At 42.9% G+C, this 264513-nt stretch overlaps 2 protein-coding genes across 10 annotated transcripts; both read right to left on the reverse strand.

Moving 5' to 3' along the window:
* Positions 1-1419: 1419 nt before the first annotated feature.
* LOC142141025 (uncharacterized) lies at positions 1420-81490 on the reverse strand. 3 transcript variants are annotated; one of them, XM_075199093.1, is made up of 20 exons: positions 81307-81490; positions 64033-64137; positions 61124-61257; positions 58505-58554; positions 55987-56063; positions 54101-54141; positions 52623-52657; positions 48434-48499; positions 42225-42313; positions 41177-41205; positions 37552-37622; positions 36312-36364; positions 29477-29540; positions 27026-27078; positions 15824-16760; positions 14667-14704; positions 13504-13555; positions 10599-10648; positions 5256-5301; positions 1420-1902 (listed from the first exon to the last, which is right to left on the reverse strand). In XM_075199093.1, the coding sequence occupies exons 1-20, from the start codon at positions 81421-81423 to the stop codon at positions 1742-1744; spliced, it is 2268 nt and encodes a 755-aa protein (XP_075055194.1). In that variant the 5' UTR covers positions 81424-81490; the 3' UTR covers positions 1420-1741. The 3 variants fall into 3 exon arrangements, with proteins under 3 accessions (XP_075055194.1, XP_075055193.1, XP_075055195.1); XM_075199092.1 differs by lacking the exon at positions 48434-48499 and adding an exon at positions 50214-50360; XM_075199094.1 differs by lacking the exon at positions 48434-48499.
* An 11820-nt stretch (positions 81491-93310) lies between these two features.
* Positions 93311-213048, reverse strand: LOC142141024 (uncharacterized). 7 transcript variants are annotated; one of them, XM_075199086.1, is made up of 24 exons: positions 212700-213048; positions 191483-191587; positions 185775-185908; positions 183982-184031; positions 182728-182804; positions 171436-171473; positions 171048-171119; positions 170443-170492; positions 170223-170314; positions 160208-160245; positions 159637-159708; positions 158716-158765; positions 158506-158585; positions 146296-146327; positions 145576-145644; positions 144347-144396; positions 132515-132591; positions 116571-116611; positions 115586-115657; positions 114022-114071; positions 112862-112938; positions 111552-111589; positions 110718-110752; positions 93311-95108 (listed from the first exon to the last, which is right to left on the reverse strand). In XM_075199086.1, exons 1-24 carry the CDS (start codon positions 212814-212816, stop codon positions 94252-94254), a joined length of 2373 nt encoding a protein of 790 aa, XP_075055187.1. In that variant the 5' UTR covers positions 212817-213048; the 3' UTR covers positions 93311-94251. The 7 variants fall into 7 exon arrangements, with proteins under 7 accessions (XP_075055187.1, XP_075055188.1, XP_075055186.1 ...); XM_075199087.1 differs by having other exon boundaries at positions 110724-110752; positions 146296-146330; XM_075199085.1 differs by having other exon boundaries at positions 146296-146330.
* Positions 213049-264513: the final 51465 nt, after the last annotated feature.

Below are 264513 nucleotides of genomic sequence, written 5' to 3' on the forward strand. Positions count from 1 at the left end.
GTTGGGGGCAGGTGCATTTGTAATTTCTTCCCTAAGTGAAGGAAAATCGCAATTAAGCAACATAGTTGGTCAGTGAACAATATCAGTCATCCAAGCAACAATCTATGTTAAACCCAGAAACTGCACTCTGTACCTTGCCATTGTAATTTGTTAAATTTATATCTATGTCCTTTGTTCACTTGTCACTTATTCTCAAACTCCTATCAAATCTCACAATAGTTGCCAGATTGGTTTTCTTACTGTTCTTCCATTATATTATCCTTATCATTTTAACATTGCATCACATTTATATTGACCCCTCATCACTCCAGTAACCTAAAATTAACACGCATGAACTTTTGTTTACAATATGTTATATTGACTGACCTTTTTTGCACCAACATCAAGCATGCCCAGGTGGGTCTTACCTGGACAAGGAGCAAGACAGCAAACAACTTATCTCATTATCAATATTTATCCATTTCATTTTGCTTACAAATATTTCCACAAAACTAATTTTTTGTGCTACAATATTTTATTCACCGTCTTTATGTAGCCAATGAGACTACTATAAAACTAATGGTCCTATATTTAGAGATCTGACATGATACTCTTCTGTACCAAACATGTGAACACAATTCATACTTATTTATGTACTTATAAAACTGCTGTCATTATACTGATATAGATACTTAGAAAGCTAGATAGATACATAGATAATACTTTCTTATAGAATATTTAACCAATAAGTCATGGTCATCAGTACTGTTAATTGTCCATTAATTACCTGCCAGTGGTTTAGTGTTACACAAGGTGTAGCCAAGTGTCACATGCACATAGGGGTGATTCACTGGCCATTGACATAACTCAGGGACTACCTTATTGCTATAATAATGATACCTAGTTGTTACAGGGTCTGAGTCATTAAGGAGAGCTAGGCAAAAAAGTATTAACTTTGATCCTGGACAAACCATGTTACAATGCAATGGGTGCAAATTAGTATATTATTTTGCACATAAGTTAAATACTGGCTGAATTTTTTCATCTAGCACACAAATACTTGATAGCATTATTTTTACACTGAAATTTAAAGTTGATCTAGAACATGCTCTACCCCAACTATAAATCTGTACCCACATTTTAAATTTACCTCCCCTCCAATGCAACATGGTTTTGCCAAGATGCAAAGTTACTCCTTTTTTTTTGCTTTGCTCTCCTTAATGACTCAGACCCACAGTGTTTAAACTTGTTGAGCATAGAGCTAAATTCCACATGTATGTTAATAAAATATGAAAAATCTGGTAGACAAGCTGCAATTCTAAGACCTGTCTTTAAAAATATTGATGACAAAGAGAACAACAACAGAATAATACAAGGAACATGTTATATTTGCAGAATATTTATTTATTTATTTTTATTTTAATATAAATGTGAAAGTATAACAAATTGTTTTTAACTACACAATTGGAAGTCTCTCCAGGCAAACAAAATGTGTAAATACATTCAATGTCATTAAATGCAAAAGAAATAACTAAAACTATAAATGAATATATAAAAACATAGAAAATAGTTGATGCATAGAAATATATAGAAACATTACTGAATAGTTAGTAGATGGACTCAATGTGGAGATTAAGGAAAGTAGAACTCTTTGCACTCTTCAGAAGAAACACTAGACAGCTGTGGAGCCTGTGGTCCCTGTGTCCCTGGGAAGCTGGATTCCAGCAGAGAAGCTGAAGAGCTGGAGCTGGCCACAGAATCCTCAGCTACTTCCACCTGAACCCAGCACAAAGCTGATAGTCCTCTGTTGTGCTTCCAAGAGTGACAACAATCTTTCCTGTCCTTTGAGGAGACTGTCAAACTTTTCCTCCAGTCTGCTGTAGCAGAGACAGTGCCCATCACACGGCTTTAAGTGAGGTTGTCCTGCAAAGTTACAAAAAACATGAATCAAGCCTCAAAATGGCAATTACCTATCAATCTATAATCTTATTATGTAGACTAATTCAATAATGGTTGTTCAATTTTGTTGGTCATTCCTAAGACTGTAGGTGTGTGCAGTGCGATGCAGTTCAAATATCCTATCTTGTCACTCTAGTTAATATATTTTTTCTACTATATTATGGGTTTTAATGACAAATGAAAAATATATTAAGGACATAGCCTCTCAGAAGCATAAACAAGCATAAGCATAAAAACAGCCTGTTTTATTTCTCAAAACTAATTTTATAATACTTGACATTCTTATATATTTAGTGACCAGCATTTCGCTTTTGCATCGACTTTATGTAACACATTATGTAACAAAATATTGGGTGACAAATTGTGCAACTTGGATAAAAGTGTCGCCATACACAACCCACTGATGTGTACCACTGTGACACTCAAAGCACAGAGTGCCTGAAACAGATGCATGTAAGTCAAATAATCTTGTTGAAGACAATGGAGAGGTTTGGGTTTGGAGAGACCTTTAGTGTTTTTGGTGTACATGCTAAACAAAGCTCCTGCATCAAACAATGGGTGTCTTATGAGTAGTTCCATCTATGTCCTGCCTAAGGGAATGACTGTATAAAGGGTGTGTGTGTGTCTCCCATCTTGTCTTATGGACTTTATGTTCTGAGTTTAAAGTATTTTTATAGGACAACTTAGGACAAAGCAACAAACCTATCAGACTTGTGGAAGCTCCACTTTATTCTGTGTTTTGGCACACAGAATAAACATACCTGTTAAGAAAAGTTAGGAACTGATTCTGAATTTTTCCACAACCAGCCCCTAGAGGTCACCACTTGCCCTTGAATTTTCCCTTAACCAAGATGGTCAGTACTACCTGGTAAGAGTTTGCCTTGGTTCCCATTTCCTGTTTGGAATTATAAATAGGCAATGCCTTATAAACCATTGCTTGAATATTATATTTGTTCTGCTCCAGTAACCTCATCCTGTCCCTGTTGGAATACCTGTTCTGTTTGCCAATCTGGCTTACATCTGACTATATGCTTTGTGTGCCAAACCAGTTCACATATGATTGCCTGCTTTGTTTGCCAACATGGCTTATTGTTACGGTTCTCAGGAGTTTTCTATCAGTCAGTGTTAGCGCTGGCCTTCCTAAGGTGTGGAGTCTAACGAACCCCCCGGTCTTCACCAAGAACCACTGCAAGGTTGCGGCCCTTAGGTTAGCCCACTGACGTGATAGGTGATGGACGGGTGGTAAGAGATCCGGCAGAATAAAGGAGTATAGACTCTGTATAAGTAGTGTAGTACGGCACTGAGGAGCAGGATCCATTAGCTGAAGCACATACAGAAGAATCCAAGCCTTATACAGTGGAACTCCGGGTCGGATACACTGAGGACACACCACACTCAGAAGAGTCGCCGGGTCGGATACACAAGTGAACAGGCAGCAGCGCAGTCAATAAGGATAGCCGGGTCGGATATACAGCCAGCAGCGGATCCAGAAGCAGAGCATAGGCAAAACAAGAAGGGGCTTCCTGGTGAATGCAAACCCCCCCTCCAAGCCTGGGGCACTGTATAATTGAGGTGGCTGGACCCTGCATCTGCTTCACACAGCTCTGCTTGAAAAGGGAGAGCTGCCTGCACCTAACAGTAGTGCACGCAGCATTGCCCATGTATATTATGGGGAAAGAAAGAGTTGGAGAGCAGCCAAGCACTCTCTAAAACTATAGCCACAGCCCCATGCATGCTGCTCACGCCCACTGCCGGTGTGGTGTGGAAACCCCCCCTCTACAAATCTTGCATTTGTCCCTGCAGAGGTTAAACAAGCCAAAGGTCATACACAAGGAAACAGCACAGGATACACAGGGAGAGCCAGACACAAAGTGGTTACTTGTTGCTCTGGCAAGGCTTCAGTGTCCAGGTGAGCTTTATATAGTCTGCAGATAGTATATGCCACCTCCCAGCCATGATCATGTGACCGCCCAAACCAGGAAGGGCTGAGCTGTACCCACAGGCACAGGAGCAAGTAACTTTGTGACAGCTTATATTCTGACTACTCTTGAGGTGCTTATCACAGTGAAAGATGAGTTTGAGTATGAGCACATCCCTTTATCAAAACCAAGGGCTAGATTTACTAAACTGCGGGTTTGAAAAAGTGGAGATGTTGCCTATAGCAACCAATCAGATTCTAGCTTTCATTTATTTAGTGCATTCTAGAAAATTACATCTATAATCTGATTGGTTGCTATAGGCAACATCTCCACTTTTTCAAACCTGCAGTTTAGTAAATATACCCCCAATCCTATTTTACAGGACTTTGCTGCCTTGGCTGATACAATAAATCATATTTCTGATTATCTGAATCAGAGTGTTACTGCTGTGGCAACATTATTGAAGTTCTGTTAAGGGAGGCGTTCAGTAGCATAATATACAGCAGTCTTCCGTAAATTGGATCTAGACGCCACATTGTGTCTACAACGTGTGGCACAATTATCTGTTCACCATAAGCGACAGTTTGATGCAATCAAAGATGAGCTGACCAAAATGATCCGAGCACCGAGTAGATACACTTCATAAGTGGACCCCTATTATCTCAGAAGTCTCATAAGTCATTTTTGACCAGGAATCTGGGTTTTCCAATACACCTTAGCAACCAAATACAATTATTCCTTGGCTTTCTTCTCTAGCGGCAACTAAGAAGGGAAATAAAGTCTCACTTCTCAGCTCCAATTTGATTCCAGGTTGCTCGTTATTGGATAACGATTTCACTTGAGTATTTTGTCACATTACAAGTGTCTGGTTAAAGTCCAATGGTCAACAGAACACAGAAACTTACAAGGAGAGTAAGTATACTGGATAAGCAACCTGAGAGTAGTCACATTACAAATCATGTTGCTGTTATATATGTAGTTGTTTTTCATTTCTATAATCTGATGCAGGTTGTCTGTCATTGGTCATGTTGCCTTGGTATTCCCATCCTATTTGTGGGGGTGCAAAATTCGGATTCAGGGTGTAACTGCAATAACAGTACTCGCCCTTCCCCTCCCCCATCACTCCCACAGAAGTTGCAAGTTCTGGATGCATGAAACTCTGCATAGGTGTACGTATTTGCAGGATTTTTTGTGGGCATCCACAGGGTGAAATCACGCAATTTATGTTACGCAAACGGATGTACATTCAAGTCTGCAGTACAGTGGGAATTAAAAAGGCAAAGCAATGAAAGAAAACATCACTAACCCCCTCCCCCCTCCTCCCACGACACAACAGAAAAAGTTTACTATTAAATAGGAATAAATAAACAGTAACATCCCACCCACAAACAAATATACCTGAACTTCTTTGTTTTTCATCCACTTCATTAAATTGTTTCTCAGTCTGGAAAATATAACGTTTGTATGGTTAAGAAGTACATATAATTCCAGTTGATGGTTCTATTGTTACATGTCATGGTGAGGGTTTATTGTGCATATTATTGTCATTGGTTTTCATACATTCTAATTATGAGGTTTGGGGATACTTCAGTAAGGCTCAGCTACTTTTCCTTTTTTGCCGACTCTCAGTCATGCGTCCTTGAACCAGTTCATTATCATATAGTGATATTTGTGTTACAAGTATACACTGTTAATTAGAATGACCACTAATGCTGGTTTATGTATGAAGAAATTGCAATGTTTGTATATTCTTTAATGCTCCAATATTATGTTTTATCTTTGAAAATTACAATACTCAAATACTGCATATAATAATAATAATCCTTTTCTCATAGTCCGTTGGGGCACATTGGGGACATTAAGGTAATGTAGATCGAGGCACTTTCGATTTCTAAAAGTTGTTTCTAGCGCCTCCCCCTCACTTATGTTTAAGCCCCATAGAAAAAGAGAAAAATAGAGAGAGAAAGGAATAGAGAGGATAGAAAAAACAACACAACAGAACACAAAAACCATAAACATGTCATACAAAAAGAGATTCCAAAGTGTAAACAGGGGGGCTGTTGTCCCCCAATGGACTAAGTGAAAAGGATTTAACACAAGTATAAAAATCCAATTTTCTCAGGCATCCATTGGGGGACACCAGGTACCTTCGGGATGTCCCACAGCTGCCATCGGATGAGAAAACTGAGAAAAACCAGCACAAAGCACCTTTCTCCCAAAATTGTCATGCCTGTATGTAAACATATTAAACTTATAAAATCTGGTAAAAGTGTGAACAGAAGATCGGGTAGCTATCTGCGCAGCGAAAACCATGCTGTGCTGCCCATGAAGCACTCACTGACTTCGTAGAGAGAGTCTGATGATTCTCCTAATCAGGCTACCCTGTCTTACAGTCATACTCTAGCTATGGTGTCCATAGAAGACAGCCCCTCAAATGCGCATGATAGAGAACAAAAATATTCTCAGTCCTGCACGTGTCTTGAGTCCTATGCAAGGCACTGACCAAATCGAGAGAGCGAATAGAGCCTACGTCCTCTGGAGACCTACTCTTGAACACTGTTAGGGTTAAATCTGCCTTGCAGCCTGTGAGTACTCAGATCTGCATGCACTTCAGCTACACAGGTGTGTCTCCCTCTGAAAGACCTATTTTCTGCTTTCAATTAGTTCTGAGCTGAAGTGCAGGTGTGCATTCCAGTGTGAGTTTATTGGAACACGTCACTATTCAAAACCTCACTGACTCTGCACTCATTGCCAGTGATAGTGTTTGATAGCATTTGACATGCATGCTCTTGGCTCCTGTATTCTGACCTGTTTGTGCCTGTCACTGCAACGGATTCTGTTTCAACATTAGTTGTATCCTGATTTTTGAACTGCACCATTTAATTTTGCTGGTTCTGGCTTTGTTCATTTTGGACACCTGAAATCCTGGTTGCTTCATTCAGATAGTTTCTTCCTGGTATTGCTTTTGTTCACTCCTGTCTTCAGCTCTGCATCAACTCGGAATCCCCAGACACGCCTTATTATCATAGCAGCATTTCTTCAGAAATTATGTTTATTTCAGGTATGCTTTTGATCTCTTTGATAAACTTTATATTTGTTTGTAACTACAACATACCTTTTTATGCCTCTGATTTCATGACAATGTCCTAATTAAGGTGTAATCTGGAAACCACCTTAAGTTGGAAAGAAGGTTAGAAGAGGAGACTTGCAAGAAAAGGCTGAAAGCTCTGAAACTGTTCTAACAGTAGAAATGGACAAAATACAGTCTTCCACGTCAGGAATTTCAAATCTACAGAGTCCGATGGTTCAAAGTACGAAAGCTGTAATGCATTCAAGACCAAGTTGATATCACACTAGGACACCGGAGGGACTAAAAGAGGATGTATGTGATGTACCCTGTACAAAAACATCTGAATAACTGGTAACAGAGCCCATCTTCTTTGAAAGAAGATGGAGAGAGCTGACACCTGAACATTAAAAGAGCTAAGGTGCAGATTGTCATCCTTTCCAACATAAGTAACCTTGGTAAATGAAAAGAAGGTAGGAAACTCTTTCTTATTGCACCAGGAAATATATGTTCTCCAGATTCTGTGATAATTTCTGTAATAAACCAGTTTACTGGCACGAAGCATGGTTTGCACCACACAATCAGACAAACCCTTAACTGTAAGTATCATGGCGCCTGCGCCCATGCCATTAAAGCCAGCTGCTCTAAACTTTGGTGTAGAAATGTTCCTTGGCTTAAAAGGTCTGGTCTAAGTGATGCCACAATGGACTCATAGCCATGGGGAGAACAATAGTGTACCAGGCACTTCAAATAAAATCTGGAGCTACCAGAATGACCTGAACGCCCTCTTCTCTTCACCTTCTTCAAGACCCTCAGAAGCATTGCGACCCAGACGGAACAGGTGAAACCGGCAGGGAACTGACTTGACATCTAACAGCCCTTGAATCTCTTGCTCAGGATCTGAAGCTCCTCCCTGTGCTTTAACAGAGATGCCATCATGTCGACATCTGGTTGACCACATTGCATTTATTTATTTATTTGCTTCCCAATATTCCAACCCTGTGATGAAGAGTGCAATGATGACCAGAATGTTTAATTTGGCCTACTGCTTATCTCTCGCATTGGCCACAGGACTCCTGGAGCCACGCTGGTGATTGAGGTATGCTGCTGATTGACTGTTTCTTCACTGTCCTTCCCCACAGCAGATGTTCTAGACTGACCAGAGTGCGGAACACTGCTCATAGTTTCAAAACATTATTGGAAGCTTGGCATTCTCAAAGGTCCAAAGACCCTGAAAGCTGGTGTAAAGAGTTAGAGCCCTCCAACGCCAAGGGATGGAACTCTCTCTCATCACCAAAATACAATTCCACAAACTGGACTGTCTCGAAAGTCGATACCATCTTTCCCAAAGCTTTCGTGCATAAGCGTACTGAAGCCTATTTGACAGGTAACAGAGACCTTAGCAATTTCTGTAAAGCCTGAATCTTTTCCGGTGGCAAGAACATCTGGGTGTCGAAAAGAAGACCCAACTTGAATGAACTTCTTTCTTGATGAGAAAATCGTCCAAGTAGGGAATGATCGTCACTCGTTTGGACCGCAACAAAGCCGCTATGACATTGGTGAAAACCCTTGGGGCTGTGGTAAGCCCAAAAGGAAGAGCCCCACACTGGTAATGATTGGGCTGCACAGCAAACCTGAGAAGTGACCGATGTCCCTCCCAGATCAGAACGTATGTCCAAAGCCACCAAGAACTCGTCCTGTTCCATGCTGCTTATTATTATTATTATTAGTAGTATCAAGGACTCCATCTTGAATCTGGCCACCTGAAGCTGGCTGTTTAAATATTTCATGTTCCCCCAAAAACTAAAATATTGCTGAAAATTCATTTTGACTTTCAATAGTGCCCTCCCATAGTCCAATATATAGGCATTTTACTCACTAAAGATTATAACCAAGGTTTCCAAGATAACTACTTTCTCTTACTAAACGAGACTGACACAATTGGACTCCATTTTACTTCTTGTGGTCCGGACGGATTAATGTTATAAAAATGAATGTTTTGCCCAGACAGCTGTAATTATTTCAAACTTTACCAGTTAATGTACAAACTCCTTTCCTCAGCTCCCTCCAATTGCGATGTGTTAAGTTTATCTGGAAAAATAAGAACTTCCCTTGCTAAATCTATCCATAAAGGAGGCCTGGGCATCCCCTCTATCTGAGACATACTACCACGCCACCGGTTTGAGTCACATCCTTTTCTGGCATGTTGACTCGGGCGTTAAAAAATGGTCAATATTGACCTTGAAGATATTCACTTTGGAACATCCTTCCTCTCCCCAGTTTATACAGCAGCTTTTGCACAACTTTGGACATCTGTGGGTTTGGATAGATTTCTCCATATTATGTACCTCAAAAACCTTTTCTGGCATGAAAGAAAAATATCACCTCCCTCACACTCTTCAATTTTACTATATTAACTGATAAGTTTTATACAGGTTTAAATACAACCTTCCAAACTCAGGCCCTTGACACATTTTGAGCATTTCTGTATTTACATGACAAGAAGACCGGGCATGTCATTACTGTACAGGCCTACCCTATCACCCTCCCTCAGTCAGAAGAACCATTTAAACAAGCATGGTAACAAAACTTGGGAGTGTTGTTGGACAGGAAGAGATGATCGCTCATACATCAACGCCTCTTCAATCAACACAACTGTAAGTGAAAACTTACAAAATCTATACTAGATGGTACATGGTCCCCACTAAACTACAGACTATTTATTCCCAAATGTCCAGCTTGGGCTGGCGTAATTGTGGACACAGTGGTACCTTCATACACATTTGGTGGGACTGTCCAATAAAATCTACATTCTGAGACAAAATATTCAACCTGATTTCACAAATTATTAGTATTCAACTACCCAAGGACTCCATTGTCACTTTACTATGCCAATCAATTAGATCAGTACATAAAGCTTCTAATAAGCTGATCAGACACATCTTCAATGCAGCTAAACTTCAAATCGCTAATGACTGGAAGAAAGTATCGCAACCATCCCAGACCACTGTTATCAATAGAATCTGGCATGCAGCCTCCAGGGAGTATATAACAAGTCTCATTTATAGAGTCGACAATTTCCACAAAGTCTGGGACCCGTGGTACCTCCATTATAACAGTAACTTCCCAGAAACATCATAACCCCCCATGTTATCTGTTTCATAAAATCCCCAATTTCGCCTCATTTCACAAAGTTTACATTGTCCGGAAAATAAGACTTTGAGCTGTGTAATACAAAGACCAGAAGGCTTCTAGATTACACACAATAGCCAGCTGGCAATAAAAATGATGGTGATTGTTTTACGCTGATCAATCGTCAAGCTGCCAAATCAGTGGACTCTGAAACTCGAAAGAGAATAGATAAATGCAGTTTGTTTTGGGACCTGCTTTATGTAATTTAATAATTGTGTGCTTGATTTATAATTAATAATTTTATAAGGTTATGATCTGGATGGATGGATATATATAACTAAATCCCTATTGGTATACTGGTATATATTGGTATAAAAGTATATAGTCAGCGCCAAATAGTTGTTTTCTTGTATTTTCTTATAACAAAAAGGTTAAATTCACTTTAAAAGAAAGGCTTCACTGAGGAATAGACGTTCATATGTTAATAAATGTTCACAAACAGTAAGACACAGGTGGCAATATAATAGGAAGTTTGTCCTTACTTGTTCAGAAGAGAGACCAGGTCTTGGAGATTGCTCAGAGGTGGCTTGATCTGCACATATAAAAATAACATTACTCATATGAGGTTAGTAAGTCAGAGGAAAAACTGCATGTAATACATTTCTTGTACATGAATCTGCCATTGCAAACCACTGTGTCAAATGTTAGTAATGGTCTTTATTTCTGTATCTTGGGTAATAAGATGGTTGTACTTCCTGAAACAAGGTGAAAAGATATGAATGTTAGGTATTTAGACTTCTACAATTGCATGACTTAACAAATGAATGTATGAGTGTAAGACATTGTATGTGTGTGGACCAGGATAGGAAAATATATTTCTAATTCTATAGTAATATTTTACTCTTTTTTTATTTTTTACTTGCTGCACTGTGCTGTTGGCTCTAGACATGACTTGAGTGAACAGCTTGAAAGTTAACTATAAGACCCAGTAGTGCCTCATTTAGAGTCAATCCCACCTAAAGGGTGCACATGAACAAAGCTTGTTGCAATGCAGGGGTGCAAAGGCAATAAATGCAATTTTTTTTGCATGCAGGGAAAATATGTAATGGTTTTGCAAGAAGCACACAAGTACATTATTTTAACACTGCAATTTAGAGTTAAGCTAGGATGCGCCCCCTTTCCAACTCTAAAGCTGTCCACACATTTTTTTACGTTTGCCCCCGATGCAAATGTTTTTGTCTAGATCCAAAATGGCACCTTCTAGCTGGATTTGCTCTTTAGTCTAAATGAAGCCCATAATAATTAAGTAAACTGAATGGGGCATGACAGGGCAGACACTGCCATGTCTAAGCAGGCTGTATTTCTACTACTGGTCTGCAGGTGGTGGAAAACTGGAGTTTTAAAGGAAAGCAATCTGAACACCCAAGTACATACAAATACACTGTGCCTTGCTTGCAGGCACTGCCAAGCAATGTAATTAAAGGATGTATATTATTTTTTGGCTGTTTCTGTGCCTTTCAGCCCTATCATCAGAAACAGATGTTTACTCTTAATTCCTCTGGCTACGACACAGATCTACTTTGCTCTCTGCACTAATTAAAGTTACATCTAGAGACCAGTTGTGAATTGTTTCCATGGGCTGAAAAACACATAAGGAAGCTAGAAAGATGAGGCAATGTGTTTAATAAAAGTTTGCAGTGGGGTAAACCAATATAAAGACATTTGATGGTGGACAGTAAACACCAAAAAGGAAATCCTGTGCTGAGCTTAGGAAAGCATATGATTGTACAAGCAGCTGAATAAGGGAAAAGGGTAAGTGCCAAACCCTTAAATTGAGATGCAATAGAAAGACAATCCTTACAGCGCTAAATCAGTAGTTTACATAAGAGGAGTTAATAACTGTAAAAATGTATTAAGACCAGACAAAAATTATGTCCAAATATAACAATATACTAGTGTGCACACTTATAATGTAATAAATTCCAAGAGACCGGTCTCAATAACAAATTTCACTAGAGAAAGATAAAATAATAAAAATAAAAAATAGATGTAAATAAAAATGATAATAGAAAAAGAATATAAAATTAAGAACTGAATGAGATCCCTCTGGTGTTCCGTTATTATATCCGATGTTCGTTGGAATAATGAAATAGTGAAACTGATAAATAGCAACACAGTACTGTATCTAACAGAGTCGTTTGGTACATAGAAGTGGTTATAATAGCCTGGTTCTTTACATCATCATACGTATATTGTACTTGAAATTTTGAGGATTAAATGAATACTTCCTCAGTTGTAAATCCAATTACTAGTGGGAGAATCAAATAAAATGGTATACTGAGGCTGTGTTAGTGCTAATCCAGCTCAACTTCTTATTCATAGAGATACAAATAACGATATCTCATTAAATCCTCGTCTCCACAAAGTCATAAATTATACAGATGTGGTTGACAATATTGGATTAATATACTCACTGCCAGTACATTGGAAGAAAGCTGGTCAGTGGGGCCTATTTGATGGTGGACAATCGTTTTAAAAATGTAATGATAAAACATCTGACACACTAACTCAAGTTCACCTACAGGATACCAAGTAAAGTCATCAGAGTGTATTTTCTATCTGAGAAAAGACCCAAAATGTTCTGAAAGGACTACTAGCTAGCCCTCAAGCTGTTAGTTGAAGTCTATACCAATGTAGAGATCTAACACAGATTTCTGAGGAGGCATGGTGATATGGAGGATTGATGGATGAAATTATGAGATTACTTGAGTGATGGGTGGGGTAGGGGGGATTGATGATGATATGATGGTGCAGTAGACATGCCTACTCTGGTAGCGTGGCATAACCTGTCTTGAAACATTTTGCTACATTTTGCTATGCAGTTCACAATATTGGCAGCTGTACACATATTTATGTAAACACAGGACAAGCAGATCTGCAAAAGGAGATTTTATTGGTAGCTGCCTCTTTTGGAGTTCCAGAACAACGGCACACTGACAATAGGGAGATCCAGAACAATGGTACACTGATAGTTGGGAGTTCCAGAATAATGGTACACTGATAGTTGGGAGTTCCAGAATAATGGTACACTGACAGCTGGGAGTTCCAGAACAATGGCACAATGACAGTTTGGAGACCCAGAACAATGGCACAATGACAGTTGGGAGACCCAGAACAATGGCACAGACAGCTGGGGTCCCTGCAAATAAGGTTAATCAATAATGTCATAAATGACTCCCAATATGTGTGATTTACCCCCAGTTAAACGATTGAATATTATAACACACATAAATGGGTGGAGTTATCTCACAAAACTTGTTAGCTATTGCTTACTATAAAAGATTGATGCTTACAATGTGTATTTCATATTATTGTTATTTATTAGAAATATATAGCAATATAGCCTATAAGGGAAATATATTTTTTGGGCATTGTCCTCAAACTCACCATATCTGCTGTGTTGTATTGTTTTTCTTGAAGAATTTATGGTACTTTGAATCTAAAAAATAAAAGTATCACTGACATAACCGAAATGGCATGATCACAGTGCACAGATAAACAATTGTTACCAGACCATCAGCAGGGAAAATATCTTATGGTCAGGTTTTAGGAGAAGAATACACTAGGCTTACTTAAGAACAGAAGTGAGAACTTGCACAGATCAAACAATCAGCAATTAGCTTTTAAACTCTGCAGTTTAAGTTAGACAATGGACCTAATTTGTGATGTGAACCACATTACGCGTTGGTTTTCCACTGATTAGCCTACATGGTCCGTCCAGAAGATAACTGTGTCAAAGTATACTGTAAATGTCACATCAACCTCACACAACTTTTAAATAAATAAAAAGTTTTCATTTCTAAATTCTGCTCAATTTAGCCTTATTCATGGCTTACATTATTTATGAGAGTAAAGGGACATTGGGACAGCGTTTATTACACGTTGCACACATTACTGTATTGGAAGCTTTTTTTTACATTGGATAAAGTGCACCTAAAAATGCCTGAACATGTGTTCACTGCATCATACACACATAGGTGGGGGATCCAATTAGCCCCGAGCTTCCGCCGCGTTAAAGCTATTACCGTTATTACGGTAAGTTTAACCCGGCTTTCAGCTCGCAGGTCAGGGAGCTGCGAGCTGAAAGCCCGCGTTAGAACTACCGTAATAACGGTAATAATGTGCAGGCCGCATTACTTTTAACAGTAACGCGGTCAATTGAATATGCCCCATATCATTAAATAAGAACTATGCTAGCAATTCATCTGTTTCTCACTTTCCCTCCCCTCTGCCCCTCCCCTTCAATTTCACAGCACCTTTAAAAGGGAGGACAAAGTATAAGGTTTTGTACAAGCCCTTGGATATAGGGGATGTAACCTGACCTTGGGGAAGTTTGATAATTATTTTATAAAACCCCTCTAACAGCTCCTAGCTATTTGAAATACAGTTGTTATTATTGTTTTTTATTATGTTCTTATGCAAGCTTTATGGTTTCACACTGATGGATCAACAGAAAAAATATAAATTTCAATTTGTAATCTGTGTCGATACCAGAAAATATGTGCTAAACATAAAATTTGTAATAGGCAATTTTAAATATGACCACATACCTGTGGAACAAAGTGGATGAACTGGTTAGAAAGAGCTCCTGAAATAAATTGAAATGCACATATTGGAAAACACACAAACATTTGCATATCTAATACACAGAACAACTGCACAATGCATGGATATACATTTTTAAAATATTTGCAGTGAATAGTCGAAAAAAGGTTCTGGTAACTACTTGCAGGAAAGAAGCGGTAGTGTTTTAACTGCACAGCGTTACCTTTCACTAGATGTCTGAAAAAAGTATTTTCATCAGAAGAGATCATTTGAATATCTTTCAATTCAACTGTGCACCACAACTCCATTGAAATGAATGGGCTATAGGTATGAATGGGACACAGAAATCGATAGAAAAAAATACATCACGACACTGGTTAAACACTTGTGTCTATAATGAGACCAAGTGCAGTAACATACAGTACTTTGTACATACTGACATGCCGTGTATAATTTTTTGGGCTGCAATTAATGTATGGATGCAAATGAGTATGGACACATAGAATAAGATGGGTCTGCTTGTTCCACTTATTTTTACATGCAATGCATGTATGTATGTGAGTCAGACGCAGCATTTGAACACCGGTGGGTAACAAGCCTTAGTGAACTGTATTGAAGTGTAAAGTTTACAAATTTAAAAAAAGGTTCTCTAATTTTTATAGATGCAGATGATCTGGTGTCCATTATTAAAATACCGTGTAACACTACACTCGCTGCATCTGCAACACACAAACTTATCAAACCTGCATGGATGTGTGACAATAGAGGCTGAGCTAGAGTCTCAGTGGCAGACCCAACTGCATTACAAATGGTAGGTGCTGAGAGAAATGCAACCAGACTAGCAGAGGGCTACAAATATAAACAGACAGAAGATAAAATAAACAAGCAAGCTGACTGGAAAAAGTCAGTTATAAAATTGTAAATTATCCCTATACGTTTAGGTATTATGCAAAAGGATACAATTTACAGTAAGACTGGTCATATCACACCAAACATAAATCAATATTAGTACAACAACATGCATAAACAAACAATTCTATTTTAATTACTTTTCAGTTAATAATTTAAAATTGTATTAGATTGAAACAGTTAAATACCCATACACCATTCATATCACTCCAAGGTGTGACCTGTTTCAAAACATGAAAAACAATTCACATACCAAGTCTCGCTGCCATTTCTTGTGGCCGGGGAATATTTGGAAGTGGAGCTTCTTTTTCAGTTTCTGGTGCACGGACATCAGGTGGTATAAGAGAATCCACAGACACTGGATTGGTTTGTAGTTTAAAATATTGTGATGGTTCTTCCACAGATGTCTCTTTTACAAGAAGGAAGCTTGCCTGCGTCAATGTGGCATCTTGGCCGCTAAGAGATGGGTCTGCTTGCTCAGCATATAAATGTTGTGCAAGAGGAGAGACTGAAGGACATGTCTGTGATGTGCCTTGTGTAATGGATTCAGTGGAGTTTGGAGGCAGTGTGTTGGATGTGTTATTAATACTAGAAGAGTGCATAGGCTGTTCAAATAACAAGATGCTAAGATTAAGAGAAACCTCTGGCTTTTCATCCAATTTAAAAAGATTAGGCTGTGTCACTGGATTATCTTCACCAGTAATTGAGCCTACAGGCTGTTCCACTGGCCTGTCTATACCATTAGAAGAACCTGTAGGCAGTATGGCTAGCCTATCTTTACCACTGACAGAGTCTATAGGTTGTGTTTTTGGCCTATCTTTAACATTTAAATATGTAGACTGTACAGCTGGCCCATCTATACAATTATCTGAACGTAAGGATCCATCAAGTGACATCATCTGGCATCTGCCATTTATTTTAGAAGTGCTCTGGGGTTGTGTAATCAATCTATTTCTAAAACGAGACACAATGTTTGTGTTTTCTGCTATTCTAGGAGTGCTATAAGGATCTTTATTTGAAGAGCTATCAGATTCTTCCATTGTACATTGTTTTAGTGCAGGAGAACTTCTTGAAGGATTTAAAATGACTGTGTCATCCTTAGTGGTAGACTGTGCCTCTGCAGTCATTTCTAATACAAGATGATCAACAGCATTTCCATAAATTTTGTCATCTATAGCCATTTCTTCAACCTGAAAAAATATAAATATAAACTCCACTAAGATCAATTATGTATGCTTAAACCCAAGTCTATGATGTTTAGCAATCTGTAAATATAAATATACACATACTCACATATAGTGGTCGAAGTGGGGGAGTGTACGGTGGTATCGCCACGTCTCCTACTGCCTTCATTGTAAAACTATAAAATCCATTTAATTACTATCCCATTACATTTTTTATATTGGCACTTCTAAATCTCCATTCCGCCACTTGTAAATTTCCACTTCGACCACTGTACACATATATATTGATATCTATAATACCTAGAATAATATCAATAGTCACTAGTGTACTTCTTACATTAGAAACATGTACAGGTTTATTCACTAATGTGCTTCTTACATTAGAGAGACGTACAGGTTTAGTCACTAGTGTGCTTCTTACATTACAGACACATACAGGTTTATTCACTAATGTGCTTCTTACATTAGAGACACGTACAGGTTTATTCACTAATGTGCTTCTTACATTAGAGAGACGTACAGGTTTAATCACTAGTGTGCTTCTTACATTAGAGACACGTACAGGTTTAGTCACTAGTGTGCTTCTTACATTAGAGACACGTACAGGTTTAGTCACTAGTGTGCTTCTTACATTACAGACACGTACAGGTTTAGTCACTAGTGTGCTTCTTACATTAGAGACATGTACAGGTTTAGTCACTAGTATGCTTCTTACATTACAGACACGTACAGGTTTAGTCACTAGTGTGCTTCTTACATTACAGACACGTACAGGTTTAGTCACTAGTGTGCTTCTTACATTACAGACACGTACAGGTTTAGTCACTAGTGTGCTTCTTACATTAGAGACATGTACAGGTTTAGTCACTAGTGTGCTTCTTACATTACAGACACGTACAGGTTTAGTCACTAGTGTGCTTCTTACATTACAGACACGTACAGGTTTAGTCACTAGTGTGCTTCTTAAATTAGAGACACGTACAGGTTTAGTCACTAGTGTGCATCTTACATTAGAGAGACGTACAAGTTTAGTCACTAGTGTGCTTCTTACATTACAGACACATACAGGATTAGTCACTGGTGTGCTTCTTACATTACAGACACGTACGGTACAGGTTTAGTCACTAGTGTGCTTCTTACATTACAGACACGTACAGGTTTAGTCACTAGTGTGTTTCTTACATTACAGACACGTACAGGTTTAGTCACTAGTGTGCTTCTTACATTACAGACACGTACAGGATTAGTCACTAGTGTGCTTCTTACATTACAGACACGTACAGGTTTAGTCACTAGTGTGTTTCTTACATTACAGACACGTACAGGTTTAGTCACTAGTGTGCTTCTTACATTACAGACACGTACAGGTTTAGTCACTAGTGTGTTTCTTACATTACAGACACGCACAGGTTTAGTCTCTAGTGTGCTTCTTACATTACAGACACGTACAGGTTTAGTCACTAGTGTGCTTCTTACATTAGACACGTACAGGTTTAGTCACTAGTGTGCTTCTTACATTACAGACACATACAGGATTAGTCACTAGTGTGTTTCTTACATTACAGACACATACAGGATTAGTCACTAGTGTGCTTCTTACATTACAGACACGTACAGGTTTAGTCACTAGTGTGTTTCTTACATTACAGACACGCACAGGTTTAGTCTCTAGTGTGTTTCTTACATTACAGACACGTACAGGTTTAGTCACTAGTGTGCTTCTTACATTACAGACACGTACAGGTTTAGTCACTAGTGTGCTTCTTAAATTAGAGACACGTACAGGTTTAGTCACTAGTGTGCATCTTACATTAGAGAGACGTACAAGTTTAGTCACTAGTGTGCTTCTTACATTACAGACACATACAGGATTAGTCACTGGTGTGCTTCTTACATTACAGACACGTACGGTACAGGTTTAGTCACTAGTGTGCTTCTTACATTACAGACACGTACAGGTTTAGTCACTAGTGTGTTTCTTACATTACAGACACGTACAGGTTTAGTCACTAGTGTGCTTCTTACATTACAGACACGTACAGGATTAGTCACTAGTGTGCTTCTTACATTACAGACACGTACAGGTTTAGTCACTAGTGTGTTTCTTACATTACAGACACGTACAGGTTTAGTCACTAGTGTGCTTCTTACATTACAGACACGTACAGGTTTAGTCACTAGTGTGTTTCTTACATTACAGACACGCACAGGTTTAGTCTCTAGTGTGCTTCTTACATTACAGACACGTACAGGTTTAGTCACTAGTGTGCTTCTTACATTAGACACGTACAGGTTTAGTCACTAGTGTGCTTCTTACATTACAGACACATACAGGATTAGTCACTAGTGTGTTTCTTACATTACAGACACATACAGGATTAGTCACTAGTGTGCTTCTTACATTACAGACACGTACAGGTTTAGTCACTAGTGTGTTTCTTACATTACAGACACGCACAGGTTTAGTCTCTAGTGTGTTTCTTACATTACAGACACGTACAGGTTTAGTCACTAGTGTGCTTCTTACATTACAGACACGTACAGGTTTAGTCACTAGTGTGCTTCTTACATTAGAGACATGTACAGGTTTAGTGATTAGTTTGTTACTCACATGAGAAATGTTTACAGATTCAGTTTAAAGAGCAATTGAATTAAACATGATGACAGGTTCAGCCACTTGTGTGTTGCTTACATTACAAATATTTAGTAATTCAGTCATTAGTGATACTTACATTAGAAACATTTACTGGCTCAGGCACCCGTGTGTTACTAACATTATAAATGTTGACTGTTTAAGTCATTAGTTTGTTACTTGCATTAAAAGCATATACAGGTTTATTTACTAGTGTTACTTACAGTGAAATGCTTACAGATCCAGTTACTAGTATATTACTTACATTAGAAAGGTTTACATCCATAAATGACGATTTAGGATTAAATGCAAAACTTACCAGTTTGCGTAAATATGCATCTGCGCACTTAAGCTTCCACATCTGTATTTTGAGTTACATGCATCTTAAGACACTGTGGGCCTGATTCAGAGTCAGACGCATGCCCATTTTCGTAACATATCTTTGCGTTTCTTCACACTGCACATGCTCAGAATAACTGCAGTTATTCAGACCTTTGACTTTTTGGTACTTATGACGCCTTACACCTGAAGAGGTGTGACGAGGAGGGAAGGGGTGTTCTAACGTAGTCTCTAGTCTAGTCTCTGACGGGGAGGGAAGGGGTGTTCTAACGTAGTCTCTAGTCTAGTATCTGACGGGGGAGGGAAGGGGTGTTCTAACGTAGTCTCTAGTCTAGTATCTGACGGGGAGGGAAGGGGTGTTCTAACGTAGTCTCTAGTCTAGTATCTGATAAGGGAGGGAAGGGGTGTTCTAACGTAGTCTCTAGTCTAGTATCTGACGGGGGAGGGAAGGGGTGTTCTAACATAGTGTCTAGTATCTGACAAGGGAGGGAAGGGGTGTTCTAACGTAGTCTCTAGCCTAGTATTGGACGGGGGAGGGAGGGGGTGTTCTAACGTAGTCTCTAGTCTAGTATCTGACAAGGGAGGGAAGGGGTGTTCTAACATAGTCTCTAGTCTAGTATCTGACGGGGGAGGGAAGGGGTGTTCTAACGTAGTCTCTAGTCTAGTCTCTGGCGGGGGAGGTCAGGGGTGTTCTAACATAGTCTCTAGTCTAGTCTCTGAAGGGGGAGGGAAGGGGTGTTCTAACGTAGTCTCTAGTCTAGTCTCTGGCGGGGGAGGTCAGGGGTGTTCTAACATAGTCTCTAGTCTAGTCTCTGAAGGGGGAGGGAAGGGGTGTTCTAACGTAGTCTCTAGTCTAGTGTGAAGATACCGGGTTTATCTGCCCAGTGCTACCCAGTACCTTCTAGGATTCGTATGGTCACTCAGGCAAAATGCAGTTATAAAAATACAACAGTATATTTATTGTCATACAAATCACACTACAATATTATGTACACACAGTAAATAAATGCCAGGCAGATTTACCACATCATCTGTCCCTTACCCCAATAACTTAAGGAGATATAGTCACCTGCTGTCCAGACTTCATGACCCATGGATCCCTCTCAGCTGCATATATAGATTTGAGTTAGAAAACGACAATTCAAAACTCCATCTTGCACCTTCCTGAATGAAATCCAAGCATCCCCCCCCTCCCCCCTCGAGTTGTTCCTTATATATCACAGGTCTAATTTCCACAGTCTTTCCCCTCCCTGGGCAAACCCCTGCGTCTATTCTACTTAACCATTGGTCAGTGCTGGACTAGGGGGGGGTTGGACAGGGGAGTGAAGATGAGCTGTCCTTTCAGAGAACCTCCCCTGTTAGATGGCCTGTCTGGACTAGCCTGGTGAGAACAATGGACACTAATTAGTTTTCCTAATCAGGCACATGGCAACCTGATCCCTACCCATAATCCCCCTGGCTTCATTTTAAAGACAATGAATAGCAACCTTACTTCAAGTTATCAATATACAATAAACAATATACATATGTACACTGAACTACAATGTCCCCTTAGCCACATGTTATTGGACAATGCAGTTGTAGTCTGGTGAGCTGGGGAACAAACAGCATAGGCTATAAAAAGTACTATAATCCACATTATGTGAGAAATGAGACATGCTCACAGGGTTATCAAACTCATTTCGTCACATATACCTCCCCTACTTTTTTAGCCTTTGTTCCCCAGTGGCTTCCTTGCTCCAAGTAAACCTTTCTCCCCCAAGTCCAAAATCTCTGGCCTGCTGTGGTTTCTCCTGGGTCTGATGGCAAGGTAGACAGCAGTACACAGTTCCTCAATCTCCCACCAGGGTCCCATGGCTGCAGGGATATCATCCCACCCAGCTGGAGTGGGGGTTTATGCTGCCCTGTGTCATAAAATGAGACAACAATAAAACTGGGGCACTCCGGTGCATACATCCATTGTATTACAATTGTAGTCCAACATCCCTTGGGTGCCTTATCCACCCTTAATTGCCCAACTGCAAATAGTCCCTTGGCCTGTCCTCTGTTTCTGGAGACCATGCTCCCCTCCCCCACATATTCGAGTGAAAACTGCCAAGTGGCAGGCAAACTTTCTGGCTCTTTGTCCGTTTGTTTCTGGCCAAGATCCAATCCCCCCTCCCCCAAACACTCAAGGGACAACTGCCCAGTGGCAGGCAAAGGTGGTGGCTCCATTAATTCTTTGCTTATGGGGAATCCTCTGTCCCCCTCCCAAACCACATGTGGGTGCCCCTGTAAGTATGTTGGTGTGCATCTCCCCTCCCCTGCTACCACATCCAACTGTTGCACTACTTCCCTCGCCTCTGGCGCATCGGGGTAGTGTGAATCCTCATTGGACACAGACTTGTCCTCCTGGCAGCAAAACAAACTGGATGGTCCAATGCAGGCCTCTGGTTTTGAGTCCTGGATTCCCAGATTTGGAGCTGGAGTGCGATGCTTCAAAGCTTGTGGGGCTGGTGAATCTTGCTGTGCTGGTGCCCTCTCAGACACCCACTCAGTAAACATCTCCTCATCTGCCAATTCTGCATTGGGGAGGGCATAAGTGTAGTTTTCCCAGGACCCCATGGTAGTGGCCTCTGACATGACAATTCCTTTATCCTCTCCCATTAATTCTGTCCTACAGTCTGTAAACATGATTTCTGCTGAGATCATATGTTGCGCAAGTTTATGATTCTCTTCTGCCACAATTGGGTACAGCTGTACATCACTTGCCCCGGAGAGTACACATGCGGTATCCTGCGTTACTTCATTAAACAAATTCTTTTCAGGCACAACAGGGATGGATAACTGGTCTTTTCTGTAATTCTGTTCTAACTCAGACACAGTCTCAGGTTCCAATAACACTGGCAAATTATCAGAAGATGCTACTACATGGTACTTACTTGGTAGCTCTTTTCCATCCAAGTCACCAAATGGGAGAATTTCTCCTAATCCTTTCTGAGTAGTCAGAGGTACAACATCCTCACCAAGCAGTTCTTCTCCAGACTCCCCCAAGATAGTAGCTTGGGCAACTGTATTTAATCCACTGAGATGGACTTCCCCCTGATTAACAGACTGAGCAGCCATCTTTTTAGAGTGTGATAAAAGATATTCCAATTGGCATTTTTCAGTATTCACTCGATAACACTGATCCTGCCACATTTCAGTGTCCGTAAATCCTTGCCGCCATACCTCATCCTCTGCTTCTTCAAAACTCTGTTGCAGACATTGCATTTGTTCCCAGAGAGGTATGTGGGGACCTAAAGTGAGCATCCATTTTCTATAAACACTAAAGGCATTGATGGGATTCTCCTGATCTTTTAACAAACGTTTCAGGATATCCATGTGTGTGCAGTACAGGTAAGGTACACCCCGGATCTGGCATTCCACTATCAGCTCCTCCATACTCATTGTCTCTAGTGGATCTGTAGAATCTGCTAATGGGACAGATTCTATTAATACATTTGCAGGGGATTCATCAGGCATGTCCCTGTGCTGTAATAGTCCATTTACATCTTGTTTGTACTGCTGATTATTGTTGTATCTGGATTCTCCCTTGGCCAGATTCTGCATAGTACAAATAACTTCATGTGTAAAATCATCCCATGCTGGTTCATCCCGAAAATTACAGGCACTTGCCTCCTCTTTCAACATTAGGAACACATCCAACAGGTTCTCCAATTTCTCCTGTAGACTGGCTCCTTTCCACATAATAATCTTTGGGCACTCCTCATCCCAATAATCCAAAATGTGCTGCATTGTGGTGGGTTGGTGCAACACATCCATATCCCCATCCTGCAGACACTCCCACAGTCCTTCATCCCAGTACACCTTTCTCCTGGGTGTACTGGACTGCTTCATCCCTTCCTTTGGGAACTTTTGCAACACTGGGCTGTGATCTGCTCTCTTGTTCCTAGAGCTCACAGCCATTTTACTTCCAGGGATCACCTCACTGTGATTTCCCCTCTTTGAGACACGGTTCCATCTTCCGCTCTCCTCTGGCGGGGTGCGCTTCCCCTTATCAAATCGGCACTTAGGCGGCATCTTCCCTTGCGTAAAGCCCACAACGCTTTTCGTGACACTTTCTACCTTAAAGCCTTTAGGAGTAAGTTCAGGATAATGTGGTAACTGGTTTCTAGTGCTAACTGCTTTGCAGAGCCCTGGAATGTATCACGATACAGTTCCCCTGCAGCTCTACCCAGATAGGACCTGGGACTGAGTGACCCCACTGCTTGCCACCAAAAATGTGAAGATACCGGGTTTATCTGCCCAGTGCTACCCAGTACCTTCTAGGATTCGTATGGTCACTCAGGCAAAATGCAGTTATAAAAATACAACAGTATATTTATTGTCATACAAATCACACTACAATATTATGTACACACAGTAAATAAATGCCAGGCAGATTTACCACATCATCTGTCCCTTACCCCAATAACTTAAGGAGATATAGTCACCTGCTGTCCAGACTTCATGACCCATGGATCCCTCTCAGCTGCATATATAGATTTGAGTTAGAAAACGACAATTCAAAACTCCATCTTGCACCTTCCTGAATGAAATCCAAGCATCCCCCCCCTCCCCCCTCGAGTTGTTCCTTATATATCACAGGTCTAATTTCCACAGTCTTTCCCCTCCCTGGGCAAACCCCTGCGTCTATTCTACTTAACCATTGGTCAGTGCTGGACTAGGGGGGGGTTGGACAGGGGAGTGAAGATGAGCTGTCTTTTCAGAGAACCTCCCCTGTTAGATGGCCTGTCTGGACTAGCCTGGTGAGAACAATGGACACTAATTAGTTTTCCTAATCAGGCACATGGCAACCTGATCCCTACCCATAATCCCCCTGGCTTCATTTTAAAGACAATGAATAGCAACCTTACTTCAAGTTATCAATATACAATAAACAATATACATATGTACACTGAACTACAATGTCCCCTTAGCCACATGTTATTGGACAATGCAGTTGTAGTCTGGTGAGCTGGGGAACAAACAGCATAGGCTATAAAAAGTACTATAATCCACATTATGTGAGAAATGAGACATGCTCACAGGGTTATCAAACTCATTTCGTCACATCTAGTCTCTGACGGGGGAGGGAAGGAGTGTTCTAACATAGTCTCTAGTCTAGTCTCTGCTGGGGAGGCAAGGGGTGTTCTAACATAGTCTCTAGTCTAGTCTCTGACAGGGAGGGAAGGGGTGTTCTAACGTAGTCTCTAGTCTAGTCTCTGGCGGGGGAGGTCAGGGGTGTTCTAACGTAGTCTCTAGTCTAGTATCTGACGGGGGAAGGAAGGGGTGTTCTAACATAGTCTCTAGTCTAGTCTCTGACGGGGAGGGAAGGGGTGTTCTAACATAGTCTCTAGTCTAGTCTCTGACGGGGGAGGGAAGGGGTGTTCTAACGTAGTCTCTATTCTAGTCTGTGTCAGGGGAGGGAAGGGGTGTTCTAACGTAGTCTCTATTCTAGTCTGTGTCAGGGGAGGGAAGGGGAGTTCTAACTTAGTCTCTAGTCTAGTCTCTGAAGGGGGAGGGAAGGGGTGTTCTAACGTAGTCTTTATTCTAGTCTGTGTCAGGGGAGGGAAGGGGAGTTCTAACGTAGTCTCGTCTAGTCTCTGACGGGGGGGGGGAGGGAAGGGGTGTTCTAACGTAGTCTCTAGTCTAGTCTCTGACGGGGGAGGGAAGGGGTGTTCTAACATAGTCTTTAGACTAGTCTTCGACAGGGGAGGGAAGGGGTGCTCTACCGTAGTCTCTAGTCTAGTCTCTTTTATTTGCGGGTGGTCAGGGGTAAATGTAAGTACCAGATGACAATGATGAGGAACTAGCAAACCGCCTGTTATTGGAGGTTTGCAAATGAAGTGCAGACGCTGACTGAGACTTTAGTAATTGCGCAGGCGTAAATTAGGATTTGCCGAGCATGTTCAAACAAAGACAAAAAACTTTCTTTTTTGTATGCATGTTAAGAAATTGATCCTGCTGTATTAGGCTATCCAAGTTTAAACTATTCATAGCAATCAGAACAATAAAATTAAATGTTTTTTGTACAAGACTCATTTTCAATTCTGAATACGGTGTACATACGAATACACTTGTGTTCACTCTAAATCAGATCCTGTAAGTCTAACTCTCAGACGTAAAATTCAGGTTTGATTTACTACACTTGCACAATATTATTGGGATATTTGTGATTCTGGTGATGTAATTTGGTTTGAAATTCCTGTCGTTATATAATGCTGATTATTGGTGTATTTCCAATGACGAGAATAGATGAAGAGAAAAGATAGGAAACAATTATACGTAGACAGAAACAAAGTCACAAATGTGTACATTGTGTTATTATAATACACTGGGTGACAGCTTCCATCAACAATGCAGGAAATTGTGTTGGAATAAATAGGAAATTGATGAAATAATAGAAATGAATTTATAAATCGGCTGTAATTTAGCATAAATCAGACAATAAAGCAGGAAGGAGCTGGGTACCACAAGTAAAGGCTTGGGTCGCCTGTAGTCCATCACTGTCAGTCTGGACTAACTGTAGTCACTAGTGTGACATAAGGAAATGTTGCAGGTTTACTATAATAGTCACTAGTATGTTATATACATTAGTAAAAACTGCAGGATTACAGTTGTCACTAGTGTGTAGCTGGCTTAATGTACATACATGTGTAAACTCAGCAGCTCCTAATCACTTATTTCTCCAGAAATATATAAAGCATCGGGCAGCAAAGAACCACGGTTTCCTATGCACAAGAATAATGTTCTGTTTTAAAACAATTATCCAACCTCTAATGGAGATATGGCAGTATTAATGGTTAACGAACAAGGTTCCCATAATACTATCATTCTTATCACCATATAACCACACCTCATGTATCTGCTAATTAATCAAAGAGTTAATTAAATTAATCTCTTATTTATATGGAGAATGTTACTGTTCTCTGTTGTTAAGATGTCATTTCCATTCTAACAACTTGTAGGCTCAGTCACTTGTCATAACTTTAGCATTACTAAAATGGGAAACTCTGTGTCATAGCAGTTGGATGAATATATTAAATAACCACTATATTAAAAGGCATCTCTTAATACGACTCAGTGAAATAGATAATAATAATAATAATAATAATAATAATAATAAATGTCAATATGTAAATAAACATTGAAATATGGCATTGATAGTAAAAAAAAGTTGAGCCGGTCTATGGGTTTAAAAATGGTTCAATTCAAAATACATTTATATATCTTATAAATATAAAAAGAAAAAAGAATAATAATATACAATGCTTACATTTTGATCCTCTTGTGTCAAATACTCTTCTTGACTTAAACTGGGACATGAACCTGTACATATAGTAATATAAACATATTTAAAGAATATTGTGACCATAAATTTTCATTTGTGATCCAACATGCATAAAATACTATTGATATATCATGCAAGCTGTGGGTTCCACAAATCCTCATTTTTTATATTATTTTTCTTTATTTTTTAAGTGTGGCTTTAATGTAAAGCAAAGGGAGAAGACTGATCCAGCATAGATAAGGGTAATTTAAGAACATGAACAATTGTGTCTAGTTAACCACACTGTGCCTTATATTTGTGCCCCGTTTCTGCATTTTCAGTGAAATGGATGTTTTTAGGGAAGGGGAGGATGGGGGGTGGTTCAGAAGCACTGGACACAACATCAGGAGACGTAACACTCCACAATGTGATGCAGCGCAGTGACACACACATTGGCCTGTTTAACAAACATTTTCTGCAAACCAGGTGCTAAGGAAAAGACAACTGGATCTAATTCAGAACCCTTTATAAACACCTCACACTGGTCTCATTATAGAAGAAACAACAACACAGGAGACCTGCTGTTTTACCATATTGGCTGGGCCACACATGTTACCCTGAAAAGAAGAGTTTATTGCTGGCCATGGGCAGGTTGGCAGCTGAAAGCAACTTTTAGAAAAAAACATAAATACTGTTTACATTAGTATGCAGATAGTTAGGTTTTTTTTTTTTTTTTTTAAATTCTTTAAAGCTTCTTCTGTGAACCACCTCCTCTTAAAGTGTTGAAACTATCAGGGGTATATTTACTAAACTGTGAGTTTGAAAAAAATGGAGATGTTGCCTATAGCAACTAATCAGATTCTAGTTATCATTTATACCCCATTCATACTGCACCAAAATCCCGGGTCTTCAACCCGGGATTTATCGAGGGGTAATTCCTGGGTCGGACCCGGGTCGCCTGCACTATGAATGGTGCAACCCAGGTTTTTGCATAGTTGCATAGGAGAGAGAGAGAGAGAGATTTTTCATATTCCAGCTTTCAGCCAATGAAAAGTGCTCTGGTGATGACTCCCACAAATTGCCAGGGCACAGATTTGTGCAGTATGAATGGGGTCAACCCGGGAAATTCCCGGGTCCGAGCTGCAGTATGAATGGTGTTTCTGAGCTGGGACGCTCCGAACCCCTGCAAAAACCCGCCTTCAAAAACCCGGGATATTGCCGGGGCGGCAGTATGAAAGTGGTATTACTTAGTACACTCTACAAAATGACAGCTAGAATCTGATTGGTTGCTATAAGCAACATCTCCACTTTTTGAAACCCGCAGTTTAATAAATATAGCCCTCCATCTCATTTGTTGAATAGAAGCATAACAGAGTTTCATTCAACCGGTGGCTGGAATTGATCTATCTTTTAGAAAGAAGGAAAGATACAAATGCTTTTGGCACAATGAAATGGCCAAAGATGTCAACGGAATACTCCCAACAGACTACAAGACTACAGTATGTATGGACCTATATTATAATGCCTCCTTTGGTAAAAAATGAAAGTACACATGTAATTCTCACATAAAACTACAATCAACCTGAAATCACGTTCTCACTTCTATATTCTTCCAGAGCCTGGAGATTACATCCAGTTATGGGTGGGTTGTGTGCTGATAACTCAGGATTCTGTGGGGTCTGGGGAGAGGATCCTCATGGTTTTCCTAGTTATAAATGTTAGGATTTGGGGGAAAAATAGTAAGGATACTGATTTTCTCCTTCAAAGACACTATTTGTAAAACTACCCATTAAACATACAAAACTCTTTTTCAGCATATGCTGGAAGCTGGTGTATTGCCTCCAGCTGGTTTACAACTAAAATCTCATTTAGTAGTTTCTTAACCTGTATGGATCTTCTAGGGTATGTAGAAATGATGTTTCTTACGTTAAGTAATATATAGTATAAAGCAGAAATAGAATGGGAACCTTGGAACTTGTCCCACTGGAGGACCTCTGAAGCAGTTTAAATCAGGCAGTTTCTATGGAAACTATTCTATGGAAAATCTGCAGACAGGCAACATATTACTATGCCCACCCCACATGTACCACATTATGAATGGCTGTGAATTTTATTTTTTGGGGAAACTAATTGAGCTCTATTTGCTCCATCTCAAAGCACAGTTTGTGGGGCAGACCCTTACTTGTTGCGAACAGGAAACCAAATGTTGGCAGAGATGTTGTTTGCAGCCACTTTGAACTGGAGGACTCGCTGTAGAGGAGACATGCCTGGGAGACCTAACTTATTCTACCTGACGACTGAACAACCAGATCTATGTATGATTTGGGAACACACAGCATGGACACATTTTGCAGATGTGGTTGTTCTGTTATGTGCAATCAAATGTCATTAGGCCCCATACATTCTGGTCCAGATTTCTACATCTGATCAAACAATAGTACAGAATTCTCTGTTTACCTCCGAGATCAGCATACAGTTGAACGCAGACGTTCATTTCCTCTGACCCTAAAGACTGCAAATTCTACATTACAAAGAAAAAATAAAGAAAACAATATTCAGTACAATTGAATTTTTCATCCTGGTCTTCATCATCACCATCGTTATTATTATCATCACCTATTTATATAGCGCCACCAATTACATAGCGCTGTGCAGGGAATATTTATAAAAAGATTTAATATATACATCCATATAATGGGCCTCATATAGATTAAATGATTGAACTTATGAAAATGGTATTGGAATATAAGAAAGCTAATATGTTGTAATTGTATTTATGATGACTAGGGGTCTCTTATATGTTTTGCATATTTTTTGGTTGTTTGTATTTGCCGCTCTGAACTGTTTCCATGCCATCCAGCTGCAAGCCTCTGGATAGGGTAATATTGAACTAGATGCTGGTTATTTTAGATGTTAGATTGTTAGCAATGGGGAATACCTCTATAATGTGATAGTGGTGCCTATATTTTTAACACCTACTCCAGGCTTCATTTCATTATGTGTATGGAAGGATACTGCAGGCAACTTTTCAGTGTATAAAATGGCTGACATTAGTACAATAGCGTGTTCTCTGCTAAAAAAAACAAAGGTGTGTACAAGTTATATCATGGTATGTAAATTTTAAGCTATTGTCAGGAGCGTAGAGCTACTTGGTAGTTGCTGGTATTGACACAGCCCAAACTGGCAGCGCGGAGTCTGATCTTCACCAGGGACCCCCGCAAGGGAGTATGGATTTAGCTGTAAGAGAGAGGTTGCGATTCTTCAGGAAGACTACTAGCGAAGTAACAGTAGGCAAACGCATAGTCAGGGAAGCTGAGATCAAACTGAGCGGTCAGCAAGGTACGCAAGGAGTATCCAAAAGAATGGTCAGGCAGCCAGAAGTCAAACACCAGGAAGGAATTGCAGAGCCCAAGGGAGAATCCGGAGGCAGCTCCAGGAATAGCCAAGTCAGGAACCGGGAAGTCAGACTGAATACAGTGAAGCAACATTCAAGGTGCCTGTAGCTAGGAGACCAAATACTCTGGTACCCTAATGGTACCAGAGTCATCCTTAAATAGTGTCAGGAAGCTAATTATTGGTGGAAGTGACATAAGCAGCCGCCGGGTTTCACAGTAGCGCCCTGTTGACTAGCAGCAGACACAGCACCCGAAGAGGTAGAAGACGGCCATCCCTGTGCGGATGGAAGAACACAGGAATGGTGCCTGATACCTACAGTCATGGAAAAAAAGACTTGAGAATGACACAAGTATTGGTTTTCACAAAGTTTTAGTGTTTTTAGACCTTCTTTCTGATGTTGCTATGGTATACTGAAGTAAAATTACAAGCATTTCATAAATGTAAAAGGTTTTTATTGACAATTACATTAAGTTTATGCAAAGAGTCAATATTTTCAGTGTTGACCCTTCTTTCGAAGATCTCTACAATTCACCCTGGCATGCTGTCAATCAACTTCTGGGCCACATACTGACTGATGGCTGCCGATTCTTGCCTAATCAATACTTGGAGTTAGTCAGAATTTGTGGGTTTTTGTTTGTCCACCCGCCTCTTGAGGATTGACCACAAGTTCTCAATGGGATTGAGTCTGGAGAATTTCCTGGCCATGGACCCAAAATTTCGATGTTTTGATTCCCGAGTCACTTAGCTATCACTTTTGCCTTATGACAAGGTGCTCCATCATGCTGGAAAAGGCATTGTTTGTCACCAAACTGTTTTTAGATGGTTGGGAGAAGTTGCTCTTGCAGGATGTTTTGGTACCATTCTTTATTCATGGCTGTGTTCTTAGGCAAAATTTTGAGTGAGTCCACTCCCTTGGCTGAGAAGCAACCCCACACATGAATGATCTCAGGATGCTTTACTGTTGGCATGACACAGGACTGATGCTAGCGCTCACCTTTCGTTCTCCGGACAAGCGTTTTTCCAGATGCCCCAAACAGCAGTCCTCTGCAGTCTAATCCCTGTAACTTAGAATATCAGTCTGTCCCTAATGTTTTTCCTGGAGAGAAGTGGCTTCTTTGCTAGCCTTCTTGACACAAGGCCATCCTCCAAAAGTCTTTACCTCACTGTGCGTGCAGATGCACTCACACCTGCCTGCTGCCATTCCTGAGCAAGATCTGCACTGGTGGTGCCCCGATCTCGCAGCAGAATCAACTTTAGGAGACGGTCCTGGCACTTGCTGGACTTTCTTGGGCGCCCTGAAGCCTTCTTCACAACTATTGAACCTCTGTCCTTAAAGTTCTTGATAATCCAATAAATGGTTGAGTTAGGTGCAATCTTACTAGCAGAATATTCTTGCCTGTGACGCCCTTTTTGTGCAAAGCAATGATGACTGCACGTGTTTCCTTGTAGCTAACCATGGTTAACAGAGGAAGAACAATGATTTCAAGCACCACCCTCCTTTAAAAGCTTCCAGTCTGTTATTCTAACTCATTCAGCATGACAGAGTGATCTCCAGCCTTGTCCTCATCAACACTCTCATCTGTGTTAACGAGAGAATCACTGAGCTGATGTCAGCTGGTCCTGTTGTGGCAGGGCTGAAATGCAGTGGAAATGTTGTTTTTGGGATAACGTTCATTGTCATAGCAAATAGGGACTTTGAAATTAATTGCAATTCATCTGATCACTTTTCATGACATTCTGGAGTATATGGAAATTGCCATCACAAAAATTGAGGCAGCAGACTTTGTGAAAAATAATATTTGCGTCATTCTCAAAACCTTTGGCCATGACTGTATATATTTGTTATAAGTCACCTTTTGAATCAGCTTGCCACTGCGACTAAAATGCATTCTAATGACCAAAGCATCATTAATAGTGGAGGAAATACGACCCAATGGTGCTGACTTGCAGGTTAAATGCCAGTAGTTGATCATAGTTGCTGCCAGCACTTAAACCAAGAACAGTAAGCCTCAGCAAGTTGCATTACAGTATTATTAGGTAGCATATTACACTGACTTCACTTGACTCATGCAGCTCTTTATATATAACGCAAATATAAATGTATACATTGAAATTGTATGAGGTCATGGTGGGTGTGGGCCTCCTAAGGCAAGACTTGCAGGCCCTACATAAGCGTACAGAAGCAGTGGAGAACCGCGCTTTGCAGCTAGAAATCTGCTGGAATCGGATCAGTATAAATGTTGATGATCTAAAAAGGCAGGTGGCTTGGCCAGAAGTCAGATGGGCTATGAAAACCATTTACAAGCCTTCTTAGGAAAGTAGAGGAATGGACTGAGTCCCTGTATGGTGAACAGAAGTAGTCAGGTAATTTTGCAAGTGGGTAGAATTGTAGAGCCACAGCCCTTCCACAAACTCTGGGTGCTCCGCTGTGGGCTTTGTTGGCAAGGCCACTAAACTGTAAAAACAGAAATAAGATATTGCGCCAAAAGGGACGTATCTAGGTTCAACTCTCCTAGTCATCTCCTTTGAACTACAAAAGAAGACATGAAGCAGCATTTTCAAAACCATGGCCGTCCCTATTTAAATGGCTTATCCTCCTAGTATCTCTGTGGTCATGCACATGTCTACACCTTGCTGGAAGACATGGTGGATTTTATCTGAACCGGCTGGCTCCCTTCTGAGCATCAAGACCAAGCTGCCTAACCAAATGAAGGTTGGATCCAGTAACTACATACATCTCAAACTTGGTGTCCCCAACCGCCTCATTGGGATTTCAGTTTGTTAAGAGGCCTCTGATACCAGCTGGCATTGAGACTGAACTGTCCTCAGTCATAGTTCCATTTGCCATGTAACTAACTGCATGGCCAGCTCCTATATAATTTTGATAATAACAGCAACCTCTTAGTGCCAGAGTGCCAAGGGCCAAATAATTATGTGTGCAGCATCTATGACGGGATTAGATTCAAAGATAGTAGCTGTTGATTAGTGACAGAGCCACATTTAAAGTTAGATATCCCCAAAAATAATTGTGTACAATACATATATCCATACTGCGCATATGCACCAACAATTTATACACATAATCCGTATACTGTTTTTTTGAATATAGTAAGGGCATGTTCGCCACACTACGATATTAGATGTAGATCCACCTGCATATACACATTTTAGGATGTGTATGTCTTGTGGGTACTGAAGGGCTGGTGCAACAATGTGCTATATTTATGATGACTACTAGTAGCACTGTCTAATGACTTCTGATTGCATGATTGTGAATTGACCCTGCCCCTTGATTAAAGTCATAGACTTAAAACAGTAACTATATATCAATATATATATTGCAGACATCATAACTTTTTGACTTTTCCATCTGGATTAATGCCAACAGTTGGAGGTGTTTCTATTTCATGAAATTTTATACGAAAAATGCGATTTTGCATTTATTAATAATTGTCAAAACAATATTCTCTCTTGACGTGTATACGACACTTCATTACATTATTATATCGTGTACAAATGTGGTAATGCGACTTTAGCCTCTACTAGTAAAACTGTTAAGCCGCATCTCTACGTTCTTGTGGGGTGTAAGTATAAACACTGGAGTAAATGCTGGTATTTTTGAGCTTGACGCATCTTGAGACACATTAGTACGCTTTTCCTTATGTTTTTGCTATGTACGTTCAATGTGCAAATGTGTCCAATGCTTAACGAGGCTCACCCTGCTTAAGTGAAACATATGGTCCTCCACCAACCAACTTTTCAAATGCAAACTAGTTTCAATCAGCCTCAGCAACATAGGTAAAAGCTAACTATTTGCAACAACAACATACACCTGACCCCAGACAGGACACTACCTCCCTTCTTGGTCGCTCTCTATATAATGGACAATTTAGCCAATTACTACTTTTTGCTCTGATGTCAAAACATACAGTCCACACTCGTTGCATTTCTGAAGTCCCTCCTCAGCCAGCCACTGTGATCATTCTTAGTGGTCCCAGCTATCCAGGGATAGGACTCAATAGAGTCTCCTATGGGCCACTGTAATAGACGTTCTTCTCTAGATTTCCATAGCTCAGATCACTCTCCAGTTTTTAGTGAACAGACCACCTATCTGTTTCCAACTTGTCCCTAGTCTGGGCCTGTACCATTTCTCTGTGTTTCTCTCATAAACACTGTACTCTCCTGAGCTCATGCCTGGCAGAATCCAATTCTCCCAAGACAGTCCTCTCATCCCTTTCCAATGGATCCTCTGTTTCAGCTTTTCTGACCTCTGCAGGACACACAACAGCCCTTCGCTGAGCTATGTCCTGAGCTCCCTACTGTCCTGCTGCTGGCTGTAACCTCATATCTCTTCAGTCCTGTTGGGAACAATTACAAAATCCAGTACATAAATAGGTAACAAATTAGCGCCATTTAGCTTGCAACCACCACACAACCTAAATGCTTCTGCAAACTGGCAATAAAAGTGCCTGGAATACACACGCAATAGATGAAACATTTTAGGGGCTAAATTTACTAAACTGCGGGTTTGAAAAAGTGGAGATGTTGCCTATAGCATCCAATCAGATTCTAGTTGTCATTAGTAGATTCTACAAAATGACAGCAAGAATCTGATTGGTTGCTACATGCAACATCTCCACTTTTCAAACCCGCAGTTTAGTAAATATACCCCTAGGTATGGTTAAAAGTTCTGCACCTTTCTCCCACTACTCTTACTTACAATGTCATAGCCAAGTTAAAGTAAGATGTGGAATTTTATATGGGATAATAGCAAAATAAACAAAAATAAAAACAAAATGTAAAAAAATTTTTTTAAAAAAACAACAAGCTTTAGGAACAACAAACTTTTAGGAAAATACAAAATGCACTAGTTCTCTACTTAACCCCTCACCAGTATTACAAGAATGCACTGCACAATGCATGTGAGGCTTAATAGTTTTTCATTAGTGCCATGCACTGTTGCATAAAGGTATGAATATCGCAAAAGATTAAGGTTGTGTCAAACATCCCTAAATCATGCCAGCCATCCAAAATGTGTTCCTAAAGCCAGCTCCACCTGCCTTTCTCTCAAACTAAGAGTTTGTCTACACGGTTACAGTTGCACAATTTCATAAGGGGGAAAAAACATTTAAAACTACAATGTATACTTATAGCTAGCCTATAACTGTTTTGAACCACACACATATTTGGTGTCCCTATATTTGGTGTCCCACTACTCGGTATAACTAATTAATTATTTTTTGAGATAAATATCTAGTGTGCTTATTATGTGAAACATACATTTTAACATTGTAGTTTGCGTACATGAAGTGCGTGGCATGGTGTACTGTGCCCGGCCAGACAGGCCAGCAGGTGCCACTCCCCCAGGTTTACTTGTTTTACAACCTTTAAAAAAGAAAGAGCGCCCCCTTGCTTAAATTCTCTATAACCCAGCCTACGCAGCATCGCACCCAATCCTCTACGGGTATATGGCAGAAAAACTGATTGGGCCCCGCACCTAGATTGTATCAGCTCAAAGCTCACTAGCACTGGGGCCCTTCTTGTACCCCTGGCTATTGGGTACATAAGTGTTCCTGCATGCTGGCGCTTCTATTTTACTGTTTCATAAGGGAAAGTGAGCAGGGTGTAATACCCAAGAAGGTCTCTTATAACATTAAAAGAAAAGGTAAAAAAAAACTAAACTAAAACCAGCAACACAGCCGCCAGGTGTGTTAGTACTACGAAGAGATAGAATTGTGTTTTATTTTATGTTTGTTGTGTAAGAGATAGAGCTAAAGCACTTTGAATCAATTTGTGGCTACAACTCATCTTTTATCCTAAAGGACTGTGTGATATTATACTCAACATTACCCAGAGTAAGACGTACTTGTCACAGTATGTATCCACATACTTATACCTGAGGGTTAGCTGTCCAGTTTGGTATATGCTTCCTCTTATTATTAATTCCACCTATGAAAATGTAGTAATAATGAAACAATAAAAAAAATGAAAATCAATTTTGATCTCTATTTTTTTTAATTAATATACATATGCATCAATTCTTTTTTTACCTGTGCCATTTTGGAATATTTGTAATATTTCTTCTTTTTTCCCCTTCATCCTTTTTCTCTATTTATGAGAATAGGGCCACTAACCTTATAAAATTCTTCATGTTCACGTGAATAAATAATAGGCCTGTGTTCTATTGAAGTAAATATTTTAAATATATGTAAAGTGAAATTAAATAAAACATAGTTTGCTTTTGTGTAACACAGCATTTTGCAATGGAAATGCATTTTCATATAAAGGCTTTTTTTTATGACACTGCAATCAATTAAATGAAAATGATGGCAGAGTTTTGCTTTAGTCAAATTGTAGGTATTACTTTATGTTCTTAAGTAGCACCTATAAATCTTGTGCCCACATTTTTAGCGGTAGAGATTCCCTGCCCAATACATCTCAAAATGTAGTTTGTGGTATCTGGTACTCCTGTCTTATTCCTCCTTCCATTCTCTCTTCACTGCAAACAAATAACAGCTTTATATTATGATTTATACCTTTATATTTATATTTTACTGAGCAGTTAAAAATAAAAGTGAAATCTGGCTATACTTAGATCCCTTGTGTACTAGCATCAAACACCTATTTTTACTACTGTTATTTTACATAAAATCAGGTACCAGGGTATAGGAACGGAAGCCATCGGGTCACATGACCCCATACCGCTAGCACTGGAACTTGTAGTTGGGAGTGTTCTGCATTGCGACATGGTATTTCCAGTGCTGCTTCCTCCATTTACTTGTGTTCAATACAAGTGAAGGCACTGGGGTCAATAGACTTCCCTGACTGCATGTGTTCGTTAACCACTGCATGTCAAACACACTTACTGGCATTTAATGCAATGCCAGTGAATATGGGGCATTCGAAAGTAACACCGTATATCATTCCAATACATTTCACAGGTAGCTGCCTAGAAATTCCATACAATACAAAAGACAAATGAAATGACATCTTTTATAAATTTATTAAAACTTAAAAATGCCAATTTTACAAATTATTGTTTCATGAAATATTATCTACAGTACTTTAAACTTTAAATTATTTCTAACAAATAGAATCTGTTACCAGTAGAACCAAACATAAAATACTGTACTTACTGAGAGAGAAAGTCCGTATTACTCTTGGACTCAATAAGGAATCACTTGATTCTGAACTACTGCTGGAGGCGCTGTAAAAATAAAAGATGTTATCAGTTACTGTTGGTATTATAGTACTAGTATTTCACAGTACTAATTTAATTCAGGTAAAAGAAAAAAACTATATTGTACAATATATACTGTATAGGGTAGCACGGTGGCTCAGTGGTTAGCACTTCTGCCTCACAGCGCTGGGGTCATGAGTTCAGTACTTAATCTTTGTGGAGTTTGTGTGTTCATCATCATCATCATCATCATCATTTATTCATATAGCGCCACTAATTCCACAGCGCTGTACAGAGAACTCATTCACATCAGTCCCTGCCCCATTGGAGCTTACAGTCTAAATTCCCTAATGTAGACACACACTCACACACAGACAGACAGACAGAGAGGGAGACAGACAGACAGAGAAGGGAGACAGACAGAGACTAGGGTCAATTTTGATAGCAGCCAATTAACCTACCTGTATGTTTTCCTCCTAAATAAAAGGGTCTCAATTGGCTAGAGGCTCAAGGGGGTTTTTTGTCTTTTACCTTCCTCTGGATCCGGTGTCACACCCCTCACATGTTTGCGTGGGTTTCCTCAGGGTGCTTCGGTTTCCTCCCACATGCAAAACCACACTAGTCTGTGTGTGTTAGGAAATTTAAATTGTAAGCTCCTGTGGGACAGGGACTGATGTGAGTGACAAATATTCTCTACAGTGGTGCGGAATTGGTGGTGCTATATAAATAAACGATGATTATATTTCATGGTTATAGGGTTATATATACCAGAAATGTAATAAATTGTTGATACAAATATTTTCCATCAAAACGTATTAAGCGCAGTTAATGATCAAAGGAGGGTCTTAAAGCAACTGATGGAGGGACTTCAGAAATCCGAAATTAATTAGATGGGATTTGCCATTCGCCCCAGAATGAGAAGTCTGCAACTTTGAGAGGCCCAGAGGATTTAGAAACCTTTTTGAAACAATGGATTTATCTTCTATGAAGCTTCAACTAGCTGCCAGAAAATTGGTCAACTAGGTGCCAACCTGTTGGATGAGGATGGCCTGACCGAGATAAAACAAAAAAACAACAGGAATGGCAAACTTCAGACTGCGAATGTCAGAGGAAAGAGCTCCCAATAACAACATAACTGGTTTCATCACAGAGGCCCTGGATGTTTGTTGTAGCTGGAATAACCCCTCTCTCCCTGCTGCTACTCAATACTCTCAACTGGATGGTGGGACTAGGTTTGGTGCCCCGTGTACTAGTTTAATCTAATGTGTTGACCTCACTACAAGACACAAAGTGAAACTCTGCATCACCTTGATGAATCAACCTCTACCATCACACTATGTATTGCATTGTATACTTGATTGTTTGTTTGTTTTGTTAGTCACACAAGTTTTAGCTTAACCAGTTAGTTAACTAACTGGTTAGTTAGTTAACTATTATTGTTAAATAAGAATAAATAGACAATAATTATGTATAGTAAAAATTTAAATCAGCTGTAAATGTGCATTTACCTGTATTCTTAATTCATAACATACATACATTATGCATTATTAACATTTATCACATTTTTTTATGTATTCTTTTTATTGCTTGTCATGCATTGAATAAGCAGATACAACATAATTCAGGTTGTTGGAAACGTAACAGTAATTAAATAATGGAATGAATATTATTACAAAGGAAAACAGAATCATGAACAATTTTTAAGTGAAACCAGGAGGGATAGTAGGGTAAAATGGTCGGGAAGAAGGGGGGATGGGAGGAGCAGGCCATAGGGATTAGAGACATATTGCTAAGTAGAGGCTATGTTCTAGCATGGGGTAGAGAACGAAAGTTACATAGATTACAGGTGTAGGAGAGAGTTGCTTAACGCATTAGGGCAAAGGGAGTTGACGACTGTGGTGTGCGGTGTAGTCTATATAAGTACGGTAAGCATTAGTGTCTTTACACAGTAGCCATGTAGCTGTAAATTCGGTGGAATTTTTCTTGAGATGAAGCGATCAGATCCTCCATGTTCATGTAAACGTCAATTCAACTAAATCACTCAGATATGGAGGGAGGTCTTCCAGATTTCCAATGATCAGGGATCACAGCCTTGGCCACGTTATTTAAATGCTTCAATAACGAGTTCTTATAAATGTAAATGGGAATTGTGGTGTGTAAAAGAAGCCCCAAGACAGGGTCACATGGGACCTCAGTACCAAGTATTTGTGAGGAAACTAGGAAGGTTGCTTGCCAAAAAGGTGCAATACGGGGACACTCCCATCATATGTGAAGCGGGAAGCCAATTCCCAATTGCATTTCCAACAAGTGGAAGCATCTGCAAGGACATTTGCCAAGATGGCAAAGGCTCCTATACCACCTTGTCATAATCTCAAGTTGCATTTCGACAACAGAAAGGCTTGAAGAGCAAATTTTTTCCATCGTAAAAATATTTATCCAGCGCCTGTCCTCTAGAGGGATATTTAGGTCCCAATGAAAAGCCTGATAATAATTAAGTAAGCATGTATAGATTCTGTCCAAAATAACTTGATAAAGTTGGGATACAGCATGACTCGGATTGTGTGGTGAGGAACAAAGCACTTCAAAGGGGGTTAATGTCCTGTGAAGGGACATCCACCTGACCCAGCTCTTGTAAGAAATGCATCATTTGTAGATATGTCCATTGCTCTTTGAGTGGGAGGGAAAGAGATTCCTGGAGAGCCAGAAACTGATGCACAGCATCTGAATCCACCAGCTGATCGACCCTAACCGCCCCCCCCCCCCCCCCCCCCCCGTAGCACCAAATTTGAGTACTTGAGGATGAACAGCTGGTGGAAAACCTCGTGTGGCGTGTAAAGAGGTCAAAGGAGATACATTAGATGTGCGCGTTCTAGTTTTTTTTGCAAATTATCAAGGTGGGTTTAATGGTCGTGTGAGGTGTAAGTGTGATTTATTGTGTCGCAAAGTAGTAACCGAGAAACCAGGGAAGCTGAGCTACTCCTTCTGTCCTATGTCTGTGCAAGAGGTCATACTTAATGCATGCTCTCTTACCACCCCAAACAAAGTCCCTGAGATGGCTTTCTGAAGGTCAACATAAAATTGGGGTGAAATGTGGATGGGAATAGCTTGGAGTATATAAAGCAGGGTTGGTCTAGCGCACAAGCGGTCTATCTTCATATTTCAATATATTTATTGGGTATTTTTTAGATTAATAGATCACCAGTAATTTAAACTTATCAGTTATATATATTATACACAATGATATTACAGTTAAATACGTATAATTTCCCTCTACTCTATAGCTTTTTCTAGAACATTAATATTAGCATGTTAAGTAGGAATGTGGTAAGCTGTGATATGTTACATTATCCTGTCACTGCTATTGTGATCTTTCTATGAGCTACTGATTAAAACACATTTATCTCACATATGTTTAACAATAACACCTATTTATCATGATAACTCCATCCTGACCTCTCTACAATATAACACACCTCCACAAATCTACCTGTGGATGCACCATATCCCTCTGTCACTGAAACAATCACTGTATATCAAATCGACATTTATTAATTTCTGTTTGTTAAAACAGTACAACTCACCGTGCTGATCTAGATGTTCCTGGTGCTTCCTAAACATAAACGCACATTGGTAGTCATTGTTATGAAACAAGAAGATTATAGCAGTCTCAAAAGCCATACTAAGGAACAGGATTTCACATGCAGCCATTGGAACCCACCATGACTACAATGTGAAGAGCTCTCTATTAGCCACAACTATAGCTTTTAATATGGGATATTTGAATTTTCAGTTGGTTTAATGGAGTCGATCATATGTTTGTATTAGAAGAGAGTTGGTAGCTGGTCATTTTCAGGCTGGTACTGAATTGATTAATGTGCCTCCAGATGTGACTATGTTTATGTGATTTCATGAAAAGCTGCCGAAACAACGTTAGTGGAGAAAACTGCTACCAGATTGTGTAAGGCATGGTGGCACAATGTTTAGTACTGCTGCCTACCAATTGTGGCAAGGGTGCGCTCTGTGTGGATTATGGAGGACATAAGGAGAACATACACACGCACCCTTTCCACAGTCTGCAAACAAACTCGTAGGTTAATTGACTTCTAACTAAATTAGTGTGTGCACGCACCTTAAATAGGGAAATTAGATTGGAAGCTCACCTATGCAGCGACTACTCTGAATGAACTAAGAGGTAGAACAAAAGTTCATCATTCGTTTTACACCTCACTGATGAGGCTTCCAAATTTGTATGAGGCTTCATACAAATTCTCTACAGTGTTGACCAACTGGTGACAGCTATCACCCCTATGTCCCAAATACATAATAGAATCACTCAAATTGGCAAACATTAGACACACAGGGCAACAGTTGTAAACGCTGCATATCAAAAAGACATAATATAAAAACAAACAAATAAACCCGCATTCATGCTTATTTTTTACTGTAAAAAGGTTTGTTTTTGTTTTTTAAATAAATGTTGTAACAAATAACAAGCATCTGCCCCATGCATATGATTGGAGAAGCTACTCATATAATTTGAGACTTGAGCCATTGGAGAGAATGTGTGTGATTACGTCCACTGGTCTAGTATTACTGGTGTTTACGGTGCATTATTTTCAAAGTACTGACCACATTATCTTCTTTACTTTGTTTAAACTCTGAATGATTTGCATGGTCATTTCCTGACTGTTCCTTTGTTTTGGCATTCTGCACAACTCCTGCAAAATAATATATATGATTAATGTAATATATAAAATCATATTTACAGGTATTTGGCTATGCAGTTCTACAGTAAATAAGCAATGGTACAGGTGGAAAATAAATCACTTCACCATGCTGCCCACAAGCACTTTTGAATCATCCCATTCAATTTTACATTTTTGCCTTAAAGTACGGTTTGTTCAAACCTCATTCCTTTCTTAAAGTGAGGGAACATTAGGAATGTTACTACTACATGCAGGGCTGCCATCATGGGGTACAGGTGTAAGGGTCCTGTACAGACAATGGGCCCCATTGTGATTTGGCTGACCCGCTTCCTGAACTTTTATTTTTGCCCTTGTCTGGTGCAGTGGCGGATCCAGGGGGGGGGGGGCGATCGGGGCGATCGCCCCCCCCCCCCCCCCCCCCCTAGCAGACACTTGCTGCCGACGGCTGCACAGTATGTGCAGGTCCGTCCAGCCGTGACAGGCAGGGACAGTGTGCTGCCCGGCTGCTCTGACTGTGTTTAAAACACAATCAGAGCAGCCGGGCAGCACACTGTCCCTGCCTGTCACGGCTGGACGGACCTGCACATAGTGTGCAGCCATCGGCAGCCTAAGATGTTAGAAAGTGGCGGGGCCTAAATCCCCCCCCCCCCTAAATCGCCCTGGGTACAGCATTTTTCTAGATCCGCCCCTGGTCTGGTGATAGGTCACCCAGTCACTGGCACGCTGTGACCTCGTCACCATCTTCCCATTCTGTGAACTGACCTTTCCAGCTGATGCTTTTTTCATTAGCACCACAACTATATTATACCCACATTTATTTATCATTTGTAATTTCAACAACCATTAACATTGCATGATAAAGCGAATAGATAAGGCTCCATAAAGAGGGGCCTCTAAGGTAGTAATGTTCTAATGGCATGGCCGAGGTATTTCTGGTAATGGAGGATTTTTATTATTAATTTTTAATCTTCTGCATCACTTTAGTTGCTATAGAAAAATATGGAGTTTCTATAAACCAAATATAGGCGGCAGGTATGACATACAGATGTGTACTGTTTTTATACAATTGTTTATAAACAAATTACAGAATTATAAATGTGGAGTGTGTTTAAAACATAAGTTCCCTGCATGTATTTTTTCTGAATAGACTTTCATAATCCACATATACAACATGATTCCTGTTCATGTGTCATTGTCATAAACTTATCCGTCCTCGCTCCAGCGCTGTCCGCTCTCTGCAATCGGAAGTGTCACTTCCGGGTATCGGCAGTCACATGATTGCTAAGCTCGGGGCAGGGATTTTGAACTGCTGGTTATTTAAACCTGACTCTGACACTCGGTGAGCGTAAGAGCAACTTGTATGCTTCCTGGCTCCTGATTCCCCGTGGATCTCTGTGACTTCTCTGTTCCTGATCTGATTCCTGTGTACCAGTTCTGGCTGTTTGACCATTCTGATTCCTCTGCAAGTGCTGACTTGCTGATTATCCACTGCTGTTATCCTGTGTCCCTGAGTCGGGTTGTTTGACATTCCTTCTGCCTCCTGCTTATACCTTTGCCGCCTGTCTCTGTACCGAACCTAGGAATTTTCTCACGCTGAGACTGCCTGCTAATTCTGTACTGTGCTGCCCGATAGAGTATCAGTTCTGGTTGTCTGACTCTGTGTTCCTACCTGCTCCTCTCACCTGCTAGTGCTACATCAAGAGGCAGAACAGAGGACCACGACCTGCGGGCTCCCAGCAGCTAAGCCCATCCCGCCTTGCAGCAGTTCTTGGTGAACAATGGGAAGCTCATTTGACTCAGCACATCTGGTAGGCCAGTGTCATTCTTGATTAGCACTAAGATCCCGCTTAATCTGTTACAGTCATACAGGCTTGATCAGATGTTACTGCTATCTTCAGGAGCAGCACCAGGCCTACGATTAGACAGTGAGTTTACAGATCATGAGTAGGCATCTTTGAGATGCCTGACTCAGAGGTGAGAACTCAGTTCAGGCTCCCACCTAAGGTCACCCTGGAAATTTTGAAGGTTGTGTAGAGTGACCTTGAGCCTATAATAGATGTATCCAAACAGCAATACCACTGCCAAGAAAATTGTTGCATTACATTTCTGTGCATGTGTGACATTCCAGGCCACAGTAGTTATGGTAGTAGGAATGTCACAGCCTACTTTTAGTCTACTACCAAGCAGGTCATCCATGCAATTATCATTACGCCGATGAACGCAAATGACACTTATGACTGTCTATGACTTAAGATTAAGGATGAGCGGGCTCGGATTCCTCTAATCCAAGCCCACCCGAACAGTGCGGATCCGACGGGATCCGAGCACTGTTCGGGAACTTCCCGGCACCAAACTAATCCAAACCGAGGCTATGACATCCAAGTCTTGCGTCGGATCTCGCGAGACTCGGATGTCATAAATACTCACCTTGCGGCCGCCATCTTCATTTCGCCTGACATCAGGGAAGAGGGAGGGTGTGTAGGGAAGTGGTGCTCTGTCCTTGTGTCCAGTGCTCTGTCCTTGCTGAGTCCAGTGGTGCATCAGTCCAGTGCTCTGTCCTTGCTGAGTCCAGTGCTCTGTCCTTGCTGAGTCCAGTGGTGCATCAGTCCAGTGCTCTGTCCTTGCTGAGTCCAGTGGTGCATCAGTCCAGTGCTCTGTCTTTGCTGAGTCCAGTGGTGCATCAGTCCAGTGCTCTATCCTTGCTGAGTCCAGTGGTGCATCAGTCCAGTGCTCTGTCCTTGCTGAGTCCAGTGGTGCTTTTGTCCTGTGCTCTGTGCTGCTGAGTACAGTGGTGCTTTTGTCCTGTGCTTTGTTCTGCTAAGTGCATAATTAATTTAAAAGTATTAAAAAATCTTAAAAAAAAACAAACTAAAAAAATAAAAATTTATACAAAAATCATTTTAAAAAAAATATATATATTTTTTTTAAAAAGTATAAAAAAAATTCTTGCAGTCCAGAAACATTAATACTGCAATCTATAAAAAATTGTTTACTGTTCTTGCAGTCCAGAAACATTAAAACTGCAATATATAAAAAATTGTTCACTGTTCTTGCAGTCCAGAAACATTAATACTGCAATCTATTAAAAATTGTTCACTGTTCTTGCAGTCCAGAAACATTAATACTGCAATCTATTAAAAATTGTTCACTGTTCCAGCAGTATTTAAAAAATAGTACTGTAATACAACGTGTGCTGCATATAATGGAGTACAAAAATTTGGAGGATAAAGTAGGGAAAGATCAAGACCCACTTCCTCCTAATGCTGAAGCTGCTGCCACTATTCATGACATAGACGATGAAATGCCATCAACGTCGTCTGCCAAGGCCGATGCCCAATCTCCTAGTAGAGGGCATGTAAAATCCAAAAACCCAAAGTTCAATAAAATTACCAAAAAAGGAAATTAAAAACATCTGAGGAGAAACGAAAACTTGTCAATATGCCATTTACGACACGGAGTGGCAAGGAACGGCTTAGGCCCTGGCCCGTGTTTAGGACTAGTGGTTCAGCTTCACCCAAGGATCTAAGCCCTCCTCCTCCCCCCCTCTAAAAAATTTAAGAGACTTAAGCTGTCATCAACAACACAGCAAACAACTCTGCCTTCTACAGAGATGGCATCACAAATCCCCAAGGCGAGTCCAAGGGTGTTGGTGGTTGCGAAGCCTGACCTTCCCATCACTGTACGGGAAGAGGTGGCTCCTTCCACCATTTGCAGCACGCCCTTTGCATATGCTGGAAGGATCACCCACAGTCCAGTTACAGATTTGGCTAATGAAGGTGTGAATGTTGTACACCGGGAGGAGGATATTGATGTAGCTGGCGCTGAGGAGGAACTTGACGAGGAGGATGCTGATGTGGTTATCTTAAATGAGGCACCAGGGGGGGAATCAGTTGTTGTCCATGAGATGAAAAAGCCCATCGTCATGCCTGGTCAGAAGACCAAAAAATCCACCTCTTCGGTCTGGAGTTATTTTTATCCCTATCCGGACAACAAATGTATGGCCATATGTAGCTTATGTAAAGCTCAAATAAGCAGGGGTAAGGATCTTGGGCACCTAGGGACATCCTCCCTTATACGTCACCTGAATAACCTTCATAGTTCAGTGATTAGTTCAGGAACGGTGGCTAGGACCGTCATCAGTCCAGGGACACCTAAATCCCTTGGTCCTGTTGGATACACACCACCAACACCCTCCTCGTCAACTTCCTCCACGATCTCCATCAGATTTAGTCCTGCAGGCCATGTCACCAGCCAGACTGAGTCCTCTTCAATCCGTGATTCATCCGAGGAATCCTGCAGCGGTACGCCTACTACTGCCACAACTGCTGTTGCTGCTGGTAGTCGGTCATCTTCCCAGAGGGGAAGTCGTAAGACCGCTACGTCTTTCACCAAACAATTGACCGTCCAATAGTCGTTTGCCATGAGCACCAAGTACGACACTAGTCATCCTATGGCAAAGCGGATAACTGCGGCCTTAACAGCTATGTTGGTGTTAGACGTGCATCTGGTGTCCGCCATCTGTGCAGTGGAATTGAGACTAGTTGGAGGCGGAGGTATTGTGGCCCCGGTACCAAATTGGGTATCGGGGCCACTCCACTACGCAGTCCATAAAGCTTCGTATCAGATATTAAACTACGTTCAATGTTCCTGCCAAATAAAAAAATAATGAAAATGCCCTGTCATCAACGAAAACAAGAGGTAGTGACGCGCTAGAACTCCACCCTCTATATGCTGCAGAGGATGGAGGAGCAGAAAAAGGCCATTCAAGCCTACACAGCCATCTACGATGGGCCACGTGTTTGTGCCGCCGACTTGTGTCGCTTTGCTTAGACATCCAGCTACCTCGGTGCAACCTTTTGGACTAAAAACAATATTGTGAGGTGTGAGGTGTTCACAATAGAATGGAAATTAGTGGAAATGAATGTTATTGAGGTTAATAATAGTGTAGGAGTGAAAAAAAAAAAACCGAAATATGGATTTTAGCACTTTTTATGCTTTTTAAAAAAACCTTTCGTGGGGTGTTTTGGCAAAACAAATCAGAACCTAAAACCTCAAGCTAATCAGAACCCAAAATCCAAAACACCAAAAGTGCCCGATGCGCACCCTTACTTAAGATGCAGAACAGGGGAGGGAACTGGCAGACTAACGTAGGCCATGTACAGTATAGGCGTTCCGCCAAAGATGCAGCAAATTCAAAACCTGTGTTTGTTGTAAGTACGATTGTTTTCAGATGTGTATTTTGCACCCACTAAAAGGAGGTGTAAAGGCGGACTGAGGGGTTTATGTTAAGTTGAACGCAAATTGTTTTCTTGACATATAATATGGTTTTATTATATGGATGAGAGCATCATTGTGTGAAACATTGTCGATAAGCCTGCATAAGAAGTGGACAAGGCGCTCTGAAAGTTGCACTTGATGGAGATAAGCTATGACAATTATAGGACCTGAAAGTTGATTTTTGGAACAGATCTAAGCCATATGGGAGGAAGCATATGTTATTACATGTGATAGGCCTGTGTAGGTACGCTGGAGTATTTATTCTTTCAAGGAATAACATTTAACCGGCTGGGATAGCCACTAGGCAGTATGTTTCTCAAGAGAGGTAGGAATAGTGTCTCTGTAGCACAGAGGGACGTCTGGTACAAGGTAGGATAGATAACAGGGAGTGTTATATAGGAGATTTCAGAATGTGAGTGAGGGCATAAACTGCATAACCTGGATGTGTTTCACTTAACCATAACCTCCTAAAACATATACCACTTACTTAACTTATCTAAAGAATAACCACAGTGTGACTTATGAAAGTGGCAAAAGAAGGTCATCGTTTATTAATCAACCCGCTGCTGTATCAATTTCTATTCCTAAGAAGGACAGACAGGAAACAAGACCCTCTGTTTTATCGTGGGCTATGGGTACACCCAATACTGTAAACAAGGACTGGGCTGCATATAAGATGTCGCCACACTGAGGGGAACTAGGGGGACAGATGATGAGAAAAACAGAACTTTCTCCCCTTGAGAAAACTCCGTTTTGGAACGAAACGCGTAGGGGAGTATGCAGGCTTATTGACAATAACTTCAGTGTAAATACTGAGAGATTTGTATGTGTAAAATAAAGTTTTATGAAACTAACCACATCCCTTGGCCTCCTTTTGGGTTTGATTCACGGACCGGAGGAATCTCACCGGGGAATGATACCCTAATTGGCGATAAACATCGGAAGGAATATTCTTTATCTTGGGCATGAAATATATTATTTACAACATTATCTTGGATATATAACGATTCCAAATCACGCCAGAGAACGCGATTTGCATTTGAGTCATCAGTCGTTATCAGGGATCATCGATTGGAGATCAACCTTACGGTACATTTCAGTGACTACAATCGGAAAGGACATTGTACATATCAATCCCTCTATTGAGGAGTATAGGTGTGCTTATCTATATATATATATATATATATATATTATATATATATGTTTGTGCAGATAACAGATACCACATAAAAGGGGGTGCGTAACCCTATTCAGTATACAGTCACTAGGCGGGATAATTACACCCAAAGTCCAATGTACAGGAGGCAAATAGTATTTTTTCCTCCTGATGAAGTCTGAACATCTAACCAGACGAAACGCGTTGAGGAGTGTCTAAGGACCTTTCCATCATCTGTTTGGATATCGTGGTACTAGTGTGGTGGGAGCGCTGCAGAGATTTATATATGAGCTGATTGATATCTATGCATACATCTCTGATTACATCCCAGATGAGTACCTAAAGATACCAATATATGTTTGTTACCTTGTGTTTTTATGTAAGTGTGATACTTACTATTTTATTAGTAAAATCTGAGTTTTTACAATATTACACTATATGAGTTTTTTTATATTGCTCCTATGATGCTGAAGTTACAGTCCTAACAGAATTGTACACTTGGATGAGTGACGTTACTGGTAACAGCTGCTCAGATTTGGAGTTTTCCATTGAACTGATTCATATATCTTCTGGTTCTAGTATCTGGTACGCAGTTTTATGTTTATTGGTGATTACATTGGTGGCATTGAACACAGTGTGCTGTCACTTTTGTATATATCTATTCACCCTTTTGGTTTCATTAGCCCTATCGGAGAGAAGTTATTATCCTTGAGTACACATCTGACTCCTCCACTTTACTCTCTCTTATTACATTAATATATTGTGGTAATACACCATGTGGCGCCGTGTTTCCTTTATTCCTTTATATATATATATATATATATATATATATTAACAGAGTCCTTTCAGTAGTATTTTGAATAATGACAGTTGATTTATAAAATGGCAACTTTTTTGCGCTCTCACACTACATTCTATAACCATCGATATAGGAGTAAATGCAATCAGAGTTCATTATTGCCTATATATCTTTAGATGCGTGTACGAGTGCGTATTTGTTTTTGTACTCTTGTGTTTATATGTGTATAAGTTTGTATTGTTCATGTCCTGATACTGAGCGCTGTAGGATTGAATTACCTATACAGCATTGAGACCTTGGGAGAGTCTCCCTACATGCTGCTTGTAGCAGGCTAAGTGCAATAATTGGATTGGAGTGCTTATCCCTATTTCTATATATAGAGATCTTGCCAAACTGTTTTTGCTCAAATACATGATTGCAAACATATTGACAAATATACATTTTCTTATCCTGTCCCTGACACTAGGCCTGACAACAAACGTATGGAACCTGTGATCACAATGGCCAGTGTCGTTTGCTCGCTCGCCTACCTGATTTTAATTGCGGTTCGCCTAATAATGACTGTAACAGCTTCAAAAACTGGCGTGGACCCTGCTCGTTGTCCGAAGAGTCATTGTTAGTGCTAGCTAGAGGTGGGCTGGGGTGACCGATCTTGTGTGTTCTAACCAAAAAATTCTCACCGGAGGTGGAGGCGGCTCCTGCCTCCTGGGTAGTCCCAGCCGACGGGGGGCCCATCAACAAAACGACTGCACTGCTGGCCTGGTTGTCGTCATCGGTAGGTCTGGCGGCGTTACTGTCCACCATGATGTTAAGCTGTCTCCGTGAATCTGCAACCAAATAAACGTTAGGTTAGAGAAGAAAGGGTGGGGTTTGGGATAACAGGATAGGATCTAGCACATTCCCCCCGCTGAGAAGAGTGATGGACGGAGGTACTTGGCCTAAACAATCCCTCCTCTAGTCTACAACAATACCGGTGAAGAGACGGGCCAATTTTTCCAGTAGGGGGGCTAAGCTGACTCCTAGTGTAACCAGCTGTAGGAAGAGGGTCTGGGGCCCTGTGGTCCCTACCCCAAAATCCCTGGCTTGGTGGGAAATCTGACCCTGAACAAAACATCCCGATCCGCTTGCTGCGCTCCGCTCCTAAATATGGGTGGGGGGAACGGTAACTCTGACACGCTATTGGTGCCACCATCATGATAATCTATCACTCTGGTATTGGGGTGGCCAGAAGTTAATTCAAACCTAGCGGAGTAATAGGGGGGGGGGGGACTGAGAGACAGGCTGCACCAGTGAACTGAAATGCGGTCATATTGACGCACGCCCTATTGGTGAGCTTGGAAATAGCAGTGGGGAAAAGTTCTGGACATCGACGTTCCTGTAGCTGCCCAAACTCTCAAAAGCCGGGGCGTAGTGGGAGCTGACGTGCTGTGAACCGTAGGTGCCAAGTGAAAAGCTCATAAGGGGGAAGGGCCGGTTGGACGGTGGGGAATTGCCAAGAGATGTCCACATATAGCTCCAACTAGGTATATTGCCATCAGCTGCAGACCGGGTGCTATCTATATCCGAGAGGGGATGCTGTTCGTAAAGGGATCGTCACGCCGCGGAAAGGGTTCTATGGAGCTGCGCCCCTCAGACAGAACCTCTGGGATTGTTAGCCAAAAAGGGGCTAGGAGGGAAATAAAGCTGATGTGGGGCTGGACAAAACATCTCACTCCTGGGCACTGGAAGTGGAGGGTTAATGTCAGTAATGACTGGTTGGCATCCTGCACTTGTCTCACGTCCTCCTGCTGGGCAAGTGTGGTGCAGCCCTGATGCCTGTCCGGCTTCAGGGGGCATGCTGGGTCCCTGTCCGTAGACTTGAAGGGCAGCCTGGCGGGCTGAGGATCTGCCCCTACCCCTGCAAACTCGGGTATTGCTGCCAGGAGGACCAGAACGGTGCATCAACGACGCTCGTTCTGGAGTGCGGGCACTGCGCATGTGCACAGCCTCCGGCAGTTTATTGTGAACCGCCGGGCTGCGTGACTGCATATTCCTCTTCCTGCTCGGCTGAATCGGGGCAGGTAACTGGTCCTCAGACCTAGGAGTACTGCTGGGGAGCCGGCTGTGGGAAGAAGGGGCTCCGCTAGCGCCACTCTGCAAAACTACATTTGGAAGATGGCCGCCTCCGCATGGGGAAGAGGGGGGGTCCAGAAGTCTGACCGGGTGCAAAACGGAACGCTTAGAATGGGGCATGCTGAATAATGGGGGGCTAAGGGGGACTGGGAACGCAAGGAACTGTGGAGGTGTCGATGGAGTGGAGGGGGCCTCAAACGCTGAGGAAGCGGAGGCTAGCTGCAGGATGGAAGGGAGGAGGTAGAATAAAGGGCAGAGAGAGGCGCAGGTAAGTGAATACAGCAACAACAAGCTTATAACAACTGATTATATACATATCCTTCACAGCAGCTCTTCTCCTGGGATCTCAAGCAGTGAATGAGAAAGGGCATGTGACATGCTAGAACTTATATAACTACTCCAGGCACTCCCCTTCGTCCCTCATTGGTCGGCCTGGGATGTGGACATATAACTCCAGCAGGTACAGTTAATTTCACTTACACTCCCCATGCATGCGTTTAAGTGCTTTCGTCCATATGGGACTGTCTTTTCATTACATTTAGAAACAGGAGTAATGAAATAAAATAGAGTGAATATAAAATGTCTACACACCCTTATTATAATTGAAGGTATTTGTAGCCTGAAATAAGATAATTACCATCAGACATTTTTCCACCTTTAATGCGACCTTGCAATCAACAAAATTTTATATTTTTAGGAAAAATAAGTGAAAATAAAATAATCTACAATACCCTGGATGCATAAGTGTGCACAACCTTGCATAATGGGTCTGTAGCTGTGTTTATAGGTAACCAATCCCATTCAAAATCATGTTCAAAGGTAACTAGCATACACCTGCCAGCAATGAAAGTGATTGTAATTAATCCCAATTAAAGATCAGCTGTTCTGCATGTTATCTGCTGTTATTTAGGTGCATTTCATCTTTCTTATTGCAATTTTATATCTGCAAGAAGAGTGTTTACTAGAGGACATCTCACCAGTAACATATGGCTCTTTTTTTTTCTTCTTATTCCTGTAACAGAAGACATAAGCACACTGTGTAAAGCCCTATAAACTTAAGCACGAGTTAACACTAACATATCTAAAACAAAAAGACTTGGCTTGATACCATGGAAGTCTAAGAATGTGAATAAAGCTAAAAGTAATATCACAAAGAAGTTTCCTGTGAACTGTCCATATATATCAGTACTACCATTTTAGATAAGGCTTTGTTCATAAGACTAGGTACACATTGACCAATCTGTTATCTACAATGATTGTATCTATGGCTGAAGGTCAAACCGGACAAACTATTCCATCTACAGCACTCTCTACATTTAGTCACCGGGACATCTTCATTGCCGGCATCGGCTGAAAAGACCATGGGCTAAATTTAAACGTTTGAAAAAGTGGAGATATTGCCTATAGCAACCAATCAGTTTCTAGCTGTCATTTTGTAGAATGTAGTAAATAAATGATAACTAGAATCTGATTGGTTGCTATAGGCAACATCTCCACCTTTTTCAAACCCGCAGTTTAGTAAATAATATACCCCCATGACTCTGTAAACTCTATGAAGTTCGTGATTGTGAGTGCATACACACTACATGATCGGAAGGTGATTAGAACAAGATTATTAAACAGTACGACCAACCAAAAGAAACTACAATTGGCACTTTGGAACGACTGAGGTTCATTGTGTAGGAAGCTCTCCATGCTGGCAGTCTGCAATCCCTAATATCCCTGCCTGAGTGATATAGTCTGTTTTATTAGGAAAATTAATCTTCATGGCATTAATAATACCCCATTCATACTGCACCAAAATCCCGGGTTTTTGCCGGGGCGAGCTCAAACGACCCGTGTCTTGGTGCAGTATGAATGGTACAAGTCAAAAATCCCAGGTCTAAAAACCTGGGTCTTCAACCCGGGATTTATCGAGGAGTAATTCCCGGGTCGAACCCAGGTTGCCTGCACTATGAATGGTGCCACCCGGGTTTTTCAACCCGGGTTGCAGAGAAAACAAGCTGATTGGCTGTCTGCCTGTCTCTGGAGGATGATGTCATTGATGGGAGCCCGTGGAAGAAAAAAAAAACAGTCACCTTTCAATGACATCACCATTTTTCAGCCAATGAAAACTGCTCTGGTGATGACTCCCACAAATTGCCAGGGCACAGACTTGTGCAGTATGAATGGGGTCAACCCAGGAAATTCCCGGGTCCGAGGTGCAGTATGAATGGTGTTTCTGAGCTGGGACGCTCCGAGCCCCGGCAAAAACTCGGCTTGAAAAACCCGGGATATTGCCGCGGCGGCAGTATGAAAGCGGTATAACAGATGTACATACATTAATAAAAGTGAAAATATCCTGTAACTTCCAGAAGTTGTAGTGCACCTTTAAGTGAAAATGAACAGTTCCTTAGTATTATATTACCATTAGAGATAAAACAATTTTTGTAGAATTGTTTCAATTCCATTTTACCTTACTGCATTTGTCGTTCCCTGTTTCCTTCTCTTCTTTTTCTTAAAAAAAACATAACAAAAATACATGTTTTGCAATGAATAAATCCTTCTACAAACATTAAAAAGGAAATTCTCAGTAGAAAAATGTAGATTAAAAGTAGCTATTTTAGCTTTAACCCAAAAGAAGTCCGGAAGCAAATGTGAATATCGAAATTAGTGGCTCAGAAAGTGCATTCGAGCTGACTGCTTTTGAATTTGGTAATAACTTATGCAAATACTAACATTTTTGAGTTAATTGTTAAGCAAATCATTCAACCAATGAGATATGGCCCGTCTCCGCTAATATTGTTTTTGGTGTGATATTTTGTTTTTATAGTACTATGTGATATACCATGTTACAGTTCAGTGTATTAGTATAGCCTCCAGCCCCATGTGATAAAAGACTGTTAGACAAAGAGGATCAGAACTCATCAGAGCTCATGATGTAGGTACTAGATGCTTGGATTTATGCTATAAAATATTTTATAAAACCGTACGTTTTAGCAAGAATAATCTGGCTAATATAAATATAAAATTTTGCAATATAGAGAAAGCATTGATCAAATATAGTACGGCAGCACGGTGGCCTAGTGGTTAGCACTTCTGCCTTACAGCACTGGGGTCATAAGTTCAATTCCTGACCATGGTCTTATCTGTGAGGAGTTTGTATGTTCTCCCCGCGTGGGTTTCCTCCGGGTGCTCCGGTTTCCTCCCACACTCCAAAAAAAAAAAACATACTGGTAGGTTAATTGTCTGCTAACAAATTGACCCTAGTGTGTGTGTTAAGGAATTTAGACTGTAAGCCCCAATGATGTGAGTTAGTTCTCTGTACAGCGCTCCGGAATTAGTGGCGCTATATAAATAAATGATGATGATGATATAGTAGGCACAGAAATTATCTTAAAGTAGGATGGTAACCAAGAGATCTCTGGACATTGAAAGATGCTACATTCTGTATTTCTAACACAGCAGTCATACCATCTCTGCACCAGTTAATTAGCCAGCTTTCAGGTGTGCAATTTGTATTAATTCAATGGTGTGCTGATTTATATGCACTGATTGTTTTAAGAATTGTATTACATACATTTATTACTGCTGGAAACATCTCTCCCAAGCTCTCTCTCCTATCCTTCCTTTTCCTGCACACTCTGGAACACTAGATCTGACTGCAACAAACTCACATCCACCCACAACCTACTCCTCTCTAGTTCCCTCAGCTTCCATGCCATTACTGAAAATAGACTTTCCACCTGTGTCAATGTTTCACCTGCACCGTTCTCCTATGGGTGTCTCTCTCTCATCCTTACTCCTCAACTTGGTGATCGGCAAGGTGATAGAGTAGGCTCCACCTTCTGTGTCATCTCCCCAGAGCCCTCTTTTCTTTTATCCTGGGTATCCAACCGTCTGTCCGCTATCTCACAATTCCAAAACATTATCATTATCTTCCCTCCTCCTTGTTATAACTTGTAACACTTGTTTAAAATGACTGCACGTATGTTATTACAGAGAGGTGTCGCTTTCTTTGATTAAATGCATTGTTTTAACATATTATTGTGATTAAGGGTAATGTGTGGCTTTTAGAAGGTTAGAGGGCCGCACTACGAGCAGCTCCTGAAGTGTATCAGGTTCCTATGACTGGATTAAGGGAACAAAAGTAATGTTTTTGCTGATTCAATAAGATAATAAGCAAGTCAACTCATCTTACTATCTAACAGTGCTAACTTATAAAAGGTAAACTTTCTGGCAAAAATTGCATAAGAGTTTGTAGAATTTGGGCTATACCTTTTATCTTTCAAAGATTCCTCTGATAAAAAATGTTTAAAAAATAGAAACATCTTTGGCCACATTGTAAATCATTTCTCCTACCCGCCCTCTTTTTCCATGGGAGTTGTCCAATGTGTCAGATATGTCATTAGTGTCAGTGTCATCATCAGATTGGTCATCTGTAGGGATGAAAAACACACTTCAATTTCTTCAAAAGCATTGTCCAATGAAGCACTAATGGTGAAATGTAAGTATTTAGATATTTATCTTGAGGTTGAGAAAACAAGAATACTTTACAACTGATGGATAAATAGTCTAAGCCAGAGGTTCCCAAACTTTTGCAGTTCGCGGCACCCTTAGAGTCTCCATAATTTTTTCAAGGCACCCCTCCAAAATAAGTACCGATCAGTCCCGTTTTATAAGTAGTCAAAAAGACATAATAAGTATTTAGGTCAGAACAAAAATACTTATTTAGTTGTATGCAAAAATAATACACATAAATCCAAGGGAAAAGAATTTATTTATGTATATTTTTTTCAATTATATTTCTGTCAAAGAATAATTTCAGCTCATACACTCTGTGCCCCCTGCATCCACACACACTGTGCCCCCTGCATCCACACACTCTGTGCCCCCTATATCCACACACACTGTACCCCCTGCATCCACACACACTGTACCCCCTGCACCCACACACACTGTACCCCATGCACCCACACACTCTGTGCCCCCCGCATCCACACACTCATCCACACACTCAGTGCCCCCTACATCCACACACACACTGTGCCCCCTGCATCCACACACACTGTGCCCCCTGCATCCACACACACTGTGCCAACTTCATACACACACACTGTGCCCCCTCAGCATCTGCGCTCTGCCCCCTCAGCATCTGCGCTCTGCCCCCTCAGCCTCCGCGCTCTGCCCCCTCAGCCTCCGCGCTCTGCCCCCTCAGCCTCCGCGCTCTGCCCCCTCAGCCTCTGCGCTCTGCCCCTCGCTGTGCCCCCTCTGTATCCCGCCATGGACAGAAAGAAGAAACAACCCAAAAAAAAAACTACTTACCAATCGTAGTTTTTTTGGGGTTTTTTTGTTTTTCCTTCCTCTTCTTCCTGTCCATGACACCCCTGTGACAGCGCACAGTTTGGGAACCTAGGGTCTAAGCTATGATTATTGTCCAGTATAGTTGAGTTCAGTAGCGATGTGCAGAAATCCACGAGGGAGTAATTTTTTGTGCACATTTGCTCCTTCATGAACGGTGACGTTTGGAATGTTAATGACACACATACATTCTGCAAGTTGCTATGAATAACTTTTCCAAGCAAACATTATATTTTTGTGGACTTTGTTTTGGTAATCTATTGGAATAGATATTTTTTATTTTTATTTTACAGGCAACGGAAAGGCAAAAACATATACAGTGCAAAAAAAACTACACATCCCCTTTAATTATTTCCATACATAATTTAATTTACATAGCACATTCCAAGAAATACACCTAAATTTAACCTTTACTTGTGTCAACTTTATTTTTTTAATGCAGAGTCCTTGAGGAGTTAATGGATTCTCCATACGTCTACCTTATATATAGCAAAAATAGATACAATGGAAAGATGATATAATAGTACCATACACTGTGTGTAGTATTTATGTTACTTACATGTACTTTATTCTAGGCCTGCTGCAGTTATAGAGGTAGAAAAATTATACAAATTTATTTTCCTTTTTATTTTTCACTTTTTGTCTTTTTTTTTTTTATATAGACTCTGAAGGATTATAACATGCTTCCCTATTTCCAGCAATAATAGATCCAGAGTAATACAGCAGGTGAATCTATTACTAACGCACTGCACTGGTCTTACTTGTTACTGTCCTGAACCGCCACCTGGTGATGTTACATAGTGATGTCATATCGAGCCCCCTTTAAGGTCATTGAGCTAACACGGTTTATGATTGCGCTCTATGGGGGGGAATTCAATTGGCCGCGTTACTTGAAAATACGATAATAGTGCGCGTAAATACCGTTATTACGGTAGTTTTAATGCCGGCTTTTTGCTCGCAGCTCCCTGAGCATAAAGCCGGGTTAATATTACCGTAATAACGGTAATACGTTTAACACGGCGGTACTTTGGGGGGAATTGAATTCCCCCCTATTTGCAGCTATAAGAGGGCAAAGAAACAAACAAAAATGTCATTGACTGCGCCTGTGGCTCTGACATATAAACAGACAGGGAAACTGTGGCTGGCAATACATTTAAACTACATATATAGGAAAAATGGTGGCGGCATTAAGTATATACATGCGGTCAGGGCCGCTTTCAGTACGGGCCCCCGTGCCACCCGGCCCCCCCCCCACCCCCATGAGCGGGCCCCCCCCCATTAGGAACACATACTTACCTGGGGCCCGCCGCTGGTCTCCGCTATTCTGTCACCGTGACAGCCAGGCACCAGGATCCGATCGCAGGGGTGGAGGAATCATTCTCCCTGCGATCATGTGATCTGTCACAGACAGCCAGGCTGAAGACAGAATAGCGGAGACCAGCGGCGGGCCCCAGGTAAGTCTGTGCTAAGCTGTTGTACCGGGCCCCCTGATGAGCCCTGCATGCGGTTATATACTTACGGTTTGCAACAATCGCTTGTTCTGTATTTTTATGCTTTGCACAATAAGCTCTGAAAAAGGACAGCAACAATGAACAAATAAATACCACTGTTTAAATAAGTACAATTTTAAATAAGGGTATATTATGAGCAGGTAGATTAAACAATGTAAAATATAGCCATCAAGTCAAAAAAAATCAAGCAATCAGTATAATTTGTTATTAGGAGCCAAGAAAGAGATTTAAGAAAATACTTAGACATTAGTAGCACCATTTCAGACACTCTGGCTATCAGGGGGTAAATGTATCAAGCTGAGAGATTTCTGTCTGGTTTGAAAAATGGAGATGTTGCCTATAGCAACCAATCAAATTCTAGCTATCATTTTGTAGAATGTACTACATAAACGATAGCTAGAATCTGATGCTTGATACATTTACCCCCTGATGTTGATTGCATGCAACTCTGATTGCATGTATGTTCATTATTACATTGTAGTGCATTATATAGTTCCTTAAAAAGTGATAAAATAGAGTAGATTACTAACCAGAAATATAAATAACAGTTCAGTGGTTGTCAGGCCATATAGTGTATTACATATGGTATTTCTGTTAAAGACTGTAATTGTAACTATAAAAAGCTGAATAGCGGTGAATCACTATTTAAGACAGAGAGAAAGACTCTCCCCCACTAAGGATCAATTAACTCTGAGCTATTAGACACTAAAAGACAACCACCACGGTCAGCTCAAGTGGTTCAGCCAGCCACTGGAAACCAATGAGAGAAGATCTGGGGGTAAATGTATCAATATGCGGGTTCTTCAACACCCGCGTGTTCAGCCTCTTCCGCAATTAAATTTCAAGCGGCGCTGCATTGTAAAGGGTTAACTTCCCTTTACAATGCAGCGCCGCTTGAAATTTAATCGCCTTTCTTATTCTCCTCTACAATCTCAGTCCTTCCCCCCCCCCCCCCATTCCCAAGCCCTCTCCCTAACCTTCCCCTTATCCCTTCCTATTCCAAAACAAAAAAAACCAACATCATGGTACCTTCCCCAGCCTGATTTCCGGGGTTAGACTCAGGACCAGTTGCTACCTGGAAGAAGCCGGACAACTGTATTTAATTATTGCTACAAGCTACTCTGGACCATGTTTCCTACTTTCAGAACGATACTTTGTAGCACATGTTCATGCTATTTTATTTCTTACATAAGTTGTATTGGATTTCGCATTTTGTTGTCCAAAACCCACTGCTAACAGTTTCTTACTTTATGTACCTGTTATTGCTGAAAATAAACAGATTTTTTTAAAAAAGTTTAAATAGCGAAGGCCGTATAGGAAATAATGGGTATTGCCTTTCGTTTACTATTATAATTCATATTAGTACTCAGTGTTATTATCCTTAATTTATTTCCACCTTTCCTTACATTTCCCTAATAAAAATCACCCATTTTGTTTTATGGAGGACTTGCAGGGCCGGATTAACCCTAGGGCTAACTGGGCTACAGCCCAGGGACCTCAGGCATCCAGGGGGCCCTTGAAAGTGCTCATCAGCAGTATTGATAGGGCGGGGGCCCCTCGGCGCGATCAATGCTGCTGAGCACTTTCACTGCGGTCCTTCCCCGGCGCGCTGTAGTCTCCTTGACGAGATCTCCTCAGTAAAGAGCGTACAGCGCACGGGGGAAGGACCGCAATGCCAGGAGAAGGAGGTAAGTGCCTTGGGGGCGGCTCGGCTCACCGGGGGGGGGCCTTCACGGGGGAATGGAGGCCCCCTTAGCCCAGGGACACCATTCCCTTAATCCGGCCCTGAGGACTTGTACTAAAAAACATCCAATTATTTTAGTGCAATTGAATTATGCCAAAGCACAACTTAAAGAGTTCCATGTTGACTAACTAACTTAATAAATAACTCCTTCCCTTCAACTAGCATAACTTGTTTGGGACCATGGTGGCTCAGTGGTTAGCACTTCTGCCTCACATCCCTGGGATCATTCAATTCCCGAACAGGGCCTTATCTGTGTACAGTTTGTATGTTCTCCCTGTGTTTGTGTGGGTTTCCTCCCACATTCCAAAAACATGTTGGTAGGTTAGGCAAGTTAGACTGTAAGCTCCAGAGGGGCAGGGACCAACGTGAATGTCAAATATTTCCTGTACAGCGCTGCAGAATTGGTGGCGCTATATAAATAAATGGTGATGATGATGATGATCAAAAAACCCGCTTGTACTCACGCCTTCCTTGCCAGCTAACAGCTGGATCAGGCTGACACCCTGAAGAACTTGCAAGGAACACAGTGAGTAGTGTAATAGTATTGAGGACACTGATCAGATTGGCTGCTGTACCACCCAATCAGCATTCTCTATACAACAGCACCAAAATTTTCCAGGGTGCAGATTCCTGGAGAACCGTTGTGGCAGCGAAACAGGGGTGATTATAGTGGGATTTGCATGGGCTCTGGACACGGGTTATGGGGCTTTTGTAGAGTAGTTCTATAAATAAAAGTATTAATTACGTATTAAATAAAACAAAATATATGTTATAATAATATGTGCTGAGTTTAAAATCTCTCATGTATCTTTTAACTGGGCCCTGTACGCATTTGGAAAACTTGTATAAGTTAGTAGACAAACACAAAAGAAATGTAACTTACATATATTTTTCCTTTCTACGATCATTAATGCGTTTACCCTTCGCTTTTTTTATGCACAAATAGTGATATGTTCTCCTGCATCTTTTGATATCACAGCCAATAGACGCTCCTGTTAATTTACATTGAGAACACTTCTGCCATTGGAAAAAAAACCACATAGATTTACTGTTATTATTTATCATAAGAGTTAAAAGTCAACAATAAATAGTAAAAAAACACACTGAAAATTAAGTAAGACACAAGTTCAAATCCCTCAAAATTTTGCATAGTTACCAACTGTCTGCCATCAACAGAAAAAATGTTTATCCAATACACGGTGCATTTAAAGTGATCATGAAGCCTATAGCAGGGTTTCCCAAACCCAGTCCTCAGAGCTCCCTAACAGTGCAGGTTTTCCAGATCACTTGTGACATAATTAGGACCACCTGTGGATCTGTTACAATGTGTCAGTCAGTAATGAATACACCTGTGCTCCAGCAAGGAGATATGGAAAACCTGCACTGTTAGGGGTACCTGAGGACTGGGTTTGGGAAACCCTGCTATAGACAACGAAAGAAGTGATTGTATGCCCTGTGCCTCAGTGAGTCACTAGTTCCTATTAAATAGAGCTACATTTTCATGAATACAGGTTCAAACCATAAAGCGGCTCACACCGTGTGAGGGTTCATTCATGAACTTCCAAATTGTAAAGGTGCATGGCAAATGCTCTTCTGCTATGTCTCGTATCTACTTTTGTGCAATTGCACCATGTTTTACAGCAGTGTTTCCCAACTCCAGTCCTCAGGGACCCCTAACAGTGCAGGTTTTGCAGGTCACAAGTGAAATAATTCAATGTGGATCTTTCAAAATGTGTCAGTTAGTAATGATTACACCTGTGCTCCAGCAAAGAGATATGGAAAACATGCACTGTTAGGGGTCCCTGAGGACTGGAGTTGGGAACCAGTGTTTTACAGGGAAGCACACAAATTTACACATGGATTTGCAGGCAGTGATCTCAGATTAGATGCACAACTAAAGTACAAAAACTAAATTTAATTGTGTGGGATAGGGTTATTTAAATGAGATAAAGGGGTGGTGAGGGCACTTTTACAGGGAATTCCATTGTGTGGGAAGGCATACAGTCTTTTTCTCCCTACAAAAGGCCTTCAATTCTCCACCCCCTTAGAACACATAAAAGTGGCATCTGTAATAAAATTATAACAATGTCCCCTCACTCTCATTATTTAAGAAATAAACAAAGCTAAATAGTATTCTAGGAGGCCAAACTGAAAGGTTCAAATGAATAAATAAACATTTTCTAGAGCATCTGTCAACCAGTAAAACAAGGAATAATTTTACAGGGGTGTTTCCAGGAAAGAAGAGAGGCAGAGTCTTCCTCTGAAATGTACAGAGCTGTAAGAAGGTGACCAGACATCCCCAATATCCAAGGTAGTCCCTGTTTGCACAGCTCTATCCTTAGATACAGGATGTCCATGAATGAGTTCTGACAGCATCCGAGTCCTGTTCTCAGAACAGTTACTATGTGCTTCCACTATCAGGTGCATAAATAACCTGCAGTATAATTGTGGACAGAGCTCAGTCGCCTCTTCTGTGGTGATCACAATCACTCAAGTGTAAATTGCTGGAGGATGGTCAGTTGTCCAGGAGGAATTATTGCACTTGATGGCAGGTCAAATCGACTATGTAGCAGCAGAGATGTAAATCATTTATAGGGACTGGCTTTGTATATTAGCCATTGTGTCTATACTACCCACCAGGAATAGGATGTGCTTTGTACACTAGTCACCAGAATTGGGATTTGAAAAGTTAGTTTGAATTTGAAAGGCAACTATACATTTACAATACTCACCTGTTGCTGATCATATATGTGACTGGTATTAAGTACATCTCCTATGCTGTGTGCTCTTTTATATTGATGAACTGGCCTTAGTGGTATAAACTTTATGTTTGGTGTAAGGTAAAATTACTATTTGTAATCCAACCGATTTGTCATGTTGTGCATAAGATCTTGTAACTAGTCTGCAAGGACAGTGCCTTTAGTTTCTTTTTAAGTTTCTTTCTTGTTTTAAAATCAAATCGTGTCTTTGCACCTTAAGAGGGTCTTCACCTTCAGGAATCCCCTCGCCCTAGTTAGTGACACCCCGTTAAGCCACTGTGAAGCCTATGTATGATTCCAGGGAATTACAGCTGACACAGTTTTTGTCCAATGACTTTTCATTTTGAAAAATCTCAAGTTAAAGTCTGCAACTCTCTTTCAGAAGACCGAGGCACTTGCGGATGTGGAGTGTGGTAATCCTGGTTGAGGGCTCCATCTGACTGATATATGGTGGCACAAACTAAAATGATGGCTTCTCCGAATGTGGGAATCTTTCTAAATGCTTTACTGACCACTTGAAAGGAGTAAACAATTTTCTCTAGATCACTGGTGTAAACATTTCACTTCTTTGTAGCAATCACATTGAGTCCTGCTGCCAATTTTCCAAGCCAATTGTGATTAATATCTCCCCATTGCCGACCACTGCATCTGTAGTTAGTGAGAAACACTAAAGATTTATTTATATATTCAGTTCTCGTGGGCTAATATGCCATACCGCCACTTCTCCTACTGCCTTCACTGTAAAACTATAATATTACATTCATTTACATTGTCTATACTGCCGCTTCTAAATTGTCGCATCGACCACTGTATGTCTAATGGATTAAATTATCCTGGAATTGTTCATATATCAACTACTTTATTTAATGATCCATTCTGAAATTATAGTACAACAGGCTAGATAGAATGAATTGGGATAATCGTTTTAATAGTGCAAGAGGAAGTCTATGTTTACCAGTCAATGTTGGAAAAAAAAAAAAAACAATGGTCTATTGTCTTTGCATTGTGTAAATAAATAAAAATAAGCTCTTACCAGATTTCTTGCTCTATCTATCTCCTTTTTCACAGATTCAATATTAAATCCACCAAAGAGATCTTGGGATTCTGAGTCCTTTGAAACCACGCGAGGAGAGAAGAGCTGAAAAAAAAGAAGAACCAGCATTACTGACAAAAAGTAACTTTTTTCTTATTTCCTACACTACTATCAAAACTGATGGTCAGTATATGTGAACTATGACTTTCTATTTCAAAGCTCATGCACCCACCTATGTTCTAAATTTAATCGTAAGTTGTGTACACACTTATGCACTTATCGTGCAGATCACACAATAAATGACGATCTGGTCACATATTGCAAGAGTGTGCACGCTCCCACGATCAAGTTTTATCATACCAAAGCACATTGTATAGTTTCTTTTGGTTTGCTAAACTGCCTAAAAATCACGTTCAATGATGAAACGATGGTGTGCAAATTTGACAGTCTGTATGCACTCGCGACCATCAGTCCAACAATCCTGCCAATAGTTCCTCCAACAGTGACGCCTTTGGGGGTGTGCATATTTAAATATATATAATTTTGTATCCTACGTGCTCTGTTGTGTAAACATACAATCACATGAAAATACAGTGATGTTTTCATAGTGAACCAATACTAAATGTTCTTTACAATCCCTAGTTATTTTTCCTGTCCCACAGGGTTATATATGTGTGTTTTATATATATATATATATATATATATATATATATATATATATATATATATATATATATATATGCACACACTATAGATTTCCACTCTGATGATGATTGTTTTAAATTGGCTTTCAAACTTCTTCAGAACATAGAATATATAGCATGCAATGATTGATACACAACAAGATATACGTATATGAACTGCTCACAATAAATATCTCAATAAGCAAAGCTAGACAGCATCCAGATATCGTTATCTGGTATCTCAAAATAATCATTTAACAAAAGGCATACATATATTAACATTTCAAGTACATATGATGTACAAAGGATACAACATGTATTCTCTACTGTGGTCCTATATGTATGCCTTAAATATATATGATTTTTATTTTGTATTATATATCTTCATCTATTTATTTATATAGCGCCACTAATTCCACAGCGCTGTACAGAGAACTCACATCAGTCCCTGCCCCATTGGAGCTTACAGTCCAAATTCCCTAACAGCCACAGACCAAGAGAGACTAGGGTCAACATGATATCAGCCAATTAACCAGTATGTTTTTGGAGTCCTTCCTCATTGGAAAATTTTGATATCAGCACCTTTGACTTTTTACCTTTTTATTTTGCTTTTAAAGTTCGAGTTTGGTTTATTTATAGGATAGATAGAGGTTATGGGAACAGGTGTCATCTCCTGGGGTAGACAGTAGTGTGTAGCAGCTGAGAGATCACATAACTCCAAGGCTTTGGATATAACTAGCCTCATCCAATTTTATTAAGCGAGAAAATAAACTGAGCTTTATAACGTAATAAAGAAAACACCCATACACACACACACACACACACACACACACACACACACACACACACACGTGAGTAAGTATGTGTGTTTTCTTTATTACGTTAATAAGATCAGTTTATACTTTAATTTTTTTAATTTTATTTTTTAAATATGTGTCACGGGCACTAGGAGTCTTTACCCAGGGATCACCAGATGGTAGGCTTACCAGAGCAATGTAGATGGTAATAGGGTACTCTGGTAGCTGGGTGATCACGGAACATGAAATGATGGCCGATGAGATGCTCAGGAAAGTCTATGACTAGCAACACTGGTAATAATGAGGTAATGATACACAAGGAACTGTATGGACAAGGACACGTGAAGGTAGTCAGTGGTCTGCGATAGCAAGTTGTACCACTGCTATAGTGAGGAGGAATGTCCAACAGAAACAAGGAGGTGATGAGAGTCAGCGGTCTGCGGGTAGCAAGTTGTACCGCTGTCTGAGTGAAGGAATGGAATCCAAGTGGAGGTATCCAGGTAGTCAGTGGTCTGCGGTAGCAAGTTGTACCACTGCTATGTGAGAGGATAATGGAACAGGTGATACCGGAAACAGGGATCAGTGGTCTGACATCAGCAAGTTGTACCACTGAATATATATGTGAGGAGGTGCACGGGGGAAGACTGCAACACAGGATATACACAGGCACCTTATACACGATCCACAGTAATATGCACAATATGGATATAAATATATATAAATGACTGATCAGGTCTGCAATCTAGAAAGTCTCTTGAAGTAGTCCAGCACAATGATAACACAGTCAATGATGGCAATAGACTCAGCGGACAGCAAACTCCAGAGAGAACCAAACACAGTCCAGCAAGATATGCAATACACAGCACAGTCAATGAGAAGTATGCATACCGTGGTTCAGCAGTAGCAGTCAGATGGGATTGCAGCGGTACCTGAGCGGCTGGAGGCCGACTGGATAGGAAGTCCCTGGATAGGTGAAGCAGCGGTCTAGCAGGTGCAGCGCACAGGTGAGTAGACCGACAGGGACACGAATCCACAGGAGTCAGCAACACGTGGAACTGGACTCATAGGAAACCCAGGAGAATGGAGATGATCCAGCAGAGGGTAGTAGAAGAGATACAAATCCAATGCTGACAGGAGGGTAGAGGCCAGTGGAACACGTGAAGGCGTGGAGAGTGGATCAGCAGGAGATGGACGATAGCGCTGACCACAGCGGCAGGACTCAGCGGCACACGGAGGTAACCAGTAGCAACCACAGGAACCAACAGCGATGGGAAACAGGAGTGCAGCGCAGGGCAGGAGCTGTAGATCACGAAGTGTAGCAGATGGTAATGAAAAGCGGCAGTCTCGAGGAAGTCACAGCAAAGATGAGATGAGAGTGTAGTGCACGGAGGCAGCGGATAGTAATCAGCTGGCAGTCACGATGTTGAACACAGGCGAGTTGCAAGCAGGAGACTGTAGTGCACAGAGGCAGCGGATAGCAGTCAGCTGGCAGTCACGATGTTGAACACAGGCGAGTTGCAAGCAGGAGACTGTAGTGCACAGAGGCAGCGGATAGTAGTCAGCTGGCAGTCACGATGTTGAACACAGGCGAGTTGCAAGCAGGAGACTGTAGTGCACAGAGGCAGCGGATAGAAATCAGCAAACAGACTTGATGAGAAGCAGGTGAGTGAGGTAAAAGCTGGAGTGCACGGAGGCAGCGGATAGCAATGAGCAAACAGTCACATTGATATAAAATAACGTTGAAGTGGTGTAGAAGACTGTAGTGCACGGAGGCAGCGGATAGGAATCAGCAAACAGTCATGATGATAAAGTTGATGGTAGAAGTGGTATGGAACCACAGTAGTAGAAGTGGTTTGGAAACCACAGGAATAAGCAGCACTGAATACACAAGTAATACAGGAACACCTTCAGAGACTCATGAGGAATGAGACTCCAAGATCAGGCAACGTGGTAGTGACCACAGGTGCTTAATATAGGGAGGTTGCCTGATCTGCCAATTAAGTTAAAGGGGTATACACTGAAGTATAGAAAAGGGCTGCGCATGCGCAGACCCTCAGGATGGTGGACGGCCACGGTTCCTAAATGTCCGGGAAGAGGCACTCACGGTCCGGTGAGTGACAGTACCCCCCCTTTTAAAGGTGGGCACAGAACGCCTGGAACCGGGCTTGTCCGGATTTTTGGAGTAAAACTTCTTCAAAAGGGCAGGAGCATTAAGATCTTCAGCTTTGATCCAAGAGCGCTCCTCAGGACCAAAGCCCTTCCAATGAACGAGGAAGTGGAGGACTCCTCGCGAAATTTTTGCATCTAGTACCTCGGTAATCTCAAAATCCTCCTCCTGATGGACTTGAACTGGCTGCGGAGCTGAGGGAGGAGTTGAAAAACGGTTGATAATAAGAGGTTTGAGCAAAGATACATGGAAGGCATTAGAAATCCGAAGACTCTTAGGAAGAAGGAGTTTCACACATACTGGATTGATAACTTGAATGATCCTATATGGACCAATAAAACGAGGGGCGAATTTCATGGATGGAACCTTCAAACGAATATTTTTTGTGGATAACCAGACACGATCTCCAATTTTTAGTGGTGGAATAGCCCGCCTCTTCTTATCAGCGAAAGATTTATATTTGACAGATGTCTTCTTCAAACAGGTTCTAACCTGAGACCAGATATTTTTAAAGGTCTGACAAACAGTCTCCACCGCAGGAACTTGGGTGGGCGGGAGGGCAGGAAATTCCGGAAAAGACGGATGGTGACCGTAGACCACAAAGAATGGAGTTTTGGATGATGACTCATGGTACATGTTGTTATGGGCGAACTCAGCCCAAGGGAGTAACTCTACCCAGTTGTCTTGATTGGCTGATGAAAATATCCTTATAAAAGTCTCAAGATCTTGATTGACACGTTCGGTTTGTCCATTGGATTGTGGATGGTAAGAAGATGAGAGTGCTAATCGTATGCCCAAGGTTTTACAAAGGGCTCGCCAGAATCTGGACACGAATTGTACTCCTCTATCAGACACAATCTCAGATGGACATCCATGGATACGGAAGATCTCTTTAATGAAATGTTCAGCCAGGATAGACGAGGAAGGCAAACCAGACAGAGGGATGAAATGAGCCATCTTCGAAAATCTGTCCACTACGACCCAAATAGTGTTATGGTTCTTACTAGGTGGTAAGTCAGTAACGAAATCCATACTAATATGGGTCCATGGTTTGGACGGAATGGGTAGTGGTCGCAGCAACCCTGCTGGGGTTCTGCGGGAGGATTTGAATTGCGAACATAATTCACAGGAAGCAATGAACTCTTTGACGTCTCTCCTCATTGAAGGCCACCAGTAACTTCGAGAGAGGATCTCAAAAGTCTTGTGTTCACCGGCGTGTCCAGAAAAACGAGAGGCATGGAACCACGAAAGGATTTTCCTCCTTAGAGTAGGAGGCACGAGGGTCTTCCCAAATGGTAGCGTTTTGGTGGATGAAGCAGCCAGTGAGATACATTTGGGGTCTAGAATGGTATGGTTGGAAACCTCTTCTATATCAGAGGACGTAGCAAAGGCTCTAGATAAGGCATCAGCTTTTTTGTTCTTGGCAGCTGGTTTGAAGGTAATTATTAATTCAAAACGGGAAAAGAAAAGAGACCATCTTGCTTGACGAGGGTTCAAGCATTGGGCAGACTGGAGATATGACAAGTTCTTATGATCCGTGAAGATCGTCACCGGATGGCGAGCTCCCTCCAACAAGTATCTCCATTCCTCTAATGCGGCTTTGATAGCCAGTAATTCCTTGTCTCCGATGGTATAATTCTTCTCTGCGGGTAGGAGACCCCGAGAATAGAAGGCACAAGGGTGGAATTTTTGCTGTTCCGAGCGTTGGGAGAGAATAGCTCCTAAGCCCACATTAGAGGCATCTACTTCTAGGAAAAAAGGGAGTGTCACATCAGGCTGACGAAGGATTGGAGCCGAAGAGAAGGACTCTTTTAATGTTTGAAAGGCTTGAATAGCCTCAGTAGACCATTGCTTAGGATTAGCCCCTTTACGAGTCAGGGCCACAATAGGAGATGCAATGGAAGAAAAGTCTTGAATGAAGCGTCTATAGTAATTGGCAAAACCTAAAAAACGCTGGATGGCACGAAGAGTAGTTGGCTGGGGCCAATGTAGTACAGCATTTACTTTGTCAGGATCCATCTTCAGACCAACTCCGGAAACAATATACCCCAAGAATGGAATCTGGGGTAATTCGAATGAACATTTTTCTAATTTACAGAACAATGAATTTTTCCGTAGCCTGGAGAGGACTTCTGCCACATGTTGGTGGTGAGAAGGCAGGTCCTGTGAAAAAATCAATATGTCGTCCAGGTAGACGACGACACATACATATAATAAGTCCCGAAAAATCTCATTGATGAAGCCCTGAAAAACAGCGGGGGCATTACATAGCCCGAAAGGCATTACCAGATATTCGTAATGCCCGTCTCTGGTGTTAAACGCCGTCTTCCATTCGTCACCGGAACGGATTCTGATTAAATTGTAAGCACCACGAAGATCCAACTTAGTAAAAATACGGGCTCCCTTAATGCGGTCAAATAGCTCAGTGATCAACGGAATGGGATACCGGTTCTTGATAGTAATGGCATTGAGTCCACGAAAATCTATACAAGGGCGTAATGATCCATCCTTCTTTTTGACAAAGAAGAACCCAGCTCCAGCGGGCGAGGTGGAAGGTCGAATGAACCCACGCTGGAGGTTCTCCCGTATATATTCAGATGTAGCTTGAGTTTCAGGTAACGAGAGTGGATAGACCCGGCCTCTGGGAGGAGTCTTGCCAGGAAGAAGATCAATCGGACAATCCCAAGAACGATGAGGAGGAAGACGTTCAGACTGAGCTTTATCAAAAACATCGGTAAATGAAGCATATTGAGGAGGGAGTCCCGGTGAAATAGCTGAAATGGAAGCTTGCTGTACCTTGAGAGGAATGACTTGGGAAAGGCAATGATGGTGACATTCAGGCCCCCAAGACGTGACTTGAGGGGTGCGCCAGTCAATCTGGGGAGAGTGACACTGAAGCCATGGAAGGCCTAGGACAATCGGACTTGTCGTAACAGGAAGAATTAAAAACGATATCTCTTCATGATGCAGAGCACCAATCTGAAGGGTTACTGGAGACGTACTCTGGGTGATGAGACCGTTGATGAGACGTGATCCATCGATAGCCGTCACAGTAATGGGAGTTTTTAAGGTAATCATTGGTAGAGACCATTGATTAACTAACGATTTGGAAATAAAATTTCCTGCTGCTCCGGAATCAATCAATGCCTGTGACTCAAAGGTCTTGGTAGCAAAGGAAATAGTCACATCAAAAGCGCAGACTTTAGATTTCATAGACGATGGAGAGGACTCCAGGGACCCTAACTTCACCTCTCCAGAACTAGTTAGGGCCTGGCATTTCCCGATCTCTTAGGGCAGGAGCTGAGGACATGAGTGGAATCAGCACAATAGATACAGAGTCTATTCTTGACTCTTCGTTTCCTCTCCTCAGAAGATAACTTGGAACGTCCAATCTCCATGGGAATCACAGCGGGTGACACTGGACGAAATTGAGGGTTAGAGCGAAAAGGTGCTTTAGCAGAAGTCGTTTTCTCAGCCTCTCTTTCACGAAATCTCATATCAACACGATGGCAAAGAGAGATCAAATCTTCAAGTGACGAAGGAAGCTCTTGGGTAGTCAGTGCATCTTTAATTTTATCGGAAAGCCCCTGCCAGAAGGCGGCAACTAGGGCTTCAGTGTTCCACTGAAGTTCAGAGGCTAAGATCCTAAATTGAATGACGTACTGGCCTACAGTATGAGATCCTTGTCGCAGACGGAGGATGCTGGAAGCAGCGGAGGTCACACGACCTGGTTCATCGAACACACTTCGGAATGTGGAAATGAATTTGGCACTATCTTGTAGAATTGGATCGTTTCTTTCCCACAGGGGGGAGGCCCAAGCCAGGGCTTGACCCGAAAACAATGAGATAAGATAGGCCACTCTGGAACGATGGGTAGAAAAATTTTGAGGTTGGAGTTCAAAATGGACTGAACATTGGTTAAGGAAACCTCTACAAGTTTTGGGGTCCCCGTCATATTTTGACGGAGTAGGCAGGTGAAGCGTAGGAGCTGTAGACACCTGGGATGGCACTGGGGAAACGGAGGAAAGCACAGGAGCTTCAATATTAGCTGTAACAGTCTGTCCAGATGTTCCTTGGGAGGTTAATGATTGGTAACATTGAAGTAACAGCTGTTGGCGAGCATCCTGTTGCTCCACACGGCTGACCAGATGCTGCAGCATCTCTTTAGCGGTAGGTTCCGTATCTGGGTCTGTCATCGCCTGATCTTACTGTCACGGGCACTAGGAGTCTTTACCCAGGGATCACCAGATGGTAGGCTTACCAGAGCAATGTAGATGGTAATAGGGTACTCTGGTAGCTGGGTGATCACGGAACATGAAATGATGGCCGATGAGATGCTCAGGAAAGTCGATGACTAGCAACACTGGTAATAATGAGGTAATGATACACAAGGAACTGTATGGACAAGGACACGTGAAGGTAGTCAGTGGTCTGCGATAGCAAGTTGTACCACTGCTATAGTGAGGAGGAATGTCCAACAGAAACAAGGAGGTGATGAGAGTCAGCGGTCTGCGGGTAGCAAGTTGTACCGCTGTCTGAGTGAAGGAATGGAATCCAAGTGGAGGTATCCAGGTAGTCAGTGGTCTGCGGTAGCAAGTTGTACCACTGCTATGTGAGAGGATAATGGAACAGGTGATACCGGAAACAGGGATCAGTGGTCTGACATCAGCAAGTTGTACCACTGAATATATATGTGAGGAGGTGCACGGGGGAAGACTGCAACACAGGATATACACAGGCACCTTATACACGATCCACAGTAATATGCACAATATGGATATAAATATATATAAATGACTGATCAGGTCTGCAATCTAGAAAGTCTCTTGAAGTAGTCCAGCACAATGATAACACAGTCAATGATGGCAATAGACTCAGCGGACAGCAAACTCCAGAGAGAACCAAACACAGTCCAGCAAGATATGCAATACACAGCACAGTCAATGAGAAGTATGCATACCGTGGTTCAGCAGTAGCAGTCAGATGGGATTGCAGCGGTACCTGAGCGGCTGGAGGCCGACTGGATAGGAAGTCCCTGGATAGGTGAAGCAGCGGTCTAGCAGGTGCAGCGCACAGGTGAGTAGACCGACAGGGACACGAATCCACAGGAGTCAGCAACACGTGGAACTGGACTCATAGGAAACCCAGGAGAATGGAGATGATCCAGCAGAGGGTAGTAGAAGAGATACAAATCCAATGCTGACAGGAGGGTAGAGGCCAGTGGAACACGTGAAGGCGTGGAGAGTGGATCAGCAGGAGATGGACGATAGCGCTGACCACAGCGGCAGGACTCAGCGGCACACGGAGGTAACCAGTAGCAACCACAGGAACCAACAGCGATGGGAAACAGGAGTGCAGCGCAGGGCAGGAGCTGTAGATCACGAAGTGTAGCAGATGGTAATGAAAAGCGGCAGTCTCGAGGAAGTCACAGCAAAGATGAGATGAGAGTGTAGTGCACGGAGGCAGCGGATAGTAATCAGCTGGCAGTCACGATGTTGAACACAGGCGAGTTGCAAGCAGGAGACTGTAGTGCACAGAGGCAGCGGATAGCAGTCAGCTGGCAGTCACGATGTTGAACACAGGCGAGTTGCAAGCAGGAGACTGTAGTGCACAGAGGCAGCGGATAGTAGTCAGCTGGCAGTCACGATGTTGAACACAGGCGAGTTGCAAGCAGGAGACTGTAGTGCACAGAGGCAGCGGATAGAAATCAGCAAACAGACTTGATGAGAAGCAGGTGAGTGAGGTAAAAGCTGGAGTGCACGGAGGCAGCGGATAGCAATGAGCAAACAGTCACATTGATATAAAATAACGTTGAAGTGGTGTAGAAGACTGTAGTGCACGGAGGCAGCGGATAGGAATCAGCAAACAGTCATGATGATAAAGTTGATGGTAGAAGTGGTATGGAACCACAGTAGTAGAAGTGGTTTGGAAACCACAGGAATAAGCAGCACTGAATACACAAGTAATACAGGAACACCTTCAGAGACTCATGAGGAATGAGACTCCAAGATCAGGCAACGTGGTAGTGACCACAGGTGCTTAATATAGGGAGGTTGCCTGATCTGCCAATTAAGTTAAAGGGGTATACACTGAAGTATAGAAAAGGGCTGCGCATGCGCAGACCCTCAGGATGGTGGACGGCCACGGTTCCTAAATGTCCGGGAAGAGGCACTCACGGTCCGGTGAGTGACAATATGTGTATCTCTTTCACAAACCTTCATATATTGTCCCTAAAGAGTTTGTATGATGGCCTCACAGGTTTCAGGTATGATCAGACCCAGAGCTTGTCAAAAATCTCATTGTAGCAACCAGTCTCCGCTCTGCAAATATGGGTCTCCTTAAATATGTCCTCCTTTTGTATGAGTGGGGTGACCATTGCAGCCAGCAGCTCCTGGAAAGTAGGTTTATTCATCTGCATGAAATTCCTGAAGTCATCAGTATTATTCTCCTGTATATCCTGTAGCAGTGGCATATGTGAAAATGACTCTCTCCTCAGCAACCAAGCAACCAGACCGTGGTCCAACAATTGTGTGTCAGGCCGTAGGCCTACTGAGGGCTACAAAGGAGCAAACACTAACCGGTATTAGCGCCACTGAACTAGCAGGTGCGGAGTCTAACGTACCCCTGGTATTCTCCAGGGACCCCCGCAAGGAGGTTCGGACTTCGCTGCACAGGGCACGCAGGTTGCGGTCCTACTAGCCAGCTGCCGGTGTAGTGTAGAAGGGTCAGACGGTCTGGGTCAAACCAATCGGGAATGCAAGGTACCAGGGAGAATCCAGAGGAATGGTCAACAAGCCGAGGTCGCAAGAACAATATGGGTCACACAGAAACAGAAATGGTCGCCAAAGCCGGGTCACAACGGGAGAGCAGGAACACAAGAGGAACAATCAGGGTAGCTGGGTATAGCAGGGAAAATCAGGATACTAGGTACTGGGACTTGTTACTCTGGTACCCTAAAGGCGCCAGAGCCAGGTTTAAATAGAGGCAGGCAGCTGCTGATAGGAAGAGCCAGGGGGCGGCACGCTAAAGAAAAGCAGCGTCCCGTTGCTAGGCAACGGGATGGAGGTAGGTCGAATGCGCCCGACAGGCAGGCTGACCGGAAAGCCACAGCTCATCTGTTGCTAAGCAACAGAGCACTTGGCTAGGAGACAGGCTTCCATCCCCGTCTGACAGTGGGACAGCGGGGACGGCGCCTGACATTGTGATTTTTGCTACTACTTTTTCTCTTGTTTATTGTTTCCAGCATTGTCGCAACATCGAAAAGCAAACAAGCACGCATTTTTATTTTATATGCCAGGCTCATTATAACAATAAAACCTACCTTGTGTACAGTTCTGCAGGGCTTGAACCAAATGTCTGTGAGCGAGTTTGTGTGCGGTGAGGTTCAGTCCATGATTTAAATTACGTTTACATATTGCTGCTGAAACACTTCTCAATATAAAATTGACTCCCAAAAGTTAACAACTCTGTTAGATTTACAGGACATTTTAAACATACTTCAGGTGCCCACAGCCATCTTTCAATGTGATGCTAGTACCAGAAAGTCTGTGTGCATGAAAATGAGTTTTACGGCTGTCTTTTCAAAACACTTTTCAGGTCAGGGATTCTTTACATTGGCCTAACTTCTTACCAGAATGTCTTTCAAAGATGATATTACCTATTAAATGTTTCCATAGCGCAATGGTGGCATAGTACTTGGTGTCTTAACCATTTTGCCTACTCTTTCCACCTACTACAGAAACAAATATCAGTATCTCACAGACACCTTCACCTTGAATAGATAACACTGCAAAACCCATTAAATACATTTAAATAGCATTGCACCTGGAAACACTGCCTTTTTACTGGTTAACTTACAATGAAGCAAATTACATCACATTTGAAAAACAAGTCTCTTTTATGAGCACTAAACATTGCACACCTTAAAAACCAGGTGCAAGTAAGTGTTCGCTAAACTGCATTCCCCTGCTACAAGCTATTAACATTGTGAGCTAGAGACATTCTGCAAAATAACTGCAAACACTGCCCTCTATAAACCCTGCAAGCTATAAGCTAACAGCCATAAATATTGTGAGCTATACACAGTGTGCGAAATAGCTAGAGACCAATAAAAAAAGAGCTTACACCCTTACAGCCTCACCTGACCAAACACTTGAGCCTCACGAAGAGGCATGGCAACGTGACCTGGGGGTTCACTGGACAGCGAGGAGTGGACCATCATCCGCGCACGATCAGCTAAAGTCTCCATCAATGCAGGTATACTGTTACAAAATATATTCACATTGGTACCTGGTCCCAACACTTCATCGTATGTACCCATCAGTATCAGACCGAGGTGGAGTCTTTGCGGCGCCCAAGACACTTCCCTACATCTTTGGTGGGAATGCCCTATCATTCAAACCTTCTGGGAACTTACCCTGGACATAGCACGCCTGGTAATTGGCATTGGAGTCCCCAAGGTACCTGCCCAGATATTACTTAACCAATTCATCCCTGGCATAAGTAAGGCCGCCAACCGTTTAGTAGCACATATATGCCAGGCGTCCAAATTACTTAATGCACGGGCATGGAAGCAACCCACTTCACCTTCCAAGACAGAACTACTTAATTGCATTTGGTTTATCTCCTTTATGGAACATATTACCGCTCTCTTGAACAACGCTGTACCCAAATTTCGTGAGGTGTGGACACCATGGTTCAACACGCATCATTCTACTGTGCCCGGAAGTACCTGAACAAAAAACTTACTCTCCCCCCCCTACCCTGTCCCTGAGCAACCCAGACCACCCCCTGACCCCCCTTCCCACGCTTTCCTCCCGAAAAAACATAAAACCACCACTCCACCCTAACTGTCCCATCTAACTATCGCTCAAGTGTCTACTCTCCTCCTTCTTCTTTGGTTTACTATACACCTTGCTATATTGTTATGCTGAAATTCTGTACCAATAGCAACCTGATGCTGAACCAACTGTAAGCTTATAACTCATCTTATCTGTTTTTGCAGTTTTAAAATAAATTTTAAAAAAAAAAGAGCTTAAACCTTATATTACTACAAGCTATTTACATTATGATCCATATACATTTTTGCATAAGAGCTACAAACCATATCAGCTATAAACATTGCGAGTAATATATGGTGGGCAAAAGAGCTTAAACCATCACATAAAGAAGAATTTGACAAGGATAAGAGATACATTAATCCTGTAAAGTCCCGCAAGAACTTCCCTACAAGGATACAAGCACACAACAGGTCATAAGTTTTCCTTCATTTACATATCAGACATGACTCCTGTATGATATTTGAAAAAATATGTCATACGTGTCCATATTTCTCTTCATTTAAACACATCCCAGCTGCTTAGGCTCCTGTGACCTAGTTGAGATGTCCTGAGAGGAGAACCACAAAGAATGTGAGGGGTCTGTTGGATGTTATTGATGACAGTGATATAACCTTAAAGAGAGATTCACAGAGGTTTTAGCTTTTACAACCTGTGCCATAAATTGGTATTGGCACTCATCTGTAGCTAAGAACACATGTGGTACCCCAAAGCCCTGTTGAACAGCACAGAGGAGTGCATAAACGCTTTTAAAACGCAGGGCTACAAGGGGTTAATTGTGCTCCTGAAAACTTGTGCCCAGGAGTGATTGACAGGAGGAGGATGAAGGCCCTCATTGGCTAGGGGAGTAACAGGAAGAGGATGTGCAGGAAGGAGGAGAGAGAGAGAGCAGCATGGTAGAAGGAACAAGGGGGAAGATGTGCAGCCGAGCAGAGAGAAGATAAGCTGATGCCAGAACTGTGACATTGCCAGCAAAGCGGACAGAGAACAGCTGGGGACACGCAGCGGGGCGCCAAAGACAGTCTCCACTAACTACAGAACCGTCTCCAGGTAAAACCCTAGCCTGCAGTGTACTGCACACACCCCAGTATCAGAGGGAAGAGTGATGAGAGAATCTATCCAAAACTGACATTGCATTCTTGTACAAGGAAGGAGTGTGAGAGCTTTTCCCCAGATCATACCCTTACACAGGCTGCAGGGAACAATTAAGACGATCGTTTCAGCTATATCCTATGTGTGTGTGCTGATATCTGGACATTATACCCTGTTGCAGAGCACATGTGCTGATAGAGATTCATTGACTGTTGAGAGAACAGCGCCATCTTGTGGCCGAAATGAGCAACAGCCCTGCTTTCTACTATAATACTTAACTCTTGATGGAAACCTCTGCAGGACATTGGAACACTACCAAATTCCTGTGCACAGGTCAGCCCAGGACTGAATGGAAAATATGGTAACGTTACCGGGGATAATATTGGTGCACCAAATGTTTTAGATGATGTTAATGTTATGTGATTTACCTAAGAATTGATTTATTAATATTGAAGGTGTGACATTCAGTGTTAGTGGTACCGCTGCAATTCAAGTTAACTCAGCAGTAGATGCTAAAAGTGGGGCGCCTGACCCATAGGGAATAGCACAGCACCCCGAACACCTGAATAAGAAGGGGCGCGGTAGTGACCGTAAGAGTCTTGATGGGTTATTACTGATGGTTCTTGCATCATCCCCAGTCAGATATTGCTAACTTGAAAGTAGTAACTGTGATTACCAGTGTGCCTTATTAGACAATGTGCATTGAAGATGTTATCGTTATTCTGCCTTTTACTCACCAGGTGTATGTCATATGTTAAATGCTATTGTGCTCTATGCTGATCAGACGCATTATTTTGTCATTACTATTGAGCTGAAGGGGTCAGTGGCGCGGTGACTTACCGAAACTATCCTAACCGCATTCTCAATAAACCCAAGTTGTTTGACCAATCCTTGTCCCTTTCATTGACGTATTTATCTCCCGACCAACGGATATCCGAACAGAAAAGAACCTGACTCGTGTCTGGAGGCCAAGGTAAGGGAAGGATTCCCATCAGTACTCGACCACCACACATATATACACACACACACAAACACACACACACACACACACATCTGGATCTCTCTGATCATGTGTACAGCACAAGAATTTTGATAATCAATGCGATAACAACGGGTCTGATTCATTAAGGATCTTAACTGAAGAAACTTCTTATTTCAGTCTCCTGGACAAAACCATGTTACAATGCAAGGGGTGCAAATTAGCATTCTGTTTTGCACACAAGTTAAATACTGACTGTTTTTTCATGTAGCACACAAATATCAACTTTAAATTTCAGTGTACAAATATGCTATCAAGTATTTGTATGCTACATGAAAAAACAGTCAGTATTTAACATATGTGCAAAACAGAATGCTAATTTGCACCCCTTGCATTGTAACATGGTTTTGTCCAGGAGACTGAAATAAGAAGTTTCTTCAGTTAAGATCCTTAATGAATCAGGCCCAACATCCTTTAGTCTGCCAATCTCAGGTTTTAACTCATGATCGGAAATAGAGTTACTGTGAGCCACACAAAGCTAAAACTGGGAATTAAATTGCAAACACCTATTTGCAGTTTTATATGACTAGTAAGTTGCTTGCATATGACCGGTATCTCTGTTGTCTATAAAAAGAAAATTAGTATATGTATATTTGTGCCTGTGTAAAAAATGAATATGCAATCACATCTTTTGTTATGTTTGTTACTTGATATTACGAAAGTTGCCTAACCTTTAATCGTAAATGTAATATCTCTCACCATATACAAAGATTATGTTGTATAATGTAGTATTTTACAAAATAATGATTTTTTTGTGTTTATGTGAAGTGAACACTTGCGACAATGTAATTATTTTTTATTGTTCTCACTATAATTATATATTATTATTTTGGTATTGGCAATTTATACATAAGTGTAATAATAGACAAGTCAGATTTGCAATTTTTATGTGGTTGAAAAATACCTGATATCACAAAACACAGTAAGGGAATAATTAATGAAGAATTCTAATTGGAAGCTGGAGATTTCAGTAGGATTTGGTAACAATCATCACCATGCCTCTGGTGCACCAGGAAATAAGTTTCCTTTTCTCAGGACTCAACTAATTCAATTAAAACTATAAGAGGCCCTGGACACAGCTCTACATTAACATCATATTTTGAGCATTCTTGAAACATAGCGGGTACAGTGGTATACAGTCTAATGTAATATCCATCTTCACTGGAGTGGTGAGCTAATTATTATTTTTCTGGCAAACCTCTACAGACAAATTGGGACAGATAAGTTCCCAAAGAGGAGTAAAATTAGTGTTTTGCCATTTTTTTCACCATAATAAATGAAAATATACAGGCTCGGTGGGGCAGCATGGTGGCTTAGTGGTTAAGACTTCTGCCTCACAGCGCTGGTGTGGAGTTTGAATGTTCTACCCATCTTTGCGTGGGTTTTATCCTGGTGCTCCAGTTTCCTCCCACACTTCAAAAACATACTGGTTAATTGGCTGCTGTCATATTGACCCTAGTCTCTCTTGGTCTGTGTCTGTTAGGGAATTTAGACTGTAAGCTCCAATGGGGCAGGGACTGATGTGAGTTCTCTCTACAGTGCTGCGGAATTAGTGGGGCTATATAAATTGCTGCTGCTGATGATGGATAACACTCTTATGGATGATGGCATCCTAATTCACATTGATTCTCCAAAAAAGGATAATGTGTGTTGAATTCATTAAAGACATACAATAATAAATATTTGGTATGTTCCTAGACTAATCATTTTAAAGTATTTGCTTTATTTAGATAGTTTTTATGTATATATGACTTGTCTATTGATGAAAAAATAAATTTGTCTGCCAAGTACTGCCATTATCTTTAACTTATTAGATTTTCAGCAGTGCCCTTGACCCATAGATACTTATTCTGGCAGACAAAACCCCCCACACTTTCTACAACATCCCATCTATACTATTCAGCTTGTACAGCTCTCCGACTTCTCTGGGTGTATGTTTTCTTCTAAACTTTCCTTCTCAAGTACAGAGTAGCTCTAACCTCTATATACAAATCAGCGCAGAGCCCATGTACCCCCGTGGACTTCAGTGGACATCAGAGCGCTAATAGGAAACTTAAAAGGAATAACAACTCATGTCTGCTAAAGAGAATGCCAATTGAATTTAATGATAGCAAATTAAACTTAAATGTATATTTCAAAAATAAATAAATCCACACATACATAAGATACTCTGTAATGTTTAACATTTGAAATGACAAGGAATGGGAGTTGTTTTCCAGGACACAACAACACAAACATCTCAATGAATAGCTGCGTTTGTTTCCCGAGAAGACCCGTTTCTCCCACACGCTACCTATTCCTCATACACAGATGACGTGAGGCGGGATGGCTGCTGTTTTTATAGCCTGGAGCTGTCATTCACCTCTGTGTCTCCAGCGCTCAGGCTTCTTGTTATAAGTGAGCCGTGGCCTGGTTGCTGAACGCGTTCAATCACCGCTGTTAATTGACAAGTGTAAACTATGCAAATAGAAAAGCGATTTATGCGACACTGGCGGAGTATATTCAAATTATAGTAGTCCTAATGCAAAAGCGGTCCCTATATCGTACACTTATCCATGCATCTGACTACTTGAAACTGACAGATAAAACTTGCAATGTTAGACAGGGATCCTCAGTGGATCGGTGATCTGTCTGTAACTAGATCACCCGCCAGTCTTACCATGCAGTTGTTATGAGCCATTATATTCTCGCCCGGTACCGTCAGCATCTCCCCGGCTTTCTTCTCCTCTTCTCCCTTACGGCAGAAAGCGCAGAGCCCCAGCGACCGTGAAGACATGGTACCGAGCAGGACACAAGATGCCACTACTGCCCTCACTTCCTAGCACTGGAGAAACTACACTAGGCTGATGTCCACTTTCAGTTTCGATTCTTGATATTATAGATCAGAATCATTAATCTGGTTATGGGATGGGCTGTAGGAGGAGGGGAGAGCGTTGTCAGCTATATGTGGAGGATTCTAAAAGCTATAGTAAAACACTTATTTCGCTGGTAATCTTTGACTAATAATCGTGTCCTTTTATGCACGGTAAACGTTCAGAATAGGAGCACACCGACTAATGGAATGTGTTGGGAATGTAAGTATCAGATAATCCCTTCCCACACTTATTTTAAAGCCTAGGAAATGAATATGAAACGCTCAAAGTTAATATCCCACTGTGACAGGATAGACCGCTTATGCCACCCTGTCTGTTGTTGCTGGGAACCGGCTGGGCTTACTTTGCCACCGTTCCTTTTCGTTATCCCAAATGCGCCCTCTTGCTGCAGTAGGAGGGGCTTATAATGTTGCCACTTCTGAACTCCTTTATGGTTCTCAGAACCACGTTCCTTCTGGTTGACAGTCACTGCTGGTGCACTCCTGTGCTGGTACACTTGGGCTGGTAACTCCGGACCTCCTACTATGGATCCGGGTTGCTGTGGATGGATCCTCCCTGGCCTATCACACTGACCAGAGCTGCAGGTAGCAGGCAGAGCGATGGTACTGGAAAAGCTTGGGTCCAAACCTCAGAATCAGCCGGAGAACGTATTAGATTTAGGGTCTAATCGGCAGGTCACAGCAATATTGAAGAAGTTGTCAAGCAGGTCTTTGAAGCAGAGTGATGTTTACTGCTCAAGTGTCCTGACAAGGACAGTCCCACTGATTTAAGGTATCAGTGGTCAGGTCAGATGGAAAATCAGAATGATACATTTCAGTGTACAAGTTAGTGCATTTATTCCTTTCAGACACATGCTATTTTTAGCATCAGGATACTCTATTTACACAAATATTGATTTACATGCATTGTAAAGCCACTAATATTTATACTTAGCTATGAAATTCTTAAAACCCTTGCTGTGATTTCCTGGATCTTATTTCAGAAGCAGGAGACCCACTAGCAAGTCAAAAGGTCTGACTGGCATGAATACTTCAGACAGTCGCCGAATACCCATTCCCACAGAACAACAACAAAAAAACCATAAAAACAAGCTACTTCCCCACATCACAATACACCAAAGGCTTGGTAAACACAGGCTCATTGTATCAGATATATACATCAGAAATAGGCATATCCTATAGCAAGGTTAAACAAGAGACGAATTTCTTCCCCTGGTCTCAGAAATAACGATTTCCTATCTCACAATATCAAAAAATAGTGCACGTGCAATTACATAAATAAGTGCCCTGCGCTATTTGCTTTAAATACATTTTTACCAAAAGTTATTTAATAGTGATCCAGTCACACCCACAATTAATACTAATATCAAGCAATTCATATTTAGGTATTCATGTCAATATAAAAACCATCAAATTATTATGAAAGGAAATGCATATTAAACTATTCCTCTTTTTTTTACACCTCCATCCCCCAGACTCAAGAACCCAGCCAGTGAGAATGTGCCCTCAACACTGTCAAATAACTTCATGTCCCAAATATTTGTTATTTATAAAATAAAGTGTTATGTTCGCAGACAAATTAATACCCACACACCTTGGCAGAGTTTCAGATAAAGTACAGCTTAACCCAGTGAATCCCAAACTTTTTCAGGTCAAGGCATCCTTAGGGTTTTCATAATTTTTTCAAGGCAGCCCTAAGCCAAAATAATTACCAAGTAGCCCCCACCTTGCTGACCACTGGCACCTCAGGGAGCCTAGGTACACAGTTTGGGAATCACTCGGCCTTAACCTCTTCCTCACCAGTAGTAGTTTACACCAAACGAACAGAAGATTTTTATGTGCTTCGTTGGCTTTTTAGAGAATACTTTTATTTGTATGTCCAACTTGTTTTTTTCAGAAGCAATAGGGATTATATTTGGCAGCATATGGGATTAATTATCTTTGCATTTTATAGGCTTTATACAGTCAAGTCCATAAATATTGGGACATCGACACAATTCTCATATTTTGGGCTTTATACACCACCACAATGGATTTGAAATGAAACTAACAAGATGTGCTTTAACTGCAGACTTTCAGCTTTAATTTGAGAGAATTTACATCCAAATGAGGGGAACAGTGTAGGAATTATAACGGTTTATATATGTGCCTCCCATTTTTTTTTTTTTTTTTTAAAGTTTTATTTTTGAGAAGGTAAACAATGAGCATCAGTCCAAGACAAAATCTGTTACAATCAGGTTATGCATGTTCAGGGACTAATACAATCATTGTATATCATAATAAAAAGAGTTTTGATATTGACCAAGTTTTAACTATAAGAATAGAAGAAAGAAGAGACAGAAAAGAGAGGCTAGTCAGAGAAAAGTGGGCAAGATAGATTAGGAGGCGGTGTGGCAGGCCGCCAAAAGAAGAAAAGAAAAAGAAAGCAAAGCAAGAGGTAGAAGAGAAGTGGGGGGGGGAGGCAGGGGGGGCGGGGGATGGTAGCAGGTTGAGGGGGGATATCAAGTGGAGTGTTTTAGAGGAGTCATAGAGCAAAAGGAATTTGGATTTGAAAAAATGACATCCACGGCTCCCAGACTTTGTTGAATGATTTAGAGGTATTGCGCAGTATGCATGTGTGCCTCCCATTTTTTAAGGGACCAATTACAGCCTCAAGTCTGGAACGCATAGACATCACCAGATGCTGGGTTTCATCCCTGGTGATGCTCTAACAGGCCTCTACTGCAAATGTCTTCAGTTCTTGTTGTTCTTGGGGCATTTTCCCTTCAGTTTTGTCTTCATCAAGTGAAATGCATGCTCAATCGGATTCAGGTCAGGTGATTGACTTGGCCATTGCATAACATTCCACTTGTTAGCCTTAAAAAACTCTTTGATTGCTTGTGCAGTATTCTTCAGGTCATTGTCCATCTGTACTGTGAAGCGCCGTCCAATGAGTTCTGAAGCATATGACTGAATATGAGCAGATAATATTGCCCTAAACACTTCAGAATTCATCCTGCTGCTTTTGTCAGCAGTCACTTCATCAATAAATACAAGGGAACCAGTTCCATTGACAGCCATACATGCCCACGCCATGACACTACCACCACCATGCTTCACTGATCAGGTGGTATGTTTTGGATCATGAGCAGTTTTTCATTCTCCATACTCTTCTCTTCTTATCACTCTGGTACAAGTTGATCTTTGTCTCATCTGTCCATAGGATGTTGTTGCAGAACTGTAATGGCTTTTTTAGATGTTGTTTGCCAAACTCTAATCTGGTCTTCCTATTTTGTGGCTCACAAATGGTTTACATCTTGTGGTGAACCCTCTATATTCACTCTTGTGAAGTCTTCTCTTGATTGTTGACTTTGACACTAATACACTGACCTCCTGGAGAGTGTTCTTGATTTGGCCAACTGTTGTGAAGGGGTTTTTCTTCAACAGGGAAAAAATTCTTCTGTCATCCACCACAGTTGTTTTCTGTGGTCTTCCGGGTCTTTTGGTGTTGCTGAGCTCTCTGGTGCGTTCTTTCTTTTAAAGAATGTTCCAAACAGTTAATTTGGCCACACCTAATGTTTTTGCTATCTCTCTGATGGGTTTGTTTTGATTTTTCAGCCTAATGATGGCTTGCTTCACTGATAGTGACAGCTCTTTTGACAGCAACAGATTCCAAATGCAAATGTCACACCTAGAATCAACTCCAGACCTTTTACCTGCTTAATTGATGATGACATAACGAGGGACTAGCCCACACATGTCCATGAAATAGCTTTTGAGTCGATTGTCCCATTACTTTTGGTCCCTTAAAAAGTGGGAGGCACATATAGAAACCGTTGTAATTCCTACACCGTTCACCTGATTTGGCTGTAAATACTCTCAAATTAAAGCTGAAAGTCTGCAGTTAAAGCACATCTTGTTAGTTTCATTTCAAATCCATTGTGGTGTATAGAGCTCAAAATATGAGATTTGTGTCGATGTCCCATTATTTATGGACTTGACTGTATGTGGAAATATGGGCAAAACCACAAAAAGAAACTTTTCCTGGTTCATGGGCAGCATGGTGGCTTCGTGGTTAGCACTTCTGCCTCACAGTGCTGGGGTCATGAGCTCGATTCCCGACCATGGCCTTATCTGTATGGAGTTTGTATGTTCTCCCCGTGTTTGCGTGGGTTTCCTCCGGGTGCTCCGGTTTCCTCCCACACTCCAAAAACATACGGGTAGGTTAATTGGCTGCTACTAAATTGTCCTTAGTCTGTCTGTCTTTGTATGTGTATGTTAGGAAATTTAGACTGTAAGCTCCAATGGGGCAATGGGGCAGGGACTGATGTGAATGAGTTCTCTGTACAGCGCTGCGGAATTAATGGCGCTATATAAATAAATGACGATGATGGTTCCATCCTTACTGTTACACAACTAGTGCAACCAGAGAAAATGACCCCAGATTTTGATCACCTCATTCTACCAAGTATGCGGTTATATATATATATATATATATATATATATATATATATATATATACACACACAAGTTAACCCGTGCATGATACTCATGCATTCTAGTCAAATCAAGCTACTTAAGGTGTTAAAAAGGTTCTCGTCATGCATTTGGGCCTCCTCAGGGGAAGAGCGTTACTACCCGACGCAAGCGCCCTTTTTTAACATGGTTTTGTCCACATGTCACCACCTCATCATTCTTCTCCATCACCTCATCCTTCATTTTCATCGCTATATCTATCCAGATGTCTATCCAGACACAGGGGGATCTCTCTCAGCGGTCCTGAGTATCACACTCCTCTCGCTCTGTCACCCCTGGCAACCACCAACCACTCCCCACTGTCACCCCTGGCAACCACCAACCACTCCCCACTGTCACCCCCGGCAACCACCAACCACTCCCCACTGTCACTTCTACTTCAAGAAGTATATATATATTTTTTTAAAATCTTTATAAACACTTTTAACAATTAACAAATTAAATTAACAAATTAAAAACATCTTAGTATACCAAATTTCAGCCCTTTCTGAATTTTTTTTTCCACACACACTAAGAATTTAGTAGGTCACTGTATAACTCCGCCCAGCAGGTGGCGCTGCAGCTTTTTTTTCCACACACAGCCAGACTAACACACGCCACTAGCCATTTATATTATATATATATATATATATATATAATGTCTAATTATATATATGTTCTCAAGGTGTGAGTTACAGTTGCAGGAACAATAGTGTGATAAATATATTTTGTTTCTATTTTTCCTGTTAAATTTCTAGTTTTATTTTTTCTTATCAGGGGACATCTTGAAGAATCACCTGAGACTTCAATAGACACTAATATGTGCAATGCAATTTAGTACAGTATTAGCCATTAGTAGAACAGTCCCTTTTAGACTGACTTGGTATGGATCTACTAGAAATGCCTGGTGTGGGAGGTCGGACTGACTTGGTTCTTTGAGGTCTTTGTACTCTGTCTAGAAATCCCAGTGAGATCACATGAATGCTGCTTTTATAGAATGCCAGAAAATATATCCCAGGACTGGATGGGATTAGTATGAACAGCACAGATCTATGATAATAGGTGCTTGCTATTTTCAATGTATGAGCCAAGCAGACATTTGTGTGAGGCAACAGAGGAATTGCTTATTAATCTTTATTATTAACCTTTATTTATATACATAAAAATGAATATATCACTTACAAAAGAGGGTCAGTGTGGAGAGAAAAGAGACATTTGGCAGAGGGGTTTGTTTTCATGCAATGATGGGGTCTAGGATTCGAGCCCACTCAATGATTTATTTTCACCATACGATCATATTCATGGAGATCTTACAAGTATCATTACAAGTGGCACACTCAAGATAAATATTTTTTTCACAAATATTTTCAAATGACCATTTATGAAAAATGAACGATGGATTTCTTCCAGGAGTTCTGGTTTCTTCTCGCAGCCCCAAATCATAATGGTAGGAAAACTGGCTTCTTGAAGAACAATCTCTGATTATAAAAGCATTGGGAAATAATTTGGTACTACCAAAATAAAAGTTATTATACCAATTTCAAAATTATTTATTTTTTAAAACATAACCATTTGTAAAACCAATTGTTTTTTCATGTATATAAAGTGTCAGTTTAGTGTCTGTGGTGAAGTGAATCACATTTTACATGATAAATGTACACCTAGAAAACAGCATTGTTTGCAAAAAAAAATAAATGTAGAAATGTTCCTTCAAACTCTGTAATCCATGTTATATAGTTTCCTCCTGAACCTGTGGAAGTGTTAGGGGGAGAGCTGTACTTCACAGATTGTAGTCACAGCAGAGAGATGCACAACCATTTGCCTTTCTGCTCTTTAAATCAAAACATCCGGTCGCTAAAGCTGGGTACACACTACAGAAATTGCAACCAACTTTTTATGCCGAGCGATTTTACATGCGATCGATGGCTCGGTCCATGGACTGCATACACACTAGCCTTGTTTAGGACGATAAAGGGAAGAGCAGACGTCCCTTTAGCAACTTTTTACAGCCATGTTGTCGTGAGCAAGGATTTTAATGTCGTACACACTGCAGCGACATTTGCAGGAAATTTAACGAGATACCAAATACATTAGCATAAAGGGGCAGAGCTTTCGCTATAGTTAACTCCCACAACAGCATAAAAACAGAAGGCTACACTGTCTGTTCATTCATTCCTATTTGTAAACCTACAATGGCTACAGTAGTACAAGAACAAGCAACTGTACTTTTCCTGCTTGCTGTGGCAAGAAGACTGCAGGTATGGAACCAAAGAGAAAGAAGGAGAAAGAGTAGATCGTGTTGGAGCAAAGATTGGTTCAAGAGGAGAGACACGTTCTCTCATATGCCCCTGCTACAGGAGATACGGGACAACAACCCAGATGACTTTAAGAATTTTCTTCGTATGAATGATTCAACTTTTCAGGAACTGCTCCAACTAGTAACCCCTCTCATCCAGAGGGAGAACACCCAATTAAGGAGAACCATACCGCCAGAGCAAAGACTGGTGGCAACACTAAGATTTTTGGCAACAGGGAGATTACTTTCAGATCTTAAATACAGCACGGCTATTTGACCTCAAGCTCTTGGCATGATAATACCTGACACCTGTGATGCTATCATCGAAGTTCTCTGTGAGCAGTACCAGGTCGAGGAAGTATCGGAGGATTGTCGTGGATCGGTCGGAAGTTTATACACACTACACAGCGGAAACGAGATTGGAACGAAAATATTAAATGGTACGACCAACCAAATGAGGCGACAATCGTCCATTTGGGCAGACTTTCGACCATCGTGTCACTGCACACACTGACCCGAACTTTGAACGAGCGGTCGTGTGTCGGCTGATTGAGACGATTATTGGACGAAAACCGTGTAGTGTGTACCCAGCTTTAGTAGGAGCTAATGTAGAGTCAGATGTAATTTACAGCAAAACGGTAGTAAATTAAATCTGTTAAACCCACATAATTTACCTAATACGCATTGCTGCACATATCTTTAGATACGTAGTATATTATGCAAAAAGCGTACATTTCATAATATCTATATAGCTTTATTTTATGTTAATCTCACCATAACAACCATTATAAAATTCCTCAATCTCACATTCATATGCAGCAAAGAAGGTTCTAATCCAGTTTTTTTCTTTGTGTTTGCGCTGCTGGGAGCATCTTTAGCAGCTTCGTAAATGACCCTAAAAATGTAATAATTTCTATTCTCTGTACTTAGCATATCAGAAGCTTGGCTAGTTTCCTATTTGTAATTTCAACAATCATTGCTGGGAAAAAAAACATTCCTATTGGATTTGCAGAGGGGTAAACTTTGGGTGTGGGGTGTTTTTAATTAACTACAATAAATGATAACTGCAATTGCCTACATCTCATGAAAGATCATTTTTGAAAAAAATATTGGTCCGAGAATGGAAAAAATTCTGTATACCACTGCCACATTTTGCAACAACATTGTATATGCAATATACTGCCTCATGAATATGACACACTTGTGTAATTCACCTTTTTTGAACTATGTAAAATGTTTTTTTATAAAAAAAAAAAAATGGACCATGCTTTAACTTGACTGCATTCGGTACGATACAGTATTTCGTAGCTGTCTGTTCATTATAGCCGTACTATTGTTTGAGAGTCTAGCTATATTATTCATTTGAAACTTTGGCATCAGTTTATTTGTAGTGGAAAATGGAGTTTATACATCATGCATAAGCGTCTTGGAGATGACACAGAGGTCAGAACCCGGTCCAGATTCCCACCTGAGGTCATCTCCGAATCTTTGAAAATTGTGTAGAGTGACTTTGGGGCCTAATTATTAATGATCGCAGATGCTTCCAGTTAAATATTATCCCGAATTGCAATGATAAGGGATGATATTTCTCGGGCATTTATTAAAAAATTATCCCAGCGCATCCAATAGGAGGCTTTCCCAGTGTTTACTTTACTGACCTGTCAACTCCAGGTTCTGACCCTTGGCAATCTTCGGTCACGCATGTCCAAAGGCATTTTGCGATGGGGTGTTAGGAACCCCCTAGCAGATACTGCACAACCCAGAGTCTGCTCTGCCAGTCAGGTGTTCACTGGAGCCCCTAGTTGTGGGGACAGACTTGGCCGCAGACTGACAAGAGGGTTGTGAAGTGCGTACCGGCTGGGGAGAACCCAGGAAAGCAGAGTGAGGTCCAGGCACGGATCAAGGGTTGGCAGCAGACAGCAAATCCAATAAACCAAAACGAGGTCAGGGGTCACGGGCAAACAGGAAGGTCGGTAATCACGCCAGAGGTCGGGGTCACAAGAAACACAGGCAGGGTCCAAATCCAGGCAAGGGGTCATACACAGGTAATCAGGCAGAGAATCACAGAATAGGGACAAAGGGTAGAGCAGGTCAGCAAACAGATAGCAGCAAGCTATAATCGGCAGGGAGGCTAAGCCCTCCCTGCCTTAAATACAGTGTGACCAATCAGAGCCTAGCTCTGAAACTGCCCCCAGCCTATGCCTAATGGATAAATTATACAAAAAAAGCCCACAGGCTAGTTACTTAGTTGCGCACGCGCCCAGTAGTTCTCCTTTGCCGGGACGCTCTCTTTCATTGTCCCGACTGTTGCCTAGGCAACAGCCTAGGAAAGAAGAAATGTAAAGCTCTCCTGGTTTTCACAAACAAGCGGCAGCCGAGTGGGTTGGAATTAGCATGCAGACAACTGCAGCAATAATGACAGAGTCTTAGACCAGTTGAAACTCCACTTTGCGTAGCCGATGCAGATTGTACAACGGAGGCAATATAACATAAATTCCGCGCTCTACTTACTTGGATCCAGCTGAATACCCCGGGGTATAGGAGGAAGGTGTCCTGAATGGCTATAGATAGTAAGCCAAATCAAATTGTCCTGACGCGTTTCTCCGTGACAAGCACGGTTTCATCAGAGGAATAAGATTACCAGAGTATCCACATGTCATTTAAGGCCGGTCCGTATATATCACGTGACATCATCCAGCCAATTGAGGAGTTTTGATTCCAATCGTCAGTGTGTTTTAAATTAGCGTACAATACGGGCTGTACACATGTATCAAAAACAAACCCTATAGAACTATCTGGGGAGCAATTACACATATAATCAAGTATAATATGCATATAGGGCAAACATATACAATGGTAACAACCCTTCGTGCCAAGTAATAAACGGCACTATATAAACCAGTATACGCTTATATCTAAATAAATAATTAACTAAATAGGTCTTGAGCTGCATGATCCTAATCAGGGACAAAAAGATATATATATATATACAAGGCATAAAGAACTTGCCTAAACATATAAGGTATAAAATAGAAAAAATTCCTTTAATTAAACACCAAAAATAACAATAATAATAAATCTAATGGAGGAAGCGGTCTCCCATCCAATTATTGGCCCCACCTAATCCTGCTTAGCTTTCGGATTAAGCTATAAAAAGCTGACATGCGGCCAAATAAACTAAATATATATATAGATTAATTAATTAGATAACCTTAAAAACAAAAACCCTAAAAGATGTATAACAAGAGCCCTATCAATCATAGTAGACAATACATAACAAATATCATAGATGTTCCTACTAGACTGGTCTTCATTCATATATTATTTAGTTCTATACTTTCATTTAGGCCGTAAGGAACCATGGAATTCAGTCTAAATATCCAGTATGCCTCTCTACGACATAAAAGATTGAATCTGACACCACCCCTAGGAGTGATGTCAATTTGTTCAATAGCCCTAATTTATAGTCCATCCAGAGAACCATTCATACATACATTGACAAACTATGAGTTTTCACATTTTTCAAAATATTTCTGCGATGTTCTGTGAAGCGTACTCCCACAGAGCGGATAGTCCGCCCCACATATTGTGAACCACATGAACAATTTATCAGATAGACAACATATGTGGATTGGCAGTTCAATATTTTGTCAATAACAAATTTCTCCCCAGAAACATGGGAAGTAAAAGAAGTACATTTATGATCTGCAAACCCGCATGTCAAACATTTTTTCCTACCACACCGGTAGAAGCCATTAGGTCTCGTGGTCAGCCAATTCTTCATTAGTAAACCATTAGTGGAGGGTTTCCCTGACCTTTTGGGGTCAAAGAAACTCGGTGACAAATATTCTTTCAAATTACGGAATTTTCTGAACACAACATTATTATTCCTCGAAATTGAGGAACTCAGTAAATCGTCAGCTACCAATATCATAGAAGTCTTATTGACGATATATCTAATTCGGTGAGCATAGCTATTTGGAGACTCTAAGGGTGCCGCGAACTGCAAAAGTTTGGGAACCACTGGCCTAGTCCCAGAAAAAAAATGTAAAAGCATAAAAAAACAGTATAAACTCTAAAACCTTCCGATAAACAAAATTATAACTAATGTAATACCCAAGAACCAGCTCATTAGTTCAAATGTATTTATTAAAACAAATAAATCTTATAGAACTGCAATCGTAAAAAAAAAAAAAATCCACCCCTTTTAAAACAACCGAACTGTAGATCTACACAGTATAAACCTTTTTGTTCAGGAGTCAGAAATACTGTAATTATCAAAACTGCAAGGAACTATTCAGCCACTTAATCATCATATGAGGAAGAGTTCCATACTAATTTGTATATACAATCCTGTGTGTGTAATATTACATCCAAAATAGTGCTCCGTCTATTGAAAACTGTTGGTAATTGTAGCAGATTCCGATCTTAGTACCTTTAGACACTCATGTCATAGGATGATATAGCCTTGATTCTATACCACAGTGATTTCTACCATCAAATAGTCCGTATTCAGATGTAGTCACATATAGCACAAACCACGGGGATATATGGCTCCTTCTAAGGAGTCACTTAAACCTTGCAGGGTATGTAATGCTCCTGAAAGGAAGAAGCCCTGACGCGTTTCGTCTGCCTCAGTCTGACTTTTTCAATGATAGTTACACCATGTTTCCAGTTTAAATAAGGGTAGGATAGTCCACACATCCTAATCCATTAACACACCTGTGCTCAACCCTTTACTTGTGCAGCCTTGCGCCTATACCCACCCGACTTGTGCACCCACAAACCCGTGCCAGCCATTGACATGTCCACCCAAGCACAAGATAATTGCTCCGTGTGGTATATTTCATAACATTTCATTTAGGAGGATGCTTTGTTTTAGATCCTGATTCTGTGAACATGAAAGATAGCCAGAGAATAACGGATCATGCGATCCAAAAATAGTTCAGGTTTTTTTTTAAATGTTTTTATTGAAAGTTTTTAACAGTACAAAATACAGACAGTGTCTTGTTTGTCTTTATTGTGAATAAAGCATATAAAATACAACAAAATAAAGTACATTCCCAATTCACAACTGAAATCTGAGACTGCATTACTGAGCCTCATAAAAAGACAAAAAGAGGATTGCAAATAACAGAGCAAAAGTCGACACTATACAACCTCTAGAAAAACCTAAAAAAACAGACAAGGAAAAAAGATAAGAGTTGAGGGTAGAAGAGGGTGTTAGAGGAATGGGCTTGGGGTGGGAAAGTCTGCTCATAAATCCCATAATCAGTAAAGACAGAAACTGCAAGTCTACCCCAAATTCCACAAATGTTATGCCATCATATAGGGCCTGTTTCATGTTCGGATGTACGTCCATTTGTGTACCGTATCTTGTTGGAATTCGCTCTACACATGCTCAGCAACGGACCTTACACCAATGAACGCAATTGTAAGTTATTCTTATCAAAACACAAATAACAGATTCTTTAAATTCCTCCCACAGCAGCCATGTGCCACAAAATTTGCAGCGATTATCATTCACAGTTGTTATGTTGTCCATGTAACTAAAAAAGTCAATGTGTGTACAATATGAGAGTGAGTTTGTACCAAATACATTTGCTTGCAGAGGTTTTAGACTATGATAAAATATGTTGCAGTGTGAAGGTTAACAATGATAAAAATAATAGTTAATGGCCATATTATACATGCTGCATCCAAATACTGATCTGCATTGTTACTTAATTGGATAAAAAGAAGCCACCCTCCAAACTTTCAAAGCACTCTTTGCATTTGTCCCCCTGCAGCATAACATGATTGTTTACCATCATACCTTAAAAATTAAACTGAAATGAAATTACGTGTACATCATACCCTATGCTTTAGTTCAAAAAGTATGGCCATTTAAATAATGTAGCCTAATCACATATTTGCTAAGGTGAACTATACATTTTAGAAAATTATTTTGTTTTTTTAAACCTTTTGCCCCCAGGCCCTTGATTTGGCACTTGGGAACGTACCTGGCTACGGGTGGACCGAGGAGTAATGGGTGGAAGAACAGAGGGAGAACTTGACCTCTGTGGCTCCTGATCACCCGTGCCAGATGTGTCACTATGGCCAATTACTACTGGGCCTTGGATCGCTTCATCTATAGGTGCTAGAGCAGAGGGAGCAGTAGACTCCTGTAGCTCTTGTTCACCCGTGTCAGATGCGTCACTATCCAAAATTTCTTGTGGGCCTTGGATCGCTTCATCTATAGGTGCTAGAGCAGAGGGAGCAGTAGACTCCTGTAGCTCTTGTTCACCAATGTCAGATGCATCACTATCCAAAATTTCTTGTGGGCCTTGCATTGTTTGAGCGATGGGTGCTAGAGACGTGGGAGCAGTTGACTCCTGCGACTCTTCAACTGAGTCAGATGTGACACTATGCCCCACTTTTTGTAAGCCTTGTACCATTTCAGCTTTCATATTTTTCAGCTCAAGCAACACTGCTTGCATGATATCATTTTGTGCCTCTTCGGCAGAGGCCAATCTTTCTTGTGCAGAGGCCAATCTAGATAGTGTTTCCTCAACACCTGCCAGAGCTTTTACTTGTTTTTCTTGCTCTGCAAGTTGTTTCTCTTGCAGTGCAATTTGTTGCCGCTGAGTCTCCAGAACTTTTTGGTTGAGCTCCATTGCTATAGCCCTGTCAGACTGCAGATCCTGGACAATTTTTGCAACTGAAGATGTCTGTTCAGGTGCTGGAACATCTGGCGATTCTATTGGAACATTCAGGGTTGCAGGTGGTGGTAGCTCGGCAACCTGTTCTTCTTCGACATCTATGGAAATGTGGGAGACAATGATACATTAAAACACTTTTACACTTTGTACATAAAGTGTTTATTGGGTTGGCTTTTTTTTGCTTTTCTTTAATATTGAAGAACAAAAGATACACAGGTTGATGTGATTATGGGTCAGAATAATAATAGAATTTATGCTAATTTTCTGTAAATAAACAAAAACAATATCCATGTTTGGGCAAACAAAATGTCCTTATCTGGTGTGATATTATTAAGTATTTAAAATACATTAAAATAATAATGCAAAATGTTCAGGTACAAAACAGACAGGCTGTGTTAGAGAAATGGATTTTATGGTGAGTAAAAAATTATTTTTGTTTGACCATGGTGTAAAGAATGAGAACTTGAAGCAAGGGCACATTAAATGCTAACTTATAAAGTTGATAGCTCCTCCCATACAATGTCCCTCCAATCTGGAGCCATCCTCCGTTTTAGAACAACGCACAGAGGACAGAGCCTAACTAGGTGTAATAGTAAAATACCTTTAACATAAATAAACAAACAGCCATAGCGAGGAAAGCAAGTGCAGCAATCCCCAACGGACTCAAAAAGAATGGATTTTACGGGGAGTAAAAATCTTTCCTGAAACTAGAGAACACTGCTAACACGGGGACATTCCAAAGCTGCCCTTCAGGGTAGGATTGCTCTAAGATGATGGTTTTCCACATCTTAATCATAGCCTGCGCAACCTTGTGTGAAAAATCCATGGCACAAAAATCAGTTTCAGTAGCTACGCCAAAGCCAGATGACTTAAAATATGGCACTGATGAGGACCCTTAATCAGAAGATCTGGACGAAGAGGCAACTATCCATCCTCCACCAAACCTGAAAGCTGACATAATGCAGAAAAGAAGATTTTTGTACTTACGTTAAATCTCTTTCTTCGATTCCATCTGGGGGACACTGCTACCATGGGGGTTGTCTGAGGGCGTTGGAGCTGGCACTTAAACAGTTAACAACTAAGTTTGCTGCTGCCCCCTCTGCAATCCCACAGACCTCAGTAATACTAAAGTCCCAAGAAAAAGGCTCAACAACACAACTAATAGGTAGAACAGCAAAAGGGAGGGAACGCAGTGTCCCCGAGATGGAATCGGAGAAAGAGATTTAACGTAAGTACAAAAATCTTTTCTCCTTCATCCACTCTGGGGGACACTGCTACCATGGGGACTTTCTAAAGTAGCCCCTAAGGGAGGGAATTCTCTGGTCTACTAGCTCGCAAAACACTGCAGCCGAAATTGGCGCCCGCAGATGCAAAAATTTTGAACTGGCAAAACCTCGTAAAGGTATGAACTGAAGACCAGGTCGCCACCCTACCCAGCTGCTCTGCAGATGCTCCATGGCGAGCAGCCCAGGAAGCCCACACCGCACAAGTAGAGTGCACCGTAAGAACCTGAGGCACAGGTAGATTTCTACACATAAGCAAGCTTGATCATAGATCTGATCCGACGAGCAATGGCCTGCTTGGTGGACGGCCAACCTCTCCTATGAAATTCGTAAAGAACAAAAAGAGAGTCAGTCCTGCAACCAGCAGAAGTCCTGTCCACATAAACCCCATAAAGCCCAGACCACGTCCAGACTAACAGAGGAAGAAGGCCCAGAAGGAGCAATCCTTTCTTAAAAGGCCGGAACCACTATCTCATGATTTAAATAAAAACCAGGAACCACCCTAGGCAAGACAGTAGGTACAGTCTTATGAACCATCCTATTCTCATGGAACACCAGATAAAGACCCCTACGGGACAAGGCTCCAAGCTCCGACACACGTTGGTAGATGCAATTGTCAGCAAAAACACCACCTTCCACATCAAGAAACGCAGATCAGTCGACTCCAGGGGTTCGAATGGAGGCCGCTGAAGAACCTCAATAACGAAGTTCAAATCTCCCGGGGCCAATGGAGAAACGTTGGGAAACTGAACATGAATAACACAGTAAAATATTCAGGTAATCCGCGCAATCTATCCAATTGCAGCCCTTCAAATCACAGTGCACAATCCCCTCAGCGTGCCTATACAACATATAATCTAAACAAAATTGTGAACAGAAAAAGCATAACAATCTCACATACTGAAATGCTCTTTTCCTTATTCAGCTCCAAAAAACAAGAAAATTTCATATCTACAGTCCTTACATTAAAACAACCCAATCACTCCGTAAATGGATGAAATATCACCATGTATTATTTGTTAAGGATAAATTGGGAGGGATAAGGAAATAAGTTATTTTATTATGTGAGACCTTTTTTCCTATTCCGTACTCCTTAGATATAATAGGACGGGAATTTACACCCTTAAAAGGTAAAGGAAGAGTTGTTTAGTTCTCTACACGAGGTGTTTGCATTATATTGTCTGATCACAAGGGCATATAAGGAAAAATGATGTCTGTTTTGTTTTTTCTGCTGTAAATATTATTTGTTCGAGTAAGTGTATACCCTTAAGGGGGTTTTAGGAATACTTCTTTTTCACGAGGTGTTCTCATCATTATATCTACACACGGGTTTAAAAGGATAGTGCTATTCCTTTAAAATTACATGGCAAAAACAGGTTGCACTATGTTTGTTTTATATTTGTTTTACATATCCATTTGATGAGTGAATACAGAGGAGCACACTGGATAAAGAGGAGCAAACACACCAAGGATATGGAATTTATCAAAGACTGAAAATATATGGACATTTAATTCCATTTATATCAGTATCTGCATTGTTTATCAATAGCGCCATTTCTGTTCACAATTTTGTTTAGATTATATGTTGTATAGGCACGCTGAGGGGATTGTGCACTGTGATTTGAAGGGCTGCAATTGGATAGATTGCGCGGATTACCTGAATATTTTATTGTGTTCTAGTTTGTTTTCCCCTTTTGGGTTATTCTGCAGCAATCAATATGTTTAGTTTTAAAGAAAACCGAAAATCTCAACTAGAATATTTTCTCAAACACTACAAGAGTAGGGATGATTCCTAATACTTTGAAGATGATCTGGAGGGTATGATGCATAGGTTGGAGAAATCACTTATGAAAGAAAGCAAAACGTGGTGGGAGATCATCACATTAGAAAAATATCTAGCGGAAGAAATGATCCCCCGGGGTTTGAGATTAATTAAAACCCCATAATTCAATAGTGATTCTGAAGATTTTACAGAAAAATGGAATAGAACCCTCACTAATTGTTCCGTTTCACTAATGGAACTTATTATTTGTGAGAGAAAAAAGGAGTTAATATTAGTGAATGAGGAAATTGAAACACTGAGATCTCTCATTTCTCCAATTTGGAGGATTTTAAAGAATTAGAAGAGAATATAGTACCTAGAATTAAAAAACAGGAAAAGGAAATTATGGAAAGGAAATTTAAAAAACTGAAGAGAGATAAGGAAGATAGTGGCAAAATGGGACATTCACTCCATCTTAAAACTGCTTATATTAGGGAAGGAAAAAAATCCAAAAAAGATCAAGGAGGGAGAATTGAGTACCCATTTTTTCCCCAGAAGGTTGAAGGTCAAGATAATGTATATAGGAGAAATAGGAGAGAAAATTGGGATAAATCTTTTTATGAAAAGACACCGTATGTGAGACCATCATACAGGTCATCTCCCCCTAGGCGTGAACATTATTCCCCATCTAGACTGAGCCAGAAGGAAAGAGAAAATGAATGGCAAACAGTAGGGAAGACACGTAGGAGGTATAGAACGAATGAAAAGACACATAGAAGAAATTCAGTCCGGGATGGGGAATTTCGAAATGTAGAAAGAAGACATGAAGCACAAAGATCTAGAGATAGGTCGGGGTTCACCCACCAAAATAGATATGAAACCCTGGGAAGGCAAAGGTTTTTTTTAGGAAAATCAGATCTATAAATAAAAAAGGTAATCAAAAAAGAAAAAGGGGAAAAAGAGGGGGGAAGATACGTCCGGTGAAGAAAACCGAAAGAAAAAGGGTAGATAAAAAGGATAAGAATGAATCCCAAGGGGACGTGAAAATATATAATCTTAGTTCCCATACCCTTACTTCAGATGAAAGTAGTGTCCTTAAAAAAGGACTGAAATTTGCACCTGATAGCAAACCCAATCCTTTTGACGTGTTTATAGATTTGCAAAAATTTGTTAGAAAGTTATCTTTGAATTTTTTTTTTAAGAAGAAAGGGAATGAAAACATAGGGATTGATCAAATACAGGAGAATAAGGAGATATCAAGCTTCAAAAAGAAATCCACGTTCTTTCCTACTTATTGTAAAGGTCCGTGGGTAGAAACCTTCGAAAAATTAGTCCAAAGGGACTTGCAAAAAGTGGGAATGAAGACTCATACACACAGGAGGAATTTAAATGTGACCAATAAGGAAAGGAAGGCTTTAAAAGATCTTCGGTCAAATGAAAAAATTGTTATCAAACCAGCGGATAAAGGGGGGAGCGTGGTAATACAGGACAAAATTAAATATCAAGAAGAATTAGACCGTCAGTTAGGAGAGGAAAAAACGTATAAAAAATTAAGGGGTAATCCCTCAGATAGTATTCAGAAGAAGTTACTTTTATATGTGGATAAATATCTTCAGAAAGGGATTTTGACTAACCAAATAAGAGAGTATATTATCATCAAGAACCCTTCAATTCCGGTGATATATACTCTACCTAAGGTGCATAAAAATGCAACATGCCCTCCAGGTAGACCCATAGTAGCAGGAATTAATTCCATTACCTCCAATCTGTCTGAGGTGTTGGATAGCTATTTACAAAAGTTTATGCCCTCTATTAAAGCATACTTAAAAGACACTATGGATATTCTGAGGAAGCTCGAAAATGTTATATGGGATGATACCTACACGCTAGTGACTGCGGATGTAGGTTCATTGTATACTGTTATAGATCATGAGAGGGGAGTGGAAGCTGTGAAACATTTTTTAAATGCTTCCAATATGACTCAGGATGAGCAGGATTTTATTATAGAGGGCATACAATTGATATTGAAAAACAATTTCTTTTGGTATGAGGATTGCTTTTATTTGCAACTACAGGGGACTGCCATGGGAACCATATTCGCCCCCAGCTATGCTAACATCTTTATGGGCTGGTGGGAGGAAAATTATGTTTGGAGAAATCCCACAGCGGGGGCAAGTCTGGTTTCCTGGCATCGTTTCATCAATGACATTTTGTTTATATGGAAGGGGGACAATACGTCTTTAGTGGATTTTTGTAATCAACTAAACAATAATCCCCTTAACATTAATCTGACCTTTAATGTTAGCAAACAGGAAGTACAATTTTTGGATTTAAGTATATATATTCACGAGGGAAGACTATTAACCAAGAACTACAATAAACCCCCACGATGCCAACTCCTTCATTCCCACTAATAGCAATCATTATGTAAGATGGATAGAAAATATTCCCTTAAGTCAATTTCAGAGGGTTAGATGAAATTGTACAGAAATCAATACTTACCAAGAACAAGCAGAAATACTAAAGGGTAAATTTTTGGAAAAGGGATATCAAGAGGAAAAACTCAATGGAATAGTTGTTAAAGTTCAGGAGATGAATAGAGAAGAACTACTAATTCCTAGGGAAAAGAATGTCAACAAGAAGGGTTTCTCTAGTGCTTTAGACTGTAACATACCATTTATTACGAAATTTAATACACAGTATAGAGAAGTTGAAAAGATTGTGAAACACCATTGGTCTATTTTGAGAAATGATGAGGATCTAAAAGATTTCATTCAGACCCACCCTAGGTTCATATATAAAAAAGCAGCTACATTGAAGAATCTTCTAGTTAGAAGCACGATCACCCAACCACAAAAAAATCTTCAGAAAAATAGAGGTTTTTTTCAGTGTGTAGCCTGCAAACATACAAAGAACTCTACAAAAAATTTTTTAGAGGTTGTATCTAACTCTAATGGATATATCCACAAAATTAATGATTTCATCACATGCAACACCAAAAATTGTATTTATTTAGTTGAATGCATATGTGGCCAACAATATATAGGCCGGACGGGCCGGCGATTAAAAGAAAGATGGAGCGAACATGTGAGAAACATTAAAAAAGGTCAGGAAAATCATTCATTATCGCTCCATATAAAAGATCACAACCAATGTAACATCAGCTCCATCAAAATGTTCTGCGGATTCAAAAGAGTGGAGGGACATTGGCGAAAGAAGGAATCCCTTAGTGATTTAGCTAAAGCAGAAATGGAATTAATATACACCATGGGAACTTTAGTTCCTAACGATCTAAACACTGATTTTGAGATGAAATGGTTTTTAGAGGAATAGAGATGTGATGGCTTTAATATAGATCAAGGAAGTCCATCTGATTGTTGTTGGGAGGGATAAGGAAATAAGTTATTTTATTATGTGAGACCTTTTTTCCTATTCCGTACTCCTTAGATATAATAGGACGGGAATTTATCCTTAACAAATAATACATGGTGATATTTCATCCATTTACGGAGTGATTTGGTTGTTTTAATGTAAGGACTGTAGATATGAAATTTGCCTGTTTTTTGGAGCTGAATAAGGAAAAGAGCATTTCAGTATGTGAGATTGTTATGCTTTTTTATTATTAATTTTTATATTTTATTTTTTATTCTTGTTCTAATGAACCAGACACCTATTGTGAGGATACATGGTAATATACTATCTTTCTGTTTATTCCAGTGTTTTACGCAGATCAATGGGGGTTTTATATATATATTTTTAGGTAATTGACCCATTGGAATATGTAATTATGTCCTTTGTATATGAAGGAGGAATGTGGGTTTCATGCTCACCTGCTAGTCTTAATGAGGAGTGCTTTAATCAGCACCTTCTAAACATAAGAATATTGTTGGTATATATATATATTTTTTTTTATTACTTTCTTTACCATTGGTTTTAGGATATGTCCATGGGGTTTGTTTATTCCTTTTTTTGAAGTCACATCTTGTATTGCCGTTTAGCGATATGAATGTTTAGAGAGATCAAACCGCGGATATTGTAAAGATGTATATGATTGGACCGTACTCCGGATAAAGGACTGTCACTTTGTCAACTCACTATGCCTGGATAAAGATTTTTGAATCGAAACGCGTCGGCAGTGAGTGACGTCAGACGCTCCAACGGGGATCTGTATGGTGTGAAGACTCTGCTCCCTCGGAAGTCAGCTATCTCAGGGGTTTTGCCCGGGACACTCCATGCTGAGTGATATAACATCACGCTCACTGATTTCCGGAAAGGGGTAAGAGGCCACCCATCCTCGGTGTAGGAGCTTGTTTATGACGGCCTCGTTTTTATGTGTTTATAATAAATTGTCTGAGGATTTTACACTATGGAGCATTGTTCTTTCTCCTTATTTTTATAACGGACGAGTGGAATCTGATGGTTCGTATCAGGATTATAAAAGAAGATCTAGATACTTCGTGACACGCCTGATTATTATTTGGCTCTAGTGAGTGCACACCCTTAAGGGGTAAAGGAAGAGTTGTTTAGTTCTCTACACGAGGTGTTTGCATTATATTGTCTGATTACAAGGGCATATAAAGGAAAAATGATGTCTGTTTTGTTTTTTCTGCTGTAAATATTATTTGTTCGAGTAAGTGCATACCCTTAAGGGGGTTTTAGGAATACTTCTTTTTCACGAGGTGTTCTCATCATTATATCTACACACGGGTTTAAAAGGATAGTGCTATTCCTTTAAAATTACATGGCAAAAACAGGTTGCACTATGTTTGTTTTATATTTGTTTTACATATCCATTTGATGAGTGAATACAGAGGAGCACACTGGATAAAGAGGAGCGAACACACCAAGGATATGGAATTTATCAAAGACTGAAAATATATGGACATTTAATTCCATTTATATCAGTATCTGGATTGTTTATCAATAGCGCCATTTCTGTTCACAATTTTGTTTAGATTATATGAACATGAATAACCCCTTGAAGGAAAGTACAAACGTCAGGGAGGAAAGCCAACTGGCGCTGAAAGAAAATAGAAAGCGCAGAGACCTGCACCTTTAAAGAACTCAGTCTTAGTCCAATCCTGAAGAAAGACCAGAAAACGGCTAATCTGAAAAAGGTAGGGTTATGACACTTCTTCCCTACAGTACATAGATCCTCCACACCCTGTAATAGATCTTAGACGATACCGGCTTCCGAGCCTTTATGAGGGTCTGCACTACCCTGGAAGAGAACCTCCTCGACCGTCAGAAGTTGGCTTCAACAACCACGCCATTAAAGCCAGCCGAGGCAAGTGCGGATGGTGTAAATGGTTCTTGACTGAAAAAACCCCCAGCCTGACTCTTCCACTAGCAGCAAGATGTTGGCGAATCAGAGCCAACCAAGTCAATTCGGTGCCACCAGAATGATCAGAAAACTTTCCAATAGTACCCGTCTTAGGACCTGAGGAATCATCGGAATAGGTGGAAAGTGATATCCTAAACAGAAGTCCAACCTCATAGACATTACCTCCACAGCCAGAGAATCTGGAACCTAGTGATCCAGATCTGGCAGGCCCATTTCCAAACTAACTCCTGAAACACCTGAGAATGCAGTTCTCATTCTCCCGGAAGTATTGCATGCTTGCCGAGATAATCCGCTTCTATTTGTTCACTCCGGGAATAAACACTACCGAAATCGCTGGAACAAATTTCTCCACCCACAAGAAGACCTGTTCCGCTACCTGCATAGCTTCTGCACTTCTTGTTCCTCCTTGGTAATTTACATATGCCACTGCAGTGAGATTGAAGGATTGGAGGCGGACTGCTTTACCTTGAAGGAGAGACTGAGCTCCCTGGAGGGCTAACAGCATGGCTCTTAGCTCGAGAACATCTATGGGCCGAAGCGCCACCCTGTCTTTCCAAAGACCCTGGAGACGAAGCTGGAGAACAACAGCTCCCGAGCCCTTCACACTGGCATCTGTGGTCACCAGAATCCAAGACCACAGGACAAAAGATCGGCCCATCATCAGAAGCTCTTGAACTGGCCACCATTTCAGAGGTTGACAATCTCCCTGGAGAGTCTGATTCGTTGGGTCACCAGATGAAAAAGGGGGACATGACCAATGTCTTAGTAGATTCCACTGGAATGTGCGAGAGTGGAAACAACTGTATGGGATGGTTTCGAACATCAACCTAAGAATCCCCATGCCCAAGCACATGGAAGGACCACGGTGACTCAGGATTAACCGTACAGAGAGTTGTAGGGATCTGTAGAGAAGGTTCTGAAAAAAAAAAAAAAACCTTCTGAAAAGTGGTGTCCATTATTAATCCTAGAAACCTCATCCTCTGTGAGGGCATCAACTGGGATCTGGAATAATTAATTATCCAACCGTGTTGCTCCAGAATTCGAATATATATATATATATTTACATATATACATATTGTAACAAAGGGAGGCATTTATCTGACAAGATGCAGAGAAAGTATACAAGCAGAATAAAACATTGGCGCAGTTATGCACCTAGATTGAGGTTAAACTAGGTAAAAACTTATGTGTAGTTTAAAGTTTGGTTGACTTACATGATTTGAAACCTCCTTCCACTCAGCAAACAGACAGGGTGTGTCTGTTAGTGCAAACAGAGCCAGTGATGGGCGTTTCCTCTTAAAGAGAAGGTGTGTTTGTCACCTGCCCATCAAGCTAAGGCTGGGGGAGGAGTATCATGTATAAAAGCTTGATTGTGTCATTTGTTCACTGAGACCAACGCTGGGGAAGCTGGCTGGTTTTGAGATAGCTGGTCTATGTCTAGCTAGCGTTTAGGGTCTCCAAGAATTGCTGTGAAATTCATACGGTGTCAAAACATTTTAACCATCCTGACAATAAAGCTGCATAAAAAGAAGAAGTTGTTCGCGTGTGCTTCAGCAGTAGCAGGCTTTTGCCACAAAATAAATATATATATATATATATATATATACACACACACATACACACAGAATAATCCTCACAATAGGAGAATCTCAACAATAAATTGATAACTATGTGAAGGAATTGGTAAATATTCTACAGAAATCTATTTGTACAGATATGTGTAAGGCAAAACTGATGTAAGGTACTCATCCCTCCAGAACCATCTCTAGGGCAGAGTACCCGCAGATAGAGAACAACCTGTCAGACAGACACAGTCTACTGCTGATAGAGAGCAGCCTGTCAGTTACACACAGAATACTGCTGATCAGTGGCAGGGATACCTGTAGTACCCACAGACAGAGAGCAGCCTATGAGTCACACACAGTATATACTGCTGATAGAGAGCAGCCTGTCAGTCACACTCAGTATATACTGCTGATGGAGAGCAGCCTGTCAGTCACACTCAGTATATACTGCTGATCAGTGCTTGTGAAGTAAAACTGCTCAGGAGTTTGTTCAACTGTCAACTGTCCAGGTCCGTGAATTGGCTTAAAGGAACAGACCAATGTGTGAATGGAGAGCAGTACTATAGGAAAATGGCATGATGCCCCTCAGTTTTTAGATGTTATTTTTTTAAAAAGAAACAGACAGGTCATAAACAATCAGACCACAGAGATAATAGATAGTATAACCACGTTTGTTTTGATCCTGGCTAATGCCTCAAAACAGTATGGAAAATAATCCATGAATAATAAAATTATGTCTCATAATCATTGAGTACACACTCATGTAAAATACTGTCTCCATTAACTTTAGATCCTTCTATAATAAAACTCTAAACTGTAGGTAGATATATATTACAGTTATAGTCTATTACCACAAGGAGCCTCGTTAACTAGTTATTCCCCAGTGGGGCACTTAGCTGCTGAGGACAGTGTCACACTGAGCACAAACGGGCCCCTGGTCTCTTTACCCCACAGATAATCTGACAGGTATTGCGAACAGGTATAAAATTCTGCACAATAATTCTTGTTCTTATAAGACAATATATTTCTTTTTTTTTTTTTTAAGAAATACAGATTAGGCAACTTTCACAGATAAAAATACAGTAAAATAATTACTAGTTCCGACTCTGGCTAACAGCCTCAAAACAGTAATATAAATATCTGTGGTAATAATAATGTAAAAGTGGAAGATATTGTATAAAATCACCTAAGTGCAGATAGTCTAGTTATCACCCTATATGCCTTTTGTAAACACATATTATATATATATATATATATATATATATATATATATATATATATATATATATATATATATATATATATATATATATATATCACAAATAGATACAAGTGGCGCTATGACACTGCACCAGTAGATTAATATTAGAGTCCAATATCTTGAAATGATTCCTTCTTAAGTAACACTTCCCCTGTGCGGGCGGCTGCCAATCCTCTGTAGCAAGCGGTGTAGCAGGGATAAACCTGTGTTTGCTCCTGATGAAGTCTGTTTTACAGACGAAACGCGTTGAGTATTTGCTGCTACACTACCATCGCTGATCAGATAGGCTTGTCATCTGCTTCTGGATGTGTAAGTTACTACTTTTTTTAATAAACTTGACTTTTTTGGATACTACATCTGTGTCCTTTCGTGTATTGAGGTAACCACTTGGATAATCAAGGTTGGTTGAAGATTGACTACACCCTCACAGTCCACAGGATAATCCTACAGATAAGCCATTTAACTTCTGGCTTCTGGTACGCATACATCTTCATTGGTGTGACCTGTTTGTGTATATATCTTCCTGAATGTTATCTGGCCTTGTGTGATCTATCATCTTATGAACTAATCATATTTACTCTAGACATTGTTGATATCCACATGGTGGGAAGCTCTGGCTTATCCATTTCTGGTGGTTTGGTTCCTTCTTTGGATATTTCCACTTGGCTTAATTAACCCGCCATACTACACTATTGTGCGCCTCCTCCTCAATGAAGAGAAGTCAGCAGCAGATGGATTCTCCATTATTTCATTCAGGAGTCCCTTTGAGGTAAACTCTAGCTGAATTTTCCCGCCTTTGGAGCGTACCAATCAGCAGGGGGGTCTCCTTTACACTACCAGCAATGGTGTTTTCTTTTTTTAATATATATTCCCTATGGGGTACTTAGCTGACACAAGGAGGAATTGTGAGAAGCCAGCAGCAGTAGAACTCTCTGAGGTGCCTCTGAAGTCCGACTGCGATGACAGGAAAAGGTGCGAATATCTTCCGCCTCGGAGCATACCACTGACAGCTGGAGAGTCTCTCACTCACTCCCCGCTGTCTGATGGTTCAAACGCCCATAGAAAGAAAAGGGCGGGAAAATCTCCATCCTCGGGATCTTCCACTGAGCAGCCGGCAGTCTTAAACTACTTCCGGCTGTCTTCTTTGTCATAAATAAAACCTCGGACAGTTCAATCATGTGAGCATATATTGTGCCTCTCCTATTGCTCATTCGGGAGTCCTTTCGCATCCACAACACCTCCTGCGGCTATAGAAATCCAAGCCCCCCCTCCGCCTCAGCAGGGGACTTGGTATCTCCCAACCTGTCCGGTCCTCAGACGGAGTGCAACACTCTCTGCCTTATGGCAGTGTCGGACCCGCCGGGACAGTGATGACAGGCGCTTAGCGCTGTCACCGCTCACTAAATACCACACAAATCGTGGTTTCTTTTTTTTTTTTTTTTATTTAAAAAAACCTTCTTTCTTCTTAAAGGAACGGAACTTTGTTCCATTATAGATATTGATGAGGAAAAAAATGTTAACATTAAAACCTCACCTACACTCATTTGAAAACTAATAAGAAATAATAAAGCTAACACTAAACAGCAGGTATTGCTAAGCAGTACCAAACGCAGCCCAACTCCTTGGGCACTTAGACATAACTGAGGTCTGTGGGATTGCAGAGGGGAGGAGTCAGCAGCAAACTTAGTTGTTAACTGTTTAAGTGCCAACTCCAACGCCCTCAGACAACCCCCATGGTAGCAGTGTCCCCCAGAGTGGATGAAGGAGAAAAGACAGGTAAAGTTCTCCCGGCATCCGCCAAACCCATATTCGCCCATCTGAATGCCAAACAGAGAGACATGATTCATCACTCCACAGAACTGCTCCACAGTACAGTGTCGGTGTGCTTTACACCACTCCATCCGACGCTTGGCTTAGGTCTTGGTGATGTAAGGCTTGCATGCAGCTTCTGGCCATGGAAACGAATTCCATTAAGCTCCCGTCGCACAGTTTTTGACCCCGCTCTGTAATTTTGTGTGGTCTTCCACTTTCTAATTGAATACAAGCATTCCACATTCACTTACAGTTGAATGTGGAATGCTTGAGTACCACGCTTGAAGTCACTGAGCTCTTCAGCATACAAATGTATGCAAATGGAAACTGCATGTCTCCTAATCTAGGGGTTGATAACACTAAAAAGTGAACCCTTAACACACTACTAGTACACCAGGGGGTAAATGTATTAATGTAAATGTATTAATGTCCGGATTCTTCAACTCCGGCGTGTTCAGCGTCTTCGGCGATTAAATTTAAAGCGGCGCTGCATTGTAAAGGGAATTTTCCCTTTACACCTCAGGTGTAAGGAAAAGTATTATCTAAAGCACACTATGAGATGGTGCACAGAAAGGAGACAAACTGGAGAAAATGTCTGCAGCTGTGGTGGAGAAAGCCAGCGGAAAAAGGAAGCCCTGCCCCCCTAGAGTGTGTACACTTAGGCGCTTCCTGAGTTCCCCTTATGGATACCATCAAACACTCACTGTGTGCTAGTAATGTAGCCGCTGCAGCTGAACTCTCCGTCAAAGATCTTATTGGGCGGTTGTCCTATGGCTGAGCTGTTCTCTTTATACAAGATCTGCTCGTTTCCAAGGTGATGACAGAAAGCCGCTCCGGCGCCCCACACTTTAATATTTCCACTGTGGACACCCATACCACAAATCCCCTGCCTTCTGTACAACGCATACAGTGAAGGGACTGAGAAGAGACATCTGCCTTAATATTTGGTGTGATGGAAGCTGACCTGCTACTCAGAGAGTGAGTAGCCGATAGAGTAATGGCAATAGAAAATTTGAAAATGAAAATAAAAAAGGATAAAAATACAGGGCATAGAGCCTTAAAAGGAAAACACCCTACTTCAAAGGCACGTTAACTAAAAAACAGAGGATGGTTACAGATGGGAGGGACACTGCTCCAAGTCCACCTACTTTACCCCATGCTAGCAGTGTCCCTCAGTGGCAGCACCCAGCTCCTAATCTGACATATTCTTTGCTTTGTTATAAAGCAGAGAATAAGACTGAATGGGAGCAGTGACTTCCATGCCACAAGACTCTATATGCACATGGCAGCAAGTCACACAGCACACCACAGGAGGAGTGCAGTGTGCTCTCTCTCCTTCCACACTGTGGGCTCCTGTTGTAGCAGTGGGTGAGGAGTGAGAGACTTGTGGAGAGGCCTGGGGGCATATAGGGGAGGTGTGGCGCATACATGGAGGTCTGAGGGGTATGTGGAAAGGCCTGGGGGCATGTGTGGAGGTTTGAGGGGCATGTGTGGAGGTCTGACTGACATGTTAGTAGGTGTGAGTGGAATGTGGGGGAGTTTTGGGGTACATGTGGAATGTTAGGGCTTGTGGGTGCATTTTGTGGAAAGTAGGAGTCTTTGGTCATATGTGAGGACATTTTGGGATGAATGATGACTGCCGAGGCAGTTTTCAACTGTTTTTTTCATTCTTGAAATTAAGGTTAATGTGCGGCCCTTTGGAAGGTTGGAGAACAGCACATGCAGCCCTAGAAGTATATCTGGTTGCCCATCACTGGTCTGAAACGTACTTTTATATTCTTGTCCCACATACCAGATATAATATGATTTTATAAAATACAACATATATGACACAAAAATCAGTTAATGTTCATGTATAAGGTTTCACGGAACAGCTAGCCAGAGAACAGGCAGCGGGGGGCATGCAGCAGAACAGGATGAGGTAAAGCTGGTCAAATACTTTTATGATGTGGAGGTGGATGAGGGGCTCCCTGTACATGGTTTAGGTTGTCAAGATTGCAGCCATTATGAGGATGAAATAGTTCATAAACTGGGTAGCTTGGGATATTCCCTCCTGCGATGTTCCTGATTATTCACTCCAATGTGAAAACAAGAAGTTACAGGACTAGATATTATATAAACATAATGGGGTGGACACGGTGGAATGATGTTTCACTTTAGAGGGTATGCGCAGAGCCTTTTAAGTCCTGCAAAACAAATTTATTTTTATATCTCATCTGCGGTGTCAGTGGCTGAGTGTCGCTTTCAGCTAAATGCCTTTTGTGCCATTCAGATGCATTTTATACAGGAAAAACACATCTATATGGATGCAAAAACCAAAGTCAATATTTCATATATCATTTTTAAAGACATTCCTCTTACAAATCATTAAGCACTTATATGAGTCCCTAACTATAAGTACCTTAGGAGTGATAGCAGGCAGCACTTTGAATAAACTTGCGCTGTCACAGAAGACCATGCAGAACATTGGCACAGAGCTGCTTCAACAAACTGGACCAGGGGGCACATCTGTACAATAAATATACTGTGGGTCGCTACACTTATTATAGGTCATTACAATGTCCGAAATCATAATTTCTCATACCTGCGGATATTTGGGTGATACAGCAAATATAATAATTGCAAAAAGAAAAATTAAATGTATATCTGTGAAAAGTGCGGTTACTTGAGGATCTCTCACCTTTACCATTTGTATCATCAAATGTAACTTTCTTCCTGTAACAGAAAACAAACACTGTATAAAGCCCCATATAATTTAAATGAGAGATACCACTTACATAATTTAACCACAAAGACTCGGCTTGATACCAGGTGATTAAAACTAACAAAAATATCACATAAAAGTTTCCTAAGAATAGTGAATACATAGAAGTATTACCGTTTATAATAAGGTTTTGTTCATGAAGGAAAAGAATAGAATAATTTTCACCTACTGGTCACCAATATAAATGAATATTGCATATTGGGAGAGACTGGCGCCACTGAGTTCACATGAACTTGTCTGAGTTCACTGTCACTAGCGATTAAAAACTCAAGGCTTAAGCCAGTGGTCTCCATCATGAATGTACTTTTGTGTATCATATATAGCATATACCAGGTCTGTGTCCAGCACCATTCACTTGACTGTAACTGCACTGTTGTATAGGTCTACTGTATGTAAGACTTTATATCTAAGTCAACAGGTTCTCTAAGGTAGCGTGTAAACTGTATTTGTAAGTAAGGTCTTGTGTTCATGATAACAGAGTAAGTATGGGTGAATAGTTTGCCCTCACTAGTAATACAATGCGGCTATGTTGGTGATAGAATTGTGTTCATGGATTGCGACATGGATTTTCTAACAGTTTTGTGTTTTATCTAAGTGGTGTATACCTGGTCAAAGAAGGAAAAGCCACACAAGTATCGCTCGCAGGCTTCTCACTGGGACACATAATGTCTGTCTGCAGAGACTCTGTCTAAGGATCAGCATGATACAATGAGATGGCAGGAAGAATACATAGGAAATCTGTCATTTTACCTTGCTGAACTGGGAGTTCCTCTTCTCTTTATCTTTTTCTTAAAAAAAGAATTAAAAATAGTAAGTAAAATTATATAAAAAAACAAAACATGTTTTTCAATGGTTAATGTCTTTTTTTTAACTGGAAATAAGATTATTGAGTTTTATAACATTTTCTGGGGGTACAGAAAAAAAAACCAAGGGAAGGGAAGGTGAAGACATAGATCAGGGGGGATGGGGTACATAATGGGCATGGAACACAACCATACATCATAAAACACAGGCAAGCTACATATTCATCTTTCTAAAGCGGTTAATGTCTTTTTAAATGTTTATTTTCTTTATTAATAGCAAGACACACTTTTTGCAATGTGCTAGTTAAGCCAGGAAAGTCTGGATGGAAATATGAATGACCAAGATAGTGGATCAGAAAGCCAAACTAAGTGGATTCCTTTGAATCTGTTAAAAACGTATGCAAATAGAAACAATTTTGAGTTCATTAGTTCTGAGTAGATTGTTCAACAAATAAGATGTGGCCCTCCCTAAATATTGTGTTTTGTGGCATTATTTATTTTTTATATAGTACCGTGTTTTAGTATAGCTATCACAATATCTACAACCTATTTACAGTATTCTGATGCACAAAGGTGGAACCCAATAGCTGGTGGCCACATAATAATCAGAGACAGCAGTTAGAGACCTAAGCATTAGTTCTGTACATGAGTAAACCATCTAGAGGTTATCAGCAACTGTGGTCAAAGTTAATGGCAGAGATTTTGTATCCAGGAGAACCAAAGGATAATCAGGAGCCAATGTCAAAGTTAATTCCAAATATTCAGTACACAGTGGGACCAGTGAATTATCTGTTGCCATGGTCAGAGTTAATGCTAAAGCTTCAGTACAATAATGAAATGCCAGAGAACAACAGTAAAAGTCGCCAATTATTATGCAAGAGCTGAGCCTACAAAGTCTCTCTGCTCAATGCACATGCTCCATCAGTGCCCACATTACTAGGTCAGCCGTACTTCTCTGCACAACACTTAAAACCCCGGCAGCACTCGGGACAATTGCAAACAACGTCTCCTGCATTTTAAACATGAAGCCAAAGCCCTGAAAGTCTGCGACATATCTGCAAGCAAGATGTCCATAGAAACTGGCTCTCCCAGCATAACTAGGGTAAATTTGGCTGGATACAAACTGCTGAAGTTTGTGGCAATAGCCTCCAGTCCCATGTGGTAATTGTGTAAATTGGCCATATCTTTACAAAGCAGACCCCCGAGATGAAAAAAATAGTGAAAATGTCTGTCCACATTGTAACACATTTCTCCTACCTGCCCTGTTTTCCCATGTGAGCCCTCCGAGGTGTCGGACCTATGACCAATGTCACTGTCAGCATCAGACTGGCTGTCTAAGGATGAAAAACACATTTTCATGGTTTTAAAAGCATTGCCTAATGAAACACAAATGTTGAAATGTACGTTCTGTATGTTGCGGAGAATAGATGTCTAATGTCTTAGTCTACCCAAGCAAATAAAATATTCTTGAGGACTTTGCTTTGGTAAGTTTATTGGAATAGAAGTATTTGTTCATTCATAGGCAACAAAAAGAGAACAAACGGTCACAGTCCTAAAAAAATATATACTTTTCTTTAAATTCTTAATTCTTCCCATAGATAAATTAAATTAATTACTTACCACAACCTTAAAATGACCCCAAATTTAACCCCTAGGTGTAGAACAGATGTCTGTTGCAGTGTAGGACAAAAGTAAGGTGAAAATTAAATTTTCTTAAACTATTTTTTTCCTCATTTGGTGCCCTTGAGTACTTAATGGAGTCTCCAAACTTCTTCTAATAGATATAATGGAAACGATAGAGATATATATATATATATATCTATCTATCTATATCCATACACACATATATACATACACACATTATATATATATATATATATATATATATTATATTATATTCATATACAGTATGCTCCTTTGCTACTTATATGTACTTTACTCTCGATCAATTTCAGTTATAGAGGCAAAAACTCTCTACAAGTTTGTTTTCATTTTTCACTTTTTGATGCTTAAAAAATAAAATAAAAAAATGTAACATTGAGGAGTCACTTGAGACTCTGAAGGATTCCAAAGGTCTATAATATTTTCAGCAATAAGATTCAGGGTGATAATAAATATACAGCCGTTGAATCAATCATTACTGCTCTATATGTGAATACTGATCTAGCTCTTACATGTGAATGACCAATCCTGTCTTCCAGTAGTCCCTGGTGATGTTACATAGTGATGTCATATGTACAAACCAAGGTTTATATTTGAGCAGTATTTGCAGCTATAAGAGGGCTAAGAACCGAACCAAACTGTCATTGGCTGCACTTGTGGCTCTGATCTGTAAACAGACATTGGACATAACAAACTACATCCAAAAGAGAAATGGTGGTAATACTAAATGAATACAATCTGTACACTAAACTTACTAATTCCAACATCCGTCGGTTCTGTGTCTTCCTGATTTGCAGACAATACACTGTAAAACAGAACAATGAACAAATTAATAACTGGTTAAATCAGTCCTATTTTAGAAGACTGCACATTATAAGGTGGAATATTAAATGATGTAGAACCCATTGTGAAAGTGCTCTGTGATTCTATATATATATCCATCAATAAGCACAAAACACAGATGGGTATAATGAGCAGCTTGTTTTATTTCAAAAATGGTATTGGAAAACATATTGTGGTTTCCTGTCATGTATATAAGCACTCTGTCTGTAGCCTTGTGTTATTGTATTCTTTTTATTTAGTTTTATTTTAAAACAGATTACAATAGAACAGGGGTGTCCAACCTTTTAGATTCCCTGGGCCACATTGGAAGACGACGAGTTGGTTTGGGCCGCACATAAAATACACTAACACTAACGATAGCTGATCATTGAAAAAAACATAGATAACATATTAAACTTACTTGGAAATGAAGTTAGTAAGAGTTAGGAAACCTGTTGCAGAATCATGATTAAAGCAGTAGTCCCATTTCCAGCTACAATTTAACTTGCCTGCATCTGCCCCTTAGTGGGGTTCGGGGAATTAAATGCCAAAAACTTTTTTTACCTCTCTTTCTGCACCCATTAATCATTTTTTTTATTGACCAGTTTGAAATGGTCACCGATATAGGTAACATCAGGAGGACTAATAGAAATCTACAGAGATTTAAAGATAGGGTGGTGGGAAAAATGGCTCATGGAGCAGCCTCCGATGAAGGTAACAGTGGGTGATATTTTCACCCTACTCAGCACTGCACATTTAAAATGTTTTAAAATATTAAAAATACAATTATCTCTTAATATTTATATTAGATACATACAGAGAACACAGCTAGTTCATAATTGCACGGTGCAGAAAGTCCAAATTCAGAGTAACAACAATAAGATACTGGATAATCTTTCACTGCTGCTGATAGTTCGCGCGAGTGACTCCTCTGTGCTGCGCTACGCAATGGATGTCGGGTGTGATGACGTCACCCCTGACATTCACTGCGAGCGCCACATGGAGGAGGAGACCAGGGAGGGAGCCGAAGCGCCAGCTGACGTGACCGCAAGGTATTTATTTATTTTTTTTGCAGGATTTTTTTTTACAGCACTGCCCCCTTGCCACAACCAAAACTCTTGCTGGGCCACATTTACAGGCATGCTGGACAACCATGTAATAGAAGAAACAAAATACCAACATGGTGCAGCTTAAATGAAAAGTTGCGGTAAACATACAAATGAACAGCTACATCATCAATTCACATTCTACACAGACAAATAAATTAGCCCTTCTGAACTTAGCGGTGGATGTATTCTGCAGGTATGTACGTATGTATAGAAAAAAAATAAAAATGAAGTAGGAGTGGGAGAGAAGAAGGAAGTGGGGGAGGAAGGCGGGGAGGATTGGAAGGGGGAGAGTAGTGAAGGGCGGGTGTGCTGGAGACGTGCCATGTGGTGAGGACGCACACTCAGAACATGCCCGGGAGATGTGATAGGAATACCAGGGATCCCATACCTTGTGGTCGCTCTCAACTTGTAGCCTTGAGTTTTATTTGGTGATGGAACTACTCTGGGGCTTCTAATATTCCTACAATGTACAGTAGAAGTACATTATCCTTGTTATACATTACATATATTAAAATAAATGTACATTTTTATTAATATGCTTTCTTAATGACCAAATTACCTTCAAAGGTTAAAAAGTTCTCGGAAATAGATTCAAATCTCTCCCAAACATCAATGCCATAATATTTACCTAAAAATATTGGATTTCTAACTCCAGGTTGAAATATCTCCCTCCCATGTTGGAAGTTAGAAACTCACTAAAGTACTGATTAAATACTGCAGCAAGAGTCAGACAATGCTGCCTGTGTGGTGTGTTCTGTTTACTTAGGTATATTAATCATTAGGGTATTACAAAGGCTGGGTACATACTACAGGAAAATTCTATGGATGCAATATTTTTAGCAATTTTACCAGTGACTTAAAGTCCCGATCAGCATGCGGATTCATGTGTACACACTATTGATTTACTGTCAAACCTGTGTTTTTCATCTGTCATAACATATCGGCTGAAAAGGTCCTGACTCTGCACACTCCATAGAGATCTATGGACACTGTGGTCATGAGTGCTTACGCACTGCAGAATTGGAACACATCCTTCCACCGTAGAACAAGATTTTTAGTTCAGTTTAAAAGTCTTGTTCAACGGTATGATGGGCTTTGGAACGATAATCGTTCATTGTTGGATGGTGCACACTACCATGATATCGGGCCAACCGGTAGGTTTATCGTCTGATCGTCTGAAAACAGTGTAGTGTGTACAAAGTCTAACTGATGCATCCTTTAATAAGGCAGTGGAAATGTCCTTTAACCTTTATAAAAACAGAAGTTACACTACACCTTTAAGTGAATAGTGAAAATTAACAGTTCCTTAATTAATATTGCCATGAGAAAACAAACAATACTTTTTGCGGAATTGTTGAAATCTGTCACTTTACCTTGCTAAATTGGGTGTTCCATGGCTACTTCTCTTCCTTTTCTAAAAAATCAAACAAAAACAAAATAAAATGTTTTGCAATGAGTAAATTCTTTTACAAATAAAGAAAAAAGTGAGATTTTTTCGATATTAAAATCCAGACCCATTTTTTGTGATGCGATAGTACAGTTGTGATTTACTCAGTATAAAAATGTAGAGTAAATATATATATTTTACCTTCAACCCAAAAGAAATCTGAATGCAAAGTCCATTTGAGCTGACTTATTTGAATCTGTAAAGAACATATGCAACTACAAACAATTTTGAGTTAATTAATTGATAATCAAATAGTTCAACAAATGAGATGTGGCCCTTCTCTGCCACTATTGTTATGTTATTATTTTTTATATAGTATTATGCTATATTTTACTGTATTAGAAGAGCCTCCAGTACCATAGACATGCAGGATCAGAAGCATGACCTTGTCACATATAACAAGGTATGCTCTTTTTAGGTTATAAATGTCCCCTCTGTCTTCCAAAAATCAATCCTTGAGCAATTGGATGTGTCTACTAATATAAAACTACCTCTTCATAACTGGCACTTAACTCAGGGCTGGTGACCATGGTAACCCTCTGTCATTGCTTTTGCCGAGTACCATTAGAGCACTTCCCAGAAATAACCACTCCCAGGCACGGCGCTCTATAACATGATGTTATCATTGCGGACAGAGCGACATTTACACATTCACTGGAAACCCCAGTCCAAGAGTGACTCTATCCAAAGTAATGGCACGCCGTGCCTGTAATCTCTAAATAGTGGAAAAGAGTAAATATGGTTCCCGAACAATGAAATACAGATAATAAAACTCCAAGAGTCCTGGGGGCAAATTTGTTAAGTGTTGATTTCTGCAAGTCGCCGGAAATCGGGGAGTTTGCAGAGAAAATTTAAAGTGGCAATGTCTTTAAGGGCATTGTTTTGCAAAAACATTGCTACTGCAAACTCGCCAATTTCCGGCGACTTGCAGAAATCAACACTTTATACATTTAACCCCTGGTATTACTTTACATGCACAATTACAAACACTTGAGCACCAAGTTTATCACAGTGCACTTAGAGGTCTGATACCACACAGCGCATATTTGTAGTTTACTGCTAGAGAGTATTTCTTCCACTATTCATCGCAGGTTAATGAAAAAAAATAAAATCCTGACTACTACTTTCTTAGGAACCAGGGGCTCATATATAAATACATAGCACAACATAACCCTGATGACGTAGTTACACTTTGTTCAAACTTCTTTACTAAGTGAATACTGCCTGCTACAGCAATCATCCGTGCAGGTGGACCTTCAGTGACAGCAAAGAACCACATCTTGGAAGCTAAGTAGGGGACTACAATCACCATATATATCTCTACATACAAGCTGCTTTTCTTATTTTATGTGTTTTGAATTTTGTTGGGAAAAAATATATTTTTCATAGTATTACAATATTACTGTTCCCTATTTTATTTCATATATTCCATGATGTGTCAAAGTGGATTACAAGCACTATATCTTCTGAGGTTTCGTTGTACCTCTGACGTTATTTCAGATAAGAGGATTGTTACTCACCGTAAAATCAGTTTATCTTACTACACTGGGGGACACTGCGTTACCTTGGGGTATAGTAGGTGGGTCTGGAGTTAGGCACTTATAAACTTGTTTGTTTCCTTGACTCATCCCCCACGATGCCCCTCCTCTGTAGCGGACTTCAGTTTTGTATAACCAAGCCAGGAAGAGAGAAGAAGCAATCTAGAAAGCAACACCAAAGATAGCACTACTTTCAGAGCAAGGGAGGGCACGCAGTGTCCCCCAGTGTAGTAAGAGAAACTGATTTTACAGTGAGTAAAAATCCTCTTTTCTCTGTCCTACCACTGGGGGACACTGCGTTACCTTGGGGAGCTACCAAAGCTGTGTCCAAGGGCGGGAATGCTCTGGAACGGCTGTGCGCAATGTTTTGTGTTCAAAACCCTGCATTTGTGAATGCAAAGGCATGCAACAAAGAAACAATATGCAGCAGAAACAGACACTGCCACTCTGTACAACTGGACCATTGAATGACGCTTTTGTGGCGTACAAAAAGCTGCAACCCTCCTGGAAAGTGCACTGTAAAAGTCACTGGAACCTGCAGAGGGGTACAGACAGAATGTTGGTCATGATGCAGTGGCAAGAGACCACCTAGACCCTGTCCCCCCTACGCTCTTTAGCGTTAGAGAGGCTAAATGGGCATTCAATTCCTAACAGGAACTGTGCGAACAAGAGCACAAACTATCTCCCGTCGGATAAACGTTACACAAAAAGAAGAGGCACAAGATTGATGAACTACAATCTCTGTGTCAGTGGAATGCAGGCACTAATTGTCATAACCAATTATGTCTCGAACCGCCATTAAGTTTCTGATAAAGGAAATGAGGAAGAGCCATACACACTCTCGCCCCAGATCCCCTACGAGATGTGACATCCAAGAGAACAGCCTGCATTGAGCCAACAACTCAATGATATACAAAGGACCACCATATACACTGATGCAACAGCTTAAGTCACTCAGTGATATCTAAGGGAGCACTGATACAGTGCTTAAACCATTCAGAAATAAACAAGGGAGCACTCATTTCATGAGCAAACAGCTTAACTAACTCAGCGATATCTGAGGGAGCACTCATATAGAGAGCTAACAACATAAGCCTGACATATATACCAGGAAGCACTCAAACCATGAGCTAACAGCTTAACTAATTCAGAGTCACCGGAGGCCAAAGCAAGCCTCCTGATGACGAGAACTAGACTCCCTGGAAATCTACAACCACCCAAAGGTGGGCTGAGCATGAAGAAACCACTTAATCAAAACAACCTTCCGCTGAGCTAGACAGAGAGCCACGGAAGCTGCACGCTGAAAGAAGAAGGGCGTAGACCCCATAGAAGCCAGCTGGTAAAGAAAACTCTTTAAAAGATTCCTGAGTGGGACGTGTGAAATTTCAGAAATTTACACCAAATATAATATCTAGCCCAAAGAAAACAGCTGAGGAAGAATCTCTACCGCTGAATTGAAGGTAGCAACCATCTCCCTGCAAGGATTCTCTGGCCGAAAAGGTTAGCCATCCGATGGCACGTCAAACCAGATGATGAAAACAAAAAGAGCCGAACTACGAGATGAGGCGTCTCTGAAAACGGGAAAAGAGGGACGACAACACAAGTCCCCTAAAACAGTAGAACACTGCTCTACGAGACATACGGCGGACCACCAGACTAGCTGGGATGCGCCCCCTCCTAGAAACTTTTGAACTCCCACGAGTAAATAGGAGCTGTGAATCACCTCCTAAGTTCTAGGGAGACCCGACTTGGCTATGGACAAATCCACCTGAGGGTCATTAGATTGAGAGCCGATAGAGAAAACAGGTTAACATGTGAAAAGAACCTGGGCTCCCTCTTAGAGAGCCCTATGACCTAACCAGGAGAGCTCAAAGGTATTACCCTGAGGTGACCCACTCTACCTGTTAAAGGATTGATTGGTAAGGCATTCGGCCCTGAATAACAATAATAAGTTGGTCTAGCTTGGCCCATAGGATGGCACAAGGAACACCCCTCTGACCAGGTCGACCCCTATCCTGCATTAGGATACGGAAATTGCATAAGTGCTACAAATATGCAACACCACTGCATTCTGAGACCGAATCTCTACAGGTCTTCTGACCCTCTGTCCAAGAAGAACAACTGACTCACTAATAAAAACAATGTGACTAAGCACCACCCGAAAGGTAAATTAGTGAATTAAGGCAAAGGGGTGCTATTCACGTCCAAAGCCATGAAATCAGCCTTCCTTGATAAGAATCTCCCTGTTGAGACATGGGAGATGTTACGAACAAGGAGAACCAAAGATACCAGTAGAAACTTTGTATCCTATTTTGCAAAAGAGAAACTCCTGTAATCGAAAGGAAATTCTGCCAGGAGCAATTTGGAACTGTGTAGAAAAGAAATGAGCGTGTTCTTTGGTAGGAAGCTATTGAAAACTCCGAATTAGAAGATAAGGCATAAGCCAACGCTTCTAGCTTGGTAGACCAAGCGAAAAGCTGGGTAGGCTCAAAGTGATCACCTGTGAACCCAATAATGCAGTCCTGCTTCTTGCTGAGAGGCTGCAAGTATAATGTTCTGGCTTAAAACGTCTAGCTGTAAGCTAAGCGTTGGGTGTAATAAATAACTTCCACCTTCGGGGAATGTCCACAAATCTATGGATGTTTACCTGATTTCCACAGCACATAAACTATAACCACCCCTGTAAGGCTAAGCCTGACTCGGAATGTGGCACCCTGACCTCAGATCAACAGAGAGGATCAACGGATGGAACACGTAAAAATCATGGCCTGGTGTCGCTGACATAAAACATAGAAAGCACACCTACCGCCAGAAGCCTTTGGATACTCATTTTGTAATAGAGAAAATTGAGAGTTCCGATATTGGAACGTAGTCCTGTGAGCATGTGGCTAACTATAGGTATCATAGCTGAATAGCTGTATGCCTACCAGCTATGATGCTGCTGGGTGAATACAAACCACCCCATTAACCCTTAATGTGAATAAAGGCTAGAGCACTTCTTCTGTTTGAAAGCCACTAGATAAAATCCTTTACTAGCCCCTGCTGTGTGTAGGAGGACTTCTTTGTCTGCTCCCGCCGGGGACAGCAGAATAAGCGAACTGAAAAGCCACAGGATTGTCACCAACAGGGATTACTTCCCTTGTATTGACTCTGGAGAGTTAGGGAAGGTGAAAACCTAGCCAGCCTATTACTGTTTACCTGGTCTTTGAGAAAAGACAGACACCGAGTTTAAGATATGAGGATAAACATTTTCCCAACTAGGGTGTCACTAAAACTTAGGTTGAAAACCAAGTATAGACTGTTTGTCTTGCAAATGCGAAAACTGTGTACAGTTTAAGCTGGGATTATTCACCTCGTGATTGTAATCAGCAAGAATATTCCTCTTGATAGTAAAAACAAGATGGAAATAGACATCCTCTGGTGAGGAATAAACTACATCCTTATTTTGACTGTAGCAACAGTCAAAGATAAAATCCTCTCCATTTGTGAAAGATGGTGAACAACAGCATCTTTGTCCGGATGGTTTTATACCTGAACAGCGTAATGCCGCTTCTGTGTTAGCGGACAGATATAAGCTGTGTGGGAGCTTAACCAGCATAGTGTAAACATGTGTAGAAGCATGAAAAAGGGTATACTCACGTACCATTTCAAACTTAAAAATCACCTTAATGTGTTCGGCCAACAGACGTGACAGTGATTTAGACCAGACCTGTTTCTGCAATACAGCTGACACCGAAATGGGAGCACCCTGTTTGTAGACCTTAGCCCCGCAGTCTGTGCCAAGGCATTCGGGCTAGGCTGTGGAAAAAATAATTCAAAAATTACATTTCGCACATATACAATGTCACTCCTATTTCCCAGTTGATCCGTCAGAAAACATAAGGAAACGGTAGGCAAAGTAACAGGAAATAATATTGTCTAACAATATACTTTGAAGACACATATTCACATAAATATATAACAATTTCAGAGTGTGCCAACCAGCGAGTAATCTACTCCTGGAGGAGTCACCGATTGTAGGCTGATATAACAGCAATAAAAAAGACACAGAATAAATCTGTTCTATATTTTAAACAGGTAATATATATATGTGCTATTATGGAAATAGAAACCACAACACCATGTAATCAAAACCGTGTATATATCAGATGAGCCACAGCTCCTGATGTACATATATATACATATTGCAATACAGACCAACCAGCCTACCACAGGATAACACTGTATATTAATTTTGTGCCACATAAATAATGTAGAGCATATAAAACAGCGTGTTTATTACCCCCTAGGTAATTCCTGAGACATACCGCATATCTGGAAAACTGTATAAAAGTTACCCAGCCACAATGCTTGTGGAACGGAGGCTATACATAACAAAAGGGATTTTATATATATATAGAACTCCCTTTACCAGAGTTATGGAAACATTCCATTCACAGTCACCATATGGGATATCATACAGCTATGTATTCCCATATCAATATATATCTGCCTTAAAAGAAAAATATATGTCACAGGAGGATAGGAACTACCAATATTGTCAAATAGGTAATCCTATAATATATACAGCAGTCACAGGATCCTGAAATAAAAGTCCTGACTGTGTGGCATGTAGGCTGACAATCGTTTACAAATACGATTAAAAACGATCCAACATTACCAGGTGAAGAGAGGCAGTCAGGAATAGCATGCACTGATGTGTGCGCGCTCCGGATCCAAGATGGCCGCCGTTCACGCCATTAGAGAGAGAGAGAGAGAGGGGGAGGTGCACATGTCTGCCCCTGCTCACCGCCGCTCAGCCCATATACAGAATATGGCTGCAGCCGGGGGAAAGTGAGAACCGCCGCGCTGCTGTGCCCAGGGTGTGTGCGGTCTCACTGACAGTTTCATCGCCTCCACAGAGCGCGATGCCTGTCCTTCTCCCCCACTGCTCCTTGTCTAGGGGCAGAGGCTGCCGGCAAGTCTGCGGGCGGAGAGGAGAGGTGGAGACACCTTCACTCCCGCCCGCATATCCGATTGTGGCCGCGGCCGTGTATAAGGCCAAATATATAATAAAAAATGGGCCAAATGAAAAGTTTGCCTTTAAAGGCATAATTAAAACAAATTAAACATGGCCCCTTTGCTCGTTCTCTCTAGGGGATGACTGTCGGCAGAGGTGCGAGGGAGGCGTGCTGAAGAGCTGCTTACCTGCGCTGGAACTCCGAGTGAAATCCCCGGGACTATTCACTCCTCTGGGTCTTTTCAGTCCAGCGCTGCCCCTGAAAAGGAAAGAAAAATAAAAACAGGAAAACCTACTGCTAAACTAAGTATAGGCAGGAGCCTATACAGAAGTGACCTTTCTCCAGAAGGCACTTACAACAACTGAAGTCAGCTACAGAGGAGGGGCATAGTGGGGGATGAGTCAGGGAAACAAACAAGTTTATAAGTGCCTAACTCCAGACCCACCTACTATACCCCAAGGTAACGCAGTGTCCCCCAGTGGTAGGACAGAGAAGAGTTATTTTGAAGTTTACACTTGGTACGTTTACAATAGTGGGAACATTACTCAAAAGCACTTCACTTTTGGAAACCTCTTTCACATTGGGACATGTCGCAGGCAACAGGTTTAGAAGGTCCCCACATTGTCTAATAATGAAGGGAATAATTTGTCTGCTGCTTTTTGTGGATTTGTTACTAATGTAATGTATACAAGAATATTGTCTCTACAACCACCAATAAGGACCACTAAATCGGTTTTAAGGGCTTTTCAGATTTTGCATTTAAAGTAGCTCAGGATAAAATATATATTGCAGGAATTCAAGTTCCAATAAATATGTGTATTTCACTCAAAGTGTGTATTTTATAAAGAGTGATTGTATATAAGCAGAGGGTTGATTCCCAGCGCTGGACACTTTTGTGTATCTTTCAGGATAAAATAAATGTCTCTCATATAGGACCCGATTCCCTTAGGAAAGGAAAGCAAGAAAATGAATAACATTGAACCAACCAAAACCATGTTGCAATGCAAGGAGTGCAAAGGAGTTATTATTTTGCACATAAGGAAATACTGGCTGCGATTTCATGTAGGATGCAAATACTTGATAACTTTATTTTTACATTGACATAAAAAGTTGATTTAGGACATGCTCTACCAGAATTATAAATCTGTCCTTACATTTTAAATTTACCCCCCTCCAATACAACATGGTTTTGCCAAGGTTCAAAGTTACTAATTTGTTTTGCTTACTTTTCCTTAATGAATCAGGCCCATAATGTTTAGGAGGCTGGTAATCCATAATTGTTAAACCTTAGGTCATTTTGATTTATCTATTGATGTTAATGCGATTACTTTTTATTGATGAAACAATCAAAGATATTTTTTATATATGCTCAATACGTTTATGATTTCTAACCAAGTTGTTAACAATTCAGCGCTCATTATTGGCCATTGCAAATTTTTAAAAAATTAGGAGCAGGGCAACAATGTACTTACTCTGTTTATTATTGGCAGTGTGTGTTTTATAAAGAGCCAGATTGGTCTTTTAGATGCATTTAATATTGTATATGCCCCCTTACTTAAGCACATTACCTGTGAGACTGAAAATGGCCTTGTATGGAAAGCACAGGCATGAGAAATGCAAAGTGAGGGCATGTATACAGGAGTGGGCATTGGCACATACAGTCATGGTCAAAAGTTTTGAGAATGACACAAGTATTGGTTCTCACAAAGTTTGCTGCTTCAATGTTTTTAGACCTTTCTGTCAGATGTTGCTATGGCATGCTGAAGTAAAATGACAAGCATTTCATAAGTGTCAAAGGCTTTTATTGACATTAAGTTTATGCAAAGAGTCAATATTTGCAGTGTTGACCCTTCTTTTTGAAGACCTCTGCAATTCGCCCTGGCATGCTGTCAATCAACTTCTGGGCCACATACTGACTGATGGCCACCCACTGTTGCCTAATCAATGCTTGGAGTTTGTCAGAATTTGTGGGTTTTTGTTTGTCCACCCGCCTCTTGAGGATTGACCACAAGTTAGGTCTCAAAGGGATTAAGGTATGGGGTGTTTCCTGGCCATGGACCCAAAATTTAGATGTTTTGTTCCCCGAGCCACTTAGTTATTACTTTTGCCTTATGGCAAAGTGCTCCATCATGCTGAAAAATGCTATGTTTGTCAGTCACCAAACTGTTCTTGGATGGTTGGGAGAAGTTGCTCTTGGAGGATGTTTTGGTACCATTCTGTATTCATGGCTGTGTTCTTAGGCAAAATTGTGAGTGAGCCCACTCCATTGGCTGAGAAGCAACACCACACCTGAATGGTCTCAGGTTGCTTTACTGTTGGCATGACACAGGACTGATGGTAGCGCTCACCTTTACTTCTTCGGACAAGCATTTGTTCAGATGCCCTAAACAATCTGAAAGGGGATTCATCAGAAAAAATTACTTTACCCCAGTCCTCAGCAGTCCAATCCATGTATCCTTTGCAGAATATCAGTCCATCTCTTATGTTTTTCCTGGAGAAAAGTGGCTTCTTTGCTGGCCTTCTTGACACCAGGCCATCCTCCAAAAGTCTTCCCCTCACTGTGCGTTCTGATGCACTCAAACCTGCCTGCTGCCATTCCTGAGCAAGCTCTGCACTGGTGGTGCCCCGATCCCGCAGCTGAATCAACTTCAGGAGAAGGTCCTGGCGCTTGCTGGATGTTCTTGGGCGCCCTGAAGCCTTGTTCACAACTATTGAACCTCTCTTCTTGAAGTTCTTGACATGATAAATGGCTGATTTAGGTGCAATCTTACTAGCAGCAATATCCTTGCCTGTGAAGCCCTTTTTGTGCAAAGCAATGATGATTGCACATGTTTCCTTGCAAGTAACCATGATTAACAGAGGAATAACAATGATTTCAAGCACCACCCTCCTTTTAAAGCTTCCAATCTGTTATTCTAACTCAATCAGCATGACAGAGTGATTGCCAACCTTGACCTGGTCAACACTCTCACCTGTGGTAATGAGAAAATCACTGACCTGATGTCAGGTGGTCCTTTTGTGACAGGGCTGAAATGCAGTGGAAATGTTTTGGGGATAAAGTTCATTGTCATGGCAAAGAGGAACTTTGAAATTAATTGCAATTCATCTGATCACTCTTCATGACATTCTGGAGTACATGCAAATTGCCATCATAAAAAATGAGGCAGCAGACTTTGCGAAAAATAATATTTGTGTCACTCAAAACTTTTGGCCAAAACTGTATACCAAGGGGAGGCATAGACTTTCTAAGCCAATAGTTCGGATATTAATATTTGCATTCAGACTTCTTTTGGGTTGAAGGTAAAATATCTATATTTCTCTTTCATCCAGTCTGGGGGACACTGCTTATCATGGGTTGTGGAGGGAGCTTGGGGAGTTGGCACCTAACTAGTTAAGTTTTAGTACTGCCGACAGACCCCTCCCCTCTACAATCCCCGTGGACTCTTCAGTTTTTTTCAGGTGCCCTGGAGTTGGGCAGCGTTTTTTATAGCTAGTGTAATTTTAAAATTTTTTTATTTCTTTCTTTTAATTTTATTATTCTTCTTTACTGGTGACAGTGCTGGAGTGTGTTCTATGATAGAGAACACACTCACAGCCAGCAGCGCAGGCATTCTCCTGTCAGATGGGAGCCAGAGGCTCTCACTGACAGGGAAACTTTCAGAAGGGTGCCTAAACTGAGGAGTGACAAGCGGTCTCATGGACCGCTGCACTCCTCCAGCCTCCCCGATAACCGGCGCTGCCATGACAGGCATAGAGTGCCGGTTATCGGATTTACAAGTAGCGGCGGCCATCTTGGATTTTCGGGCCAGCAGCGCTACGGAGAGAGGAGGAAGGGGGCTATACCACGGTTCCCCCCCATGCATAGGAGGAGGGCGCCGGGTATGTCGCTGCGGAGACCTCTGTAAAGAGGTCTCCACTACCTGTCACGCTCCATTTTTTCTTTTTTTCTTTTTACAAGCGTTTTGGAGCTATTGAAGGGGGGGGGCTAATACATAGAGTTCCCCCTCCTTCCACAGAGAGATGGTATATCCCAGTCTTCTGGTGCCAAAGGAAGCCCGGGAAGAGAGAGCAGAGCTGAGGGAGCAGACACAGGACAAACTGCCGTGGACTTCTCTCCTTTATGGCCCTGGGCTAAGTATTGCCTTTAAACACACATATTGTTTATTTCTGTGGAAAAAAAGTAGGCTTGTAAGGTTTACATTATAGTCTCCTACTTGCCTACAAAACATTTGGTGTTTAAGTATTACAAGTACAACTTTTATTATATAGATTAGTTGTTTCTTGTTATATAATCTGTTTTTTCTGCATACATATCACTCTCTATTCTCTCTGTTACACAGCTAGATTAACCCATTAATCTGTGTGATTGGTGTGCCTTCCTTTATAAAAATGACAGATAAGGGAAAGGGCCCTATTGCAAAATATTTCACTTGTTCAAAATGTCAAGCTAAATTACCGTGTGGGCAGGGGGACCCTAAATTGGCACTCTGTTCTGCCTCTGATGCAGGGGCTTCCACTGTGCAGACTCATCAGTCCACAGCCCCTCTGACGGAGGAGCCGGCCTGGGTGGCCTCCCTGACACAGTCGGTTTCCTCCTTAGCTCAGATGGTATTACAATCTAACCAATTGCTATCTAATATGGCTACTTCGGTGGCTTCTAATAATAGCACTCAGCTGGGCCTCCCTGTTACCACAGGGTCTATTGGAGCATCCTTACCAGGATCTTCCTCTTCCTTTTCTGACCAAACCCCTATCCCCACAGAAGGGGCATGGTCTACAGCTTTCCTTAAAGGTTTAAATAAGCTTAACTTGTTGCTTGAGTCCCCAAACATCCCGTCCGCTAAAAGGAAGAGACCTAGATCGGATAACCCTATCACGGTCCTTTCAGATTCTGAGGAATCTTCTGAGGATGAGGAGACAGTTTATTCCGATTCTGACCAAGTTCAGTCTTCGGAACAGGAGGATAGTTCTAGAAACCAATTTGTTAATGATTTGGTTTTTGCAGTTAGACAAGCGTTAGACCTCCCAGAGCCGGAGGATCCTACACCTAGAGACAGAATTCTGTTCAAGAAAGCCAAAAGAAAGGCTTGCCGTTTTCCCCCTTCTAGGGAACTCGTAGATATTGCTGAAGGAGCATGGAAACAACCTGAGGGTTCTCAGTTCCCAGAAGATTCTCCTCCTTGTACCCCTTACAGGAGGAGGAGGTAATTCGTTGGGAAAGTATCCCAAAAGTAGATGTTCCTATAGCACGTTTAGCCAAACACACCTTACTTCCAGCTCCTGGTTCAGCGTCCCTTCCGGATGCCAATGACCGGAAGATTGAATCTCAACTGAAATCTATTTTTGCGGCTGCAGGTTCGTCCTTTAGACCCACATTCGCTTCAGCTTGGGTGGCTAGAGCCATGGAAGTATGGGCAGACCAGCTGGCAGAGACCTTACAGGGTTCTGAATTACTCCCCCTGGCCTTACATTTAAAAAAAGGCATCGGGGTACATTTATGAGGCGGCTCAAAATTCAGCGGCTGTCTCCTCCTCTATACAGGCTGCATCCATTTCAGCTAGAAGAACTCTATGGCTGAAATCCTGGGAAGGAGATGCGGAATCAAAAAAGTCTGTTGAAATCATTCCTTTTTCAGCAGCAGGTTTGTTTGGTCTGGAATTAGATACCTTGATATCCCAGGCTACTGGGGGCAAGAGTACTTCCTTGCCGGTTTTCCCAGGTAGAAGCAGAAAACCCAGGTTAAGCTCCTTCCGTCAGCCCTTTCGAGGATCCTCCTTGTCCAGGGGACAGGTTTTTAGGGGTAAACAGCCCAATGCCCGAGGCTCCTCCTCTAGAGGAAGATCCTCTTTTTCGGCCAGGCGCCAGGCCTCCAGGACTCAGGAGAAGCCTGCGTCCTGACGACCACTTGTTTCCCCGGGGGGAAACCCCAGTGGGAGGTCGTCTGTCTCTTTTTCTTCAACAGTGGACAGAGTCCTCCCAGGACTCCTGGATTCGGGGCATTATATCAAGGGGATACAGGATAGACCTGCTGGGTCCCAGACCCCATCGGTTCTTCGTTACCCCCCTACCCAGAGATCCATCCAGAAGACAGGCAATACAGGATTGTGTCGCCTCTCTTCTCTCTCAGAAGGTTGTCTGCAGGGTTCCAGAATTCCAAAAGGGACAGGGTTTTTATTCAAACCTGTTCCTTGTGAAGAAGCCGGACGGCTCCTTCCGACCCATTTTAAACCTAAAGACCCTCAATGTGCACCTAAGAGTCGACAGATTTCGGATGGAATCTCTGAGGTCGGTCATAAACGGTTTGGAGAGAGATCAATTTATGGCTTCCATAGACATAAAAGATGCATACCTCCACATTCCCATTTGGGAGGGCCATCAGTCCCTCCTCAGATTTACTGTAGGACCCTCCCATTATCAGTTTCGGGCCCTCCATTTCGGCCTCTCCACGGCGCCGAGGGTTTTCACAAAAGTCATGTCGGTTATGGCAGCTCGTCTTCACCTTCTGGGCATCCAGGTCGTGCCATATCTGGACGACCTGCTCTTCAAATCCTCCTCAGAGAGTTGTTTGCGTTATCACTTGTCCCTTGCCTTGGCGGTTCTCAAGGGTCACGGATGGCTCATCAACTTAAAGAAATCTCAGATGGTTCCGTGTCAACGCATGATTTTCCTGGGCCTCATCATGGACACCAGCCAGCAAAAGGTGTTCCTTCCTGTCGAAAAGGCTGCTTCAATTCAAAGCATAACATCTCAGGTCTTGTCCTCCCCCAGCCCATCAATCCACTTGTGCATGCGGCTGCTGGGAAAGATGGTGGCCTCTTTCGAGACCATTCCCTTTGGTCGAGCCCACTCTCGCTGTTTTCAGTGGGACCGGTTGACGAAGTGGTCAGGATTCCATCTACGCATGGACCTCCAGAAGATCTCTCTATCCCCGAGGTCCAGAGAATCTCTCCAGTGGTGGCTGATTCAGGATCACTTGACAGTGGGCAGATCCTTCTCTCCGGGGACGTGGATCATAGCCACGACAGACGCCAGCCTGAAAGGTTGGGGGGGCGGTAATCCTACACCTCCGCCTTCAGGGCCTTTGGTCGGTTCAGGAATCATCCCTATCCATAAATGTGTTGGAACTGAAGGCTATTCTCTTGGCCCTCAAAGGAGGACAATCCCTCCTCCAGGGCCACCCTGTCAGAATTCAGTCCGACAATGCCACGGCTGTGGCATATGTCAACAGACAGGGAGGAACCAAGAGTGCAGCGGCAATGAAAATTGCAGCCCAGATTTTGTCTTGGGCAGAACTTCATGTTCCGGCAATATCTGCTGTATTCATCCCAGGAATACACAATTGGGAAGCCGACTATCTCAGTCGCAAACAGATGATGCCGGGGGAGTGGTCTCTCCATCCGGAAGTCTTTCAGTCCCTAGTTCAGAGGTGGGGTCTTCCGGACATAGATCTCATGGCCTCCAGACACAACAGGAAGGTTTTCACGTTTTGCGCAAGGTCAAGAGACCCCTTAGCCGTGGCAGTGGACGTCATGACCATGCCATGGGAGTTCAGGATGGGATACCTATTTCCTCCCATCTCCATGCTTCCTCGCGTTCTCAGACGGGTCAGGCAGGGGAGTCTGCCAGTGATTCTGGTAGCCCCCTCATGGCCGCGCCGAGTCTGGTACGCGGACATAATCTCCATGGCAGAAGGACCCGGGGTTCGTCTACCATCTCGAGACGACCTTCTCCTTCAGGGTCCATTCCGACACCAGAATTTACCTCAGCTCAGTTTAACGGCATGGCTGTTGAAGCCAGCCTCTGGAGGGCTAGAGGTTTCTCCCCCAACGTAGTGAATATCCTGATGCGAGCTAGGAAGCCAGTTTCAGCTCGCATCTATCACAGGATTTGGAGAGCTTACATTAGATGGTGCGAAGGTAGGACTTGCCACTCATCCTCCTTTCGCCTCACTCGCTTGTTAGCTTTCCTTCAGGATGGCCTGGAGGCAGGTCTCAGGTTAGGTTCCCTAAAAGTCCAGATATCGGCACTTTCGGTATTTTTCCATATGAAATTAGCCGATTTACCAGATATCAGGACTTTTCTCCAGGGAGTACTGCATATTCAGCCTCCCTATGTTCCGCCGACAGCACCATGGGATCTCAACCTGGTACTGGAAATGCTTAAAGGGCCTCCCTTTGAGCCCTTGCGTGTGACAGAATTAAAGTGGTTGACCTGGAAGGTCCTCTTTCTTTTAGCTATCGCTTCTGCTCGAAGAGTTTCGGAATTAGGAGCCTTGTCTTGTCGAGAACCATATTTGGTTTTCCACGAGGACAGAGCGGTCTTAAGAACCCTTCCTTCCTTCGTTCCGAAGGTAGTTTCGGCGTTTCACCTTAACCAGGAAATTGTAGTTCTGGCTTTTTCATCGACATTCCAGTCTGATCACCAGTCTATGGAAAAGTTAGATGTGGTTAGGGCTCTGCGCACCTATGTCAAGAGAACTTCTCAAATTAGACGTACGGATTCTTTGTTTGTTCTTTATGACGCTAATAAGAGAGGCTGGCCAGCCTCAAAACAGTCCATCGCTAGATGGATTACGGCAACCATTAGACATGCTTACATAAAGGCTAACCGTCCTGTGCCGGAGAGGCTTACGGCCCATTCCACCAGATCGGTAGGGGCGTCGTGGGCAGCGAGAAATGGGACTTCTGTGGACCAGCTTTGCAGAGCAGCCACCTGGTCCTCTGTCCACACGTTTACAAAGTTTTACCAATTTAATATATTTGCATCTGCGGATGCAAATTTCGCTCGTAATGCTTTGCGAGCGGGAATTTCAGAGTAGTCCCACCCTTAGGGGGCTGCTTTAGAACGTCCCCATGGTAAGCAGTGTCCCCTAGACTGGATGAAAGAGAAAAGAGGATTTATGTACTTACGTTAAATCCGTTTCTCTGATTCCGTCTGGGGGACACTGCGAACCCTCCCTTCTTCTGTGTGCTCTTGTTTGACTGGCCTTACTCCTAGGGCTTTTTAATAAACTGAAGAGTCCACGGGGATTGTAGAGGGGAGGGGTCTGTCGGCAGTACTAAAACTTAACTAGTTAGGTGCCAACTCCCCAAGCTCCCTCCTCAACCCATGGTAAGCAGTGTCCCCCAGACGGAATCAGAGAAACGGATTTAACGTAAGTACATAAATCCTCTTTTACTGTACTGAACAATTCCCAACTTAACTATCACATCACAAAAAATGGGTCTGGACATTTGGTGGCATTGTTTTGCCACACTTCCAGAATTACTACCTTGTCCACAACTTCCATGTGCATTTTCTCTGGCCAGATTACAGTAATACATTTTTCCTACCTGCCCTGATTTCCCCTGCGAGTTGTCAGAGGAGTCGGATGCATCACCAATGTCAGTGTCATCATCAGACTGGTTGCCTAGAAGGATTAAAAACAGATTTTCCTTGCTTCAAAACCATTTTCTAATGAAGCACAAATTTTGAAATGTACATTCTGAACGTTGCCGAGATTAGTTTTCTAATGTCTTATTCTATCCAAGCAAATATATTTTGAAGATTTTCGTTTTTGAGAACTATTGGGTAACTATTGTGATTTTATATTGGAATAGATATTTGTTTTGAATTTTACAGGCAACAAAAAAGAAAACACTGACAAATTCCTAAAAAAAAAACCAAAAAAAACAAAAAGAGGATTTATGTACTTACGCTAAATCCGTTTCTCTGATTCCGTCTGGGGGACACTGCTTACCATGGGGTTGTGAAGGGGAGCACGGGAGTTGGCACCTAGTTAGCTAAGTTTAGCACTGCTGACAGACCCCTCCCCTCTACAATCCCCCTGCCTCTTCCTGTTCAGTTAATTAAAAAGCCCAAGGAGAAAAGGCCAATCAAACAAGAGCACACAGAAGAAAAGCAGAAGGGAGGGATCGCAGTGTCCCCCAGACGGAATCAGAGAAACGGATTTAACGTAAGTACATAAATCCTCTTTTCTCTTTCATCCAGTCTGGGGGATACTGCTTACCATGGGAACGTTCTAAAGCAGCCCCCTAAGGGTGGGACTACTCTGAAAGCCCCGCTCGTAGAGCACTACGAGCGAAATTTGCATCCGCAGATGCAAATACATTAAACTGGTAAAATTTGGTAAAGGTGTGGACAGAGGACCAGGTGGCTGCCCTGCAAAGCTGGTCTGCAGAACCCCCATTTCTCGCTGCCCATGACGCCCCTACCGATCTGGTGGAATGGGCCGTAAGTCTCTCAGGCACAGGACAGTTAACCCTTAAGTAAGCGTGCTTAATGGTTGCCGTAATCCATCTCGCAATGGACTGTTTTGAGGCTGGCCAGCCTCTTTTGTTAGAATCATAAAGAACAAACAGAGAATCGGTACGTCTAATCTGAGAAGTTCTTTTGACATAAATGCGGAGAGCCCTAACCACATCTAACTTTTCCATAGACTGTTGATCCGAATGGGAAGTAGATGAAAAGAACTACAATTTTCTGGTTCAGATGGAAAGCCGAAACTACTTTTGGAACGAAGGAAAGAAGGGTTCTTAACACCGCTCTGTCCTCGTGGAAAACCAGATATGGTTCCCGGCAAGACAGAGCTCCTAATTCTGAAACCCTTCGTGCAGATGCAATAGCTAAAAGAAAGACGACCTTCCAGGTAAGACACCTAAAATCTGCCGTAGGTAATGCCTCAAAAGGAGGCCCTTTAAGAATATCCAGTACCAGGTTAAGCTCCCATGGTGCTGTAGGCGGAACGTAAGGAGGCTGAATATGTAAGACTCCCTGAAGAAAGGTCCTGACGTCTGGCAAGTCCGCTAACTTCAGGTGAAAGAAAACTGAATGCGCTGAAACCTGAACTCTTAATGAACCTAAACGGTGCCCTGCTTCCAGCCCATCCTGAAGAAAGGCCAATAAGCGAGGGAGACGAAAAGATGTGTGACAGGACTTATTTTCGCACCATCTAATATATGCTCGCCAAATACGATGATAGATGCGAGCCGAAACCGGTTTTCGAGCTCGCAGCATAGTGTCTAATACACTGGGGGAAAAACCCCTAGCTCTCCAGAGGCTGGCTTCAACAGCCATGCCGTTAAACTGAGCCGAGGTAAATTCTGGTGACGAAAGGGGCCTTGTAGAAGGTCGTCTCTTGACGGAAGACGATATCCTTGTCCTACCGCCATGGAGATTATGTCCACGTACCACAGTCGACTCGGCCATGAGGGAGCTATTAGAATCACCGGCCGATCGCCTTGTCTCACTCGTCTGAGTACTCGAGGAAGCATGGTTATCGGGGGAAACAAATATCCCAACCTGAATTCCCATGACATAGACATCACGTCCACCGCTACCGCTAAGGGGTCTCTTGCGCAATACCTGTGAACTTTTTTGTTGTGTCTGGAGGCCATGAGATCTATATCCGGAAGACCCCACCTCTGAACTAGAGACTGAAATACTTCCGGGTGGAGGGACCACTCCCCAGGCATCATCACATTGCAACTGAGTTAATCAACCTCCCAATTTTTTATTCCTGGAATGAACACCGCCGAGATTGCTGGAACATACTGTTCTGCTCAAAGGAATATCTGAGCTGCAATTCGCATTGCAGCTGCACTCCTGGTTCCTTCCTGCCTGTTGACATATGCCACAGCCGTGGCATTGTCGGACTGAACTCTGACTGGGTGGCCCTGAAGGAGGGTCTGGGCCCCCTGAAGAGCAAAAAGAATTGCCTTCAACTCCAACGTGTTGATTGATAAGGCTGATTCCTGAACAGACCAAAGTCCCTGGAGCCGGAGGTGCAGGATTACCGCCCCCCAACCTCTCAGGCTGGCGTCTGCTGTGGCTATGATCCATGACCATGGAGCGAAAGACCTGCCCACCGACATGTGATCCTGATTCAGCCACCACTGGAGTGATTCTCTCGCCCCCGGAGACAGCGAGATCCTCTGGAGATCCAAACGTAGCTGGGATCCTGACCATTTTGTTAACAGATCCCACTGGAAGCATTGAGAATGAGCCCGACCGAAGGTGATCGTTTCGAAGGAGGCCACCATCTTCCCAAACAGCCGCATGCACAAATGAATTGAGGGATTGGGAGAGGACAAGACCTGAGATGTTATAGTTCGGATTGAACTGATCTTCTCCGTAGGCAGGAACACCTTCTGCTGACTGGTATCCATGATGAGTCCTAGGAAGACCATGCGTTGGCACGGAACCGCCTGGGATTTCTTTAAGTTTATCAGCCACCCATGGCTCTCGAAAACTGCCAAGGTGAGGGATAAGTGCTGACGTAAGCAAATCTCTGAGGAGGATTTGATGAGCAGATCGTCCAAATAAGGCACGACCTGAACTCCCTTTAAGTGAAGACACGCTGCCATCACTGCCATGATCTTCGTGAAGACCCTCGGAGCTGTGGAGAGGCCGAAGGGAAGGGCCCAAAACTGATAGTGGGAGGACCCCACTGTGAATCTTAGGAGAGACTGATGGTCGCTCCAAATGGGAACGTGGAGGTATGCGTTCTTTATGTCTATGGAGGCCATAAACTGATCCTTCTCTAAGCCGTTTATTACCGACCTCAGGGATTCCATCCGAAATCTGTCCAACTGTAAGTGCACATTGAGGTTCTTTAGGTTTAAAATGGGTCGAAAGGACCCGTCTGGCTTCTTGACCAGAAACAGATTTGAACAAAACCCGTCCCTTCTGGTTGTCTGGGTCCCTGCAAATGACTCTGCGAAAGAAGAGAGGCGACACAGGCCTGTATTGCCTGTCTTCTTGTTGGATCTCGGGGTAGCCGGGTTATAAAGAAACTATGTGGTACCGGACCCAGCAGGTCTATCATGTACCCCCTTGATATAACTCCCCGAATCCAAGGGTCTTGGGATGACGCTGCCCATTGTTACTGAAACAAAGACAGACGTCCCCCCACTGGCGCCACCTCCGGCAGAGTAGAGTGGTCGTCAGGACGCCGGCTTCTCCTGGGTCTTGGAGGCCTGACGCCTAGCTGCAAACGAGGACCTAACCCTGACAGAGGAGCCTCGAACATTTGGTTGTCTACCTCTAGGCAAGGAGATCCCCCTAAAGGGCTGACGAAAGGAGCTGACCCGAGGGGTCCGGCCCCTACTTGAGAATACCGGCAAAGAAGTATTTTTGCCCCCTGTTGCCTGGGAAATCATAGTATCCAATTCCGGGCCGAACAAACCTGCTGTTGAAAAAATAAGAATTTTACTCACCGTAAAATCCATTTCTCTGACTCCATTGGGGGACACTGCATTACATTGGGGTATAGTAGGTGGACTGGGAGTTTAGGCACTTATAAACTTGTTTGTTCTTTCCACTCCTCCCCTACAATGCCCCTCCTCTCCAGCTCAGACCTCAGTTTTGTATAACCAAGCCAGGAAGAAAGGAGAAGCAATACAGAAAATAGCACCAAGAGCAGCACTACTTTCAGAGCAAGGGAGGATGCGCAGTGTCCCCCAATGGAGTCAGAGAAATGGATTTTACGGTGAGTAAATATCTTATTTTCTCTTTCCTACCATTGGGGGACACTGCATTACATTGGGGACATACCCAAGCTGCCTCTAACGGCGGGATTGCTCTGGAACAATTGTACGCAACAACCTGCGGGCAAAGCTTGCATCAGCGGATGTCAAGCCATGCAACAAAGAAAGTCTGTAGAAGATGGAGGCGTTGCCCTCTTGTACAACTGCTTTTCCGAAGCACCCTGACCTGTCGTCCGAGCAACCCCAACCATCTTGGTGAGGTAGTTGTAAAGTTATCAGAACCGGATAACGGAGTGTGAATATCCAGCAGAATGGTGGAAGGGATGTAGTAGGGTTGAGACAGTTTTGGAAACTGACCGGGGCCGCTATCGAGCATCCGAAAGGACGAAGAGAACCTAGTCTCCCGGCTAGAGACTCTGCAGTTAATCTGGCACAGAGGAGCCCAAACCATATTTAGCTGATGAAAAGCGTAACACGCAACGGAAGGAGAATAACGGAATGCCTGACCCCGAGCTCCTGAGTCAAATATAATGCAGATTCTATTGTCTGGACCAATATAGGTTGGAGCGACACACTTGTCGTCTGTGCTGGAAAAGTAGAATGTAGTCGTGCATTGCACACTACCGGCACTGGGCCCCTGCGAACAGGGGCCATATCCAAGAGACCCCCCTTACCCTGGGAAAAGCATATTTTTCCCGAGTCAGCAAGTAAAAAGTGGCCCAACTAGGTGCTTCGATCACCCGGGCTAGATTTCAAGGCTTAACTTTTACTGGCAGAGAACCTTTGAAGAAAGGATTGAAGATACCAAGATCTTGTAAACCGGTGCTGAAATATATGTAGAGCCCTGGGAGCAATCCCTTGTGGAAAGGTAGGCGGATATCAGAGCTAGGTTGCGGAAGAAAGCGACCTAGAGAGTCAGCCCTGAGAAGTGTGAAAACTCCAGGACTCACGCCCACGCTCTACTGTTTCCCGCCCTAGGAAAACTACCATTACAGGTCTATCCACGGTACTAAGCAGCTCCCTGCGAAGAACCTGTGGCCCTAAGGTTAGAGAGTCTTCCCACGCAACATGTCATCCTATACAAAGAGTGACAGAAGGAGGCCCTCGACCGTTCAATTCTGGACAGAGGTAGGCAGAAGGGAGGTGTCGCCACCCGCCGCCAATGTCTGAGAACCATACCCTGGGAGGTAAATGAAGGGCCCCAGTATAGCTGGAAGCCGCACTGTGTTAGACAGTCCTTAGCTCCCATGGATACCTCGAAAGTGGGAGCAACAGGTACACCAGACTGAAGCTTTAAGAAGCATCCTGGCATCAGAGAATTCTGCTTAAGGGTATCTAGATTAAGAGCAGTAAGGGGGGGACCTGATGAATTAGTTTGAACGCCCTGGGGGCAAAGTTTGAAGTGCCCCCAATACACCCCCAGGTGGGCAACAGGCATCTTCGTAGAGAGATCATTTCTCTTGGTTAACTGCCTGCCTACTGAGGCACTCGGCCTTCCCCCCCCCTCTCATGTGGGGATAATGGACCCAAGTGTGGTAACCTGACACGTTGCTTAGGCTATAACCTGGTCAACTGTTCCACTGCTCTCGAGCCACGAGTTCTACCGTGATACTCCAGACATGCAACAGCCGTGGCATATCTAGACCTATTGTTTAGGGGTTTCTTGATTAGGACCTGATGGGCCTGTCGTCACCTCCTGTGAACCCTGAGCACCTGATTGAAATAACAGTCTTTTTTTTGGTAGGACCCAAAAGACCGTGGAACTCTAAGGATTTTTATAAATCGCCTCTAGTTAACAGACTGGAGCCAGTCTGAACAGGGTTCAGGAGCTGGAGAATGATTGACCTCACTCCTGACTGTGTGGCTAACCATTGTGAGAGACTTTGACACGTAGGCTCAGACAGAGTGATGATCTGCGAGTCCAATAACCGGTGTACCAGGTACTTTCTGGGTAATCTCCCTCTAGGAATGTTGTGAGAGGAGTATGCATTCCTTTGTACCTTGGTCCACTGTATACTAGAAGCTTAATGCCACTGAGAAGAGAGAATCTGTTTCCACGCCAGGGGTATCATATTCCTGCGCTGAAGTGAGGGGCCTTTTTCTGTGGTAGGGAGACCTTGTGGGACCCCGTCTAGAAGCTGAGGTGTAATACACGTATCTGCTGTGGCAATTGGGTGGGGAAGTCTGTAGTCTCTGCACCACAACGTGTGTTTCCCAGAACCAGATGGAGATCTGTGCGAGAGAGAGAGAGGACGGAGCCTTTAGAGCGTGTTTTTCCCGACAGGGTACTATAGTGACTCACTGGGAGCATCGTAGCCCTGCCTTGACTGCCCTAACATCGAAACCTCACGAGGTGCAATGCGCGGAATGAAAAAGGCATGCTCTTGAGCTGGAACTGAAATTACTGTCCCGCCCAAGCAAAGACACCGGTGCCTCCTTCTGAACTGGTACATGTAAGAATATCTACATGATGTATACTGAGGCAAGGAACTATTATGTTCACTGCCTGCCATGACTGTCAGCTCTTGACGTGCCTAGAGGAGCCGACGGGAGGAGATGGACTCTTACTCTCAGAAGCCCCCCCTTTTAGGCTACCCTGTAACTCTGCCAAAGTTAGTCGCACCGTTCTGTGAACGTCCTTCAGTATACCCTTTGGCTAAGCACTCTGCCCATGGTTGAATTGTCTATTTCACAACCCAGCTATGACCCTGCAGGGTGTAAAACATGCTGGCAGCTGTCAGTAAAGTAGAGTGGAGGCTATGGTACACTTTCAGAACGATAAAAATCTACCATGGGCGTCTGCCCTGCATAGGGATAGTGGAATAAGTGAATACACGAGTCACAAGGGTTGTTAATTCCATGGGTTTCTTTCTATTTATTTTCCCGGTAAGGAAAATTTTTAGAAGAAATTGTGCCCTGTGTAGAAATTGTTTAATTGGCTCTTAGCCCAATGGTCAGACACCGTGCCCAGCCTTTGGGGCGGTGCGGATAGGGCAGCAAAGTCAAGTTCCGCAAGGGTTAAAGTGTGTCTGATGCTTAAGCTGAGAATATACATCCTGAGAATGGATGTTGTATTTTCAGAGTTAATGTTTCTCCTCTGTAAATTCAGCTTTAACTAGCCAACGTCTGTTGAGGAATGGAGCATATCCTGACTCTGACTGAAGAACCCTGGAAATCAAAATAATGCTTACCCCTGTTAGCTTGTGAGCAATAGTGTCCCTGTCTGGGTGGAATCAGATCAGGACCCCAACATAGCTCTTCTGTCTGGGAAGAAGTGCTTGCGACCGATATGATCTGTGTGAACTGAGTGTGCGTAGAAGCGTGAGACAAGGGGTGGTTCACGTACCTTTTCAGACCCTAACATCACCCTAGGGCGTTCGGCCATTGATGCTGTTAGTGATTTTAGCCTGGGCTGGCTTCTCCAGAGTTGGCGTCCCCGAAGTGGGAGTACCTCGTTCACCGGCCTTAGTATGGCAAGCTTCCCAGAGAGCATTCGGGCTAAGCTGTTCAAAATATAATAATATATTTGGCACAGATATCATGCAGTTTAGCCGTACCAGCGAGTCAGTCTGAAACATGGTAGGTAAAGAGTCACAGAATAAACCTGAATCTCGTCATTCTGGTAAATATATATATATAATGCAGTACAGACGAACCTTACTGCTGAAGGTGCCCCTTTTAGCCATAATACTCAGGTAAGGCAGGAGTTACAGAATAACTCTGTCATTTATCCTCTGGGCACATATATTATACAGTCTTTCGCAGGCTTTAGCGTTATATGCTGCACAGAGGGCATCTGGCTAAGCTGTTGAAAAGGCAATATGAAGATATATTTGGCCCAGACCTAATGCCGCTTAGACGTACCAGCGAGTGCGTATGAGGCATAAGACAGTGGTAGACAGAGTGACCCAAAATAAAGGTGAACTTCGTCATTGATGTAGATAATGTATGTCAGTACAGACGGTACTTCTGGAGGTGCCATTCCAGACATAATACAATGGTATGAAACATGCTACCGAAAACATCTGTATGTTATTATACACACTTTGTAATATGAACATACCAGCTGGTTTACTATCATGGATAATAGTAGGGCATAAATAGCTGTTTCTTATATATGATATATATGTATATACCTATATTATATGCATATAAACAGCCCATATAAAGATCATCTTGGCATCTTAAGGTACTCTTGAATTATAGGCACCTGTATATTATAGTACAGACATACCAAAGTATGTCTACTGTTCTTGGAGGCTCTTTATGCAGACATATGATGCAATATAAAGGCACAAAGTCACAATACCCAGCACTTTATATCTATTAGATGTTCTCTGTAGCATAGGAAATAACCAAGCTTATATACTAGGTAATTCCTAAGTATAAGGCACCAAGTCCCCAGACTCTAAAGCAGTTCTAGTATATGTGCAGATAGCGACTGAACTGTGTAACATTATTTCCAGACCTAAATAGGTAAAACGATAGAGAGGTACCTGTAGATTTACTGTTTACACAGTATCCAGGAATGGCCGCCGTTCGCGCCAGGAAGCTGAAAGGGGGAGGGAGGAGGAAGTTCCACGCTCCATCCGTCCTCCAAGATGGCCGCCTCCATGCCGCACATACAAAGTATGGCTGTCGGCTCTTAGAATGCAGCCTCCACTATTGTTGTGGTGCCCAGGGTGCAGGGAGCATTTGCGAGCAAATCGCTTCCTATTAGAGTGCGATTGCTTCGCTGATCCCTCCGCTCGTTGTGTAGGGGAAGGAGGGGAGGGAATTGCCGGCATGTCCGTCGGGTCGTGGAGGAGAGGCTATTGTAGCTTCACTCCCGCCCGTAGTAAAGATTTCGCCCTCGGACGTCTATATAGCTGTCCTGCAGTGCTGGCCGTCACATAAAAAGCTGCCTGTATGGCAGACTTACATTCTATGGGGGCAACTGCTCGTGTCTAGGGGAGGGCTGCCGGCAATGGTGCAAGGCAAGTGAGCCAGGCTGCTGCTTACTTAGCACAGGGACCCGGGTGAAGGAAGCCGACAGGCTATTCACCCCTCTGGGACTTAGGTTCGATCCCCACGCAGCACCTTAAAGGAAATAAAATAAAAACATGTAAACCTAAAACTAGACTAAGTATAGGCAGGAGCCTATACCAACGTGACCTAACTCCTAGGCACTTACAAAAAACTGAGGTCTGAGCTGGAGAGGAGGGGCATAGTAGGGGAGGAGTGGAAAGAACAAACAAGTTTATAAGTGCCTAAACTCCCAGTTCACCTACTATACCCCAATGTAACGCAGTGTCCCCCAATGGTAGGAAAGAGAAAGGAATGGTTTCAACTGACTTTTTTGATTCCGAATCTCCTTCCCAGGATTTCAGCCATAACGTTCTTCTTGCTGAAATAGATGCAGCCTGAATAGAGGAGGACATAGACGCTGTGTTCTGGGCCGCCTCATAAAGGTACCCCGATGCCTCTTTCAAATGTAAAGCCAGGGGAAGTAAATCAGAGTCCTGTAAGGCCTGTGCCAGTTGGTCTGCCCATGCTTCCATGGCTCTAGCAACCCAAGCTGAAGCAAATGTGGGTCTAAAGGAAGAACCCGCTGCCACAAATATAGATTTCAGCTGGGATTTCACTCTGCGATCAGTGGCATCCTGCAGAGTTGCTGAACCTGGGACTGGGTAGTAAAGTGTGTCTGGCCAAACGGGCTACTGGAATATCCACCTTAGGAGTACTCTCCCAGCGAGCCACGTCTTCCACCTGCAATTGATACAGGGAAGAGAACCTTCTGGGAACAGAGAACCTTCTATCAGGCTGTTTCCAGGCTCCCTCTGCAATATCTCTGAGTTCTACAGAAGGGGGAAAACGGATAGCCTTCCTTTTGGCCTTCTTAAAGAGACTTCTGTCTCTAGGAGTAGGATCCTCCGGTTCTGGGAGGTCCAACGCTTGTCTCACCGCTAAAACCAAATCATAAATAAATTGGCTTTTAGTGTTCTCTTCCTGTTCCAAAGGTTGAACCTGGTCAGGATCAAAATTTATTTCCCCCTGCTCCTCTGAAAACCCCTCAGTCTGAAAGGACCATAAGGGGATTAGCGGATCTAGGCAGCTTCCTTTTAGCAGGCGGGATGTTTGGGGATTCAAGTAACTGGTTTAGTTTGTCTAAACCCTATATAAATGCTGCGGACCATGCCGGTTCTGTGGGAACAGGGGCCTGGTCCGTAAGCAATGAGGAAGGTCCTGGTATAGACGTTCCAATAGAACCTGTGGTAGCAGGGAGGCCCAAAGGTGCACTAGCATTATTAGCCGCCGAGGCTGCCACACTAGATAGCAACTGAGTGGATTGTGAAATCATCTGTGCTAAAGAGGAAACAGACTGTGTCAGGGAGGCCACCCAGGCCGGTTCCTCCATCAGTGGGGCTGGAATATGCTGGGTTTGCGCAGGGGGGACCCCTGCTTCGCAGACAGAGCAGAGCGCCAACGGGTCTTTCTGCCCCCATTGTAATTTTACCTTACATCTTGAACATGTAAAATACTTTGCCATAGGGCCCTTTCCTTTATCTGTTATTTTTACAAAGGAAGGCACACCAAACACACAGACTTAAATTGTTAGATTTAGCTGAGAGAGACTGAGAGAGAGACTGTAGAGAGAATAGTGGGAAAAATACAAGTAATCAACTAATCTGACATAAAAGTTGTACTTGTATTTTGTTAAACAACAATATAATATATTGGCAAGTAGGAGAACTACAATATAACCCTTACTAGCCCGCTTGCAGTCAGAGCAAATACAAAAATATTGTTTAAATAAATCAGATACTTATCCCACAGGCCAAACAGGGGAGAAGTCCAACAGCAGTGTCCTGGTGCCTGCTCCCTCTGCTCTGTGTCCTTTCCCGGGCTTCTCCTTGGCGCCAGAAGACCGGACTAGTCCAATTTTTTCTGGAGAGCAGGGGAGCTCTATGTCTTAGCTCCCCCCCTCCTATAATGCTGTCTGTCTTTTACAGCTGCTCCGTTTAATAGAAAAAAATGGTATGCGGCAGTGTAGTGGAGACCTCAAGGGTTGAGGTCTCTGCAGCGGTTTGCACCCCGATACCCCCTCCTATGTATGAGGGGGGATCTTGGTATGGCCCCCTTCAGTCCTCCTCGCTCCTTCGCGGATCCAAGATGGCCACCGGCATTTGTAATCTCCGATAACCGGCACTCTATGCCTGCAATGGCAGCGCCGGTTATCGGGGAGGCTCCAAGAGTGACAGCAGTCCGGAGAGACCGCTTGCCACTCTGTATCTAGGCACCTTAATTCTCTGACAGTGAGAGCCTTTGGCTCTCATCTGACAGAGTAGTGCCTGCACTGCTATTCTGGGAGTGTGTTCTCTATAATAGAACACACTACCAGGTCTGCCACCAAAGGAAAAATCTTGTAGTGAAAAAAAAAAAAAAAAAAAAAGATTAATTAAATGAAAACCTAGCAGAACTAAAACACTGCCCAACTCCATGGGCACCTAAAAAAAACTGTCAGGAAGAGGAAGGGGGATTGTAGAGGGGAAAGGTCTGTCAGCAGTGCTAAAGTTAACTAGCTAGGTGCCAACTCCCGTGCTCCCCTCCACAACCCCATGGTAAGCAGTGTCCCCCAGACTGGATGAAAGAGAAAGTATTATTATACAATATATACAATCTGTACACTAAACTTACTATTAGCGTCATTCTCCTTTTCTGTGTCTTTATTGTTTGCACGTAAAGAACTGTAAAACAGCGAGAAAGAATAAATCAGTAACAGTGGTTAAATTAGTCAAAGAATAAAGTACACTATGAGTATGAAGATGAAATGATGTAGACTGCATTGTGAAAGTGCCCTGTGATGTAATGTATAGCCATCAGTAAAGGAAAACCACAGCTGATGATAAAGGAGCAGCTTGCTTTAATTCAAGGCATGCCTTGAAAAAGGCTTTATATCAAGTTGAAACACGTTGGTGTGGACCTGCTAAGTATCCACCAGACTCTTTACCATCTACACTGAGGAAAAAGCCTAAGAATGTCCTTACATGTTTGGCTCTGCTGTCCTTCTGAAAGGTAGAACAGCATATCCACATTCTGGGGATTTGTATGGTTACCATTCTATAGCATTATATTATGTGCTTGTGTCTATAGTCCATAATGTGAGTGTTTTTAATCCTACTGATTTAATTAAATAGAAGGTATTACGCAATATTGTTTTATTCTGTTTATTTCTGTACATGCCTCCAACTATTCTGTTTGAGAATGAGTTGCTATTCTGCAAACAAGATAAAGATAAAGAATATTGATAGCACTATTTATTATGATGAGATGTGTGAATTCCATTTGATCGTGTTAGTGCAATCACATAAGGGGCACTGTGCAGTATGGGCCGCCATTCTGCACCCCAATATTCCTTTCTTCTTTACAATTAGTAAAACATTAATCTTTCTTGTGCACGGTTTGTCCCCTTCTGATGGAACAAATTGCATGTGACACAATGAGGCACTACACTATAATACGTTTTATTTTCATATCTCTTGAGATTTACAGCGGTCATGAGGTCAAATCTCGAAAAGGGTGTTATTTGTGTGGAGTTTGTATGTTCTCCCCATGTTTGCGTGGGTTACCTCCGGGTACTCCGGTTTCCTCCCACACTCCAAAAACATACTAGTAAGTCAATTAACTGATGACATAATTAACCATACTCTGTGTGTGTTAGGGGATTAAGACTGTAAGCTCCATTGGGGAAGGGACTGATGTGAGTAAGTTCTCTGTATATTGCTGCAGAATTTGTGGCGCTATATAATATTTGAGGGGGGCGGTGTAGGGAAGAGCAAGTGAATTTGGGAACATGTCACATGGACTGGCACTCAGAACATGGCCTGAAGTGGGGTAGTGTGGTAAGAATACCAGGGAACCCATACCTTGTGGAAGCTCTTGACCTGTAGCCTTTTGTTTTATATGGTGATGAAACTCCTTTGTTTTTAGTATCCCTATAATATACATTAGAAGTACATTATCATCATTATACATTACATATAATCTTAAAATACATTTACATTTTTACTAATATACTTTCCAAATAATCAAATTACCTAAAAAGTTAAAAAATAGATTCTAGTCTCCCCCAAACATTAAATGTCATATTATTTACCTGACATTGATACATTTACCTCCAGGAGTTAGAAATCCAGCAATCTGCACATTTTGCAAGTCGTCGATATTCGGCGACTTTGCAGAACAGATTTAAAACAGCAATTTTTTTTACAGGCTAGTTTTGCCTGTAAAGACATTGCCGTTTTAGATCTGCCCTGCAAAGTCGCCGAATATCAACGACTTGCAAAATGTGCAGATTGATACATTTACCCCCTGGTCCGAATAGCCTTCCATGCTGGGAGTTCAAACCCACCCTAAGACACTGAGTAACACACAGCGCTGCCTGAGTGATGTGCCATGTTTTATTAGGTAAATAAATCACTAGGGCATTACTAATTCATCCATTAATATAAGTAGAAATGTCCTTTAACTTTTATAGAACCAGCAGGTAGAGTGGGTCCTCTCAGTGAATAGGAAATTAACAGCATCAATTACCAACGAGAGATAAAAACGTTTTTTTGTAGAATTGTTGAAATCTGTCATTTTACCTTGCTGAATTGGGTGTTCCATTTTTCCTTCTCTTCTTTTTCATATATAAAAAAAATTAAATAAAAAGAAAACATTTGGAAATGGTTAAAATCTTGAAAAATTACAAAAATAAACAGAGAGATCTGTGAGACCAGAATTGATCAAGTATGGAAAGAACAGCCATAAGAAATGCAAAGTGAGGGCATGTATACGGGAGTGGGCATTGACACATATACCAAAGGGAGGTATTCGGCGTAACACGTAGAAGGGTTGTCACATATATGCTATGGCAACACCCAAATGCTTGTGTACCTTCTATTCATCTATAAATATAACTGACCGACAATTTATTTTTAGAAAATACTCCTGTGTGCAATAAAATCAGCATTAACAATACCTGGACACATAATTTTGTTTAACACTATTAAAGCATTTGGCTCAATAGCGTGCCTTTTCCAGGAGTGTTGCTGTTACGAGCCGCGGCGGTGCCCAGCCGCCGCGACTCCCCTACCTCCGTCCCGGCCGTCGCTATGACGACCAGGACGTCACTTCCGGCCAGGACCCGGACGTCGGACGCTTTCTATCAAGCGCCGCGTCCCGGCAATGAAGCTATGTCGGGCGCGTGCGCACACCGGCGCTACCAGCCTGTGGGCTAATTAATACATTAATGTAATTATTCAAGGGGCTGAGTATTGTCAGAGCCAGGCTCTGATTGGCTGCTGCCTCATTGCCGGTTATAGCTTCTGCTTCCCAGTCTGCTGACCTGCTCTGTGCCTGTTCCTGTCTGTTGAACTTTCTGCTGATCTCCCGTGTATGACCCTTGGCTTGGATTTGGACTTTGCTAGTGTATCTCGTGACCCTGACCTCTGGCCTGTTTACCGTTTTTCCTGTCTGCTTGTGACCCTTGACCCCGGCTTGTTAATTGGAATTGCAACCTGCTGCCGGCCCTTGACCTCTGCGTGGACACACTTCACGACCCTCTGTCAGTCTGCAGCCCAGTCTGTCCCCACCACCAGGGGCTCCAGTGAACACTTGATTGGCAGAGTAGACTCCGGGTTGTGTTTTGCCGGCTGGAGGGGTTCCTAACAGTTGCCTGGCACCCATTGGTAGAAGTTGACTTTAAACCATACCATCTTGCTTCCTAGCACCTCGAGCAGCCCGTGATAGTACTCCTTTTTATTTTTTGCCCCCCACAGCCGGAGATCGGGAACTCTATCCCTTCTCCCGCACTGAACACTCAGGCCTCGTGGACGTATGTGCCACCCTTGGCGGGTCTATTGCAATCTTCCAACCACATCTAAACCTGTTCAAAAGATCACATTCCCAACACAAGATCCTATGTAGCCTCCGGGAACAATCACCAGAATGGTGACCCTGGATCTGCTCTTCCCCAAGAACACCTGGGCACAGAAAGTGCACCAAACGGACGTGCTTCCATTGTCTTGTCCCACCAGCACTTCACTGAGTTTCAGGCCCCTCGGCTCTCTAGTGTCTGCACAACAAGGAGTGTGGCTGTTCAGCTGCACGGTCCTTTGCTGTGGCAGAAACCTAGCCTGCACCTAAATAAGCTCCTGTCGTGTTAATCCTTGCCACCCCGCACTGACGAGAGTTGTGACTCTGCATAATTGCTCTCCCCAGCGAAACTCCCACCACTGCAGCATCAGCCAGCGCTTGCAGATTTACCTCAGGTGTGCCCAAATGACTCTATAATATAAACCCTATAAACATTGGTCCGCTGCACGAACCACCGCTGTTAATCCTGCTTGCTAAGCCTCCAATGCCCCACAGTGACTAGTGTGCCCCATTGCCGCCCACTATCTTCAAGGCAACTACAGAATAACAGATCCGCTGTACCCTCAACGTACTGCGACAGAGACTGTGCTTTCAATACCCCTTTGACACACTGTATACCATCAGTTTCCACACTCATTTGTGAACTTTTGTAAATTTATTAATATATATATTTATTTATTTTTAAATCCACCTTGCCTTTACCCAGAAATTTGCCTCTCATCTATAGAGATTTGTCAAAACCTGCTGGCAACATTTGATGCTACAACAGGGCTTTTCTGCTTTAATGTTCTACATGTGGTTTTTCCATGGCTAGCTTGTGAATTTTTAACCTGTGCGTGGACCATCAGTTTCAGGAGTATTACCTGTTTATCAAGCTTGTATTTTTCAAATCCATTTTCTATCTGTACCCTATATTAATGCCCAAGAGCAATAAACTCAGCTCGCAGACATTAGTAAAATACCTTACTCAGGGGCAGCCCACTCCATCTAAAAAAGCCCCACCAGTTTTATCTGCGCGAAGCAAAACAGATGCAGAAGATCCCTTTGCCCCCGCAACCAAAGCAGATATTGCTACAATCCTCTCTGAAATTAAAAATATTAAATCAAACCAAAAAGAAGGTTGCTAGGACAATATCCAATCTCATCACAGAAGTCGCTGACATTGGAAATCGCGTTGATACACTTTCGAAAAAATTCAGGATGAAAGGAGATCATTTCAACAATCTTCGGAACAGGAGTTTGCCCGAATACGGGATAACCTCCTAATAAACAAGACGATGCAGAAAATCAGGGCAGAGGAAATAACCTTAGGATTTGCAACACTTCCGAAACAATTGAAGGGCCTCAACTAGAAGACTACATTTTGCTCCTACAATTCGAGGTGATTCTCATAATAGAGAAAGCTCACTGAGCCCTCGATCCAAAGATCAAGCAAGGGATGTCATTTTACGCCTGTATTATTACAAGGCAAAAGGATGAATCTGCAATGCACTGCAACACTATCTCCTGTCCGCTCACTGGCAGGCGATGCTGATACTTTGCTGTAGAAAGCTCCGAAGCGGGTCCGATGTCGTTCAGATTTCCCACGGAAATCTGGTTCTTTTATATCATGATAGTTATGCTTACTGATTCTGCATACCTCTAGTTTTCTCATATGCCATCTCTACTCGTTTTCTTGCAAGTTTTCACGTTGCCAAGGACTGCAGCCTCTTGGTTTAAACCCCGACTTATGATATATACATCTGTTAACGCTCCTTGAACTTTGATCATTGCATTTCATATGCAGTGACAGAAGCTAAACATGGATAAGTCATAACTTATTGTACATTACTGTATTATTATATTCTAATCTATAGTATTTTTGTTAGTCTTTAGAGTTTGTCTGTTTCACACATATTGATTATCCATGTACATGTTGATTCTTTACAAAATTTCAATGACTAATAAACTCATAACATTAAAATGTTAAAGCTCTGAACTGCCCCCAAAACATATCCACTCTGTTCCAAACACTTTGTTAACTGAAAGTAGATAAAGTATTCCTTCAATAGACCCACTTCTCAGGCACCAGATACCCACAATTCAAATTAAAACAATTCCCTTCCTTCTACCATACTTGTGACCCCACTTACAAACATAAGGGAGAAAGCATTTTGTTTTTTATAACTACCACATTTAAATCTTCCAACAGACTACCCTCAACAACTCTAGGGCCCTGTGGACTCTCGTTACCCAGCACCTCTTGTCTGATGCATGGAGAGTGAAGGAGCCCACTACTAGGGATTACACCTTTAGTTGCCCGGTTCATGATGTATGCACATGTCTGAACATGATCTTTCTGAGCATTGATTTTGCGCAGCACATCCTGGGAGCGGCTATAACCTCTAACACGTGGTAAGATCATGTTCCAATAACTATGGACATCGACAGTCCTAGGTCTGAATTGCAGCAGTTTACATGGCACTTAAATAAAGGTAAGGAGAATTTGTATACTTACGATGAATGCTTATCTCAAAGTCCATCTGGGGGACACTGCTACCATAGTTTCTATGAGGGGAGCTAGGAGTTGGCACTCAAACAGTTAATTATTTGTTTAACCTACAGACAGACTCCTCCTCTATGCAATCTCCTGCATCCTCAGTGTATTTATAAAGCCCCAAGGAAGGGTAAGACAACCGAGAAAAGACCAGAAGGCAGAAGAGCAGAAGGGAGAGAACGCAGTGTCCCACAGAGAAAAGGATTTATCGAAACTATGAAAATCCTCCTCTCTCTTTAATCCTATTTTGGGGACACTGCTACCATAGGCACAGCCGATAGCCCAGCACGCAAAACACTGTGGCCAAAACTTGCGTCCGAGGACACAAAAACCTTAAACTTAGTAAACGTATGAACAGAGGATAGGTGGCCGCTCAGCAAAACTGATTCGCTGAAACTCCATTTCGTGCAACCAAGAGGCACCCACTAAGCGGGTTGAATGGGTGGTAATATGGCGATCTGTCGTGACAGAGGACTGCCTAATGGTGGATGTGATCCACCTGGCGATGGTCTGCTTAGTAGCGGGCCGTCCCCTTATATAAGCCAGCACAAAGAGGGAATCTGTCTTGCGAATGTCCGAAGTTCGTTTAACATATATGCGAAGGGCACAAACAACATCCAGGGATTCCTTGGAATGTAAGTGTGACTGGATCACATATAAATAACTTATGGTATAAATTTATTTAAAGGAAATAGCACAGGGCGCTTATTTATGTAATTGCATATGACCTTATTTTTTATATTGTGTATATTTTGAGATAGGAAATCGTTATTTCTGAGACTAGGGTAGAAAATATCTTTTTTGTTTTAACCTTTCTAAAGCAAATGCCTATTTCTGATGTATGTATATATCTGATACAATGAGCCTTTGTGGATGGAAGCCATTTGTGTATTGTGTATTGGAAAATGGCTTGTTTTAGTTTGTGAATTTCTGTGGGAATGTGTATTCTGAAGAAAGACCCCATATGTTAATTGGGTCTTTTGATGTGCGAGGTTTCACTTGGAGAAAGGAAGGTTTAATTTAAAACGTGCTGCTAGATTTCCTGTGACTAAACAAAGATGCAGGACATCACAGCATTTCTAGAATTTCACAGATAAGTGTAAATATAGTTAGCTTTGCAATTCATGGAAATCTATGTTTTGGTAAACAGGGTACATCCTGATTCTAAAAATATCCTGTGCCCAAATCTGTATAAAAAGCACTGTCCTGTACACTGAAATGTATCATTCAGATGTTCCATCTGACCTGACCACTGATACCTTTAAATCAGTGGAACTGTCTTTGTCAGGACACCTGAGCGAAATAGAACATCACTCTTTGCTACAAGACACCCTGCTTGACAACTTCTTCAATATTGCTGTAATCCTGTGACCTGCAGATTAGACCCTAAATCTAATCCGTTGCCCGGGTGTCCCTGAATTTTGGAGCCAAGCTTTTCCAGTACCACCTCTCTGCCTGGTACCCATGCAGCTCTGGTCAGAGTAATAGGCCAGGGAGGATCCATCCACAGCAACCCTGATCTATAGTAAGAGGTACTGACTTACCAGCCCAAGTGTACCAGCACAGCAGTACACAAGCAGTGACAGTTACCCAGAAGGAACGTGGTTCTGAGCGCCAAAAAAGGAGCTCAGTGGTGGCAGCATTGTAAGACCCTCCTACTGCGGAAAGAGGGCGCATTTGGGATAACGTAAGGGACCGGTGGAAAAGTAAGCCCAGCTGGTTCCCAGCAACAACAGATAGGGTGGCATAGGCGGTCCATCCTGTTACAGTAAACCCTAAGATAAATCCCACATCCGGAAAGCCGAGACTATGATCTCCTGATTCAGGTAAAACCTGAAACCACCTTAGGTTGAAAAGAAGTAACCATCCAAGTTCTGACACTCTACGTGCAGATGCTATAGCCAAGAGAAAAAACACCTTCCACGTGAGGAACCTGAACTCGACCATGCTCAATGGTTCAAAGGGTGCGCTCTGAAGCATAGTTAGCAGCAAGTTCAGATCCCAGGGAGCTGTGGACGGAACGTAAGGAGACTAGATATGCAAGACCCCCTGAAGAAAGATACTCACTTCCAACAGCTCCGCAATTTTCTTCTGGAAATAGGCAAAGAGGGCTGATATATGGACTCTTAGATAGCTGAGTCTAAGACCTGCAGACAAACAATCTTGGAGAAAGGCCAAGAGAGTAGAAAGTCAAAAAGCCCCCATGGAGCAAGAACGACACGCACACCACCTGATGTAGATACGTCACACTTAGGGATAAACGCGGGCAGAAGTGGGCTTCCTAACTCGCAACATAGTGTCCACTACTCTGGTGAATAAACCTTTTGCCCACCAAAGATTGGCTTCAATAGCCACGCTGTTAAAGCCAGCCGATGAATATCCTGGAACTGAAACGGGGCCATGTAGTAGCAGTTCAGAAGTTGAAGCTGCCCTTGCTTACTTACCAGTCACAGGATGTCTACAAACCAGACCCGACGTGGCCACCAGGATCACAGGTAGTCTTCTTGTTTCACTCGTCTGAATTCTCGGGGCAGCATTGGAATGGGAGGAACAGATATCCTTGCTGAAAGTCCCAGAGCATGGTCATTACGTCCACTCATGCAAGAGGATCTTTGGCTCTCGAGCAGAAGTTGTACACTTGACTGTTGTGAGGAGAACCATCAGGTCGATGACGGGCAGCCCCCACCTCCGGGCCAATGACTGAAAAACCTCCGGATGTAGGGACCACTCACCAAGCAGCATCTAGTGTCTACGCAGGTAGTCGGCCTCACAGTTTTCCACCCACTGCCGATATGGCCAGAACAAACTTTTCCACCCAAGCCAGAATCTGAGCTGCTACTTGCATGCCTCCCACAATTCTGGTACCTCCCTGATGATTTACATACGCCACGGCCATGGCATTGTCGGACTGAATTTGTACCGGAGTACCCTGCAGAATTTGTGTGCCCCCTGCAGAGCTAGCAACATGACTTTCAATTCCAAAACATTTATCGGAAGCAAGATTTCCCGAGGCGACCAGGTCCCCTGAAGGCGCAAGTGTAACACCACCTTCATTAGCCACCAGCGAAGGCACAGATTCCAGAGACAACTGGATCAACTGGGAATCCAAGAGAATGATGGAGCCCGTCCATTTCTTCAACAAGTCCCACTGAAAGTGTGTGAATGGAATCTCCCAAACGGAAGTGTCTCGAACGTGGAGACTATCTGGTCTAGAAGCTTCATGCATACTAGCAGTAAGGACTAGGGAGGACAAGAACCCTTTGCACAGAGTTTTGAATAGAGTGCACTTTGGTGTCCGGAAGAATAATCAATTGCAACCTGGTATCCCAGATTAGACCCAGGAAGACCATCTGCAAACAGGGAGTCAGTTGGGATTTTGTAAGATTTATTATCCACCCATGTTGTTCCAGCACTCGAATAGTAAGAGAGAGATGTTCTCTCAGTAGCTTGTCGAATCTGCCTTGATCAGCAGATCGTCCAGGTAAGAAACTATTGTGACCCTCTTGAAGCACATGGATCCTGGTGAACACCCTTGGACCGGCTAAAGGGCAGAGCAAAGAACTGATAATAGAAGTCCTCCACCGTGAACCTGAACAGGGATTGGTGGCCTTTCCAATGGGTACGTGTATATAGGCATCACAAATGTCGATGGATGCTAGGAACTCAAGTGGTTCCAATCCGTTGATCACTGATCTGATGGATTCCATGTGGAATTTGTCCACTTGAAGGTGTAGATTTAGAGCCTTAAAGTTCACAATTGGACGGAAGGACCCATATGGTTTGGGGACTAGGAAGAGATTGCAATAGAACCACTTGCCTCTCTGTCACTCAAGGACCCGACCCATGACCCCTGTATACTTGCCCACGCCAGTTCCTCCAGCTGGGGCGATGTGTTAACCTGGACCTATTCTCCCTGGGTTTCCACCTCACAGCCCGCTCAAACTATTGTCGGGTCCTGCTGTCCACTGGGAAGTTTTGTGTCACCCTCCAAGCAAGTAAAATACTTAACACGAGATTTTCCCTTGACTGACATTTTTGTTCGTTTTGGGAACGCCTCCCTTATCCCCCAGTGTTTACTCTGAGTAAGTAACCTTAGGATTAGAGATGCTCACTGACCCCGTGAAGTGGTTTTGGATCTTGATTAGCTTCGTGATTTGGTTTTGGCAAAACCACCCTCGTGTGTTTTGGATCTGTATTTTTTTGGGGAAAAATTGCTAAAATATGGTAAAAAAAAAAAAATCACATAATTTTGCTCTTTATTTGATCCCACATTATTGTAAACCGCAATAACACTAATTTCAAGTGATTTGCTGCCAATTTTGGCCACCTCACAAAATTATTTCAATACACTTTTGGACAAAGACTGCAGCAATCTGGCTGGATGGTAAACGACAGAGCAATGACTCAAACACATGGCAGTTCCTACCACATCTAGGGCACATTGGCACACAGCATTGGCAGAAAAGAAAAAAAAAGTGGGGCAAGATGGAATTGTCCTTGGATCATGAAAACAGTTATGGTTAATTTGATCGCTCCATGTGTTTCTTGGATAAGTGAGGCAATTCTACAGCTAATACATGGCAACGAGCGCTGACCATTCCCGGGATGTGTGCTTTCATCAGACACACACCAATCCAGGGTGCCAGACAATGCATTAAAAAGAGCTATTGTAATTCACAGCAAAAAGCAAGTTCATCGGTGAGCTTCGAATCAGCCCCAATTCCAACAAAATTATAATCTAGTTAGGTACCTTGGATGTAAATTGCATATTACAAACACTTGCTGAACCAGCAGCAAAGTGGAAAGTAATACATATACACGTCTATTAAGATATCCATGCTTACATTACTTCTGCAAGCAACGTTGTTCTTTGTTAATAATGTTAATTAATGTTCTTTATACCGTTCAAAAAAATGTAAAATAATCCTCCACCATTCTTTGGATGTTGATAGTACGATCAGGTGGAGTTACAGCACAGGTGTCACTAATCCTGGTCAATACTTTTACAGTAGACAAGACCAGATGTCAAAATGTTGTGCAGAGTCATCTGCATCATCAATGAATGTCTAAGATTTTTGCTAAGCACACAACAATATATAGCACATGTAGGCAACATTGGCACACAGCGGTAACTGAAAGGAAAATGGTTCAAGATGGAATTGCCCTTGGGCCCTCCCACCCTTATGTTGGATCTTAAAAAGGACATGCACACTTTAACAAACCAAGCACTTCAGCCACAAAAGTGCCACTCATTGTGGCTGAAGTGCTTGGTTTGTTTGGGCCCCCACAAAAAAAAGGAACAATGGCCTGAAGCCACCTAAGGTAACAGTGCTGTTAATTAACTCCACTGTGGCAAGATGTTGTTGTCATCATCCTCAGCCTGACCCTCATCAGTGTGTACATCATCCTCACACATTATTTTCCCATCAGCTTGCCATGAACTCGCTTCAAATGGCATAACATGGATGAGGTTCCTAGATGGTTAAGGTCCCTACCTCAACTGATTGTGGCTTTACAAACGCTACAAATGGCTAGACAACTGTTGTCAGGATATGGGTAAAAATAATTCCACACATAAGAGGTGGATTTTTTGGTCTTATATCTAGGCATGACAATGGCGTTCTTCTTATCACGTGCAAGAACTGCTTCCACTGGTGCAGGACTTACACAAACATCATCCTCATTAGCGCCCTCATCGGCTACACAAATATCCCCCTCATCCTGTTCCAGTTCAAAAGTGACATCCTCATTGGTGTATCACCGGCTACACTCTGGCTTTTCAGGCACACATCAGCAGAAATGCTGAAAGGGGCCTTCTTTATGGATACACTATCTGAATGGTCACGGTTACACATAGCACTCCTGCATGGACTCTCCTCAGGGATTGGTGTCATTTCTGAATCTGAGCATACATTTTCCTGTAATGCTTTACTGTTTTTTTCCAGTTCGGCTTTTACACGTAACAGTATTTGTGCACTACTTTTGGAGTCTGAATTAATTGATCTTGCTTGGTCACGAGTGACCTTACAAGAAAAAGCCTCAATTTTAGATCTCGCATTCATAGAGAGAGGCAAAGGCCTCATTCTTTGTCACTGCGTGTGTAGAATGGCATGTTGGTCAATTTTTTTTTCCATCAGATAACTTTTCATGGATTACAGCTCTTTTTTTTCTTCACCACAGTAAAAGGTTTTTTTTTATGCTTTTTTCCCTGGCTTAAAAAGACTATGTCTTTTACATAAGCTTTACCAGATGACGTACAGGGATTACTATCATAAGGACTGGTGGCAGGAGCTGCTTGCTGTTACTGCTCTTCTGTGTACTGCTGTGAAACCATTTGGATAACACCCTACACTTTTTGGTACAAATTCAGAAAAAAGCCTGCAATGACAATTAGCAAAGGAGCTTTGTTGAACACTGCTACCACCCTCCTCTTTCACTTCTGTACGTTTGCCTGCCCAACTACTCTCACTCTATCCTACCCCTTCCCTTCTGTATCCCTCCCTCAAATGGCACTAGATCACCATGGAGGGCTGTATGTAAAGATTCCAAAACTCGCGAGATCCGACGTCGTCACCATGACGGTTTGCCTCATTTTGTAATCCGAAAAAGCGCAAAAGTACTGGATCCCCTAAGTTCGGGTGGGCTCAGTTTTCGGGAAAACGAGCCCGCCCATCTCTACTTAGGATACAGTATGTGTGTCACTTGTATATAAGCGTTTAAAAACAACTTAATGTGCTGCTAGATTATATCTCTAAAATATTATATTCGTGGCTGTCAAAAACAAAACAATCTTTTAGGATGAAAAAGGTACTTAGCCCTCCTCTATGGTTAAGGACCCTCTGAGCAGCATGAGAAGGAGTAGAGAGGTCTGTGTGCAGCATGGAGTATGTACAGCGTAAGGAGGAGGAGAGGGACCTATGTGCAGCATGGAGAATGTACAGCGTAAGGAGGAGAGGGGTCTGTGTGCAGCATAGAGAATGTACAGCGTAAAGAGGAGGAGAGGGACCTATGTGCAGCATGGAGAATGTACAGCGTAAGGAGGAGAGGGGTCTGTGTGCAGCATAGAGAATCTACAGCGTAAAGAGGAGGAGAGGGACCTATGTGCAGCATGGAGAATGTACAGCGTAAGGAGGAGAGGGATCTGTGTGCAGCATAGAGAATGTACAGCGTAAGGAGGAGAGGGGTCTGTATGCAGCATGGAGAATGTACAGCGTAAGGAGGAGAGAGGTCTGTGTGCAGCATAGAGAATGTACAGCGTGAGGAGGAGAGAGGCCTGTGTGCAGCATGGAGAATGTACAGCGTGAGGAGGAGAGGGGCCTGTGTGCAGCATGGAGAATGTACAGCGTGAGGAGGAGAGAGGTCTGTGTACAGCATAGAGAATGTACAGCGTGAGGAGGAGAGAGAGGTCTGTGTGCAGCATGGAGAATGTACAGCGTGAGGAGGAGAGGGGCCTGTGTGCAGCATGGAGAATGTACAGCGTGAGGAGGAGAGAGGTCTGTGTGCAGCATGGAGAATGTACAGCGTGAGGAGGAGAGAGGTCTGTGTACAGCATAGAGAATGTACAGCGTGAGGAGGAGAGAGGTCTGTGTGCAGCATGGAGAATGTACAGCGTAAGGAGGAGAGGTCTGTGTGCAGCATGGAGAATGTACAGCTTGTTTCAGTAGCTGATAACAGGCATCTGCCATTTTCCCGCACTTTTCAGGGACACACCAAGTCACCACTTTCTGTAGGGCTGTCCTCTCTTTATGCTGCTCCTTGTTCCTCCAATATCCATTATGGGGTGCTTGTCTTATTATCAAGCAGCCCAACAGTCTCTCTGGCTCTGGCGGATGCGTTGGCTTCTAAGCCTGCAGCACCCTTTAGCCCATCCGTAACTACGAAGGTTCCTGGTAAGGAGACAGACTTGGACCGCACACACAGTCCTAAAAATGGTAGCCTGCATCGGGATAGCGGCGCTCTGTGCTGACTAGCAGCGCCGGTCACCCTCCTGTTACTTCTTATAGTGATCTGTAATACCAGAGACGTCTGTGCTCTGACAATGCAGCAGCCGGGGTCCTGTGAGGAAGTGTGATTCCAACACAGCTGCAGTAAGTAGCTGCTGCTGAAACTGCAACTAATCTTAAGTAAAGAAAGATAAATAAAATGAAAATAAAAGACATTTCTCTTCAGTCTGTAAGAAAACGCTGCAGAGCAGCACAGAGTCAGCCCAACTCCTTGGGCACTCCAATTACACTGAGGATGCAATGGGTTGCAGAGGGGAGGAGTCTGTAGGATAAACAAATATTTAACTGTTTGAGTGCCAACTCCCCTCATACAACCCGTGGGAGCAGTGTCCCCCAGATAGGATGAAAGAGAAACAGTAAAAATCTCTGACCACATTCTAATAATACATTTCTCCTACCTGCCCTTTTTTCCCACTTGAGCCCGCCGGGGTGTAGGATATATCGCCATTGTCAGAGTCAGAGTCATCAGACTGGCTGCCTAGAAGAAAGAAAACCACATTTTCATTGTTGCAAAATTATTGTCTAATAAAGCACAAGTTTAGAGATGTACGTTACCAACAACTAACCCTAAAAGAGAGAAATGATGGTAATCTGTGCACTAAACTTACTGCTTGCAACATTCTCCAGTTCTGTGTCTTTATAGTTTGCAGAAAGAGAACTGTAAAACAGCATCAATGAACAAATAAGTAACACTGGTAACATCAGTCAAAGAAGACGAATAAGGTAAAGTATGAGTAGAAAGATTCAATGACTTGTGAAATTGCTCTGTGATGCAATGTATAACCATAACCAAACACAACACACAGATCGGTAAAATGAGCAGCTTGTTTGATTGCATTGGAAGACATATTGTGGTTTCATGTCATGTATATAAGCACTCTGTCTGTAGCATTGTGTTATTTTTCTTTACTTATTTAGTTTTATTTTAAAACAGGTTACAATAAGAGAAACAAAATACCAACAAGGTAAAGTTCAAATGAAAAGTTGTGGTAAACATACAACTGGCACAGCTAAAATAGCAATGCACATGTCACAGACATTCTGCACATAGGTAAATAAATTAGCCTTTCTGAACTTAGTAGTGGATGTATTCTGCAGGTATGTACATATTTTGTGCCGGCCGTCTGTTTTCCTCTCCCTTTACGATGTAAGCTCTTATGAGCAGGGCCCGTCTCCCTCCTGTTTCTCTACCTTCTCTTCTGCTCCAACTTCAATATATGTTATTCCCTGTACTGTCCATTGTTTGTACTGTGTTCGGCGCTGCGGAAACCTTGTGGCGCCTTATAAAATAAATATTATTATTATTATTATTAATAATAAAATATGTACATAGTATGTATAGAATAAAAATAAAAAACAAGAAGGAGGGGGAGAGAAGAAGGAAATGGGGAGGAATAGATGCGAGTGTGAGTGTGTGTGTGTGTGTGTGTGTGTGTCGTAGGGAAGGGCAGGTGAGCCGGAATACGAGCCACATGGTGAGGAATCACTCAGAATGTTGCGGTGTGATAGTAATACCAGGGGTCCCATACCTTGTGGAAGCTCTTGACCTGCTGTCTCGACTTTTGTTTGCTGAAGGACCTACTTTGGGGCTTTTAATCTTCCTAAAATGTTCAATAGAAGTACATTATTCTCGTTACACATTACGTAAATTAAAATAAATGTACATTTTTATTAAAATACTTTATAAAATGACCAAATTACCGTAAAAAGGTTAAAAAGTTACTGGAAATAGATTCTAGCCTCCCCCAAACATCAATGTTAGAATAATTATCTAAAATGACTGAAATTCTAACTCCTGACTGGAATACCTCCCCATGATGGGATTTAGAAACCCCCTAAGACACCGATTAGACAACGCGGCAGGAGTCAGACAGTGCTGCCTGTGTTGTGTGTCCTCTTTAATCAGGTACATTAATCAGTAGGGTATTACTAACTGATCCATCCTTTAATACAAATGAAAATTTCCTTTAACCTTTGCAGCAACAGTTTCACTCTGCATTTAAGTGAATAGGGAAAATGGACAGTTCCTTAATCCATATTGCCATGAGAAAATGAAAAAAAAACAACTTTTTGCAGAATTGTTGAAATCTGTAATTTTACCTTGCTGAATTGGGTGTTCCATGGCTCCTTCTCTTTTTCTTAAAAAAATTTAATAAAAAACAAAATTAAAATGTTTTGCAATTAGTAAATTCTTGAACAAATGATTAAAAAAAATATGCGAGTCATCTCCAGACCCATTTTTTGTGATATGATAGTTCAGTTGGGATTTTCTCAGTGGAAAAATGTAGAGTAAATATAGATATTTTACCTTCAACCCAAAAGACGACAGAAGGCAAATGTTAATGTCTGAACTATTGTGTTAGAAAGTCCATTTGAGCCAACTCATTTGAATCTGTTAATAACATATGCAAATACAAACATTATTGAGTTAATTGATAATTAAATGGTTTAGTAAATGAAATGTGTCCCTTATCTACCAATATTGTTTTGTTGTGTTATTTGTTATGTAGTATTATGCTATATTTTAGTGTATTAGTATAGCCTACAGTACCATGTGATAAAAGGCTATAGCTGTAAGACATCAGGATCAGAAGCATAACCTTGTGTGCTGCTTTTAGGCTACAAATGTCCCTTCTGTGTCCCAAAAATCAATCCTTCAATATTGGATGTGTCTACAAATCTAAACTACCTCTTCATTACTGGCACATAACCCAGGGCTGGTGACCAGAGCATTCATATGTCCCACAGTTTCCTCCACTTCAGCATTAGGTGTATGCTATCCATGGTAACCCTCTGTCATGGCTTTTGCGGAGTACCATTAGGGTAATTCCCAGAAATAACCAATCCCAGGCAAAACGCTCTGTAACATGATGCAGACAGAGCCACACTTACACGTTCATCAAAAACCCCAGTCCAAGAGTGATTATCCAAAGTAATTACACATTGTGCCTGTAAGGAGAATTATTGTCTGATACCACACAGCGCATATGTGTGGTTTACTGCTAGAGAGTATTTCTTCCACTATTCACCACTTAATTAACCACTATTAACAGATTAATGAAAGAAAAAGAAATCCTGCCTACTACTTTCTTAGGAACCAGAGGCTCATATATAAATACATAGCACAACATAACCCTGATGACGTAGTTCTACTTTGTTCAAACTTCTTTACTAGGTGAATACTGCCTGCTACAGCAATCATCCGTGCAGGTGGACCTTCAGTGATGGCAAAGAACCACATCTTGGAAGCTAAGCAGAGGACTACAATCACCATCTATATCTCTACATATAAGCCGCTTTTCTTATTTTATGTATGTGTTTTTAATCTTGTTGGGAATGAATATATTTTTCATAGTATTACAATATTACTGTTCCCTATTTTATTTCATATATTCCCTATATCTTGTGAGGTTTAGGAGTACTTCTGACGACACACACACACACTTCTCCTCAGTAAATATATATTAAATGTGGCTATTGTAATGAAATTTACACCAAATGTCAGCAAGAACCCTTGCAATCCACACATGCACAGAAATCCAACCATAGATGTCCATGATTTCAATTTTGTGTAATAATGTGAAATAACACAGGGAAAATGTATTGAACACATGAAGAAATTGAGGTGCAAAAAAGGCATGGAAAGCCAGGACACCAGCTGAAATCTATTAGTAATAAGAAAGCAATCCCGCCAGCTGGTTCAGCGACAACTGAAGGCCTATAAAAAGGTGTCTCATTACGAAGGTGTCACACAAGAAAGATCTCATGATGGGTAAAAGTAAAGAGCTCTCTCAAGACCTTCGCTACCTTATTGTTGCAAAACATACTGACGGCATTGATTACAGAAGGATCTCTAAACTGCTGAATGTTCCAGTGACCACTGTTGGGGCCATAAACCAGAAGTGGAAAGATCATTTCACAATAAACCAGCAACGACCAGGTACACCTCGCAAGATTTCTGACAGAGGAGTGAAAAAAAATGATCAGAAGAGTTGTCGAAGAACCAGTTGCAGAGAGCTTCAGAAAGACCTGGAATTAGCAGGTACAATTGTTTCAAAGAAAACAATAAGTAATGCACTCAACTGCCATGGCCTGATTGCACGCTCACCACACAAGACTCCTTTGCTGAAGAAAAAAACATGTTGAAGCTAGTTTAAAGTTTGCTGCACAATATTTGGACAAGCCTGTGAAACACTGGAAGAATATAATGTGGTCAGATGAGAGCAAAATTGAACTCGTTGGATGCCATAATACACACCATGTTTGGAGGAGAAGTAGCACTGCATATCACTCCAAAAACACCATACCAACAGTGAAGTTTGGAGGTGGGAACATCATGGTATGGAGCTGTTTTTATGCACACTGTACTGGCATACTGCATATGATTGAAAGAAGGATGAATGGAAAATTGTACCAAGACATTCTTGATAAAAATCTGCTACCATCTACAAGGATGCTGAAGATGAAATGAGGGTGGACATTTCAGCAAGACAATGATCCCAAACACACAGTCAAGGACACTCTCAATTGGTTCCAGAGAAAGAAAATAAAGCTGCTAGAATGACCCAGCTAATCACCTGACTTGAATCCATTTGAAAATCTATGGAAAGAACTAAAGATCTGAATTCATAGAAGAAGCCCACGGAACCTTCAAGATTCGAAGACTATTTGCGTTGAAGAATGGGGCAAAATGACACCTGAGCAATGCATGCAACCAGTTTCACTATACAGGAGGTGTCTTGAAGCTGTCATTGCCAACAAAGGCTTTTGTAGAAAGTATTAAATACATTTCAGGAAGTGTGTTCAGTACTTTTTCTCTGTGTCACTTCACATTATTACACAAAACCTAAATTACGGACAGGACTGATTTCTTTCAGTGTGTGAATTGCAAGGGTTGTTGCTGACTTTTGGTGTAAATTTCATTACAATAGCCATGTTAAATATATATTTACTGAGAAAAATGTTGATGTGTTCAATACTTATTTCAGTATATACATATATCCCCCAGCGTTTACTCTGAGTAAGTAACTTTAGGATACAGTATGTGTGACCTCTATATTAGCGTTTCTAAACCCCTGAATGTGCTGCTAGATTACATCTCTAAAATATTATATTTGTGGCTGTCAAAAAAAACAACAACAATCTTTTAGGATGAAAAAGGTACTTAGCCCTCCTCTGTTGCCAAGAACCCTCTGAGCAGCATAAGGAGTAGAGGGGTCTGTATGCAGCATCGAGAACGTACAGCGCAAGTAGGAGGAGAGGTCTGTGTGAAGTATGCAGAATGTACAGCGTGAGGAGGAGAGAGGTCTGTGTGCAGCATGGAGAATGTAAAGCTTGAGGAGGAGGAGGAGAGGTCTGTGTGCAGCATGGACAATGTACAGCGTGAGGAGGAGGAGAGGTCTGTGTGCAGCATGGAGAAGGTACAGCGTGAGAAGGAGAGAGGTCTGTCTGCAGCATGAACAATGTGCAGCGTGAGAAGGAGGAGAGCTCTGTGTGCAGCATGGACAATGTACAGCGTGAGAAGGAGAGAGGTCTGTCTGCAGCATGGAGAATGTACAGCGTTAGGAGGAGAGACGTCTGTGTGCAGCATGGAGAATGTACAACGTAAGGAGGAGGAGAGAAGTCTGTGTGCAGCATAGAGAATGTACAGCGTGAGGAGGAGAGAGGCCTGTGTGCAGCATGGAGAATGTACAGCGTGAGGAGGAGAGAGGTCTGTGTGCAGCATGGAGAACGTACAGCGTGAGGAGGAGGAGAGAGGTCCGTGTGCAGCATGGAGAATGTACAGCGTGCGGAGGAGAGAGGTCTGTGTGCAGCATAGAGAATGTACAGCGTGAGGAGGAGAGAGGCCTGTGTGCAGCATGGAGAATGTACAGCGTGAGGAGGAGAGAGGTCTGTGTGCAGCATGGAGAATGTATAGCGTGAGGAGGAGAGAGGTCCGTGTGCAGCATGGAGAATGTACAGCGTGCGGAGGAGAGAGGTCTGTGTGCAGCATGGAGAATGTACAGCGTGAGGAGGAGAGAGGCCTGTGTGCAGCATGGAGAATGTACAGCGTGAGGAGGAGAGAGGCCTGTGTGCAGCATGGAGAATGTACAGCGTGAGGAGGAGAGAGGTCTGTGTACAGCATAGAGAATGTACAGCGTGAGGAGGAGAGAGGTCTGTGTGCAGCATGGACAATGTACAGCGTGAGGAGGAGGAGGAGAGGTCTGTGTGCAGCATGGACAATGTACAGCGTGAGGAGGAGAGAGGTCTGTCTGCAGCATGGAGAATGTACAGCGTGAGGAGGAGAGAGGTCTGTCTGCAGCAAGGACAATGTACAGCGTGAGGAGGAGGAGAGGTCTGTGTGCAGCATGGACAATGTACAGCATGAGGAGGAGGAGGAGTCTGTGTGCAGCATGGAGAATTTACAGCATAAGGAGGAGGAGAGGACTGTGTGCAGTATGCAGAATGTACAGCATGAGAAGGAGGAGAGGTCTGTGTGCAGCATGGACAATGTACAGCGTGAGGAGGAGGAGGAGAGGTCTGTGTGCAGCATGGACAATGTACAGCGTGAAGAGGAGGAGGAGAGAGGTCTGTGTGCAGCATTAAGAATGTACAGCGTGAGGAGGAGAGAGGTCTGTGTGCAGCATGGAGAATGTACAGCGTTAGGAGGAGAGAGGTCTGTGTGCAGCATGGAGAATGTACAACGTAAGGAGGAGGAGAGAAGTCTGTGTGCAGCATAGAGAATGTACAGCGTGAGGAGGAGAGAGGTCTGTGTGCAGCATGGAGAATGTACAGCGTGAGGAGGAGAGAGGTCCGTGTGCAGCATGGAGAATGTACAGCGTGAGGAGGAGAGAGGTCCGTGTGCAGCATGGAGAATGTACAGCGTGCGGAGGAGAGAGGTCTGTGTGCAGCATGGAGAATGTACAGCGTGAGGAGGAGAGAGGCCTGTGTGCAGCATGGAGAATGTAGAGCGTGAGGAGGAGAGAGGCCTGTGTGCAGCCTGGAGAATGTACAGCGTGAGGAGGAGAGAGGCCTGTGTGCAGCCTGGAGAATGTACAGCGTGAGGAGGAGAGGGGTCTGTGTGCAGCATAGAGAATGTGCAGCGTGAGGAGGAGAGAGGTCTATGTGCAGCATGGACAATGTACAGCGTTAGGAAAAGAGAGGTCTGTGTGCAGCATGGACAATGTACAGCGTGAGGAGGAGGAGGAGAGGTCTGTGTGCAGCATGGACAATGTACAGCGTGAGGAGGAGGAGAGGTCTGTGTGCAGCATGGACAATGTACAGCGTGAGGAGGAGAGAGGTCTGTGTGCAGCATGGAGAATGTACAGCGTGAGGAGGAGAGAGGTCTGTCTGCAGCATGGACAATGTACAGCGTGAGGAGGAGAGAGGTCTGTCTGCAGCATGGACAATGTACAGCGTGAGGAGGAGGAGTCTGTGTGCAGCATGGAGAATGTACAGCATAAGGAGGAGGAGAGGTCTGTGTGCAGCATGAAGAATTTACAGCATAAGGAGGAGGAGAGGTCTGTGTGCAGCATGGAGAATGTACAGCGTGAGGAGGAGAGAGGTCTGTGTGCAGTATTAAGAATGTACAGCGTGAGGAGGAGAGAGGTCTGTGTGCAGCATGGAGAATGTACAACGTAAGGAGGAGGAGAGAGGTCTGTGTGCAGCATGGAGAATGTACAGCGTGCGGAGGAGAGGGGTCCGTGTGCAGCATGGAGAATGTACAGCGTGAGGAGGAGAGGGGTCTGTGTGCAGCATAGAGAATGTACAGCGTGAGGAGGAGAGGGGTCTGTGTGCAGCATGGGGAATGTACAGGGTAAGGAGGAGGAGAGGGGTCTGTATGCAGCATGGAGAATGTACAGGGTAAGGAGGAGGAGAGGGGTATGTATGCAGCATGGAGAATGTACAGCGTAAGGAGGATGAGAGGGGTCTGTATGCAGCATGGAGAATGTACAGCGTGAGGAGGAGAGAGGTCTGTGTGCAGCATGGAGAATGTACAGCGTGAGGAGGAGAAAGGTCTGTGTGCAGCATAGAGAATGTACAGCGTGAGGAGGAGAGAGGTCTGTGTGCAGCATAGAGAATGTACAGCGTGAGGAGGAGAGAGGCCTGTGTGCAGCATGGAGAATGTACAGCGTGAGGAGGAGAGAGGTCTGTGTGCAGCATGGAGAATGTATAGCGTGAGGAGGAGAGAGGTCCGTGTGCAGCATGGAGAATGTACAGCGTGCGGAGGAGAGAGGTCTGTGTGCAGCATGGAGAATGTACAGCGTGAGGAGGAGAGAGGCCTGTGTGCAGCATGGAGAATGTACAGCGTGAGGAGGAGAGAGGCCTGTGTGCAGCATGGAGAATGTACAGCGTGAGGAGGAGAGAGGTCTGTGTACAGCATAGAGAATGTACAGCGTGAGGAGGAGAGAGGTCTGTGTGCAGCATGGACAATGTACAGCGTGAGGAGGAGGAGGAGAGGTCTGTGTGCAGCATGGACAATGTACAGCGTGAGGAGGAGAGAGGTCTGTCTGCAGCATGGAGAATGTACAGCGTGAGGAGGAGAGAGGTCTGTCTGCAGCAAGGACAATGTACAGCGTGAGGAGGAGGAGAGGTCTGTGTGCAGCATGGACAATGTACAGCATGAGGAGGAGGAGGAGTCTGTGTGCAGCATGGAGAATTTACAGCATAAGGAGGAGGAGAGGACTGTGTGCAGTATGCAGAATGTACAGCATGAGAAGGAGGAGAGGTCTGTGTGCAGCATGGACAATGTACAGCGTGAGGAGGAGGAGGAGAGGTCTGTGTGCAGCATGGACAATGTACAGCGTGAAGAGGAGGAGGAGAGAGGTCTGTGTGCAGCATGGAGAATGTACAGCGTGAGGAGGAGAGAGGTCTGTGTGCAGCATTAAGAATGTACAGCGTGAGGAGGAGAGAGGTCTGTGTGCAGCATGGAGAATGTACAGCGTTAGGAGGAGAGAGGTCTGTGTGCAGCATGGAGAATGTACAACGTAAGGAGGAGGAGAGAAGTCTGTGTGCAGCATAGAGAATGTACAGCGTGAGGAGGAGAGAGGTCTGTGTGCAGCATGGAGAATGTACAGCGTGAGGAGGAGAGAGGTCCGTGTGCAGCATGGAGAATGTACAGCGTGAGGAGGAGAGAGGTCCGTGTGCAGCATGGAGAATGTACAGCGTGCGGAGGAGAGAGGTCTGTGTGCAGCATGGAGAATGTACAGCGTGAGGAGGAGAGAGGCCTGTGTGCAGCATGGAGAATGTAGAGCGTGAGGAGGAGAGAGGCCTGTGTGCAGCATGGAGAATGTACAGCGTGAGGAGGAGAGAGGCCTGTGTGCAGCCTGGAGAATGTACAGCGTGAGGAGGAGAGGGGTCTGTGTGCAGCATAGAGAATGTGCAGCGTGAGGAGGAGAGAGGTCTATGTGCAGCATGGACAATGTACAGCGTTAGGAAAAGAGAGGTCTGTGTGCAGCATGGACAATGTACAGCGTGAGGAGGAGGAGGAGAGGTCTGTGTGCAGCATGGACAATGTACAGCGTGAGGAGGAGGAGAGGTCTGTGTGCAGCATGGACAATGTACAGCGTGAGGAGGAGAGAGGTCTGTGTGCAGCATGGAGAATGTACAGCGTGAGGAGGAGAGAGGTCTGTCTGCAGCATGGACAATGTACAGCGTGAGGAGGAGAGAGGTCTGTCTGCAGCATGGACAATGTACAGCGTGAGGAGGAGGAGTCTGTGTGCAGCATGGAGAATGTACAGCATAAGGAGGAGGAGAGGTCTGTGTGCAGCATGAAGAATTTACAGCATAAGGAGGAGGAGAGGTCTGTGTGCAGCATGGAGAATGTACAGCGTGAGGAGGAGAGAGGTCTGTGTGCAGTATTAAGAATGTACAGCGTGAGGAGGAGAGAGGTCTGTGTGCAGCATGGAGAATGTACAACGTAAGGAGGAGGAGAGAGGTCTGTGTGCAGCATGGAGAATGTACAGCGTGCGGAGGAGAGGGGTCCGTGTGCAGCATGGAGAATGTACAGCGTGAGGAGGAGAGGGGTCTGTGTGCAGCATAGAGAATGTACAGCGTGAGGAGGAGAGGGGTCTGTGTGCAGCATGGGGAATGTACAGGGTAAGGAGGAGGAGAGGGGTCTGTATGCAGCATGGAGAATGTACAGGGTAAGGAGGAGGAGAGGGGTATGTATGCAGCATGGAGAATGTACAGCGTAAGGAGGATGAGAGGGGTCTGTATGCAGCATGGAGAATGTACAGCGTGAGGAGGAGAGAGGTCTGTGTGCAGCATGGAGAATGTACAGCGTGAGGAGGAGAAAGGTCTGTGTGCAGCATAGAGAATGTACAGCGTGAGGAGGAGAGAGGTCTGTGTGCAGCATGGAGAATGTACAGCGTGCGGAGGAGAGGGGTCCGTGTGCAGCATGGAGAATGTACAGCGTGAGGAGGAGAGAGGTCTGTGTGCAGCATGGAGAATGTACAGCGTGAGGAGGAGAGAGGCCTGTGTGCAGCATGGAGAATGTACAGCGTGAGGAGGAGAGAGGTCTGTGTGCAGCATGGAGAATGTACAGCGTGCGGAGGAGAGGGGTCCGTGTGCAGCATGGAGAATGTACAGCGTGCGGAGGAGAGGGGTCCGTGTGCAGCATGGAGAATGTACAGCGTGAGGAGGAGAGAGGTCTGTGTGCAGCATGGAGAATGTACAGCGTGAGGAGGAGAGAGGCCTGTGTGCAGCATGGACAATGTACAGCGTGAGGAGGAGAGGGGTCTGTGTGCAGCATGGGGAATGTACAGGGTAAGGAGGAGGAGAGGGGTATGTATGCAGCATGGAGAATGTACAGCGTAAGGAGGATGAGAGGGGTCTGTATGCAGCATGGAGAATGTACAGCGTGAGGAGGAGAGAGGTCTGTGTGCAGCATAGAGAATGTACAGCGTAAGGAGGAGAAGAGGTCTGTGTGCAGCATAGAGAATGTACAGCGTAAGGAGGAGAGAGGCCTGTGTGCAGCATGGAGAATGTACAGCGTAAGGAGGAGAGAGGCCTGTGTGCAGCATAGAGAATGTACAGCGTAAGGAGGAGAGGGGTCTGTGTGCAGCATAGAGAATGTACAGCGTGAGGAGGAGAGGGGTCTGTGTGCAGCATGGACAATGTACAGCGTGAGGAGGAGAGGGGTCTGTGTGCAGCATGGGGAATGTACAGGGTAAGGAGGAGGAGAGGGGTATGTATGCAGCATGGAGAATGTACAGCGTGAGGAGGAGAGAGGTCTGTGTGCAGCATAGAGAATGTACAGCGTAAGGAGGAGAAGAGGTCTGTGTGCAGCATGGAGAATGTACAACGTGAGGAGGAGAGAGGTCTGTGTGCAGCATGGAGAATGTACAGCGTAAGGAGGAGAGGTCTGTGTGCAGCATGGAGAATGTACAGCTTGTTTCAGTAGCTGATAACAGGCAACTGCCATTTTCCCGCACTTTTCAGGGACACACCAAGTCACCACCTCCTGTAGGGCTGTCCTCTCTTTATGCTGCTCCTTGTTCCTCACATATCCGTTATGGGGTGCTTGTCTTATTATCAAGCAGCCCAACAGTCTCTCTGGCTCTGGCGGATGCGTTGGCTTCTAAGCCCGCAGCACCCTTTAGCCCATCCGTGACCGTGTGCGGTCCAAGTCTGTCTCATTACCAGGTACCTTCGTACAATCCTAAAAATGGTAGCCTGCATCGGGATAGCGGCGCTCTGTGCTGACTAGCAGTGCCGGTCACCCTCCTGTCACTTCTGATAGTGATCTGTAATACCAGAGACGTCTGTGCTCTGACAATGCAGCAGCAGCCGAAGTCCTGTGAGGAAGTGTGATTCCAACACAGCCGCAGTAAGTAGCTGCTGCAACTACACCTAATCTTAAGTAAAGAAAGATAAATGAAATGAAAATAAAAGAAATTTCTCTTCAGTCTGTAAGAAAACGCTGCAGAGCAGCACAGAGTCAGCCCAACTCCTTGGGCACTTACACTGAGGATGCAATGGGTTGCGGAGGGGAGGGTCTGAAGGTTAAACAAATATTTAACTGTTTTGAGTGCCAACTCCCCTCATACAACCCATGGTAGCAGTGTCCCCCAGATAGGATGAAAGAGAAACAGTAAAAATCTCTGACCACATTATAATAATACATTTCTCCTACCTGCCCTGTTTTCCCACTCGAGTTCTCCGGGGTGTAGGATATATCACCATTGTCAGAGTCAGAGTCAGAGTCAGAGTCATCAGACTCACTGCCTAGAAGGAAGAAAACCACATTTTCATTGTTGCAAAATTATTGTCTAATAAAGCACAAGTTTAGAGATGTACGTTACCAACAACTAACCCTAAAAGAGAAATGATGTTAATCTGTGCACTAAACTTACTGCTTGCAACATTCTCCAGTTCTGTGTCTTTATGGTTTGCAGAAAGAGAACTGTAAAACAGCATCAATGAACAAATAAGTAACACTGGTAACATCAGTCAAAGAAGACGAATAAGGTAAAGTATGAGTAGTAAGATTCAATTACTTGTGAAAGTGCTCTGTGATGCAATGTATAACCATAACCAAACATCACACAGATGGGTATAATGAGCAGCTTGTTTGATTGCATTGGAAGACATATTGTGGTTTCATGTCATGTATATAAGCACTCTGTCTGTAGCCTTGTGTTATTTTTCTCTACTTATTTAGTTTTATTTTAAAACAGGTTACAATAAGAGAAACAAAATACCAACAAGGTAAAGTTCAAATAAAAAGTTGTGATAAACATACAACTGGCACAGCTACAGTAGCAATGCACATGTCACAGACATTCTGCACATAGGTAAATAAATTAGCCCTTCTGAACTTAGTAGTGGATGTATTCTGCAGGTATGTACATAGTATGTATACAATAAAAATAAAAAACAAGTAGGAGGGGGAGAGAAGAAGGAAATGGGGAGGAAGGCAGGGAGGATGGGTGTGATAGGAATACCAGGCGTCCCATACCTTATGGAAGCTCTTGACCTGCTGCTTCGAGTTTTGTTTGGTGAAGGAACTACTTTGGGGCTTTTAATCTTCCTAAAATGTTCCAAAGAGGTACATTATTCTCATTACATAAATTAAAATAAAATGTACATTTTTATTAAAATACTTTATAAGATGACCAAATTACCGTAAAAGGTTAAAAGTTACTGGAAATAGATTCTAGTTTCCCCCAAACATCAATGTCATAGTAATTACCTAAAATGACTGAAATTCTAACTCCTGGCTGGAATACCTCCCCATGATGGGATTTAGAAACCCCCTAAGACACTGATTAGACAACGCGACAGGGGTCAGACAGCCTGTGTTGTGTGTCCTCTTTAATCAGGTAAATCAGTAGGGTATTACTAACCTTGCTGAATTGGGTGTTCCATGGCTCTTTCTCTTTTTCTTAAAAAAATAAATAAAAAACAAAATTAAAATGTTTTGCAATTAGTAAGTTATTGTACAAATGATAAAAAATATCCAGACTCATTTTTTGTGATGTGATGGTTCAGTTGGGAATTTCTCAGTAGAAAAATGTAGAGTAAATATAGATATTTTACTTTCAACCCAAAAGACGACAGAATGCAAATGTTAATGTCTGAACTATTGGTTTAGAAAGTCCATTTGAGCCAACTCATTTGAATCTGTTAACATATGCAAATACAAATATTTTTGAGTTAATTGATAATCAAATGGTTCAATAAATTAGATGTGGCCCTTCTCTGCCAATATGGTTTTGTTGTGTTATTTGTTATGTAGTACTATGCTATATTTTAGTGTATTAGTATAGCCTACAGTACCATGTGATAAAAGGCTATAGCTGTAAGACATCAGGATCAGAACCATAACCTTGTATGCTGCTTTTAGGCTACAAATGTCCCTTCTGTGTCCCAAAAATCAATCCTTCAATATTGGATGTGTCTACCAATCTAAACTACCTCTTCAATACTGGCGCTTAACCCAGGGCTGGTGACCAGAGCATTCATATGTCCCACAGTTTCCTCCACTTCAGCATTAGGTGTATGCTATCCATGGTAACCCTCTGTCATGGCTTTTGCCAAGTACCATTAGGGTAATTCCCAGAAGTAACCAATCCCAGGCAATATGCTCTGTAACATTATGCGGACAGAGCCACACTTACACGTTCATGAAAAACACCAGTCCAAGAGTGACTCTATCCAAAGTAATTACACGCTGTGCCTGTAAGGAGAATTATTGTCTATATGAAATACAGACAATAAAACTTCAAGAGTCCTTCTAATACTTTGCATGCACAATTACAAACACTAGAGCACCAAGTTTATCACAGTGCACTTAGAGGTCTGATACCACACAGCGCATATGTGTGGTTTACTGCTAGAGAATATTTCTTCCACTATTCACCGCAGATTAATGAAAAAAATAACCTGCCCATTACTTTCTTAGGAACCAAAGGCTCATATATAAATACATAGCACAACATAACCCTGATGACGTAGTTCTACTTTGTTCAAACTTCTTTACTAGGTGAATACTGCCTGCTACAGCAATCATCCGTGCAGGTGGACCTTCAGTGATGGCAAAGAACCACATCTTGGAAGCTAAGCAGAGGACTACAATCACCATCTATATCTCTACATATAAGCCGCTTTTCTTATTTTATGTATGTGTTTTTAATCTTGTTGGGAATGAATATATTTTTCATAGTATTACAATATTACTGTTCTCTATTTTATTTCATATATTCCATGATGTGTCAAAGTGGATTACAAGCACTATATCTTCTGAGGTTTAGGAGTATCTCTACTGTTAACATTTCAGATAAGCCATTTTGAAGATAACACTTGGTACATTTACAATAGTGGGAACATAACTCAAAGGCACTTCACTACCTGGGAGCCTCTGACTTTCACATTGGGACATGTCGCAGGCAACAGGTTTAGAAGGTCCCCACATTGTCTAAGAATGAAGGGAATAATTTGCTGCTTTTTATGGATTTGTTACTAACGTAATGTATACAAGAATATTGTAACTACAAACACCAATAAGGAGCACTGAATCAGTTCTAAGGGCTTTTCAGATTTTGCATTTCATATAGCTCAGGATAAAATCAATGTCTCTCATATAGTGTTTAGGAGGCTGGTAATCAATAGTTGTTGAATCTTAGATTTTTATTTTTTTAGTTTTCTATTGATGGTATTGCTATTACTTTTTATTCATGAAATAAACAGATATTTTTTAGATATATGCTTAATACATTTATGAATTTCTAACAAAGTTGTTACCAATTCAGTGTTCTTTATTATTGGTTTTTGCAAATATCTCTTTAAACAGAAGCGTTTCTTTGTGCTTATTCTATGTTTATTATTAGCAGTGTGTGTTTTCTAAAGAGCCCGACTGTTTTTATGATTACATTTAATATTGGATACACCCCTTACCTAAGCACATTTCCTGGGAAGCAGGAATTGACCAAGTATAGCAGGCACAGCCATGAGAAATGGAACGTGAGGGTATGTATACAGGAGTTGGCATTGGTACATATACCAAAGGGCGGTATCAGAAGTAACACGTAGAAGGGTCTTCACATATATGCCATGCCAACACCCAAATGCTTGTGTGCCTTCTATTCATATATAAATATAACTGACTGCTACTTTTTTTTTAGAATATACTCCTGTTTGATTAACATCTCTATTGCAATAAAATCAGCATTAAGAATACCTGGACACTTTCCGGAAGAGTGTCGCCTGGCAGCCATTGGTCACAGTTGTACTTAACCTGTGTTCCCGTATGAGGTTTGACAATCATCGGACATCAGTAATTTTCATCACTTAGCTGACTTTAAACCCTACCATCTTGCTTCCTGGCACCTCGAGCAGCGCGCGTTAATCCTTTTTACTTTTGCTTCCCACAGCTGGAGATCAGGACCTTGATCCCTTCTCCCGTAATCAAAGCTCAGGCCTCGTGGCCACATGTGCCACCCTCAGCGGGTCTAGTGCAGCCTTCCAACCACATCTAAACCTATTCAAAAAAAAATCACATACCCGACACAAGATCCCCTGTAGGCACCAGGTACAATCACCAGAATCGTGACCCTGGATTTGCTCTTCCCCACAAACACCCAAGCACAGAAAGTGGTCCAAACTGACATGTTTCAAGTGCCTCATCCCCCCCCCCCGGCACTTCACTGTGAGTTTCAGGCCCCTTGGCTCTCCAGTGTCTGCACCACACAAGGAGTTTGGTTGTTCAGCTGCCCAGTCCTCTGCGACTGCAGAAACCCAGCATGCACATAAATCAGCTCCTGTCGTGCTGATCCCTGCCATCCTGCACTCAAGAGAGCTGTGACTCTGCATAACTGCTCTCCCCAGTGGAGTTCCTACTGCTGCAGCGTTTGCAGGCACTTGCAGGTGTACCTCAGGTGTGCCCAATTGTCTCTACTATATACTTTAAACCCTATTTCTATATTGGTCCACTGCACGCAACCTTGCTGTTAATCCTGCCTGCTAAGCCTCCAATGCCCACCGTCTCTGAGGCAACTACAATATAGCAGATCCCTATACCCCTCAACCCACTGCGACTGTGCTAATAATACCCCTTTGACACTCTGTATACCATCAGTTCCCACACTCCATTTGTGAACGTTTGTAAATTTATTGATATAAACAAAATCTACTTTTGTTTTACCCAGAAATATTCCTCACATTTATAGAGATTTGTCGTAACCTGCTGGCAACATTTGATACTACAGCATGGCTCTTCTACTTTAATGTTCTACAAATGTTTCTTCCATGGCTATCTTGTGAATTTTTAAACATGATGCATTCTTTCTAATCTTTTAGTCCTGTGCGTAGCTCATCAGTTTCAGGAGCATTACCTGTTTATCAAGCTTGTATTTTTCAAATCTATTTTCTCTCTGTATCCTATAACAATGCCCAAGAGCAATAAACCCGTCTCACAGACATTAATAAAATACCTCAATCAGGAGCAGCCCACCCCATGTAAAACAAAAAACAGATTTTATCTTCGCGAAATACATACAGAATCTGAAACAGAAGATTCCTTTGCCACCTCAACCAAAGGAAATATTGCTACAATCCTCTCTGAAATTAAAAAAATTGTATTTTTGTACTTACGTTAAATCCGTTTCTCTGATTCCGTCTGGGGGACACTGCTACCATGGGTTGTGGAGGGGAGCACGAGAGTTGGCACCTAGCTAGTTAACTTTAGCAGCTGCTGACAGACCCCTCCCCTCTACAATCCCCCCGTCACCTCCCAGTTAATTAAAAAGGCCAATCAACCAAGAGCACACAGAAGAAAAGCAGAAGGGTGGGATCGCAGCTTCCCCCAGACGGAATCAGAGAAACGGATTTAACATAAGTACAAAAATCCTCTTTTCTCTTTCATCTGAAAGCCCTGTCCGTAGAGCACTATGGGCAAAATTTGCATCCGTGGACGCAAATACATTAAACTGATAGAATTTAGTAAAGTTGTGGACAGAGGACCAGGTGGCTGCTCTGCAAAGTTGGTCTGCAGAGGCCCCATTTCTCGCCACTACCGACCTGGTGGAAGGGCCATAAGTCTCTCTGGCACAGGATGGTTAGTCCTGATGTAAGCCTGTCTAACAGTTGCCTTAATCCATCTTGCAATAGACTGTTTTGAGGCTGGCCAGTCTCTTTTAGGAGAATCAAAAAGGACAAACATAGAATCGGAACAACGAATCTGGGAAGTTTTCTTAACGTAAATACGAAGAGCCCTAACCACATCTAATTTCTCCATATACTGCTGATCAGACTGAGAAGCCGTCCTAAAGACTGGAACAACAATTTCCTGGTTCAAATGGAAAGCCGAAACAACCTTCGGAACAAAGGAAGGAAGAGTTCTTAATACCGCTCTGTCCTCGTGGAAAACCAAATATGGTTCTCGACAAGACAGAGCTCCCAATTCTGAAACTTTGCGTGCAGATGCAATAGGTAACAGAAAAAACGACTTTCCAGGTTAGAGACCTAAAATCTGCTGCAAGTAATGGTTCAAAAGGGGGCCCAGTAACATCTCCAGTAACAGGTTAAGATCCCATGGTGCTGTAGGCAGAACATATGGAGGCTAAACATGTAAGGCTCCCTGAAGAAAAGTCCTGATGTCTGGCAAATCCGCTAACCTCAGGTGAAAGAAAACTGAAAGCGCCGATACCTGAACCCTTAAGGAACCTAAACGAAGACCTGCTTTCAGGCCATCCTGAAGAAAAGACAATAATTGAGGAAGACGAAAAGATGACACGTGAAGAGACCTATTTTCACACTATCTGATATAGGCCAAATGCGATGATAAATGCGAGCCGAAACAGATTTACGAGCTCGTAGCAGTGTTCACTACACTGGGGGAGAAACCCCTAGCCCTCCAGAGCCTGGCTTCAACAGCCATGCTGTAAATTCAGCCGAGGTAAATCCTAGTGACGAAACGGACCTTGAAAGAGATCGCCTCACGGTGGAAGACGATGTTCTCGCCCTACAGCCATAGAGACTATGTCCGCGTACTACACTCGCCGCGGCCATGCAGGTGCTATCAATTATCGGCAGACTGCCCTGCCTCACTCGTCTGAGTACTCGAGGAATCATGGGGATTGGGGGGGGAGGAAAAACACAACCTGAAGTCCCATGACATGGTCATTACTTCCGCTGCTACTGCCAAGGGGTCTCTTGCCCTTGTGCAAGACTTGGGAACCTTTGTGTTGTGTCTGGAGGCCATGAGATCTATATCCGGTAGACCCCACCTCTGAACCAGAGACTGAAAGATTTCCGGATGGAGAGACCACTCCCCTGGCATCATTGCATTGCGACTGAGGTGATCGGCCTCCCAGTTCTCTATTCCTGGAATGAACACTGCCGAGATTGCTGGAACATATTGCTCCGCCCAATCAAATATCTGAGCTGATACCCGCATTACTGCTGCGCTTCTCGTTCCTCCTTGCCTGTTGACGTATGCCACAGCCGTGGCATTGTCGGACTGAACTCTGACCGGATGACCCTGAAGAAGGGTTTGGGCCCCCCGAAGAGCCAAAAGGATTGCATTCAACTCTAACGTGTTGATGGATAGGGAGGACTCCTGGCCTGACCAAAGACCCTGGAGCCTGAGATAAAGGACTACAGACCCCAACTTTCAGGCTGGCGTCTGTGGTGACTATGATCCATAATCATGGAGCAAAAGACCTGCCCACCGACATGTGATCCGGAATCAGCCACCACTGAAGCGAAATTCTTGCATCCAGAGACAGGGAGATCCTCTGTCGATCCAAATGTAGGTGGAATCACGACCATTTTGTCAAGAGGTCCTACTGAAAGCACCGGGAATGAGCACGACCGAAGGGGATCATCTCGAAGGTGGCCACCATTTTCCATAGCAGGCGCATGCACAAGTGTATTGAAGGACTGGGAGAGGACAAGACCTGAAATGGTATCCTCTGAACCGACCTGATTTTCTCTTCTGGCAGAAACCCCTTCTGTTGTTTGGTGTCCATGATGAGTCCCAGGAAGATCATGCGTTGGCGCGGAAACACCTGGGATTTCTTAGTTTATTACCACCCGTAGCTCTGGAGGAAATTTATGGTGAGGGATAAGTGCTGATGCAAGCAAATCTCTGATGAGGATTTGATGAGCAGATCGTCTAAGTAGGGCATGACCTGAACTCCCTTTAAGTAAAGACACGCTGCCATCACCGACATGATCTTCGTGAAGACCCTTGGAGCCGTGGACAGGGCCGGATTAAGGGAATGGAGGCCCCTGGGCTAAGGGGGCCTCCATTCCCCCCCGTAAGGGGGCCCGGAGCTCCCCCCCCGTGATCCGAGCCGCCCCCAAGGCACTTACCTCCTTCTCCTGGCATTGCAGTCCTTCCCCGGCGCACTGTACGCTCTTTACTGAGATCTCGTGAGAGTGAGACTCACGAGATCTCCTCAGTAAGGAGACTAGAGCACGCCGGGGAAGGACTGCAGTGAAAGTGCTCAGGAGCATTGATCGCGCCGGGGGCGCCCCCGCCCCCGACCAATAATGCTGTTGAGCACTTTCAAGGGCCCCCTGGATGCCCGAGGCCCCTGGGCTGCAGCCCAGTTAGCCCTAGGGTTAATCCGGCCCTGGCCTTGGAGAGGCCAAAGGGAAGAGCCCGAAACCGATAGTGGGAGGCCCCCACTGTGAATCTCAGAAGAGGCTGATGACCGCTCCAAATGGGAAGTTGGACGTATGCATCCTTTATGTCTATGGAAGCCATGAACTGATCCTTCTCTAAGCCATTTATTACAGACCTCAGGGACTCCATCCGAAATTTGTCCACTCGTAAGTGCACATTGAGGTTCTTTAGGTTTAAGATGGGTCGAAAGGACCCGTCCGGCTTCCTGACCAGAAAAAGATTTGAATAAAAACCCTTTCATTTCTGGTTATCTGGGACCTTTGCAAATAACTCTTTGCGAAAGAAGAGAGGCGACACAACCCTGTACCGCCTGTCTTCTTTGTGGATCTCAGGGTAGCGGGGTTACAAAGAAACGATGTGGAACCGGACCCAGCAGGTCTATCATGTACCCCCTTGATATAATGCCCCGAATCCAAGGATCCTGAGATGACGCTGCCCACTGTTCCTGAAAAAGAGACAGACGTCCCCCCACTGCCTCCACCTACTGGAGAGTAGAGTGGCAGTCAGGACGCAGGCTTCTCCTGAGCTTTGGAGGCCTGACGCCTAGCTGCGAACGAGGACCTACCTCTGACTGAGAAGCCTCTAACATTCGGTTGTCTACCCCTAAATGACTGGCCCCTAGGAAAAGGACTGCCTGAAGGAGCTAAAACGTGGGGCCCGGCCTCTACTTGTGTGTACTGGCAAAAAAGTGCTTTTGCCACGCGTTGCCTGAGAAATCATACTATCTAACTCTGGGCCGAACAAACCCGCTGCTGAAAAGGGAATGGTCTCAAGGGATTTCTTAGATTCTGAATCCACCCATAATGTTTTTCTTGCTGAAATTGCCGCAGCCTGAATAGAGAAGGACACAGACGCAGTGTTCTGAGCCGCCTCATAAAGGTACCCCGATGCCTCTTTCAAATGTAAAGCTAGGGGAAGTAATTCCAAGTTCTGTAAGGCCTCTGCCAGTTGTTCTGCCCATGCTTCCATGGCTCTAGCAACCCAAGCTGAAGCAAATTTGGGTCTAAAGGAAGAACCCGCTGCTACAAATATAGATTTTAATTGAGATTCCACTCTGCGGTCAGTGGTATCTTGCAGAGTTGCTGAGCCCGGGGCTGGAAGGAGAGTGTGTCGGGCAAAACGGGCTACTGGAGGATCTACTTTCGGAATTTCCTCCCAGCAAGCCACGTCCTCCTCCTGTAATGGATACAGGGAAGAGAACCTCTTTGGAACAGAGAACTTTTTATCAGGCTGTTTCCAGGCTCCCTCTGCAATATCTTTGAGTTCTACAGAAGGGGGAAATCGAATAACCTTCCTTTTGGCCTTCTTAAAGAGACTTCTGTCTCTAGGACTAGGATCCTCCATTTCTGTGAGGTCCAACGCCTGCCTCACCGCTAAAACCAAATCATCAATAAACTGATATTTAGTGTTTTTTTTCCTGTTCCAAGGATTGAACCTGGTCAGAATCCAAATTTGATTCTCTTTCCACTTCTGAAAATCCCTCCGAATCTGAAAGGACCATGAGAGGATTAGCGGATCTAAGCCGCTTTCTTTTAGCTGGGGGCAGGTTTGGGGATTCAAGTAACTGGTTAAGTCTGTCAGAACCCTTTATAAATGCTGAGGACCATGCCGGTTCTGTGGATACAGGTGGCTGGTCTGTAAGCAAAGAGGAAGGTCCTGCTATAGCCGTTTCAGTAGAAACCGTGGCAGCAGGGAGCCCCACGGGTGTAATAGCATTATTATTCACAGAGGCTGCCACACTAGATAACAATTGAGTAGATTGGGAGATCATCTGTGCTAAAGAGGAAACTGACTGTGTCAGGAAAGCCACCCAGGCCGGTTCCTCCGTCAGTGGGGCTGCAGGAGCTGGGTTTGCACAGAGGGGACCTCTCCTTCGCAGACTGAACAGAGCGCCAACGGGTCTTTCTGTAACTTTACATCTGGTACACGTAAAATATTTAGCGATAGAGCCTTTTCCCTTTTCTGACATTTCAAAAGGAAAAGAACACAAAACACACTGTCTTTCCTCTTTTTTTTTTTTTTAAAAAGGAACTTATCCTAACTTCTGGCAGAGTTATGGAAACCCCTTGAAGAGGTCTCCTGCAGCGTTGAATACCCCGATGCCCCCCTCTTATTTTCCTGAGGGGGATCTTGGTATGGCCCCCGACTCTCCTTCTTCTGTGCACCTCCACGGACCAATGACGTCATCATGGCCGCCGGCGAGGTAATGCGATAAGCGGCGCTCTATGCCTATAATGGCAGCGCCGGTTATCGTTGGAGCCTCCGAGATTGACAGCGGTCCGGGAGACCGCTTGTCACTCTGTACTGTGACCGCTAATGCTCTGCCATTGAGAGCAGTCTGCTCTCTCCGACAGAGTCCAGTCACTGCTGCCCAGTTTCTGTGAGTGTGTTCTCTATGTATAGAACACAGTCCTAGCTCTGCCCTAATCTAACACTATATCTAAAAATAAAAGAAAAATTAAAGTTATTAAAAATAAATCACTAGCTGTTTCTAAACAAGCCCAACTCCTTTGGTCACCTAGAAAAAACTGACAGGAAGAGGAAGAGGAAGAGGCAGGGGGATTGTAGAGGGGAGGGGCTGTCAGCAGTGCTAAAGTTAACTAGCTAGGTGCCAACTCCCGTGCTCCCCTCCACAACCCATGGTAAGCAGTGTCCCCCAGACTGGATGAAAGAGAAAAACAAGTAATCAACTAATCTATAATAAAAGTTGTACTTGTACTTTTGTGAAATAAACAATGTGATATTTTGGCAAGTAAAAGAACCACAATATAACCCCTACTAGCCCACTTTGCAATCAGACCAAATACAGAATATTTTAGTAAATGCTTAAATAAATCAGATACTTAGCCCAAAGGCCAAAACAGGGGAGAAGTCCAACAGCAGTGTCCTGGTGCCTGCTCTCAACGAGATGTCTTCTTTCCCGGGCTTCTCTTGGCGCCAGAAGACCGGACTGATCCAACTGTTCTGAAGAGCAGGGGAGCTCTATGTAGTTTTAGCTCCCCCCCCCCCCCTCCGTTAATGTTGTCTCTCCTCTTCAATATTTCCTCCATGAAAAAAATACACTATGCATCGGCACAGTAATGGAGACCTCAAAGAATTGAGGTCTCCTGCAGCGGTCTGTTCCCTCGATGCCCCCTCCTATCTCCGAGGGGGGATCTTGGTATTGCCCCCTTCTCTCTGATCTCGTTCCCCCGCGGACCGAAACAAAAAATGGCCGCCGGCTTCTGTATCCGATAACCGGCGCTCTATGCCTGCAGTGGCAGCGCCGGTTATCGAGGAGGCTCCGAGAGTGACAGCGGTCCGGAGAGACCGCTTCTCACTCTATATTCAGACCCCTTATGCCCTGCCAGTGAGAGCCTTTGGCTTTCATCTGACAGAGCTGTGTCTGCGCTGCTATCCCGGGAGTGTGCTCTCTATGGTAGAACACACTCTCAGATCTGCCATCAAAGTAAGAGTCTTGTAAAGAAAAAAATAAAAGTTAACAGTTACCTATGAAAAATAAATGAAAATTAAATAAAATAAAACTAGCAGTATAGAAAAAAGCAGCCCAACTCCTTGGGCACCTAGAAAAAACTGGGAGGTGACAGGGGGATTGAAGAGAGGAGGGGTCTGTCAGCAGTGCTAAAGTTACCTAGCTAGGTGCTCCCCTCCACAACCATGGTAAGCAGTGTCCCCCAGACTGGATGAAAGAGAAATATATATATATATATATCTCTAAGCTGATGGCTGCATTCATATCTTCGCAATTGGCAGGTTAGGGAAGATGGTGGCTTCCATGCTGGCTATATGGATTTATTCTTAGGAGATATATTCTCCTCTATACAAAGGGCCTTGAACACAAGAGGAGGTTGGTCAATATTCTAACCTTTGTGTAAACTGAGCAAAGCCACGAATTCTATGCAGACATAACAAAATGTCCCCTTTTGTGGTACACCTCCTGTTTTCACAGATGGAGATATTCACTTTCTTGGATGTTAAAATAACACGGAACACCCAAAGATCCATCCAAGGGAAGAATGACCTCCTCCTTAAGTATGTGCAATCTATTGCCACTTGGTACAAGCGCACCCTATTGATCATAGGAAGAATAGTCTGGAAAAATGGGTCCCTGCCCAATGTTCTGTGCTCCACTCCTCACTATAACTCCACCAAAGCAGATATCATAAACTTATACCTCTTATAGCTCTATCTAGGGGTTATATATCCTAGAAAAAAAAACCCACAGAAAGGATTCCTTTTGGTTTCAAATAGAGTGTGTCCACAGGTTAGAACTCCTAGATTAGCAACAAAAGAATCTGTTGTACTACTTGATTAAGGAACACTAGTAAGATTTTAAGGACGCCAACTCATTGTTAATGTCTAATATTACTGACTTTTACTGCACAAATATAAATTTACTGGCTTTGATGGCACAAGGGCTTGGAAACAGGTAGGTATGTGGAAAGTGAACATTATCTTTCAAAAGCTAAAAGTCTGTGGCCAAATTATAGCAACACATTTCTCCTACCTGCCCTGTTGTCTCACGTGAGTCCTCTGAAGTGTCGGACATATCACCAATGTCAGTGTCATCATCAGACTGGCTTCCTAGAAGGATGAAAAACACATTTTCATTGTTTCATAACCATTGCCTAATAAGGCACAAATGTTGAAATGAATAGATATCTATTGTCTTTTTAAAAACATTTTTTATAGGTAACAGAAAGAGATAATGGAGTCTCCAAAGATCTTCCTTATTTAATCCAATAATTGATAGAACGAAAAGTGAATATAATGGTACCATATGTGTAGCATATATGGTACTTCTAAACCAATCAGCCACAACATAAAAACCACAGAGAAGTGAAGTGAATAACATTGATAATCTATTAGGCAGCAAGTGAACAGTCAGTTCTTGAAGTTGATGTGCTGGAAGCAGGAAAAATGGTCAAGTGTAAGGATCTGAGCAACTTTTACAAGGGCCAAATTGTAATGGCTAGATGACTGGGCATCTCCAAAACAGCAGGTCCTGAAGGGTGTTCCCAGTATGCAGTGGTTAGCACTTCATCATCATCATTTATTTATATAGCGCCACTAATTCCGCAGCGCTGTACAGAGAACTCACTCACATCAGTCCCTGCCCCATTGGGGCTTACAGTCTAAATTCCCTAATACAGACACACACACAGACAGACAGACTAGGATCAATTTTGTTAGCAGCCAATTAACCTACAAGTATGTTTTTGGAGTGTCGGAGGAAACCCACGCTAAAACGGGGTTATAGATTGTAAGTCTGTATGTTTTTCCCAGAATTGTTTTATTAATGTTTGTTCCCAATTGTAAAGCTCTACGGAATTTGGTGGCGCCATATAAATAAATGATGATAGATAGAGATTATAACATGTTATTTATATATATACACACACACACACACACACACACACACACACACACATTATGTACATATAATATATATATATATATATATATATATATATATATATATATATATATATATGTGTGTGTGTGTACATTATGTGTATGTAATATATATATGTACATAATGTGTATATATATGTACATAAGGTGTGTATGTATGTATGTGTGTGTGTGATAGATATATATATATATATATATATATATATATATATATATATATATATATATATATATATATATATATATATATATATACACATATACACACATACACATACATACACACACACACACACATATAAGTGCACACATATATACATACATATATTCTGGACACTAAACTTACCATTTTTAACATTCACCTGTTCTGGGTTCTTATGGTTTTCACAAAAAGCACTGTAAAACAGCAATAATGAGCATATTAATAAGTCTGGTTAAATCAGTCAAAGTATAGAGCAAGGTACATTATAAACAGTAAATTAAATGATGTAAAACATTTGAACAAAGTCAAATAAATCATGGTGTCAGTATATTTGTTTTTGCAAATCATTATGTGAGATGAAGTGGAAGCTCTGCTATTAGACACTGAAAGACCGCCACAGCGATCCGCTCGGGTGGTTTAGTCAGCCGCAGGAAACAAATGAGAGAAGAGTTGACACTTGTCTGCACCTTAAAAGGGGGTTGAAAACAGAAACTGAGATAAAATATATGCTTATAGGGAATTAGGAGAGAAGGTAAAAAGACGAGCTGAGGCAGATGAGAGAAATGGAGGAATCGTAAGGGAAAGAACGAGTAGATGGAATTAGAGCAGTGTGTGGAAAATAGTACAGTGGTAAAAGGGGAGAGAGTGACACCTGAATTAAGAAGCTAGATAAAAGGTGTCGCTGGTTCTACCCCATTAAACAAATGTCAGGTAGGGAAAGGTATCACCGTGACAACCATGTTCCTTTGGTTGAGTGTCCATCAGGAAGGGTGTGTTAGAGCCAATAGTGTAAACTGTCCCAATGATGAATCATGCAGTTATTTGGGAATAACAAATTACTGTAAATTGTCTTTAAGTCCCAATTTAAGAGGTTAGCCCATTGTTTTCTGTGCCCAAAGCTATTGCCTGATTCTATCCATTAAAATGTAGCATTGCAGTGTTGAAAGCTCTCCTGTTTGCAAAAGAGGTAATTTCCCACCTGGGTAGTCACAAAGTGCTTATCCATTGGCCCAATCAAATCTAGTCCTGTTTTGCTGGCTCAGTGAAGTCTACTTCCTCTCCCAGTTTGGCAACCCTGCTCAAGTCATATCTTAGGAATGGTCCAGTATTTCAAGCGCTTACTTGAATTTATAGGAGGGGTGGAAACTAATTTTGGCTCTATATGATGAACACATGTTGCTGTAGTCTAATGTTTACATTCTTGTATTCCATCTGAGTGTATCATCACTTCATCACAGCGTTTATGATTATCCTCAATTTTTTCTTTATGCAATATATTTCAATTTCATTGCCCCAATTAAAATCATCCGTTTAAAACGGTTTGCTTTCTGAGAGTCCTGTCTGGATTGGAGAACTGGCTTCTCTCGGTATCAGAGTTGGCAACACACTCTACCAGAAGCAGAGAAGGGATTATCGCTACTGACAGTCACCTGATCAGACAACCAATATATAGGACCACATAGCTGTATGCATGTCTATATAAATTACCTTAACTTTGGACAGAAAAGTTAAAAATAATCAAGACAAAACCTAATAAGTTATAACTTTCAATGAATATGAGCAGTATAATTATATCAAGGATGCTGATTGGGTGGCACCACAGCCCATCCAATCAGCATTCTCTATACAATTGTACTATTCACTGCATTCATTCAAATTTCTCCAGGCTGTTGATTCCTGGAGAACTGAATAGGCAATGATTTAGTGGGATTTTCAGGGCGCTTGAACAAGGGTGATGAGGCTTGTGGGTTGTTTTGTTAAAAACAACTTTAGTGCGGATTTCTTATTTAATTAAAAGTTACTCATTTAATAAAATGTTATAATCGATATTTGCAGAATTTAAAACCCCTTTGTGTATCTGCACCTCTAAATGGGACCCACCCACATTTGAAACATTTGTATGTACAAGTCGGTAAACAAAATAAAATGTAACTTACATATATTTTTCCTTTTTAGGGTCATTTATGCGTTTACCCTTTGCTTCTTCTACGCACACATAGTGAAATGTTCTCCTGCAGGCTCGGATATCACAGCCAATAGATGCTCCTGATGATTTACAATGAAAACACCTCTGCCATAGGAAAAAATATATATAATTTACTGCTATTTATTGTGCAAAAAATGAAAAATAAAAAGTAATAAAAACGCACAATAAATTAAATAAGATAACCACTTACATTAATCTGGGAAAGGTACATTTACCTATTTATATTATTACTTTTCTATGATTTAGCCAGGGAGTAATAGAAAACAAAGTCAGCTACATACAACAGTTAAACAGCCCATAGGGAGCACTGCCATTGTTCTTGTCTCCTCTTATAAGATTTTCTGTGTTTGCTACAAATTCTTCCTCAACTTCTATCTGCTCCGCTCCACTCCCCTTTCATCCGCAGCCCAGAATACTTTGCAATCTTATCAGACGTTCGCTTAGAGGGGAGAGAAATAAGAGGGCGAGGCAGCAGAATGGAACACTGAGGACTATATACACAATGAAGGCAGTCATTTCTCGCCCTGTGACTCAGGGAGGTCATTGGTTTCTATGGAATAGAGCCACAATTTCATGATTATTGGTAGAAACCATAAAGCGACCTCCTCCACTGTGTGAAGGTTCATTTATGGACTGCCAAGTAAAACTGACGCGCGAATGCCGTTTTGTGATGACATGCGCCTATTTTTGGGCAATTTAGACAGGGAACACAGATTTGCAGGCAGTGCTCGCAGGCCTACAAGAGTTTGCACCGGCAAATGGGAGGAGTTGGGTGGATTGGTACTTGCTAAATGCAGATTAGGCACACAAGTATAGTGGAAAAACTAAATGTAATTTTAAGGGACAGGATGATTTATACAAGATAAACGGGTGGAGAGGGCACATTTACAGGGTGTTCTCTGTTCTGCGGGAAGACATACAGGGGTAAATGTATCATAGTGCAGGTTGTACAAGTCACCGGAAATCGGCGAGATGACAGCTTAAATTTAAAGCTGCGCTGCCTTGTAAAGGGAAACTTCCCTTTACAAGTCAGCGCCTTGCAGATGAATTTTACAGGGGTTCCAGAGCTGTGAAATAGATGTACATCTTGAAATGTAAGTAAGGGCGCTTATGTACATAAAGAAGCACTGCTGATCGGCAGTTTGGTGGTTTGCAAAGGGCCCTTAGAGTCCTATTTAGTAATTACCGGGTTTCCCCTGGATAATTTTACTTCCAGAACGCTAATTTTTCCTCCAATTTATAAGAGTCATTTATTATTATTCTTTAGCTGGGACAGCACTTCCAAAAACGTCTGTCTTGGTAAAGTACTTCCCCTCCCAGTAATGTCCTTAGTCTCAGGGGCAAAAGACATCACATCCATGCTTGGCTAACTAGTATATACTGCGCATGCTTGGCTGATAGGTCGAGCATGCGCAGATTTAAACAGAAAGACTACAGTCTCTGGCGGCCATAGAACAAAGTAAGATATGATTAATGTCATCTTTAGATGGTGATCGTATTAAAGCTACGTTTTTTGCAGCTTGGTAAATAGCTGGGGACAGCGGTACTAAGCACCAAATTAATGAAAGCTGGCGCAAATTATGATCTTTGATAAATGACACTTTATAAAAAATAAAATAAATAATTTCTCAATGACCTGACTATGTGAATGGATATAAAATTTACAATTGAGATGAGATTTTGGACAATAAACTTTATTATGGATAGCCAGTTAGTAGGGAATGCAGTGGGTATGGAAAATGATCAAGACTGCGAGACAACCAAGATTATGAAATTATCAGCCCCACTAGCTGACTGCAGGATGGTGTATTCAACAAACTTCCAGTTGCAATAAGATTGTGACAATCGCCCCCACCGGGAAGAGGTGGAACATGGTCAATGAACATGCACTAAGGGAGTGCTTGCATTCCAAAACGCTCCTGACAACAGGTTTGTCTGATAACACTTATTTGAAAACCTGACAAAATTGTTGACATTTACAAATACTTGTGGCAGAGCCGTAACGAGGCCGGTGCGGGCGGTGCCGCCGCCCCGGGCGCAGTCCCTAGGGGGCGCAGTGGCCGCCCGCACCGACTTCTGTGTGAGAAGTGAAAAGAAAAAAAAAAATTAAACAGACCTCAGATTCAGACTGCCGGCCGCCCGGCGCATCCAAGATGGCGGCCGGCACCCGGCTCCACCCCCTTCTGAACTCTGCCCTCTGCCTCAGCGTCTGATGTCATGACGTTGCTAGGCAGCAGAGGAGCAGAGAAGCAGAGAGGAGCCAGGCAGCGACGGCTGGACAGGAGGTAAGTTTCAAAGCAGGGGAAGGGGGATGTAAGCTGCAATTATGGAGGGGATGTAAGCTGCAATTATGGAGGGGATGTAAGCTGCAATTATGGAGGAGATGTAAGCTGCAATTATGGAGGGGAGGGGGGGATGTAAGCTGCAATTATGGATGGAGGCAAGAGGGGGGGAATGTAAGCTGCAATTATGGATGGTGGCAAGGGGAGGGGGGAATGTAAGCTGCAATTATGGATGGAGGCAAGGGGGGGGGATGTAAGCTGCAATTATGGATGGAGGCAAGAGGGGGGGGGAATGTAAGCTGCAATTATGGATGGTGGCAAGGGGAGGGGGGAATGTAAGCTGCAATTATGGATGGAGGCAAGGGGGGGGGGGAATGTAAGCTGCAATTATGGATGGAGGCAAGAGGGGGGGAATGTAAGCTGCAATTATGGATGGTGGCAAGGGGAGGGGGGATGTAAGCTGCAATTATGGATGGAGGCAAGAGGGGGGGAATGTAAGCTGCAATTATGGATGGTGGCAAGGAGAGGGGGGAATGTAAGCTGCAATTATGGATGGAGGCAAGGGGGGGGGAATGTAAGCTGAAATTATGGAGGGAGGCAGGGGGGGAATGTAAGCTGCAATTATGGAGGGGGGGAGGGGATGTATGCTGCTATTAGGGAGGGGGGAATGTGTGCTGCTATTAGGGAGGGGGGGAATGTGTGCTGCTATTAGGGAGGGGAGGAATGTGTGCTGCATCTTGCTATTATGGAGGGGGGGGATGCTGCTATGCTTTATGAGGGATGGGGGGGTATGCTGCCCTAATGTGTGAGGGAAGGGGGGTATGTATTAATATAATGTGTGATATGAGGGTAGGGAGGTTGGGTGTCTTAGTACATGGGTGGGAGGTAGGCTATTAATTTAATGGTGACATTTAGGCGGGGCTAATTATTTAATGGGTACTAGTTTATTTGTGGGGTGCTGGTGGGTCAATTTAATTTATTGATGGGGCTTTTTAATTTAATGGTGGGGTCTATTAATTTCAGGTGAGGTATTTATCTGTATTGCAGTCACAAGAATGCTCTCTGTATAGTATGGTGGTCACAGGAATGCTCTCTGTATAGTATGGTGATCATAGGAATCCTCTCTGTATAGTATGGTGGTCACAGGAATGCTCTCTGTATTGTATGGTGATCATAGGAATCCTCTCTGTATAGTATGGCGGTCACAGGAATGCTCTCTGTATAGTATGGTGGTCACAGGAATGCTCTCTGTATAGTATGGTGGTCACAGAAATGCTCTCTGTATTGTATGGCGATCATAGGAATCCTCTCTGTATAGTATGGCGGTCACAGGAATGCTCTCTGTATAGTATGGTGGTCATAGGAATGCTCTCTGTATAGTATGGTGATCATAGGAATCCTCTCTGTATAGTATGGCGGTCACAGGAATGCTCTCTGTATAGTATGGCGGTCACAGGAATGCTCTCTGTATAGTATGGCGGTCACAGGAATGCTCTCTGTAAGGTATGGCGGTCACAGGAATGCTCTCTGTAAGGTACGGCGGACACTAGGAGGCTCTTTATATTGTATGTGTGTGTGTACATGTGTGTGTATATATATATATATATATTTTTTATGTAAGTGCACATCCACATTATTTATGTAATAAATGTATTGCTATACAGCATTACACTATGTGAGTTTCTTCCTCTCCATTATCCTGAATACTACTGAGTATATATGAAGTGCCAGTTCTGGAACCTTTCAACATTGTATGAAGCATCTGCTATTCCCATGGGGTAATAAGGCTCAACTTGATTGGTGAAGATACCGGTTATACCTACAGATAAGCTTTAAAGATCTTTTATCTGGTACGCATATTATATTGGCACGGCGCTGGTGTTCTAGAGTGGTTCCTCATTTCCTTCTTCCTGTTGATCCACTATTATTACCTGAGTGTCTATACCTATTTAGTGGTTAAGATTCTGACTTTTGGTACACCTTTCTGTATTTTTATATACAGTATTATACTATTTGGCGTCCCCTCCCATTTGTTTTGTGTTATATATATTATATTTAGTGTGATGGTGACAAGGGGGCACAATGATAGAGATGGCTCCATGGCACGGTGTGATAAAGGAGAAACTGTTATGGAGAGCACAGTGGGATGAAGGGGCAGTGTGATACAGATGGTACCATTACATTTATGTTTTAATTTGTTTCAGTGAGTTTTATTTCAATAACCAATTAATTTTTTTATACAGCTAGCATGTGATAGCTGCATTTAAAGTACTTTGATTCTATGGAGGCTTATTACATAAAGATCCTTACAAAGCCAGACCAAGAATAATGGAGAGGGAGGTGGTTTCAGTGCGGTCTAGAACTTGTAAAGTGCTAGCCACGCCCCCACAGTAGGTTGACCACACCCACCCGACAATTGACACTCCCACTTAGATGGGGGGCGCCGGTTCCCTGTCTCGCCCAGGGCACTAAAATGGCTAGTTACGGCACTGACTTGTGGTTCCACATACATTATAAATATATATAAATAAATGGAAATAATAATAATAAATAATAAATTCTTAAAACGTAGTAGATTTTTTCCCGTCATAGTGGAATCAAAATAGCTAGCAAGGGGATTAAAAATTCAGAATGGCATGATAGACAATGTTTATTGACATAAATATCTGCTGCCCTTTATGTGACTGGGAAAAAAAAAAAAAAAGAGTTAGTTATCAAAGAACTACAGGTTTTGCAACTGGGGAATCAGAACCAACCCAGTTCCTGTTGGGATAACTAGATAGGCAATATGTTGGAGTAATGAGAGTTCACTTTAACAAGTAGATCTTGTAGTATTGTAACTTCTTCAGTAGCAAATAGCTGGGGATTGAGAGTTGAAGGGAATGATTGCCGCAAGTGAAGACAAAGTGAAAATCACCAGTTGAGCATAAGTGACCGCGGGGGACTTGAAGACAAGGAGATTTTCCCAGTCTTCACTTTTGGCATGCAATAGTTCATTCTGAAGAATAATTAATATTAACCTGTCGCTGAATTTGGCTATTGCTGTAACCGCATCAGAATTATAATTTTGTATCTTTAACAGTTGGGTGCAGGGTGAAATAGATCAGTGTACATTCTGGTCACTTTGCTTGTGAAAAAGTTGGGCGGCCGAGAACAGATAAAAAAAAAATAATAAAAAAAAAAAGTATTTATATACATATATATATATATACATACATATATATATATATATATATATATATATATATATATATATATATATATATATATATTATATATATTATAATATCTTTCCTATATTCACCATTGGTCCCTCACAAACCAGTGGGCTTGCATTGTTAAATATACTGTACACAGCACATGAATAAGTTCCTACCAGATGTTTTGCTCTCTCTGCCTCCCGTTTCACAGAATCAATATTAAATCCACCAAAGAGTTCTTGTGAGTCTGAGTCCTCTGAAACCACGAGAGGTGAGAACAGCTGAAAAGAAAAAAAGACAACATTTAAATCAGACTTTTTATGTTAGCGCTCATGCACACCACTGTGTACTACATTTAATCCCAACACGGAAGTAAAACAGATCATTGAGCTCTGAGCGTACATTCCGGTGGTATCACCAAGTGGCAGTCAAAGGGGGGGGGGGGGGGGATAACAAGGATAAATACTTGTCATTCATACTCAACATGTATAATTCATACAGACAGCATCAGATTTGAGGATTGTAATGAGGAAGCAATTAGGGAACTCTGGTGTTGTGGAGAATTTCTGGAGTGTTTACATTGATCATGATCCAAATCGCTTGGTCTTCAACGGTTAAAATCAACCACAGAGGCCTGCCAGGATTTAGGACAACCATTTTTTCTGCCATAAAAATATAAGCAATGATCTTATGGAGGAGAGACCCTCTGCATACTTGTGATAAGTAAGGTTTCTCAGGGAGATATGGATATGTGGACCCGAATTACAGAAACGGAGTAAACTCTATATTAGTGTCTCTAGATTTGGCTAGCCCAAATAATGTTGTATTGTTTGAACACTTAGAAATCGTTTTGCCAGATCTTCTGCCAATCTTCCTCATCAGTAGCTCTCCCACGATCCCTCTCCTATCTAATTACATAAAGGCAATTGTTTTTTTGGTAAAGCGAAGATACCATAAAGTATGGAGATAATCCCTCTCCCCAGTGGGTTGTGCATTTAAATTCTTTCAAACAGAGATTCCTGGAATACGAAATTGCTTTGAAAGAGGCAGTTTGTAGGTACCAAAAAAAAATCCAAAACATTTGTAATCAAAGGGGTTTAGTCAATAAAGACACATTAGACCTCATCTATAGTTAGAAGCAAAACACAAAAAAAATTGGATTTTTATACTTACTGTAAAATTTCTCTCTGAACACGAGTTGGGAGAGACTGCTCACCTTGATATAGAGGACACTGTGGTAGTAAAGGCACTAAAAGCTTGTCTACCCTGCTCCCTTCCCCTCTATGCCCCCTCCACCGGAAGAGCTGTGTTTTTCTTTTTTTTACTATTCAAGCCACAAGAGGGCTAAGCACAACCAACAGAACACACAACAGAACTGTCAGAACAAAGGGTGGGAGCGCAGTGTCCCTCACCTCGTGTTCAGAGAAAGATTTTACGGCAAGTACAAAAATCCCACTTTCTATTTCACACTAGTTGGGGGACACTGCTCCCCTAAGCTGCCCCTATGGGTGGAAATGCTCAGAATGAGCGGCGCATAAAACTTGTTGGCGAAAATTTGCATTCTTGGTCGCACAGACGTGTAAACTGTAGAACCTGGTGGATGTGTGAACAGAAGACCAAGTAGCTGCTCAGCCAAGGCCCCATGCCACGCCACCTAGGAGGCGCTAACCGACCTCATGGAGTGAGCCATCAGCCCGTCAGGAATTGAAGATCCTTCCAAAATGTACACCTGACATATAGTAACGGTCTCCGTCTGCTCGTGGCTGTCCAGCCACGCTTCCGATCATCATACAAGACTAGAAGACTGTCACGGGCACTAGGAGTCTTTACCCAGGGATCACCAGGTGATGGACTTACCTGAGCAGTATAGATGGTAATATGGTACTCTGGTAGCGGGGTGATCACGGAACAGGAGACAGCAGATGGTAGAGAATGCTCGTGGAAAGTCTATGACTAGCAGCACTGGTAATATATAGGTAGTAGTACACGAGGAACTGAATGGACAAAGGAAACGTGAGGGTAGTCAGTGGTCTGCGGTAGCAAGTTGTACCACTGCTATAGTGAGGAGGAATGTCCAGAAGCAATGAGGAGGTGATGAGAGTCAGCGGTCTGCGATTAGCAAGTTGTACCGCTGTCTATGTGAAGGAATGGAATCCAAGTAGAGGTATCCGGGAAGTCAGTGGTCTGCGTTAGCAAGTTGTACCACTGCTATGTGAAAGGATACTGGAAACAGGTGACTCAGGAAACAGGGGACAGTGGTCTGCCTCTAGCAAGTTGTACCACTGAATATATATGTGAGGAGGAGCACGGGGAGAGAAATGCAATACAGAGTATACACGGGCACACTGAACTTGATCCCACGATGATATGCACAATATAGTAATGACTGAACAGCACTGCACAATAATACAAAGTCACAGGAACTATCCGGGCAAAAGGTAACACAGTCAAATGATGGCAATAGTCTCAGCGGATAGTAAACTCCAGAGGAGTACAACTCAGTCCAGCAAGATATGCAATACACCAGCACAGTCAATGAGAAGTATGCATACCGTGGTTCAGGAGCAGGCTGTCAGACAGGAGTGCAGAGATACCTGAACGGCTGGAGGCCGGCAGGATGCGAAGTCCCAGGAGGGTAGAAGCGGTAATCAAGTAGGTGCAGCGCACAGGTAGGTAGACCAGCAGGGATAGAAACAAAAACTCAGGAAGCAGTAGTATATAGAACTGGACACCTGGAGAACACTGAAGAGTAGAGATGGTCTAGACGAGATGAAAGCAGCGGGGCGTTGATCCGGTGCAGACTGGCGAGTAGACACAGGCAGGAACACTGTAGAAGCACGGAGAGCGGATCAGCTGGCTGCAGACACGAGTAGAACTGAAGGGTAGCGGCAAGCAGGACACTGCAGGTACACGGAGGTAGCGGATAGGAATCAGCAGGTGCAGTCACGATGAAACACGGGAGAGTTGAGACGAGCTGGAACTGTTGAGCACGGAGGCAGCGGATAGGAATCAGCTGGTGCAGTCTCGATGAAACACAGGAGAGTTGAAGTGAGTAGATAACTGTAGTGCACGGAGGCAGCGGATAGGAATCAGCTAATACAGTCACGATGAAACACAGGAGAGTTGAAGTGAGTTGATAACTGTAGTGCACGGAGGCAGCGGATAGGAATCAGCTAATACAGTCACGATGAAACACAGGAGAGTTGAAGTGAGTTGATAACTGTAGTGCACGGAGGCAGCGGATAGGAATCAGCTAATACAGTCACGATGAAACACAGGAGAGTTGAAGTGGTCTGGAAACCACAGGAGAGTTGAAGTGGTCTGGAAACCACAGAAGAGTTGAAGTGGTCTGGAAACCACAGGAATCAGCTGAGCTGAATACACGAGGAAACACAGGAACACCTTCAGAGGCTCATGGGGAATGAGACTCCAAGATCAGGCAACGAGGTATGGAACTCAGGTGCTTTAAATAGGGAGTGTTGCCTGATCAGCCAATTAACTAAAAGGAACCTGAACAGAAGGTTTGAAAGGGCTGCACATGCGCAGACCCTCAGGATGGTGGACGGCCACGGTTCCTAAACACACGGGAAGAAGCACTCAGTCTGGTGAGTGACAAAGACAGTCTTCCGAACCGAAACTGTACTATCCACATAAATTCTCAAGGCTCTGACCACATCCAACAAGACTGAGCTTTGACCAGAAGCCAGCGAATCCTGAGGGAGTACTGGCAGAACAATATCCCGGTTTATGTGAAAACTTCAGGACCACTTTTGGTTGAATAGAATGCTTAGTTCTAAGCACTGCATTGATCATCATGGAAAATCAGAAGCGGAGGACGTCAGGAAAGAGTTGCCAACTCCGAAACCACTCTGGCCGAAATGGAAATGGGCAGCAAAAAAAGCTACTTTCCAGGAAAGAAGTTTTAGAGAAACAGACTCCAAAAAGCAACTTTTGAAGTGCTGAAAAGACCAAATTTAGATCCAATGGAGCCACTGGTGAAACAAAGGGTGGTTGTATATGAAGTACCCTCTGTAGAAACTTCTGCACTACTGGCAGCAGAGCTATATGTTTATGGAAATACACCAACAAGGCCGACACCTGGACCTTAAGCGACGACAGCCGAAATCCCCTGTCCAGACCATCCTGAAGAAATGCCAACACTCTGGCTAAGTGAAAGGAACTAGTAGACACTTGTATCTTCTCACACCAACCAATGTATGCCTTCCTAATCCAATGGTAAATGTTAGACGATGCCGTTTTTTTTTTTGCCTGATTCATGGTATTAACCACTCTCTCTGAGAACCACTTTCATCTAAGGTCCTTTCTTCAGACAGTTGCAGAATACATATTCCCAAAGAAAAGTTACATAACCCAAACAAGTCATTTTCCTACCAAAATACACAAAAGACTTCCTCAACAAAGCTTATTGCATCAGGTATATGCCTCAGAAAGAATGCCTTTCCTCTAGTAAAGTTAAAACAAAAAACAAATTTCCTCCCCTGGTCACAGAAATAATGATATTTCCTTTACAAAAATACACACAATATCAAAAATGAGTACATTTGCAATCATATAAGTGCCCTGCGCATTTCCTTTAGATAAATTTATACCATAAGTATTTATAAGTGATCCATCACACTCCTCCCCTCCCTTGTCCATGCGGGCAAGCAGAGTGCCATGTCTCCACGATTTGGCTCCTGGTTCCGCAGTCTCTTAGAGTTACCAGAAGTGACCCGGAGGATCCGGCTCTTCCTGCCGAGACAGTCCATCCGCCTTGCTGTGAGCCTTTTGCTTGCTAATTATGTGAAAGTCATAAATTTGAAGGGTAAGGCTCCAGCGCAACAATCTGCCATTTCCCCCTGAGGTGTGTTGTAGCCAGTTTAAAGGATTTTGACCAGTGACCACAGTAAAATGTCATCCATACAAACAAGGTTGAAGTTTCTCCACTGCCCACACAATGGCCAAACATTCCTTCTCAATTGTGGCATACCCCACCTCCCGATTAAGCATTTTTGTGCTCAAATAGGCCACAGGGTGCTCCTGCCCATCTGGCTAAGTACTGCTCTCAGTCCATACTGTGAAGCGTCAGTTTACACAATAAAGTCCTTCTCATAATTGGGCGCCAACAGTACTGGAGCACGAACCTGAGCTTCCTTTAACAACTGAAATGACAGCTCACAAGCGGGTGTCCAGTGAACTACTTTGGGGAGTTTATTCTTAGTGAGATCTATCAGGAGCTTCTCTACAGTGCTGAAGTCTAAGATGAAACGTCTGTAGTGCCCTGAGGTCCCTAAGAAGGCCAATACTTGTCTTTGGGTTGTGGGCCGGGGCCAGTCTCAGATTGCCTTTACCTTAGCTGGTTCTGGCTTAACCCTACCTCCCCCCACACGATGACCCAGGTACTGCACCTCTGATATCCCCATTTGACACTTGACAGCTCTGATTGTCAGACCTGCCCACTGAATTTTCACTTGCCCTACAAATTTCAGATGATCTTCCCAGGATTTACTGAAAATGGCTATGTCATCCAAGTACGCCTGAGGAAATCCTTTACACCCTTCCAGCAGGTAATCAACCACAGGCTGAAAGGTGGCTGTCGCATTCTTCATCCCAAATGGCATGGACTTAAACTCGAACAAGCCAAATGGGGTGATGAATGCCGACCGTTCCTGAGCCTCGGGGGTCAGCGGTATCTTCCAATACCCCTTGCTCAAGTGCCAACTCAAGCTAACTCGTCTGACAGAGCGTCAATTCGGGGCAGGGAATAGGCATCAGGCACGGTCACCTCTTTCAACCAGCGATAGTCTACGCAAAACCGCGTTCTATTGTCCTTCTCAGGAACCAATACAACGGAGGACGCCCATGGACTATGCGATGGCTGAAAATATTTTTTATTTAAATCTTGCAACCTTATATAAACAATTTGAACCAGGTTCGGCACACAAGCTTAAAAACATAAATATATATTAGGGGAGATTGCCCCATAAAAGTCTAGCTTAAGTCCATAATAGATAATCAATAAAAAACATAACATAAAACAGAAAGGGTACCTACAACAAATAAACAAGAAATCAAATCATAAACAACCTATCAAACTTATACAAAACCCCTATAGCAAAAATTTTCAACCCAAGCAAAGAAGAAGTAACCAAGACACACGTAAAGCCACATTTGAAAAATTACATTAGATTCAGAAAATCTAGGGGGGGGAGGAGTTGAAAGGATAGAAAGCCTTAGACAGAGAAAGTCACCAGACTGTGGCCCCATTACGGAGGCCTCAGACCCCGCCAGAGTCTGACCCAGTTTGCACTGTTCATCCAGAGCTTCTCCATATCCCTTAACTTACAAACCTCGTGGAGAATGTCACCCACCACCACTTCACAGGGAAGGACTTTTGTCTGATGGAAACCTGACACCTAGCGTTCCAAGTGATGTTTCTAGTAAATAAACTAACAAAAAAAAAAGGGTGCCTAAAGCTAAATCCCGCCACCTATCCTTGAATGCACGATAGACTCATTCAGGGTAACTGAGCCCTGAAAGGCAAGGAGTGCCCAAGGACCTGGAGAAATCTCCTGTACATTTTTTAAGTTAAAGGAGCACTCAAGCAAGAAGTGGTCCATGGTCTCCTCCTTCCCCTGACACTCCTCTTGTGGACAAACACGATCATTGGCACTGCTATACCTTAGGTTCCCTCTCACAGAGAGTCTCCCATGGAAAGGGAGCCAGGCAATGTCCCAAAACTTCAGAGAAACTCTCCCGGAATTAAACAAGGAAAGATCCTCTGAACACACATCACCTGGGCAGTCACTCAGTGACAGCTGAACCCAGAAGTGAGAGTGCAAGATTCTCCTCTCCAACTCCCTTCTAGAGGAGTTCGTAACTGTCTCCGCCTTCAGGCCCCAACGACTTGTCACTTTCAATCCCAGAGACGCATAGGTCGCGAGATACTCATGACGGACCCGGAAGGTCCTCACTTTGCCACTTTCCATCCAAACATTAAGGAAGAGATTCACCAAGACCCTAAAGCCGCTTACCCATTGAGGAGGAGTCTAAAGAAAGACTACTGAGATGCAACTTTAAAAAAAAAATTGAAAAAACAGCACTGGGTTAACCATACCCAGGCCACCCTCCCTACTTGATCTGTAGGTCACATTTCGCTTGATCAGGTTCAGCCTATTCCCCCAAAGCAAAAGGAAGAACACTGCATAAACCCTATAAAGACTGTGGCAAAACGCACACGTAGCTAATGTACAGAAACTCCGGGATCAGGTAGGTCTTCACAAGGTCTACTCTTTCCCTAAGAGAAAGCTTCCACCTCCTGCAACTCTCCGCTTTCCGAAAAGCTTTCTCCAGTTTTGTCTCCCAGTTTTCCTTGACATAATCACCAGGTGCAAATTGAATTCCTAAAATTTTGATCTTGCTACTGGCCCGGGGAAGGCTATCGGGAAGGTTAAGCTGACAACCTTCCTTCTCCATCAAGAAAACTTCAATCTTATCCTAGTTTACTTTCTAGCCACTGGCTTCGGAGTACCTGCAGACCAGAGTTGCTACCTCCATTGCTTCTGCACAACTCGACAAGACAACAGTGACATCCGCGTAGGCTACCATCTTAAAAGGACACTCCGGACCCAACAGCACTCCTCCTATCGAGCTACCTTCAATTCTTCGAATGAAAGGATCTATTGCAAACACATACAAAAGGGGGCTCAGGGGGCAACCCTGACTTACTCCAGAGTTGACCACAAAGGATGGATCTACCCAACCATTCACAAGAGGGAAGCTGTCGGCCTGATTGTAAATAGTACAAAGCCAATTCACCACCCGCACTGGAAGACCAAACCTCAGAAGTAGAGCCCACAGGTACTTGTGATCCACCCTGTCAAAGGCCTTTGACTGATGAAGAGCTAAAAGATATTTTCCCCACTTCTAAGCCCGACAGCGCTCAATGGCCTCCCGGACCCCCAGGACAACACTGCAGGTACTTCGGCCTTTCTCAGTGCAATGCTGTGATGGGGAAAGCATTTGATCAGAGATCTGCATCAGTCTATTAAAAAACACCTTTGCCAAAATCTTTCTGTCAGTATTGGCAGGGGCTATGGGGCACCAGATCTCGATATGCGACTGATACGTCCCTTTCGACAGCAAAATAAGTGCAGAAACCCTCATGGAGGCTCTCCAAGCTCTCATTAAAGACCTCAACGCGGCATGGAGCCAGAATGTCCACAAAGATCTTAAAGAGCTTGGAGGATAAGCCATTAAGGCCTGTAGATTTCGTTTTAGACAACTCATCTATGGCCATTCTGAATTCATCCACCGTTGTCTCGCTGCCCAAAGACTCAAGCAAACTGCTCAAAACCAGGTGTTTCCCTCAGGAACTGGTCCATCTTTTCTCTGTCTAGTGATTTCTCAGACAAGAGATCAGAGTAGAAAGACTGCAGAACACCAAGGATGCTCTCCTTATCCTTCCTGAGAACACCCTCAGCATCGTACAGGCCCCTCACCTCTTTCATATCTACCGACTTCCTACAGTTCAGGTAAGGGTCGGGCGAGTGGTAGTTCCCGTAGTCCCTTTTCAAAAAGGAAGTATACAGGTCATATTGCACCTCTCTCATTTGAGTTTTCACCTGGGAGATTTCCCCACCATCTTCCTGTTCAGAAATCAGGAATCCAAGTTTCCTTTTTAATGTAGAATAGGTATTTTCTCTTAACAAGTTGTTTCAACTACCAAATCACTGAAGAAACCCCAGGTCCTCATTTTAAATACCCCCCACCACTCTGACCTACTCCATCCTGCCTCCAAAAGTATCTCTTGGGATTCAAAGAAGTCCCTAAAGAATTGTCTTACCACCTCCTCCTCTAGGAGCTTATAATTCAGGCGCCAAAGGACCCTACCTGTATGAAGAGTGTCTGAAGCATTCAGGGATACACCAAGATAAACGTGGTCAGAGAACTCTACTGGCTTGAGCTCTGGAGCCAAAGTTCTCGAACTCTCTAACAAAAACCTGTCTATCCTAGACCTCCAGCTACCTCTATAATAAGCGAAACCCATGTGGTCTGTAAAATGTCGAATGTGTACATCCACCAGACCCGCCTGTCTTGCCATACTAACTAGAAAAATGGAATCATAGCCCAGAGAAGCCCTTGAACCTTCCTTGTCTTTGGTCCTAATAATAGTGTTAAAGTCACCACCAAAGACTATCTGGCGGGCCAAAAAAAGATATGGCTTTATCTCCCTGAAAAGACACTTCCTTTTCCATTTGGTTTGTGGACCGTAGATGTTGATCAATCTCAGGTTGTGTCCCTTCAGGTTGACATCCAAAACCATACATATACCTACTTGGAGCTCTATAACTCGTTGGACAGTTATGTCAGTAAAAAGGACTGCCACTCCCATCGTATGCCTCGACCGCAAGAGACCAATATGAGAGTCCACGCCTCAGCCCTCTCTTGGCTTTATGTAGGTCGGCAAGCCGACCTATTCTGGTCTCTTGCAAAAATAAAAAATCAGGCTCAACCCTGCTGAAAAAAAATCATAGGCCATGTAAGGAGCACGTTTGGACAGAATGGATGCCACATTAATTGTGACGAACCTTATAGGCTGGGAAGCCATCCTTCTGAGTTATAGAAATTGGACCCAGATTACTTCCTCTTTACTTGTTTTACAGAGTCTTCATCACAAGAACCCCATCTCTTAATACTAACTCCAACTGGCATGGTGTCATAATCCCAAAAATCCACCACCTCGCCTTCTGGGGCCTCCTTGCCGGAGTCTAAGGAGACAATAACACTACACATTCTAACAGAGGCAACGACATCTTCCTCTTCACCCCTATCCCTAATATTAGATACTGCTGTTTCTTGGTCTAAAGATCCTAAATTAACCCCCTGTGGGTCGGGAGGGCCAGGAACTTGGGGAACTGGATCTGTAATAACCAGAGGAGCCACCGAAGTGGGACCAGGGTCACACAGACCCGGATCAGAAACCCAGCCCACAATGCCAGGAGGACTTAAGAAAGAACTGGGGCCTTCTCTTCTACCAAAAGAGGCCTAAAACAAGACTTTACAGGACTTTTCAATAACCCCTCCCTGTTAGACTTAACCACAGGTTATTTACTACGTACCCTTGATTTTGTCTTTATTATTTTTTATTATTAATTTTTATTTATAGGGCGTCACTAGGTATCCGTAGCGCCGTACAGGGACAGACAGAAACACGATACAAGGTGAGACAGCACGGTACAGTTAACAAAAAGCACAGTAACTCAGAAGCTCGATGGACAGCTAGATGAGAGGCGAGAGCCCCCGGCTGGGTAGAGAAAGGGGTAGAAGGGCAGGAGGACCTCACGGAAGAGACAAGGAGCTGGAGAGCAGAGTTAAGGTGGTGGAGAACAGAAGGAGAGGAAGCCCTGCTCGAAGGAGCGTACAATCTAAGGGGAGGGAAGGACGGACAGAAACGCAATAGTAGGAGGAGGGAATGGGGAGAACGGAGGCTGAGACGGAGAGGAGGGGAGAGGAGAATGAAAAGGAGGGAGACAAGAGGGGGATAGGAGGGAGGGCAGGAGTTGGAGGGGGGTAGGGGGACACTGGGAGGAGGTCAATTAGGTGGGGGACTAGAGGGCTTTAAGGAAAAGGTGGGTTTTTAAGGCCCGTTTGAAGCTGGACAAGTTGGGGGAAGTTCTGATGGAGCGGGGGAGCTGGTTCCAGTGGAGAGGGGCAGCACGGGAGAAGTCTTGGATGCGAGCATGGGAGGAGGTAACCAGGGGGGGAAGAGAGGCGGCGGTCGTTAGCCGAACGCAGAGGGCAGGATGGAACGTGAATGGAGATTAGGTTGGAGATGTAGGGAGCAGTGGAGTTGGAGAGGGCCTTGAAAGTAAGAGTGAGGAGCTTGAACATGATTCTGTAGGGGATGGGGAGCCAGTGAAGGGATTGGTAGAGGGGGGAGACAGAAGAGGAGCGGCGAGAAAGGAAAATGTCCTTCGGCTTTTTATACTCCTGCGGGGACAAGTTCCTAATCTTTCTATGTTTCTTAGCAACCTTTGGTTTAAGCACAGGTTCGCCTTCCCCAGGCCTAATAACCTCCCCCTCCATCTCATCATTAGAAAATGCCAGGAAACGATTTGTTAACAGTATCTCCTCTTTTCCCTCATTCAGAACCTGACTCCTCCTCCCCCTCCTATTCTGGACTGCAAAAGGTTGCTCCCCTACCACCTCAACTGTTTCACTAACAGGGGCCCCAGTTTAAACTTGGGCTGGAATGGGCTGAGATGAGATGAACTAGACACATTCAAAAGATCTGAGGCTTGAGCAGAACCCCTTACCACAGATGTACTTTCCCCAACCTCCATCTGTTCTACTATCCTAACCAAATCCTGATCCCAGATATCATTACTGTTGTGGGAGGCATAGGGACACCTACTAAACGGATGTCCCTCAACCCCACACAAGTTGCAGCGTTTTTTTTGCGCAGGACTTTTGTGAGGATACCACCCTTAGCTGGGATGGAAGTTACCCTCTGTGGGATTCAACTCACTCGGGTAGACCAAGATATATCCAAAATAAGACTTTATTACGACAGCACAACACCACAAGACGTTCACAAGTTACAGGGTAAATGGTAGCACGTATCCTCCAGCAGCCTCCTGCAGTCAGCACTCCAAAGTCATAATCTCTGTCCCTTTCAGGGTCTTATCCTCCCGCAATATTACCACTACCGTTTAGCAAAACAGTTATGGTGTCTCCTAGCCTGGGTTACTAGCTCACACCAACCCTGTCCTGGTAGGGTTCCCTCCAGCGGCACCACAGTTCCTGGCCCAGAGTCCTTTTCACTGATGTCTTCTACACCAGGATCCTCCAAACTAGCATCCCCCCCTGGCATTCTCCTCGCCCTATATTATTTTCTCTGTACCCAGGAAATAGGGTCAAATGTCTCCAACCTCCCCTTTACAGAAGGGGCCTCCCAGTCAACAATTTAGCTGCTAGACATACTGTCCCTGTTACCTTGATTAGACAATAGAATGGCTTGACTCAATTAGCTGTTTTGGCTGGATACACTACACATGGGGTTACAATAGTACATCAAGGAATGACACTGCACGCTTACATGGAACAATAAGACTTTTGACACATGATATCAGCAGGGTTACACAATATAAGTCTGTGATACCTTTTGATACAATTACATTTATATTGACACATATTGATACATTTCCCCATGCTATTTCAACCAATATATTACTGTGGAGGCACATTGCATATGAGTAGAAGTTCTAACCTCATTACCTCTCAGGTTATCTGTTGACCTAGCTAATTAACATGGGCTGCCAGCTAGTTAACTCAGACATTGTTCTGATAACAAACCTCATCTCAGCTGCACCCCATACAATACACATTTGAGACAAATGGTAATTACATTAGTTACCACAAGCAAAATGACTGCTGTTGTTCTGATATTTTCACACAGTATGGCAATATTGTTTCTATTTATACTACATACAATATCACAGGTAATAGTATGGGCAAAATGTGTCTAATAACATGAAATAATAATACACATAATACACCAATGCTCTGGTGTATATACTTAGACTGGGCCAAGGATTAAAAAGTACAATAAACCGTGAGAAACGGGTGATGATTACATAGTTCTCAGTCCAGTAGTACCCCGTTTCCTCACATTCCTCCCCTACTTTTTAAACTTGAGCCCCAGTCTCTTCTGCAGACACTACTGCAGGTTTTATGTGGTTTCCCACGAGATGAACCAATTTCCTGCTGGGCTGTGCGCAGCCTCCAGCGTTCACTTGCTGCACCTTGTTATATTCTTGTAGCCGCCAGCACCTATCAATTCCCAGAACCTCTGCGGGAAGTCTCGGTCTCCTGCTCCAGTAGCTACTCTGAGCCCTGCTGTCTAAGAGCCTTACCGACTGCCTTTCCCTGGTTGTCTGGGGTCCTGTCTGGCTACGCCTCCCCCTTTCCCAGTTCCCTTCTGCACTGGGATTACTCATTTCCCCAGTCTGCACCCGCTTATGCACAGGGTTCTTGCAGGAATCCTGCTGCACACTATCTCCTGCAGGGACTACTGAGAGTAACATCACGCAGTCATCAATGTCCTGCTTTTTATGCTGCCTTCTCCCCTCCTGTGTCCGAATGTCACTGTTGCAGCCATGCCCTAACATATTCTTGCAGTCTGCACAGTTGGCTATGTAGCGGTCTACATCCCTCGCTAAACCTAACCACATGAACTGCTGTCTGAGCCTGGCTCGTGTTCTCCTTTTTCCTCTGTGATCGGTACCCCCCTTCCCCATGGGCCTGAGCTATAAACCGATCCCGATATTCGGGTGGGACTACCAACCTGTACTTATGATTTGGGCTGGACACCGTATACAGTAACCCATCCAACCAAGCACAATCCTCTACCACCCCAGTCTTATACGACATATCTGCTAGTGCCCGCATCCCTTCTAGATCTGGATCTAGTAGCTGGGCTTCTTGCAGTCTAGATTTATCCTCCTCCCCCAGGACTAACCCCCCCTCAGGATGGTCTTTGCTACTCACCCTCAGAGGCCCGGAGATGGTAAAGAAAGGTTGCTGATACCCGTTAGTTACTGGCGTGTAGAAGTGGTTGTTTTTCCTCTGCCTGGGGCTCACCTTTCTATGGGCTTTTTCAACAAAATAATTCCTGAGGTCTTGCCCCAAATCATTGCCCAAAATCACCTCATTGGACATTCCTGCCATAACTCCAACTTCTACCAGGTTGTTACAATGGCCCCAATGCAACTGGACTTGGGCTGTTGGAATCTCTGCCCATCGTCCATCCTCCATCCTAATTTTAAAGTACTTGTTGGGGATAATTCTTCTGGAATCCACCAACTCGGGGCGTACCAGGGTGATGGCTGCCCCACAGTCTCTAAATCCTTGGGCTTTTCTGCCATCCACCCATACAGGTTTCAAGTGCCTGTAAAGGCGTCCTCCTGTTTGCCTCATGTCAGCCACAGCATTGCAAGTGGCCTTTACCCCCCTCGCCTCTGGCGCATCAGGGTGGTAGTGTTTGTTTTTCCGGGGGTGGCTCCTGCCAACAACCCCCGTGGGAGGGAATTGGTCTAATTGACCTCCTTTCCTGGGACACTGCTGTTGAAGATGTCCCCAGTATTCACATCGAAGGCACCACTTCCCGACTTGTCCCAAGTGTGGTATTGCTTGTCCTTGACTGCTGGGTCGCCTTTGGCCTTCACTCTGCCCCTTTTCTGCTTTATCCCAGGACTGTGGGTTACACTTTGCCACCCAATCCTGAAGGCTGGGAAATATCTCAGTCAGCCCTGCTTTTACCAGCTCAAGTCCTTTTCTCCGGATCCACTGACTGAGGACGTGCTGCAGCTCTTGACGAAGCTGACCATAGTCATAGCTTCCACTGTGCACTGCTGACTGGCCTGGGGTGGGGGACGTTTGTATTGTAGCTGCAATCTCCTGAATCCTTACTGGCTGCTCCTGGTCCTCATACAACTCCTTGGCTTTCAGGATTTCTGCAACATAAGTCCCAACTTGGGTGCCTTCCACTGCTGGGACCTCTGCTATTTTCATCCTGCCCGCATTATCGAGTAAGCACAGGTCCCATTTGCATAGTTTTTCCACTAGTTGTGGCCTGAAGTCATCCTGGGTAGTAGCAATTTCCCTTGTCTGGCATAATCCCCGGAGTTCATCCAGTTTTAGGGAGTTATACTTGATCATGTCTCACGTTTCTTGCAACTCCTCTGATAGGCTTCCTTTGGGTGCTGTGTAGCCCGTGCTGTGCTGTACCTACAAGGCCCTTGGACTGCAACTGCTTGCGTCCCTTGCAGCCTTCCCGGTTCTTGCAACATCGGGCCGAGTGATCCCACTGCTTGCCACCAAATGTGAGGATACCACCCTTAGCTGGGATGGAAGTTACCCTCTGTGGGATTCAACTCACTCGGGTAGACCAAGATATATCCAAAATAAGACTTTATTACGACAGCACAACACCACAAGACGTTCACAAGTTACAGGGTAAATGGTAGCACGTATCCTCCAGCAGCCTCCTGCAGTCAGCACTCCAAAGTCATAATCTCTGTCCCTTTCAGGGTCTTATCCTCCCGCAATATTACCACTACCGTTTAGCAAAACAGTTATGGTGTCTCCTAGCCTGGGTTACTAGCTCACACCAACCCTGTCCTGGTAGGGTTCCCTCCAGCGGCACCACAGTTCCTGGCCCAGAGTCCTTTTCACTGATGTCTTCTACACCAGGATCCTCCAAACTAGCATCCCCCCCTGGCATTCTCCTCGCCCTATATTATTTTCTCTGTACCCAGGAAATAGGGTCAAATGTCTCCAACCTCCCCTTTACAGAAGGGGCCTCCCAGTCAACAATTTAGCTGCTAGACATACTGTCCCTGTTACCTTGATTAGACAATAGAATGGCTTGACTCAATTAGCTGTTTTGGCTGGATACACTACACATGGGGTTACAATAGTACATCAAGGAATGACACTGCACGCTTACATGGAACAATAAGACTTTTGACACATGATATCAGCAGGGTTACACAATATAAGTCTGTGATACCTTTTGATACAATTACATTTATATTGACACATATTGATACATTTCCCCATGCTATTTCAACCAATATATTACTGTGGAGGCACATTGCATATGAGTAGAAGTTCTAACCTCATTACCTCTCAGGTTATCTGTTGACCTAGCTAATTAACATGGGCTGCCAGCTAGTTAACTCAGACATTGTTCTGATAACAAACCTCATCTCAGCTGCACCCCATACAATACACATTTGAGACAAATGGTAATTACATTAGTTACCACAAGCAAAATGACTGCTGTTGTTCTGATATTTTCACACAGTATGGCAATATTGTTTCTATTTATACTACATACAATATCACAGGTAATAGTATGGGCAAAATGTGTCTAATAACATGAAATAATAATACACATAATACACCAATGCTCTGGTGTATATACTTAGACTGGGCCAAGGATTAAAAAGTACAATAAACCGTGAGAAACGGGTGATGATTACATAGTTCTCAGTCCAGTAGTACCCCGTTTCCTCACAACTTTCATGACCTATCCCACCGCAATGGCCACAATTCTACGAAGGACAATTCGCAGAGGTGGCGGAAGTCGCCCCAGCGGTGACACATCCTTGGCTGGCCTGGATAAAAGACTGGATTTTGTCACGGCCAATAAACACCACTGATGGTATATGTACCAGGCCAGCCTCCATGCACCGCAGGTCTACTGTGGCTGACCAATCGCCACCCCAGACGTGCTGGCAGATCCGCAGCCACAAACCCAAAACTAGGGATGCTGGGGCTGCAGGACGGCCCATCCTTAAATGACCGGTTTTCCCGCTGTTGTAGCACTTATTTCCAGCCTGGGCTCCGATGGCCACTGATAACTCCCAGGGACAGAATGGCGAGGTGGCTGGCGAATAGGTACTTGCTTTTGGGGATGAGTAGAAGACGGGTGTCCCTGATTGTACAGTCCTTTGGGGTTGGCTGTTAACCTGCATACTGATCCACCAACTGGGCCGCTTTTTCCAGGGTTGCTGGGCTACGGTCCAATACCCACTCCTTCACCTCCGGTGTGGTAGGAGGGCTCTCTGCAAATTAAGGCCACTAATTCTTCCCAGGACTTGGCATCATATCTATTAATCCATCTTATTGCCAACTGCCGCAACTGGTTGGCAAATTCCTCATGACTGATATGGATGATTTTAGCCAAGTCCCGAAACTTCTGCCGGTAGGTGTCCGGGGTAATAACATAGCGCTTAAGGAGGGCCCATTTTACCACGTCATAGTCCACACAGTCCTCTGGGGCAACTCTGCATCAAGCTTCCATTGAACGACCTTATAGCGTGGGAACCAGACACTTTACCTACTCCTGTTTGGGCAAGTTCATGGAGGCTACATGACATTTCGAACACCTGCAAATGTCCGTCAATATCTCCAACAGTGTCATCAAATTTGGTAATGTGGAGAGAGCCCAATCTGGGCGCAGCAGATGACTGATCACGGGCTGCTGCAGGAGGCGGTGCCCACTGATTGCCCCACAACTTTATGATAATCAAAGTCTCCTCCTCAGTTGTTTCGTCTCCCAGGGACCCCATCTGCTGCATTAGTACAGAAAAGTTACCCTCATCGCGCTGTTGAACTTGCGCCACTGGTTCACTCTGTGGGGGTCAGCTGTCGCTGGAAACAAGTGGTGTTCTGGGATGTTACTGCAGGTGCCGCTAGGTTTGGTGTTAGTGACCAGGAGGAGACAGTGTCAGCTTCCTCATCTGCTCATCTGCTGACCCGTACTGCGCATTCCAGGCCTTCAGTGACTTTTTCATTTCGCTCCTAGTCTCTGTGTAAGGAATTTCTAACTTCTTTGCTTGGCACGGTATCTCAAGGTCCGCCTTGGATATTTTACTGTAATTAGACATCCTGTACGTTCTCCCGGCTGCAGTTATTCCTCTCCTGAATAACCCGGCTCTCCTGACTGATGCACGAAAAGCCACCTGGACATCTGTGCCTATGCCACCCTGTCTGTTGTTGCCTGGAACTGGCCGGGCTTACTTTGCCACCATTCCCTTACGTTATCCAAATACGCCCTCTAACTGCAGTAGGAGGGGCTTACAAATGCTGCCACCACTGGACTCCTTACCGGCATTCGGTTCCGGGTTTCTTCTGGGTAACTGACGCTGCTAGTGTACCCAGTTACTGGTGTACCTGGGTTGGTACCCCCCTGACCTCTTCCTATGGATCAGGGCTGCTGTAGATAGATCCCCCCATGCCTATAACACTGGCCAGAGCTGCTGGGTAGTGGGCAGAGCAGTGGTACCGGAAAGCAGGGCCCAAATGTCAGAACAGCCGGGAAAGGATTAGAGTTGGGTCTAATCTGTAGGTCACAGGGATAGAGAAGTTTCCAAGCAGGTCTTTGAAGCAAGTGATGTTTATTTGCTCACCCAGGAGAGCATGTCAGATGAAACAAAAACATTTTTCAATACAAAATAGTGCTTTTTATACATTTTTGGACACAGCCTCATAGGGCAAGTCAGCCCCCTGAGGTCTGAGCTATTTTTAGAATCAGGATGCAAATTGTTTACCCAAACATAGATTTACATGCAATGCAAAGCTAACAATATTTACACTTATCTGTGATATCCTAAAACTTGCATTGATTTCCTGCATCTTGTGCTAGACCCTCACACATCAAAAGGTCTAATTAACATGGGTCCTTTCTTCAGACAGTTGCTGAATACACATACCCGAAGAAAAGTTACAAAACCTCAAACAAGTAATTTCCCTACTCCAAAATACACAAAAGCCTTCCTCAACAAAGGGTTATTGCATCAGGTATATACCTCAGAAAGAATGCATTTCCTCTAGTAAAGTTAAAACAAAAAATTAATTTCCTCCCCTGGTCTCAGAAATACAGATATTTCCTTTACCAAAATATACACAATATAAAAAATAAGTATATTTGCAATTAAATAAATAAGCGCCCTGCGCTATTTCCTTTAGATAAATTTATACCATAAGTTATTTTATTTTTTTAAACTTTTTATTTATAACAGCAGATACATGTATACAGCACAACAGTACAGATCATACATCTTGTCCAGGTACCAATATTACTAGATATAAGGACACCAGATAAGAAAAATGAGAAACGCAAAAGAAAATAACAGACAAAATAAAGATACATCTTTCTCATCCAGGTACATTCCAGGAGGGCGTTAAAGATCTGCAAAGTGAACAATTGAGATAGAAAATTTTTCCCCCAATAGCAAAGGTGCAACTTGTGCCATTGTACTTATTTAGCGAATAGAACACACGGCTATGATTTTTTATTTTTTTGGGGGGAGGTGCGAGGGGAGGGGAGGAAGGGGGAGGGACAGAGGGGGAGAGGTGGATAGGGGGAGCACAAGGAGAATAGAAGAGCGTTACCGAGATTGAAGAGAGAAAAGGAGGGAGAAGCAACTTAGGCTTATGAGAGGCCTGGCATAGTACTGTTGTTAAAGCTATACCAAGGATCCCATATTTTGTGGAACGTGGGGACCTTGTCATGGAGGAGACTAGTCATATATTCCATGGATGCCGTGTGCCAAGTTCTTTTCATAACTCTTTAGAAGGTTGTGAGGCCTTCTTCCATTCACTAGCTATTTGTAACTTAGCTGCATTATAGATGTGTCGGAATAGCTTATCTGATGTCTTAGTAATGCCCTTGATAGGTTGGTAAAGGAGCACCGAGAGTGGATTCTTAGGCACGTTAATTGAGGTGACCTGTCGGACCAGTGATATAACATCGTCCCAGAATTTAGACACCAGAGGGCAATCCCACCAAACATGAAGAAAAGAGCCCACCGCCCCACAATCACGCCAACATAAATTTGAGGTTTGGGGAAAGATAGAATGGAGCCTCTCAGGGACCATATACCATCTGGTGTAGACCTTGTATGAGTTTTCACGGGTAGCTGTGTTAATAGATGACCTTGAGATTTTTTTCACGACCATAAGTTACTTATAAGTGATCCAGTCACAGGGAGTTATATAGTAATACAATGTATTCAATCCAGCAGTTAAATTATATTAGCACTCCTTGATGTACAAATGCGCCTTGATATAGTTCTTAAGTAATAATTAACAAACTGAAATCCGGATAACAATCTCCAATTCATACTAAAATGTAGCTCATGCCATTGTAAAAGACAGAGAATTATTTAAGAATTTTCGTTAAGTATCATCTGTCATTGCAACGAAGACAGAAGACTCTTTGCGGCAATTTACTATAAAAGTCATGTCAGGACAGCGCATCTTATAGGAGGCTATCTTAATGCTGACTTGGTTTTAATCCCCGGAAGGTTTGCTAGAGTCGCTCATGCGCAGATAGCATTTTCATTACTGAGCGCAGGGGAGAGCAGAAAGGATGCCGGAGAAGTATCCAAAGATCCCTCTCCCCATAGGATTGAATGGCTACCACCATCTACAGATGGAGTTAGCTCCATCTGTAGAACACTGTGGGTAATTAAACCTTTAATCAAACTTGCCAACTTTTCCTCGTTGGCTTCAGGGTGATTGCGGGGGAGGTGGGCTTGCGGGGGTAGGGCTTGATGAATCGCATCATTTTGGCACCGACCCCTAAACGACTGTCCCAATTTTGCCCAATTATAGCAGTGGGCGGATCTAAGACAAAATATTTGTGTCATTAAACCCCATTCTCCCCCTGCTACTTATCTATTGTGGGTGCCAGAACCGGGAGGTTGCTCTGCTCTCTCGGGAGGTCTCCCAGAAATGTGGGAGTCTCCCGGACATTCCGGGAGAGTAGGCAACTATGCGTTAAAGAAAAGCAGCTAATGAATCTCTAAAGAGTGAAGTGTCTTTTACATTTCTGTCTCCATTACGGAAGTCATGTTGTCTTACCTGTCAGTCTTTGATTAAATGGTGGTCTCATAGGCATCAATACATGGATATAGGACACAATTCATAGGCATCAATACATGGACATAGGACAATTTCTGAACTGTGTCATCATGCCACAGATGGTGAAGCCAACCACGTCTTGTACTGGCTCAGCATCAGGGAGAATGCCAGACTCTTCAGGGAGTGAGGGAGATCACCCCTATTTCAGGGAGTCTCCCTGACATTCAGGGAGAGTTGGCAAGTATGCCTTTATTGTAAAAAAAATGCCCTATTGCTAAGCTTTTAACTGTGCCCAAATAGCTAAGATTTTAAACAGTGGCCTGGGGTTACTGATTCTAGCAGGCAAAAGTCACATTTTTCTACCACGTCCCACCTATACTATTCTTAGGGGCATATTCAATTGTCCGCGGAATTGCCGAAAATCCTGTGGTCCGCGCAGGAAAAACCGTTAATACGGTAATTTACTCACTGGATTTCAGCTCGCAGCTCTGAAATCCAGCGAGAGATTACTGTATTAACGGTAATAGTTTTTCCGCGCTCGAACCCGCAGACAATTGAATACCCCCCTTACAGTATTATTTCTGTCTGACTTGACTAGCTAGGTCTGTCTGCTTTCCCGCTCTTCTTCCTTAGCCCCGAGCTCTGTACACAAGGAATCCTCACTGTACCCTGTGTCTGGCACAGCTGTGCCTCGGTCGCTGAATGTGCAACATAGTAAATGTTCAGTAATCGCTATGTTCATTGAAAAATCTAAATTATATGAATAGAAAAGCGGTTTATGGGTGTAGACAACGGCGGATTATAGTCAGATTACCCTATTTATAGCCGTGATGTAAAAGCATATCGTATACTTCTCATGCATGCATATAAACGTGAAAATGCCAGGTAAAATGTGCAATAGGATCCTCAGTCGATCGGTGATCTGTCTGTAACTAGATCTCCCGCCAATCTTACCACACAGTTGTAGTGAGCCATTATCTTCTCGCCCGGTGCCTTCAGCATCTCCCCGGTTTTCTTGTTCGCTTCGCGCTTATGGCAGAAAGCGCAGAGCCCCAGCGACCGTGAAGACATGGTACCGAGCAGGACACACGACGCTACAATAGCTATAATACCTTCACGATTAGAGACACACGCAGCCTGTTATTCGTTTTCAGTTTCGATTCTAGTTATTACGTCTCAGATTAAGGGGTTAACTATAGAAAGGGGGAGAGTATTCCGAGCTATATCGTAATTATAGTAAAAGCTATAACAAATACCCTACTTTCCCTGGTAATATTTGACGAATAATAATCGGGGACGTATCCAGGGGGGAGGGGCTCAAATGTCACCAATCCCAGCACACTCCTTCCTCCCTCAATGGCGGACGGAGGTGATGCGTCTGGAGGCTGAGTGAGGAATTGAGAGGAGCAGCTGACAGAGAAGATAGTATGCATAGAATTGTATGATAAAGGAGGCATAGTGTGATAAGGGGAAGTAGTGTGATAGGAAACCTCAGTGTGAAAAGGGGAATACAAATACTGGAAGATCTTAGTAATGATAATCCAGGTACTGAAGTGGATCCTAGTACCCTCATTTTTGATATTTCTAATACTAACAAGAAGGATTCACCTATGAAGAAATTTAAATTAAAACAAGAGTTTTTTCCCACCCTATGCAAGGGACCTTACATAGAATGTTTTTATCAGATGACTTTGAAAAATCTGAAAGAATTATGTGAGAAAACTAAGGTCAAACATTCCAATCTTACTGCTTCCGAGAAAATAGCCTTAAAAGAACTAAGGAAAGATCCAACATTGGTTATTAGATCAGCGGACAAAGGAGAGGGAGTGGTGATCCAAGACCTACAAGATTATATGAATGAGGGTTACAGACAGGTCCTAGATACATCTTTTTATATCAGATTGGGTTCCAATCCTACTTTAGAGTTCCAGAAAAGTTTAAAAATGTTATTAGATGAAGCTATGGAACAAGGTGTTATCAATAAAGATGAATGTAGATTTCTTTTTCCTCTACACCCAGTTATGGCAATTTACTATCATCTACTTAAACTACACAAAAATCCAATTTCTCCCCCAGGGAGACCAATAATATCAGGGATAGGATCCCTTACTTCAGTTCTTTCCTTCTATGTTGATACCTTTCTTCAACCCCGAGTAATAAAATTAAAATCCTATATTCATGATTCCCTATATCTGTTAAATCAGTTAAAAGATTTGGAATGGACAGAGAACTATGACTTTCTTACCCTGGATGTAGAGGCACTCTATAGTAATATACCACATGATAAAGGGATTCAAGTGATGGAGCGAATATTGTTGGGAGATGCTTCTGTCACGAGGGCACAGGGTAAATTTATTGTTGATTCCATTCATTTTATTTTAACCCACAATTATTTTTGGTTTGACCACACTTATTATTTACAGATTATGGGTACGGCCATGGGGACCAGGTTCGCGCCGAGTTACGCCAACCTATACATGGGTTCCTTTGAAGAGACCCATGTGTTGGGAGGCGGATTCGGCGCGGACCTGGTCCTCTATGGCCGATACATTGATGATTTATTCATTATATGGGGAGGAGGAGAATCACGTGCACAGGCCTTTGTTTCTGCATTGAACAATAATGATTATAATTTAAGTACGTACCATACATCCACTATGGATTTTTGGGATTTACAGATGAGAATTGTAGATGGTAAAATGGAAACGTCTACATATAGGAAAAAGGTAGACGAAGCCAGCTATTTACACTATAAGAGTTCACATTATATGAAATGGAAAGATAATATTCCGAAAGGACAATTTATGTGCCTAAAGAGAAATTGCACCTCACAAGCTTTGTTTGATACACAGGTAGAACTTATGTTAAGTGAGTTCAGGAAGAAGGGGTATCCGGAGCATGTTCTGGATAGGGCTTTAAAAGAGGTATCATTACTTGACAGAGATATGTTGTTGCAAAAGAAATCTGCTGGGTCTCCGGCTTTTCAAGGGAAGGAACCTGGTGATCTCCAGCCATGTGTTGCATTTATTTCCAAATTCAATAACAAATCTGGGGAAATTAGAAAAATTATCAATAAAAACTACCCCATTCTCCAACAGGATGATACTCTTAGGACAATATTACCACAAACCCCTAAAATTATTTTCAAAAGAAATAATAATCTGAAGAATTTATTAGCCCCTAGTTTAGTTCAAGGTATCCGGAAAGAGACACTCACATCATCATCAATAGAGTGCTGGATTCCTTGACAATTGGAAGGATGCTTTAAATGTGGTATGAGTAGATGTACAACTTGCTCATTTATTAATAATAAAATGGTGGAATTTAGACATGGAGATAAGACGTTAAAAGTGAGGGGGTTTTATTAATTGTAATACATGTTACACTATCTACCTTTTAAAGTGTAGCTGTCACCTAATTTATGTAGGGAGAACTACAAGAGCATTAAAATTGAGATTTTTAGAACATAGGAGGAATATTCTGAATGGAAAAATGAATCATAGTGTCCCCTGGCATTTCAACCTGGTACACAATAGTAGAGTAGAAGATTTAACATTATGTGGATTGGAACATGCTAAACAAACTGTTAGAGGAGGTGATCAATTCAAGAGACTGTACGCAAGAGGTTTTTGGATCCACCAACTAGATGCCTTGAGTCCTGGTGGACTTAATGAAGCCCTAGAGCTCAATGAAATCCTTTCATGAATCCATTGTTATTCATATTTCTCTTGTATATGCTCTAAGCTTGCTATTTGAATTTCTATCATCACCATTTATTTATATAGCACCACTAATTCTGCAGCGCTGTACAGAGAACTCACTCACATCAGTCCCTGCCCCATTGGGGCTTACAATCTAAATTCGCTAACATACACAGACAGACACAGACTAGGGTCAATTTGTTAGCAGCCAATTAACCTACCATTATGTTTTTGGAGTGTGGGAGGAAACTGGAGCACCTGGAGAAAACCCACGCAAACACGGGGAGAACATGCAAACTCCTCACAGATAAGGCCATGATCGGGAATTGAACTCATGACCCCGGTGCTGTAAGGCAGAAGTGCTAACCACTGCGCAACCGTGCTGCCCATTTCTATGTATGTCTATGAGATTTACTTATGTACGGGGTTGTGGTTCATCTTTATTTCCACATGAATGTGTTGTGGGGATTTATTTTAGTACTATTTGTTTTATTAATGAGTAGGTGATTCCTAGCTTATTAAGTGTTCAAACTGTATAAATATATATATATATATATATATATATATATATATACACATGTTGTTCATGCGTGTATTTAGTTATCTTTCTATTTATTCCTCTTTATTGGGTACCTATATGATAGTATCCAATGAGACCTTCTTTAAATATTCTAGATATAGATTGTGTCACAACTTTCACTAGGAATATCACTGACTGGTATTAGCGCAACTATACTGAGAGGTGCGGAGTCTAACGCACCACCGGTGTTCGCCAGGGACCCCCGCAAGGAGGTTTGGGCTTTGCTGCGTGTGATGCGCAGGTCGCGGTTCTCCCAGATAGTTACCAGCGCAGTGAATGGAGAGTAGTCAAACAGGCCGAGTCGAAACCAGAGGAGCGCAGTACAACAGAGAGAAGGCAAATCGTAGTCTGAAACAGTCCAAGGGTCAAAACTAGTGCGGGCAGCGAAGAACAAGGGATGATCCGGAAGAGAAATCAAACTATAGCCAAGGAGTCAATTCACAGGAGTAACACAGGAACAACAATGCTGGAGCTGGAAGAACCAATACTCCGACACTAGACATATGTCAGAGGCTGCTTTATATACTCTAAGTTGCCTCCTGATTGGGTTAGGGAGATTTTGGCGGTTGAGACATGCTGGCTGCAGACAGGTGAGCAGAGATAGTGTTCTGCTGCTAGGCAACAGGACGTGGATTGCAGAGAGAAGGTGTCCGTCTCCGGCGCCTGTGGATAGCGCGGAGACGGCACCTGACAGTATCCTCCCCTTCTTTTTTACGGGTGGTGCAGGAATCCCGCAGAAATTTTGCCAACAGACGTGGAACATGAATATCCTCTTCATAGACCCAAGATCTCTCCTCTGGGCCGTAGCCCTTCCAATGTATGAGAAATTGGCGTTTTCCTCTAGAGATACGAGATTCTAGAATGCGTTCCACCAGAAATTCTTCACCATGAATGGTCTTGACAGGAGTAGGTGGAGAGGTTTTGCTGGAGAATTCATTGAGAATGAGTGGTTTAAGCAGAGATATATGGAAGGTATTATAAATCCGAAGGGAAGCTGGTAGATGAAGTCTGTAGGTGACAGGATTATTTACATGGGAAATGGAAAAGGGCCCAATATAGCGTGGAGCCAGTTTCATAGTAGGAACCTTAAGTCTAAGGTTGCGGGTAGCTAACCATACTTTGTCGCCTACCCGAAGCACAGGGAGATTCTTTCTGTGATGATCCGAAAAGTGTTTGTACGGATTAGAAGACTGTAATAATCTGGAACGCACTTGGGACCAGATTTGGGAAAAATTGCGGACCATGCTTTGTGCGGAAGGCACCGAGGAATCAGATAGATTGGAGAAGGTGGGGAGAATAGGATGGCTCCCATAGATGGTGAAGAAGGGAGAATTACTCGTAGACTCGTGTTGGTGGTTATTATGGGTAAACTCTGCCCAGGGTAAAAGTTCACTCCAGGAGGATTGTTGATCCGAACAGTAGCACCTCAGAAACGCCTCTAGGTCCTGATTGGTCCGTTCAGTCTGCCCATTAGTTTGCGGGTGGTACCCAGAGGAGAATTTCAAGCTGATACCGAGTTGTTTGCAAAAGGTCCTCCAGAATTGAGAGACAAATTGGACACCATGATCAGAAATGATATCCCTAGGGCAGCCATGGAGGCGAAAAATCTCTCGAATGAATAGAAGTGCTAGCTGGGAGGCAGAGGGTAGCCCCTTGAGGGGGATGAAGTGGGCTAATTTTGAAAAGCAGTCTACTACTACCCAGATGATATTAAAGGCATGATTGGCAGGAAGGTCTGTAATGAAATCCATGCTGATACTGAGCCATGGAAGATCCAAATTGGGAAGAGGATGGAGAAGTCCGGCAGGGGGTCTCCTAGGAATTTTATGTCGGGCGCAGACCTCACAAGAACGGATGTATTTCTGGACGTCCGAGGGCAAAGAGCGCCACCAGTATAAATGAGATAGAAGGTCAACAGTCTTCTCAACCTCGGCATGACCAGCGAACTTGGCGTTATGAGCCCATCTCAGGAGTTTGTTGCGCAGCTGTTCCTGTACAAACGAGCGACCATGAGGAGGAGTCTTGAAAGACGAATTGGTCAAGGCTACAATCGTGGAGGAGTTGAGGATAGGTTTGGCTACCATGGGTAACGAGGCATCAGAGGAGTCAAACGATCTGAGGGTAAATGTATTGATGTCCGGATTCTTCAACTCCGGCGTGTTCAGCGTCTTCGGCGATTAAATTTAAAGTGGCGCTGCATTGTAAAGGGAAACTTCCCTTTACAATGCAGCGCCGCTTTAAATTTAATCGCCGAAGACACTGAACACGCCGGAGTTGAAGAATCCGGACATTAATACATTTACCCCCTGGACAGTGCGTCAGCACGCAGATTCTTGGTGCCAGGGCGGAAGGTTAGAATCAAGTGGAATCTGTTAAAGAATAGTGACCAGCGGGCCTGGCGGGGATTCAAGCATTGAGCAGACTGCAAGTAGGTAAGATTCTTATGATCAGTAAACACTGTGATGGGAAATCGTGCCCCTTCCAACAGGTAGCGCCATTCCTCTAATGCGGTCTTGATGGCGAGGAGCTCTTTATCGCCAATCCCCTAGTTAGCCTCACTGGCAGAGAACTTTTTGGAAACCGCAAGGAATGGGAAGACCTGCAGAATTCTTCTGAGACAACACCGCTCCAATCCCAACAGAGGATGCGTCGACCTCCAAGAAGAATGGTTTACTTTGGTCGGGTTGAGATAGGACCGGAGCAAGCGTAAAGGCCTCCTTAATGGCCAGGAATGCTTGAACTGCCTCTGGAGGTCAGGATTTAGATTGGTCACCCTTCCGAGTAAGCAGAGTAATGGGAGAGATTAGCATGGAAAATCCCTTGATGAATTGGCGATAGTAATTTGTAAAGCCGATAAAACGCTGGGTAGCTTTGAGGCCGGAAGGCTGAGGCCAATTACGAATAGCCTCTAATTTGCTGAGATCCATCCGAAGGCCAGAACCCGAAACAATATACCCCAGGAAGGGTACTTGAGAGCAATTGAAGAGGCATTTCTCTAATTTGCAGAATAGCTGGTTGGAACGTAAACTAGAAATTAATTCTTTGACATGCAGAATATGAGTATACAGATCTTGTGAAAAAATTAGGATGTCATCCAAATAGATCACCACCAACTGATAGAGTAGATCCCTGAATATTTCGTTAATAAAGTCCTGAAAGACAGCTGGGGCGTTACAGAGCCCAAAAGGCATCACCAGGTATTCATAGTGGCCGTCTCTGGTATTGAACGTGGTTTTCCATTCGTCTCCTTTACGAATTCTAATCAGATTGTAGGCTCCTCTGAGGTCCAGTTTGGTAAAAATTTGTGCCCCTCGGATGCGATCGAAGAGTTCCGAAATTAGGGGAAGAGGGTAGCGATTTTTAATCGTGATGGCGTTAAGTGTCCTGTAATCAATGCACAGTCTGAGAGAGACGTCCTTAACAAAAAAGAAGCCTGCCCCTGCTGGAGAAGATGACTTCCTAAAGAATCCCCTCTTGAGGTTCTCGGAAACATACTCGGACATGGCTTGAGTCTCGGGTAAGGACAGAGGATATACCCTGCCTCTAAGAATGTTTCCAGGGATGAGGTCGATAGGGCAATCACAAGGCCGATGTGGAGGAAAGATTTCAGAAGCGGTTTTAGAGAAGACATCAGAAAAACCAGAATAAGCTTCAGGAAGACCCATCAGGGAAGATGTACAGAGGCAGGCCAACTTGGATTTCGAGGCAGAAAGGCTCCTCTTGTTACAGGAGGAACTCCAGCAGATAACTTGTGCTCGTTGCCAATCAAATTGTGGAGAATGAAGTTTAAGCCATGGTAACCCTAGGATGATAGGGTTAATGGATTGCGGTAGAACAAAAAAACTTATGAGTTCGGAATGAAGCGCTCCTACTTCCACCTGGAGCGGAGGAGTAGAGAGAGAGATTAAGCCATTGGAGACTCTATTCCCATCAACTGCCGTGAGCATCAAATGTTGGGTCAACGGTATTGTATCGAGACGGAGTTTAGTCACTAACTTGGAGGAAATAAAGTTCTCTGCGGACCCGAGTCCACAAAGGCCCAGGTGGGAAATGGGCCATTGGGGGAAACCAAGGTGACAGGCATCAAAAACTCTGACTCCTTCCGAGAGTAGGGAGGAAGGGATTGGGGTCCTAGGTTGACCTCCCTATTATCACCTAGGAGGTGGCGTTTTCCCGGCCTCTTGGGACAAACGGAGAGAGGATGACCTGGTTCATCACAATATAAACAGAGGCGGTTCCTCATTTGTCTTTCACGTTCCTCTGGAGAGACGGGAACGACCAATCTGCATGGGCTCCTCCAAGGGTGGAGTAGGAGGGATAAAGTTGGGTGCCACCCGAGGGAAAGGTTGGCAAGTGCGATCCCGTTCGAGAGCCCGTTCCCTGTGGCGAATGTCCACTTTGATACAGAGGGATATGAGGTCGTCCAGGTTGGGAGGGAGGTCACGAGAGGCTAAATCATCCTTTATGCGATCATTAAGGCCTTGCCAGAAGGTAGCGATGAGCGCTTCATCGTTCCATCGGAGTTCGGCTGCTAGAGTCCGAAATTGTACTGTATTGTCCTGCCATAAGGGAGCCTTGGCGTAACCCTAGGAGACCGGAGGCAGCAGAAGAAACTCTTCCGGGTTCGTCAAATACTTTTCGGAACCTCTCAATGAAGACCACCAAATTTTGAAGCACAGGATCATCCCGTTCCCAAAAAGGAGAAGCGGGTGATCAAATAAGCCACTTTAACTCTTTCCGAGAAGAATTTTTCGGGAGCCAATACAAATTGAATAGAGCACTGGTTAAGGAAACCACGACACTTCAGCGGATCGCCATCATATTTCTCAGGAGGAGGGATGCGGAGACTTCTGGCAGCTGCGGTGCTAGTAGAGATGGTAGGAGCAGAGGCAATGGAGGATGAAGTGGTCGTGGAAAGAGTAGGTAGCGAGACTTGAAGAGAGTCCAGATGGGAGACCACTCCCTGAATACATTGCAGCAATTGTGTCTGATTGGATTCTTGCCGTTCCACTCTTGGACCCAGGTGCAGTAATAAATCGCGGGCCGAAGATTCATCCGGTCCACTCATGGCCAGAGTATTCTGTCACATCTTTCACTAGGAATATCACTGACTGGTATTTTAGCGCAACTAAACTGAGAGGCGCGGAGTCTAACGCACCACCGGTGTTCACCATGGACCCCCGTAAGGAGGTTTGGGCTTTGCTGCATGTGATGCGCAGGTCGCGGTTCTCCCAGATAGTTATCAGCGCAGTGAATGGAGAGTAGTCCAACAGGCCGAGTCGAAACCAGAGGAGCGCAGTACAATGGAGAGAAGGCAAATCGTAGTCAGGAACAGTCCAAGGGTCAAAACCAGTGCGGGCAGTGAAGAACAAGGGATGATCCGGAAGAGAAGTCAACTTATAGCCAAGGAGTCAATACACAGGAGTAACACAGGAACAACAATGCTGGAGCTGGAAGAACCAATACTCCGGCACTAGACATATGTCAGAGGCTGCTTTATATACCCTAAGTTGCCTCCTGATTGGGTTAGGGAGATTTTGGCGGTTTAGACATGCTGGCTGCAGAAAGGTAAGCAGAGAGAGAGTTCTGCTGCTAGGCAACAGGACGTGGCCTGCGGAGAGAAGGTGTCTGTCTCCGGCACCTGTGGAGAGCGCGGAGACGGCACCTGACAGATTGGGAAAGATTAACAATGAAGGTATACATCCAATCCTACATCTTATTTTGAAGACGTAAACTATAGAGATTAAGTTTGTCTAGTTCATTACTATATGGTGTTTTGTGCTTAATTTCGTGGTATGGAGTTTTGGTTTTCAATATCTCCATACTTATATTGGCATTTTGGTGTATGATAGGAGCCTAATGCCTAACGCTAATGTTTTATTGATATTTGCATTATACTTAGTATTTTATTCTATGTGAGATTACTATTGATTGGCATCTCAATTATGTTCCAGTAAAACGGGTTAATTCATTTTTTTCGGAGTTGATCCATATATGTCAGTGTAAGAATAATTAAGTTACTTGATTATATAACTCTTTGTTGGCCAGATTAATTCCACCGTTGACTCTGGATTGTTGAAGCTTTATAAGCCCTATTCTTGATTTTTTTTTCCCAAAGGAAGTTTCAGAATATGTTAATTATAGCAAAGGTATCCTTCCATGTCAGCAATACCGGCAGGGATTGAAGTGGGTATAGAAGTCTTGAGAATGAAAACATTTTGAATAGGTCTTCTCTAACCATATAGGAGAGACGGAGATTACCCCAACCGTGAATCTATCCCAAATCCCTAATATCTTTTGTGATATAGACCAAGGTGTTTTGGTAGTTGTATGCCCAGATATGGAATAGCCTCCTTTGCTTATTTAATTGTTATATCTCTAGCCCAGTAGGGCAGTGTGGACCCAAACTTCAGATATAATGCCATGGATTTATCAAAGTTAACAGAAAACTCTGAAACCATACCAAATTCTTTAAGTTTGGCCATTGAAAGGCACTGTGACTCTCTAGGATTAGATACATAGAGTAATATGTTGTCAGCGAATACTGACAGCTTGATCTTTGTTTTCAACTCCGATGCCCTGTAATGTAGCCCACGTATGCCAGACTGAACATAGGGTCCAGTACTAGGTTAAAAATTAAAGGTGACATAGGGCAGCCTTGACACATACTCTGTGACATGACTACCGTTTTCCCTATTTGGCCATTGATTAATACTGCGGTGGTTGGTTCTTCTTAAATTAAAAAACCCTATTAAGGCAGGGCAGTCCCCCCCAAATGCCCTACATTTGACTTTCTCCATTATTTGAGCATCATGGGGAAATTAGTATATAGTGTGGAGAAGGACTTTTGGAATATTTTCACACTTGCCTCTGATTTCTTATAGAATTTATTCTGTTCATCATGTTTAATTGCTACTATGTGATTTTTTCGTTTGCTGGATTTAGTAAGGTTAGTGTCACTCACCGAACTTTTAGTTCCTCTGGCTCAAGACCTAGGTCTCTCTCTGTCTTGCGCCGCGCCTGTCTTGCTCCGCGGCCGCCCGCCATCTTGACCAGGGGTCTGCGCATGTGCAGACCTACAGACTGTTAAAACCTTGTTCCTCTCCTCATTGGATGATCAATTACTTCTCACTATTTAAGACACCTGCGGCCCTACTTCCTTTGCCTGTTCTTGGTCCTCATTCTGCTGAGATACCAAGTAGTTCTCTGTTCCTGTTTATGGTACCTGTTTGCTGTGTATCTTACCTGCTCCTGGACAAGTCTACTCCACGCCAGTGGTAATACCCGTCAGCCGCAGACCGCTCCACGCTACCTTGTATCTTACCTGCACCTGGACAAGTCTCTACTCCTCGTCAGTGGTAATACCTGTCAGCCGCAGACCGTTCCATGCTACCTTGTATTCTATCTGCTCCTGGACAAGTCTCTACTCCACGCCAGTGGTAATACCTGTCAGCTGCAGACTGTTCCATGCTACCTCGTATCTTACCTGCACCTGGACAAGTCTCTACTCCACATCAGTGGTAATACCTGTCAGCCGCTGACCGCTCAACGCTATCTTGTATTCTACCTGCTCCTGGACAAGTCTCTACTCCACGCCAGTGGCAATACTTGTCAGCCGCAGCCCACTCCAAGCTACATTGTATGTTATCAATTATCGGGACTAAGTTTCTACTGTGCATCTGTAGTGATAGCTGCTACACTGTATTATTGGCTGCTCGTATAGACTTTCTTTCAGTTGTCAAGCATCTTTCTGTTTCAAGTTTACCTGCATGCTAAGCACTTCAGAACTTCTCATTTCCAGTTACTACTGGTCATCATACTCGCTGTGTCATTACTGGTGCTACTACTCAGAGACTATATATCTTCTGGCATTCCTTCTCCTATCCAACTCAAGGAGATCCGTGTTCTCATTGTGTATAGCTGTATCTGCATATTTACCATACTCCCCAGAGGGCCGCGACCTGCACAGTGGAAGCCGCTAAAACCCATACTTCCTTGCGGGAGTTCCTGGTGAAGACCAGCCACTGTGTTAGACTTCGCGCCCCTGGTGAGTAAAGCTACATCTGGTAAATTCTGGGTCAAAACTCCTAGTGCCCGTGACAGTTAGCAGGCAATTTGCCTGCCTGGCTACCCCACCAATATAATTTATTTTTGGTGAAGTCTATATGAGTTTGGCTTATCATGGTAAGAAGCATTCCAATAATTGCTATGCCTGTTAATATTTGTATAGAAGCTTGTCATTCAGATTAGAGATATATGCGTTATAAAAATAAGACATGTTTTGTAATAATATGGCCTAACAGGAATGCCTTGGAGGCTTCCCAAAATAAAATTGGGTCGTCTACTGACTAATTGTTCTATATTGTCGTCTTTTTTTAATGAATTGCCAAATATTTTTTTTACTTTTACAAATGAGAGGAGAAACTCCAAGAATGGGCTCTTGGCGTTGGTAAAGGCATCCACATTGTAATGGTGTTCATAGCATGGTCTGATATTAAAATTTCACCAATCTTGAAATCACAGACCTTGGTCATCAGATTGTCAGTCACCAAGGATTTGTGAACACCTGGATGAAATGTAAAAAATCTTCCAGTAGGGTTAAAGTCTTCAGGAGTCTATCAAACTGTAAAAGCTATGTTCATGTCTAAGAATTTGTTACCCATGACATATTGTTATCCTCGTCAATATTTACAGAGCGTTAACCATGACATCTGAGATGTTCTTAAGTTGCTTCTCTAAAAAAACTTCCTAAACTTTCATCTTCTACCACAACAAACCATAGACAGAGTAGTCCCAGTTGCTACATTAATGCATCACAACCAGAGGTTCATAAGAACTACTTATGTGACTTCTAATTTTGACCGGGCCCTCGCTCTAACACGATACATACTTGACAATTCCGCTAAAATAACCCGCTTCCATGCGTTACATTGCTTAATCCAACACCAGTCTTATCAATACCTTAACCATTTGCTTAAACATACAGACAAAATACATAGTAATAACTTATTTTGCTTCACAGATGATTTTGAGATCATATAAACAGTACATATAAATCCTTGTTAAAATACATATAAGATTATGCATTTCAACAGATAAAAGGATCATATAATACTATTAAGTCATTATCAGATGTGAGTTTCCAGTTTATCTCCAGTGCTGTGTTATCCCATTCTGTTACTAAATTAATGTGGTATATTATTGATCTTTTCTTAAGTATATAAGTCCAAGGATTTCTTTACTATATATGTGTATGTATGTATGATTATGTGAGTGTGGAAAGGTGAAATACAATAATGTATGTAAGTGAAATATCAGTTTGTCCTCTCGGTGTATGTGTGTCTATATGTATATGTTAATAATGAGAGAGAAATACTAGTCTACTTCTGTGATTATGCGGAATGTTAAAGTATACCAGTCATACAGGCTGGAAGAATCTAACATTAATACTAAAACATGAATGATGTCCAACTGCAATGTACTGTACATGCATCATTAATATCACCATACATATCTAAAAATCAGCTGAAAAATTGAGTCTAAAACTTACTGCTAATTTATATCAGGCAAAATATAAGGTACTTGTGACAAAGAGCATCCAGTGGGCTATATAATCTTATGTAATCATGTAGATTCAATGAGTAGTCTGTGTTAGATACCTCTGAAGAAATTGTAGTCTTCTGGACAGTTTTTAGGATCTCATCCGAACTGTACGAATGAACACCGGATCTGGAGCAGATGCACACCTGTGTCACCCGCCGAACCGTGAGTGCCTCTGCGCTGGTGCGTGGTTCTCTGGCTTTCCTGCCGGCGTCTGTCCTGAGCCGCGGCCGTCCGCCATCTTGATGGACTGCGCATGCGCAGCATCCAAGAACTTATGACCTTTGCTTTTAATCTAATTGGTGGATCAGGCACCTCTCCCTATTTAAGGCACTTGTGCTCATTACATCGTTGCCTGATCTTGAGTCTCATTCCCTGTGAGTCTCTGAAGGTGTCTCCTGTGCTCTGCTAGTGTCTTCAGTTTCCTGCTGATTACCTGCGCTACTCATCGTTGTTCCCATACCCGCTACTGATTCCTGTATCCTGCTCGGGTCCTCAGCTGGCTTCTGGATTACCTGCTCAGCTCATCAGCGGTTCTCATACCCGCTACAGACTCCTGTATTCTGCTCGTGTCCCCAGCTGGCTTCTGGATTACCTGCTCTGCTCACCTGCGGTTCCCATACCCGCTACAGCCGTTCAGCTCCCCTGCTCTGCCTGCATTTCCTCGTTGGACAAAGCTTCTCTACTCATCAGCGGTATGCTTACTTGTTATTGACAGCTGTTACCTTTGCATATCCGCTTAGGACAAGCTTCTCTGCTCAGCAGCGGTATCCATACCCGCTAAAGACTATTCGTTGTTACGCTATATATCTGTTTGAAACAAGCTTCTCAACTCAGCAGCGATATGCCTACCTGTGATTGACTATCAGTTATTATCCCGCATATCCGTCTGGTACTAGCCTTGTTACTCAGCAGCGGTATACATACCGTTATAGACTATTAGCGGTGACGCTGCATATCTGTCTGGAACAAGTTCCTTTGTGCTCCCATTGTCTTCATGCAAGTTATTGACTCTTTTCATGCCTCCACTTATCCTCACCTGAACAACTCCTCTCTTACTCGCAGTGGTACAACTTGCTATATGCAGATCACTGACGCCTCCTCTACTTACCATCACCTGGACAAGCCTCCTCATCACAGCAGTGGTACAACTTGCTATACGCAGACCACTGACTTCCCCGCTACCTACCTGCACCTGGACAAGCCTCCTCATCACAGCAGTGGTACAACTTGCTATACGCAGACCACTGACTTCCCGCTACCTACCTGCACCTGGACAAGTCTTCCCATCACAGCAGTGGTACAACTTGCTGAACGCAGACCACTGACTCTCCTGTTACCTTCCTTCACTTGCTCACGTCCACCCTGGTCTCCGTGGTTCTAACCTGCCATTCCACTATAGCTGCAAGTCGCTGACTCATCTACCAGTATAGCTGCAAGTCATTGACTATCTTCAACTCCATTGGCATCCTCATTCCATCTGCTGTTATATACGTTCCATTATTCACCCTACTGCCAGAGGACCGCTGTGCAAACTCCGCCCCTCTGGTAAGCATAGTCATCTGGTGAAATCTTGGGCAGAACTCCTAGTGCCCTTGACAGTAAGATCAGGCTATGACAGACCCAGGATTGGAACCAACAGCTAAAGAGATGCTGCAGTACCTTGTTACTCGGATTGAACAACAAGATGTTCGACAGCAACAGTTGTTTCAATGTTGTCAGGCTCTAGCCTCCCGAGGAATCCCTGAGCAAAATGTAGCAGCTACTGTTGACCCCCCAGTACCTCCTTCTTCTTCCCCAGTGCCATCCCAGGTGTCTACTGCTTCCACGCTACACCTGCCTACTCCTTCTAAGTATGATGGAGACCCCAAAACCTGTAGGGGTTTTCTTAACCAATGTTCCATTCATTTCGAACTTCAACCTCATAACTTTTCTACTCATCGTTCCAAAGTGGCCTATCTCATCTCTTTCTTTTCCGGACAGGCTCTTGCATGGGCCTCCCCTCTGTGGGAAAGAAATGATCCCTTACTGGAGGATAGTGCCATGTTTATTTCTACGTTTTGAAGAATTTTTGACGAACCTGGTCGTGTTATCTCTGCAGCTTCCAGTATTCTCCGACTACACCAAGGATCTCGGTCTGTAGCTCAGTACGTCATCCAATTTCGGATCCTTGCCTCCGAGCTCCAGTGGAACACTGAGGCGCTGATAGCCGCCTTCTGGTAGGGGCTTGCAGACAAGATCAAAGACGCACTCACCACACAAGAATTACCCTCCTCCTTGGACGATTTGATTTCTCTATGCCATCGTGTAGACATGAGGTTTCGTGAGAGAGATTCCGAAAGAGTAACTTCTTCCAAAGCGCCTGTTCGCTCAGCATCCCAAGTTCACCATCTTCCACCTCCAGTAGAACCCATGGAGGTAGGACGCTCTAAACTAACATCTGAAGAGAGGGAGCGACGAGTGAAGAATAGACTCTGTATCTATTGTGCTGACTCTACTCACATGCTGAACTCATGTCCTAGAAGGTCGGGAAATGCCAGGCCCTAACCAGTTCTGGAGAGGTAAGGTTAGGGTCCCTGGAGTCCTCTCCATGTTCCTTGGATGCTAAAACCTGTGCTTTTGATGTTACCGTTTCCTTTGCTACCAAATCATTTATCTCTCAAGCACTTCTAGATTCTGGAGCTGCTGGAAACTTTATCTCTAGTTTTCTAGTGAATCAATGGTCCCTACCAGTGATTCTTTTAAAAACACCCATTGCTGTCACCGCTATCGATGATTTACGTATAATTAATGGACTCATCACTCATTGTACGGCTCCATTGACCCTTCACATCGGAGTCTTACACCAAGAGAAAATTTCCTTGCTGGTCCTTCCTGTTACCACCAGTCCCATCGTACTTGGCCTTCCATGGCTTCAACTTCATTCTCCTCAGATTGACTGGAATACTCCTCAAGTCACTTCCTGGGGTCCGGATTGTCATCATAAATGTTTGTCTCAAGTCGTTCCACTCAAAATAAATCAGTCTTCCATTACATCCTGCCCACCGGGTCTTCCTCCACAGTATGCTTCCTTCGCAGATGTGTTCCATAAGATTCAGTCTGAACGCCTTCCTCCTCATCGGGCGTGGGATTGTCCGATTGACTTACAACCTGGCAAAAACCCTCCATGGGGTCGTGTGTATCCACTCTCGCTACCAGAAACCCAAGCAACATCTGAGTATATCAAGAAGAACCTCCAGCGAGGATTTATTCGACCTTCCTCTTCTCCCGCTGGAGCGGGGTTCTTTTTTGTGAAGAAGAAGGATGGATCATTACGACCCTGTATAGATTATCATGGACTCAATGCTATTACCATCAAAAATCGGTATCCTATTCCACTAATTACCGAGCTCTTTGATCGCATTAAGGTAGCCCGGATATTCACCAAACTTGATCTTCGAGGCGCTTATAACTTAATCCGGATCAAGTCTGGAGATGAATGGAAGACAGCTTTTAATACCAGGGATGGGCACTATGAATATCTAGTTATGCCCTTCGGGTTGTGTAACGCCCCCGCTGTCTTCCAGGGTTTCGTGAATGAGATCTTCCGGGACTTGTTGTATGTCTGTGTCGTCGTCTACCTGGACGACATATTAATATTTTCTCAGGATCTGCCCACTCATCACCAACATGTGGCAGAGGTCCTTTCCAGACTCCGGAGAAACTCTTTATTCTGCAAGTTAGAAAAATGTTCCTTTGAGCTATTCAGATTCCATTCTTGGGATATATTGTGTCCGGAGTTGGTCTAAAGATGGATCCTGAAAAGGTGAACGCTGTACTACGTTGGCCCCAGCCAACTACTCTCAGAGGAATCCAACGCTTTTTAGGTTTTGCAAACTACTACAGACGTTTCATTCAAGGTTTTTCCTCCATCGCTTCTCCAATAGTGGCTCTAAACCGGAAAGGAGCTAACACTAAACAATGGTCCTCCGAGGCCCTTCAAGCTTGCCAGTTTCTCAAGAAGTCCTTCTCTTCCGCTCCTGTTCTTCGACAGCCTGACGTAACTCTTCCTTTCTTTTTGGAAGTAGGCCTCTAATGTTGGCCTAGGGGCCATATTATCTCAAAAATCGGAGCAACAAAAATTCCATCCTTGTGCCTTCTACTCTCGAGGTCTTCTTCCTGCGGAGAGAAATTACACTATCGGGGACAAGCAATTGTTGGCCATAAAGGCAGCATTAGAGGAGTGGAGATATCTGCTGGAGGGAGCTCGTCATCCTGTAACTATTTTTACGGATCACAAAAACCTGCTATATTTGCAGTCAGCCCAATGTTTGAATCCTCGTGAAGCAAGATGGTCACTTTTCTTTTCCCGTTTCGAGCTTATCATAACCTTCAAACCAGCTTCCAAGAATAGAAAAGCAGACGCCTTCTCTCGAGCGTTTGTGGCGTCCTCTGACACTGAAGATTGTCCTAATCATCCCATATTGGATCCCAAATGTGTGACTCTGGCCACTTCTTCCACCAAGGTGCTACCATTTGGGAGAACCCTCGTGCCTACATCTCTACGTAGGAAAATATTATCGTGGTATCACTCTACACGCTTTTCTGGACATTCGGGTGAACGCAAGACGTTAGAAGTCCTTTCTCGGAGTTACTGGTGGCCCTCTATGAGGAAAGATGTAAAAGAATTTGTGGCCGCGTGTGAGGTGTGTTCCCAGTTTAAACCCCCCCGCAGAACACCAGCGGGATTACTTCAACCACTACCCATTCCTTCCAAGCCTTGGACCCATATTAGTATGGACTTTGTTACCGATCTTCCTCCTAGTAAAAAGTGCAATACCATCTGGGTAGTGGTGGATAGATTTTCGAAAATGGAATATTTTGTTCCTTTGACCGGTTTACCTTCCTCATCTACTCTGGCTGACCATTTTATCAAGGAGATCTTCCGAATTCATGGATGTCCATCTGAGATTGTTTCGGATAGAGGAGTGCAATTCGTCTCCAGATTCTGGCAAGCCCTTTCTAAGACCTTGGGTATCCGATTGTCACTATCATCCTCCTACCATCCTCAATCAAATGGACAGACCGAGAGAGTCAACCAAGATCTTGAGACTTTCATAAGGATGTTCTCCTCAGCCAACCAAGACAACTGGGTAGATTTACTTCCATGGGCTGAATTCGCCCATAACAATATGTATCACGAGTCATCTTCTAAGAGTCCATTCTTTGTGGTATACGGTCACCATCCGTCTCTCCCAGAATTTCCTGCCCTCCCTCCCACCCAAGTTCCTGCAGTGGAAAGTTTATGTCAGAGTTTTAAAACTATCTGGTCTCAGGTCAAAACCTCTCTGAAGAAGACATCTGCCAGATATAAATGTTTTGCTGATAAAAAGAGGCGAGCTATTCCACCACTTAAGATTGGAGACCGTGTATGGCTTTCTACTAAAAATATTCGCCTGAAGGTTCCGTCCATGAAGTTCGCTCCCCGTTTCATTGGTCCATATAAGATCACTCAGGTGATAAATCCGGTGTGCTTCAAACTACTACTACCTAAGAACCTTCGTATCTCCAACGGCTTCCATGTGTCATTACTCAAGTCTCTTATCATCAACCGTTTCTCTGTTCCTCCTTCAGCACCTCGGCCAGTACAAGTTCATCAAGAGGAGGAGTTTGAGATTACTCATATTCTAGATTCCAAAATTTTGCGAGGAATTCTTCGCTTCCTTGTGCATTGGAAGGGCTTTGGTCCAGAGGAGCGTTCCTGGATCCGCGCAGATGATCTCAACGCTCCAGCTCTTCTAAAAAGAATTTATGCTAAGTTTCCGGGCAAACCCGGCTCCAAGTGTTCTGTGCCCACCTTTAAAAGGGGGGGTACTGTCACTCACCGGACCGTGAGTGCCTCTGCGCTGGTGCATGGTTCTCTGGCTTTCCTGCCGGCGTCTGTGCTGAGCCGCGGCCGTCCGCCATCTTGATGGACTGCGCATGAGCAGCATCCAACAACTTATGACCTTTGCTTTTAATCTAATTGGTGGATCAGGCACCTCTCCCTATTTAAGGCACTTGTGCTCATTACATCGTTGCCTGATCTTGAGTCTCATTCCCTGTGAGTCTCTGAAGGTGTCTCCTGTGCTCTGCTAGTGTCTTCAGTTTCCTGCTGATTACCTGTGCTACTCATCGTTGTTCCCATACCCGCTACTGATTCCTGTATCCTGCTCGTGTCCTCAGCTGGCTTCTGGATTACCTGCTCAGCTCATCAGCGGTTCTCATACCCGCTACAGACTCCTGTATTCTGCTCGTGTCCCCAGCTGGCTTCTGGATTACCTGCTCTGCTCACCTGCGGTTCCCATACCCGCTACAGTCGTTCAGCTCTCCTGCTGTGCCTGCATTTCCTCGTTGGACAAAGCTTCTCTACTCATCAGCGGTATGCTTACTTGTTATTGACTATCAGCTGTTACCTTTGCATATCCGCTTAGGACAAGCTTCTCTGCTCAGCAGCGGTATCCATACCGGCTAAAGACTATTCGTTGTTACGCTATATATCTGTTTGAAACAAGCTTCTCAACTCAGCAGCGATATGCATACCTGTGATTGACTATCAGTTATTATCCCGCATATCCGCCTGGTACTAGCCTTGTTACTCAGCAGCGGTATACATACCGTTATAGACTATTAGCGGTGACGCTGCATATCTGTCTGGAACAAGTTCCTTTGTGCTCCCATTGTCTTCATACAAGTTATTGACTCTTTTCATGCCTCCACTTATCCTCACCTGAACAACTCCTCACTTACTCGCAGTGGTACAACTTGCTATACGCAGACCACTGACGCCTCCTCTACTTACCTGCACCTGGACAAGCCTCCTCATCACAGCAGTGGTACAACTTGCTATACGCAGACCACTGACTTCCCCGCTACCTACCTGCACCTGGACAAGTCTTCCCATCACAGCAGTGGTACAACTTGCTGAACGCAGACCACTGACTCTCCTGTTACCTTTCTTCACTTGCTCACGTCCACCCTGGTCTCCGTGGTTCTAACCTGCCATTCCACTATAGCTGCAAGTCGCTGACTCATCTACCAGTATAGCTGCAAGTCATTGACTATCTTCAACTCCATTGGCATCCTCATTCCATCTGCTGTTATATACGTTCCATTATTCACCCTACTGCCAGAGGACCGCTGTGCAAACTCCGCCCCTCTGGTAAGCATAGTCATCTGGTGAAATCCTGGGCAGAACTCCTAGTGCCCGTGACAACCTGCACTTAGAGACTGTTGGAATGTAAGGAGAACAGTGAACAGAACCCACGAGAGTGCAGCTACGATTGCAAGATGACCAATAAAAAGTTTCATTTATTAACCAATAATTGCTTACTTTACTATCCTTATATGAGATATTAGGAGAGACTGAAAACTACAACAATGGGAGAGTTTCCCTATTTGATAGTCTTGTGCAGTACCCAATATAGCACATGGTGGGATAAAAATGCTCAAGTATCCTCAATTTTAATATAGTCACCATCTGATAAAGCTTTTAATAATATATGTTAAGCATTACGGAGGGTCTATTTATATGATCTGCAGTAGAGCAAGATCTGCATGGCAATGCACTTTAGTTAAGAGAAGACCATCAGAATAGAGGAAGTATTCCAAGCACTTTCATTTCTGACTCAGAGTTATTGTGACTTGATCTAGTATTTTGTCGTCAAATTCTGCAATAATCACTGCTGTAAGAAGATTGTTACATTGAATGTAGAAAATGGATATTGCAACCTTTTCTTTCATCCAATCTGGGGGACACTGCTACCATGGGTTGTATGAGGGGAGCTTGGAGTTGGCACTTAACTAGGTAACTAGTTAATGGTAGCATGCTGACAGAACCCTCCCCTCCTCAACCCCCTGTAGCTCCTCAGTGTAGTTTAAGTGCCCAGGGAGTTGGGCTTACTTTTCTTAGTTGATAGCTTTCATTTTTATTTCAATTCTTAATTCTTATTATTTAACTTATATTAATAACCTGTAGGATAGTACAGTGCTGGGATACAGCACATGCTGTCAAGGAGTGAGAGCTGTACGGCCCTCACTGACAGCGCTACACTTTCAGTGCTGACAGGCGGCTTTGTCACACTTAGAAACAACTCCTGATGCCCGGCGCTGTTCTGCAGAGTATAGAAAAATGAAATTCAGCATGATGGTGGCAGCCATCTCACCAGAGGCTACCAAGCTCCCCCCTCAGTGAAGGGGGGGGGGGGGTCGAAACACTATCTAATGCATACAGCAAGAAAACCATGTGTACAGGCCTGCAGATGGACATGCAGGAGCTAAATATAACAAACGATTCCCTGCATGGGAAGTTAGAAGAGAGGGGAGAAGCTAAAAATAGAGCTCCCCTGCCTCAATCAGCTATATGGAATCTCCCATTAGCACCAAAGACTTGCTCGGGAAAGACAGAGAAACTTTCACAAACTGCCTCAGAGTTTGCTGCTGATGGACTCCTCTCCTGCCTGCTAGTTTTAACCTGGAAGAATAAGCACCATTGTTTTTTTTTCCTTATACTATACTTGCTGCATTAAATTGCAAAAGGGGATATATCATAATTACACTGGATATAGTGAAGTTGTGTATAATATATATATATATATATATATATATATATATATATATATATATACACACACACTGTATATTTGATTCTACTCACTAATAAATACATTGGTTTACACTATCTCAATCTATGTATATATGTGTGACACATAACACTGCATTGTGCTGAGATACTACTGGTGACTTAGTCAGAGATCAGTAGGATTCTTAGTTCTCATACTGTACTACCTTATACTGTACTGTGACCCAGCTCCAAAAAATGTCTGATAAGGGTAAAGCACCTAGAGCAAAATATTTTACTTGCTGTAAATGTAAGGTTAAATTACCGAGTGGACAACAGGACCCGGAGGCGCTCTGGGTAGACTGCGAGGTGGGGCCCGAGGCCGCGCAGAACCAGGTTAGTGCTCCACCGTTAGTGGAGGAACCGGTGTGGGTGCTGACTTGAGTACAATCAGTGGCCACTTAGATGCAGCTTCTTAGCCACCCAACAGAGATTACAGCGCCAACAGCGGGGCCCCCTCTACCTCGTTAGCGTGGGCATCCCACACAACGTTACTGGCACCAGAGGTAAATGAGAGCACAGACTTAGGACCGGCTGGCTCTTCTTTTTCTCTTGCTCTCCAAGCCCCCCCCCCCCTTGTTGAACCAGGATGGTCCACATCTTTGGTTAGAGGAATTGACAAATTGAACCGGTTTCTAGACTCACTGAGACCACCACTGATAGAAAACAAACATCACAAAGCAAGTCATCCTCTTCTCTCGGTCTCTGATTTGGAGAGATCGTCTGAAAAGAAGGGGGAACTCTTGGACGATTCAGACTCCCCACAGGTCTGGGATCTGGATGACTCCCACAGAAACCAGGGCATTGAGGACTTGTCCTGGCAGTACAGCGCACCTGGACATGGACAAGACCAGACCAGTAGACCAAGGTCTATTTAAAAAAGTTAAGAGACCCACCGTTTGTTTTCCCCCTTCAGTAAAATTAAACGAAATTGCGGAATCGGCCTGAACACAGCCCAATTGCAAGGTAGTAGTACCACAGAGATTCATTGCCCTGTACCCACTACAGTCAGATGACCTCGCATGTTGGGAATAAATACCAAGAGTGGATACACCGATGGTGTGACTGGCATGACATACAACGGTCCCAGGTCCAGGCACAGCCACTCTTCAGAGTGGCATGGATCGGAATGTGGAAGGATTTCTAAAATCTATGTGGCGGCCAGACCCTCCTCTAGACCCATGCTGTCATCCGCACGGGTCGCTAGGGCCATGGAATCTTGTGCTGACCAACTGGCAATGAGATTACAGGACTCGGACCTGTTCTCCCTTGCTTTGCATCTGAAAGAGGCTTCAGGTTACTTGTATGAGGGGGCTCAAAATGCAGCCTCAATGTCATCTTCGGTGTCTGCTTCTGTGGCGACAGCTAGAAGAACTCTTTGGCTTAAGTCCTGGGAAGTCGATGCAGAATCTAAAAGATCCCTGTAGGCCCTTCCTTATTTGGGCTCGGTCCTGGGGTTGTGGATAGTACCCTATATGGATGACCTGCTGTTCAAAGCTCCCTCAGATCAGCTTCTGCGTCCCAATTGTTATGTGCGTATTGTCGCTAACCAATAACCATTGTCGAATCTCGATTTGTGTTTCCAACGCACAAAGATTTATTCTCAAAAAGTAGCAGTAGATATTCAAGCGAAAAACTATAATAACTACAGCCGTTACTTATCTCAGGCGCTCTGGATCCAGTGTACAGTCATTCAATCCTGAAGTCTGGGGACAAGATGTCTGAACACTAGATGAGGAGCTGCTGCTTATATGCACACAGGAATACAGTAAAACAATGAAGATGGTATAGCTTGCTTCTATTGGTCCAGGTTTCAGGAAGGTCCAAGGGGTTGTCAATCATTGGCTAGTTCATCCTAAAGAATCCAAAGGAGGGGGTCATCTCTCCAGGGGGTATGCTCTGCTCTTCCCGCCAAGATTCCTTAGTCTTAAGTAGTTCATAATTCCCTATCATTCATAACTTGTGTATGCACCCTGCGATTCCTTCACAGAGTGAACCGAACAGTAGCAAATGTTAAGAGGTTTATTATGATACCACACATGATAGGATTCCTTCAACCTGTTCCATATATTTCACTAATATGCATATAACTTATAATATAAAACATAAATACTACTATATTTCGACATAAATGACTATGTGTTGCAACTACCATTAATATGTACTATTTTACAAGTGTGCGTGTTTGTGCAAATGTATGTAAAAGACTAAATACTGTTGTTGCCACGTGTTGTGGCTGCGTACGCCCTTTTACGCTGTAGCGTGCCCTTTTACGCCGTAGCATACCATACGCATCTTTTCAGACAAAGACAACCAAGTTTGCTCGATTTTAATTGAAATGACTTTATCCAATTTGCTGACTTCGACACTACCTAGCACTCATCCACCATCAGGGTTTTGGAGCTCCATGTCTGGATCATGTATTTGCAAAGTTAACAGTTAATTCCAAGCCAATGGATGATTTTCCTAGGCCTAATCATGGACACAAACATGCAAAAAAATCTTCCTTACAGAGGACAAGGTTTGGTTGATACAAGACACAGCGTACCGGATCATCCTCTGTTTGAAGCTTATTGGGAAAATGGTCTCAACCTTCGAGAAAATTCCCTACAACAGGTTCAACTCCAGATGCTTCTAATGGGATCTACTAACAAAGTGGTCAGGTTCGCCTCTTCGCTTGGAATCCCAAACAATCAATCTGTCCCCCAAGGCTCGGCTATTCCTTCAGTGATGGATGGTCCGGGACCACTTGAGTGTGGGCAGGTCCTTTGTCCCATGGTCTTAAATCATCGTCACCACGGATGCCAGCCTGAGATGCTGGGGTGCATTGGCGACTTCACGATGGATGGACCAGGAGGTGTCCCTCCCGATAAACATTCTGGAATTGAAGGCCATGTTGATGGCCCTACAAGGGGCACAGACCCTTCTCCAGGGATCACCGGTCCACCTCCAATCAGACAATGTCACGGCAGTAGGTCAACAAGCAAGGCGGGACAAAGTGGCTGGGCGATGAAGGTAACAGCTCAGATCTTGTCTTGGGTGGAACAGTTCGTCCCCTCACTCTCCGCCATGTTAATTCCAGGCATTCAAAACTGGAAGGCCGACTACTTACAATCAAGTCCATAAATATTGGGACATTGACACAATTCTCATATTTTGGGCTCTATACACCACCACAATGGATTTGAAATGGACTTAAAAAGTGGGAGGCACATATAGAAACTGTTGTAAGTCCTACACTGTTCACCTGATTTGGATGTAAATTCCCTCAAATTAAAGCTGAAAGTCTGCAGTAAAAGCACATCTTGTTAGTTTCATTTCAAATCCATTGTGGTGGTGTATAGAGCCCAAAATATGAGAATTGTGTCAATGTCCCAATATTTAAGGACTTGACTGTAAGTCACCATGCTATAATGCTGGAGGAGTAGTCACTCCATCTGAAGGTCTTTCAGATACTGGTCTGGAATTGGGGTCTCCCGGACCTGGACCTCTTGCGTTGAAGCACAACCAGCGGGTTCCCAGGTTCTGCCCAAGGGCAAGGAACCCGCTCGCAACGGCCGTTGACATCATGACCATAAGCTGGGAATTCTGGTTGAGTTGTCTTTTACCGTCCATTCCAATTCCACGCATCCTACGGGCGTCAAACAAAGAGGAATACTAGTAATTCTGGTAGTTCCCGATTGGCCACGCCGAATATGGTGAGCAGACATTCTGTTCTTGGTGGTAGGACAGAAGGCTCGGTTGCCCCTCCTTTTTCAAGACCCCTTTCATCATCAGGACCTGCCACTGCTGGCTTTAACGGCATAGATGTTGAAGCGAGCCTCTGGGGGTCCAGGAGTTTCTCCTCTAGGGTTGTGAATACCCTGTTGCGAGCTCGGAAGCCAGTTCCAGCTCGTATTTATCACAGGATCTGGTGCACATACATTATGTGGTGTGAACTTTGGGCTGCCTTTCATCTGTCCCGGCTGCTGGCTTTTCTCCAGAATAGCCTGGATACGGGCCTCCACGTGGGTTTCCTGAAAGTTCAAGTTTTCGTCTCTCTCGGTCTACTTTCATCTGCGTCTGGTGGATATGCCGGAAACATACGGACCTTTTGGCAGGTATTCTACACATGCAGCCCCCCTATGTTCAGCCCACAATGCCCTGGAATCTGAGTTTAGTTCTCAACATGCTCCTTTAAACCCGTGCAGTCAGCCGACCTAAAGTTTCTTACATGGAAGGTCACGTTTCTGCTGGCCGTTGCATCAGCCCAGATAGGTTCGGAGTTAGGGACCCTTTCCTGCAGAGAACCATACCTGATCTTCCAAGATGACAGGGCGGTCAACTGAAAGTAATTTTGGGATTTCATTTAAACCAGTAAATCATGGTTCTTGTGTTCCAGGAGTCTTCTACATCTTGATGTGATCAGGGCCCTACGTACTTCAGGTCTTCGACGTACTGATTCCCTCTTTCGTTCTTTTTGATTCCCATAAGTGGGGCTGGCCTGATTCCAAGCAGTCCATAGCCAGATGGCTTCTACAATCAAGCATTCTTGCATAAGTGTAAACCGGCCTATGCCTTCTCATATTGCTGCCGAATCCACCCACTTGTTGGGGGCTTTTTGGTCTGTGCAGAATGGGGCTGCTGCAGGCCAGCTCTGCCGCACGGCTACTTGGTCCTCGGTGAACACATTTACCAAATTCTACCAATTTAATGTCTGTTTCTCTGGACGCCAGCTTTGGCCGTAGTGCCCTACGTGCTGGGCTGTCAGAGCGGTCCCTACCTTAAGGGGGCTGCCTTTGTCCGTCCCCATGGTAGCAGTGTCTCCCAGATTGAATGAAATAGAAAAGAGAATTTTTATACTTACGATAAATCCGTTTCTCCGATGTCATCTGGGGGACACTGCGATTCGTGATCCCCAGTCCCCCTCCGCATTTGCGGGGGATTGGCTGAGATCTGAAGTCCCCAAGACCGCTGGCAGTGAGAGCCGTCCTGCTCTCACTGAACTCTGTCAGTTGCAGCTGTTTTCTGCATAGGAGTCCCCTGTCTTTTCTGCATAGTATACCAGCCAGTGTATGTGCTGCAGTGCATCATAAACACAGTTTGTAAAATAAATGAAAATAAAATAAATAAGCAAGATGTAACTGCAGAGCAGCCACAGTAAGCCCAACTCCTTGGGCACTCAACAAAGTTCTGAGGCTACAGGGGGTTGCAGAGGGGAGGAGTTCTGTCAGCAAGTATTAAATTAACTTGTTAAGTGCCAACTCCAAGCTCCCCACATATAACCCATGGTAGCAGTGTCCCCCAGATAGGATGAAAGAGAAAAGAGGATTTTCTCTTTGGGGCTTTAGATTTACACTGAGAAGATAAATTATTGCATCAGTTGCTTTTGTACAGGAGAGACCGTAATTATCCAATTATCTGCCTGGCTGATTTGTAGAGATAACAATGTTGTGTTCATAATTCATGTTTATCTGAGAGTTTGAGATTGATAACTATTGTTTAGATTCTATAATAAATGTAATCTCTCTCATATATATATATATATATATATATATATATGTATATATATATATATATATATATATATATATATATATATATATATATATATATATGAGAGAGACAGATATAGATATGTATTTATTGTGACATTGACACCTGGCAGATGAAAGACACAACAAATTATTTCTTGATTTATGGTGCTTTTATTGTACACATCACAAATAATCCATAGCACACTCTTGTCAGTGTCGAAGTCAAATAATTGAATGAAGTAAATCAAATTGATTAATATAGCTTTACCGTGCGATTGCGATCAGTTATGATGCAATTGCACGATAAATAATGCGCACACGCACACACATAGACATACACTGACACTTGCAATTAGTTATTTCGGCGGGAAGATTTGTATGCAGCTGTTGGAGAGCTGACCCCCACCCTTGGAGGGCACCGTTTGAACTGGCCAATGACCTGCATTACACTGGACTGTCCTAAAGCCTGAACATATGGAAACATGCCAAATCTGTATTGTTTTCACTGTATTACCAACTGTATATACAAGCAGGAGCTCTGGGGCCAGCAGGTAGTCTCTTTGATCACAGACTTCAGGATTGAATGACTGCAAGCTGGATCCAGGGTACCTGTGTATGTATCTGCTGTACTTATATTACTGAATTATTATTCTTTTGCTTGTGCTAATAAATCGCATTGTGAGTTGGAACCACACAAATTGCAGCAATGTTTATTGGTAAGCAATGAAATTACTTTAATAATTTGGGGGCTCGCAGCGGAGGTCACACTACCGGAAGATTCGCAAAGCCTACGGATTTTGGTTTCTCGACAAAGGGTGGAGACGCGTCATTTAGGGGTCAGAAAGCAATGTGTTCAAAGCCTGTTTATCATTCTGTGTTGTGAAACTGAATGTCTGTTTTTGTGTAATCCAAGGAGTGCTGATTTGAATCCAGGGACAAGAAAGAAAACTGTTTTTTTCAATATTGTCACTGTGCGCTTTGATGCAATTTATGTTGCATAGCGTGTGTATTTCCTGCATTGTGAATGTGTATTTCCGATATTGTTGCCATGTGTTTAAGCAGTCATTTTGATAGATAAGTCTTGTTATATATCTATAGTATAATCACTTGTTAAAGCCTCTGAAAAGTCATTACGATCATTTGGGAAAGTATTTTTCTGTGCAGAAAAACAAAGGTGTATGTGAACTATGTTGATTTACTGTTGAAATGAGACAGAGATTATCAGTTGCTATTTGACGAGACAGGTAGGACAGCCGATGACCGGTATACATGGCAGGTATACTGGTAGCAAAAACAAGAGGTGAGGTTTTCGTCACAATCCCAATAGCAATCGCAAAGTTTATTGATAGTTAGTATCTCTAAGCGGTGCGATCAGACCGCATGGTTCAGCGTGAAACCATGATTGTGACTTGGGAAGTTGTGGGAGGAAATACGCTGGCAAGGCTGGTATTAATGTATACTTAGTACTACCAGTTGTAAAGTACTTAAACAGGTGTGCTGGAAAGGCAGGGTATTGCAAACTTGGAACTTTTATGCTCCCAGTTTCTGTGTTAGGTTTTCCTTGTTGGGTACGCTGACAATCGCATGTTGTTATTCAGTGGTACTTAGTCGAGAAGAAGTGAGTGGACGCAGCTTGTGTAATTCGTCTGCGCCCAATAAAAATCTCTAGTAGTAGTTGTGTACTGTGAAGCGTTTGACAAATCAGTTTCCAAATGGGTGCTGAGAAAACGCTAGAGATGGTCGATGAGGTGGCGCTTAAGGAAGGGCCGATTGGTTCGGCAAGGTATATTATGTTTAAGAAATGTTGTGCGTATGCAATGGCGCACTGCGACAACTGGGTAAAGGTGACCAAGGATTGTGTGAGACCTTTTCCCAAGGTTGGTAGTTTCGATTCAGAGGTGTTAAGTAATAAATAAATATGTTTGATCAAATGACCTAAAAAGGGATTTGAAAACAATGACTGCTTAAAGTTGTGGCAACAGGAAGGGAACACATGGCAGGGTAACGCTTGCGTACTGAAAGGAAGCATTGCGAAGCGAGGACAAGGGAGTGCAAGCGCGCCCCCGCCACCATATGTGGGTGGGGGGAAAAGTACAGCCGATACCTAAAATGATAAAAATAAAACAAGCTATTTATATCCAATGTTAAGCAATTTTGAAAGTAATGTTTCTAAAGAAGACGATGAACCCACTGTTATTTCAGCCATTGCCCATGCTATTAACGTGCAAGAGGTACCACGCAGGCAAGGAAAGGGATCGGTCCCACCAGCAGGGGCATCGGCTGAAATTAGTGAGAGTAGTGTAGAGGTCAATAGGCGGGGGAACATTCATTGTACTAAAACAGTAATCCCAGCATCTTAACAGATAGATCCATAACGGATGATGACAACCAACAAAATATTAAGCAAATAATCTCACAGTTGGCCATATATTTTCCAGTGGTAGTGAATTGGAGCAAAACTTTTACTATCAAACAAAAGGATAGTGAGATTGCAGATTATTTCATCAGAGCTCTGTCAGCAATGACCCATTACACAGGGATAGCAAACATAAAGGATGATGTGCATCACAGGAAAGTAGCTGTTACGGTGCTAATGGATGGTCTCAAGGAAAAGCTGAAGACCAGGGTACAAACCTCTTTGCCTAACTGGAGAGGAATCACAGAAGATGCACTTAGAGAGTCTGCTGTGGAACATGATAAAAATATCTGTAAGAGGAAAGAGATGCAGAGTGACAGGTTAACGGTGGTAAGTATCCATGCTTTAGAAGGACTATATACACAACCACAGACTCATAACACAGATCGTAATGAACGAAAGAACATAAGTCATTGAAGTGTTTTAACTGCCTTAAAGAGTGACACACGAGGAAGCACTGTAGAGAAGTAAGATCACAGCCACTTAGGAGGGACTCACATAGACGCACACAAAGAAGGCGCACACAAGTCCCAGTGGTTTCTCAACAGTTGCCCGCACACATAATAACAGCAAATGCTTTGCTAGAGAACAATAGCCAACACTAGGAGTCAAGTCATACATGTAAATCTTCAACCAGGTTGGTCAAATGTTAATCTGTGGTAAGTGTGGTCAGGTTTAAAAAGAAGTAACTTAAAAGTATATTTTAATTTTGTTGTTTGTTTTCTGTTGTCTTGTGTTTACTTTCCTGTCACTGGTCCATGATAAGGATTGAAAGTAAAAGAAATATCATGTTTGTTTTTCTTTGTTACGTGAAACTAACTTTGTTTTGTTCCTCTCCTCTGTAGATATGGACAAAGAAAAATATATACTTAGTAATTAAGGGGATTGCAGGAGGAGTACAAAGTTTTCTCTTGAAAGACACATTTAACAGTGGGTCATTCTAACACTCTTTCTTCTAATTGCAGTGGCTCATGATAATTTATTTAACTGAGATTCATTATTTAAAGTGAAGTGTATATACTCTGCTCCTAATGTTTTATGTATTCTAGGAAGACACACATGGGAGATAGAGTATGTATCACAAAGGGTTAATTTTGCACTTCTCCATTATAGTCATGAAGTCTATTGCAAGGTATATAGTTATTGTGATCATAAGATACCAAGTTCCATACGATCTAACGATGGACAACACTGGATTGGATGAGTGATGTAACTCCTTGTTAAACTTGATAAGAATGGGGGAGGGGTCATAGATTAGTGAATAGCTAAAGGTATTAGTGGAATAGTAGAGCCATTTTACCATAGTATCCAATCCAGCTGTCATTTTGCTGTAAAATCTCCTTCACTGCTTTTCTGTTTGTCTGCAAAGCCTTTCGTTATTATTATTCTTTACTGTCCTATCTCTCATCCTTTATATCTCTGTCAGTATCTCATTCTATTCTCATAAAGAGATACAAAAACATGTAGACATGGTCTCACTCATGGGGCTAAGACATTTATGACATCAGACAGAATCAGGGGTACACACACTACACTGATATAGTCATGGAAGTAGCGAAGGGTTGATCTTTATGTTTACAGAAGCCGCTGATTTTAAGCAGGAGTGTTGGTGTGGAAACATGATTTGTTTTATAGATTTCATGTGGTATCTGCCCTCCTAAGTTCTGCCTAAAGTACATATGTCTCCTGAACAAAGTGTGCCTATAGATGCACAAAGGGTGGAAGAAGACTGGAGACTCGCTGAATTAGGGAGTCATACAGATATGCATCTCAGTGTAGAACATTGGAGTAAGATTTTTGCCACAAGACTCAACATAAGTGAAACCCTTTAGAAAATGTAAAATTTTCATGTTTTATATTTTTCATAGTTGGATAGACATGTACTGGATATTGTTATAATTGACAAAGGTGCTATAGAAATTGACCCCTTTGCCCTCCTCACTTAGCCAAGTAGTTGAACTTGTGGGATTGAGAATGGCATGTGAGTTGGCAAAGGGTAAATCAATTGATATACATTGGGTTTCAGTATTTTCCTCGGATAGGGGGCGACATTGAGGCGACTGAGGAACTTTTATGACAATAGCAGTACATGAGTAGAACACTCACATTACATGAAGGACTTGTGACAGTGACACAGTTACCAACTGAAGTAGCTGTTATTTAAGTTAAAACTTACACAAGACTGTACATGACTTTAATAACAGGGCGGACACAGCTGTCAAGTGGGCAGCAGGTTTTAACATGACAACTGACGAATTAATGTTTCGTTTTGTTTTTGTTTATTTTGTTTTTAAATTGTAAACACATGTGAATTAGTTAATATATGAGATTTGTTTTACCCGAGGAAAGAGCGGTCTGGAAGTGAAGGGATGTGGTCAGGAGTCCTCTGAACTCTGGAGAGATGGAAAAGATAGGCCTGGGGCTCCCAGAGTGTATCTTCCAGGCCTAGCTGAAGCAACACATGGTCGGACACAGCTGGGTAAAGAAGGTATGTGCAAGTTGGTAATAGCATACTGGTATGCATCAGACGTTTCTTCTCAAGCTGGTAGGAGGGCAATGTCCTGCCTTACTTGATTGAGAGGAAATGTCAGGAAGTCCATACCAATAGAGCCATCCCATACCCCTCCTACAGACGGACTTTCTCTGGGTAAAACAAATCAACTTCATCCAATTACCACCTTGCAGGATTCTCAAATATGTACTGGAGTTCAGATGAAATATATCTGGGTAAAGGTTTATTGAAATGTTTCTAATATATTGTTGTGTCATACTCAGGGGTTTTGTTAATAGATGTGGTATCCCTAGAGTTATAGGAAGTGATAGGGGTGTTCATTTTATTGGTAATAACTTTATAACGTATGAGCAGTAATAGTAAGTTACATACTTTTGATCAGCCACAAACCAGTGGGAAAATAGAGTAAAACAGTACTAGCTAGAATGAATTGAATAGAATGACGGTTTAGACTAGATTGGAGTGGCCAGTAGCTTTGACCACTAGTCCTCCATATCATCAAACTAACTCCTAAGCTGCCTCTTACCTGTCACTTTTTGAAATACTTTTGACTTTTTCTGTGATGAGTTTATAATGGAGAGACTGTTCAAGATCTTGAAAGGAAAAGCAAATAGTGAGACAGCAACAAAGGACGTTCAAAACACTGTCTTCTGATACGTTACACTGACTGTTTTGTGGACTGTACTTTCCTACGCTCAAGTTGTTAGACAGGTACCAAGTGTTGACGACCATCATCACATCCCTAGGAGTAGCAGAGAGAAACCTTACCCATTCCATGCACTGCAGAGGAGTCAACCCCCCCCCGGAGAATGTTCCAATTAAACTTGTGAATCTGTTCTGGGAGACCCAAGATCGCAGTTAACAACACCTGAGCCAAGGACTTTGCAAAGACTGCTATCCAACATGGAGCAGCAGTTTTTCCTGTTTTTTCCCTGTCCAGTGTTTCCTCTCATCTCATTCTCTTTTCAGGACAGTCAACTCTTTCAATTTTGAACAGGTGACAGAGGCTGGTTCAGGAAGTGATATTGAGGAGTTGGGGATGAAGGAGAAGTTGTTAGCACAATTGGTCCAGCCATTACTCTATTCAATTCAGGAGTAGAAGGAAAATTTGCTAACCTTGGAGCTCGGAGACAGTCTGAGGGGCTATTGTCTGAAGTATTGTGTCCATAAGTACTTGTTGACCCCATAGTTGGAGAGGTGCATCCAGCGATGCCAGTCCAGTCTGCGGCGGTGCTGTATACAATACAGCACCGCCGCGGACGCTTTTTTGACAGCGCCGCGGCTGCTGTATCGTACAGTGCCGCTATATAGGGCACTTTTTTTAGCGGAGGGGAGGGGTTTCTGGAGACCCAGAAACCCGCCCTGCGTGCGCCACTGCACTTACACTTGTAATTAGTTCACCTTAAAATAAGTTCCAACACATAGTCATTTATGATCAAATGTAGTAGAGTTTATAGTTAAATATCATAATGTTATATACACTTTATTGAGATCTAAAGTTCAGGTTACAGGAAACACATATTGTTTGGTATCATTCTAATCCCCTATTTATTCGCAGACGTCTGCTTCTATTGGCTAAGATATCACTCCTTGCGTATGCAAGTTATGGATTATAGGGAATAAATGATCAGAATGGTATTGTGTGTGCAATGCAAATAGACCAGTTTGAACTAGCTTTTGGCAGGAAGATTAGTATGCAGCTGTTGGAGAGCTGACCTCCACACTTGAAGGGGATCGTTTGAACTGGCCAATGACATGCATTACACTGGACTGTCCTAAAGCATGAACCTACTGAAACATGCCAAATCATCTGTATTGTTTTCACTGTATTACAAACTGTATGGGACCATGGCCTCTATCATGCAGGTAGTTGGTAATCTCTTCCATGGATTCTACATGCCATTTTTTAAAGGGAATAGAGAGATGGAGGGGGGAGGGCTAATTTTCCAGTTGAGTGCTATAAGGGACTTGGCAGTCGTCAGTATGTGCACGGTCAATTTTTTTAAAAAAATATGTCCAGATCCTTAGAAGGGTAACACAGTAGGAATACCCAAGAGTCCTTCACAACAGGAGCCTCAAATAGAGTGTTTAAGAAAGCAGGGACCGCGTCCCAGAAGGAGACGATAATAGGGCAGGTCCACCAATTAAGACCATACATCCCCTGTGGCCACAGCCCCGCCAGCATTCAGGCGAGGAGGGGAACATACTATGGAGTATAGTACCAGCGATAATAGATTTTGTAGGAGTTTGGTAGATCCCTCTCACAGTCGTCTTCATGGGATTCCAGAGAGGGAAGGGCGGCAGCAAGAAAAATACTGTAGAGTTGGGAGATCATGCCCTTGTCCAAAGGGTGATGTTTACATAGTTTTTCAAAGGGGGTGAAGTCTCGTACCACATAGGTAGGCGGAAGGGACTGTAGGAAGTGACTAATTTGAAAAAATTCAAAGGGCTGAGTGTCCGAGATGGGGAGCGGCATTGGAGCTCTGCCAGCGGAAGCCACCAACCCTGTTTGGAGAAGTCTATTGGAAACTTAAGGCCAGTCCGGGTTCAGGGGCGATGCCTTGTGTTGCGGAAAGTCCAGGATGAAACATGGGGTTGTGCCAACTAAGGGTCAGGGGGGATACTGCTGTGGGAAAGTTTAGTTTAAAGGAGTGGGAGTACCAAAGCTTAGCGTCTAATTTGGAGGAGGCGGAGTGATGTATAAGGTGTAGTTCTCATATGGGAGTCAGATTGGGCAAGGCGATATAGGCTGATAAGAGATGGAACCTGGGGGAGGCATATGAGGCAACAATTTTGGAAAAATGGGAGGCCAGGTAGAATAACAATATCGGGGAGGCCCCTACTGCCTCCGAGGATTAGTCTTTTTAAGACATTAGCCGAGATCCTTGGGGGTCTATGATTCCATATAAAACGGATGAGGGCTTTCTGGATGTTAGCAAGGAGGGAAGTAGAGACGACTATTGACAATGTTTGGAAAAGATTTATTATGATATTTATTTTGACGGCTATGATTCTGGCCAGCCGGGAGATTGTGAGGAGGTTCCAGGAGGCCAAATCAGAGTGTGTGGCTGGATGACATAGGAATAAATTATTCTAGATATTTACTTTAATCAAGGATGCAGGGCACCACTCTATATCATTGCAAATGTACTGACATTTTTTTATATTGTGTGTTTCGGTATAGGAAATGTATTGTTTTCTAATGTATTATGGCAGGTTAGAGTAAGTCTGTTTTGCTGAATGCAGAAAATGCTAAGTAAGTCTTTTCATCGCAGAAATGACAAAGACGCGCTTTAGCTTGAGGGCCTAGCAGGAGGTCGTTACCTATTGTCACGTCTTGTTAGAGAGACAGGAACCTGTCTGAAAAATGTAGACTCAGGATACAAGTAATTTAGGATATCACAGATTACAGTGAATTTTTTAAGTTAAATTGCGTTAAGTCCATGTCTAGAGAAATATCACTTACTGATGTTAAATTATCTGATGTGATATCAGACACTTCAGTGCCTGGTCGGATCAGGGGCCTGGTTTACCCCCTGCCAGGATTTGTGTCAGAATCTGTATAAAAAGCTCTGTTTGAAAATCTATTATCGTTGGTATTATACTCCTACTCGACTTCACAGCATGTTTCCCTCCTCGTCACCTTATTGTTGGAGGGGCTGTGGCCACAGAGGAACTATGATCCATATATGGTGGACCTTCCCAACTATCTCCTCCTTCTGGGATGCGGTATGTGGCATTCTAAACTCTTTATTTGAGGCTCCCGTTGCAAAGGACCCCTGGGTGTTTCTACTATGTTATCCTCCTCCAGAGCTCGACATATTTTCCAAAAAACTAGCTTCACACATACTAACAGCGGCTAAATCCCTTATTGCGCTAAACTGGAAAAAACTTCCCCTCCTTCTCTAAAAGCCCTTAAAAAACAAATCTGGCATTTAGCAGCCATGGAACAGATTACCTATTACCTCCACGATAGAGGCCATGTTTTTAACCAGGTTTGGGCTCCATGGCAGTTTGTAGAAAGCTCGCGCCCCCCTAATATAAGCCCCGTGATGAGGACCCATGCGTGGTAAAATCGGCTCCCTCACACGCTTTGCTCCCTTACCGTCTTGAGGCATCTACACACTCTCCACCTCCTGAGCTTTTTCATATCCCTGCTCTGTGGTCTCCCCCCCCTTCCCCTCCGACTCCCTTCCGCCCACGCCATTCCCATATTTCACACTTTCAATACAGTTATATACATTTTTATAATGCATATAAAATTGTAGAAATGGTTGCCTTTCATTATAAGATTCTATGTACGACATGTTGATTCGACTGTTCTGACTCTGTTTCTATACATCTGTACAACAATAACAGTGTCATTCCCTGTATTGGCTTATGACCAACCAAAATAAAGAATTTAAAAAAACAAAGCTCTGTTTGACCATGTATTATTATTCCATCTGTGCTTCTGGAGAGCACTAGTACCTTAAACTAGTGTATGTAACTGTCCTTATTAGGACACTTGCGCTAATAAACATCACTGCTTCAAGAACCTGCTTTCACGCCTACTTACCTGATGTAATTCCTGTGATCTACAGATTAGACCAATCTAATCCGTTATCCGGCTGTTCTGAGGTTGGAACCCTGCATCCAGTACCAACACTCTACCCGCTAGCTGAAGCTCTGTCCAGTGTGATAGGACAGGTGGAACCATCCACAGCAACCCTGATCTAAAGGCAAGAGGTCAGGTGTACTAGCCAGGTGCCCAGCAAGGGGGTACACTAGCAGCAGGAGTTACCCAGAAGGACGCTGTTCTAGAAGCCGGTGAAGGAGCCTACTGCTGGCAGCAGAAAAAGTTCCTCCTACTGCAGTTAGATGGTGTATTTGGGATATAGAAAAGGTGTCGGTGGCAAGGCAAGCCCAGCCGGTCCCCAGCAACACACGGACAGAGTGGCATAGGAGGTCCATTTTTGTCACAGAGTGCATCCTAAAAATGAGATGTGGAAAGTTTTCTTGAAAATGGAGATAAAACTGGGTGGTGAGGAAGACTCCTAAGTATTTAATTTTGCTGGTCTGCCACTTGAAGCTAAAAGTGGTCCGGAGTAGGTTGGATTCCAGAGGAAAGACGTAGAGCAGCATGGCCTCTGATTTTGTATAATTTTATGTCCAGAGATGACACCATAGGTCTGGAGGACTTCGTAGAGGTTGGGCAAGGAGATTATTGGTTGAGTTACTGAAAGAAGGATGTGATCTGAGAAAAGCGAAATCTTAGAGTAGGTGCCCCCCACTCGCATACCCTGAATGCTAGGGTTGGATCTAATCTGGGAGGCCAGAGGTTTGATTATTAGGGCAAATATCAGGGGGTAGAGAGGGCAGCCTTGTCTTGTACCATTTTGGATGGTGACTGACCTAAAGGGGATACTCTTGATCAGAACCTTGACAGTAGGGGTGGTGTATAGTGCCAGGACGCCAGTGAGGAAGTCGCCAGCGAAGCCTTAAAGGCCGGCCTCCATTAAGCTTGAGGAGATCCTGATGAAAGTTTTGTCTGCATCCAGGGAGAGCATAATGTACGATATTGATGGCCCCTCTAGTGTTGTCCCTTACCTGGTCGTAGTGGATCAGGGAGGAGAGAAAGGCATTCAAAAGGTTCGTCTGGATTTTTTGTATATTTTCAGTCAAGATTCAGTCAAGATTCAGGAGAGTGTTTGGCCTGTAGCTTGCGCAGTGGAGCGGGTCCTTCCCTTCTTTGAGGATCACTGCAATTCTGGCCTCGGGCATTTCCATTGGGAAGGGATCACCTTGGAGAACTTTATTGTAAAGGGAGTACAGTTATGGTGCAAGTGTTTTGGTTTTGCGGAGGGCCATCAGTGTAGCAGGGTCAGGGGCTGATTGATGCTGAGCTTCTAAGGTCTGGAGTTTAAGTGATAGCTCACTGAGAGCCACTTTTTTTCTTTCAGGAGGTCATGCTGAGCAGGTGTCCTCTCACGACCGCTCTGTGGGCCGTCCAGATATATCCATGCGGTCATTTAACGCAAAATATTCCTCAAGTCTTGTTCTGAGCTGGGATCATATATTCACGTTGCGGAGTAAGAAGTCGTTAACTCATGGGGCGGGGGCGAGGTGAGGTGAGAGGCCAGAAAGTTTGATGAAGATATGCAAGCCCTTTTTAACTGTAGCTGTACTGTGACAGTGGGATGGGTTTTCTGACATACAGAACCTTTTTATGGCTATTTGGATTCCTTCGTAGAACTTGTCTAATAATATCCCCCCCTAAGTGTCCGTCACCCACCTGATTTTTTAACACTAAAGGTACATGATCCTGTGGAATTACTAATTGTTCTAACATTCTTTCCTTCACAGTAGCAATTCGAAACAACCCCTTTTTATACAACATACAATGGCATACAGCCTGCCGAGATGACAGGCTTTGCAATATCATATAGACAAAAAGAAAGAAAAAAGATCCTATGGAAGGCACGCCTTCTATGTAAATAACCAAAATAAAGGTATTCCCTAAAGGTAGGGTATTTTGGTCATTTATCCAGTAGGGTTAGTAATATAAGCCAGACATAGAAGCTGTGTCTTCCTTATGTGGTATCTTTTTTCTTTCTTTTTGTCTATTAGATTATTATACTACAGGAAGTAGCACTTTTTTTAGGATAAAGAAATGAGATATCGACAAATGGATAAACATGTGAATCTAATTGGGACACCATAGTTGACGACATTATACATTTTCAAGTGCGGAGGGTTCAATAATTACTTTATCAGGCTTTGCAATATCACCAACATTATAAGCCAATTAAAAGACATGGTTTAAAGTTACTTCTTTTAACTGGTCACATGCAATGTTCTGCAAAGGTAACAGTTCTGGAAAGTCAGACCAGTCTATACCCTCACCTGAAAGCAAGGCAGGTTCCTCTACGCTGTCACCAGCAAGTTGGCTGCTCCAGTCTGGGCAACCGACACCTCTGTGATGACTTGACGTTTATCCTTTGCGAAACTTGTTGGGTTGTTTGTTCCCAAGGCTCGAAGTATACTACCAAAGCTGAGAGTGAGAAGGCCATATTTAGTGGAGACAGAACGGGGTTAGAGCTGTGGTCGTGGAACAGGATTATTTATATGAGGTTGCAAGTGATCACTTGCCATGAACATACATCTGTGAAAGTTCCGGTATGGGGTATTATTCAGCAGTCTGAATCGTGCGGTCTGGCCGCTAAGATACAAGTGGGTTATCAGCCCTAAGGACGGCGACTACATTCAGTCTGGACAACCCTCATTTATGAACTTTCTGTCCTGGCTACAGTTCAGTATCGTGAGTATTGGAGATTCGTTCCCATAGTTGACTGTGTGATATTATATATTAAATTGTTTACATATTTGATACTTTGTTCCACAAATTTATATCCAGAGTGAATGCCACTCTCAGCGCTGTGTGTATGTTTTCTATTTAGGTCTTATATAGAAACTTCATAAACATTATATTAGTGCATCTTAGATAAATTATTATAAATATAATCTCATTGAGTTGTGGAGAGAGATATATCCAGATCAGATTCCCACTTTGTTTGAGAGGAATGTTTAGTCGTAACTGGGATATTGAGGTAGGTGTTTTAGAGGAGGGGAGACTACTTGTTAGTCACGGACACCCTAATGCCGTGGGTTCGTAGGGCAGACATTGCTGACATAATTATTTCGGACCATGCAATGATCTCTCTTACGATCCAGAATCCGAGCTTAAGACAGAGACCTAGACATTGGAGATTTCCTACTTACCTATACAATTCAGACCACTTTCAACAATTTCTAAGACACAGATGGGCTGAATATCTAGATGATAACATTGACCGATGGGATGACAAAATTCTTTCTGGGACGCTTCAAAGGCAGTTATGAGGGGACACATAATTGCGTATGTGTCTAGGCATCGTAAGAAGGCTAGGGAAATTTATGATAATTTGAGCAAATTATCGGCTGAGGCATATGCTAAATTTGCTTCTGATCAGTCGGATGTGTCATGGACGACTTATCGTGAGGCGAGACAACTCTTGGAGAGTTTCTTGACTTCCCAAGCAAAACAACAAATTGATTTTTCAAAAAATAAATTCTTTAGATGGGGAAATAAAGCTGGCAAATTACTTGCAAACATAACCAAACCTCAGAAACGTAAAAGTCATATAGTTGCCCTCAAAGCCCATAATTCTTCTAAGATTCTTACCAAGTCGGAAGAGATATTAGAAACCTTAGAAACTTATTACTCGACCTTATATAAGGGCTCTACACCAAATCCCCAACTAATGTCCAAACTTTTGACTGAGGCCAAATTGCCTTCACTAACGCCAGAACAGAGAGAAGCTATGGCAAAAGATATTACTTCCCGAGATGTAGAGATTGTAATCAAACATTTGAAACTTAATAAAACACCAGGCCCAGATGGCTTTACGGCAGAGTATTATAAGGTCCTTGAAGGAGATCTGGCTCATATTTTAGCAGATTTGTTTTCAAAAATACATAGGGTACGTCCTGTATATCCATCGTTTAATGTGGCCCATACAGTCCTTATCCCTAAACCAGGTAAGGATCCTATGATGGAGGGGTCTTATCGCCCTATCACTCTTTTAAACACAGATTACAAACTTTTAGCAAAGATCATGGCAGACCGCTTACAAGGTATCCTTCCTGGGTTGTTAACATCTCATCAGTTGGGATTTGTAGCAGGACGCCACTCGGTCAAAGGTATTAGGACAGCCATTTCAGCGATTGTGGCCTCAGATGTGGGATCCACCTCAAACATGATCCTTAGTCTAGATGCCCAAAAGGCCTTCGATTCTGTTGCATGGCCTTTTTTGAAGGAAATTCTTTCATGCAGGTGTTTTGACACTGATTTTAGAGCACTTGTAGCCTTTCTTTACACCTCTCCTAAAACATCTCTATTGGTCAATGGTATCACAGGTTCCCCACTGGAAATGTATAGAGGCACTCGCCAAGGGTGTCCACTTTCTCCATTACTTTTTAATTTGGTATTGGACCCTATGCTCAGAGTCTTGCAAAATTGGACACAGTTAGAGGGAATAAGGTTTGTAGATCAGGAAATCAAAATTACAGCTTTTGCTGATGATGTAATGATCTACATATCTAATCCTGAAATCTCACTTAGATCTCTAATGGACCGAATAGTGGAGTTTGGTTCTGACTCAGGGTTCTCTGTCAATTTTGAAAAATCTACCGCTATGTATCTGGGAAAGGATGTCATAGTCCCAGCATGGGTACGGGATATCCCCATTACATGGGCAGGGTCGGCCATGCCATACTTGGGCATCAAATTACCAAGAAATATTCACTCTCTATATGACCTTAATATCTCTAAGGTGATAAATGTAGTGGAACACGAGATGAAAGGTTGGAAACATCTATGCCTCTCTTATGGAGGTAGAATAAACATAATTAAAATGATCATATTTCCTAAACTATTGTATCCATTACAAGTTTTACCCTTATTATTGACCAGATCAGATGCAATGAAACTGGATTCGGACTTTAGACGTTTCATCTGGAATTCCAAAAAACCGCGTATTGGGTTGATCAAACTACAACAGTCAAAAAATAGAGGAGGGCTGAATTTACCAAATGTTACCAAATATAATCAAGCGGCCCAATTGCGACACCTTAAAGACTGGTTGCATAACACGGATACTTATACTAATACTACATTAGATCAGAGTTTCATCCCTAACCTTAGCTTACTAGCCTTTATTCATCTACATGAAAAAGAACTTCCAATTCAGACTATAAACAACCCAATCTTGTATACTGTGCGTAAACTTTGGCATAAGCTTCGCCACATATACCATTTAAGCCCTTATATTTCAGTGAACCTCCCGCTATTAAATAACCCTAACTTTCGGGACAGATCAGCTTCCTTCCCATTTACTAATTGGGCGAAATTAGGAATTAATAAAATAAGATCATTAATTGATACAAGTACGCGAAAACCTATGACTTATACTCATATAAGCTCTACTTAGCCACAACTAGCCCCTCATCATCTAGCAATATTTCAATGCCAACATTACATTAATACAGTACTACGTAAAATCTCTCCGGAGGATTGGGATAATCCCTTGGAGGCTATGCTTTCGAGACCTCCCCTGACCCATCAGGCCATCTCACAACATTATTCCCTATTACGAACCCAATTTGACTATAACCATTCTAGAACTGGCCTTTCATTGTGGCAGGAACAATTCCCTCACCTGACACCAGAGGTTCTTTTAAAAGCACTGACCAATTCCATTAAAATAATACCGGCCATGACCTACACAGAAATGTTTCTAAATATTTATCGTAGGGCATATCTGTCTCCATCTCGTCGGTTTCAGATAGGGCTGTCAGAGTCGCACTGTTGTCCGAAATGTGGGTCTCCAAGGGCGGATTTAACACACTGTTTGTGGGAGTGTCCCCCAATTAAACGATTCTGGACCCAGATTTGGAGATTCTCTAACACACACCTGGTAAATTATGCACCTCTGTCTCCGGAGTGGGCGATATTTGGAATACTTCCAAGTACTTGTAAAGTTAGTAAAGGATGTAAAAAACTACTACTAGCAATTTCGGCTGCGGCCAGGAAGAGCATACTCCAGGTCTGGGCCCAGGATTCGCCTCCCATGTTTTCCCTTTTTAAAGAAAAGCTCTATCACATATTCCGAATGGACTGGATAGAAACGTCTTTGCAGAAGGAGGTTAGAGTAAAGCAATTCTTTGACACATGGGAGAGCTTTATAACTCTCTTACCTCATACTATACGAACACAACTTTGAAATAGTTTCCACAATACTGAGTGGTACGGGTTAAGAATGGTTTCAGCAGACCCTCCGATTACTTTATCTCCACCTTCTAATAGTTAGGTCCTGGATAGGATGGGTTATTGGGGAAGAGGAGACAAGGGATGTTGATGACTTATTTAATTGTATGAGAATTGTGAATATATGTATTTATTCATAATGCATTCAATTGTATATGTGATATTTTATACCTCAATAAAAAATTGAACAAAAAAAAAAAAAGAATAGAGGAGGGGTGGGGGAGGATTCAACGGGCAAGTTCGGCGTAGAAGGTCATCGATCCAGTGCCGCAGCCACTTATAGAAGTCTTTAGAGGGAAGGCCAAAGCTATCCTGCAGCTGTGCAGAGGAGCAGAAACCCTCAGCGCCAAATAAGTGTGCCAATGAACAAAGGCCCTTGGAGATCAAGTTAGAGAGGTCCAGGTTTGGAATAAGTGCCGTAACACTGGAGAGAGAGAGACATTACTGGTTGGGGGTACAAAATCTGAGGAGGATCGTATCGTCCTAGCCCAAAACTTTAAGTGCATCCCGAATGGAGGAAGGGGATGAGGTCTATGGGAATCAGGGAGCCAGATCAGTTCAGCTATGGGAAATGAAGGGTGAAGGGCACGTTCAAGGTCAACCCAAGGCTTGTGATGAATTGGAAGGGCCCAATCTTGGATCTGAGATACAATACAGCCTCTTGCTATTTTACCAGGTTAGGTAGGGCAAGCCCACCTGGTCTTCTGGGCAAAACCATTCAGGTAAAAGACAGACAGACAGGAGGGTTTACTCCTCCAGACAGGACAGTTTTCTTATACACCCAAACAGTCACTTTAATTAAAGAAGGACCACTGGTTGCGAAACTTTGGAACAACAACTTGGAAAACAGGCCCAGCCTGGGCACGCAAACAGTCCATAGGCTTTTGGAATCTGGTGCACTCTGTTTTAAGGTGGCCAAGGATCCCACACTTGAAACACCCCTGGTCAGACACACTTACAACTATACCATGATTAGTAATGTAACACCCCCCTAGTGGTGTTCTAGTAAAACCCTGCACTTCAGTAATACAGGAGGGGTCACCTAGAGGGTAAGCTAGAAGTGTATAAAAAGTTACATAAACTGGTTACCATGGTGATAACCCAGCCCAGCCTGTGAGACTGAGTGAGAGGAAGGAGGGGCTGTCATTAAGGGGGGATAGGAATAGGGAGGAGGAGAGACAGAGACTGGGGGAAACACAGGAGAGGAGAGATGATAGCTGGGGACCTGGGGTGGAAGCTCCCAGGCTCCCCCAGCATTGCCTGGCTGACTGAGCCAGGGCAAGGAATGTGTGCCCTGGATGAGGGGGAGAACTCCATGCCACTATAGATAACCCAAGAGAGAGGGGGACACTTCGCATGGAAGAGGCCCTGGAGTGAGGGCTGCTACAAGAGGCAAGGTAGCTGTAGTGTCAGATCCTGAGGCTGAGAGTACACAGAGTGAAGTGTCAGAGCACAGGCGACATTATCCCCGCAGAGGAGGGATGAGCTGCAGTTGAGAGGTACACAGAGTGTGTCAGAGCTGCATGGAGAAGAAGCTGCCTGCCTGTTAGTATCCATGTGGGTGCCCCTGCAGAGGAGGGTGATCTGCAGTGAGTATGGAGTGTAAGAGAGACCTATGATTTATGTTATATAACATCTGGATAACATTAAGAACTGTGCAGGAGGAGTAATGAGATATATTTGCAACCATATTCGTATTGCTCATTAAGAACTGTGCTGGAGAGAGTAAGGAGCTGTACATATATTTCTTTATTGCTGCAACCATTATGGTTATCGTGCTGGAGGAAGAGGAGTGTAAATAAAGAGTTCAGTTTGTTATAGAGATGGTCTGGCGCCCAAATTATTGTGACTTCTATTACACTGCACCAAAGTGACATCCCCTGTGTCCCACTAACTACAGAGAAACACCTGCATGTGCAGGGACCCCCTGATCATTTACACCCATGCCCATCAGCTAGCCAGGGTTTGAGAAGAGGTGCACTGTGTACCCTTTGCACCCCACAATACACACAGTGACAGGGGGTTACAGTAAGAATGTTCTTTTTGAGGACTTGGGCTTCACATATTTGGAAACTCTTATTCTTAGCGTTTAAGTCCCTTATCTCATCATTCAGGTGCTACTTTTTTCTAACTCTGCCCTTGGCATCCTCGCTAAAAGGTGAATTGGAAACTAACGCATAGGTTTGATCTCTTTATTTATAGCCTCTGTTGAGCTCAGTCACGTTCCTCTGCATATCTAGAAGAAAGAGTATTTTCCTCATGGAGCAATTGTTCAAACTCTTCATGATTTACAGCCCGATGAAGCCTCTCTAACTTACACTTCACAGGCCTGATTCATTAAGGAAAGTAAGGCAAAAAAAATGAGTTAAGTTTCCTCATGTACAAAACCATGTTACAATGCAAAGGGTGCAGATTAGCTTTTTCTTTTTCTTCTTTTTTTTTAAATGTTGTATTTTTGTAAGATCATATGAGAAAGTTTACAACTGACATTATGAGTACACAAATTAAAATTAACAAGAAAAGCAAACAGAGACTACAACCAGCGTACAGATAGAACTCAACACATCAACCATATAGTTATAAGTTTGTACACTGAAACTTAAAGTTGAGCTAGGACATGACCTACCCCAAATATAAATCTGCCATCACATTTTAACCTCCCCCTCCAATGCACCATGGTTTTGCCTTACTTGCTTACTTTTGCTTAACTGTCCTTAATGAATCATGCCCAGAGTGTGACCAAGAGTTTTCCTTACAGAGGGGAGAGAAGAAGAAAATAAAGAGAGAATAAAGACCTAGAAAGAGAAGAGAGAAAGGGCAGTGGTAAAGGGGGGAAGTGGCTAGTTCCAATGTGAGGGATGTAAAGAGCTAGGGAGGGGAAAAAGATAGTAATATTTAGTTATGTGAAAAGTAAGCGAAGAAGAAAAATTTTGGGCTCTTGGGGAATAGCCACCTGAAGAATTGATTGGATCATGTGTATGATCTTAGTCCAGAAGCTTGTCAGTTTTGGGCATGACTACCAAATAAGAAACGTATGTGCCCTCGTGGGAGCACCCCCTGCCAGCACTAATCAGAAGAGTCAGGGAGGATTCTACGAAGTTGCGAAGGCACATAATACAATCGGTAAAGCACCTTATAGATATTCTCCTTAATTCTAACACAAATAGAACTGCAGCATTCTCATGGATCTCAGATCATTCCTCATCTAATAACACCTCACCAAGTTCCCATTCCCAGGCTAGTTCGTGGGCGTACCAAAGGCCCAGAGTAGAGGGCACAAGCTCATAATACAGTGTAGGGAAGAGGAATTCGAAGGTAGATTTTTAGATCCAAAACAGAAGGTGATGTTGAAATCAAAACGGGAGAAGAATAAAGGACCATCGTGCTTGCCGAGGATTCAGACAGCGGCATAACAGATTCTTGTGATCAGTATAGATAATTATAGGAAATTGTGCTGCCTCCAGGAGATGCCTCCATTCAGAAAGCCAATTTATTGGCCAGGAGTTTCTTGCTGCCAATACCATAATTCCTTTCAGCAGGTAATAGGCGACGAGAAAAGAATCCGCATTGATGGAGTTTGCCAGAAGAATCTCTCTATGATAGGACAGCTCCCGTACCAACAAAAATCGCATCCACTTCCAGGAAGAAAGGGCATGAGCAATCAGACTGTTGGACGACGGGTGCTGAGGAGAAGAGAGTCTTGAGTGTACTAAAAGCTTCGTTAGCTTCAGACGACAACACCTTGGCGTCGCCAGTCCAAGGTGGGAGAATGGAGGCGTAACCAAGGAAGTCCTAGAATGACCGGGTTGTTCGTTTTCTGGATCACTAAAAAGGAAATCTTCTCCTGATGAAGTGCCTCAATCTGGAGAGTAAGAGGAGTAGTACAAATTAGAAGAGATTCCTCAGAAATTCTACTAGCATCAATTGCCATGAGAGAGATGGGTTGTTCCAAAGGTTGGGTGGGAATGGAGAATTGCTTTACCAAAGCGGCTGAGATAAAGTTACATGCGGCTCCTGAATCGAGAAGTGCAGACTGAGAAGAAGTAGAAGATCCCATCCGTAAGAAAATAGGAATAATAAGACTATCCTTACTTTGGAAGGTAGAGAGAGACTGACTAGGAAGGCCCAACGAAACCTCTCTCGAACTTGTTAGGCCTTGTCGTTTCCCGGACATTTTTGGACAGGACCCCAGGAGATGATCGCTCTCCCCACAGTATAAATACAATCTGTTTAGAAACCTTCTCTCCCTTTTTCTTAAGCAGTTAGGCGAGTTCTTTCCAATGGCATAGGCTCCTCGGGAGGAAGTACTGGAAGTTGGGAGCCAAACGAACCAAACTGCAACGTGATTGCTCTCTCAGAATTACGTTTCTTGAAACGTAGATCAATCTTAACACAGAGGGATTTTAAATCATCCAGAGATGTGGGAAATTCCTGTGAAACCAGCTCGTCTTTTATATAGTCTCAAAGACCCTGCCAGAATGTAGCCATGAGAGCCTCGTTATTCTGACGGAGTTCTGAGGACCGCATAGGGACCCACAGACTGGGTTCCATGGTCATTCCTTGGCATTGACATAATAACCGGTGGCAGCGTTAGATACCCTCCCAGGTTCATGAAAAATCTTTTTGAACGTAGACAGGAAGGTAACATAATTGTGTAGAATGGGGTCATTCTTCTCCCACAAAGGCGAGGCCCAGGCCAACGCTTGACCAGACAAAAGTGAAATCACAAAGGCCACCTTGACTTTTTCAGCAAGAAAATTTCCCGGCAGAAGTTCAAACTGGATGGAACATTGGTTCAGGAATCCTCTACATAGTTTAAGGTCTCCATCGAATTTAGGGGGATTAGGTATGTGCAACAGAGGAAGTGGCAGCCACTGTAGGAGGAGGGTCAGGAGCAGAAACCACAGGTACTGGAGATCCGGAAGCCACTAAAGTATTCTGGATTGTATCCATCTGAGTGGATAAACTCTGGAGGAATTTTAGAAGCTGCTCTTGATTGGCCTCGTTTCTCCACCCTTTCTACCAGGTGCTCCAAGATATTCCTCACGCTGGATCCATAGTCAGAGCAAACTGTAACGGAGTAGCAGGATCTTGATACTAATCTTGATTGACACTGACTTACCAGAGGCGCGGAGTCTAACGAACTCCCCGGTGTTTACCAAGAACCGCCACAAGGCAGGATGGGCTTAGCTTTCGGGAGCCCGCAGGTCATGGCCCTCTGGTCCGCCTTAAGATGTAGTATTAGTGGAAAGGAGGAGCAAGTAGGAAATGTACTCAGACAGCCGGGACTGGTACACAATCGGGCAAACGCAGTAGAATCAGTGGGCAAACAGCGTGGGGGATATCCAGGTTCGGTACACAGACAGACGGCAGAGGTACAGGACAGGAGACAGAAGCCACGTCAAACAAGCCGGGTCAGGAGCACAGATAACAATAGAAGAGAGTCAGTAAGCCGGGTCGGTACACTAGGGACAGGAGAATCAGAATGGTCACACAAGCAGCACTGGTACACAGGAATCAGACTGGATCAGGGGAGCTACAGAGATCCACAAAGAGATAAGGAGCCAGGAAGCACACAAGTTGCTCTGACACTCACCGAGTGTTAAAGTGAAGTTTAAATAGCCAGATAAATTTTGAATTCCCCACCGTGTTGCGGTCATGTGATCGCCGATACCCAGAAGCGTGGCTTCCGACATCGAGAACAGGTGGCGCTGGAACGGAGGAGAGGTAAGTCTGTAACAGAGGATATTCATTTTATTGGCATTAATGTGGCTAATCCAAGATATATAAAGTTGTGACCAATCAGTGAGATCGAGCTTTATTTGGTCAAGAAGCCGGGGAAAATTTGCTTGAAAAAGGTGTCGAATGTTTAGTAATAAAGACCACCAGATACTTATTTTTTTTGGAAACGCCATTGAAATGGAAAGAAACGTTCCAGGAGTATCTTGTCAGAGTTAGGAACATACAGTCCAAAACCTCAGCGTTGTCCATGTTGATCTTGTAACCGGAAAAGTGGCTATATAGGTCCAGTTCGGCCAAGAGGGGAGGTATAGAAGTGGTAGGATGGGTGATGGACAGTAGGACATCATCAGCATCGAGCGCGATTTTATGGGTAGAGGGGCGCACAGGTATACCCTATCTCCTGGTTGGCCCAGATCCTTGTGGCCAAAGGCTCAATGATGAGCATGCATACAAGTAAGGAGAGGGGGAAACCATGACGTGTACCATTCAAAATAGGGAAGGGTATCAAGGTCAGACCATTTGCAGAAATAGTGGCCGAGGGAGAGCGATAGAGAGCTAAGATGCCTTTTAAAAATCTGCCCATGAATCCCATCGCTCCGAGCCAGGGCCGGACTGGGACTAAAAATCAGCCCTGGCATTTAAGGTACACAGGCCCACCTCAGTTCCAGCAGGAATGAAAATATGTGCCGCCGCGTAGCGGTGGCGCTGAACACGGCGTGACCTCATTGTGTTGTGGGTGTGGCCAACATGGGGCATTGATACATACATTATAATAATACATTACATTTTAGACAAATACACAGGCCCTACTGTTAGAAGCACACAGCGTTGCCTTCACAAGCAGTACGTTGTGAAGCGGGACATACCTCCCAACTGTCCTTGCAGTCGGACCAAATCCTGACTAAGGGAGACAGTCATCCAAATTCAGGACTGCCCTACCAGATTCAGGACAGTTGGCAGACTGTCCTGCTCTCTCCTACCTGTCTTGGTCACTTTCACCACTTGTAGCAGATGGTTTCTTTAGCTCAGTTCATTCTTGTCTCGAACCTGGAATATTGGATGCCCTATTTTGAAAAAAAAAATGGGTACATGAGATTTAGAAAACTCCAACCAGCCCCAATGTTAAAACAATAGCACTCACGTTTTATAATTAGGCCTACCTCCAGTCCCCACAATAATAATATTCACATTAATTAAGTAGACCAATTTCCCTCCAACCAGCCCCAACATAAAATTAACAGTATACCCATTTACTCAAGACATATTTCCCTCCCTCCAAACAGTCCCAGCAATAAATTAAATAGCATTAAAATGTAATAAATATAGCCATTTTCCACAACCAATCCCGACAATAAATAATTTATATTCACATTCAATAAATAGCCCTTCTCCCCAAAATCAGCCCCATATTCAATTGATAGCCCTAAACCACCCCAGCATTAAATTAAAGGTTCTTTCACCTCACCTTAAATAATTAGCCCCCACCTACACTCCACCATTAAATAGCCTACCTCCCACACTATATTAAGATCCTCCCTTCTCTCACATATTATATTAAAATACTGCGCGCACGCACACACATGCTATATTTAAAATACTGCGCTCGCGCACACTATATGAACATGGCCAAACACGCACGTACACTATAGCAACATGGGGCCACACATGCACAAAATTAGCCCCACAGCCACACTGTTAGCCCCACTGGTTGTTAGCCCCACTGTCTGGTTGTTAGCCCCACTGTCTGGTTGTTAGCCCCACTGTTTTTCCTCCACTGTTTGTTAGCCCCACTGTTTATTTGTTAGCACCACTGTTTGTTAGCCCCACTGTTTGTTTGTTAGCCCCACTGTTTGTTTGTTAGCCCCACTGTTTTTCCTCCACTGTTTGTTTGTTAGCCCCACTGTTTGTTTGTTAGCCCCACTGTTTGTTTGTTTGTTAGCCCCACTGTTTGTTTGTTTGTTAGCCCCACTGTTTGTTTGTTAGCCCCACTGTTTGTTTGTTAGCCCCACTGTTTTTCCTCCACTGCTTGTTTGTTAGCCCCACTGTTTGTTTGTTAGCCCCACTGTTTGTTTGTTTGTTAGCCCCACTGTTTGTTTGCTAGCCCCACTGTTTGTTTGTTTGTTAGCCCCACTGTTTGTTTGTTTGTTAGCCCCACTGTTTTTCCTCCACTGCTTGTTTGTTAGCCCCACTGTTTGTTTGTTAGCCCCACTGTTTGTTTGTTAGCCCCACTGTTTGTTTGTTTGTTAGCCCCACTGTTTGTTTGTTTGTTAGCCCCACTGTTTGTTTGTTAGCCCCACTGTTTTTCCTCCACTGCTTGTTTGTTAGCCCCACTGTTTGTTTGTTAGCCCCACTGTTTTTCCTCCACTGTTTGTTTGTTTGCCCCAGTTTGCCAGCCCCACTGTTTGCCACACTATTACTTACTTACACACACAGACACTTACCTTTTTACATCCAGCAGCAGCAGCACCCTGCGCGCTGGTCAGCCAACGGAGAATCAATGACTGCCGACTATGCAGTAATCACATGGGACGGCGCCTGTGGCGTGGTGCCGTCCCATGTGATTACTCACATAGTCGCCAGTCACTGACTCTCCGTCCGCCGAGCAGCGCGCAGGGTGCTGCTGCTCGGCGGACATGCGGACCGGCCCTTCTGGCCATCGGCCCTTCTGGCATTTGCCAGAAGTGCCAGATGGCCAGTCCGCCCCTGCTCCGAGCTCCCCTTCCATGAAAGACCAGGAGATGTGGTTGAACTCCTTTTCAATGTCGAGCACCATGAGAAGGGAAGGAAGGTTATCGTTATGAATCGTATGTATCAAATTGATGACCCTTCTAGTATTATTGGAGGCTTGACACCCTGGGATGAAACCCACCCATTCAGGGTGGTTGAGGGCAGGCAGGAGCAGGTTCAACCTCAAGGCCAAGATTTTTGCATGTAGTTTTAGATCAACATTGAGTAACGAAATAGGCCTATAGCTGGCGCAAAAAGCAAAGCATGATGTAGTGAACAGTGAACAATGTCAGAGGATGCGTGGAGGGTGGTGTAAGGTCTTTTAAAGCAAGAAAGGCCACCAGAACCCAGGGATCCAGTATAGAGTCGTGAAAGAAAAACTATAGCTATAGAACAGTGTGCAAAGGTAACAAAATATATAAATTAAAAAGTAGGTGTGGGGGGAAGGGGGCGTACAGGAAAAATTAGCTCTCTGGGAAGTAATGTAGGA

Source organism: Mixophyes fleayi, chromosome 2 (assembly GCF_038048845.1).
Source record: "Mixophyes fleayi isolate aMixFle1 chromosome 2, aMixFle1.hap1, whole genome shotgun sequence".
NCBI lineage: Eukaryota > Metazoa > Chordata > Amphibia > Anura > Limnodynastidae > Mixophyes > Mixophyes fleayi.

Bases quoted from the DNA above. Each gene is read 5' to 3' on its own strand.
- LOC142141024 (XM_075199085.1), bottom strand. From the start codon at position 212,816: ATGTCTTCACGGTCGCTGGGGCTCTGCGCTTTCTGCCATAAGCGCGAA. The intron at 182,805-183,981 runs GTAAGTTTAGTG...TCATCCTTCTAG, and splicing joins ACAGGTGAATGTTAAAAATG to GAAGCCAGTCTGATGATGAC. The intron at 116,612-132,514 runs GTAGGAAAAATG...TTGATTTTTTAG, and splicing joins CGCAGGGGAAATCAGGGCAG to AAAAGGAAGAGAAGTAGCCA.
- LOC142141025 (XM_075199092.1), bottom strand. From the start codon at position 81,423: ATGTCTTCACGGTCGCTGGGGCTCTGCGCTTTCTGCCGTAAGGGAGAA. The intron at 52,658-54,100 runs GTAAAATGGAAT...CTTCTGTTACAG, and splicing joins GGAACGACAAATGCAGTAAG to GAATAAGAAGAAAAAAAAAG. The intron at 10,649-13,503 runs GTGAGTTTGAGG...TTATATGTGCAG, and splicing joins AATACAACACAGCAGATATG to ATCAAGCCACCTCTGAGCAA.